The sequence below is a fragment of the Myotis nattereri genome, assembly GCF_964212035.1.
Source record: "Myotis nattereri genome assembly, chromosome: 9".
Lineage (NCBI taxonomy): Eukaryota > Metazoa > Chordata > Mammalia > Chiroptera > Vespertilionidae > Myotis > Myotis nattereri.
Window position 1 is genome coordinate 56,534,020 of NC_138084.1, and position 288,358 is coordinate 56,822,377.

General features: G+C 38.6%; 1 protein-coding gene and 1 pseudogene across 2 annotated transcripts; both read right to left on the bottom strand.

Annotated features, from left to right (window-relative positions):
* Positions 1–15,031: 15,031 nt before the first annotated feature.
* On the bottom strand, positions 15,032–167,480 carry NOX4 (NADPH oxidase 4). Its single transcript, XM_081098394.1, has 17 exons — positions 167,391–167,480; positions 144,758–144,868; positions 143,096–143,180; positions 139,108–139,205; positions 135,684–135,711; positions 126,929–127,001; positions 122,689–122,769; positions 100,521–100,737; positions 97,382–97,546; positions 96,937–96,999; positions 85,844–85,904; positions 59,590–59,671; positions 36,190–36,309; positions 34,243–34,351; positions 27,286–27,354; positions 25,626–25,726; positions 15,032–16,682 (listed from the first exon to the last, which is right to left on the bottom strand). The coding sequence occupies exons 1-17, from the start codon at positions 167,397–167,399 to the stop codon at positions 16,562–16,564; spliced, it is 1,593 nt and encodes a 530-aa protein (XP_080954520.1). The 5' UTR covers positions 167,400–167,480; the 3' UTR covers positions 15,032–16,561.
* On the bottom strand, positions 19,720–22,628 carry LOC308524696 (glutaredoxin-3-like; annotated as a pseudogene). The gene is made up of 2 exons: positions 22,563–22,628; positions 19,720–20,766 (listed from the first exon to the last, which is right to left on the bottom strand). The product of its transcript is annotated as a glutaredoxin-3-like (transcript).
* Positions 167,481–288,358: the final 120,878 nt, after the last annotated feature.

Genomic DNA, 288,358 nt, shown 5'->3' on the forward strand with positions numbered 1-288,358 from the left:
AGAAGACCCTGGAGAAGCAGTAACCATGAATGTGGTTGCCTTCAGCCTGATCTCAGAACACAAGTACTTAGCTGGGTTTGATCAGAAGGCGAAATTTTAGTCCAAGGGGTGTTTTTCAAAGTATCTTGAATATAATCCACTCAAGGAATTTTCATGATCACTGACAGGAATCTGTATAAAGTCATTCTTTTCTCTATCACGGGGCAATTCCCTCCTTTATCACTGCACTTCAACAGAGAATACTGTTTTGTTTCTACAGAGGAGGGGTGGGGAACCTTTTTTCTGCCAAGGGCCATTTGGATAGTTATAATATTACTAGAGGCCCAGTGCACGATATTCGTGCACTGGGGAGTTTGGGGGTCCCTCAGCCTGACCTGCACCCTCTCCAATCTGGGAGTTTCTGTCTGTCTTTGCAATCATATGAGTGAATTGTCTGAGACCCCGACTTAGTTTGGGTTATTGCTCACAGAATAATAGAGGCATTTTTTTTTTTCTTTGCTTCATTGGTGGAGATTTTCTGGAAGTTTTAGGATATCTTCCCTTTAATTTTTCCTAGACACTCTGATTTTACTTATGTCTCTCATCTTTGCTTTCCCTCCATTCCCCACTGTAACAGTAACTTGTTCCAGGTTCACTTTGCTCTAGTGTCTAGGTACAGTGGTTCTCAACCTTCTGGCCCTTTAAATACAGTTCCTCATGTTGTGACCCAACCATAAAATTATTTTTGTTGCTACTTCATAACTGTAATGTTGCTACTGTTATGAATCGTAAAGTAAATATCTGATGTGCAGGATGGCCTTAGGCGATCCCTGTGAAAGGGTCATTCGACTGCCAAAGGGGTCACGACCCACAGGTTGAGAACTGCTGCTCTAGTGTCTAGGAGATCCGTCTGCCACCAGAACTACGATTCCCAGCATTCCTGGTGCTCCCCGCACTCTGGGCTTCCACCAGACCTGGGGCTACCACCAGAACTACTATTCCCAGAATTCCTGGTGCTCCCTGTGCTCTTGGTTTTCCCTTCCTGCTCTGTCTCTGTCCCATGGCCTCCCACTCTGCCAAGTCCTCCAAGCTGCCAGCTCTCCTTCTCTGCTCTCCATCTGGCGGCTTGAGGAGCCAAGTTCCCCAAGCTGCTCCATTCTCCGCCAGCTCTCCACTCTGCTCTTCACCCTGCAGCTTAGGGGGAGTGACCGAGGGAGCCACATTTCCCCCAAGCCACCGGCTCTCCCACTCTGCTCTCCACCGGGCGCCTGTATATGCAAATTAATCCACCACCTTTGTTGGGTTAATTTGCATACTCACTCCTGATTGGCTGATGAGTGTAGCAGACAGTCAATTTACATGTTTCTCTTTTATTATATAGGATTCTCGGGCCATAAAAAATTATCAACTTCAAAATTAGTCTGCTTTGGTCAAACATTTAATTAATTCACCCCTAATGCCTTAGCAGGACCAGACCAAATGATTTCAGGGGCTGGACATTCCCACCCCGGCTACAGATGCTCAAGGTAATAGGTGTAGCAGCAATCTATAATAATTAGACCAGACAGCCAAACGACCTTCCGGATGTCCTTCCAGATGACCTTTCGGATGAAGCCAGGGCTGCGAGGGCCAAGGCAAGCCACCGTGGATGTGAGGGCCAAACCCCTTGCATGAATTTCATGCATCAGGTCTCTAGTATTTGTTATAAAAGCACCACCACGTTGATACCTTGGTTTCCTCAAGGAGGTATCAAAATTACATGACTGATATTTCAAGACACCTGAAAGTTTTATTTAATTCTAATTAACATTATATTCTGTGGCATTGTTTTATAATATGGCTTTTATAAACTGATCCATTTTCGACTCTGCCCTTTTTCATATAATAAGTCACATTCTGTCATAAAGAAATAAGCAGCTGCCACTTTTTTGTTCCTCGTTCTGTGTTTTACATAAAAAAAAGGATTTTTGTACCCAACCTTTCCAACACATCAAATATATAATTCTCCATCTGTAAAAATAAATATGTGATGGGTACAAGTCATTTCAGCCACTGTCTCTAGCAGGCTGACAAGTGGCATTGATTGTGAATGCTTTAAAATAGCCTTTCCCTTGTTTATATGGGCTTTGATTTGTAGCAACTCTTTTCTTTGTCACCATAAAAGGGCCTCATTGGGGCCACCTATTGCGAGCCTGTGCTATTTTGGAGGATGTATCAGGAGAACAAAGTTCCACTCCCCTTCTGATTAAACTTCTGAAAGTTGCTGAAATGCAAGTAAAAATTGCTTTTTGCTTGTTTGTTTGTTTTAATTTTATGTTGCTTATTTTTAAAAGCCTTTGCTAGTTTGTACAAAATAAAGAAGATAAAATTGCCCCTGGCATCTACTGGAGACCTTAAGGCAGTGGTTCTCAACCTTCTGGCCCTTTAAATACAGTTCCTCATGTTGTGACCCAACCATAAAATTATTTTGTTGCTACTTCATAACTGTAATGTTGCTACTGTTATGAATCATAATGTAAATATCTGATATGCAGGATGGTCTCATGCGACCCCTGTGAAAGGGTCGTTCGACCGCCAAAGGATTGTGACCCACAGGTTGAGAACCACTGCCTTGAGGACTTCCAAATCATTAAACTATAACTTTTAAATAGGAATAACTTAGAATCTTCTTTTAAATAAAAGCATTATTAAAACTCTATATAGTCCATGTTTACCTAATTGTTTTGTGCCTTGCTTTCTTAATGGTAATATAAGAAGTTATTCATATGACTTCATGTTTATCCACCAATTCTTGTAGGTTTCACAATCATAATCATACAGTTTTCTAATTCTGTATTTAAAAATAAATAACAAAGATGTTACAAGATAGTGACTGGTTATGATGCACCAAGAACTGTACTAAGTGCTTCATGTACATGTGAACTTATTTAATCTTCATATTATTGATATGAAAATAAGTATTATTTTTGTGTATTCATATGAGGAGCCTGTGGCTTCCATAGGAGATGTACTTTACCTAGGCTTACATGTCTGTTCAGTAGTTTAGGTAATTGAGGTGGGATTTGAATCCAGTGTCTCTTAGATGATTCATAATTATAAATTTCATTGTTGTTTGTATTCAATTATGTTGATGTGCCATAACTTACCAGGTTCTTGCTACTAGATAGTTAGGCTTTACCTAGCTTTTAAATTATGTTTAGTGTTATAAGGAATATCTTGGTACATTTGGCATCTGATTTCTCCTAAATTATTTTCCAGTGGTATGATCTCTGAGTCAAAGCATATAAATAATTTTATGGTTTTTCTAATGAAATGCCACAGTGCTTTTGAAAAGGGTTGGGTGGATTTAAAAATGCAAAGAAAATTCTAAACATAAGAGATCAAAAGGAATAAAGAAGAAAACGAAAAGGTGAAGGAAGACTTGCAATTCTCTTTGAGAGGAGCTGAAGACCCTAATTGGAGCTTGAAATAGTGCTTCCTCTCATAAAATATATAGTTTTCAAATTAAAACCTTTATTTGAGGGATACTTTTCTCCTCACTAAAATTAGAAGGAAATTCAGACTCGGCCATCCTAGAGAGATAGGGAATAACATGAATATAAATTGGTTCCAAAAGAAGATATTTTCAGAAATGTGTACACCTTGGCTAGGTAAAGAGGTATGTGCGCCTCAAGAATAATGCAGAAATAAAAACAGCAAAACCAGAAATCCACCCGAGGAGCACAGGGCATCAAAACAGTGTGAATCAAAGCAGAGTCGGGTTCAGCTGATGGAATGCACAGAGACCACGTGACAGGGGTCTGGAAGGCAGGGAAGGCCCTGAAAACACAGCCCGAGACCAGTTTGAACACCTTGTTTGTACCGCTTTTTGAACAAAAACTGCCCTCTGCTTGGGATCTGGCCAGTCTTCCTTATCAGATCATGTCACTTTTAAACACTCTTGCCAGGGTAATTGTAAAGAATGGATGTGTTTGTGTCCGTGTGCATGTTTGGAAATACAGTACATTTTCCCACCTTTCTCCAATACCAAAAGGATCTTCGTTGCTGATGGTATCATTGCTACTGAAGTAAATTACCACAAACACAGTAGCATACACGACACGGATTTATCTTGTAATTCAATAAACCAGGATCCCCATATGGGTCCCACTGAGCTAAAATCCCGGCGGCATTAGGTGTGGTTTTGGGGGAGACGCTAGGGAAGAATTAATTTCCTTACCTCTTCTAGCTCCTAGAGACATTCACTAGGTCCTCCAACAACATTGTTTCATTCCATCTCGTTTCATTATAATGATGATGAGGAAAACGACCGACTCCCAGCCGGGTCACTGCCTCTGGAGTTTGCACGTTCGTTCTCCGTGTCTGCGTGGGTTTCCTCCCACACCCCCAAGATGCGCCCAGGCGGTGAACCAGCGCGTCCACACGGTCCGGGTCTGAGCGAGCGTGGCCCACGGGAGTGCGCCCTGGGATGGAAGGCGTCTGTCCAGGGCGGGCTCCCGCCTTGTGCTCTGAGCTGCTGGGAGAGGCTGGGCGACCCACGTGACCCGGAACTGGGCCAAGCTGATTGGAAAAGAACGATCTTGTTTTTAAAAACCTTTCTTAAATGTATGTACAGCTCACATTTATTTTAATGTCTAATGTTAGAAGTGTTTTAGGTCTTTATTTAAAAATTTGGTGACGTTTTCGTAACCAGAAATATGCCATAGAAACGTCATTCTTGTTTATAGTAATTAGCCCAGGGTTCAATTGGTTTCATGCACCAAGTTTCTCTTAAAGTCGCAGATTACAAGAATCTCTGGAAGATGTTAAGTGAGGACTTAAAGTGCATTCCTTGTCTTGTGGCCTCTCTCCATCTTCAAAGCCAGGAATGTTGTATTGCTCTCATCATTCTTTTGTAGTCACATCTCTCTGTGACTGACTACAGGCAGGGAGATTATCTGCTTTCACACATTCATGTTTCAACCTACCTGGTGCTCCTGCAGACTCCATCTCAAAGTCCTTACCTTTAACCATATCTGAAAAGCTCCTTTGCCATGTAAGGACATAGAGTCATAGGTTCTGGGGATTAAGACAGGTACATTTTTGGGATGGATGTACGGAGAGCTTATTCTGCTTATAATACTGACTTAAAAACTAACAAGGAAAATTGGCCAGGTGATAAAGTACTCTTAATGGGAGGTTAGCACAGCACAGGCTGTGATATTAAGTACATTAAAGATATACAAAAACCTTCAACATATGGGGGATGTGAAGTCAGACTAGATGAATTTGATTTCTGGCCCAATCTCTCATTGACTGTATGACCCTGTCTGAATTATTTTACCTCTCTGTTCCTCAGTTTTCTCATTTTTAAAATGTAAGTAAAAATAGCACTTTGCTCAACATATTCTAAAGAATAAATGCAAAGCATTTACAATAGTGCATAGTAAGTCCTCCATAACTGTGAGTTAATAACTTTTCATAGAGCAGATTAAGTTACCATAAGTTAACTGTGTTTAAAAAAAAAAAAGAGAGATGAAAATATAACCTTATATTCTGCGTATGCTAAATCGTTTTGCATTATCTTGAATATTAATATAATACTAGAGGCCTGGTGCACATGTACTGGTGGGGTCCTTTGGCCTGGCCTGCGGGGATCAGGCTGAAACCAGCTCTCTGACATCCCCCGAGGGGTCCTGGATGGTGAGAGAGCACAGGCTAGGCTGAGGGACCCCACCAGTGCAGGATTGGGGCCAGGGAGGGACTGCAGGAGGGCTCCAGGGTGTGTCCAGCCTGTCTCATCCAGTCCTGATCAGCCAGACCCCAGCAGGAAGCTAACCTATCGGGTCAGAACATCTGCCTCCTGGTGGTCAGTGCGTGTCATAGCAACTGGTCGAATGGTTGAAGGAAGGGTCAGACACTTAGCATATTAGGCTTTTATTAGACAGGATAACTATGTTCCCAGTTTATGTCAAATAAGGAGCCACTCCATGTTCTTGTTTCAATTCTGACACTGTAATCAAGTATCCTCTTCATGGTCTGATAGTGCCACATTTTTTGCTTGTTTGTGCTTTTTGCTGGTGATTTCAGTTTAAACCGGCCCCCAAGTGCAACAAGGCTGTGATTTGCCTTATGAAGAGCATAGATGTATTGGAGGAAGTTCTATAACAGGTGATCTGAGGCACATAAGAATCTAATTGAGAGCAATGGCTCAGTATTTACTAATTCAGTGTGTGAAATCTTTATAGAACAAAACTATGAGAGAGAGAGAATCACTTCTTATGTTCATAAAATCTACCTATAAGCCTACCAGAAAGACACTTGGTTCTGCAGTATGTGCTTTGATGAATAGCTACAGTGACCATGACTGTACACATACATTGACCTGTGGCTGGGCAGGGCCAGTGCCTGCATGACTTCCCTAAACCCTGAGACAAAGGAAAACTCCAAACCAGAGATAGTAGGAGCTGAATGGGAAACAGACAGAAGCAAAGGCTGGGTTAATCCAAAGACCCAAATAAATAGGCGGTGCGAAGTATAGCATAGGACCTGGGAGTTCTTAGGTCTATAGCTGGGTTTGAAAAAACAGGAAGAACAAACAAAAAACATGCCTGAGAGGCCTGACAAAGGTTCCAGGTTAAAGCGTTTACTAATCACAATATGCCTTCAGAGAATGGCTGTGGCGCCCTGCTGCCTGCTGATCCAATTTGGAGCAGAGCAGCCTTATATTGTTTTCATCTGCTTTGGGAGACCAAAATTTGTTGTTTTCCCCTCCTCCTAAGTATCCATTAGAGCAGTGGTTCTCAACCTTGGCTGCACATTAGAATCACCTGGGAATCTTTTTAAAATCCTGATTTCTGGGCCTCATCCTCCAGAAATTCTGTTTCTTTGTTATGGGGTGGGGCCACAACATTAGTAACAAAGAAACAGAATTTCCGGGGGATGAGGCCCAGAAATCAGGATTTTAAAAAAGATTCCCAGGTGATTCTAATGTGCAGCCAAGGTTGAGAACCACTGCATCAGAGATTTAAAATAAATAACCATTTCTCACCACCACCACCACAAAAGAAACTCAAGGCAAATAGACAGGTATTTAAAAAACTTGAAATCTGAATGTTGATTAATCCAAACCTCCCAACAAAATTGTTTCTCAAAACGAACCTGAAATTTAATTTCATAAATCACCTTGTCAAAATGCACTCAAGGTTTGAAAAATCTGTCATAATTAAGTCGCTTTAAGTCAAAAAGTACTTGTCACAATACCTTGGGTCTGTATTTGAAATGCAAAACCAAGTTTTGAGTGTTTTTTGAAAAAACTATTTTATTATGTGTCTGTTTGTTTTTTCAACATCAATTTTTTAAATCATCACCTGAGGGTATTTTTCCATTGATTTTTAGAGAGAATAGAAGAGAAAGGGGAAGACAGAAATATCGATGTGAGAGAAACATTGACTGGTTGCCTCCTGCACTCGCCCTGGAGCCTGCAATGGAGGCATGTGCCCTTGACTGGAATCGAACCTGGGACCCTTCAGTCCGCAGGCCGACGCTCTATACACTGAGCCAAACTGGCCAGGGCTTGGGTGTTTGTTTACATCTCCCAGTTGATGACACACTTACCAGCAAGCTGCAAAGAGGGCCTCTGCAACACAAGCCACTTAAAGAGATTTCTTGCAGGTTTCATTGCCCAATAAAATGTCTGATGAGAAACTTTTACTGTCATACATTTTCATATTTCTGAGCTGTGGAAAGCATTCCTGACAGCCGGGTAATCAATATGAATTACAAGAACTTTGAGTCTTCAGATTGATATATTGCCCTTGATTTGTGCAACCCCCCCAAAACATTTTTCCCAATTATCTTTTGTGTTCTTCCCACACTGGCTGCTGCTGCTGAGTATTTTTACAACACTAATGCTATTAACGCATGCACTCAGGACCCCGCTGTGACACAAAGCAAATAATGCACAGAGGAAATAAATGCAAGCTCATAACTGTTGATATTGCCTTTCAAATGCATCTGAACTTGACCTGTTGAAATGTCCATTAGAGAACGCACGACAGCTTTGCAAACTACGGGAGGCGAGACACCATCTCAGGAAAGCAGACTCTGAAAATAAATCACTTGAAGGACTGCGGTGTGGTAGGAATTGATTGAGAGCAATGCAGAACCAGATAGTGAAGTAACCTGCTTAAACCCTATAAGCAAGTCACCACTTCTAAAAGCTCTATAAATTAAAGCACTGCGGCATGATTTGAGCTATGAATGATTTTTAGATTAGAGAAAACAATAAATAATGTTAATATAAAGGGCATAGATTTAGAAACAATGCCACGATGTCTTTTACTCTAAAGGAAATACCTTTTCATCCTGCTGATGCAAGAAGGCTTTTCAATTTTGTATACCTCATTAGGTTTATCTTAGGAACTAAAAGTGACCACAATCATGTATGCTGAAGCATTTGTATTCATCCTGTTCACTATCAAATTATAGGGTTACAGCCAACACAGAAACACAAAATGGAATGACCTTTGAGAAAATTCCGGTTTATATTTTTTCATTAAAAAAAAAAATACTTGTATTGATTTCAGAGAGGAAGGGAAAGGGAGAGAGAGATGGAAACATCAATGAGAACTGGCTGCCTCCTGCACGCCCCCAATTGGAGAAAGAGCCCACAACCTGGGCATGTGTCCTGACCTGGAAGTGAACCCAGGACCTCTTGGTCCATGGGACAACGTTCACCCCATGGAGCCACACCAGCTGGGCTGATCTATATTTTTCTAATGAGAAAATCATAGTTTTCAGATGGTACTGAAACACCGGTCTCTAGGACAGAACATACCGCAAACTGCTCATATCCCGCCTATGAAATGTCAGATAAAACAGTTGCTCTACTATTATTCTTTACTTGTGTAATTCACAGATTTAAAAAAGGGAGATGGTGATATATTGAAAAAAACAGTAAACAAAATCCCTTAAGCAGGAGTTACTACATGCATGTAAATATTTATAATATATTCAATGTTTAGGTAAAATTGAAACCTTTTAATGATCAAGTATAAAAACTCAACATTTGGACTTCATAATGAATATATTGTATTTTATTAATTTTCTGTGCAGAAAATATGTATAATTGACATCATAAAACTGTATAAATATTTTGATGTTTTAATGGACACAATTATCAATTTTGAGAAGACCAAAAAGCAAACCAAAATCCCAAATTCAGGGTATTACATTTAAAGATTAGAATTATTTAATTCCCAATGATAAGTACAGTTGAAAATTATAAGAGTGTTGACATGCTTGGAATTTAGACCACTTTCAAAATTTTTCAAAATAACATTTTAAAAAAAAATTACTTGTTAAATGTCTTCATATGAAAGTCTAGTGTAATCATTTAGTCTTTCATTAGGATCAAAACAAGAGTAATTCAAAAAACAAGCAAAACAACAACACATTCATTCCCCAAACCCTGGAGAAAATTCTTGATTAGTACGGCCAAAGGTGCATAATTAGTTTACAATAAAGGACATTTTAAAGTATATTTGTCTAACCTGTATTTGTTTAGCTTTTACACTGTGCTGTGAGCCAAAAAGAACAAAGGTTTTCTACAGAGAATGACTTACAACAATAAAATTACATATAAAAATAAACATACTTTTTCTAGTTCTTCACAAGTACTGAATCTGAGCGCTGGCTTCCTCTCCAGCACTGTGTGCACTCACAATTCTGTTCAGCCAGACAGGAATCAACTGCACACCTGGGTGGCAGAGTGTCTCCCATTGTGATAGAGGACCACAGGTCTTCCAATTGCAAACCTGCCATGACTGAATGCTTATGAACGTTGGAAAGTGTCATTTCACATTATTGCAGAATGTCTTTTTCATTCAGGCAATTTTTCTTACAATCCATGGCAAACACACTTTCTCTCTTCTCTCTCTCTCTCTCTCTCTCTCTCTCTCTCTCTCTCTCTCTCCCTCCTTCCCTCCCTCCCTCTCTTGTTCTCCTACACACACATGTAATTTAAATATAAATATCTACAAAATAATGTGAGCTTGGATGAAAATACATAATGTAAAGTATCTTTGGGAACAGTAAGAAAAATATGAATTTCTTTTTTTTTCCATCTAGGAAAAAAATAGCTTCCATGCAGTGCTTTTGTCTTTTCTATAATTATTTCTAGTCCTACAATATAGGCCTTAGTCTTAACTCAGTAGGCTATCTCATAAACAGCTGCTTTTTACTCCATTAAACTTTAAATAAGGGCGATAAGTTATATTGCCTTCCAGTAATTCCTAGCTCAGTTCTCATAGATCAATACAGCTATCTCTAGCCACATTGGGCCTGACCAAAACCAGTGTAAGAGGGATTCAGAAGGCAGTTACACTGGCCAGAACAGGCAACTTTGTTTATCAGAACCTCAGAACAGATCAGTGGTACTGATTTGTTTGTGGGCGCTTCTCTATTTGCCCAGAAAACAATTAACTACTAACTCAATCAGTTACAATGGACTGTGACTCATAAACACCTGTGTTTTTACTTTTACATAAATTTTACTTTTACGGTGTTTTCAAAAACCCACTTAAGATTTATTTTACCTGGGAAACTTTTTTTCTTCATCACTCCTTTCCTCCTCTCCTCCACATTCTTGTCCTACCACCTCCACGTAAGTTAGGCAGAGCTTGATGGCATTCGCCTTTTTATGCACCTGGTCTAATGCTTTGCAGGGGTGAAGGTTGCAAGTCTGATCTCTAACCCAGGATCCTGTTCACGCCACACACTGGAGGCAGCTGGATAGAATGATGACACTGGTAACCTGCCACCAACCATTCCCACATTTCAAAGTGATTTTTACTTCTCCCAACTCTGAATTTTAACCTAATTTTATGGAATAGAGAAGAAAATAAAGACACTTTCCCGCTCTGGCCATTTGGTAAGCAGATAACGGTCACCTTTAATAAACGTAATTACATCTGGTGGGCACCCAGGTATGTGGTTACAGATGCTACGCTGACTCAACAGCTGGTCTTTTCCTGAACCGGAGAGTCCCTGAGACTCTGGAGAATTAACCATGCATCACGTCAAAACATAGAGCAGGGAGTGCAACCCAGGTCACATTCCAATATATATATATATATATATATACACACACGCGGCAAGGTATTTTACATTCCTTTAGGGCTCAGCTGGAGACGAAAGCCTGGAAGATTTAACTGCTGTCTCCCTGGCCAATGTGTTGGTTGCCATATATATTTTTAGCAGGCAAGCCCGGCTCTCATTTGATGCATTGTGGAGATCTCTCACCACTACAATAAAATATACAGTCATCCTAAATCGATAACGAGGCTCCCATGAATGTGCTGATACAGATGAACAGACACCCTGTTATGATACAACAGAGAGAATATCTGTTTCTCAGTGTCTGCATTTTTAAGAAGGTTTCATCCCCTGGGTGGACGGAGAAGAGCTGAAAAAAATCTGACCTTGCCATGACAGGGTTCATGGGTGGCGTGTGCAGCGGAACGGATGCACGGCAGCCTCCGCTCCTTTATTGCCACATATATTAGAGCGGTTTTGTAGTGCTGCTTCTCATCGGAAGGTCGGGTTGCCTCTAGGTCAACCAGCAGCTCATCAAGGCTCAACTTCTTAAAGAAGATTGTAATTCCGATGAAAGCTTCTCCTGCAATTCTAGTGGCAAAGAAAATGGGAAAGGCTCTCTAAAAACAAACCAAGGGCCATGCTGTTTTACATTTCCCCAAACCCCAGGAATAGCCAGTCTTGTCACACATTTGAGCATCTATTAAATTATGAAAAGAAAAGCATTATCATGTTCTGATGTGTTAAAATAATTTTTCTGTCTTTGAGTGCCCTTGTCCCTCCTAGTTTTGCCCCTATGAGGCATTTCTTATCTTTACCAGCTCTTAAGATGTATTTTAACTCTCTGCACTAAGATTAGGAGTGATTTTGCTATAATGTGAAATAAACGTAGAAATCTATGTTTAGATTCTATAAACAAAAATTAAAGTTTTGTATAAGGAAAAACAAAAATCTGTATGTTCACATTAAAAAAATTACTGGTCTCTATTCTAAAGCAACATTCTTTAACTCTGATCATTTCAACTCATTCACGTGGCCTTTTTCCTGTTCTCTCTTAATGGACCCTTTGCTAAGTATCAAAATTCTGCTGCGTCTCTTCTTTGGAAAACTTCATCTAGAAAGCCTTGGAACTCTGTCTTCTGAGAATACCACAGAATGGAATAAAGCTGCTGGGGTAATGGAGGGGAGATGGAGACAGAAGGAATCAGTGAATTCTCACTGTCCGGGGTGGTTGAAGTAAACGCAGCTCTCATTATGCTTGGTATCATTTATTTCCCGTCTCACTAGTTTACAAAAAGATGGTTCTTTTCTCCTGAATAAGAAGCATGATATGGTCCTGTGAGTAGAGAACAATAGTCATCTGTTTTAATAACAACAGTTCCCTAGGGGGTTAGAAAGTTGGTGAAGTTATGACTTTTGTCTATGAACCTAAATTTAAAAATGGCAATATTAACATTTCCTAGAAACTATATACTATTACAAATTTCCAATACAGAGTCCCGAAGAACAAAATCTTTTTAGCACAATTGTCCTGTTTTAAAACTAATATAGGAAAATAGATTTTAGTAGGCAAAATACATGACTAATGAATTTAGAATCAGAAGATATATTGGGAAGAAGAGTGTGATTTTCTGCTATGAATCTGGAATTAACATTCACTACCTATTTTCCAGCTAGCACTAGAGTTTACAGGGAGATACAAACTAACAGTACTACCGGTGTCTTATCAGATGTGTATTTCATGGGGAAGGGAAAAGAGCCTTCCAGTAGCAGAGGTTAAGAAAGCTGAGCCCCAGGTGACTCTGTGACAAACTCAGTGGATGACTTGAAGCAAATTACCATCTTCTTTTGGGCCTTAGTTTCATCAACTACAAAATAACAGTCCTCCTAACTTCAGCATTTATGTTTCTATAATATAACTGGATATGCAAGTGTTCTAGATAGCATAAGGAAAGGGAGCTGTGCCATGAGTAGCCATTGAAAATGTGTGTTATTGGCTTGTTAGAAAAATCACTGTTCAGCTGAGTTAATCACCCTTAAGGAAAATAAAGTTTACCTGCTTTTTTTTTCCTTTTCAATATAATGGACATCCTTTAGCATCAGCATCATCTATTGATGACAATGGTGGCCCATTTGTGTCTAGCCAGCCGCTTTAACAATGCCTTATATTTTAAATCAATTACTTGCTTTGAATGCTCCAAGTAAACACTAGTGTTTTGTTTTGTGTTTTGTTTTTTTTTCGGGGGTGGGGGGGACTATATATAACATGAGTATATGGAGTAAATCAATTCAGACTATGCTTTGTCTACATTGCTTTTATTTCTTTGTTTTAAGAGCTTGTACAATCAGTCACCCAACTAGCATTTAAAGTCATGGTATGAAAAAACTATCACTTCACATTTAACCTGAAATTTAAAAATAAAAAAATAAAAAAAAACTAAGGCCCAAATTTGTGTGTGTGTGTGTGTGTGTGTGTGTATGAATTTATTTTTATTTTATTATTATTATTCATATGTAAAATCAAAGCCTTACCTTGCATAAAGCAAGAGACCCAAGAAGATTAAATAACAATGGAAGAGCCCAAATATGCTACTCAGTGGTTGAGCATAGACCCAGGAACCAGGAGTCACAGTTCAATTCCATGGTCAGGGTGGGCTGGGAGCTCATCCCCAGTGTGTGTGTGGGGGGGGGGGGGGGGAGGCGGGGTCGGTTATGCAGGAGGGAGCCAATCGATGATTCTCTCTCAGCATTGATGTTTCTATCTCTTTCTCCCTCTCCCTTTCTCTCTGAAATCAATAAAAACATAGTTTAAAAAATTATATTGGATTCTCTGTCCAGAGTTAATTTCTTAGTATAGTCCATAAAAATTGATAGTTACTTCCAAAAAAAGAAATCAAAGAAAACATAGGTAGAGTTTTAAAATACCTATAATGATGATAATTTTGTTCAGAGGTTTTTAAACAGGGGTCCTGGCTTTTGGAGACTGTGGGCCCCCATGATTGTCTGTATATTTTGTATGTATGTCAGAATATTTCTTTTCACTCAAGGCCTCAAAAAGATACATTATCTAAAAAAGATTAATTGACTACTGATCTAGTCCAAATGAGAAGTCCCAGAGTGAGAAGCGATTTGCCATAGTCACACCATTAGCCAGTGAAATTGCAAGTCCCAGAACATAAATCCCTATGACTGTTCATGCTGATTTGCACTGAAATAAATGATGTTTCTAAAACTTGCATTATCTGGTGAAGAAACTCTGCCTCCTTTATTTGTTGGGAAGATAAAGTAAATTTATAGAGATTTTGAGGATACCATTTCAATTTTAACAATTAATGCCACTAAACTTACTGTTTTAAGACCTGTGTGACAATAATGAGCTAGAGACAAAGGCTCCCTCAAAACAAAACATAAATAACTCTTCTACAGGCATTCCTGTCTATAGAAGCAAAAATTACCTACGTTAACACAACATTTGAACATCACCTGTAATTTAAAATAGGCAAAAAGGCTCATCTAGAATAGCAGACCTACTCACTCCAAAAGATTACTTCTTCTTTTGAAAAATCTTCCACCTGTTTTAGTGAAATTAGGTGTATTAATTAATCACTTCAATAAATTATGATCAGTAAAGAGTCAGTATTGCACATCAAGCCTGTACTAAATTTCTTTTTACTGGTTCTTTCTGTTATGTGTTTTTATGAAAATTATTTTTAACTTAGAAAGTGTTGCCAAGATGCACTGTTTACTAACTATGTCTTCAGAGCTAAATCTGCAGGAACATTGCACATTTCCCATGTCTTTTTCTGACTCACCTTCCACAGAAGGGAGAAGAAAGAATTCCAAAGAGAGGAAGAAACATCTGTAAGTAATGTGTTTATGGGAATTCAGTGCTGGATGGTTTAACATGCTTGTTTGTTATTGGTGAATCAGAGCAAAAAAAAAAAAAAATGACAGTAGCATCTATCAACTTATATTATGCAAAATTTTAATGAAGGCAAGAGAAGTTATGCTGCTGATTTCAGCAATGTGCTATATTTGATAGCAACTGATAAAGGACGACAAAACAAAATCACTGAACTGTAAAAATGCCTTAATTCTTAAGGTAGTGAAGTGACTCTTCCTGTGAGCCAGTATAATGGCCAGGGAACATGAACTGATAGGATCACACAGAGTAAGCCTAACAGTGACTTAAAACTCAATAATTCCCTATTGAGACCCAGAATACCAGGTGGTGCAGCAATAATATTGCTTGATTCTGAACTTGAATTTGAGTAACTAATGAAATATTTTATCTTGTGTAGGAAGTAAAATTCAGATTTCCTATTAGGGATGTGACTACACTTTCAATATCTTCAACATAACCAATGTGTGCCAAAAGAGAGATCTTGTATCTATCTCAATGACCACTGACAGACATGATGCCCTTTGGTCTCAAAGTGCAAATAAACAAAGTACCTTAAGAGGCTGAAGCCTGGTGGGTGTGGCTCAGCGGTTGAGCATCAGCCCAGGAACCAAGAGGTCGCCAGTTTAATTCCAGGTTAGGACACACGCCCAGGTTGCAGGCTCCATCCCCAGTAGGGGGCATGCAGGAGGCAGCCAATCAATGATGATGTTCCTCTCTCATCAATGTTTCTATCTCTCTATCCCTCTTTCTCTAAAAAATCAATAAAAATATATTTTAAAAAAGAGATTGAAAACTAAGACAAACTATGCTGGGGGAAAAGTAAATAAAAATAATAGAGATCACAATGCTGAAAAGGGAAAAAAACTTATTAGATCTATATCCCTTTATAACTTATAGTAATAATATTTCCTCATTACTATGCAACAGTGATTAAATAAATTGAGGATAATATGACTGATTAAATAATTATGCCTAATGCCTGCCAAGGGAGGGAAGATTTCCCTAGACAGAGGGGGGAGATATAAAAATAGATACAACATCTGTAAAAGATTCATTCAGCATACAGTCGAAAGACATCAAGTAGAGTTATTAGCTCAGTAGTGAGGAAAATTAGATATTGACACAAAGTACCCGTATCAATAGTCTTATGCTAAATCTTCAAACATCTAATATATTTGCATGGAGCTTTTCTAAATCAAAGCCACTCTGTTATTCTTAGGTGAAAAATGTAATCTGAGTTTCAATGAATTTTTAAATTTTGTTCAATCTTCCATTTGTTCAACCAAAAACAATTTAAAGAGGACCAAGGCTATCAGCCGCACAGTGAGAAAGTGTAGCTCCTCACCAGGGAGCCCTTGAATCGGTCATAAAAATCAACAGTGGGCATCTGATAGTTTTAACTCACTTGAAAAGTGAATCATCACATCAGATATTCTTCAGAGCCTCTTTGGTGTACTGTGACCTGTCATCTTGCCTCATTCTCTGCATTTCCATTTTAAATAATCATAAATAAGAAAGCCTTGCTACTCTTTGGCAGAGGATAGCTGTTTGAATTTCAAAGTGTTAGCAATTGCACTCATTCCTTCTTTAAATCCCAGGTTTTCAGCTGAAGGATTCTTTATTGTATTCAAATCTTGTTCCATACGAGTTGTTTCGGTTACTCAGTTTACGAAGAGTCTTAGAAATTGATCGGGGTCCACAGCAAAACACACCGACTGTTTTCCTGGGAAGGAAGAGGGAGAAAATGGAAAATCAGGTGGAAAATTTGGCAGAACATAACAAGAAGTATGCTTTATGAGCATGTGCACGGTATTAACAAAGTTAATTTCCTGCTGCTAGGCCTACTAAAAACAATTTTTTTTTTTAGTTATTTCCAAATGTAGATGATCACCCAGAAGATATTTTATTTACCTCATGCTTTCCATACTAGAATTCAGGTTAAATTCAAAGAATGTAACTATGAGCACATATTTGCTTATTATTAGAGAGTGAGCAGTCTGCCTTAGCCTTTTCATTACATGCCACTGGTGAGGACAGAAACTATACCAACAGCAATAGTTGATGAATGTTCTTCCCCACTAGATCATGTCAATGTTTTTTATAGTTGTTTTATATATTTTTTTCCTAAAGGTCCCATGAATTTGCACGGGCAGTGATGAATTTGAGAAGAGAAAGAAAAGGCATTACCGATTTGAAAGGGTAATTTTAAGTGACTAATTTATATCCACATTGAAATAAAAAAACATTAATCTGGATACATCTTCTTTTTCATTTATGCACTGCAATAATTATAACAAATGCCAAGCAGCTTTTATTATTTGCTAACATAAAATTTTAGTAGATAAATTATACACATCCCTAACAAATAGTCTAAATAAATCCCAGAAAATGACAAATATTTCACAATAATCTTCTTCCATATTTGTTGACTTGCCGGAATTCTTCCTAGGACATGATTAACAATTCATATATCTTGGACAAATACAGTATGTTCTCACTGTCTGAAAATAATTGGTGCTGAAAAAAAAAACACAGTGAATTCATTTAAATGGGTACAAAAATTTATAACAAATACTGAAAAATGATTTTATTAAAAGTTTTCATCTTGAAAAATAAATCAAAGGAACTATGAAAATTAAACTTTCCCTTGCAGTTATGATTGAATAATGGGGACTAGATTTACCCTACGGGATTAAAGACCTAGGGGAAAAAAAGATATATGAAAAAAGTATTTGCAAAAACTGGACAATAGGTAGAAAAGAACAGTGAACCCCGAGAAAGAGAAAAAAGCAATGGGGTGCCAATAACTGTCTCCGCTTATTGCCTGGAGGCAAGCTACTGGCTGCAGCACTGATTAGTGGTCTCTCTGAGTTCAGGAGACAAACTACAACATTTGTGCAGGCCAAATTAGCTAGAATGTAGAGAAGAACATGGAAGGGAAGAGATATCTACAGAAAGAAGCTCTGGAGATCTATAGAGGATTATCTTTTAAGTGTTGGGTTGAATACTGATTTGCTCATGTCTGAGAAAAAAAATCACATGAATCTCAGGAAAGAACTCTCAGGAAGCAGTATGTCAAGCGCAATCCAGAATTTACACAAGCTTGAGAATAACTCATATTCCCATAAGCCAGAATGGAAAGATCTATATACAATACATGGGCAACGGGTAGTGTTCTAGAAAGGTACCACTTTATTTGTTAAAAAGGTAGAGTGGATATTGGTAAAATCAGCCTTAGATTGCAGGCTGCTCTTGACCTATACTAACAAAGCTCAAAAGCAATCCTTGAAAAACTTAACCCAAGTAACAAAACATTCTGCCAAACACAAATCCAGCAATAGATAAAAGAATAAATCAAAATTTGGCATTTGACATTTGAACTTCATAGTGTACAGCATTCAATCAAAAATTACAAGGAATGTGAAGAGCAAGAAATTATGAACTATAACTAGGAGTGTTAGGGGCTGATTTGTGCCCCATCTCAATTCATATGTTGAATCTCTAACCCACAGTAACTTAGAATGTAGCTATATTTGGAGATAGGACCTTTATACATGTGACTAAGTTAAAACGAGGCTGTTAGAGTGGACCCTACCCAACTTGACTAGTGTCTTTATAAGAAGGGAAAATATGGATATACAAAGAGACACGAGCGGGGCACATGCATAGAAAAATGTCTATGTAAAGAGGCAATAAGAGGGTGGTCATCTGTAAGCCAAGGAGGGGAGGTCTCATAGGAAATCAACCCTGCTGGCATTTCGATCTTAGACTCCCAGCCCCCAGAACTGTGAGAAGATAAATTTCTACTATTTAATCCATTTAGTCTTCAGGATATTGTTATGGAAACCCTAGCAAACTAATACAAGGAGAAAGGTAGGTCAATAGAAAAAGGCCCAGAATGGTAGAAATGACGGAATTATCAGACATGATCATTGAAAAAAATGATGGGAATCATGCTTCATATGTTTAAAGACAAAAATCAACAAGATGAGAAGAGAAACAGAAGGTTTTTTAAAGACCTACATGGAAATTGCAATGATTAAAAGCAATATTTAAAATGATACATATACTATGGGTTAACAGAAGACTAGGCACTGAAGAAGAAAACATATGTAAGCATGAAGACAGCACTAGAATCTATCAACATGGAAACATACAGAGAAAGAAATATTAAAAAAATGACGACAACAAACAAAAAACAAAGCTTCAGTGACCTATGGGATAATATCAACTCGTCTAAACTATATGTAACTGCGGCCCCAACCATGACAGAAGGAAAAAGAAAAAACAAACAAACATTTAAGGAGTAACTGATAACATTTTCCCCAAATCAAACGAAAGCAAACACATTGACTCAAGAATAAGAATTTAATGAACCCCCAAGGAGAATACACAAAAAGAAAACCACATAAGGCAACTTATAGTAAAACTATGAAAGCCAGTGACAAAGAGGAAAATATAAAAACAGCTAGAGGGGGGGGGGGGAAAGACACATTATAAATAATTAGCAAAAGATGAAAGATGAACTTCTTTTTACAAACTATGCAAATCAGAAGGCAATGAAGTGCTATCTTCAAAGGGCTGAAAGAGAAAAGAAAATGTCACCTATTGGATAACGATCAAATTCTTTTTTAAAAAAATTGAATTTAAAGATGTTTAATGCATTCTATGTTTGGTGGAACAAAACATAACATACATTTATTTAGCACAACCGTCTAGGGTACACAGAGCCAAGCTGGGGAAGAAGGCTTTTCTCCTCCTCATCCATGTCTGAGGATTGACTCATAAGCTGTTCCACTGTAACTATTCCCTGCACTAGTTGGGTACCACATTTTACATTTATTTTGTCCTTTCCGTGGCAGCATCAATTCACCATATTCTTTCAGGTCTTTAACCATGTTCAGCCCTCCAAGCTCCCCTTTCACATACAGCTGAGAGTAGGTTGGGCAATGGGAGTCTGTTTTCAATCCTTGTGGAACTTCTTCATCCTCCAATATATCAAATGACCCATTTTCAGTATCAGTCCTATTGAATTTGTTTGCTGAATCCACATTTAGCTTCCTGTGTGTTTCCTTGCATGGAGCATCACAGAAGCTGTATTTGCCAGGACTGTGAGCCTTGCCTCTACTTTGGGAGCTTTGAGCAAATTGTAGCTAGTTCTTCAAATGCTTCCAGCTTCTTAACTATGTCAAGTCCTCCTATGAACTCGCCAGAAACATAGAACTGGGGAGAGGGGGGCCAACTGACGGAGGTTTGGAGGCCCTAAGGAACTTCCTCATCTGAGAAGATACAAGCACTGCTAAACTGAATATTGTGTTAGGTGACAATTTCCACCATCTGCTTGCTGAAACCAACACAGTGAGGTTCCTGTATAGTCCCTCATAAGCATCATTCAGGCAGCAGCATGAGTTCATTTCTTTAGGCAAAGGTTGAGTTCTTCTTTGGATGCTCATGACCACTGGGTGGGAAGTTGCCCACGGGTGCATGTTGTCAAACATTTTTGGCCAATTTTGGTGCATGTGCAGCATCTAATCAGTATTTTTTTTTCAGAATTCTTAAAACAAGAAATAATTTTATATTTTTTAGATAATTCAGGTAGAGCTTCCAACTTCAAAAATGATACTTGTAGGTGTTCTTTGGCTAAGCTGCCATCACACCATTCATCTGATCACACTGTGGAGCCCATGGTGCCCAAAAATGGATCACAGGGGGACATGGGTCTTGAGGTACAGAAGCTCCTCAAACTGTTATGCTGAGATGACCTCCACCGCTGCCACTGTGGCGTCAGCCACCCAGCCACCACACTGCTACTGCCAGACGAGCCTATACCAAGCAAATTTGATAGCAAACAAAAATAACTTTCAAAAGTGAAGATGGAAACCAACTTTCAAACAAAAGGTGAGATAATTCATTGCCAGCCAACCAGCACTATAAAATATATTGAAGGGAACTCTTCAGAATGGAGAATAAAATCAGAGGGAAATTTGAATCTACTACACACTCTCCCCAAATTAAGAGGATCAAAAAGGTGAATGGTGAATAAATAGAATGTATATTTTGTCCAATTTTTTTTTTACTTCTTTTTTTTAAATATATTTTATTGATTTTTTACAGAGAGGAAGGGAGAGAGAGATAGAGAGTTAGAAACATCGATGGGAGAGAAACATCGATCAGCCGCCTCCTGCTCATCTCCCACTGGGGATGTGCCCGCAACCCAGGTACATGCCCTTGACCGGAATCGAACCTGGGACCCCTCAGTCCTCAGGCCGACGCTCTATCCACTGAGCCAAACCGGTTTCGGCTATTTTGTCCAATTTTGATCTCTTTAAAATATGATTGATGTTTAAAACAAAAGCAATAGCAACACATTTTGAAGTTTAAAGCAAATTTAGAACTAACATGAATAAGAACAAAAGCCAAAAAGATGCAGGGATGCTGGAAGTACATGCTGTGGTGTAACATTATCTGAAGTATACTGTGATGAGTTAATGATGTACACTCTAAACCGAAAACAATGTTTCTCCAACTTCAGCTTTATCAGAATCACCTGAGAAACTTCACAGACCACAGATAGCTGAGCCCATCATTAGAGCTGTAGATTCAGCAGATCTTGAATAGGGCTCAAGAATTTTCTTTTCTAACAATTCCCAGGGGAGAATGGATCCAAGGAATGCAGTTTGGAAAACAATGCCTTAGAGAAATAACTCAAGGCAAACAAACAGACAGGTATGGGTAATATGCCACTAGAGGGGGAAAAAAACAACACACAGAAACATAAAAAATACTCAGTCCAAAAGGAAGTACACAATGGAAAGAAAAAAATAGAAAAGAAAGAACAAATCAAATAAAAGGAAGCACTAGTAAATTGCTAAATTTAAACCCAATCAAAGGGAGTCAAAATACTCAAAGGGGAAAAGATGATCTCTTCAATAAATGGTGCTGGGAAAACAGAATATTTACATGCAAAATAATGAAACTGGACCCCTATCTTATACACTCACAAAGTTAACTCAAAAAGATTTCAAGACTTAAATGTAAGACATGAAACCATCAAAATCACAGAAAACCTACAAAAGTAGCTCCTTGAAATTGGTCTAATCAATGATTTCATGGATGTGACACCAAAAATACAAACAACAGAAGCAAAAATAAACAAGTAGGACTACCTCAAATTAAAAAACTATTATACAACAGAAGAAATGATCAGCACAATGAAAAGGCAACCTATGAAATGTTCATGTCTGAATTCTGACTCATTAACCATAGCTTTAAACTAATCATTATCTTTTATGGATCCTAGCCTCTTCATTTGTAAAATAATGATGAAGGCAAGGTGACTTCAGAAGCTCCTTCACCTTCCTTAACCATATAATACTGTCATATTCATTTTCTAAATTTAAAAAGTCATGCAAGGAAGGAACCACTCTCATACACAAGTGCAAAGTAAATTAAGTATATATTGATTCAGCTTTGCATTTTGGTAGGACAATATTGAAATGTGCACACCCTTTGATCCAGTAATTCCATTTTTAGGATCCTAACCTATTGGAATACTCTCACATGGGTATGAGAATGTATGTGCTGTATATGCAAAGATAATTACTGTCACATTAAAAGACAGGAGGCAACCTAAATATCCATACAGGATAGTAATGGTGATATCATCCATATTCTAAAATACTGTGAAGGTATAATGCTATAAAAATTTCATGAACAATATATGGTGTATCTGAAAAAGACTAAGCTGAAGAATTATATATTATAGATTCATTAAATTGTTGTTCAAATTAACTTTTATATTTTCAATATATATATTTAAATGTATATGCATTCATATGTATGTACATATACTCATGCACTTATATATTGTATATGTATTTATATATGTATATGTACTTATATGTAAATACATACTTTCATATGTGTGTATATATCTAAGTGTATGTGTGTGTGTGTGTGTATGCCAAGAATTGCTTAATCCAATTTAAATCTGTATTCTATATAGTTTATTATATTAATACCAATTGTTTAATATTCTGAACATTAAATTATAGCCCATCATATAGTATTAAACTTATTTAATTTATATCTTTCTTCTTTATTCCTATCTCTATATATTGTTTATGCAATTTATGTACACAAGGTTAACCAAAATTACACTTCTAAAATGAACCCTTCTATTTAAATAGTACCTTTTTCTAGTTAATGAACCCTTAAGATATTGATTCATTCTTTTCCAAACTATACTACATAAAAATCCCTTACTATAATGTGTTGCCCTGGCCTGTGTGGCTCAGTTAGTGTCATCCTGTGCACTGGAAGGTTGCTGGTTCAATGCCAATCATTGCACATGCCTAGGTTAGAAGCTTGATCCCCTGTGGGCGGCATGCTGGAGGCAGCTGATAGGTGCTGTTCTCTCACATTCTCTCTCTCCTCCTCCCTTCCTATCTCTTTAAAAAAAATCATTAAAAATATATTTTTAAAAATTAATGGATTTCAGTTGCCTGCCCAGAGCAAATGCAGAAAAGTGAAAGTTGTGCTGAATGTGAACAGTAGGTGGTGCACATTTGCTCATCATAAACCAACTTGAATCAGCTTGCTGTTTAAAGACAATGAAAAACCAAATAAACACACAAAATCCCTCTAAATCACGAACAGCATAACAAATACAAATTCTTAAGAAATAACAAAAGAAACCAATAATCCAAGTCTAATTCCCTGTAAATGATCCTCTATTGTTTTGGGGTTTGGTTTCAAAATGAAGCAAAAAACAAAAAAATCAATGTTTTCAACAGTATACTATGAAAACTAATAAAAGAATGCTTCTCAGAGGTCAGTTAAATGTCACCAAAGAGGAATGAGTCGTCGGTGGCGCATAGCAAGACCCAGGTCAGTCTGACAAGATGAACACACATAGGTGGATGATACTGGGGAAAGATGAAAAGGACTATAACCAAAACAGGGTTCACCTTCAACTGGGGCCTTCCATATTACAAAGGATCTCTGCTTTTTAAATAATGCTTCCCTCTTCAACCCCAAACTACTTCTTCAGGGGAAGGGAGTACAGAACATGGCTGGTTTCAAACATGGCAAAAATCTTAAGTATATGAGTATAGATTCCTTTTTAAATTTTGCTTTTGGGGCTCCACACCATAATTGCTAAAACAAAACCTCTGAAGATGGAGCCAAATGCCATGATGAATCTGATTTTTTTTCAATACCTCATGAATTGGGATTTTATTAAGTTTCTCCACCTGGCCAGTGTGGCTCAGTGATTGAGTGTTGACCTAAGAAACAGGAGGTCACAGTTCAATTCCCAGTCAGGGCACATATCCTGGTTGTGGGATTGATCCCCAGTGGGGGTCGTGCAGTAGGCAGCTGATCAATGATTCACTCTCATCATTGACGTTTCTCTCTCTCTCTCCATCTCCATTCCTCTCTCTGAAATCACTAAAAAAACATTTCCTTCCCCCAAAAATCTTCATCTCATAAGCTGTCTCATTCATTTGTAATCAAATATCCTTTTTATATTTATAAAATATATATTTAAAATTATAAATTAATCAACTACACACTAATAATTATAATGATAACTAAATCCAGAAAAATAATTAACACTAGATCCTTAGGGTCATAGGAAATTTTAAAAATTAAACAATCAATTTATGCACATTATTGTTGCAGAAATATGTTTAGTTAGCAACAAACAAAATTAGTTAAAATATAAAAATATATTGAATTTTGATAAAATTTTGCAGCTTTATCAGGATAGAAACACAAGTTCAAGTAGAAAACAAAATTGTGTTTAATTTCCAACTGCTAATGAAAGCTTGTTTGTGTATTTATAATATATGAGGTTGGTATCCAGAAACTATGATATTTAGATTCCAGTAGATATATGTTTAAAACAGTTACATTAATATAAAATGCCAACATCTGCAATGTGTTAGAAATTACAGGCTTAGCAACTACTTAACCTTATGATGAAACTATTTCAATGGCAACCTTAAAATGTGTGAATGGGTATATAGTTTTCAAAATTCTTTTAGATTAGAAGACAAATGGGTTGTCTACTCTATGCCCTAAAGTGAATTCTTTCCTTCAATAGTAATCTCTACCGATCATAGATAGTCCATAACGCTAAGATTCTTTACAGTTATAGCTCCCAAGAAAAATAATTTTGTTTAAAAATATTCCTGACTTAGAGACTGCAGATAACAACTAAGAGCTTCAAATAATGTATTCATTCTGATAAAAAGGTACAAAAAACTGACTTTTAAGTGCATGCATTGTTAGAATATTTGTAGAGCTCCCTTGTTTGCCAACATGATTTTGAAGCACTTTTCCCATGATCATCTGATATATGCTGTGGGAACGAACACTCATTTTAATATGGGCCTATGTACATTTAAAAGTAGGTGGAAGAGTCTAGTTCATATATAATTTATAGACTATTTCTAAGCCAAATTTTAATTATTTGGCATGACACTTTCGTGAGGTGTTCCCTGCCTTGCTTCCTCTTTTGATAGTGATAAGTGAGTGTTTAAGTGGCTTTCTAATTTGTAAACCCATTACTAAGTCATCTTAAAAACTCCCTGTAATGACTTGGGAATATTTTAATTGGATCATTAACCACATGTCAAATTTGCTGAGGAATAGCACTTACCCTCTGTTACATTTTGCTATTTCATCAAACAGGAGCTTCCACTGAGGACGTCCAGTATAAAGTCTTGAATTCAGCGCTTGATATTTTTCTCCAATTATTTTCTGCCACAAAGAAAGCATTACATTTTATATGACACAGAGTTGGCAAACTGCCCATTTCTCTAACCTCATTTCTGCTGGTGCTGTGGTTTCCTACCAAATTGCTGTGATCTAAAGAATATAAGTGGCAAATGGCAACCATGCCACTTATGAAGTACAGTAAGTTAGAACATCATTTCCTTCCTGTTTTCCTTTAAAATCCGTTCTCTTCCTGAATGCCATTATTACAAATGGCTGATTTGCTTCATTTTTAAACAACTACAATGTTGAAGAATGCATTCTAATTGCCTACTTTCAAAAAGGGCCTCAGCACATAAATTTTATTGAATTGTTTTTGCACTACAAATACAGTTGTCATATTCGGCACATTAGATGGGTAAAATACTACAAACTGTAATCATAAATTTGGGGAAATGATCTTAGACAAGACAACCTAAGACAGAAGAGCTCCAAATCTCGGGTCTATTAACAAATAACTCAAATAAACTGGTTTTTGCAATGAACAGACTATGAGAGCTGAAGAATCAGAGTGAAGTGAGAAGAGAGGAACAAGTGTCGGAGTCCCAGGCAGACAAACTGAGAACCAAATGCGATGTATACTCGATACCTTCATTAGAGCAATACCATGAAGTTAATGATACCGACTTGCTTCACGAGAGCAGTAAAATAAAATATTTTTACATACCAAGTAGGGAAGAACTCTGACTAGAAAAGGTAGGGAGAAATTAGTTTTGAAGTAACTGACAAGCATTCATAATTTGTATTCAAAATACTACAGAGAATGTATGATAGAAAATACTAAAATAAAGCGTGTGAAAGCAGTCATGCCCAGATTTACACAATTGTGCAGCCCTTCATGGTGTATGTAAACACTAATTTCTTCATCTATAATATGGGATAGCAATATCTCCTACCTCTTGAGTCTGCTGGAATTCCATAATTGTGTACATGATTGCTCAGCACAGTGTCTCACATAGTGAATAAATAATGTGATAGCTACTGCTATTCTTTTTAGTTTCCCTTGAAGGGAAATAAAACTTTTTTGTGTATGACCTTATTTTTTTCCCCCCATAAAACCTCCTCTTCATGCATATAATCACAAGACTGTTCAGTTATGGTCTGGCCTCAATAGGTAAAGAACTTGAGGCAATAGTGAAGAGGAGAGAGATGAAATACTCGTAAGGTCTGCTCTATCTCCCTGTGATATGGACAAAATAAATCTCCCCAAAAACAAACAAAATAAAAATAGCAAAACATAGGGTGCCCCCCCCCCAAAAAAAAGTATACACATTTTAACAGCTGGTAGCTCACTTTTGAAAATGTAATGTATTTTAATAAATGCTGCCTTTATAATTATTCAAAGTGTGTACATACATTTTGGGGGACGCCCTATATGTTTAACTTTAAGGACAAGCCATGAGTTTTCTGGACACATTCCAAGAGGCCTTCCTGTGGGAAACTTCTTCAAACCACCTGCAGAAATGTTCTCCCTGCACAGCCCTGCAGTAAACCTCCTATTACAGAGAGACTCGTTTCATTTACAGTAACATCCAGCCACATACCTGCATCCCATCTGTTTGACTGAGGTACAGCTGGATGTTGACATAGTCAGGTCTGTTCTCTTGCCAAAGCTGAGAGGACATAAAAGTAAGTAGACATTAAAATTATTTCTGTAGACTCAGACTTCCTCCTATTCTAACACATGGGATTCTAGAATTTGTTAAAATGTATCTTGTCTAATCACAGTGAATATCTACAAGCAAATACATATAAAACTGCATACATATACAGGGGTGGGCAAAAGTAGGTTTACAGTTGTCCCTATGGAAAAAGACATGAAGGTTTTCATTATTACAATAGCTTCATTAACTTGTGTTTTACATACTCACAAGTGTAGACCCACTTTTGCCCACCTCTTGTGTAGTGTGAAAGTAATGATTTAAAAGAAACTTATATACTGGGACTCAAAGTAGATGTTCTAGGAATGCAAAAGAAGTCATTTTGCTGATAGGGAGTGATTAAGTAGGGCTTCATCACCCCTCTGGCACCCTTTACAATCTTAAGGGCATGCAAGAAGTAACTGAGAGACTTCTATTGCCATGACTACCTGGCCGAGAGCTTTCTAGAAAGTTACTTAACTTTTCTAGGCTTCAGCTTCATCATCAGGACAATTATACTGTTGAAGGAGATTATTTCACAGATGGCACAGATGAATTATAAAATCCTAATAAAAACATATTTTACCTTAAAAGTGATGAGATGCTTATCAACACCCATAATACTTTGTTTGCCTTTGCATTTATTTATTTATTTACTTGTTTATTTACTTATTTATAAATATATTTTTATTGATTTCACAGAGGAAAGGAGAGGGAGAGAGAGATAGAAACATTTATGATGATAGAGAATCATTGATTGGCTGCCTCCTAATATTTGACAAAGGAGGCAAAAACATACAATGGAGTCAAGACAGTCTCTCAATAAATGGTGTTGGGAAAGTTGAACAGATACATGCAAAAAAAATGAAACTAGACCACCATAATACTTTTAAAATATAATCTCTAGTAATATCCCATCCAATAGCTGCCTCAAGTTATATCCAAATGCTAAATTCATTTTAAGGCCCTTTCTGAACTGAATCAGGATTCATGGATTTTAACTGAGAAGAAACTGAGGATTTTCCAAGTCCAGTAATGGGTAGCATCTCACAAAATACATGTTTTGTGCTGATTCTTATCTTAAACTAGAGGCCTGGTGCACAAAAAATTGTGCACTCGGGGGTCCCTCAGCCCGGCCTATGCCCTCTTCCAGTGTGGGACCCCTCGGAGAAAGTCCACCCCAGTGGGGACCCTCACCCGATGGAGGTTTGGCCAGCCTGGGTGAGGGGCTGATGGCTGTTTTCAGGCTGGCCACACCCCCTTTAGGGTGGGGGGTCCCCACTGGAGTGCCTGGCCAGTGTGGGTGAGGGGCTGAGGGCCATTTTCAGGCTGGCCAAGCACCCTGGCGACGGAAGCTCCCAGCCTCTCCTTTTCTTCTTCTTCTTCTTTTTTATTCTGGGATTTATTTACCTTCTATAATTGAAACTTTATTGCCTTTAGTGGAGGCCTGCAGAAAGCTTGGCTTCCTCCATCTCCAGGGGCAATCCACTCCTGCTCACTCCAGCTCCGTGGCCACGGCTGGCTGAAAGCAGGTATCTGGGGTTTGTTTACCTTCTCTAACTGAAACTTTGTTGCTTTCAGTGGAGCTCAGAGCCAGGCTGCGGCAGGCGGGGAAGCTTGGCTTCCTCCATTACTGGAGCAAGCAAGCCTCCTGTTCACTCCAGCTCCGTGGCTGCTGGCCACCATCTTGGTTGGGTTAATTTGCATATAGTTGCTCTGATTGGCTGGTGGGCGTGGCTTAAGGCATAGCGAAGGTATGGTCAATTTGCATGATTGTCTTTTATTAGTGTAGATGCCTACCAGGATGGTGCTCAAAGACTTCTATCTCAAAAACTGGTGTTTGTTGCCCGCAGCCCCCAGAAAGAACTATGAAGATCTGAATAATGACCTTAATGATTTCAGTGTCTCCATTTTAACTTCTCCCTCACAGCAGATACATAATAATAAATACTAAAGCAACAATTTTCTTCAAGTCCAGAGAGCAGTAAAAATAACAAATACATGGATGGACACAATCTTGTAAATGAATTAGGATTATAATATCATGCACAAAGATTATGCTTTTCATTTTTACTTCTCCTGCCTGCCACTCTTCCTTATTTTCCTCACAAATAAAAAAAATAGCAGAATGTAACTCTTGAAAGGAATTTTATAGATCACTAATAGGAATGATAGCCATCATTTATTAAATACATCCAATAGATTCTTTGAATAAGCTAAATCTCACATCAGACTTAAAGTGCTGTTATCCTCATTTATACATTGAAGGCATCAATGGGGTTTATAAAAGTCAAGTGATTTACCCAAGGTCTCAGAGTCAGTATGAAGTAGAGCCAGTGTCCCATTTTATTTTATCTTTTTTGTTGTTAAACCTCACCTGAGGATTTTTCCCCCCACTGATTTTTTAAAGAGAGAGAATGAAAGGGAGGGAGGGAGAGAGAGAGAAAGAGAGAGAGAGAGAGAGAGAGAGAGAGAGAGAGAGAGAGAGACCGATGTGACATTGACTGGTTGTCTCCTGCATATGCCCCAACACAGGCGGCTGGGATTCAGCCTTGACCAGAATGGAACCTAAGATCCTTCAGTTCCCAGGCTGGCTGTAACCACTGAGCAAAACAGGCTAGGACCCTGTCCCATTTTAAATGGAACTCCAAATGCCTGATGTAGCCCTGCTTCCTTTTTTATTTCTCCAGTGTGATCTATAGAAGTGAAGTGATGTGAAGCGAGGCATGTAGTTATTGGCAGAGTTGGTATCAGATCACCTGGCATCTAGCCCTGCACTCATTTCTAAACTCACCAGGTTGGACAATCCAGTCAAGCAAAAGAGCCACCTAAGGTGCAGCTTTTGTAATCATTTCAGATAGTCTGACACTAAGACTGAGCGGCGAGGGCAGCTAGATGATTATGTTCTAGGCATTCTAGAATGATGCATAAGAACTCACAGTTGGAAGACTGATATTATTATATTTAGGTTAAAATATCTAATTTAATTTTCAAGTTAAAAATACCCTTGCACCCCAGTCAGTGTTGCTCAGTGGTTGAGCATCAACCTATGAACTAGGAGGTCATGGCTGGATTCCTGGTCAGGGCATATGCCTGGGTTGTGGGCTTGATCCCCAGTGTGGGGTGTGCAAGAGGTAGCCGATCAATGATTCTCTTTCATCACTGATGTTGCTATCTCCCTGTCCCTCTCCTTTCCTCTCTGAAATCAATAAAAATTTATTTAAAAATACCCTTTCAAATAAGTGAGAATAAAAACTTTAAAAATTGAGATTGCAATTATATTTAGTAATTAATGGCATAAGCAAAATATAGCATACCATCCAATATGTCTAAAAAGTATTTGGATTAAAAATTCAACTCAGAAAGTGTGGGCTAGAATAAAATACTATTTTTTATATTTCAATTATAGTTGGTATTCAATATTATTTTATATTAGTTTCAGGTGGCTAGATACTAATTTAAAAATGATATATGCATCCCCATGTTCATGTTAGCATTATTTACAATAGCCAAGATAAAGAAACAACCTAAGTGCTCATCAATAGAGAACTGGGTAAAGAAAATGTGGTATATACTATAGGCAATGGAATATTACTCAGCCATAAAAAGAATGAAAGCTTACCATTTCTGACAACATATACAGTCCTAGAGGATATTATACTAAGTGAAATAAGTCAGAGAAAGACAAATACCATTTGATTTCACTTATATGTAGAATCTAAAGAACCAAATAAATGGACAAACAAAACTAAACAGACGCATAGGTACAGAGAAGAAACTGATGGTTGCTAGAGGGGAGGGAGTTGGTGAAAAAATTGAAGGGATTAAGAAGTACAAATTAGCCTGGCCAGTGTTGCTCAGTGGCTGAGCATCGACCCATGAACCAGAAGGTCATGGTTTGATTTCCAATTAGGGCAAATGCCTGGGTTGTAGGCTTGATTCCCAGTAGGAGATGTGTAAGAGGCAGCCAATCATTGATTTTCTCTCATCATTAATGTTTCTATCTTTCTTTCCCTCTTCCTTCCTCTCTGAAATCAAGAAAAACATATTTTTTTAAATGAAGTACAAATTGGTAATTACAAAATAGTCATGGGGATATAAAGTGCAGCATAGGGTATGTAGTCAATAATATTGTAATAAATATATATGGTGCCAGAAGACTGTATATTTTCATTTTGTTTTCAAGAATACTTTTACCTACTCTCACTGAGACTGTATGTAAAGTCACTATGCATTATTACTTTTGATCTCTCTCTCTCTCTCTTTCTCTCTCTCTCTCTCTCTCTTTCTCTCTCTCTCTCTCACACACACACACACACATACACGCATAAAATTGTTACTCTGCAAACAGAAAATAAAACCCTTTCTTTTTAACATCATCCAAATGTAAATTGTTTTAGTGTCTTCTGGGGGAGTTTTTCCAATATAACTTAAAAATAAATTTTAATTCATGCACAGCCTCCAACTCCAGAAAATCCTGTCTCTGCATCAACCTAGAAAAAACACTCACAAAGTGGAAAGCGGTAAGTTTGCTCCTCTAGACAATTTTTCCTTCCTTAGCCCCAAAGACAGAACTCCCTTTCTCTCCTGCGACCACCTCACTGACCACTGGGGCCAGTCTCCTTTGTTAGCCATTACACACCTGTCGCTTCTCCGGAAACTGCAGTATCCCGGCGCTTGCTACTTCACACACATTCCCAAGATGATCAGCAGTCAGATCAGTCTCGTTCATAACCTTGCAATGGCTACTCATCTCTCATTCAGCAGGTTCTAGTGTGTCCCAGACATGCGTTCTTTTTTTTAAGTTGTGGTAAAACATATTATAAACTTACCATTGTAACCGTTTTTAAGTGTACAGTTCAGTGGCATTAAATACATTCATATTGATGAGCAACCATCATTACCATCCATCTCCAGAACTTTTCTTCTCAAACTAAAACTCTATCCATTAACCAATAAATCCCCATTTGCCCTCCCTCTCATGCCCTGGTGACCAGCATTCTAGGAAACTGACTACTCTAGGTATCTCATATAAGCAGAATCAGATAATATTTGTCCTTTTGTGTCTAGATTAATTAAATTAGTATAATGCTTTCAAGGTTCATACATATTGTAAAATGTCTCAGAATTCTCTTCTTTTTTAGGTTGAATAATATTCCATTTTATGTATATGCAGAGTTTTCTTTATCCATTCATTCATCAATAGACATTTGGGTTGTTTCCATCTTTTGGCTATTGTAAAAAATGCTGCGATGACCATTGGTATACAAATATCTGTTCAAGTCACTGCTTTCAATTATTATGGGTATATTTCCAGAATGCATCTCTTTTTCTACATAAAATCCAAAGGCCTTATGTAATCTGTCCTTTTCCCAGGAAACACATACAGCCTCTCTGATTGCTGTTCCTACTAATTTTCCTCTTGCTTACTCGGCTCTGCCCACAAAGTTCACTTTCATCTTGCTCCAGTCTAATACTATTGCATCAGAGTGCTTGCCTGTGAAGTTGGGTCCCTCTGCCCTAAATTTTTTTGCCCAAGAGAACTGTCTTTTCATTCACTTTACTCAGGTCTCTGCTAAAATACCAATGTTGGTGGGCATTTCCAAATATTCAATATATATTAATATGCCCTCTATCATTTACTCTTTGTTGCTTTACCCCACTTTCTTTTTTTCTTTGCCCTAATCAGAATCAGACATCCCATTTCTTTATTGGTTTATTATCTTTCCTCCCCACTTAGAATGTAAATCACATGAGATCAGACAGTTGTTTTTATTTTGATCTCTGATGTAGCTCCATGTCCCAGAATAGTTTCTACTTCATAGTAGGCAGTTAATAAATATTTGATGAGTGACAGAATGACTGATTGAATGGGTGAATATCTGCACAAAATGGCATGTATGATATTCATCGCTATGCTCTTTATAATAAAATTATAAATACCCATCCTGAGGGAATGGTTAAATAAATTAGACACATTCATACTATGAAATACTGTATAGCAGTAAAAAGAATGAGGTAACTCTATATGTACTATTATTAAAAATGTTCAAGAGAATAGTCATAAGTTTAAGAAAGCAACTTCCAGAGCAATACAAATTATGCTAGAATTTATAGAACACGCGGGACTTCCCTCTTGTTACATAGATTGGGTGGGAAAAGTAGTTAGGGAAGATTTTGCTTTATCTGAATTATTTGGAAAAATTGCACCAAAGATGAAAAAAAAAGTGTATTACTTGGACAGCTTGAAAAAAATAAAGATAGATATATTAATAGATAAATAATAGGTCACATGTAGGAGAGATGAAGCATGTCTGCTTTCATACTTATAAGAACTAAAACTTAGAATTTGGGATTTTGGAAATTCTGCATAATGTGCCAAAAGTCTGGTGATGGTCCATTTAGAATAGCAAAGGTGAAGATAAAAGTTCAGAGCTATTAGAACAAAAGATGGGAAATGTACCAGCAATGGCCTGCTGATGTTTCCCTCTATCTGCCTTCCCTCACCACGCCATATGCATGCATTTGCATACATCATACACATATAGATGCCCACAGTAATAGTGCATGCATTTCTGTGTTAAAATATTCCACGTTAGAACACATCAATCATCATTTCTAGGTTAAAACATGTCATAGATACATACACATAATCATAGATATCACTATCTAGAAAGATGTGTACCAGGTAACAAATGTTATCTCTGTGTTGTGTTTTAATTTAAAGGATTTTTCCTTCTTACTACTTATTTGCATTTTTATTTTTTCTGTAGCAATCATTTAGTACTTTAGCAATTTGAAACATAATAACTATGTTTTTAAATTTAAACACTGCAAAATCGGAAACAAACCTAATTTTACCTTATTATGCAACACACAGAGTAAGTCTGCAAACCAACGGAAGGACTGGATATCTCTGCACACCCAAATAAAATACAGTCTCCTAAGCTTGTAAGGTTTCCAGTCATCCCTTTAAGATAAAAATAACACGATAATGATTAGGATGGCAAAAAGTTAAGAATCCCTGCATCTTTGAAATTTTTATTTTCACTAGTAAGTAATCAACAGAAAAACAGCCATTTACATTCAAGCATCAGACGTAGCACTTACTGTAACCCCCAAAGGAATGTAAAATGAATATTCTGAGTCAAAGACAGGATATGCTCCATAAATTCAGTGTCCATACTTGCGAATATTATATGCATATCACCCATTTCCAGTTGAAGGTAATAAACTAAACTCCTGGATCAGAATACTTTCAGCCCTACATCTCAGGGAAAAAAAGTTCCTTATTTTCTTTGAATTCTATCACACAGCAGGGGCTCCAGTCTAGTCCTCATCATTCTTGCCCTGGCTTCCAGGCAAAGGGAACCAAAACCATTCCAGAAATGGGTTGTTTATCCCCTTCTTAATATCATTAAAGAAGGAGATTTCATAACTGCCTACTATGTAATGCATTCCAGTAACTCATGACTCCAAGTCTGGATTCCTACTTATAATTAGGAAGTAGGCTTGAGGTTAAGAAAATATTCTTTTCTTTTCTTAACTTTAGGTGTCCAAGTAACTTGCAATATGTTTTCAGAAACAAATGATTTCTGGCATGCAATATGGTTATTTTTCTAAGAACCTCCAAAAAGGCCCAAATTTATATCAAGAATTTAAAACTGAAGTAAAATAGCATTAAACACATCATTTCAACTTACTGGTTCTTTTTTGGTACTCCATAAAACAGATTTTTAATGCAAATTATGTCTTGTAAGTGAATGTATGTAATAGAATTGAGAATAATTTCCTACTGTCATTTTGTGTTTTCATGAGAATTAATAAATTATTTTTTTCTTATAATCCTAGGACAGAAATAACTGTAAAAGTCTTTCCTGGTTAAGCAGTCTTACCTCTGAAATTTCTAGCCTTCTGTTTTATTTATTTATTTATTTTTGTTAATCCTCATCCAAGGATATTTTCCCATTGATTTTTTAGAGATAGTGGAAGGAAGGGGGAAAGACAGAGAAAGAGAAACATGGACTTCAGAGAGACACATCAATTGGTTGCTTCCCGCACATGCCCCGTCTGGGGCCGGGGATCAAGCCTGCGACTGAGGTACACGTCCTTGACTGGAATCAAACCCAGGACCCTTCAGTCCTTGAGTTGATGCTCTATCCATTGAGTCAAACTGGCTAGGGTTCTTCTGTTTGTTTTAAATTTGCCAAGTAATAGATCAAGGAATGATAGGCTCATTCTGTCATCTCAGAAAAGCTCTCCTTAATCATATTCACGATAGCTTTAGCCCTTATTTCTATATCCCACGAATACCTCTTCTTATCATAGTTCTAATATTTCCTTAAGTAATGTTATTTATGAATTTCTCACTGGTTTATTTTTATCTCCCCCTTTTGAACTAAGCTTTTTAAGGGAAGGGGCTCAGTTTCATTCATTGATGTGTTACCTGTACTTACCTATAAGATAAATTGGCACATAGGTGCCCCAAAATATTTGTTGACAGACAGATACATAGTCCACTTAACACTGATGATGGTAGAGAAATTAAGGCTGGTGGAGTAACTCTAATAAGGATAAAGACAGAAGAGTGCAGAGCTGCAGTACTGACATATTTCACAAAACATCATGCTGAAAGCCAAAGACCATATATTGAGAATCACTGAATTATTCCCGTCATCAATCAGTAAATGAAGTTCCTTCAATAGCCAGTACAAGGAATCTATAAGGAGACACTTCATATAAAAGAGAGATGTCTAAAATATTGACAGTTCTTTATATGGATGAATAAAACAGATCAAAATGACATACAGCAAGGTGTTGAGTATTGACGCAAATGGAGTTACTCCAATGCCTCCGGCCACGCAGAGGCTAACCTCATAGTTCAATGATTCCTCAAATGGACTTCCAAATGGACCATCAATATATAGCCTATGGAGAGGAAGACAAAGGCGGAAAAGATGAAAATAAGATAAGTTACTTTACTGTTTCTCATAGTGACAAGCCTACAAACAAGAAATGTTGTTTATGAACTGTCGATATTAACAGCACATCTGTTTCTAAGCATGCCTTTTTTGAGGGAAATATTAATTAATCATATAAAAAACATACATTGGACCATGATAGATAGCTAACAAGTTAATGCTCTGATACTATTATATTACTATATTTGACTAAATTAAAATACTAACTGCTTTATGGTGTCTATATTCAATAAATAATGTTCTCTTTAATGGCAAAGTCAGTAGCAGAAGTAGTTACTGAAAACAATTACTATGTGAACAGGAAAGTACTAGGAAGAAAGAAAAGAAACTAATCTAGTTCCTCCTGTTGCCCCAGGTAGGTTGTAATAGTATAGAAACAGATGAAGAATAGTCTCAGAAGGACTATTTAATTACTCTACTTGTGATTAAATATTTAACTGTGTGTGAGACAGTAAATCCGTCTTAACTGCAAAAATACTTGTTAATTGTTAACTCAATATTCATCCTCCCATTTTTTCCTAGTAACAAAAAATTCATTTCATCCAGAGAAGCAAAGTACCCAGACAAAAACACTACATTTACCAGGCTCCCTTATCTATTTTGGTTGTGTGACTACCTTCTGGTTAAGGTGGTGTAAATGTAAGCGAAATTAGAAAAACTAGAAGAAGCTCTCAGTTGAAAGTTGTCTCTCTCTCTCTCTCTCTCTCTCTCTCTCTCTTCTTTTTTTTGTTAATCTTCATCCAAGGGTATTTTCCCCTTGAGAGTGGAAGGGAGGGGTAGAGACAGAGAATAATTGATGGGATCGAGCCTGCAACAGAGGTACATGCCCTTAACCCAGCAGTTCTCAACCTGTGGGTCGCGACCCTTTCACAGGGGTGGCCTAAGACCATCAGAAAACGCATATATAATTACATATTGTTTTTGTTATTAATCACTATGCTTTAATTATGTTCAATTTGTAACAATGAAAATACATCCTGCATATCAGATATTTACATTATGATTCATAACAGTAGCAAAATTACAGTTATGAAGTAGCAACGAAAATAATTTTATGGTTGGGGGTCACCACAACATGAGGAACTGTATTAAATGGTCAAGGCATTAGGAAGGTTGAGAACCACTGCCTTAACCAGAATCAAACCCGAGACCCTCCAGTCCATGGGCTGATGCTTTATCCACTGAGCCAAACCGGCCGGGGTAAAAGTTATAATCATTATCACTCCCCCTTTCTTTCCTTTTTCCTGGTGTCTAAAATGTTGACTTGATGGTCTAAATATTTACCTTTTATGACTACAGAATTATCAAACCCTCTATGGCTACCTAGTTCCAGATAGCTTTATGTTAAAGAGAAATAAACATGTATATAGGGCACTGCTATTTTAAATCTTTTTTTTCTATTATAAAAAATAACTTTGCTAAAAAATAATAACAGCCCTAAAAAGTACATTTATGTTGTCAGTCTTATGATATACATGTTTCTCATTGATAGGAGTGATTTTAAGAGACCACTTAAGATTAGGCACCAATGGGCTTACCAGTGAAGTGTTCAGTAAATGTTTACTAAATGAATTAATGAATGGATAGTCTTGTGACCTCTGAGGTCTATGGCATGTAGTCCATGTATACTATTAGTCATTGCCATGATCTGGTTTCCTTTCCTTCTGGGTACTCACTGGACTACACTTCCTGGGCTTTTGGTAGTTATATTGAACCTTATGTCTAATTCTGACCACTGGGCTGTAAGTGGAAGCAATATCCGTTATTCCTGGAATGAGGCAAGGAAAACTCTGTCCCTCTCATGGGAACTAGAAGACAAAGCCAACCAAATCCTTGAAGGAGGCTGTCTTAGGTGACTTGGCCCTCAGGAAACACTTTAGACACTTTATGAGCAAGAAATAAATGGGTTTCACCACATTTTCAGGGATTTTTCAAGGTTAACTAGTTACTGCAGCAGAACATAGACCTTCTTGACTACTACATGTTCAGTACATACTTAAGCCCTACAAACAAGCAAGAGTAATGCTTTAAAAAATACCCCACCTATTTTAAAAACTACTTATTGTACCTCAAGAAAAAATTACACAAGGGTTAAATGCTTAAAGTAGTATTCCCAACATAGCAAAAATTCACAAAATACTGATAGATCATATACTCACAATATGCTTAATTCTTATTACATCTGTTTCATATTTTGAAGCTTATTTACTCAACAAACAAACGTATATTTAAAAGTTAATGATACAACATATTGGATTCTTAATAGAAATCTCAACATATCAGTGGCTCAAAAGCAAAATATGTAAATTGATTCTACCACTTTCCACCATGTGAGCAAATTTAGAACATAAAACATTAAGCAATAAAATTGGGATTAAAACTAAGTACTTCTAATTGCAAAAATAAGATTATTGTAAATCTCTACAATTATTTTGAATCCATTAGACTTAGTTCAATCTTCTCTTAAGCATTCATTACTTCATTCAACAAGTTTTCTTTCCACTTGCAATGTACCTGATACTGTTCAAAGTGTCTGGGATACAAAAGTGAACAAGTTAGAAAAAGTCCCTGACCTCATGGATCTTTGACTCTAGTGGGAAACGGGCTAGCTCTTAAATAAAGATATAAAAAGATATGTGATATAATGCTACATAGTGATATATGCTTTTTAACATAGGTAAAACAATTATTATTGAAGCTAGGTGATTCAGTGCATAAAAGCTCATTATACGATTCTGTTTACTTTTGCATACACTTTAAATTTTGCATAGGCAGTTTAAAGGGATACTCAAAGAAAGTTTCTCTCTCTCTCTCTCTCTCTCTCTCTCTCTCTCTCTCTCTCTCTCTCTCCATGTGCCATTTGAGCAGAGACCTAAATGACATTAAGGAGCTAGACATAAAAGCACCTGGGAGAAGAATCTTTCCAGCAAGATATAAAAGCATCTGGGAAAAGTAACAGGAACTGCAAATAAACAAAGCATTCTTGGCTTAACCATATATATATATATATATATATATATATATATATATATATATATATGAGCTAAACCCTTCTCAGGAACTTTCAACTCAGTTTCTCTGCTCAGGCTACTAATAATTGTGTTTATGAATTTTCCTTTGTCGGAGCTGATGCTTTGTTTGGGCCATTCCATGCCAGTTCCAGCTCTTTAACAAATATTTTAGCACTTACCCTATAAAAGGCACTCTTCAAGTACTGGAGATTTTAGCAGTGAACAAGAGACAAAAATCCCTCTCATTGTAGAGGGCTACTCTTTGATGTGATTATCTAACACATCATCCATTGGCAAATACTCATCAAGTATCTTCTATATCCAAAATTCTGGAGCTAGAAAGTAACTCCTGTCCTCAGCAGTCTTGGTGCTGTTCACTTCTGGATGTATGCCTGCTTTCAAAAAATCTGACACAAGGACATTGTATTTGACCAGCACAGGATTAGCAAGAAGAGTCATTAGGCAATTATGTTTCCTATTTGTCTGTTTTCCAGCCCACATGCCCACACACACATCCTCCTGATACCCCCATACAGCTACTCTTTGGTGCTTCAGAATAACTTTGGAGAAGAGGACAAAAACTCAGAGGGTTCTAGCAACTTACGAAGGCTAGGATCATCAGTATGTGAATTGCCCTGTCTAAATCTGATTTCCCACATCTCTAAAAGGAACAATTAGATATGATAACACAGAAAAAGCCTGCTAATAAGTGTAGAGAGCCACAATGATCCGAATTTTTTGTTAAAGCATTAATGAGGATCTAGAGTCTACTGTCATGCCATCTGAGAAGTCCAACATAAATATAAGAAATGGACTCAGTTCAGTATGAGATGAAAAAATGTAAATGGGGATGTGGATTAAAGAACCTTAGAGAATCATCTGTTGTTTTTCCACTGGAAATGTTTTTGCACAAAATTAAATAAAATTTTGATTTTTTGAGAGGAAGGATGAAAAATGAAACTACTAATAATTGATTACTTGGCAACACCTGGGTTTTTGAGGGAGGCAGAAACAGGAACTACTTAAATCATTTTTTACATATTTAAACTGATTAATGTGCAAAATCCATTGCCTTTAATTTATGAGCAGTGATTTTTCTCTCTATCTTTGTACCTTGTCTTTAAAAGAATGCTGTATTACTACTATCATTATATCTGTGAAAAGATTTCAGAAAGTAAAGGCAGCTATTCAAATCTGCAGCAACACAGTGGAGGGGATATCAACCTGATACATTTTTAAAGTTCAGTTGATGACTAGTGAAAAGTTTCTTTCTGAAGATTGTGAATCTAAAGAATTCTAAGAAAAGGAGGAATCCTCTTCCCTGGCCCATTCAGAAATATATGAACATTTTTTGAAATATTGAAAGTAGAATCCTTTGAAGGTAGAATCCATTAAATGTTAATGAATTGAATTGTTTTAATGAGTAACATTGATGATCTGATACACCAGTTATATAAAATCTTTTCTCAGTGGAGAAATCTATGAGCTACAAATTAATTCAATTACGTTAAAAATATAGCCAACACTTCCTATAACATCCCCCAAAACACACTGATATCATAATAAATTAAAATTGAACTTTTTAGGTAATCTGAGGAGAGAGCTGGTCATAACTCATAAAACTATTTTAAGAAAAACATTTTAATTAAAAAGAATATATATTGGAAAGCTTGGCCTTTTGAAGCTGTGGACACACTGATTTTGGACCAGTATCACTGAGACAAGCACTGCTAAGGGTCAGAAACATAAATTACAAGCACAGGATGAACTAGGAAAATTAAGAGTGATGGGAGAGATTTACAAAGGTGGTTCTTGTCCCAGTCATGCTGGCAATAACCTTTCAGTAATTTGGAGATTCCAAAATGGCGGCAGAGTAAGTGGAAACTACACTGATACACTTCCAGGACCAAACTGGGATTACAACTAAAATACAGAAAAACCATGCTGAATAATCAACTGAAGATTAGATGGAAAGAACCCTAATGACCAGGGATGGAAAGTGGAGTGCACATAGAGACTGGTAGGAAGGGTGGAGGCACAAAACTGCTGGACAGGCTCCCAAAGATAGCAACTGAAGTTCCAGAGTGATATTTCAGCTGAGGGGGGTTCCCACTGAGAACTCAGAAGTCTAAACCCCAAGCCTGGCTCCCAAGACCAGAGCAGCATCATAACTGAGAAAGGTGTCCACAGAACATCTGGCTGTGAAAAGCTGCAGGGCTGCTGTATGCTAGGGAGCGATGGCTGGAAATGCAGGCACCCTCTTAAAGAGCCAACACATAAAATCCTTTGTGCAGCCACTCATCTTGGGTTCCAGCAGAGGGATTATAGAGTTGATTGGAGCTGTGTGAGCAGAAGCCAAGGGCTAGAGCTTAAAAGGCAGACACCTTGGATTCCTTTGCTGAATCATTCCCACATACTGCAGAGGACATCTTTGACTGGCAGAACTTTACCATCCAGGCAGCTTTTTGCCTGGTAAAAAGCTACTGTCCCACCCAATTGGAAAAACGCTTGCTCCACTCTGAAGTTTCTAAAGCCCAAAAAGAGAATAGAAATAACAATCAACCTGTAAACAGAAGAAATTACACCCTCCTCTTCCCCATTGAAAAACCTCTCCTCCGACTGTGGGCAATAGCCTGAGGCTACTCAAGACAACACAATCAGTTAGCAGGCAGAGGTGGGTCTCAGGAGTCTTTTAGTCTTTACCTGATCTAATTCTGAGCCCGGGGCTAGGAAAAGCAGACCTTAGTGTACATCTTGGTCCTTTCCAAAGGTACCCAGTCCCAGCATAGGAAGCCACAGCTGTGAATTGCTGATAGCTCCATGCAGGGTACTCAGGGCCAGACACAAACAGCATTTGAAATTGTACTGCACTAGAGATTGGGAGTCATAGCAGATCTACCTAATCCATAGACACATAAACCCAAACAGGCAGCCAAAATGGGGAGACAAAAAACACAAGCCCCAAGAACAAGAGAATTCTCCAGAGAAGAGCTAAATGAAATGAAGATAAGAAATTAATCAGATGTAGAGTTCAGAATAATTATGGTAAGGATGCTCAACAGCATCAGAAAAGATACAGTAACTATGTAAAAAGACCAGTTGGAAATAAAGAATGACATAGCACTAATAAAGAACACATTGGAAGGAATACATAGCAGATTAGGGGAAGCCAAGGATTGGTTCAGTGAATTACAAGACAGGTTAGAAAAAAATCATTCAATCAGAGACCCAAAAAGAAAAAAGAAAAAACGGAAAACAATTAAAAAACAGGAGGACAGCTTAAGGAAGCTATAGGACAACATGAAAAGTAATAACAGTTGCATCATAGAAGTTCCAGAAGGGGAAGAAAGTGAACAAGGGATAGAGAACTTGTTTGAAGAAATTATGGCAGAAAACTTCCCTAACCTGGTGAAAAAATAAGTCATAGAAGTTCAGGAGGCACTGAGAGTCCCAAACAAGAAGAACTCAAACAGGCCAGACACATCTTAATTAAAATACAAAAAATTAAAGACAAAGAGAGAATCTTAAAGGCTGCAAGACAAAAGCAATTTGGTACCTACAAAGGAGCTCCCATAAGGATGTCAGCTGATTTTTCATCAGAAACTATACAGACCAGAAGAGAATGGCATAAATTATTCAAGGTAATAAAAAGCAAAGATCTGAAACCAAGATTACTATATCCAGCAAGATTTCATTCAAAATAGACAGTGAAGTAAAGAGCTTCCCAGAAATAAAAAAAAAAAGCTAAAGGACTTTGTCACCACCAAACCAGCACTGTGAGAAATGCTAAAGAAACAACAAGAAAAGCCCTGAGTTAATAGAAGGGAGGAAATAATAAAGATTACAACAGAAATAAACCACATAGAGACTAAAAAGAAACAATACAAAAGAACAATGAAACCAAGAGCTGGTTCTTTGAAAAGATAAAGAAGATGGATGAACCTTTAAGAAAAAGAGACTCATCCAGAAAAAGAAAGAAACCAAAGGAATAAAATCAGAAACAAAACTGTGAAGTAACAACTGACACCACAGAAATACAAAAGATTGTAAGAAAATGCTATGAGCAACTATATGCCAACAAACTGGACAATATGGATGGAATGGACAAATTCCTAGAAAAAAATCAATATTCCAAAACTGAATCAAGAAGAATCAGAAAACCTGAATAGGCCAATAATAATTGAGGAAATTGAAGCAGTAATAAAAAAAATTCCAGTAAACAAAAGCCCTGGTCTTCACAGGGGAGTTTTATCAAACATTCAAAGAAGAGCTAACAAGAATTTCCTCAAAAATTCAAGAGGAACGAACACTTCCAACCTCTTTTTATGAGGCCAGCATTATCCTAATTCCAAAACCAGATAGAGACACTATGAAGAAAGAGAATTACAGGCCAATATCCCTGATGAACATAGATGCTAAAATCCTCAACAAAATATAACAAATCAGATCCAGCAATATATTGAAAAGGTCTTTCATGACCAAGTGGGATTTATTCCAGGGATGCAAGGATGGTACAATATTGGCAAATCAATAAACATGATGCATCACATAAACAAATTGAAAGACAAAAACCACATTATCATATCAATAGACACAGAAAAAGCATTTGATTGACTCCAACTCCCATTTTTGATAAAAACTCTTAGCAAAGTGGAAGCAGAGGGATCATACCTCAACATAATAAAGGCCATGTGTGACAAACCTACAGCTAACATGAAATTCAATGGGCAAAAATTAAAAGCATTTCCTCTAAGAATGAAAACAAGACAGGGATGCCCGCTTTCACCACTCTCATTCAACATAGTACTAGAAGTGCTAGCCACAGTGATCAGACAAGAAGAAAACATACAAGACATCCGAATTAGAAAGGAGGAAGTAAAACTCTCATTATTTGCAGATGACACGATCTTGTACCTAGAAAACCCTAAAGACTCTACCAACAAAGTACTAGATTTAATAAATGAATTCGACAATATTTCAAGATACACAATTAACACCTAGAATTCGATGGCATTTTTTTAAACTGTAGAATTTAGTTCAATTATGTTGAATTACTTACCAAAATATTATCTTATACTGTATGTCTCACTTTACCTTTCCATTTCTTTCCTTGACTACTTTTACATTGCATTAGTCTCTGCTTTTAGTTTTCTATAAGTAAATTATGATGTTTCCCATGGTGAATTTATTTTTATTATGTTGTGTGAGATTTATTGGTAACCCTGAATTTGAGCTATTATTTCTTCAAATAGTACATCTCCTGCACGCACTTTCTTGTTCCCTTACTTTTAGATCTCTAATGTAAAGAAATATGGGAACTTCTCACTCCTCCTATTATATCTCTCTCAACCTTTCTTTCATATTTTCCATATCTTAGTCTCTGTGCTGCATCCTGGATAATTATTTCAGTTCTATTGGACAATTCATTCATTCTCACTATGGCTATGTTAATTTGCTAAGTTTGTGATATTGTATCTTTTATTTCTAGAAGCTATGTTGGCTCTTTTCAAAAGTGCCTTGAGAAATTTCATTGTCCCATGTGTCTTAATCATTATTTCAATGCTGTTTTATTTCTTTAGACATAGTAAGCATGTGTTTTATAATTTTTGAATATATGATTTCTACCAACATGTGCTCATGGTGTTTTGTTCCCTCATTTAAAGAAATGAGTTCATATTCCTTGGTGCCTTATGTATAGGAATCCTTTGAGAGTTAAAATGTGTCCCCTACAGGAGCATTTTCATTTTCCTCTTCTGGGCAACAGGAGAACACTATAAATCTGAAATCACTTTAAACTAAACTCTAGTATCTGAAATCACTTTAAACTAAACTAAACTAAACTAAACTTTAGGGTTTATTGGGCTACATACACATTATGAATTCACTGTTCCAACTCAGGTGAGATGAAGCTTGTGGTTACTAAATATCAGGGGAGATTTTTATTCCCATTTTTCTCAGAGCCAGTGACAAAATGAGTCAATTATCCCACCTATCTCCTGCAGAGCAGGCTATTTAGTCTCTACCTTATCTGGTGATGTCTCACTCAAGGAGTTTAGGCAATTTGCAGGGATCTCTGATCTGCTCCCCAACTGTCCCGGAATCTGGGACTTATCTCTGTCCACCACACATTCCCCATTAAAATCAGGCTTATATTTGGGGGAATAAATAAATGTGTTATAGTTTATAATTCCAAGAAATTTCCTTCATGTCCTACCTACCATTTAAAACATGCATTAACAATTATAAATGTGGCTTTGGTTTTGTTTGTTGGTTGTCAGATGGGAGGGGAATGGGGAGCTGGATGAAAAAGGTGAAGGTATTAAGAACTACAAATTGGCAGTTAGAAAATATTCACAGGATGTAAAGTATAGCATATAGTAAGAATATAGTCAATATTGTGATAACTATGTAGGTGCCAGGTGGGTACTCGACCTATTGGAAGGATCACTTTGTCAGTTTTATAAATGTTTTACCATTATGCTATACACCTGAAACTAGTATAGTATTGAATGTCTACTATAATTAAATAATAAAAATTAAATTATTAATGTGTGGGTTAGGGAAGACTTTTTTAATTTAATTAAATTAATTAATTTATTAATTTATTTATTTATTTTATTGCTTAAGGTATTACAAAGGGTATTACATATGTGTCCTCTTTTTTTCCCCTGCCCTTGACAATCCCCTGGCCTTCCCTACCCCCCAGTGTCTTATGTCCATTGGTTATGCTTATATGCATGCATACAAGTCCTTTGGTTGATCTCTTACCCCCCTCCCTCCTGCCCCCCAAAGGGAAGACTTTTAGCTCTTCTACAACAGCAAGAGTATTATTGAGCATGTAGTATACTATGTGTATTTTTTACTTTTAAACACAGATACTGTATATAGATCTTCATCATTGGACTTAGTTCCTATAGAATATTAAAAGAAAATGTTTTTTGCATTTTGATTTTGTTTTCTGTGCTGGCTAATGTAGGATTGATCTGCTAACATGAAACCTGAAATATATATATATTAATATGCACTATTTCAAAGAAAAGGGAAGCTACCCAACGCTTCAAACTGTTCCACTAGGTAGTTAGCTGTAACATGAATCATAAACTGACAACCCCTAGTGAATTTTTAAGGGTAACATGTAGCCAAATTTCACACCCCACAAACACAGGTGCAACTCTGCCTGAAATAATAGTATCTCTGAAAGCTCTTAGAGGGCATATATTCAGATAAACACTCTAAGATTGAATTTAGATCTATATACTTCTGCACTATAACCAGTCTTTCCAACAAAAAGTGCTATTTTATAAATTAAGTTTAATTTGAACTGTTGTTTATTTATTTATTTATTTTTAAAAATATATTTTATTGATTTTTCACAGAGAGGAAGGGAGAGGGCTAGAGAGTCAGAAATATCTATGAGAGAGGAACATTGATCAGCTGCCTCCTGCACACCTCCTGCTGGGGATGTGCCCGCAACCAAGGTACATGCCCTAGGCCGGAATCGAAACTGGGACCTTTCAGTCTGCAGGCCGATGCTCTATCCATTGAGCCAAATCGGTTAGGGCAAGAACTGTTGTTTATTTAGATGGCAATGAATCCTTCTGTTACTTATTATATGCCTTTAGGCTCTTCCATCCTTTTCCCAGCTCCCCACCATACATACACACACACACACACACACACACACACATACACACACACACACTCACAGGCCCAGTGCATGAAAATATGTGCACAGAAGGGGGGGGGGCGGGGTGTCCCTCAGCCCAGCATGTACCCTCTCTAATCTGGGACCCCTCGGGGGATGTCCGACTGCCGGTTTAGGCCCGATCCCTAAACCGGTAGTCGGACATCCCACTCACAATCCGGGACCACTGGCTCCTAACTGCTCACCTACCTGCCTGCCTGATCGCCTCTAACTGTCCCCCTGCTGGCCTGGTCACCCCCAACTGCCCCCCTGCCGGCCTGGTCACCCCCAACCACCCCCCCCCCGCCACCAGCCTGGTCACTCTTAACTGCCTCCCCTACCAGCCTGGTTGCCCCTCACTGTCCCCTTCTGCTGGCCTGGTCACCCCAAGCAGCCTGCTGCTCAGTCATTTGGTCGTCCCTCACTAACCCCCCTGCCGGCCTTTTCACCCCATGCAGCCTGTTTGGTCATCCATTCAGTCATTTTGGTTGCGATGGTCACTTAGGCGCAATGCACAAAATTTGTGCACGGGGTGGGGGGATTCCTCAGCCCAGCCTGCACCCTCTCCAATCCTGGACCCCTTGGGGGATGTCCAGCTACCGGCAGTTGGACATCCCTCTCACAATCCTGGACCATTGGCTCCTAATCACTCACGTGCCTGCCTGCCTGGTTGACCCTAACTGCCCCCCTTGCTGGCCTGATCACCCCTCACTGCCTCTGTGTACTGGTCTGGTTGCTCCTAACTGCCCCCCCCTGCTGGTCTGGTCACCCCTAACTGCGCCCCCCCCGGCGGTCGCCCCTCACTATCCCATCAGCCTAATTGCCCCCAACTGCCCCCCCTGCTGGCCTAGTCACCCTCAACTGCACCCCTCACCAGCCTGGTTGCCCCTAACTGCCCCACCCACCGCTGGCCTAGTTGCCCCTAACTGCCCACCCTGCTGGCTGGTCGCCCCCAACTGCTCCCCCCACCAGCCGGTCTCCTCCAACTAGCCCCCTATTGGCCTAGTCATCCCTCATGACCCCCCGCTAGCCTGGTCACCATACGCAGACTGCTGTTCGGTCGTTTGGCCATCCCTCACAAACCCCCTGCCGGCCTGGTCGCCCCACGCAGCCTGCTGTTCAGTCATTGGTCATCCCTCACTAACCCCTCTGCCGGCCTCTTCATAGGCAGCTATCTTGTGAGGGTGTGAGGGTTAATTTGCATATTACCTCTTTACTATATATATATTGATTTCAGAGAGGAAGAGAGAGATAGAAACATCAATGATAAGAGAATCATTGATTGCCTGTCTCCTGCACACCCACACTGGGGATCGAGCCAGCAACTTGGGCATGTGCCCTGACCAGAAATCAAACCATGACCTCCTGGTTCATAGGCTGACGCTCAACCACTGAACCATGCCAGCTGGGCCTCCCCACCCCCCCCCCCCCTTTCTCTACATGGCAACTTCTCCTGAAAACAAGTGCATATATATCAGGTCTTTATCTTAATTGCTGGCTAGTCTTAGCTTACACCAACTTTCAAACCACAATTTTCTTTATGCCAGTATATTTTGTTTTGCCATTTCTTTTCCTTTAGTTTAGAGAGCTCAACTTAATTAAGAAATAGACCATGGTCTCAATCGTTATTACACATCTTCTTCACAGACAAAATAAAAAAAGAGACAGAGAAGGTTGAGGAAGAGAAAAAAAAAGTGGAATGGAACAAATAAACACTACAAAATAATGTAGAATGTAAATCAATGCAAATAAACTAAGATTTTCAGTACAAAGGAAAGGTGTGCTTTCAGATTTTCCTTTGTAATCAAAGATAGGTTGCCCTATCTTCTTTGCCTCAGTGGATAGAGCATCAGCCTGTAGACTGAAGAGTCCCAGGTTAGATTCCTTCCAAGGGCACATGTCTGGTTTTCAGGCTTGATCCCCAGTAAGGAGTATGCAGGAGGCAGCTGGACAATGATCCTCTCTCATCATTGATGTTTCTATCTCCCTCTCTCCCTCTCCCTTCCTCTCTGATATCAATAATATATATATATATGTGTGTGTGTGTGTGTGTGTGTGTGTGTGTGTGTATATACTAGAGGCCTGGTGCACAAATTTTGTGCACTCAGGGGGGTCCCTCAGCCCAGCCTATGACCTCTTGCAGTCTGGGACCCCTCAGAGGATGTCCACCTGCTGGCTTAGGCCTGCTCCCTGGGGGATTGGGCCCAAGCTGGCAGTCAGACATCCCTCTGGCAGCCCGGCAGCCCTCAGGGGATGTCCACTTGCCAGCGGGGAGCAGGCCTAAGCTTCAGTCGGACATCCTTAGTGCTGCTGAGGAGGCGGGAGAGGCTCCCGTCACCATCGCTGTGCTTGCAGCCATCAGCCTGGCTTGTGGCTGAGCAGAGCTCCCCCTGTGGGAGTGCACTGACCACCAGGGGCAGCTCCTGCATTGAGCGTCTGCCCCCTGGTGGTCAGTGTGTGTCATAGTGACCAGTCATTCCCAGTCGTTCTGCTGTTAGGGTCAATTTGCATATTACCCTTTTATTATATAGGATAGAGGCCTGGTGCCCGGGTGGGGGCTGGCTGGTTTGCCCTGAAGGGTGTCCTGGATCAGGGTGGGGGTCCCGCTTGGGTGCCTGGCCAGCCTGGGTGAGGGACTGATGGCTGTTTGCAGGCTGGTCAAGCCCCCCATTGGGGACCCTCACCCCATAGGGGTTTGGCCAGCCTGGGTGAGGGGCTAAGCACCATTTTCAGGCTTCCCAAACCCCCTTCAGGGTGGGGATTACCACTGGGGTGCCTGGCCAGCCTGGGTGAGGGGCTAAGGGTCGTTTTTAGGCTGCCCACAGCCCCTTCAGGGTTGGGGTCCCCATTGGGGTGCCTGGCCAGCCTGTGTGAGTGGCTGATGGCTGTTTTCAGACTGACCAAGCCTCCCGGCGACCATAGCTTCCAGCCTTTCCTTTTTTTGTTTCGTTTTTTATTTGCTCCAGCTCTGTGGCCATGGTGACTGTAAGCAGGTATCTGGGGTTTATTTACCTTCTATAATTGAAACTTTGTTGCCTTGAGAGGAGGCAGCAGCTGGCCTGGAAGCTTGGCTTCTTCCATCGCTGGGGCAACCAAGCGTCCTGTTCCCGGCCAGCCGGAAGTGGGTATCTGGGGTTTATTTACCTCTATAATTGAAACTTTGTTGCTTTGAGTGGAGCTCAGAGCCAGCCAGGAAGCTTGGCTTCCTCCATCATTGGGGCAACCAAGCCTCCTGCTTGCTCCAGCTCCGTGGCTGCTGGCCGCTATCTTGGTTGGGTTAATTTGCATATAGTCACTCTGATTGGCTGGTGGGTGTGGCTTAAGGCATAGTGAAGGTATGGTCAATTTGCATGTTTGTCTATTATTAGGTAAGATGAAGATAGGTGACTATGAGGAGAGAGATTTCTTTTATCTACTCTCTTGTTTTCTGCTTAATATGCTGAGTACTTCTCTCTTCCCTGGTGACAAATGTCCTTGAAGGGAATGCAAAGCCTTTCATTAGGCTTTTACCAATATGATGGGGTATGTTCCTATAAAAACGTGGTTCTTGGGCCAACAGTATTAATTTTATCTGAGAACTTATTAGAAAGTCAGAATTGTAGGCTCTACCTCAGACTCACTGAATCCAAATCTGTGTTCTATTAAGATCTCAGATTAGTCGTATGCACATTAGTCTGAGAAGCTGTGCTCTCAGGAATCTTTTCAGGCAACTCCACAAATTTAATAAGAAGATGAGATTTTTTGCTCTTTTTTCCTTTTGCTTTCCGTGAATATTATCTTTGTTGAGACTTTACAAAAAGTGATGATTTAGGGATTTCAAATGCTGGGGGATAATGTCTGCTACCTGAATACGAATCTTCCTCCAAACAAAAACTACAAATAAAACCACACATAATCCACGCCTTCAGCATTAGTAGGACAAAGAATATCTATCCTAGAAAAATGATCACTAAATATTAAGAGAGAAAAAAAGTGGTTGAAATAGAAGGCAGGTAAGAAATGTCCAAAATAAGACACTGTTTACTAATTAGATTAAGTAGATGTTTGGGTTGGGGATATGAGGAGTTTCTTGAAAGGGAGGTTGGCTCAGTTTGCATGGACCTTTTATGCCCTTTGCTCTTCTTTCTTCTGCCTGGAATAAGGATGTGATGGTGAAGGGGTCATCTTGAGATAATTAAAGGGAAAAAAGAGACCCAAAGACATCTCAGATGTAGCATATTGACATTACCAATACCATGTCACTTATCTTGGTACTTTTAGTTACATGAGAAAAATTAGTTCCCATCATTTTTACTACGTTTCTGTTTCATGTAGCTGAATGCTAATACATTTGATAAGCTTTTAACATAGTACCTAACTAAACACAGTAAGCACTTGATAAATGTTTGATATTATTAACAATACAGCTTTATAATTTATATCCATTTAATGCTGATATAAATGCACATTTTTTGGAAGAACTATTTATCCTTATCTTTATCTAAGTAGCTTAGACTTAAAAAAAAAGTTCTAATTTTTTTAAAAAAAAAAATCAAAAACTATCTTAGACTCTTACCTCCAAAACCTAAAATGAGATATAAGAAAAATAGAAACTCTTTACTGAAAATTTAATCCAGGGCCTATACTAAATGTTCTGTATACATTTTCACTCCTAATCCACACAAAAACTTTCACAAAAAGGTTTAACCTCCTTTTTACTGAAGTGGACACTAAAACTGAAATATGTTAAGTAATTTGCTCAAAGCCACCTTTCAATTAAGGGGAAAGACTATTGTTAAATGTATGTGCATCTAACTCCAAAGCTCATGTCCATAAAAAAATCACATATTAATCATTATAGTCAATTACACATTATTTTGGTTAGAAATAACACACCTTGGAAAATAACAAAAAAATCTGAAAACAGTACATTGTGTCAAGAACTCCTGGAAAGCCCTGCTTTGCAGGCTGGAAGGGTTCAAGATTATCCTTCACAACAAGTCTTTCTTCATCTCTGGAAAAGATGAATGTAATAAACTGTTCCCCCAGAGAGGGTGGCATTTCAGTCTTAAACCATCCCATTCCCAGAAGATAATCATACCAATAAACACAACAAGAAAAAAGGGTGGAGTTCAAAAGTCTGAGAGTCTTCAAAATGTTTCTACCCTTCACTGGTGGTCCTCAAATGCTGGTATGCATCAGAATTTCCTGGAGGGCTTGTTAAAACACAGAGTGCTGTGCCCCAACCCCAGGTTTTCTGAGTCGATTAGACTGAGAATCCGTATTTCTAAAAATATCCCGAGTGACACTGATGTTGTGGTACAGCAAGTAAGGAGGCCTGGCAGGGAGTGAGCTGGCAGAGGTCGTGATTTTCAATATGGTGATCAGGATAAGCCCTTCACGTTTTTTGAATTCCCTTGGTGGGAGGTGGGAGGTAGCAGTCCACACTGTTTGGATTTTAGGAACAACTTAAGAAAGGAAAATTCACCAGAAGAGTGCTAAGAAATCTCTGTAATTAATGTTTGATCATTACTTAAGGCAATCTCGTGCATAAATAAAAGCAACATTGTTTGGAAAACCACTATAATTGATGTTTGTTTCTTGGATTTCTGACTCATTCAATCAAGGTCTTATAAACAGAAGCCATGAATTACTTAGGGTCTGTAGGGACAACTCTTTGGCGAGGAATTCCTATAAAACAAGACATATTATCAAAATTACACTATCTTAACCATTATAAATTGGTAAATGTAATATAAGACAGGCTTTTAACAGCTACTCTAATAGTCATTCAAGCTATAGAGTTCATACATTATTTCTAAAATCACGGTTTAACTCTGATAACATCTCGCTTGTCTAGAGCTAAGAGCGTTGTTGAGAAGCTACAACTTACTTGATGCAAAAAGGAGGCGTTTCTATCCAAGACAATTAAAATGGGACTTCAAGATTTTTAACAAAGAGAGAACTTAAGGCCACTTTCTCAACTGATAGACAATCTCTGAGTCAAAGCAGGAAAACAATAATACCAAAAAGTGAGGAACATCTGATGCATGACAGCTGAGACTGTAGGACAGAACAAGGAATGTAAACAGCTCTCAAAGGCACTGGATGGAGCATCACACATGCTTATCTCCTAGAACAGTGGTTCTTAACCTTCCTAACGCCACGGCCCTTTAATACAGTTCCTCATGTTGTGGTGACCCCCAACCATAAAATTATTTTTGTTGCTACTTCATAACTGTAATTTTGCTACTGTTATGAATCGTAAGGTAAATATCTGATATGCAGGATGTATTTTCATTGTTACAGATTGAACATAATTAAAGCCTAGTGATTAATCACAAAAACAATATGTAATGATATATGTGTTTTCCGATGGTCTTAGGCGACCCCTGTGAAAGGGTCGTTCGACCCCCAAAGGGTCGTGACCCACAGGTTGAGAACCGCTGTCCTAGAAAGTGTTTACTTCCTCAGCTTGTTTTGAGATGTCAGCTTCCTGACCTTGCTGTTATAGGCTCATCTTGGCTTTATCCTTGAAGCAGTTCTCCTCTGAGTCTAGAATGAGTTCTGTCAATACGGAGGCATCTTGATTGCATGCTCATTAGCCTTGCACTAAGAGTTCCTTCACTTATCATATGTGTGAGTCAAAATCCTTACATTGCAGCAGTGCTCAGTTTTGGCAGATTTTGAGTTTTTTGTTTGAAGGACTTAGGGTTAAAATGCTGAGCTCTTAACCTGTGGAGTCTGCGCTAAGTCCAGTTAGTCTCAGAGTTAAATTAAATTGCAGTATACTCAGCTGGTATCAAATAATTGGTTGGTGTGGAAAAAAACACACCCTCAAATCTGGTGTCAGAAGTATTGTATGTAGGAATAAAGGAGAAACGGGGAGTTTTTCCCATACTACTACTTTTATCTCCATTTGAAATACAGAAAAAGTGATGCTGAGAGAGATTTGCCACTTGTTCCCAGTCATGGGGCCAGTAAGCTGATGCAACTTAAGTGAAAACCCTTGAACTCCTTCCTTGAACTTTTTCCTTGCATGCTCTCCTTTTTCCTTCCCTCCCCTCTCCTTTTCATCCCATTCATTCCCCCTCTTCCTCTTGTTCAATAGTCTTCACATTATTATGCCTCCTAACATTCTCAGACATCTATCTGCTCTTCCTTCTTACTATTACCACAGTATTAACCTTTTATCACTTCCCTCCTGAGTATGAAATTGTCAACTAGCTAGTGTGCTGGCCCCATGTGTTGATGTATGTCCCTATCTGGCTCCATGATAAATCATGAAAATGCAAATCTAATTATTTTGCTCATTTGCTTAAAATTATTTCATTGCTATCCATTATTTCACAATAAAGTCTAAGCTACTTTAAATGACATAAAGTAGTCCCTGCCCTCATTTCTCTTATACCCCTCCTTGGATATATGTTTGTGCATGTACAGACACATAGACACATAGTTTTTTAGCCATAGGAGGGTGTTGTCTCAATGAATCATGCACTTCCATGGCTCCTCATGCTATTATGCTCCTTGCTCCATCTAAAAAGCCTCTTCATCTGGTTTTATACATAGCACCTTTCAAGATTTTACTTAAGGGGGAATTCAACTTCATATGAATAAACTATTTTTTATTTTCTTCTCTCATTAAATTTAGTGCATTTCTTAAAATGAGCACATCTTATCACATTGCTATAATTAATTTTTCCATTTAATTCTGATTCTGCTCCCCCCCCCCACCCCATGACTTCAGGCCCCTCAAAACCACACACAATGTTCTAACCATTTTAATACTAGAGGCCCAATGCACGAAATTCATGCCAGGGGCTTGGCCCTCACAGCCCCGGCTTGGTCCAGAAGGATGTCTGGTCTAATTAGCATATTATACTTTTTATTATTATAGATTTTCAGTAATTGTGACTGCTTCTGGTTCATAGTAGTTATTCAACTAATACCTGAAGAATGGATGAATAAATGAATAAATGAGAAGTAGTATAGAACAATTAAGTATAATTTGGGGGCCAAAGAGACCTGGGTGTGAGATCCAGCTCTTCAATGGGATTTTGAATAAGGTACTTAATCCACTTAGATCCCGTTCCCTAATATGTAAAATTTGAACATTGGGGAAATAGTACTCCCTAATTCATAGGGAAATGGTAAGGATTAAATAGAATAATGCATGTAACGCATTTAACACAATTCTTGGAATGTAAAAGTTTTCATTAAGTGCTATTATTTTTACTATAAGTGGAAATAACTTAGTTCAAATATACTAGTACTGTAGAGATGAGATTGAACAAAAATTATTGAAGAGGGATGGTTGTTTAGAAGAAGGGGAACTCAAAACTTTCTTTGAGGAAACAAGGAAGGTAAACTGAAGAACAGATGAAATTGGGGAAGGTCATTTGAGACTCTTTAGTTTAAGCATATTGCCCAACATCACTGTTTAAAGCCTATTTTAAGCAGCCCATTGGAAAGGACATTGGGTTAAGACACTGCTTTTATTGCTCAAGAAATCAAGGTTGTTCTTTGGTGTCAAACCAAGCCAAACAGGAACAGCTCTGAATTTGTCTTAAATAATATTCCTCTCTCTAAACAGCTCTGACACTAAGCATAAAGACAACTTGATCTTTATGAGAACCAAACAGAGATATGCAACATTTTATTCCTGTATTTTCACCATATTTTTATTTTTATTTTTTTTACTTTTAATTTCTTTATTGATTAAGGTATTACATAAGTGTCCTTATCTCCCTATTACCCCCCACACACACCCATGCCCTCACCCCTTGTTGTCTGTGTCCACTGGTTAGGCTTATATGCATGCATACAAGTCCTTTGGTTGATCTCCCAGCATTTTTATACACACGATGTTCAAACTTTCCAGAGTGAATGGATCATGTTTTGTTGACCTAACTGCTAAAATGATTGCAAGTCACTTGTGAGTAAAAGTATGCCAAATGTCTTAAACCATTTTACATCTCCAAGGACAGGGGTATTTGCAGCTACCTTCTAGTCTAAATGCATTTTAACCCTAAGTCCTTCAAAGTTACTAGCAATGACACCAGCTAAGGAATGATCAACAAAACTTAAGTTTCATTATCTCCATTTCTTCCCTCTAATTTATAAATCAGCATTTTCTTCTTTTAGATCACCCACCTCTTTCTGTCTCTCATAAATGGCCACCCGTATTCACTCTGAGAATTTTCATGTCACGCTGTCCTCAGTTACATGCTGATTAGAATGGACGTGCCTGGGCTGTAGCAATGGTCAAGTGCAAGTTCACGAAGGTAATAATGTGATTAGTGAACAATATGTTTTAGAAAAATGTTTCCTTCCACCATCGCATGTAACATTTGTTTTTAAATGGCTTTCCCTTAAAAGGTGGGTGAGTGCACATGTGCGCACACACATACATTTCGAGAACTGGTTAGTTCTTCACGATTAATTTTCTCTTTTTATTCTTTTTTCTTTCCCGCTTTTTAAATAAAGAATACCCTTTACCTTTTACTGTGTGCCATTATCTATTAGGTGTCTCTTGGTAACAAGATGCTTTAGGTTATAAATACTATGCTAAGTAGAGAACCCACCCCAATCCAAATTACCACAGTCCCTTCAACAGCTACATTAACCAGTGTCGAGTGAGTCTCATGGAAAGGCTGACTACAATATGCTCTGTGAATATCACTCTGTGACACTACGAACATAGGGCAAATAACTTGCTTCTTCACCCATGTATTAGCTCTGAAAACATATCTCTCATGAAGAAAGACTATATTCATAGAAAATATCTCAGAATAAACAGGTATACTTTGCTGAGATAAAAGCAACAAATAACACTTTGATTAAATGTTCAGCTTTCCAGAAATTTTTGTGTGTCACAAAATGTGAAGTTCCTTTGTTTTTAGTTATCTTCAATAATGAATAAATGAGAATAGTATACTTGAGAGTGAATATTAATGAGAATAAAGGAGGATATTTAAAAGGATAAATAATCCAAAATTTGTTTAAATTAGAATGAGACACACACAAATCCTTGCCCGCTTGTATTTGTTAATTGGCCCTTACCATAGCTCTCTCTTCTCCTTCCCCGGCAATTTTCACATGGGCATTGCTTCCATGCCCATGCCCTTCCCTGGATCAAGGCAACACTCCCTGGGCACAGCACAAATAGAATTCTATTTCCCCCCCTCTCTTCCACTAACACCTTCTAAAATTCTACTGCCAAACTAGACATTAAATGTGCAATGGGAAGATGTGAAGTTTAATATTATTTAACTTAAAGAAACAAACTCTATTTAATTTAGGATTTTTATATAAATATTACACAGACCCAGAAATCTTTAATTAGCATGCTTTCATTTGATGCTTTAGAGAACTGAACCTCATAAAAATGTTAAATGGCTACCAAAGCACTGTGTCACACTAGTGTTAGTAATAATCTAGTAATAGTGAATAAACAAACTTCCCTATGTATTAATAAAGGCAGGTTGACAAAAGTTATGCTGATATAAGAGCTATCCTCCAAGATGGGTCAATAATCTATTTCCCTAAGATTCTGGAAATGGGCAAACCTAGTTAATTCTGTATTCAATTTTAAATGAATAATAATAAGACCTGAAGTTAGAGTGGAGTACTCCTATGTGTAAACTGGGTTTTAAGTATTTTTTTTAAATTTTTTAAAAATATATTTTTTTATTGATTTCAGAGAGAAAGGGAGAAGGAGAGAGATAGAAACATCAATGATGAGAGAGAATCATTGATCGGCTGCCTCCTGCTTGCCCCCACTCAGGATCGAGCCCGCAACCCAGGCACGTGCCCTTGGCCAGAATGGGACCAGGGACCCTTCAGTCCGCAGGCTGACGCTTTATCCACCGAGCCAAGCCGGCTAGGGCTTACGTATTTTTTTTTGTTTAATTTATTTAATCTTCATAACACCCCTGAGTGTAGGCTTTGTTAACACCCCTTTGCACACAAGTGGAACTGAGGCACAGAGGGTTAAGTTGTCTCAGGTCACATCAGCTGGTGAGGCGGTCTGCTTCAGATTCCACACTCTCAACGGCTGTAATATGGTGTGTGTGGCATCTATAGATGATTTTTATTCTTTTAATCCACAGAAACCAAAAAGAATATATCTACCCCAAGGAACAGAGTGGCAAAAGATTGTCACATGGTGTCTCTCTTAAATATTAGAATGAATCACATCACTATCCTAAAAGTAACCTAAGAACAAGAAGAAAACATGTAAGGCCATGCAGCTAAGAAAACCTAGGGAAATAGCAGCAAACTGGTCACCAGCTGAGAAACCACTGTGATTCCTCTCTTTAAGCAACAGTATCAGGCAGACAGGAGCCTAGAGGAAGAAAAGCAGGCATCACTGGCCTCTGCAAATAACAGCCTAGGAAAAAATGAAGGTAGACATGCATCAGTCACTTCAGGCACCTCCCTCCTCCCGGTCAATATGTACATGGGAGAGGAATGTATTAATACTAGGCTATCCAGGCACATGTATGTCCCTGTGTGTTGTAAGGGCATTGCAAGATTATTGCTAGAGATTAAATAGGGATTCATATAAAAAACAATGAACAAATACTTTGAATTCTATATTTGTTTTGAGAGTTAAGTAAATATTATTAAAGCTAATTATTAGGGGAGAAAGTTGCCCTAGAAAGAGAAATTCAGTGACTACCTGAATAAACTGCCCGACCAATCAAAGAAGGAATCATTTAGCATAGTGATTAGTTTTGATGAAAAATGTGTGAACCAAGCTTTTTAGCTCTTTAACTTGGTGACCTTTTTTTTATTTATGATATTAGTTTATTCATTCTTTAGCCTCTTGCATACTAGCTAGTAAAGAGTGTCAGACATTCAGAGAGTAGAGGGAGCTTGGAGCTTCCCCAGGAAGCATCAAGACAGCAGCATCTACCAGCCTTTAGAAAGAGGATGCCTAACTGAAAACAAAACAAAAATCCCTGGTAACTCTTTATTCTCTGCAAAGATGAAGGACTATTCCTTCAGCCAAATAAGTACACCTGTGGCATCTAAGAGAGTCAAGGTCTGCCCCCATTTAGAAAGGACCAGGAGATAACACTTCTCATAACTATAAAGACAGTACAGAGGAATCTGTGGAAATTGCTAAAATCACATCTAGCACATGGGTATTTGAAAACCACTTATACAATATGAATAAACGCTTGCATTTTTAAAGAACAGAAACAGGAAACCAGACGGACACTCAGAGTGTCTGTGTCTGTTGATACAGCACCAAGCAAAGAGAAACACGCGGCCAGACACTGACGCAGACCGTTTGGTTTGCACTCTCAACAGTTCCCAGCCACAGCTGGCTGCACTTGCAAGCGAGTCTTTTTTTCTCTGACCCAGCTGTGCAGAGCCTGGGACATTATATTGCAAAAGATGCCCAAATTAGTTAGGCTAAGTTATTCTGGCTTTTTCAGAAATCTTAAGAAAGAACACATTTTGTCTTTGTCCTCCCAAATCTCTCCCATTACTTACTTGCCCACTCCCTTTTCAATACCCAGTCACTCCTATTGCTTACTTGGGATATTTTCTAGACTGAATGAAGGGCAGAATCTCAGAGTCTTGACTAGATGAAGGGAGTAGTAAATCTCGAAATCGTTCTGTCAAAAGAAAAATGAACACCAAGCTGTAAAAAAATGTCATGAAAATAATTTCAAAATAGAATTATTTCCTCTTCTCTCACATTTGTTAACGATTTGACTGTGCATCCTTTATTAGAAGTTTACTCACTGATCTCTATACTACTAAATTATATCTATTTAACTTTAATGATTATATATCTTTTTATGATTAAGATACCACAACTGTGAATATAAAAATATCACGTATTTACTAGTATAGACCAGTAAAATCTTATAATTGAAAGATTAGATAAAATAGACATGACCAATAAATATACCAAGAGATGCACAATCTCATTAGTAACCTGTGAAATGCAAACCGAAATCACACACCATTAGATAGCATTCATGTTACATGGCATGGAATTGACAGAAATTAATCTCACAAGACCAAGTGTTAGAAAAAATATAGATCGATGTGAGCTTTCTATGCTTCTGGTGGGAATTCAAGTTGGCCCAATAGCTTTGGAAAAACGATTTGGCATTATCTTTTAAGTTTAACCCTTGCACACACTATGAGCCAATATTTCCATTCCCAGATATAAACTCTGAAGAAACCTTCAGATATGTCTTAGGCAGCAAGTAAAAATGTTCATAGCAGCCACTGTTCACAACTGCACAATATAAACAACTGAACTGCCCACTGTCAGAAGAATGGACAATATGTGGTATATTCACACAATGGAATATTAATTGAAATAAATCTGAATGAAATCAGTTACAAATAAAAACATAATGAATCATATTAGTATGTTGTTGAGTGGAAAATAGCAACAGAATACATATATAAAAGAATGTCATTCTTCTGTTGAGTTAAATAAACAACAACTAAGCAATGTATTGTTTAGGTACGTTATATATGAAAAAACACACAAACAAACCAATGATAAAAGGGATGATATACACAACTCAGGATAATAGCTACCTTTTAGGTGGAGTAAGGGGATTAAATAAAAAAGCAAAGGTGTAACTATTAATATTTCGCATGTATTAAGTGTAGCCTCATAAATGAGTGAATGAATGAGTGGTTGAAAGCCAGGAACTGTCCAATGATAATATTAGCCCATGAACCAAGAATCTATATTATAAAAGGCCTGTGGCCTTAATACCATAACGACCAAAGACCGGCACATGTGGGTGAGGCTGCGCGATTTCTTGCACTGGGCTTCTAGTTTGATGAATAAAATTCTGTCCTTGTGCAGTTGGTAATGAAGGGAGGAGGGGGAGGTGAAGAGAGAGGGAGGAAGAGAAAAAGGCAGGGAGGGAGGAAGGAAGGGCAAAGAGTGGGATAAGGAGGAAGGGAAGGAAAAAGAAAATGAGAAAGAAAGAGAAGGCAAAGCAGAGAAAGGAAGAATCCCAGTCCTACCTTAAATCTAGTTAGACTGTACAGTTATCTGCACTGTGTAATCTACCACTCTACTACAGATCCCATGTATCTAGGACTAGAGCTATTCATTACCTCTAGAGGCATTCCTAACGGGAGGCTTCCCTGATCCCGGCTTTCTTCCTCTCCTACCAGATCTGGAATAGATGTCCCTACTCCTAGTGTACTCGGTGCTTACGCTCTTACAGAATTTATCACACTACATTTTCATTGTTATATGGTAGATACACATTCTAGTATCTATGGTACAGTGTCACCAGAATATGGAACATTATCTGTTGCATTCACATTAAGGTGCTAGATAAGTGTTAACTGAAAGAATATTTACAATTTCCACGTTTTGCTGCGTACAGAAAACTGTTTGCCACGGTTAATCACAGTGCCTTTACAAGAGCCCAGATGCTATGAACCATGAGAAGCAAGGAGACCTGTATTTCAGCTGTGATAGTCACAACATCAGGCTGAGACAGAGCGTCACGCTGGAACTCCAGGCTTCAGTCAATCTGTCACTCCCTGGAGGTGAGCAATTTCCACAAAATATTGAAAATCTACACTTGAGGACATTCGCCATTTCCCAGTTACTGAGTAGTTACACGTTACACATTTGTGAGCTTCATGGCTACGAAGTATGGCTGAGAAGCAGGATGTGGATTTTTATTAAAACATGCTGAATCAGATCTTTAGCTGACTTCTACTGTCCTTTGTGTTTTCACCACTCCGACAGTTGTTATAAAACACTTAGGGAAGAACTAAAAAAATCTAAAACAGGTGGTTTTAATCCCCAGTTCACATGAAAACACTATTTTTTTCTCTTTTAAGTATACTTACTCTTTAATTTGAGTTCATATTTTTTTAAAAATTAAGCTACATTATTGACTGATATACTGCAGTTTTTAATCAACAGAATTAAAATTCATTTCAATGAAATGTCTAGTAATTCTTCTGATGATACTACCTTTGTTTTTCAGTCTACTTTCTAATTTATGTAGCTTTTCATTAAATGAGTTATTTGTAGTATTTCTCCTTCTCCTTGTTCCCTTCCATGTGTCCCCTTTTTAAAAAGAGTCTTATAGAATAAAGCCCATTAACCAACATCAAACATGATGAACTTTATAAAGATTCTGCTCAAATGGCTATATTGAATATGATATATCCTTCAGTGCAAATAATAAACATGAATTAAAATATTACTGCGTGATTCCCAAACTGATTTTAATGCAAAGAAAAAACAGAATTCTTAATGAAAACAACTATAATATAATATAGCTATAGGTTATTCCCTATTTATATAACCACAAAGTACATTTGATTGTAAATATGGAAGAAAATCTCTGAAGATAACTAAAACAAAACAAAATAAGACAAACAAACAAACAACTCCCCCCACATACACAAAGAGCCTGCTACTGGGGCATGTGCCCTTGACCGGACATGAACCCAGGACCTTTCAATCTGCAGGCCGATGCTCTATCCACTGAGCCAAACCTGCTAGGGCTCAATGGCAGTATTTCTTTTCTTTTCTTTTTTAATCCTCACCAGAGGATATTTTTCCATTGATTTTTAGAGAGTGGAAGAGAGAGGGAAAGACAGAGAGAAATGTCAATGTGAGAGAAACACATTGACTGGTTGTCTCCTGCATGTGCCCTGACAAGGGCCCTGGTCTGGGAAGAGCCTGCAACCAAGGGTCGAACCCGGAGCCCTTCAGTCTGCAGGCCGAAGTTCTATCCACTGAGCCAAACTGGCTGGGGCTCAAATGGCAGTGTTTCATCTTTTCTTATGACTGAGTATTATCCCACTGTATATATGTACCACATCTTCTTTATCCAGTACTCTACTGAAGAACATTTTGGTTGTCTCCATGTCTTGGGCATGGTGAATGATGCTGCAATGAACATAGGGGTGCATATATTTTTGCGAATAAATGTTTTCAAATTTCTCTACCTGAAAATTATATTCTTTTAAAAATTTCTATTTTTTATTATATTAATAAATTCTTAAATGTGAAGAGTTCACTCTATCTCATATCTCAAGAATAAAAGTAAATGATTAAAATTGTTCTTAGAAAAATCCAAGTAAATTAAAATTGTTCATAATTCTTACATTAATCCTTCTTTAGTTTCCCAGATTATGCCTATTAACTATTTAATTAGTATCCTGTTCTTTATTTGATCATAGGAAAAATAGCTAAGTAAACTGATGCTTCATTTGTTAAGTAGAAAAACTTTTAAAATAATACTGTCCTCTTAAGCAAAATGTCAACCAGAGGATGTGCTTTCTTGTTAAGTCCAAAGTCGAATCCTTAAGAAAATGGTAGTTATCCAAATACTAGGGATAGGTCTATTAACAGGGCTTCTTAAAACAATGTCATTAAAGCCACTGAATGAAGGAGAGGATTTTCTACATAGTGATATTCTGATGAGCTGATTAATTATGTGATAAATGTCTGAACAGGATTTTCTAACAGTAGGAAATATATCTTAATGAACACAAGCTTTGGTAGACTTTCACCCACTCTTCCTTTCTCCCATTCAATCAACAAAAAGACTCTGAGGCTACCAGAACTGGTTAACATATTGCACACAATTACATGAATTTGGGTTCCCTGAACAATCAATTGTGAGACATTATACTTAATTATTTAAAAACAAAGGCAAGGAAAATAAAATGCTCTCCAGTTTTAATCCAACTGTTTTGCACATTTACTGTGACAAGTTCTTTATTTTCCCCTTATGGAAAATAGCCCAGCTGTAATCCTCCTCAATATTCAGATTGTAGCAAATGAGATAATGATTTGCATAACATGACAAAAAGGTATGCAAATATATTCCTGGGCTGAGAATAAAATAAAATCTTCTTGCTACCACTATAAAAAATAAGGAAGAAAGAAAAAGTTAAATACAGAATAGATATATAAAGGTGATGCTGATTATGCTATTCTTTTATAATCTAAAAGTCCTATATGTCTAGATACATGATCACAGCCACCTAATTAATACCTTTAACAAAAACCTAAGAAATTGTTTGCTGGAGGAACTCCTAGTCATTTATTCCTCCCAGGTAAATGCTTATCTTTGCCTCTTCACATGAAAATGAGTATTCTGACTTCTCAATACCAGATTATAATGGGCAAGTAAAGAAAATGAGATAGCAACTCTATTTAGAGTGACAACATTGCTCTAAAAAAAAAAAAAAACTAAAAAGAAGTTCTTGGCCTTTTTATTAATAGATACAAACTTTCTTCTCTTCCTCTTACTGCTCATATTGTTCTAAATTTGCAAGTTTTAATTCTTTTTCAAAAAGCACCGAAACGAAATCCTTGAGGGACCTGAAGCAGACCCATTAGAGACTTAACCATAGGTTTTACAATGACTAGTATAATGTAACATAAGGAGCTACAGAATAAATGTTGCCAAAAAAACAAGACACTATTTCTATACTTAAACTGAAAACTAAAACAAAATCAGTAAATGATTACACCATAATATTTATATGATTTTACAAGAAACACAGAGTTATCTCATAATACAGGCAGTATTATAAGTGAGTACACATGAGAAAGGATCTACCAAAGAACAAATCTTTCTTTACTCATACAGTCTGTAGTACTTAGAAGCAACAGGTTACAATAGAAGATATCAAATTGGATGTCAGAAAGTGAATCCTCTACCAACTTTCCATCTCTGCTCTTAATTCCATTTTTGTTTTCAATTGAAAAATGAGTCAGATGAATTCAGTGATCATTTCAACTTTGAATCCCCTGAAGAACAATATGCTTAAGGACAGGAAGGGAATCTTGCCAAAGTCACTGTTATGGTGGGAGGGTGGTCCTATATCTTGGTTTTCCTGGGACATTTCTGGTTTATGCTTTTTAGCAACCTGCTTAATTTAGTATTCGCCTCAGAATTTAATTTTTTAATTAAATGTTATTAATAAAATATGCTGGGGGTGCTATGGTTGATATAGAGGAGAACCCTCCCCCTCCCCCTAAATTCTGCTTCAATTAAGTACTTGACCAGCTGTGAGGAGTGCAGTAAGCAGGTGGGCTGTGGCTGTCAGCTACATCAGGGTCTGTCTCAGGTGCTTAGGAAAACATACCTTTCCAAGAAAGGCTCCTATCCAGTGGCTGAACAAGGCAGGGTATTTTAGCTCCTTGCAGGCAACTCTGATGGGCAATATTTGCTCAAGAGCTTCTTACCCATTTGGTCCAGGTTTTGTAGAGCCTGCCTGGCTGTTCAACATCTTCCTCCATCCAGTCTTCCTTCCTACCTCTTCCCTCCATAGGTGTTGATACCTAATATGCATTTTACATTCACTTACCAGTAAATTACTTCTCAAAGTCAGTTTTTGAGGAACCCAACCTGTATGTAGAGTATCTATCATGTTCTCAGCTACTATTAGGTGAAATTCATGTGCACATCGTTACGTTAGAATAAACCATTTCTTTCCCACCCATTTTCAGAGGTAATGTAACTAATACCTTTGTTGAAAAAACAGGTGCTCATTGTTAAAATGAAATGCTCTCAGACATAGATTCCTTTGTACAAGTAACATCATTTAGTCTGGGCCAATGGGGGAAAAATAAGCTAGTATCCCTGCAGGTCCACGAGTTATACTAGCCAGTTGCACCATGCCCTGTGTATCTCAGCATTCTCAACTGAAATGCAGCTTTTGCTCTCCTATGGTCTCTAGATTATATTCTCCAGTTAGTAAGGGACCTGTTTTATTTCTTTTTTTCGCTCTCCTCTCTAACTCAATTCCCTATTCTTTCTTTCTTTAAAATTAAATCTAGAAGGAACTAGGTTTAATTTTAAAGAAATAAAAATTCCTCTGTCTCACTTCTCCTTTTAGTCATTTTATTCCCATCCCTTACTGTATTACAAAAACCCCAAAATAGTTCCAAAAGACATTCTTTTCTTTAAGAAAGGTAATATTAGGGAGGAAAGTAAGCTGGTAAAGGCTGGGGGTGAGGTCTCTGAACACATACACATTAATAATTTTTATACAAATACAAAAGAATAGGGTGAAACTATTAGGGTTAAAGAAGAAATAATGGCATGGATAAAGAAGTCAATTTAAAACTAACAATAAAACATGGAAAATATTCCTTTCTACCTAAAAGTACAAAACAACAAAAATAAATTAAGAAAAATCCTATATAATAAAGAGGCAATATGCAAATTGACCATCACACAAACACGCAAGATGGCTGCCCCCATGTGGTCAAAAATGGCCACCACAAGATGGCTGGCAGGGGAGGGCAGTTGGGGGCGACCATGCCTGCAGGGGAGGGCAATTGGGGGCAACCAGGTCTGCAGGGGAGGCAGTTGGGGGCAATCAGGCCTGCAGGGGAGGGTAGTTGGGGGCAACCAGGCCTGCAGGGGAGGGCATTGGGGGTGACCAGGCCTGTAGGAGAGGGCAGTTGGGAGTGACTAGGCCAGCAGGGGTGGGCAGTTAGGGGCAACCAGGCTGGCAACGGAGGGCAGTAAGGGGCAACCAGGTGGAGGGGAGGGCAGTTAGGGGCAATTGGGCTGGCAGGGAGCAGTTAGGCATTGATCAGGCTGACAGAAGATGGTTAGGGGGTGATCAGGCTGTCAGGGAGAAGCGGTTAGGGGCAATCAGACAGGCAGGCAGGCGAGTGGTTTGGAGCTAGCAGTTCTGGATTGTGAGAGGGATGTCCGACTTCCCGTTTAGGTCCTATCCCTAAATGGGCAGTCGGACATCCCTCGAGGGGTCCCAGATTGGAGAGGGTGCAGGCTGGGCTGAGGGACACCTCCACCCCCATGCATAAATTTCATGCACCGGGCCTCTAGTATTAATATAAAAGAGGGGAAAATGTGTATGGATAAGGGGATTCCAAGAGTGGCAACGTATGTTTAGTCCAGTTATTATTTCTGAAATTGAGGTGGATTCAGGGAACAACTGGGCCAAAGGTAACATCAACTGAAGCCAAAACTCCATTAATTTTCCATAAGCCCTTACTGTTATGGGTCTACTATAGTAATGTTTTGGTTTCTCAGAAAATAGTGTCACTTTGGAGTCAATGTTTAGCTCCCCCAAAGTTGAATTATTTCCTTTCTACAAAGCAGAGTCACTCTAGCAATGACTGCAGGGTAAGAGGATTATTTTACAGTTTAATTTTTGACATGTACAAGGGTCCTTTCTCTAAGGGATGTGACCACCCCTTTATTAAAGGGGTTCAGATCTATGAACTGACTCAAGTCAGGGAAATGGATGAAGGGCTGTGACTTTCTATTGAGATGATTCAGGTCATGCTTCTATCTGCTAACCCTAGAGTTTTCTTTTCATTTGTACAAATTAAATTATAACTTACGAGGTCATCCACCTATTTGAATCCTAAGGACACCATGGTCTGTCAGTCAACACCAAAGATCTCTACACATCAATCCATTCTGATCACTGTTTCAGCCATGCTGCCCATTATAGTAACCACACCCATCTCAACTCTAAAAATTAAATTCTGCCTCTTAGCCCCTGCCTATCAGAAACCTCATCTTCTCCACTGCATTCAAGGAGCCCGCTTCAGTGATGACCTTTCACTTGTCATTCTCAGCCCGCAATCAGCCACCAGGAGCTTTTCCAGAGTTCCAGAATGCCTGTCATTAATATATTTATCAAAGCTGTACTGAAGAATTCTTCATGAGAATTTAGCTAAGGGGTTGACAAGCTGTCATAAAATTTTCTCCAGCATTCCAGTCTCTCTAGGATGTTAGATGACTTCATCTACAATTATCTAAGAAGTCTATAAGCATATGCACCAAAGAGTAAAGAGTAAATATGTCTAAGGATTTCAGATGAAAATAAAAAAGGGCCCTGGCAGATTTGCCTCAGTGGATAGACCCTGCGAACTGAAGGGTCCCCGGTTTGATTCTATTCAAGGGTACATGCCCAGGTTGTGGACTTGATCCCCAGTAGGGGGTGTGCAGGAGGTAGCCAATCAATGATTCCCTCTCATCATTGATGTTTCTCTCTCTCCCTCTCCCTTCCTCTCTGAAGTCAATAAAAATATAATTAAAAAAAGAAAAAAGGCATTAACTTTTGTTTTATTGATATCTTGTTTGTATTTTTTAAAAATATATTTTATTTATTTTTTACAGAGAGGAAGGGGGAGGGATAGAGAGTTAGAAACATCGATGAGAGAGAAACATTGATCAGCTGCTTCTTGCACACCCCCTACTGGCGATGTGCCCACAACCAAGGTACATGCCCTTGACCAGAATCGAACCCGGGACCCTTGAGTCTGCAGGCCGACGCTCTATCCACTGAGCCAAACGGGTCAGGGTCTTGTTTGTATTTTTTATAGTGCTTATTTAAGAGTAAGAAATTTTTTAAAGATAGATTTGTTATAGCCCAACCGGTGTGGCTCAGTGGCTGAATGTAGACCTATAAACTAAGAGGTCACGATTTGATTCCCGGTCAGGGCACATGCCTGGGTTGCAGGCTCCATCCCCAGTAGGAGGCATGCAGGAGGCAGATGATCAATGGTTCTCTCTCATCATTGATGTTCTTTCTCTCTCCCTTCCTCTCTGAAATCAATAAAGAAATTCTTTAAAAAGATAGATGTGTATAGTATATTATCACAAACATAAAATATCTTCAATGGTACTTGTGTCTCACAGTCTCTACATTATGGCTGTCTGCTCCTCTACCTGCTGAGGAGGACACAAAACTCATGCAGAAACACACACACACACACACACACACACACACAGAAATTAAAACAGAAGGTACAAATTAATTTTCTTCATAACATTTAGGAAATCCTATTTAAATATATGAACAAAATATGCACATCTTAAAATTTATTTTTTCAGCAAATATTTATTGATCATGTACTAAATATCAGATACCAAGTTAGGTCCTTAACATGCTAAAACTCCAGGAAAGAACACATATGCAGTATCAAAAGATACACACACTAAAAATAAATAAGTGCTATGTGCAGACTCCAAGAGTCCAAAAGAACAGAACAGCCAACTTTGCCTGAATACATTTGTAATTAAAAATAAAAGAATCAGCAAAGCTTTATTTTAAAAAAGTGAAAGAAACTAAAAAAGAAGTCCTTCTGATACATGGTGCTAGACGAAGTGAATAATTTTGCTAACATTTTTGCTGTTTTCTATATATTAATATCTATGGCAGAGAATTTAAAATTAGTAGTCAGACTAGAATTGTGGGCAGAAGGAAATGTTATTGATTAAACTATCCTTCATTTATCCACTCTCAACAAACTTTTAAGTACCTATTCTTTGCCACACACTTATTCTCAAGGGCAGCCCTGTTTACCACAAGGAAATGTTAGCACAACAAAAGAATAGCAGTGCCATTACAGCTACTTGTGAAAGAATTTAGAGTGTAATTACAAAATTACTTGAAAAGGGAATGAAAAGTAATCCCTATTCTAGGGATTCAAAGAAATTAATGGTTTGTCAAAATGTAATGTATTATTTTCGCTCAGAAAAGTAATACGTACACTAATCTTAGAAAAACAAAACATTTCAAAAAATAAAAAGCAAAAGAATTAAAGGGCAGACTTGGTGAAGAACATCTAAACCAACTAGAAAAATATAGAGAATACATTTTCCTTTTCTGAAAAGTTTAAATCAACTGAATGTTTTCTTTATCACCATGGTGATTCAGTATTGAATAACAATAGTTGCTATTTAAAATATTGCTTTCAAAGCAACCTCAAAGGTATTCAAATTAATATTATTTTATTAATTTTTTCTTTATTGATTAAGGTATTACATATGTGTCTGTATCGCCCTATTGACCCCTCCCCCCCTCCCCCCGCTCCACTCATGCCCTCACCCCACTGTTGTCTGTGTCCATTGGTTAGGCTTATATGCATGCATACAAGTCCTTTGGTTGATCTCAATACTATTTTAGATAAATCAGAAAATCTAGTTGCAAAACAAGAACATTTCCTCTTAAAGACATGGATAAATCTGTTGATAAAATTCAAATGAAAATGGACTGCAGTTCTAGAAAAGAAATAATCAGCTCTGGTTATAGAAAACTACCTTTTCTATAAATATTGAGGTAAACATTAAAGAAATATAAAATACAGAATGTCATACATGTCTTATACAAGAAAAAAACAAAACAAGCCCACCCTTGCAACTCAAGATGAGAACCTAATGAGCACAATTAATACATAATTAGAGCTAATTAATGAATGAGAACCTTGATAGGAGATATAAACATAAACACAAAAACCCTATACTTGGCACATATCCTCCACCATATTCCCTGTGAAATCCGCTCAATTTTACTAAAATTGATCTATTATCATTCCTACTGTATGTGGAATTAAATGATCCATATTCTAGAATTTATTTCTCTGAAACGCATTACCATATACAGTTTCACATCAGCAATGAGCTGAGGAAGGAGAAAACAACTCCCTCAATGCAATATATTGCAGGTGAAGAAACTAAAAGCCAGACAAGGTGGCTGACTGGCCGAAGGTCATATGCAAGAGGCAAAATGATTAAAAAACAAAACAAAAACAAATCCCCAAACCCTCCCAGTCCAGCGTTCTTTTCACTGCATCATACTGCCTCATTCTTGGGAGAGAAAATATTGTACTCCCTTTTCACCCCTCCTCCCTCCCTTAATTTCTTTTTGCCTAAGGATTACATAATAACAGGAAAACACAGCAGGGTCATATACAATCTGTATGCCTCCACAATTGGTGCTGTTAACATTGTAAGGTCTGAAGGTAGGCATGCAGTAAAACACAAAGGAAAATTATTTAATGGATCTTTTTAATTTCAGAGGAAGCACAGCGATAAAAGTCCATTTCTTTAACAATCATTATTCTGGCTCCTACTTGTTAAACATACTATTTTTTAAAAAAATCAGAAGCAGCTTTTGAAAGAACCGCAGACTTCCTGGTCTCTAAATACATCAGTGAATCAATGTCTATTGCTGACTCTCTTATAAAATATAAATTCTCTTCTGTTGCCACTGAGGCTAACTACAACAAAAAATGATGGGGGCCGGGGGTGGAGTAAAGAACAGAGTTTCAAGAAAAGTGAAAGCAAAGAACAAAGGTATTTTTGGATAGACGCATTATTGCTACTAAGCTTTCCACAATCCACCTTTTAAGGAAAATACTATATTTTCATTTGTCACAGCAAATGCACATTTTTAACAATGTAGGCATTCAACAAAAGGAACACCTCAAAGTGATCCAGGCTCAGCTTGATGCTAATTCAATTCCTGCTTTCTACATAAACCTTGAATACCCCCTGTGTGCACATATTCAAAAAGGAACAGGCAATTTTATCCAAGATCCAAAGAAACTGGAGGTTTTCTTTTCAGTTTTTATAACGTTCTAACCCAGCGGTTCTTAACCTGTGGGTCGCGACCCCTTTGGCGGTCGAACGACCCTTTCACAGGGGTCGCCTAAGACCATCCTGCATATCAGATATTTACATTACGATTCATAACAGTAGCAACATTACCGTTATGAAGTAGCAACAAACATAACTTTATGGTTGGGTCACAACATGAGGAACTGTATTTAAAGGGCCAGAAGGTTGAGAACCACTGTTCTAACCAAAACCCTGGGCAAACAAAATTAATAGCATATGATGTATGGTCCTTGGAAACCTAGCAAAACCAACCATGAGTGACAGTCTTCTCTGTTCTTAAAGGCAGGACCTCCTGGTCAAAGCCCACACCTACAAAATGGTGGATTAGGGAAAAGCAAACATATGAATTCACTTCCTTTGTTAGGTTGTTTCATTGAACAAAATTGGGTTTTCTTGGACCCCTCTACTAGGACAGCTTGTCCTTCCTTTAACTTACACCTGCCCAAGATTTAATGGCCGGCTTAGATTCCCATTCCTTGAAGAGGCCTTCGCAGACTACACCTACCAGTAATAATCAGTTTCATTTTTTAATTTCAGCAAAATAAGGTTAGGTACTGAAATAGAGTATCTAACCTTGTTAAAATATATTTTTATTGATTTCAGAGAGGAAGGGAGAGAGTTATAGAAACATCAATGATGAGAGAGAATCATTTACTGGCTGCATCCTGCACACCCCACACTGGGGATTGAGCCCGTAGCCAGACATATGTCCTTGACAGAAATCGAACTGGGACTCTTCAGTCCACAGGCCGATGTTCTACTCTCTGAGGCAAACCAGCTAGGGCTGGAATAGAGATTTTTCATCTCCTGTAGAATATAGAATAAAGTCTAATTTATTCAGTTTGATGCTCAACATTCTTTTAAAAAATGACTCCATGTTTCTGCAGCCTCTCTCCCAATACTTCACTGTGAATTCTAAGCTCACCTGCATTAACATCAGATTGTTTCCTAATGACATCATGCCTTTTATTGCAGTGTTCTTTCCTCCTACAGTACACTGTCCTGCCTAGAAAGCTCCTACTTTAACCTGTTTTCCAGCACAAGCAATTGCACCTTACCATGCTCGTATAAATTTTAAGATTTCCTAAGACAGAATATGTTGTTTCCTCCTAAAGAACCCTAATCATATATCCTTGAGAGTAAAATATCAATATTTTGCATCCACACCAGTAATGGATATTACCAACAAAGGCAATCTTTGTTAATCGATAGTATATAGTTATTCTAATTAACATTTATTTCAATACTAGTATGATTTACTCTGTTCACATAGTGTATCCATTTCTTTTCTCAGCTTATTTCCTTTTGAATTGAAGTAACTCTTTACATATTGAAGATATTACTGGGTAATTTCTATATAAGTTTCTGCTTAATTCATTTTTTATTTCTAACATAATTTTTAAATATTTATATAGTGAAATGTAGTTACTTCTCTCTGAGAATTCTTCCAAGATAGGATTGTCTTTTACGTCAAGAGATTGGTGATTATTTACAGACTAAAGGACCAATGCCAAAATTCGTGCAAGAGTAGGCCTCCCTTCCCCCAGCTGCCGGCACTGGCTTCCCTCTGGCACCTGAGACCCGGGCTTCCCTGGCAGCCCCAGCTTTGTCTGGAAGGTTCGTCCAGAAGGATGTTCAGTCTAATTAGCATATTATGTTTTTATTATTAGAGATTAACATTTAAACTTAAAGTACTTAACCTATTTGGTATTTTTTGTCATTTAAAGATTTAATTTTTTAATAGTTAAGTGCCAAGTGTTTATTTATAAACTAACTAGAGGCCCAGTGCGTGAAATTTGTGCACTCGGGAAGGTCCCTCAGCCCTTGCTGCGCCCTCTCACAGTCCAGGAGCCCTTGGAGGATCTCTGACTGATGGCTTAGACCACCAGGGGGAAGCTCCTGCGTTGAGCATCTACCCCCTGGTGGTCAGTGCATGTCATAGTGACTGGTTGTTCCGCCATTTGGTTGATTTGCACATTAGCCTTTTATTATATAGGGTAGTTCATATTGATTTATGGAGCTTCTTTTATCAAATGATATGTTTCCATATATTAAAGGTCTATTTCTAGGCTATTTTCCTTTGTTAACATATTCCTTGCTCTAGTATCATAGTACTTATACTATTTGCACATTATAGGAGGCAGTATAGTAAATTAGCACATGCTTTTCCATGAGATGAGCCTGAGTTCAAATCCCAATTCATTCACTTAATAGCTTCATGTTCCTTGTCATATTATTTAGCCTTGTAAATTCTTAGCTTGCTTGTAAATTTTATTTCATTTTACAGCATATTTTAATAGGGCCAGTACTATCTTGTTATTCAAGATTTTCTAAATTTTCTTGTTATTTTTAATTATTTTCTTATGTTTCTTTCAAATAAATATTAATGTTATATTTTTGAGTTTTGATTTTGATTGAAATTGTATTAAGCCTATAGTTTATTTTGGGAAGAATGAACAGTTTTACCGTATTCAGCTTTATATCTAGAAACACAGCATGTCATTCTAAACTATTGTATTTTTTAAAAATATTTTTCATTTTCTTCATATTGCTTGATTCTCAATACTCATTAAAGTTATATCAATTTTTTTCCTGTGACTTCTTTTTAATATGGAAAACATAATAATCACCAAATGAATATATTGGAGAGGCTCAGGGAATGTGAGAGGTTTTCATTGTAAAAGCCAACTCATCTTGTTAAATAATAAACAAATATATAATAAATTCAAGTAAAAACCTCCTTTTAACGCATTGTTTGCGGATAGTTTTTATCGCGCGCTAACAGGTGGCGCGGGCCATTTTTGCTAATTTTTTGCGCAAATGGCAACGTTCAGTAAAATTACGATAACTTTAGTTTACGTATTTATACGTTACGCGCATTCTACCGCTAGTCTATAAAAAATGTATTAATACGTGTCCCGCACTCTACTACACTGGTAGAACGTATGAATACGTAAAACGTGTAAACACGTTTCCCGCATACAATGTGTTAAAAGATGGTTTAGAAAAATACTGCCATCTGTTCCTGCCCTATGGGGAAAGCAGGAATAGAAATAAGGAATATTTGTGTAAATGCATTTACAAACCTCAAAAAAAGATAAAAAAGGTAAGTTCCCATTTCCATTGGGTTTGGATGTTGGCCCTGGTTGTCTTTTCCACTATGCTCGCTGCCAACTTTGAAAGCCTACGGGTGAGTGCTGTATCTCAACCAGAGAGGACACAATACCCCAAACCACCACGGAACAGTCCGCCATGCCAGCACCAACAAGAGATCTGCACTGTTATCGTGCAAGTGAAAGCTCAGAAGACTATGTCACAAATGACAAGAGGGAGGAGAAAGGAGGAAAATCGCTTGACTATCCCTGAAGGACAGCCCCGCATTTAAAACACATTTTCTTAATTGTTCCAATTGGAGGCATAACTTTCTGCTAGGTATTATCATAGAACATACTGGGATATGCAAAGTTTTCTGTGTGAATTTTCTCTTCTTTTTCTTCCCTCTTAATTATGTGGATAACCCCAACATGTTACTAGTTTCTCAATACTATGCTAACAAAAAATTATAATCACCTTCTACATTTAAGTTCTTCCTTACACCGCAACAAACCATTTTAACTCTTCTTTACTAACTCCACTAACTACTGTACTTCTCAGTCTAGGCCCATTTCTTGGGGTTCCCTAGCATTCCATGTCCATTATTTAATTGTCACCTCCAAGTTTTCTCAAAAAACTCATTTTATAGAAGAGTTCCATTTCCCCATTCTAATTATATATGTTTATGAAATCCCACTCTCCTTCTTCATTAAAGTTCAAAAATCATAATAAGAGCAGTAGTATTTTTGCTTCATACTATTCCCAAAGTTCATTTTCTCAATTGCCTTTGAAAAAACAGAGGATAATTACCTTTCTTTGGTATTAAGATATGTAATATTTTTGGTGTGTTCATATGCATGACATTAAAGAACCCTATCTGCTTCATTATAATCCATCAAGTCACAATTTTGCTTTTAAAATTACAATTTGTTTAGGGAACAGGAACTAATTCATTTACTTCATTTGTAAAGTGCTTAGCAAGGGCATAAAAAAATTAGTACTTAAAAATGTTCCTCTCAATAATAATGGCATAAAACCCTTGCCCTCCTGCCTCCTTTGAAATTATTTAGTCCATTAACACTAAAATGACTTGGCAAAATGACATATGCCTTCCTGGCCACTTACTACATTACTGTCATATTTTTGACATTGCTTGAGAAATTACGTTACCAAGAAAATTCCTTACTATTCTTATTTTTCTTCATATTATATATAGTAAAATAAAACAGAAAATGGTAGATAATAGAGAATTCGAACTTCTCTTAGGAACAGAACAAATCTTACTGAAAACATAACAATCTACAAAAACAAACCACTTTGCTGTAATAACTCTATTTCCAGGTCCAGAAATTATGTAATCTGCTATTTTCAAGAATAAAAAATAACATTTTTTATTGGCCAGAAAACAAAAATTTTGTGTTTTTCTCCATTTTGGGAGTTGTAAAATGACTTGACCTAGAATAAAACTTTATGAATAGTGAACTCCAATCATTTACTAAGCAGTCTCTGTATTTTCAGTGGCATTATAAGTGAGCTGTCATCTACTAAAAAAATGATAGCATAGATTTCATGTTCATAAACTGAGAAACCAAGGAGAAAACAATTTATTTTATATCCTGAGAACAGATGGTCATTTAAATTGTAATATAAATTTTTCATTTCCCTGATAGAAAAATTTCATTGATTTCTCAGTTTATGAGGAATTTAACACCAGCTCATATCCATTGACTGACTTAGTATAATAGTAAATAAGTTATGCTAAATTCTATCAAGTTAATTAATTGTCTGCAATGATTTCCACATTCACAAAAGTTTAGAATTAAATATAGTGATTCACTATATAAGTAATATACACTTGAAGACATAATATGTTAATCCTCATTTTGACCCAGATCCACCTGGATGGATACAAAAGTAATTTGCATATGTATTTGCTAACTCATCTCTTTCTGCTAATCACAGGCCAGAACAGTATAAATTCAATCACTCTCAGAGTTTTGGGGGAATTTAGAAACAGGATGACTTTAGAAATAGGCCCATTGCCACGTGCTTCTTTTTATTACCAACGCTCTACTTTCTGGTCTCCTATTTATTCAGTAATCCAAAGCAGTCTATACCATCCCCAAACTTATCCCTTGAATTTTCCCCATAAGATGGCCTTGATAATATTAGCAGTAATGCCACTCGCAAAATTATTGTGTGGTCCTAGTCCATTCCTGACACAGAACGTTTTTCTCCTCAGCTTCCTTGACACGGTGACAAATCCTTAATTTGGCATCTTTGCTTCTAACCTGGTCTTTCTCCTTTCCAATCTGCATACAGCCATCACAGCAACCCATATAAAGTGTACGTTGATTTCATTTCCTGTTTTAAAAGCCTTCCATTTTTCACCATTATCTTCAGGAGGAAAGACCAAGCTTCTTAGCGATTCCCACAAGCTCCTCCACGCCATGACCTCTGGATAAGATCCCAGCCTGGCCTTCCAACACCATGACATTTTCCTGGCACTTCATGATCCTTCTGAGCCACTAATTCAAGCTATTTCTCTCCCTGGAATAAACTCCCACTCTGAGCAAGTCCTATTTATCTTTAATACTCAGTTTGGCCTGAAAAGCCTCCCAAATCTTCCTCAAAGAAGCCATGGCAAGCTCCATTTTGGTGGGCACAGTATTACACTGGTTTATATAGCGGACCACTGCCCCACTAACTTGTGAGTTTTCATGAAGGAGAGGATATGCCTCCTCCCCTCTCCCCTCTCCCCTCTCCCCTCTCCCCTTACCCTTCTCCCCTCCCCCCTCCCCCTCCCCCCTCCCTCCCTCTCCCTCCTCCCTCTCCCTCCTCCCTTCCTCCCCCACTTTCTCCCTTTCCTTCATAAATATTTACATTTATTATGAACAATCCTTTTAATAGGCCCTTGAGTACACTGGTATGCAAAAAGAGATACAGGTTCCTACAATAATAATGCTTATAGCCAGCCTATGGAGAAAATGTGTTACACCAATGTTCGCACTTTCAATGAGGGTTACCAATGGAGATAAGTGCTCTTAAGGAAAGAAATACAATGGTGGCAACATATGTAAGAAACACCACCAAAAATTGAGGCTTCTCAGACAAAGTTACTTCTGAGATGTGATTTAAATATACTAGATACATGTGTGGGTAGGGTGGGCAGGAGTGGTGGAGAGTAAGAATACATGGATAAGGATAAAAATAAGGTGAGAGGAAGCAAGCGAAACAAAAGGCATTGAAAGACCAGTGTTGCTGTTGTGCAGACAAGAAAACAAATTGAGTCAAGGTGAGAAGCTGGACAGAGCCAGAGCAGGGAGGCCCTTCCAGGCTATTGGAAGGATTTTTTATCTTTATGCTAGGAGAAATGGGAAGCTATTAAAGTGTTTGAAGCAAGAGAAGCGATTTCATTTGATTCATGCTTTGAAGTTTCTATGGCGACAGTGCAGAGAATGGGTTGGAGTTGACAACTATAGTGAATTTAATCAGGAGTAGAGCAATGCTGGTTAAATCCAACTCCCCACCTGCTTAATAGCTAATCTGAAGAAGTGGACCATGCCGGGTTGGGAAGGGGGGGAACCCCACAATTTTTTTGGCTTGTCTCACTTTAAATTTTGGACCATGTATCTCAGTAGACCTCTTGGCACAACCCATAAGGGCCGCCATGCTTCACGCATCAATTCACTATTTTGAATGGTACATGGCACCTTCTTCCTTCTCCTCCCCCATCCTCAATCTCAATGATAAGAAATAGGATTTTGCCGAAACCCGGTTTGGCTCAGTGGATAGAGCGTCAGCCTGCGGACCGAAAGGTCCCGGGTTCGATTCAGGTCAAGGGCATGTACCTGGGTTGCGGGCACATCCCCAGTGGGAGATGTGCAGGAGGCAGCTGATCGATGTTCCTCTCTCATCGATGTTTCTAACTCTCAATCTCTCTCCCTTCCTCTCTGTAAAAAATCAATAAAATATATTTTTTAAAAAAAGAAATAGGATTTCTTCTTCCTTCTATTTTCTGCTCTATTTTAAATGTAATTTTACATCCAAACTCCTTAGAATTTGTCCATTGGTGCTTTAGCAAATATTTTATAGCCAGGACTTAACATTTTTTTAAACCCCACTTTATGGTGCTTATCGATTTCTGTGGGATAAATAATCATACTATGAATGATTGAAAGCTCCCAAACTTGACTTCACTGAACATAGAATTGGAAGAGAAGCCCCCGGTGCCCCAATAAGCTCATAGGCGCTGGCTCCAACATACCTCTGGATTTGTCTATACTTACCATCTCCACTTCTCTTACTACCATTATCTCTCAAACCTACTTCAGTCAAGTTTTGTTCTCAACACTCCATTAAAAACACAATTCTCAAGGTCATTACTTTAGCCATTCATTCAGTTTCTGAAACACTGTCCTACGGTGCCCAGGACTCAGACTTCCCTGGTTTTCCTTGTGCCTCAGCGGCCACTCCTTCTTAGTCACCTTTGCTGAACTCTACATGTCACAATGTCCAAGGGCCCAGTGCTCTGTTATATTACCTTGGCTGCAGGCTCCTCCCTGACCCAGGCCCCAGCAGTGGTGCGTGCAGGAGGAAACCAATTGATGTGTTTCTCTCACATCGATATTTCTCTCTGTCTTTCCCTCTCTCTTCCACTATCTCTAAAAATAAATGAAAAAATATCCTTGGTTAAGGATTAAAAATAAATGAAATAAAATAAAATAAAATAAAACAAATATGAACTGAAATTTCCAGGAGTACGACCACCATGTAAACTACAGTAATATTGTATGCTATTGTGTCTAGAATTTAACCAAAAGATGTTTGCCATTTTGCAGTGCTCACAGTGTTTCAATTATATTGGGAGCCTGTATTTAGAACTGTCTTATTTGTGATAATTCTGCATGTGGGTACAAGTCACTTATTTCATTATGACTTCTAGTGCAGTCATGCTTGAAATTTTAAATATTGGATGTAAATCATTTACTATTTATATTATTTTTTCATCTTTATTGTTGAGAGTATTACAGATGTTCCCCCCTCCTGTCCCCTTCTTGCCCCCCACTATCTGGTGCCTGCACCACCCCTGGATTTCACCACACTATTGTCGTTTATTTTTCATTTTAATAGCTTCTTTATAATAAGGTTAGCATGATATATTTACTTTTATAATGTATTTGTAGATATAACATCTGTAGATTATATATTAACAATTTAAAGTGGGCATATAAGATGTTATAAAGCAATGTTTTGGGTTTTACATGGTAGAGAATTCCTACCCTAGATGATCCTATCCAGCTTCAAGTTGTTAAGTCCATGAATGTACTAATGATTCCCAGGTTTAGATTTCTAACACAGAATTCTCCCTGACTTCTGGGCTCACATATGGGAAGGCCTATTCAACTTCACTTCTTGGAAGTTAAGAGGCATCTCATATTCAAAATGTGCAAGACTGAACTGTGAATGTCCACTCTTGCCCTCCCCCGCCCCCTCTGCCCCCCAATATTCCACAGGGTTGTTTATCTCAATAAGCAGCATCACTGTCCACTTACTTAGCTAAAATCCTTGGAGTTACCTTTGATACCTAAATTTTCTTATACCCCACCTCTAATGTGTCAGCAAAACCTGTCAGATATACCTTTAAAATCCATTCATTTCTCATGACACAATCGCTATCCTTTGTGTAACTAGTATTTTCTCTTGTCTAGACATGAGTAAGAGTTCCTCTTGTAACTCACTACTCAGGCCCACTCCCACCATATTCTCTATATAGTAGCCAGTTACCACTTTAAAATGTGAGTCAGACCCTAATCAAAATCCTCCAATGGGTTTCCATAACATCTGTAATAAAACTAGTGTCTGCAAGTATCTATCTTATGTGATCCATGGGTATTTCTCAGACTTTATTCCTTGTAACATTTCCACTTACTTGGTTCTTACTGCATTTCTTACCAGTCCTTGAACACAAACATTTGACTGCTTCAGGGTTTTTTGCATGTCCTCTTATCCCCCCATATATTACTCCTCTGGATTGTGTGCTCTGTTCAGAGACACTCTGCTGACTCCTGTAATAGTCTGGATCCAGCCAAACCTGGAATGACTCTACATATTTTAAATGGAAGGAATTTAACACAGGGAACTAGTGACTAGTGAGGGAAGGACTGAGAAGCCAAGTCAAAAGTGATAAAGAAATCCAGATAGTAGCAGGAAGCTACTACCATCCATAGGGACTAACTGGACATGGGTAGGTGAGGCTACCAGAACCCATATTTAGAACCACCATTCCAAATAATGACATATCATTCCTACCCACACAACTATAAAAGTTTGACCTATTTATTACAATGTTCAGATTTATCACTTTTTCCACCTTCCTCCTAAATTCAGTCTTTTTAACCAGTCAGCCCAATAAATTTAATAGAATCAATAAGCCAAAACATAAAAAAATAACCCCAGCCTGCCAACCCCCACGTAGTATATATTAGAACAAAATTAATATTCATTCAGATGTAGTCTTCAAAACCAAGTCCTCTTATAGCGTCTGATACCCTCTCTGATCTCATTTTCTACTATTATCTCCCTCAATGTCTGTATTCTGGCTATAATGGCCTCCTTGCTGCTCCTGGAATATCCAAAGTAGAAATAAAAACTAAGAAAAAAAATGTTTTAATTAAAATTTTAAAATAAAACGTAAAAAAAAAAAGTGATAGGGACTTTGAACTTACTGTTTCCTTGGCCTGAATATACCTCTTTCTGAAATCCACCTTATTTGTCACCTCACCTATTTACATGTCTGCTCAGAAAGTCTGTAACTAAACAACCAATTTAAATAGCACTACCACCTTTCATCATTCTTACTTCCTTACCTTTCTTTATTTTTCTTCATAGCATTTATTACCCTCTAACTTGTTACATATTGATCTGTTCTTTTGGTTTATTGGAGGTCTATACTGACTAGAATACAGACCCTATCAGAACAGAGACCTTTTTAGTTTTAGTCAATTTCCAGAGACTAGTGCAGAATCTGGCACATAGTATGTGTTTAATAAATATTTGATTATATAGCAAAGTAACAAATAATTTAAACGTTATTTTCCACAAATGCCTAACCATTATGATTTGCTGGCCATAGCCAAAAAGCAAACAAACAAGAAAAACAGTATTTCTAGTCACTCCTTTGCAGATATTGCAATTAATAATTCATATTTATTATGGGTTTAGACTAAAGTTTATAATGTGTGAACATGAATTATGTAAAACTCATGATGTTTCGTATATTTGAATATAATCCATGATGAAGTCAGTATGTTCAAACTCAGTTTGTATCTCCTCTTTTGGCATGTCCCTAAAAAGCAGCTCAGTATTCAATGGGATTATTTTGGTTTTTACCATTTTGCAGCAACCAAAAGCTAGTCACCGACATAAACAGTGTAAGGTGGATGCCATAACTGTTCCAAAATATGCTGTCATTATAAAATAATGACATTATTATTATTTAATAAGTCATTAACTGGCATACTAACTCCACTTGGAGTTAATCCAAATGAAAAAAAAAAAAAACTTTAAATACTTCACACATACTATGTTTTAATCTTTTAATAAACAATCAGCTAGATCAACGGTTCTCAACCTGTGGGTCGTGACCCCTTTGACGGTGAAACGACCCTTTCACAGGAGTCGCCTAAGACCATCCTGCATATCAGATATTTACATTATGATTCATAACAGTAGCAACATTACAGTTATGAAGTAGCAACGAAAATAATTTTATGGTTGGGTCACAACATGAGGAACTGTATTTAAAGGTCCAGAAGGTTGAGAACCACTGAGCTAGATGAAGTTTGAGACATACCTGGCTAACAGAGTGATACTAAAGTAAGTAGACAGAGTTATTGCCTCCTTTTTGGCCCTCCCTTTAACTAAAGCTCTATCTAAGCCTAGTTGTACTATAAATATGAATGTATTATGTGATCAAGGCAAAGAGATGATATTATATGGCCCTGTTTTCCCACTGTGAATTCTCAAAGTTAACCATATCTTCTGATTGTAGCAAGATTTTCCAGTAGAAAATATGGGAATGGATACCCAAGATTTAAGAAAAGGCTGTTATGAGCTCTTCATTGCATTTTTATCCAGTTATTGTCAATACACTAATTATTGAATGGAACGATGACAATATTTTTTAATTAATTACATGTGGATATTAGGTATATAATGCTCTTATAGTACAACTCAGACCCCTCAAGAGTAAGCTGCTATTTAGATGACTAAAATAATAATGGTGTACCATTATCTCAGACATTATTAAAAAATAATGATATCTAATGAAGAAAGTAATAAGCTATTTTGAACAGTTAGATCAAGCTAACAGGCAATCTGTCACCATACATCTGACTTTGATTCTAGAAGAACAACAAAATATTAATTCAATTCAAAGAGAACTCTACTCGGATAATTCACTACACCCCCTCTACCATCATCATTTCAGGGAAAAACCTGAACTACTTCAGAGGTTTGAAGAGACTTCTAAACTTCAATAAATCTTTCACACACTTAGGAGATGCAACTACAGGCCTGGGTAAAATAAAAGGCTAAACAACAAATACAAAACTTTGATACTGTGCTATACAGCTGCTTCATTTGCTTCATGGACACTCTATAGCTGGCTGTAGTTGATTAATCTTAGAAAAATCGTGCATGTGGCGGTCTTAAACCTGTTCATTAGACCTGTCCAAGCAGAACATATTTCAGGGAAGAAAAAGTCACTGTGGAATATTTCTAACTGATTTTTAAAAAGTAAAACTTGATATTTGAATTCTTAAGTATCTCATTAGTACTTACTATAAATACTGCCCTTAAAACTGAGTTTTAATCAATTCTTTCAGAATAAAAACCAGTGATCCTTGATCTCAGGAGCAATGTCCCCATTTCCCCTCCATAATTATAATTCCATTGTTTAAAGGCCAGATAGTGGCACAATTATTTAGGGGTTCTCTGCATGAATGCTTGACATTTTTTTCAAATCAACAAATATTTAAAGTCAATAACCAAGACGGTCTCTATTAATTGAAAAGCAACTGACTGGAACTGAACTCTGAATAAAATGATCTTGTTTATCCCTCAATGACATAGTACATGAAATAAGAGGATAAAATTTAAACTATTAAATATTCCTAATAGAGATTAAAATAAATGATGACATAATTTATTTAAATGAGGTGCTGACAATAGAAAATATGAAGAAACTCAGTAGCAATAATTAGCAATAAACCATCATGAAGTTTCTGCTTACACTGATGAATAAAATTATACCTTCATTGTGCTTGTTTCCCTTCAGATGTAGAATTCTACCAATTACTATTCATTACTGATGTTAATCCTTACCATATTGATATTTGAACCAGAAAAGAACTTCACTTATTTTTGGTTAAAGGGTACAAAACAACTATGGTTACATCAAGTAGTTGTCATAAGAATTACTGTTTCCAAACTATACCAGTGTTTTTCTAACCCTGTACTATCATGAGCTCTTTGAATGCTATCACATGAACCAAGCCTGGTTTTTCATGATTCCAAGTAGGTCAATACTGCTCAAAGATCTTTTGACTTAATTTCATTGTTTTCTCATGAGATATTTCTCCATTTTCTTCAACTTTCCAATACCAAGCCAGCTGTCCTTTCTATAGACAAAGAATTTTATACTATCATTTTTTAACTGTGTGATATAAGCTTTTCAATTGTTCTTCTTCCTAAAATATTTCTCTTTTATTATACAATACATATATTGTCCTTTCCTAGTTTTACAAAAATTAGTTCCTCCTTTTCAATGTTCACTTCTCAACCTGAGCTTACAAATCCATTCCTTCTACTCCCCAGTTTCCATCCCCTCTCCTCCACTGACTCTCTTCCAGCTTCCAGCAACATAGAATCTTCCCTTGATTCTAAATGATCCAACTAGCAAGTTATTAATACTATTTTCATTATGATGCTCCAAATTCTTTAAAAGTTCCCTAACATCTCTATGCTATTCTAATATCTTGTCTAGGCATTCAAGATCTTCACCAAGCTGACCCTAAGAGGATTTTCTAGACTATTTCCTAGAACAAAATCTTCGCTTTTACTAGGCTGATTGACTTACCCTTCTTAAATATGGTTTAATCATTATCTTCCCTGGTATTTGACAATGCTGTGATTTTCACTTAAACGACCTACTTCTTCCCTCATGTCCCTGATTTTCCAGGTTCAGCTCAAATTATATCTTCTCTGTGAACCTTCTCTTATAGCCCTAGACTACATGTTCTGATTCCCTATAGTTTTCAAAAACTAATTCCTAGTTTAGCACTCAATTATGAATATCTTTATTTACATCTGCATTCATGTTTATGCCTGCATCTTTTCCTCTGAGGAATCAACCTAAACACTCAAGGAAATATGAAGAATGAATGTTTCTTTTATTTACATAGAACTCTTAATATAACCTCTCAAATAAAAAAAAAGTATTTATTGAACAAATGAGTAAAATACCACCACCAATAGGTCATTAAGAATGACCACTATTTCAGAGATGTAGTAGATGGATACCACAGGAAAGGTCATGCAAGAACTGGAAGATTTGTGTGATATCAACCCCAAGTGTCAATTATTTTAAGAGTAAAACCAACCACCAATTTTAAAATAATGTTCTCTAAAACAAAGGAAAAAAATAGTTCAGTGTTCCCACTATTGCCAGTACATCTGTCAAGTAGGTGGAAACCTGTGATTTGCAAACACAGTGAATAATACATTATTAAAATGTACTACATCTTCTAGAATTTTATGCAATTTACAGTACTTTCTAAGGCATGGGGACTTTGGCTCTTTTCATTAACCATGATTATTTTGAGATTAAGCCATCTTGTTACATATATCTATAGTTTGTTCATTAGTATTGTTAGGTATTATTCCATTATATGAGTATACCACAATTATTTTTTTTATCCATTCAGCTGTTAATAGATATTTGGGTTGTTTCCAGGTTTTGGTTATTACAAATAAAGCTGCTGTGAAGATTTGAAAATAAAAATTACTAATATCTGAAATATTCTAATTCAAAAATTCATCTTATAAGAAGAAAACATAAATATCAAAACTGTATAAGTAAAGAAAACAAACAACAGCTTAAGAACATATATACATTTCTATACATGCTGGCAATTCTGCTACTTAGACACAAATTATTGTATGATTCATTATTTTCAAAGCATGTATCTTAAAACAATATGTTCTACATACCTGTCCAGTCTCCTACTATTTTAAGGTGGACCCCGAATGTTTCCTTGGTTTCAGTAGGACACTAAAAAAATAAATAAATACTAGAATAAATTCTGAATAATAATTATGTATTACTAGGTACGATTGAATTGCAACTTTTAGTCTCATTCCAAGTCCCCCAAATCAATATAAAATAGAAAAGCAATGGAATAAATATATATATAGGTAGTCATTAGTGGAAGTGAAGAGCAATGTCAACTAGTCAATATGACAATATAAATGTCTCTAAAAACCTGTATTTAAATAAAACAATTTAATATAGTCTCAAACTGCTAGTATATTATATCTTACTATAAATCTTGCTTAAATATCTTCTGAGTTAAAATATTTAAGAGGTCACAGTTTTTACTACAAAGGCAGAATGTACACTAAAAATTTTGATGTCTTTTTCTCTCCTGATATTATCATGTTTCGCATTCTAACAAATTTTGGAGAACAGAAAAATATAATTCTCAATGTGACTTAAATATCCAATATCCAAAGGGGAAACTGATGCTGAAAGCATCCCATTTCTTTCTATAAAATTCCTTTAATTCTCAGAAGCTATCTGGAGTGATATCCCCAGGCAGGGGCACCTGGGAGGAGAGTGAGTTATGGTAACAAAAATAAGAAAAAGAATCAGTGGCCCATGTTTGTAAGATCTAGAAAACACCCACATAGTAAAAATGAGAGAATAGTATAGTTCACAATAAGAAAATGCAGAATCTCCTTTTACTTTCCAGAATCCCGATCCCTTATTCATAATTCCAAAATTCAACAGTTCTGAAAAATGAGTATTTTTATAGCTCGGTGGCAATATCTGACTTGAAGTGATGGATGGGTAATGATGGGAGGCTAATACTTCCATATAAAAATTATACAGAAGTATTTCCCTACAGAAATATCATTTTGTTTAAGAATGCTGCCTCACATCCTAATAGAGATCTTATATAAGGAATATGCACACCCTTTAAAATCCACAAGATTCTGAATCCTAAAAATACATCTAACCTAAAGGTTATAGATAAGGAATCACCTGTCTGTGACTACCCAGTGGTCATTGAGTATCATGTGCCAAGGGCAGTGCTAAGTGCTTCAGTTTCAAACTCTCACAATAACCTTAGAGAGTTGTCTTTTATAGCTAAGGAAATAGAGGTATTGAAATTAAAAATATTAACTTGCCCAAGATCATAGAACTAGTAAAAAGACAAGGCAGAGTTCAGATCCAGATTTATCTAACTACATAGTTCTTAACTATAAATGTCACTATCTTCATTAAAATAAAGATGTGGCAAAAGATAAGGGTTGTTTGAGAAATCTAATTGAGAAGGAGGAAAAAACATATTGGTTCAAGATGAATTGAACCAATGTACAACAATATATATTAGGGGGAATGTGGACTGAAGTTAAAGCGCAGATGCAAGAAAATGGCAGTAGTTCTGGAGGCCCCTGTCAGAGAGAATGGGTTACATAAAACAAATTTAAAATCCTCAAGCTCATTGTGGTGACCAATTAACACAGGTCAGGTAGGCTGTTATGAGGAGAGGAGATAAAGGAAGATGAAGATACCATGGAGATATGTAAATGACTTATCACAGAAGTAAGGAGACTTGGATATCAGTGAATAAAAGTAAATTAAAATGTAGGTATTAATCATATGCTCATGACAAATCACAAACTAAAAAGCATATGATCTAATATATGTTCAGAGCTGGGCATTAATGTAACATAGATTTCCAAACTACAATTCTGCAATTAGTGTTTCTAATAGGATTATTACTGCTTGCAGTAATAGGAAATATTAAAATAAATCAAATATACACTATTAAAATATTTCATTTATAATTATGAGTCTAATATTTATTTAATTTACATTCTGATTTTTAATAATTCTGAGCTCAATCAGTATTGTCATTAGTAAGTCTCCAAATAAAATGATGTGATATGTAAAAATCACCCACCATTTTTACTTCATACTACCTAAGACTGGCCAGAACCTCTATGTAGTAAAAGTTGTAGTTTGCAGAAAGCAAGAATCCCAACAGAGTTCCAAGATACCAATATGATTATCCATATGTTACTTGGTGTTTAACTCACTATCTTAGGTTATGTAAAAATCTAATCCAAGAAAATAGAATAGGGAGCAAAAAGGTCTGTCTCCACGTGACTAAGTGTGCATCTAGCTTGACTTAATCTCTTAATGTATTATTCTAAAGGAAAACATAAACATTTGCCAAGTATTCATACCCCTGTTCTATTCTTTCAGCACAGACATTGTCAAAGATAATTACATACGATGTTTAACATCTCCTCAGGTCTTGTAGGAGCCTATAAAGCTTCCTCTTCTACTAGCTGGCCAAATGTATTAATACAGCTGTTAAGGCTGATCTGCTTTGAAAAGATAAAACACAATATTGTTTCTCTTAAATTCTTGGGAATGATGCCTTTAGAAATTTCCTCTGACTAGTTAAGAATTAAGAAGACAGATTTTAAGAGAGACTTTGGCCAATCAGAAGAGAGAGAATCATTGATCAGTTGCCTCCTGCATGCCCCACACTGGGGATCCAGCCCGCAATCCAGGCATGTTCCCTGACTAGGATTCGAACTGTGACTTCCTGGTTCATAAGTGGATGCTCAATCACTGAGAAACACCAGCAGGGCCTTACTATCTTTTTTTTTTTTTTAAATATATTTTATTGATTTTTTACAGAGAGGAAGGGAGAGGGATAGAGTGTTTAGAAACATCGATGAGAGAGAAACACCGATCAGCTGCCTCCTGCACACTACCCACTGGGGATGTGCTTGCAACCAAGGTACATGCTCTTGACCGGAATCCAACCTGGGACCTTTGAGTCCGCAGGCCAACGCACTATCTGCTGAGCCAATCCGGTTAGGGCGCAACTGGCTGTTTTAATCAACATTGTTGGAGAGAGGGATCCATATCTTTTTAAGAGTGTTTTTGAAAACTTCTCAAAGGAAAGAAATAATAAAGTATTAATATCCATGGCTATCTTGTTTCTCCCAGAACATTAGTAAAGAAATACATGCTAATGCCAATTTTTCAGTTTAAAACGTTGCAAGACAATATGTGTAGTTAAGTTCACATCATTAAAATAAAAACGGATATTAGTGTTTTTTCTCTATACATAGAAATTTGTTGAAGAGAATATATAATACTCTATTACTCAACATTAACTTCTGGGAAATTAAATAAAGATAGAAAGTAAGAACTCATTTCTTACACATCTATTTTTTAAAATTTATTATTAGCTTTCACAATGCTTATAATTTTAAATGTTTTAAATGTTAAATTTAAAAGTAAACATTAAAACATTTTTGAGTCTTCCTTTAGTCTCACATAAGTTTCCTAGATGAAGAGAATGGAGTTTGGCTCTTGTAGACCTTACTATACCACAACATCTAGTTAAGTCTAAGAAAATAAAGTGACAAAATTTATAACAACAGATCTGAGAAAATGTGTACTTTGCTATCCTAGAGGGAATAAAACACTTTTCCTTCAAATTATTTGCTCAATATGATGTTGAGATTTTAATGTGCTCAAAAGATTTTGTAACAGTCCCACAAAAATACAAACAGATATTATGTAATTATCTTACATTTTGGGAACGAAATGTAAAAATGATGTCACTGCACAAGGATTTACTCAACATGGAAAAGAAATTTAAAAGCCACAGTGTGTTTGCTTTTAAATTTATTAAACCAGAGGAAATGATCATAGAACATAATGTTCTTTAATCATTGTTTTCGGGACTTTATTGTTAGCTCTTTCTTCCAAAGATCTAGTTTCACATTTTCTATTCCTATTAGACATTTCCACCAGAGATTCACTCTAAATGTAATATATCTCAAATTGCTGTTGTTTTACTTCCCAAGTTATATTCTCCTTCTCCTTCTCCTATATCTGGCCATAGAATCCAAAAAATCCTTATCAGAGCAGAGCCTCAAATCCCAGAGTAATATCAGGTATTTCTCTTCGTGCCAACATTCAATCAATTTTCATGTCCTCTCAAACAATCTTACCAAGGAAAGGGTCTGATCATAGCAATCTCCTATTGGTTAACCTTTTCTGTTCCCCCTATGGACAAACACCCGGTTATTTTCCTTCCTCTATGGCCAACCACATCTGTTCCAAATTCTTTCCAACATTATATTTCATGTTTCTCCTGATCCACTCTAATAATCTACCTAAACCAACATGGATCAACTAAAACATGTTTCTGCCCCTTCATTCCCACACTTAACTAGTCTACCTTCAAAAAGGAGATCTACTTTGAGAAGCAAGCCCATCTTTCCTACATGATAATGAGAAATCTTTGGTCTCAGATGGAGGCTGGGTGTGGGCTCATGATTTTAAAAAATAACTGTTCATGTCTGTATATGGAATAACTGGACCCCCAGATTCGCCTCACTGCAAGCACACGCCAGGCAATTACTCCTCCACAAACCCAAAGATAAGCAGAGGTGAGACAAAAAGGGCTCTAGATGCAGGAATAACTAGTACAGTGGAAAGGAGAGCCAAAATGCCTGCCATTCATTAGTTCAGTAAATATTTTTTAAAGGCACACTAAGTGCCATCTCAAATTTACCTGTCCAAAACTGAGCTCTAGATATTCTCCTCATAATCGGCTCTCCGCACAGCCTTCCCTATCTCAGTTAACAAAGCTCTAGTTGCTAAGACCAAAAACTTTGACGATAAGCTTGAGTCTTCTATTTCTTTCACATTCCATACCCAGTCTATCAAGAAATCCTATTAACTCTAACTTCAAAATGTGTTAAGAATCTGACACTTCTCACCAGCTCCACTCTGGGACAAGCCATCATCATACCTCAACTGGATGACCACATCAGCCTCCTAAGTGGTCTCCCTGCTTCACTTCATTTAATATTAACATAGCAGCCAGAGTGATGCTGTTAAAAATTAGGCTAGACATGTCATTCCTCTACTCAGAACCCTCCAATGGCTCCCTCCTCAAAGCAAAAGCCAAACCCTGTCCATGCCCTATAAACCCCACATAATCTGACTCCTCAGGAATTCTCTAACATTATTTCCTACCACCCTTCCTTTTCCTTAGTGTATTTCCTGCCATAGTGACCTCTGACATCCCCTCTTACACACACACACACACACACACACACACACACTCACACAGATGCAAGTCAAGCTATATCAAGTATAACTCAGGGTGAAAACTGCCAGGTTTTTAAACAGATAAATGACATGATCTAATCTGCATCTTAAAATAATCATCCTGGCTGTTTCTTAAGAGTACCCGAAAGGTGAGTGAGGGGAGACAGAGGGAGACCAACTAGGTGGCCATGCAGATGGCAGTGGATTGGGTATGTGAAAATTATGGACATATTTTAAAGGTAGAGGCAAGAAAATGTGTGGACAGATTGTTGACTGCAGTATTTTTCTTTTAAAAAAAAAGGGTACAAGTTAAGTTTATGTCCAGATTTTCAGCCTGAACAACTTGGCAGTAACTGAAGAGGGTTGGAAGAGTATGGATGGAATGGATTTGGAAGGCTAAAGGTTAAGAATTCAATTTTAGACATGCTAACTTATGATTTTTTTTAGAAATCCAAGTGGAAGTTTTGGGTAGACAATTGGATATATGATCTTGAATTTTAGAGTTGAAGCTGAGCTGGAAATATAAATTTGGGAGACAATAACACAGAGATGCATGAATAAGATTGAATAGGATCACCAGAGAGAAAAGGGTTTCAGGGAATGGACACTGGAGTGTTCTAATATTTAGAGGTCATGGGAATGACAAGGAACAGTAAAAAATTTTTAAAAGAGTCAGAAAAATAAGGAGAAAAACCAGGTGAATGGATGTCCTGGAAGCAAAATGAACAACACATGTTAATAAAGCAAGTGATCAGCTGTGTCAAGTGTTCCTGAGAAGTCAAACCCATTGAGAACTGGGAAATGACCATTAGATTTAGCAGTAACATGGTCATGCTGACCTTGGAAATGTTTTAGTAGAGTGCTGTGGGCAAGCATTGGTGAATTTAAGAGCAAATGAAAGAAAAGAAACTGAAGAACTGAAAAATGGGGGAGAGGCTGGAAGGAGATGTGAGTCAAGAAAGGGCTTTTATCCAACATTTTCTCTTTGATACCTCGTTTAAAGGAGGCATCCAAAAATACCAATTGAATAAATCAAGTTTACTATTAAATAGCAGGTTTGCTCTGAACACACTGACCAATTAATGTTCATATATTCAGGCGCTCATTATGCACTGAAGAAATATATTCTTTTTCCCTGGAAAAGAGCCAGCCTTGAGCAATTAGGTGATGTTTAACTTTCAGAGAATTCAGATGTCCCGTTATATTTCATGAACATTAGTGACCTTCTGTGGCAACTTCCACCACTGTGCATGGTCTGTAGTTAAGACACTTTATTGCCTTGCTAATCTGTCATCTATCCTCGTTGAGTTTCTAAGCTGTCTAAGCAAAAGATCTGTAAAGCCCTAGAGGAAAGCAATTTTTAAGAATTAGATAGATGAAAGCAAGACAGAAGATCCAAACCACTAAAGCAGATTTCCTGCTTATATTTAAACCCATGAAATGAAATAAATATTTTCAATATTTAAGCCATGCATGGCCATTCCTGTCTGGTTTTCATTGAAAACTGGAAAGGCTATTCCCAAAGTGACTGGCTGAGAGATTAAAAACACAAAGCAGAACAGTGATGGCCAGTGAAGGCATGCTATGTTAGCGTACAGACAATAACAAACTAACAGCTAAACTTGCCTCTGACTCACGGAAAAATATGTGAAATTAGGTTATCCAAGCTTAAGAGTCATGAGTCACACAATTTAGAATACAGCTGTCAGGAAAGTACATGTGTACTTCTGAATTAAAATAATAAGGAATGGATATAGATATATTTATGTAAGCTTCAATCTGTTACCACCATAAAAAGGTAGATTGTGCATTATTTCTTTGAGAATCTATGAAAAATATCAATCAGCATAACAAATGTCTGTCTCAGTTAAATACTAAGAGAAGCTACATTTTGTAGTAAGCAGTAGGTTTCATGCTTTAAGGTTGAGCTTTGTAAAATCATATCTGGTTCCTACATCTAAATTAGATGATAGCATACTTTAATAGATTTGTTTTGTTAGAAAATCCAAACTTGGCAATTACAGAGCATAGCTGGAAAACACTTAGAGATCCAATACATAGTTGAAGAACAACACGTAAAATTCTACCCAGGTTTTCAGCCAATAAAGGTCCATCATTCATCCTAACTGCTAGTAAACCACAAGAGGCAAATAAATCATCCATCCCAGAAATAACTGCTTCTAAACCAGACTGTGGCCAGAGCTTGGTCAGTTAGTTCATGCTGCAGAATGAGGCAAAAAAATTCAATGTAATCCGATTGTCTTGGTTCTACACTCATTATCTAAAACAACAACCATAACAAATAAAAATAAAAAGCATAATAGCAAAGGTGACGTGGGGAGTGGTAACACAAGTAGAGAGGCATCAACAAATTATGAAAGGTAAAATGTGGAGGAGACAGTGGGTAACAACTTCTAAGTTACTGAAAACTTACTATATTAGCACTTATATCTTTTTAATTCCTACCCACAGTAACTCCATAGAGAAGTCACTATTATTATCCACACTTTATAAAGAAGCAAACCAAAGGTAAATATGTTAATTATCTCATCCAAGGATATAGTACTAATAAGTGGGGGATCCAGTCCTCCAACCCAGACTGTCTAGGATTCCAAAATCCATGTTCTATTAGTATAGGATTACCTCCGCTCTCCCACAGTCTTGACACCAAACATGTGCCTGCTGGCTCTGCCCTAGGAGATTTGTAGGTGCAATAGCAGAAAACAAGCACAACGCCCTAGGAAAACCCACCAAATTATCATGTCTTTGTTTAGGAAAATAAATGTCAAGTGAAAAAATGCTGAAGCACCTTAAGTAAATAAAACTCCAACCTTTGGGTATCTAATAAAATCAGTACTCAAAACTTAGCTTTACCATGACTGAAATTGTGAAAATTACTTTCTTGCTTCTGTGCCTTATCTTTTGTACTTATTTCTCATATTTTCAGTTTTAAAAATTTATTCTCCATTTAAAAAATGAGTTGAAGTTCAAACTACAGAATTTGTAAGCATTGCATATTTTATAGATTTGATTTTTTCTTCTACTGTCACGGTTTTCTAGCAGAGAACTTATTTGACTTTTAACTCTCCACACTATTCGAAGAGCTTAGTACTACAGAAAATCCAAAACTTTCAATTGCATATTTCTCTTGAAAATGCCTCTTGGTAATTTCAGTACAGTTCTCTCCTAAATGGTAATACATTTTGGATGTTTGACACCAACAACAAGTATATCTACAACCAATAATAGTTTTAGAAATTTGAATGCTCTGAACATCAATGAGTGGTGAGGCAAGAGACAGACTGTGCAGAATAGCTGACAACACGCCATTCAGCCAGGCAGGTCTGTGTATCTCACCTGTGCCACCAACTAGCAGTGTGATTTTATTTCATCTCTTGCAGTCACATTGTTTTCTACATAAAATGTAATTTGCAGTACACGTGTCATAGGAATATAGTAAGAATTAAACAATATAATATTTTCAAAGTTTATGAAGGAACTTCTTAAGCATTTAATTAGTAGGGACTATTATCTTTGACAAAGATGGGGTATGTACACACTTTTAGTGGGAATCAGCACATAGGAAATTACTGTTTTACTCTGTTTATATCAAAGGAACCTTTTCCAGTGAAAATACTTAAGAAGCATGCATTTTACATGTAAGTGCCACACAGAACTAACTGCACAAAAGGAAGGGAATTGGCAGGAAAACATAGTGTGATTAATAAACAGAAACCCCTCTTAAATTTGAGCTGTGAGGGCCCATAGGAGGAACACTCACTCACCACTTACACCCAATTACCCCAAACAGGAAGAGACATACTTTCCATGTCCAACGGGAAGATGTTTTTCTACTTAGCTACTCCAACAGGAAGAAGTAGGACCTTCTCCTTGCCCAGCAACCACTCAGCCAATGAAAGACTGCTACAACTCAGCCAATGAAAAGCCACTACACTGCAAACTCCCAGTCTCCTTCAATGGACTCTGTTTACAACCCCTCTGAACTCCCTTTTCCTCTGCAAAAGAAAGTTTATTTCTCTTGTTCTTTGGACATGCATATGGTTTACCATTAGACCACATGCTCCAAATTGCAGTTCTCTGTTGTTCCTGAATAAATACAATTTGCTGGAGAAATATCTGGTTGCCATCTGTTTAAAGTCAACAATAGTAAATTAACAAAACAGCATAATGTAAAATGTATCTTAAAAATGTTTTCTCTACTAAAATTCATTTATAGGTAGCAGCAAGATTTGTACCTTGGGGGATAATATGAGTGAGCCAGCTATTAATTCTCCCAAATCTGGGAAGGGTACACAAACCATTTCCTAGAGACCTATATAGAGTAGGGTACACATATGGTCAGATAAAAAACTCATGAATATAGAATTCTAAGCATCCAATCTCTTTGCCTCCACCCAACTCACTTCTGAACTTAAATATTTCTTGATCTAATAGAATGTTGTTAGTTATTTTACTAGATGCCAGACTACATATTATTTTTTTTCAAATTAAATTGGTCAATAAAATTATCTAGGTTTCAAGTGTACATTTCTATGATACATCATCTGTATATTGAATTGTGTGCTCACCACCCAAAGTCAAATCTTCTTATATCACCATATATTAGACCTCTTTTACCCTTTACTATCCCCCAACCTGCCTTCCCTTTGGTGACCACCATGTTTTTCTCTTAATTATTAATAAATAAATTTATTACATACAAACAGAATGCAAAATTTGAAGCAATGAAAAATTTTTTTCCTTTAAAGAATTGCAATTATTTATTCAAATAACTTGTTTTTTTCTCTAACCATTTGACACTCCCTTTCTGTTTCTTTTATCCTCTAAATATAGATTTTTCTGGCCTAGCTGTCTCCACAAGTACTATTCTCAAGAGGCATATCAAACTTATAGCAGTTTCCATCCTAGTAAACCCAATCTTACATCTCAGAACCAGTGTCAAACCAGTTATTTATCTGTCTCCCCACCCTATAATTTGTTCAAATTTATTTGCATATCTTAAGCACACACTTAAACATGCGATCCCTGTTCTGTTACCTTAGTTAGAAATGGAATAAAATCTTAATCCCCATCATCAATGGGGAATATTAAATAACATAAAATTTTATGTAGTCATTAAAAAGAGTGAGGCATATAAAACGTAAATGAAGTTTTCCATAATATATTGTTGAGTAAAAAGAGAAAATTATAAAACAAATAATTCATCAAAAATGCCAAACAGTTATATATGCCAAATTATAAAGTAAAATGTCTACAGGAATATATGTTAAACTCGAAAGAAAAATAATTGGAAAGGGGAAAATGAGGGAAAGTTCCAAATTTATCTTATTTAATTGTGAATTATTTACTTTTTTATTTCATGTCATTTTTAGAATGCATAAAATAATGTAAACAATGTGCTAAAATATATGGTGATTCCATTACTTAGCTAGCCCCCTCCATTATTATTCCATTTTATTTTGTTTACCTTATTTTCCTTTGTCTCCCCCATATACAGGACTATTACAATGGACTTTTTCTTGTCTAAACACTGCCTGGATTTTCTTATGCTGCTACCACAACTCAATCTCTTTAAAGAAATTCAGTTTCTTTAAAGAAAATCATGCACAGATTATGTTTTGGTACATAATCCACAAAAGAAAAAGTGCAATTATAAAAAATTATGCGTTTTGAATAAAAAAGATTTAATAAATTTAAATATATTACTCTGAATTTTAAAATAGCATAAAATAATAAATAAATAGTTACAAAGTTTCTGTATAGATAAACATATTTCTCTGCAAAAAGATGGCTTACTTACACAAGGATCTTGTGACAGCCTTGAATGATTTTTAGAATTAGGTGAAGTATAAAAAAGTAAGATATGCATTTCATTTTTAAAAAATTAAAAAAACAAGTTTCTTACCATTGTGAGGGTAAATGGGTGATTTTCTAATGCAGACACACTGGGGCAATGTAGAGTGATATACTGAAAAGCAACAAAAAGATTTTAAATGACCAAGAGAGAAGTTTTAATTTTCCAATGTGGCACTTGTATGCTAATTTTCAAAAATTACATAAGAATAAAAGGTATTTTATGCCCTGGCTGGTTCGCTCAATGGTTAGAGTGTTGGTCCTTAAACTGAAGGGTCTTGAATTTGATTCCCAGTGAAGTGCACGGACCTGGGTTGTATATTTGATCCCCAGTCCTGGTCAAGGCCAATTTATGTGTCTCTTTCAAATCAATGTTTCTCTCTCTTTATCTCATCCTCCCCTTCCACTCTCAATAAAAAATCAATGGAAAAAATATCCTAAAAATAACAACAAAAAAGAATAAAAGGTATTTTAAAAGTTGCTCAACAATGACTCACCTGGCCAGGTCTTGCTTTAAAATTTTCTTTGACCATTCGAATTTCCATAACATCTGAAGGGTGACTGATAACGGAGATGATGGTGACTGGCTTATTACTCCGGATGCACCTGTAAAGCCTTTCAGCGCAATATAGGCACAAAGGTCCAGAAATCCAAAGCCAAGTCTACGGAGAATTTTTGAAATGCACTTTAAAAAATACTTGCATTGTAAGACTCATATCCTGTCTAATTGTTTATTTCACACACTACAGTAAAAATATTGTAATCTGTTATCTATAATAATAAAAGCATAATATGCTAATTAGACCGGACAGCCAAACGACCTTCCCAACGTCATTTCAGACATCCTTCTGGGTGAAGCCGCGGCAGTGGGGGCTGAGGCAGAGGTGGTTAGAGGTGATCAGGCAGGCAGGCAAGCACAGTGGTTAGGGGCAATCAGGCAGGCAGAGTTGTTAGGGGCAATAAGACAGGCAGGTGAGTAGTTAGGGGTGATCAGGCAGGCAGGAAAAGTGGTTAGGGGCGATTAGGCAGGCAGGCAGAGGTGGTTAGGGGCAATCAGGCAGGCAGGCAGGTGAGAGGTTAGGAGTCAGTGGTCCCAGATTGTGAGGGACATCCCCCAAGGAGCCTCAGATTGCGAGAGGGTGCAGGCCAGGCTGTGGGACCATCTCCCCTCCCCACCCCGTGCACAAATGTTGTGCACCGGGCCTCTAGTTTTAAATAATGTGTAAACAAATGAAAGATTCTTACAGCAAGTTATTCAAATAAGAGTAAAGTATAAAATAAATGGTATAGTAATATCAAGACCCTATCCTCAAACCATTGCTCAGTGTCTAACTACCATCAACAGTAAGTCATACATTGTTTCATATATCATTCTATATACACAACTCATATATAATGTATTTAGATTATACTTTTCTCTAAAGAGAGATAAAAGGGAAGTTAAGCCTGGACAGAGTGGCTTAGTGGTTGAGCATTGACCCATGAGCCAAGAGGACACCTGCTCAAATCCCAGTCAGGGCACATGCCCCAGTTGCAGGCTTGATTCCCAGTGAGGGGTGTGCAGAAGGCAGTCAATCAATGATTCTCTCTCATGGGTGTTTCTATCCCTCTATCCCTCTCCCTTCCCCTCTCTCTAAAAATCAGTAAAAAACATTTTTAAAAAAGAAGCTAAAGCTCAAATAAATTTCAAGATGATTTTAGAAAAAAAAAATGTACCAGTCCAATGTTCGTTAAAAAAAAACACACTAGATATTTTTAATGTATATGTATATGCATAATGCACATATACAAAATGTAAAATATGTGAACATATTTTTAAATATGGTATAGGCTACACATGTTGTTTTCAACTTACTTTCAAATGATAAATCTAATATGAACATCTAAGATTATATTTAGAATCTGGAAAGCGTATCAATTTTGCACGTGTGCCGAGAGATTGCCCTGATCCCAGGATAACCGCATACTCTGGGGAATCCAGAAGGCTGTGTAGCCAAGCTTTCTCCTACAACTGCACACTATAATCCCCTCAGCACTTGCTGACTCCTAACCCAAACTTATCTTAATGGTCACTTTTTAAAACCTACGTACACAGTTACCCCGGACTTTCCTCCCGCCTGCAGACAGATCATCCTTTTCCTGACATTTAGTTTGGCACCATGTGTAAGCACCACAGGACAAGTTCTGCAATGCAGCAGCAGTTTGGCAACTTTGGGACAGTTACCCTTTGAGCATCAAGTTGCACATAAGTAAAATGGGAGTCACAATACCTGCCCTTCCTAACATATTGCAAATAAGTTTAGGCAATTGTAAAGCTTAATAGAAATTTAGAGGATTAATAATAAACACAAGACTAATACACATGCCCTAACTGGTTTGGCTCAGTGGATAGAGAGTCGGCCAGCAGACTGAAGGGTCCCAGGTTCGATTCCAGTCAAGGGCATGTACCTTGGTTGCAGGCACATCCCCAGTAGGAGGTGTGCAGGAGGCAGCTGATCGATGTTTCTCTCTCATCGATGTTTCTAACTCTCTATCCCGCTCCCTTCCTCTCTGTAAAAAATCAATAAAAAAGACTAACACACACATTTCAAAGCCATCAACAAATCACTCTACTTTTTGACTCCTCTTTCTTCTTTTTTTAAAAATTAAATTTATTGGGGGTAATACAGGTTTATAACACTATATAAATTTCAGGTGTGCAACTTTATAATACAGTATCTGTATACTCTTACCACCTGAAGTCTAGTGTCTTTCCGTCACCTTGTATTTGACTGCCTTTATTTTCTAATTTACTTTCTTCTTCTTAAAACAGACACTTGACATCACTATTTACCCTACTTCCACTTTGTACAGATAAAGATGACAGGGCATAATTCCCACCTGGGCAGCTCCCACAGCCTCCCGGGGGAAACATTATGGCCCTTGGGAAAGTATTCCAAGAGCAAGCATTTTACTCAAAGACCTAGTTTTGCACTCTACTTCTGCCGCACGTTTGTTTGTAGAGTTTGCTCAAGGTATTTTATATATTCAAGCAGGAATTTCCTCATCAGGAAATTGAGGATGGCAGTAGTTGAGGATTATAGTAATAGTTATAGTGACTATTGAAAAAATTATGCATACAGTGCATTTTAGCACACTGCCTAGCAGATATTAAGCAGTCAATAAATTAATTTTATTATTTATAATATTGTACATATTGTATCACAAATATTATTAGTATTAGTTCTTTCACTATTGTTTTTAATATTCCACCTATTTTTCTCAATGGATGGGGAGCATATCTTTATTACCTTTCTTGTGGCAAACACCAGTGCCATAGTATGCAGAGATCATATGGTTGGTTATATTCCATAATGCTATAGGTCTTTCTCTTGGAACTGTCAGCTGCCTATCATGTAATGCAGTAACTTGCTATTGAAACATCCTAAAATGTTCTGTTCTGTAAGAATAATTGCTTTATGTAACTTCAAAAACATGTTTGATCAATTGCTATGGAAATACCCATTTTGCAGAGACCATCAAACACATAAAATTAATTATAAGAACTGCTTTATGTAAGTTCAAAAACATGTTTGATCAATTGCTATGGAAATACCCATTTTGCAGAGACCATCAAACACATAAAATTAATCAGACCTGAGGAAAGTTAGCTTGAAACCTGGGCTCTTCCTGACAAATCTTCAAAGATGTGTTCCGGGTAACCTCATCTGGTTTTGAAAACCCTCCAGGAAAAGATTCATGAAAATGTTCTGAGAGATTTTCAGGTAAGTGAGTATTCCGGTACCGGGTTCCATTAAGATTGATGCAGCCTGGAGGGTGCGTATCTATATTGGTTTGATACTTCAACAACCCTCTAAAATTAAATTAAGAAAAAAACAGGAAGATGAAAAAAAAAACAATTGAAATCAGGGAACACAGTATAAGAAAATAAATCCTTCTTGTTAACTTTATGTAGTATCTATCCAAAAAGTGTTTCTCATATATCTTACTTAAGAGCAACAGAGAAAATTTTAAAATTTTAATAAATTCTTTACTATTTTACTAAACCAAAGATGTAGCTCCCACCCCCGAAATGCCACAAATGAATTGAAGGGACAAACACATTTGATCTTTATAAGTATTTTTTAATTTGCTAGTCTTTTTTCCCAAATCCATTAAGCATTCATATAATCACAAGTTTCACTTCAATAAACACTATAATGATGGGTACTTTGCTATATCTCTGAGCACAAATGAAAAAAACACACACACAGGAATCATATTTGGTTTGGCTAATATTGAGTAAAACATGCCTTACTGGTTTACAGAGAAATGTTAAATAAACATGACAGAAAACAGGAAGCTTGCATCTCTTATGGTCTGAAAACAATTAATACATAGTAATCAGGCCATAAACCATTTGTGTGTTTTTTATTTCTCCATAAACAAGATCACAGAAAAGGCTCAAAATAAGAAATCAGCCAGGCCAAAATCCTAAAGTCCCATTCAGATTGTTCCATATTTTGTGAAACTCTAAATATGGCATTCAACTTTCTGTTTTCTGCATTTCTTATCAATAAGGAATAAAGTAAGATCTATATCATGGGGATAGTGCATCAAATTGTAGATTGTACAGAACATCATTTTTTTTAAAAGATAAGATTTTGAAAAGCAGTGGAAGTCTTTCAGTGTGTTGCCATTTTATTTTAAAGATATTGAAATTTTTATTTATAAAATTATGTTTCCTGGTTGGCAAAGATATGTTTTAAAATTTCCCTTCATGCTGCCAAGTAATTAATTTTAATACATTAATAAAGTATACTTTATTACATCACAGTTATAATGATTTCATGAAGATACTATTGTAAAACCACAAAAGAATATTATGAATAATGATACTAAATAGCTCCACATATAAAAGCTAGAAAAGCAATAGCCAAGACAGTCACAGTGGAAGGCACCACCTACTTGACTGGTCATTCTCCTTTTTACCTTTTTGCTTATGTTTAATTCTCTTTCTTCTTTTTTGTTTATGGTCTTCCTTATAAATAGTCACCATTAAAGAGCATGGTACATATCAGGAGCATCTAAGTAGGGGGCTGTATTTCATAATAATCATGAATAGGCCACACATATATTTTTTTTTAAAGTAAGGCAATAGACAGGGCCTAATAGGTACAGAATAAATTAATGGATAATTATATAAATGTGAGCCAAGTACATAATAATTCATAGAGTTCTAGTCATATCATGTAATTGTTATGTCATTATGCTTGGAAAACCCATTAATTTGACTCAGCTTCCATTACAAGTAATAATTTATTAAAACCTGTTGCTCCTATTGGCCATCCTGAGGGTGGAGGCTGACAAATGGGCAGGCCAAACATCTCAGGCATTTATTCTACTAGCCAGAAGTTGAACAAACATTGGCGTAACACGCTTGGTACTAGTCTAGGTGGTTCTATAAAGTTCAAAAAAGACTCAAATCTGGCCCCTAACCCTCCAGAAACTTATAATCTAGTGGAAGATATGTTGGAAGTAGCTAAATGTAAGTTAGACCACAGATAATAATTGGAATAGAGTGTTTTAGTAATATGTTATTAATGTATGGGAGACACCAGGACTAATACAGAGCAGTTATATACATTTCACATTACCCCCATAACCACTGAATGAAGTAGGAATTATTATTCCCACTTTAAAAATTAAGATACTATTTTAATAAATATCCAGGGACACACAACTGATAAGTGGCAGAACCAAGATTTGAACCCAGGTCTCACTCAAATCCTATGTTCTCTCATTATATAGCATGTTAGTCCATTGGATCCTAACAACTTCCTCTTTAAAAGGTAAAGTAGGGAAATATTAATATTTATTAAGAAAGCATGTCAGGATTTTTTTAAACATCTATTTCTCACTTAAATTTCAAATCAAAATTATCATACAAGGTAAATGTTTTTATTCTCATTACACAGATGAAAGATTTGGGTAAGAGATTAACTAAGTAGTAGTCAAAATATGGGATTCAGAAACCTCATGTCTCTAACTCCAAAAATCTATATCATGCAAAGCAAATTTGTTAAAGAAGTAATAATCAAAAAAAGGAGTTCAAATGAATAAAACCCTGGAAATAAGGTCAGATAGAGTGTGTGTGTGTGTGTGTGTGTGTGTGTATGGTATGTGTACGCACATATGTGTGTGTGTGTGTGTGTGTGTGTGTTAGAAGGGGGTATTCCTTCTGTGTGTGTGTGTGTGTGTGTGTGTTAGAAGGGGGTATTCCTTGTGTGTGTGTGTATGTGTGTGTGTGATGGAAGGGGGCTAATTAACACCAGGCAAAGGAATGTTATTTATTCCTTCTCCAAAGTCCTAACAGTGTTGTTGAGGTGAACATGACCCGGTGTGCTAATGGTTCTTAGAACGATAAATGTTGTCACTATGCAGTACAACTCTTCAGGTCAGCTCAGTTAAATAATCAGTGTTGCTGTTCTTGGTATACAAAGTGACCCATAATATTCTAGAATCCTTCTTAATTCTGAGGGACTTCCGCTATTTTAAGCTCCTCTCGAGGTAAACGGCATAGGCTACCTCTATCTTAAAACCCCATTAAAGTGTTCTTTTCTTTGTCTCGGTTTGTAACTGTTGCCATAAAACTAACATGTAAAAGAGAAAAGGTCTATAGACAGACAATGACAACAAACAAAAATGTAATGAAGAAAATGTCAATCAAGTATGGAATCGCAGGTAATTTGGCTAAATTAGGTGGTAAAGATAGAGATGGGTTCACAAGGAAGGACACTGGCAAATTCTGAGCTCAGTGTTGAAAGGACAGGCACTGGGCATGTCAAAGAGGAGCTTGATGCTTCAATGCCTATTTTCATAAACTTCACAACAAATGTGTGTGTAAAGATCAGTGGCCCCATTTTGAATGAGGGAAAACTTTTGGATCTCTTAAGTGATCTGCCCAAGACCACACTGTCAATCAGTGGCCAAGTCAGAGCCCAAGGCCATGCGCCTGTAACAGGCCTAGCCCCTGCAGAATTCCCATCCTGATTATGGACAATATTCTGACATTAAAGACCAATGTATGCACTGAACAAAAATTTATGGAAATACATGACCATTAAATCAATACTTTAATGTTATTCTTCAAGTTTCATTAAACATAGTAACTTACTTTTTCATTGTACTAGTAAAAAATAGGAGTCCTCATTTTTTTTTTGTAATAATCCAGAATTTCTTAGAATTCATAGAGGATACATTTTAAAGAATACACTATTTCTTTAAGATTATATTTCAATAGTTTCATTCTGAAGAAATTTGAATAGGAATGTAAACTAGATATTCTGGATACTTGGGTTGGTAGATGAAAATCAAATATCTCTTTAATCCATTCACTTCATTGTGACCACATTTGTTAAAATTGAATGTGTGTGGGTTATATGATTTTTTGAATCACTGTACCTACAAAATATAATTTAAGCAGATATAACTTACTTGTCTTCCTTCTGAGTTTAATGCTATCTTCCCAAATACAAGAGAGTTTTAAGTATCAGGCAGCTCTGTGTCCATATGCCAAACAATCCTGATCTTTCTTCTTGCCCCACATCACCACAGAGATATTCATATTTTACATGTATTATTTTATTGTTTTGAACCTTATTAATTTAAATGATATAGCCCCTACCGTCAAGAAGCTTACGATTTAACTTTCTGTGATGGTGAAAAGAGTCTAAATCTGCGCTATCTGATATGGAAACCATGAGTTACTTGTGGATATTGAGCAACTGAAATGTGGCTAGTGCAGGCAAAAAACTGAATGTTTCATATTATTTCATTTTAATTAATTTAAATTGAATAGCCACGGCTATAATGGGTATAATCAGACGTGAAAGCAACAATAACAAAAAAGCAAAATGAGTAATGCCATATAGATATATAGTGACCTCGTAAGGGTAAATAAGATAATGAACTTTGATTATGACATTCTGGAAAGGGCTTCATGGAGGACATAATGAAGGATGCAGAGGTCCCAATGGTTAGGGAAAAGGAGAATGACATTGCAATATGAGGGAGCAAGATGAACAAAGCAGGTGGTTTATTCCCAAATTAGAAGAGGGGATCACCTCTTATTCATTTATATAAACCCCCTATGTCCATACTCACTGCCAAACCTTGTGAGCTGAGCCCTCCAGCAAGTTTCTTGCACATGAGAAACCTTCAATGCACTTCCAGTGAATAGAAATAACCATGTAATTTGGTTGAATATAACAAATATATCTAATAGTTAAAATATAGGAAACATTCTTGCATATGTATATTGTATCTTTCGTAATTAAATGATATATAATTTGAAAGCAGAAAACAGGAAGGAAAAAGGATCTTAGTGAATGGTATACAGAAAATCTTGCCAAGTAAAGGCAGTGATACAGTTGGGGGCAGGGAAAGGAGGCTCACAGAGCATGTGACAACAGGAATGCTTATTTCTTATTTTTAGTTATAGTGAACTATGTTCCAAAGGAGAGATTTTGAAGTCTCTTTGGAATTTCGAGTGTTCTATTAGGAGATATCAAAGATTTTGTCATGTATCAAAATACAAGTTTGTGGATGCTATTGTTTTTGCACATAAGAGTTTCAAGATATGCTTTCAACACTCAACACTGTTTCAAAAATAGGTTTTTCTTTTTTAATCCCCTTTTTTTGAAGAGATATTATAGTTATACTCTCATGGCTGTGATAAAAATAATAAAAAATGTAGTACTCAGAATAAACCCTAGTGGTTACAGCATATAACTCATAAAAAAAATATGTTGTGGCAAAAGTTGAGTATTACAAAATACCATCCCTGCTTAAAGGAGAATCGCAAAATCATTTCTACTTTAATTTCATGTGTAAATTTCTAATAAATGCAATGTCATTCACGCTACTTTTGTTTGGGTGCTTTTATAAAGTGAAGAAAAAATCCTTGTCCCATGAGGAACCTAATTTTTACCTGCTTTCTGTTAGTCAAAATGTTTCTATTATTTACAGAAAAAGATAACTTGTTTCTCAAAGTTCTTTTAACTTTGCTTCAAGTACAAAAAAGAACTTAAGAAAATATACTCAAATTCAATATTTCAAAACCTAATGGAATTCACTGGATTCTGTACTCCACTAGAATGTACACTACTTCAGGTCAAGAATATGTCCTGTGATCGACCATGCTATTTTTCTGGTGCTATCACTGTGCCTGTAATTTATAGAAATGGTTCAATGAATATTCATTGAATGAATTAGTGAATGTATAGACAACATTTTGTGATGGTTGTTGTTGAAATACATGATTGAGGAGTCATCTGTTTTGTGTGTTTTTGTTGTTTGTTTGTTTTAATTAGTACTCTTAGAGAGAGAAACGGAGAGACAAAGACAGAGAGAAACATTGACACATTGATGTGAGAGGGAAACATCACAGGTTGCCTTCCATATGTACTTGGACTGGGGATTGAACCAGCAGCCCAGGTATGTGCCCTGACTGGGAATTAACAGGCAACCTTCTGGTGCACAAGACAACACTCAACCAACTGAGCCACTCCGCCTGGCAAGTCATCTGGTTTTAACAAACACAGAAGTGAGTTTGAACTCATATTCTAACTTTAAACAACATGTCTAGATTTTGCATATGGTATTTAATAAAATAGAACATGTATGTACATTCACCTTGGTAGGAAATAGCATTAATTCAGTCTGCAGCTCGATCAGTGTGGCTCAGTGGTTGAGTATCAACCTAGGAACCAGGAGGTCATGGTTCAATTTCCGGTCAGGACACATGCCTGGGGTTGCTGGCTCGATCCCCAGTATGCGGCATGCAGGAGGCAGCCAAGCAATGATTCTCTCTCTCTCTCTGAAATCAATAAAAATATGTATTTTTTAAAAAAATTCAGTCTGCAACTTACATCATCCCTCTTCACCCTCCAATATTGCCAAGTCCAATCTGAGAACGTAACCCTGCCCTGACCCTAGGCCAATTCTAACATCAGCAGACACCTGGACTGGAGATTGACCAGCAACCTAGGTATGTGTCCTGACTGGGAGTCAACTGGCAACCTTTAGAGCAGCATCTAGAAGTAGAGAGATTTCCTAAACTGGGGACCTAATGTGCCTCGAGGAAACCCTAATCACCTGTTCCCCTCAAACCAAAGCTTTTACTCTTATCCCCACTGGCTCTTGCTGCTACCTTCTTTCCTGGGCTCTTACTGCTGACACCTGAGTGTGTTTGCATCCTGCAGCTTGAGTTGAGCATGCACTGTGTCTAGTTCTTACTGATGGCACTACCCAAGATGCAAGACGCAGCCACACAGACGGGGCCAGCATCATGGGTGTGGCCTGTGCAGTCTCAGGAGAACCAACTCTTAGAAAGGTCCTGTGATTGGTTCAATACTCTGCTGTTACCATGTTGAAACGCTTAATAATTTTTTATCAAGAGGCCCCACATTTTCATTTTGCATTGAACCCCACAAGTTAATAGTCTGCCACAGACACTAGGCAGCTAGAAAAAATAAAGATTTTGATCTCTTGGAAAGAAAAAAATAGGTAAGGATCCAATATTTCTCAGCATTCCTTCTGCTTTCAGGCTTTACTAAAATGGCAGTGAGAGATAAAACACTAATGTAATAAAAACATTTCTTAAAATAAATGTAGCCCTTGTTCCTTCTCCTTCCTCCCCAACTTCCTTATCCTGTACTTCCAGCTGGAACCACTTGTTATTATAAATAATGTCCCAAGAGAAAAACTGAGGTCAAATTTATGTAAAAAAATATTTCGTCTGAAGCTCACTATTTCAATCCTAAAGTGGGAATAAAGTAAACTCACAGTTTAGAAGATTAAAATTCATTAGAATATGTAGCTTGTAGCATAAATGAATTTATGTACATGGAAATGCTCTGTATATAGTATATCTATCTATACCTATGGTATACTTAAGGAAGAAAATACCATGTAACCTTAATTCCCACTCCCACCTAGCTTCAGAATAAAAATCAGCAAAAATAAACCAATTTTTACATAAAAATAAAAATTAATCCCACGAATGGGAAAGTATAAGTGGGAAACACACACATGTCTAAAAGGTCATAGTTTTAGAACACTATATGTATTAACGTATGGGAAATATGTAAATACTATTATGGGAGGGGATTCGGATTTCATCTAAGAAAGACAATTCCTCAGGAATTTTATTCAATCTATATATTTAAGTGAAAATTTCAAAACCCAAAATGTGAAAGAAAGCAAAGAGAAATTAATTTTTTCCTTCTGTGTTTCAAATAAGTTTTAACCACAGAGGTACAGAAAAATTCCCAACAAAAATGTGCCAGTCTGAATACAACCAAAATAGTCAAGACTTAATAGCTAATTCCTCTAGCACTGGAGTTGATATACTAGTTGCCATAATAACTTATTACCTAGATAACACTAAATATAAGTGACAGTCCCAAAATGGGAATCCAAGTTACACTTAAAAACACACAGATTATTTTTTATTACTATCTGCAATAAGAATTGGTGAAAATTGAAAGGGCATAAAAGGACAGCACATTCCTAGCTAAGATCCAATTAATAGAATTCCACTTCAGCAAATACTGAGTGAGTGATGACTTGTGAAAGGGATTCAACTGATAAAGACAGTCAAAACCACCCCTACCCTGAAAAATACTTTAGTTCATTTAGTTCATCACTCTGCTGTGTTTTCTCTTCCACACTGGAACTCACAGATACATCATGGGGGCAGACAGAAGAGAACACTGGAATTTTCCACTACTCAACTGCAGCATCAGCTATAACCTGACTTTCTCCCTTTTATCTAAGCTTTTATATAGTGTATAATATTCTGCACTTCCGTGTGTATGGTGTTTATGTGAAGTTATCTTTCCCCTGGACATTTTCAAGGAGTATACATGCAGGTTTCTTCTTTTTTCCTACGCAATTCCCATTCTTATCCTTATTTTATGTTGGTAGCAATGGCAAGTGCCCTCTGAGGCTTATAACAGACGAGAAAAAGTGTGGAAATCTGTACTCTGAGTGAAGAGATACAAAGACAGATGTAGCAATAAATAATACTGATAAGAGTGGCTCTTCCACTGCATTTTTATTGGCTTTGGCCCAGAATCTAGCCTTTTAATTATTATTTCCAAATTATGTAGAAGAATTTTAGAGATTAAAAACAACACATAAGTGTAATTTTACTGTTATTTTTATTAATACATTTATTATGTGCCATGACGAGGTTGTACATTTTAAGAAATGGTTATGGCCTGCCCAGTGTGGCTCAGCTGCTGAGTGTTGACGAGGAGGTCATGGTTGGATTTTCGGTCAGGGCACATGTCTGGATTGTGGGCTAGATCCTCAGTAGGGGGCATGCATGAGGCAGCCAATTGATTCTCTCTCATCATTGATGTTTCTCATCTCTCTCCCTCCCCCTTCCTCTCTGAAATCAATAAAATATATATATATATTTTAAATAAACAGTTATAAAGCAGTACTAAAAAGAGGGTATTTCCTTCTCTGTTTCCTTGGAGGACAAAATTTCACCTTCAAAATCTTGAAAGCTAAATAGCTTGTAACAAAATTTGATTTCTTACTCAAAACACAAAAGCATAAGCATACTCCTCACCAGCTTATATAGATAAACTAGAGGCCCAATGCACGAAATTTGTGCAAGAATAGGCCTTCCTTCCCCCAGCTACTGGCACTAGCTTCCCTCTGGCACCCAGGACCCAGGCTTCCCTCGCATCTCCAGCTTTGTCTGTAAGGATGTCTGGTCTAATTAGCATATTATGCTTTTATTATTATAGATTGGAATGGTAGCCTAGATATTCACATGACATGGACATATTTCATTGTAAACAAGAGCACCTTCTAAAACATGAATAAATAATTCAAGAATTCAAGAAAAGGGTAGGAATTAAATGCTTAGAATGGATTCCGAGGTCAGACAGGTTCAATCCAAAGCCCTATCATGTACTAAGTGGGTGGTTTTCAGTAGTCATTAAAAACTTTTTTTTCAATTACAGTTCACATTTAATACCACCATTCTTTTTAATATATATATATATATATATATATATATATATATATATATATTTTATTGATTTTTTACAGAGAGGAAGGGAGAGGGATAGAGAGAGAGAAGCGTCATCAGCTGCCTCCTGCACACCCCCTACTGGGGATATGCCTGCAACCAAGGTACATGCTCTTGACCGGAATCGACCCGGGACTCTTCAGTTCCCAGGCCAACGCTCTATCCAGTGAGCCAAACCGGCTAGGGCTTTAATACCACCATCCTGCATCAGTTTCAGATGTACAATAAAGTGGCCAGAAAACCATGCACTTCACAGATTGGTCTCCCTGCCACCTCAAGCACCCACCTGACCCCATACATATTTATCCTGATATTATTGGCTATATTCCTTATGCTACAATCCATATCTCTGCAGCTATCTGTAACTACCAATTTGCACTGCTTAATCCTTTCACCTTTTCATCCAGGCTTCCCTACCTGCTCCCTCTGACAGCTAAAAGTCTGTTCTCTGTATCTAATTTAACCTTCTGTGCCTCCGTTTCTCACCAATAAAATGAGGACAATAAGAGTGCTTACTTCATAGTGCTGAATTTAATAAAAATTTGTGTGTGTGTGTGTGTCTACATATGTATATGTATACACATAAAGAGCCAAGAACAGTACCTGGGACATCTATAATAATAAAAGTATAATATGCAAATTAACTGAATGAGTGAACAGCAAAACGACCGTCTGGATGATCTTTCGGACGACCATGCTATGACACACACTGGCACGAGGCCAGCCAAGGCTGGTGCAATGCGATTGGTCGGGGGCTCCACCATCGCCCCACAATCACCCCACAGAGGGAGGCCCAGGCCACCCTCTGTGGGGTGATTGATGGGGGGGCTCCATAATCAATCACTCCAGAGAGGGAGGCCCAGGCCACCTGGCTGGTGGCGCCGCAGTGAGTGGGCAGGGCCTCCCTCTGTGGGACAATCGATCTGGGAGTCCCGGGATCGACTGCCCCACAGAAGGAGGCCCAGGCCACTGGCCAGCAATGCTGTAGTGGGTGTGCAGGGCCAGCCAGTGATCACCCTGCAGAGGGAGGCCTAGGCCAACCAAGCGATCGCACCCCATACCTGTTGCCCATACAGGGAGGTGACCAGTGGCAGAGAGGGCATCGCCACACAGATCGCAAGCAGTGGCAGTGGCGGAGGTGGGGCCAGCTGCTGGCAGCAAGGGGAAGGAAAGGCCCAGTAGGCCCTGATTGCTGGCCAGGTCTAGGGATCCTACCTGAGGGGTCCCAGATTGCGAGAGGGTGCAGGCCGTGCCGAGGGACACCCTCCCCCCATGCACAAATTCTTTGCACCAGGCCTCTAATCTATCTATCTATCTATCTATCTATCTATCTATCTATCTATCTGCCGGGAGCCGGTCCATCCTTTCTGTTTCAAAGGACCTGGCATATATGGCATACTGTTCTTAAAATGTTTGCTCACCTTCTTGGCACTATGTGTTTTAACCAAGGTCTCCTCTCTGAGAAAGGTTGTTTCCCCAGGTAGGGATTTTTCCCTGAAGTTAGGGAGGGAATAAAACCCCTCAACTAAGTGCCAGGTGGGTAATTAATCACTATAACTACGAACAATCATGCTTAAGCTACATAATCTTTACTCCCTGGAATGGAGATAAGAAACGCCCTAACCTTTGTAATAGAGATTGATAGGATTGAATCAACTGGTATAAATACAGATGTAACAAGACAGAAAGACACAGAACTTAGAAGACAGAACCAAGAGGCACAGAACTTAGACACAGAACCTAGAGAAGAACCTAGAGACAGAACATGGCAAAAGATCCTGGACAGAAACTGGCCTCAGAACCTAGAGACAGAACCTAGCGAGAAAACATGGCAAAAGATCCTGGACTGAACCTGACTGCAGAAATTGGCAAGAGAACCTGACTAGAACCTGGTGACTGAACCTGGCTGGAGAACCTGGACAGAACCTGGCTGGAGAACCTAGCGAGGGAACATGGCTACAGAACCTGGCTGGAGAACCTGGACAGAACTTCGCTGGAGATCCTAACCAGAACTTCGCTGGAGATCCAGACCAGAACTTCGCTGGAGATCCAGACCAGAACTTGGTTGGAGATCCAGACCAGAACTTGGCTGGAGATCCGGGCTAGAGATCCTGGCTAGGCTGCTGATCAACTGAACGCTGTCTCCGTGTCATTCCTTCTTCGCCGACTCCGTCCACACCTTTGGGGACCCCTGGACCTGCTGGGGTGGGACCCCAGCATCTATCTATCTATCTATCTATCTATATATCTATCTATCTATCTATATAAAAGCCTAATATCCCAAGTGTCTAACCAATCAGTTGACTATTTGGCCGACTGCTTGACCAGTCGCTATGATGTGCACTGACCACCAGGGGGGCAGAGGCTCCAATTGGTAGATTAGTTTGCTACCGGGATCCAGCTGATCGGGACTAGGCAAGACTAGCCGGACACGCCCTGGAGCCCTCCAGCAGTCCCTCCCTGGCCTGCCAACCTCCCATGGTCCCTCCCCAGCCAACTGGCCCCCATTGGCCCTGATCAGGACTGGGTGAGACAGCCCTGATGGCCCCGATTGCCAGTCAGGCTGAGGGACCCCACCCATGCATGAATTTGTGCACTGGGACTCTAGTATTAAATATTATCTAAATCTTGAAAAATATTACAAATAGTATCATTGTTATCCTCTAAAATGATGGTGTGGTATGATTTACAGGTCCATATGTACATTTGTCTTCTAAGTTCTCCTTACAGCTGCCTTCATGTGAGAACAAAATTGCCCAGTGGTTCCTATTTTTCCCACAAACCCATTGGTTTTAATTCTGTATAAAACTTAAGCTAGAGATATATTATATGTTAATGTAATATTTTAGCTGTCTAGAAAGATATCTATCTTTAAGAAGCTTTATTCAGTTAAATTATTTTTAACTTCTTTTGGGGCCACATACAGCTTTGGGAATTGAGAATATATATATTATTAATTGAGGATATATAAATATATCTTAATCATATATATGCATACATGTATATACAGTGTATATGTGTTTGTATTTCATAAATCCATGGATTCTCTGCATCCATTAAATAATTCCCAGAGATTATGAATCCAAGTTGAAAACACATACTCTATTGAAGAAATAGGACTTCATGGTAGGAATAATGGGCATCAAATTTATAATAATTATGTCAAAATATCAGAAATTAAGCATTTAGAAAGTATTCAGAAGACATCATCTGGAAGTGATGGATGGTATGCAAAAGATTTAGCCATAATCATGGGCACGAAAATCCTCAACCTCTGCCCACCATGTTAGAGGACATTTAATTACAATCTCTAAAGCAGGACAAAGTTAGGCAAATCTACCGTGTCTATTATTTAAGGGCTCTGGACTCCCAAATACCCATGTAGAATATTTGAAGTAATGTCTCCTTTTGTGTTTCTGGTTCTAGGTCTACCTTAAAAGCAGTTCATCAGCCCCCCTAGGACTCTCCCTTATGCCTGGGAATAGCTAGAATAACCATCGGTACAGGTTTGTCCACATCCACAGCTTAATTATTAATAGTGACCCATTTCATTCTCAGAAGTGTTGGCTTTGAACAACTAATCATGTAGTCACTTAAAATCAAGAGGCAAGGAAAAGAAAACTGAACAGAAAATACAGGGAAAGGAATTTTTCTCCCTCAGGACTAGAACAGAATTTGCTTTAACATAAACCTTGGGACCTTCCTTTCCCCTGGGCTTCACCAAGTTCCCACTTGATGCTATAAGGAAGCGCAGGTGCCTCTTCCCAGTAGGAAGCTCACACAAGCCTCTCCTGCCATGTCCATGTGGGTGAAAAGAACCCATAATGCAAATGGCTTCTAAAAGAGAAGATCCTTGGGAATCAGCAACTTTTAACACTTACTTATGTTGCATGAACACCTCTGCCCTACAATAGTATATTCTTAATTCCCTCCTCCAAGGAACAATGCAGAGGGAGGATAAGCCAGTACAATGAGCCTATCCTCATAAATATTTATCTAACCCTGGTTAACTCCTGAGGTGAAACTCCTATGAAGTTGACAGTGCCTCTGGTTCATAAATGTTACAAAGGCTGCCCACTGTGCTCCCCTGGCTTAAAGAACACGTTTTTTAGAAACATGCACATAGAAAGCCATTCCTTTAAAATTCCCTTAGACCAGTGGTTCTCAACCTGTGGGTCGCGCCCCTTTGGCGGTCGAAGGACCCTTTCACAGGGGTCGCCTAAGACCATCCTGCATATCAAGATATTTACATTATGATTCATAACAGTAGCAACATTACAGTTATGAAGTAGCAACAAAAATGATTTTATGGTTGGGTCACAACAGGAGGAACTGTATTTAAAGGGCCAGAAGGTTGAGAACCACTGCTAGACAAAGTGATTCACTTAGAATATAAATCATGCTCTAAAGCAAACTCTTGCCGGCAAGTAGTCCCAAATGGCAGAGAGTTCTGTTTAAAGGAATAATCCAGGTAATCATTTATGAGAAGCCCAGCAGATCTGGCACAAGAAATTATTTACACTATTAATTGGCTCTCATTGCCATTGAAACATTCGAGAAGGGCCTTCCTTTTGTCTTTTTCAGAATTATCACATTATAATTTCTCCCTTGTACAAATACAAAAGTGAAATACAGTTACTAGCAAAAAACACTCCAGATCTAAAGCCAGTGGGAGTGTTGATTACAGTGAGATTGTGAGGTTAGAGTGCCAAATCTTTTACAATGCATCCCCTTCACATGACTTTGAAAGGAGTAGGGTTAGGCTCTCCAGGCTGAGGCTCTGAGACATTCATAACTGCTTTTCCCTCCAATATTTTTTTTATCAGTACGTGAGAAAAGCAGTATATAACTCCTCCTGATGAGATTTTTCAAATGAAAGTGAAGAAAGAAATATTCAATTATATTCATGTCCAGAAAGAAGAAACAGTTTGGCTCCTCTCCCCCCAGATGTCTTAGGAATTGAAATGTCTTTAATATAGTAAACAAATAGCAACCTCTTAGAAGGATGTATTAAAAATTAGAAGAAAATAATTCCTCAGGAGGAAGCTGCCTTGTAAATTCCAAGATAAACGTTTATTGTTAAAAATCAACTGAATTTTGAGACCTAACAATATTATAAAAATTATTTGTCTTTCAAAGAATATCCTTCCTTTTCTCTTTTTTATTGAATTTATTGGATGGCATTGGTTGATAAAATGATATAGGTTTCAGGTGTACAATTCTATAATACATCATCTGTATATTGTATTGTGTGTTCACCACCCCAAGTCAAATCTCCTTCCATCACCATTTATCCCCCCATGCCCTCATCTGTCTTCCCCTTTCCTTCTGGTAATTATCATACTGTTGTCAAGTTGTTGGTTTTTGCTTAAGTGCTTCACCTTTTTTCAACCAGTCCCACAACCTCCCTCCCCTCTAACACCTGTCAGATTGTTGTCTTCATCTATGAGTCTATTTCTATTTCGTTTTTTAGTTTACTTTGTTTTTTAGATTCCACTTATAAGTGAAATCATAGGGTATTTGTCTTTCTCTGACTGGCTTATTTCACTTAACAGCCAAGATTTGGAAGCAGCCCAAATGCCCATCAGTAGATGAACAGATAAAAAAGCTGTGGTGCACTTACACAACGGAATACTACACAAGTGTAAAAAAAAAAAAAAAAAAAAAGGAAATCTTACCTTTTGCTACATACAGCATGGATTGGACCTGGAGAGTATTATGCTAAGTAAAATAAGCCAGTCAGAGAAAGACAATACCATATCAATTCACTTATACTTGGTATGTGGAATCTACTCAACAAAATGAACAAAATAAAAACAGACTCATAGATACAGTGAACAGACTGACAGTTGTCAGAGGAGAGGGAGCTGAAAGGTTGGGTGAAAATGATGGAAGGGATTAAGAAAAAATAAATAAAACTGACACAGACAAAAGTATGGTGATTGCCAGAGGAAAGGGGGGTAGTGAGAGGTGAAAGAGGGCAAAGGGGTGATAAATGGTGTTGGAAAGAGACTTGACTTTGGGGATGTGTGCATGATGCAGTATGCAGATGATGTGTTATAGGACCGTACACTTGAAACCTGCATCGCTTTATTAACCAATGTCACCCAAAATAATTCAATAAAAATATGTAAAAAAATTGCTATGTTTTTTTTTCAAGAATTAAAATAAATTGATTTTCAAACAGTTAACTGTGGTGTTTCTCCACTTATACAGCTATTAGCATTGGTACAACTACATATTTTTTCCTATCAGTATTTATTGAGTATGTGTATATTCTGCCTACATTTATTTGTTTACTTATATAAACCTAAGATAACCCTATAATGTAGGTGATTTTATTGAACCTGTCTACTAGATAAGAAAAAGAAAATAATATCTGTTAAGGTCGTGCAGCTATTAAGTACTGTGTTGTTTAAGAGCCATGCTAATCTAATCTTTTGGAAAGGAAAATTAATGTATTTTTAAAAGATCCATTTGAACACTGAAAAGAAACATCTGAGTTTAGTGCATATAAAATGTGTTTTTATTTATCGTGTCATGCAATTGATTGGCTTATAAATAATGAAGAAAAAATCTAAAACATAGGTAACAGCAATGCAAACTAGGTGAACCTGAGGACACAAATAATCATGGAACAAGGATCTTGAATAATATTGATTGCAATATTTAGAACAAAGAAGGTAAGACTTCCACTTTGCAAACATCAGATCATATGCCCAAAGAGCCTGCATTCAGTTTTGTTCCCAGCTTTAAAAGTAATACAGGAGCCTGGCTAGTGTGGCTCAGTGTTTGAGTGTTAACCCATGAACCAGGAGGTCATGCTTAGATTCCCAGTCAGGGCAAATGCCTGGGTTGTGGGCTCGATACCCAGTGAGGCACAAGCAAGAGGTAGCTGATTGGTCATTCTCTCTTATTGATGTTTCTATCTCTCTCTCCCTCTCTGTCTCTGAAATCAATAAAATATATATATTTAAAAGCAATACAGGGAAGCCATGGCAAACTGCAGCCAGCATAATGTACTGGGTTAGAAATGTGGGCTCAGAAATCGGATAGCTGGAGTCAAACCCAAGCTCTTCCTAATTGCCATGAGTTTTGGCAAGTTACTTCACCTCTCACTGTCCCTGTTCTCTCACAGAAATAACAACAGCAGCAATGCAGCAGATTTTACCAGGGTTGCTGGGAGGATTTAATGAGATAAACATTAGTAAGATACATGATAAGGGCTTAATGAATTTTACTATTAATATATTCAAAGGAACACCTTTATAATAATGATGAGATTGAAATATCATCATGCAAGAAACAAATGAACAGAATTTAGAGGAGAGTGATTCAGTTTCCATAGCCTCTAGAGCAGGGGTGGGCAAACTTTTTGACTCGAGGGCCACAATGGGTTCTTAAACTGGACCGGGGGGCCGGAACAAAAGCATGGATGGAGTGTTTGTGTGAACTAATATAAATTCAAAGTAAACATCATTACATAAAAGGGTATGGTCTTTTTTTTTTTTTAGTTTTATTCATTTCAAACGGGCCGGATCCGGCCCGCGGGCCGTAGTTTGCCCACGGCTGCTCTGGAGTCATAGATCTTTTAATTTATCTAGAAATTAAATTATGGTTCAAAAGATAAAGAACTTTGTGGAAATTACAGTTTCCCAAAGACAGAATGGGCTCTTCAATATGGAGATTCATAGAGTCTTTGTCAAGATATCCTTTACCCTTAATTCAAAATTTGAGATTCTCTGAAAATAAAAGTGACCTTGGAAAAGCATACAAAGCAATTGCTGCTTAGGTGGAGACATCAGCAAACAATTTCTAATCACTTCATTCTTAAAGGGTAAAATTTTCTAAATTTCTAACCCACATTGATCCTTCAATGCCCTAAGTTATAGAATTCTTGAAAACAAAATGTTTCCAGATGTAAAGTATTTAGTCTAAAGGCATCTTTAGCTATTTCAACTGATTGATTTAAATTCCAAACTAATAACCAATGCTAGGAGGCTAAAGATCACACATTAAATTATTATTCTATACATTATTATAGTACTGACCATATTGATTAAAAAAGGAGTAAATTCTCAGCAAACAGTGATTTTTCTGTTCAAACTTAAATTATACTCTTTAACAGGAATCTCAATATAAATACGAGTAACCTGTTTTGAATAACTGCACTTTACTCATGTGCCCAAAAGCTAAAGAACGAAACTATCAAGTCATTTCATAGTAAAGACATGTGTAAGTCCTCAACATTGGCACAGAGGTTAATCACTTCAAGAGATTTACTTACAGACAGAATGAAAAAAAAAAAACATGTTGAGAAATGTCCATTTTGAAAGGCTGCACAACTTATCAATAGTAGTTTGTCACGCACTAGAAGCTTTTATTCAAAATTAAGCTATACAGGCTATAAACTCTTAGTAATAAGATGAATAAATTCTGAGGATCTAATGTACAGCATGGTGACTATAGTTAATAACATTATACTGTATACTTGAAATTTTCTAATAGAGCAGATATTAAGCATTCTCACAAGAAAAACAACACACACACAAGGTAAAAATACTACGTGATGTGATGCATGTGTTAATTCATTTGATGGTGGTAATAATTTCATAACATATGTATATCATAAGATGATATTTTATTTATCTTGAAGATTGTATACTGTAAATAATATAACCTTATTAGTCAATTATACTTTAAAAAATTAAACTTTATTTAAAAATCTTCACTCTAGACTGCTCATAGTATTGTGTTTTTATTGCATAATACTTATTTTAGTATTATGAATTTTTTTTAATTTATACCCATAATATGTAAAGAACTATTACTTCAGTTGGTATGATTACATTTAATTCAGCCAGTAGATTCCTTTCGTTATTTCTCTGTATAAAGTAACTTTCTGTTTATGACCCTTATTCTATAAAAAAATAAAATCAAAATTTAACTATGCCTTCTTTAGTTTTCAAAAACAATGGAGAAAGAACTCTCAATATAATCTATTTAAACTTAAGTCCGTTTGAACTTCTGAACCTTTAAAAAAAAAATGACTCTGTTTTGAACTGCAAAGAAACAGGGTTTTTTTTCAGAGTTTTAACTTAGTATAACATAAAGGCCAAAGAATGCATACATAATTAAATTAACAAATAATTGCATTTTTCTCAATCTGTTATAGATCTGTGTGTGAGAGAGAGAAAGAGAGATCACAATCTCAGATAAATCAAGATATTGACCCTTTTTAAAAAATCTAAGACCAAATTCTCAGAAGTACTGATCTCTCCTAAGAGTGAAAAAAAAAAAAAAAGTAAGTTTTTTGGCCAGAATGTCAGGATTTGAAACCAGAATCCATCATTAAGTAAACTTCCACAAGTTACTTACTCGCTCTAAACTTCAGTTTTCCCACCCGTAAAGGGGGGGTTGAATTATTATTTATCCTTAAAAAATCATGATACTTTAATGAGATAAAGCATCTAAATAATTTTGAATTTATACTTGGCATATAGTAAGCACTATGTAATTGTTTTCAATTACTGTTCATTAGTAGCATCCGCTTGCTCATAGTCCATTTTATGATAATAGCTCTGGGCAGGCAAACAGGCCACTTAAAAACAGAATGCAAAGCAGATTTTCTTTACCATGAGCTTTCCTTGTATCCAAATTCTCCACAGAATGTTATCCCTACAAAGGAAAAAGCTCCCATTGGCCATGGCCCTTTCCTGTGTAGCAAGAATGGCTAGCTGGAAGTCGGGATTACAATGTGTGGCTATGTTTCTGATACTCTGCAATTATATGGTCTAGAGTCCAGTGATGGCGAACCTATGACACGCATGTCAGAGGTGACACATGAACTCATTTTTTTGGTTGATTTTTCTTTGTTAAATGGCATTTAAATATGCTATCTAATAAAAGACAAAAAGGGTAATTAACTGTACCTCTGCTATTCTTCCCATTGGCTAATCAGCGAGATATGCAAATTAACTGCCAACAAACATGGCAGCCAGCAGCCACGCAGCTGAAGCGAGCAGGAGGTTTGCTTGCTCCAGTGATGGAGGAAGCCAAGGTTCCCCGCCTGCCACGGCCCAGCTCTGAGCTCCGGAAGAACAATGTTTCATTTATAGAAGCTAAACAAACCCCAGATACCTGCTTTCAGCCAGCCACGGCCTCAGAGCTGGAAGCGCCAGTGACGGCAACAGAGTTTCAATTATAGAAGGTAAATAAATCCCAGAATAAAAAAAAAAAAAAGAAAGAAAAAAGGTGAAGCTGTGAGCTTCAGTCGCAGGCCAGCCTGAAAATGGCCCTCAGCCCCTCACCCAGATTGGCCAGGCACCCCAGTGGGGACCCCCGCCCTAAAGGGGGTGTGGCCAGCCTGAAAACAGCCATCATCCCCTCACCCAGGCTGGCCAGGCACCCCAGCGGGACGCCCACCCTGATCTGGGACACACTTCAGGGCAAACCAGCCGGCCCCCGCCCATGCACCAGGCCCCTATCCTATATAATAAAAGGGTAATATGCAAACTGACCCTAAAAGACTGGGAACGACTGGTCACTATGACACACACTAACCACCAGGGGGCAGACGCTCAATGCAGGAGCTGCCCTCTGGTGGTCAGTGAGCTCCCACATGGGAGAGCTCTGCTCAGCTACAAGCCAGGTTGATGGCTGCCAGTACAGCGGTGGTGATGGGAGCCTCTCCTGCCTCCTCAGCAGTGCTAAGGATGTCTGACTGCAGCTTAGGCCTGCTCCCCGCTGGCAAGTGGACATCTCCAGAGGGCTGCTGGGCTTCCAGAGGGATGTCTGATTGCCAGGTTAGGCCCAATCCCCCAGGGAGCAGGCCTAAGCCAGCAGGTGGTCATCTCCCGAGGTGTCCCAGACTGTGAGAGGGCACAGGCTGGGCTGAGGGACCCCCGCCCCAAGTGCACAAATTTGTGTGCACCGGGAAACTAGTATAAAATAAATATCAAAAATATAAGTCTTTGTTTTACTATGGTTGCAAATGTCAAAAAATTTCTGTATGTGACACGGCACCAGAGTTAAGTTAGGGTTTTTCAAAATGCTGACATGCTGAGCTCAAAAGTTTTGCCATCACTGGTCTAAACCTATGGTACAGAACAAATCAACCAGGACTTATGACGTAGAGATCCATAAAATAGCGCTTTCTAAACCAGTGGTCTGCAAAATCAGGGAGGAGGAGGGGAGGATTTGAACATGTGCCCTGAAAATAATATACAATTAATGTATATGACCTAATGTACTGACAAAGTACACTATAAAACATTCTGAAGAAAGAATGAACAGCAGGTCTGAACCATTCTCCAACACTTCCCCTGGGAACACCTGCGATTAAGATAAATGGGGAATGCCAGATGTGTACCAGGCAACACTATTTCTTATTGGCGGAATGCATCTGGACCAGAAGTCTGTGAGTGAATTATAAAATCATTTTAGGACTCACAACCTCAGCTTCGTATGTGCAGTGTGTTCTAGCAACTGAAAGCATCCCTTGAGGAGGCCTGGGCTGTTACCAAGATATTGGCTCCTGTGGAATGTGAGCCTTATCTAAGGCAAAGTAGCCCATGTCTATCCGTATGGTCTTGTCATCTCAAAACAGAGTTACTACACTGGGGGTAATGGAGGGGAGATGGAAAATGGTTTCTGAACAATAATAGAGACTCCCACTGAAGAGGCACCTGGCTTTATCCTGTTGACATTCTGTGTTGCCTGCCCCGCATCCTTCTGCTACACGAAGTGAATGTCACCAGACAATGGCCTACTGTGTCATACTGGTGTGAGTGTCGAGACAAAAGTAAAATCCACTCTGGTGATCATGCAGATGTTTACATCCACAAAAAATATATCACTTTCTTCCTCTGACCTAAAGGATTATTTCAAGCACCATACTTTTGAGAACACTGCCTGTGTCCACATACTTTTAAGAACAGTTGTGGTATATTCTTTGTAACAAGCTTAGGATACTTTCCTTTTTCCCTGTGTGATTTTTTCGTGTTTTGACACATCCTTGTTTTTGGTCATTGTAAATCTTTGGCTCATTGCAACTATTATTACCTGTAGGCCATTTAAAACTAAAAACTGGTAACTCCATCATTACAAATTCCACAGCAGTGAGACATAAGGAATTTCTGGAAATACAAATACTAAAATATCTTCTGGAAGTTCTTTACTTCTTATTTTCTTAGAGAAGTTATCAGGATATAGCTATAGGGGCTTTAAAAATCATAAACCAAGGGAAAAGTAACTCTTCTTCTCAATTTTAATATAGTTTTCTACTAGTTCCATTAAACATGCTATGCTAAAAATAAAATTATTTCTTCCATTCTTGACACTACCCTCAATTTCAAGTAACCAAATAATTTACCACTCCCAATGAAAATTCCTGCAGATGTATCTTTTATTACCCCATTTTTAAAATTATTTATTTTATTGTATTTTATTGTTTAAGGTATTACAAATAGTAGTACATATGTCTCCCTTTTATGTCCTATTGACTTCCCTTCCCTCCCCCCACCCCCCCGGCCTCCCCTTACCTCCAGCACTTGCCCTCACCACTCCCACCCCCCACTGTCTTGAGTCTGTTGGTTGTGCTTATATGCATGCATACAAGTCCTTTGATTGATCTCTTACTCCCCACCTCACCCTTCCCTACCTTCCTGAAGTAGTGTGACATGGTTTTAAAAAATATTTTTTATAACTTACCCTGAAACATGCAACATCAGCAGCATGTAGAAGACAAAGAAGAGATTATGAGTGTACCAGAAGATGTCATAATTAGAAACTCTGAAAAAACAAAAAACTTAGTTTCAATGCCACTTCATATTCCATCTCACTGAAAAGAGTGTGTGTTTCTAACATGTCACAATTGAAAGTTCAAATATGAGATCATCTGAGATTTATCTATTATGTCAAAGGACTTACATACCATGCAAAGACAACTGACAAAAAATTATACATAACACTATCATGTTTTTGTGTTTGAAATAAAGACACGTGAAAAAATTAAAATATGGTTTACTTTAAAGATATGATGTAAGGCTAAGGAACAGTTATACTCGGCTCCTATGTCTATTTGCTGTCCTTTCTATAAATATTCTCCATTTTCAAATGACTTCTAAAACAACTAATGTTCCTATCACAATAAATATTTTTGAGAGTAGTTTAAAGAAAACTCAAGTTTAGAGAAATTAAGGAAATGCTCATTAAAATTTTATATTATTTTCCTGGACAATGTACAACCTTGGTGCTACTGTCCTGCAGGAGAACAAGGAGCCTGAAAATAAAGGAGCATGATAAACACAATCTCTAGAATGTTTGAGACAAGTAAAAAGGAAGCTAACAGTTATTTTATTTCATATGTCCGGGTGGATATTACTGTATTAGAATCTTAGAGGTGGAGGGCAGATATTTGTAAAAACTTCTGAGAAGATTTGAATATAATCCGTAGATCCTTTTAGAAGCCTTGACTTAAGCAATGGCCAATTGATTCACATTTATTTAATTCGGTTCCTGCTATCACCAACAAGGTCATTGAACACCCTTGTCACATATGCCTTTTGCACATATCTAATTCTTTTATCATTTAAACTCCTATGAGTGGAATCGCTAGGTCAAAGGGTACACATATGCAATGCTTTTGACACACACTGTCCATTGCTCTCTGAAAACATGTTTATCAATTACAAATCCAACTTTAAGAGTGTCTTTTTCCTCAAACCCATGCTCCACTTATAAGTTTTCATTACTTTGGATAAGTGGAATTGGGTATTATTTCATTTGTGTGTTACACACTTTTAATTCTATCACTTATCAATTCATAATAATTATCCATTTCTATAGTGAATTTTCCTTAATTGTTGTGAGTACATTATTCAAAATTTAAGACTGTAGTAGTTCCACAAAACTGCAATAATCTGTAAAATAACATGTTTACATTTCAATTTTTATAACGTATGTTGTTTTAGTTTACCTATTTTTAGAAAGTCAGATATTTTCTATATTTTTCTTGTCCTTTATGAGATCTGATAAATACAGATTTAAAGTCTCTTCTAAATTTTTAATGGTGTTATTTTTTAATAGCTAACTATAAATTATCTTGAATTTCATTCATTTACTCTTTTTTTTCATCATAAGTTTGTGAAGGCACCTTTATTATTTAGTAGGTTCTTATACACAACAAAGTGTCTTAACAAGGCTTTCTATCGTCTCTATCATTGGTTCAATGTCTTGGTTATTTTTGCAAGTTCTATCGGCTTTCAATTATGGAGGCTTAATCACTTTAATGTTTAGTGAGCCACATAACCCCTTTTATTCCTCTTTGGGAACACGTGCTTGGATATTCCCTCAGATGAACTTTAGGATCACTTTGCTAAATTCAATAAGCAAACAGCATAACCTATCTTGGATTTTGACTTGAATTGCAACAAACTTATAAAATAATTGAGGAAGAACTCCATCTTTGCATTATATAGTCTTTATTCAAGTCTCTACTGATTTCTCTCAGTGAGGTTATGTTTTTTCTCTATTACTTTCTCTATAACTTTTTTCTCTCATAAACTTATTGGTAGAAATTTTATGTTTTTGTTAATATTATTAGTGCTATCTTTTTATTTTATTCAATTTTCAAACTGATAATAGCCATTATAAAAGAGATTTTTAAACATGTGTTTTGTAATCATTTACCCATTTTAACTCCTTTAGTTAATATAAATAAAATTTTCCATAATCCTCTTGAATTTTCTGGTGAGGCAATTATACCTACCTTTCTGGATGTAATGATAATTTGTTGTTGCATTCTTACTAATAATTATAAATGTTTAATTTAGAATTTAATAATTCTAAATGTTTAATTTCTTACCATAATGCCATCCTTTAAAGAAATTAAAACATCACTTTGTTTCATGATTTTCATAGGAATGTATCTCATATTTCACTGTAAGTATGAACTCAGTTCTGGCTTTTATACTTTTTAATTCTAAAAAGGAAATTAACTTTTAGTTAACTCTGATGAGAGTTCAGATTTAACAACTGCCATTTCTGAGTCTATTGAGATGAGAAAATATTTTTGTATTATTGTCCTCTGTTAGACGAATATATTACTTATATTAATAATTGACCCATGTTGAGCCATTGGTGAATTACTAGACTACAATCAATGCCAGAAATCAAATAGTGAAGTCATATTTATTCACCTGATTTCTCTAATGTTTTATTTCCTTACTGGTAAAGAGAAAAAGTAAAAGATTATTTCCATGATCCATTTAAGAATTTCATGATCCTCACAATGAAGCTTGAAGCAGGGTTAGTTTTATAATCTCTTTTAAACAAATGAAAACATTAACAATTAAGACACAGTCACCAAATTATTTACGTAAAGGCTCACTTGAGAACAGAAGCTGATCTTTATATTCCTTTCTACAGCACTATCTTTCAATTACGGATTATTTTACTAGATATAGAATATTTACATATCCTTAATCTTATAAGTAAATATGTTAGATACCCTAATTTTTCTTCAAGAGCTCCTAAAACTGAAAAAGTAAGTTTTTGAATTATTGACCTAACTAAAATTAAATCTTTCCCACAAAATCGGCACCCTGCTGCACTAATGTTAGAGGATTTGCCTTTCTGTAAGGTGATTTTTAATTCTTATAAAAAGTCATAAAAATGGGCTTACCATTTGACAGTCATTCTCTATCTAAGAATTTTTCCATAGGACATAATTAAAAAGTATGCAAAGACTTATGGAGACTGTGTTTGTCTCACAATTGAAATACTGAAAAAATGGAATCAACCTGAAACATACAAAGATAGGGGGCTGGGAGAGTAATGTATATCTACATGGTAATATGCTGTGCCAATAGTAAAGAGAAAAAGTGTTCATAAGAAGATTTAAGAAAAAAGGAGTTTTAAAATAGCACACATAATAAAATGGTCCAATTTTGGTACAATGCAGACTTGAAAAGACAGAGATCAGGAGTGAGAAAAGGAGAGAAAAAGAGTGATTTTGGTAGATGTATAACATGGGGCATGAGTGAGTAAAAGCAGGAAGAATGAAGCATACAGACATAATACCAGGAAGTGTATAGTGTTAATATAATTGGTGAGTTCGCTTGTGAGATTTTAAGGTGTGCGTTTGTGAGCATAGATGTGTTCAGAAGTGCAAAGATAGACTCATCTGAGCATGGTGTGGGGGATAATTACTTTCAAAGTGTGTGTGTGTGTGTGTGTTTCCATTATATTTCACACCTCAATAATTAGAATGACTATTTTTGAAGATTATATATTGTTTCTTCGTTTTGCTTTCTTAAGCAAGAAGTTTCACCAGTAATGTAAGATACTGTAAAATATTGTGTAAAACAGATGTATCCACCAGAAAGAACATGTGAAAGTGTTCATAAAAATATGTGTCTGCAATTGCTCAAAATCTCGTAACTAGAAGAATACTGTGAATGCAGATATTTCTGATTATTTTAGCAGATGTCAACTAACCATTTCTCCTAAGCTTTGTTTGGAATATTACATTAAATTACAGCAAAACGAACACATAGCAGGAAATGAGTTGCAAACAAACTGTAAGTGCTATGTTCCTGTGCATACATGTTTAATTCAATCCCATGTCTCATAGACACATGATTCTCCAGAAGAACGCTCCTGAAGAACTTAAATTTCTTTGTTTTAAAAAGTCTCCATACACAATTCCTTACCAACCTAGACTATTTGACTAAAACAGAGATTCTTTCTTCCAAAACAGGAAATGATGTATATAGAAATGTCTTTACATCACTCTTTGTTACCCACAATAGTCTATTCATCGGAATACTGCACCGGCTAAGCATTCTGGCTAATTAAGAGTTTTTCTACACATGAAAAAATGAAGATAATCTGAAGAAAATGAAATAATCTGACCCATAAATATTGAGGTTGTTGCTCGGACACTCACCGGATAGCATATGTAGAAGCTGTAATCATCAGGAACAGCACCAATACCATAAAGACGCCTGTCAGGCCAGGAACTATAAAAATGTACATAAATACATTTTAACATAAGTCATACTGAGAAAAAAAGTACAAAAATCATTGCCTTAACATCCAAAGTATTATGCTGCTCTCTGGGAAGCCCAATTCAAATCAGATATCTCCTTGTATATCTTCTCTCAAAAGAGCACTTTTTTAAATTAGCACAATTTCAAGGAACTTAAGACAAAATAGTCCTTTCTACCTTTAATAGAGGGTTTGTTTTTGTATTTTCATATATTCTACAGGTACCTACTATATTAACTGTTAGTAATTAATACATGGGACAGGATTGATATTCAACACCCTTACTGGTTTGGTTATTCCTATCATGGCAGTAAACTCCTATTCTCTCCTCCCCTCTTTTATGTAACTAGCAGCTCCTTCCATTTTAATTTCAAATAATTTCTTTTAGGCTTCTTATCTAGAATGAATTTTAAAAAATAAAGAAAACCTAAAGATTCCTAAAAAACACAACTTCAAGTGTAAAACAAAAAATATTGAATTCAAGAAAAAGAATGACAGTGCTGATGTTTTCAGAACACTTGCAGAAATATTTCTTCTAGTAGGGAAACATGCTGAAATCAGTCTTTCTGATATAACATTTTTAAATGTGCAAACATGTTAGGTTTTTTTTCTTTTTTTATTGCTTAAAATATTACAACGAGTAGTACATTTGTCTCCTTTTTTCCCCCTTGACCTTCCCCAGCCTCCCCTACCCTACAAATCCGGTGTTAGCTCATAGAGCATGTCTAAAATGAATAGCTCAATATTCTATATCAAAAAGAGCTAAAACCAAAATATTCTCATCTCGTGTTATCTTTTTACTACCAAATAATCCTGTCTATAAATTACCTTTATTTACTCTTAAAATCATATAAGCAACAGTAACTTCTAACTGTCCTGAGAGATTTCATCTTAAATCCTCATAGAAAAGCTAATGAAACAATTCTGTCTCCATGTATAGATATCTCCCCACTTCGCTGCTTTGCCAAGGAACCACCTATGAAACAGAAGGGCCATCATGGACTGTAGCAGAAGCAGAGAACCTGGTACAAAGTAAGAGCAATACTGTATTAGGATTACTGTATTAGGATTCCAGAGGGTTAGAATCTTTGAAAAGTTTAGAAATCTCAGTAGAAATAAGTTTCTACATGTAGAAGGCCACATGAGAAATAAGGGATTTAATCTTTGGATGGTTAATACTTAGTACTCTTTCCTCCACTCTTACCAATACACAAGTTGGAAACCAAACCACACTTGCCTTTCCCTGATGATATGCCTAATCCAAACCATCTCTTCTCTCCACTTCTTCCCCAGGGTCCTCCTTTTCCCATCCACTTCCCTGTACCCCCAGGCAAGGACTTACTTTTTAGGGGTAAGATAACCACACTAGTTGACACTAAAAGACTAATAGTTCAGAACAATACTACTTAAAAAGAACAGCATGCCTACAAAATGGCCCAGTCTTCCCACTCCGAAGATATTTACCCAAGAGAAACAAACATATATCCACAAAAGATGTGTTCAGAAATGTTCACAGCCATTTTATTTTTAATAGTTAAGGTCTGTAAACAACTCAAATCTCCATCAACAGATGAATGGATAAACAATTGTGGTATTATTAGCTGTACCTGGAAAAGTAATCAGTGGTAAAATACACATACACACACACACACACACACAAAAGCCACCACCATGAATTGTTGATATATACGCAACGACAGAGATGAATCACAAAACTATTATGCTGAGTGAAAAAAGCCAGATCCACCTAAAAGGAAACCCAAAGAACATAAGCTCTATGATTCCTTTTATATAACATTCGAGAAAATTCAAATCATTCTTTAGTGATAGAAAACAGATTAGTTGCTAGGAGGGATAGAGGGTAGGATGCATTATAAAGGGGTAGAAAATTTTTTTAAAATAATAGATATATTTGTTCCCTTGATTTTGGGCATGGTTTTACAAGTGTAAACATATGTCAAAACCAATAAAGTAGAATAAGTTACATATGTATAATTTAATGTACTTCAATTATAACTCAATAAATTTTAAGAAAAAGAGGAGGTCTTTCTAGCTTCAAGTAATTAAAATAGATCCTTATTTGACCAAACGAATAAATAAGTGATAGGATCCTAGATGGCTCCATAATGTGAAATTTGTGGCTGAAGGCCTTTCCAGTTGTTTTATTACTTTATTATTCCAGAGATTTATTAACGTCTGCTGAGTCTACATACAAGATTTCCTATGTGTGGTTCTAAACATGTCAAGATTAGTTATGGAATGTTTGCAAATCACTTCATGAAGAGGACACCTGAAAAAAACTGAGTGTGTTTAGAATAGAGGCATAATTTCCAAAGTGTATTATTGGAACACTAATTCTTTGGGATATTAATATCTATTACTTAAGGATTTTGAAACCATTCCTTGAGAAGTCACAGGGCACATTAGTGTATTAAAGTCTCTGAGAGGTGCTCAAGCCAAGAAACCAGTTTAAATTTGAACAGGTATTTCCTCAAACGTTTAACTAGAGAACTTTTTTATAACAGAAGGTGAAAAATATATTCAAAAGACCTGAGAGGGTAAACAGTTGACTTCAGTCATTTAAAGATGAACTAGAAACCCCAGACAACTTGAACAGTGGTATATTTATTCTGGCAATATGACCCTGTTACTGTCCTTTTAGGCCAAACGGTGATCTCACTGAATCTCATCTGTAAACTAGGGAGAATCAATTCAATGCTTTTTAATGTTCTCTCAGGCTTATGAAGTTATCTTTTTTATGCAAAGAATTCATCTTTTTTTCTATCTCCCAGAAGTATAAAAATACCAGAGTTTATAATTTACAAAGTAATAGACTTCAGGTAAGTGAAGAAGAAAAAATTACATATAACTAACAATAAAAAAATATTGCAATTAGAGTGGTCCAAAAGAAGGGGTCGGGTGATATCTTAAGAAATTATGATTTATTTATTTATTTTTTTTGGTCACTGGAATTAAACAGAGTTTGGCCAAAAAATTATCTAGGATATTGTAGAGAAGCCCTATCCATCCAATAGTAGAGTTAAACAAGTGGCTTTCATTCTTTCAGTGAATATTTTCTGGGCATCTATAGTGTACCAGAGAAAAAAATGAATCCTGCTCTACAAGAGATTTCATTCTAGTCTGGGAGACGAGACACACAGGTAATTGCAAGTAGGGCATTATGTGCTAAAAGAGAGCTAAGCTTTATGTGTTTTTGAGGTACATCAAAGGTTACCGTAACCTAGCCTGAAATGACGGCTTAGCTAAATCTGAGAATATTAGCCTCTATTCCTACACATAGTCCAAGAGTCAGGAAGCACAGGTTGGAAATTATTGGGTTAGTCTAACTTCACTGGGCAAAGTTACTTGCCAAAGTGAAGTATAGTGTGAACTCTTTGAGTCCTTCAAGTTATGAAGTAAAACCTATACTTGTTTCCTTAGAAAAAGACATGCATGAATTTTATTTTTAGTGCTTTTTATCTATACATATAAGATCCATTAATTCATAGCCTTTAAATGAATTATTTCACTGTACTGCCATTTCTAGAAGAAACTAAGAGATCATTTTCATTCATACTCAGATATGGTCAGAAATATACTATCTTGTATTTAATGTCCTATTCTTTCCAACCAGAACCATAACTGGAACCAAAATTGTATGTTTATGGGGGTTTTTCTAATAGAAATTGGATATTTTGCATTTACCAAATTTGGTGATAGGTATTAAGTATTTTTGAGTGAATGAGTAATCCAATCTTTTAAATTTATTTTATTTCTTAAATTCTTAATTGCAATATTTTAAACATTTTTTAATTTAGTGAGTCTAACTATACCATATTTTGTGTCACTTGCACTGCCTTTATTTTCTATAAGCTAATCTTAATTTCTCAGACCTAGGTTACACTGAAAATTTTTAAAGACAGAGAGAGAAAAGACTATGTAGCATTAAACAAATTAAAATCCAAGAAACATGTCAATCAATACAAAAATATTCTTTATCACTAGAACAGCTGAAAGCATGTATGCAGTTCTTCATCGGGAACTAAATATTTTCTAGGCGCTATGCCTGACAAAATTCAAAAATAGCTATAAAACAGTTTTAGACAGAGATGTATTAGTAAAACAAAACTAGATGAAGCCTATTTGTAGAAAGCAATGTCACTTATCCCATTACTACCTTAGATTCTGCCTTGTTCTCTCACCTGCTACTATTCAGTGGGGTCATTCAGATGCCAAAGGAGCTCTAGCCTCATGCTTAGAGGGGTCCCACCCCTCTTTCCAAGCTGAACCCCTGGGAAGTGGATGGCTTGCTTTCATTAAATGATGTGGACTGAGACACCAAATGATGCTAACATGCTGATTTGGGGTGATGCATGTGGTTTGCACTAACAGAAACTCCACAAAAATATTTGCCTGGGTCCTTGCATGTCCTTGGGACAGCACTGTCCCACCCTGGAAAAGTTCATGTTCAAGTGGAAAAGACAGTCATATGTAAGGAAATAAATTATTTGACAACATAGTATTTTCACTATGTATTTTTAGAAACACAGATCAAGAAGAGACCAGCTCTGCCTAGTGGAATGCAGGAGGAATTTACGCAAGGCAGCTGAGACTTAAAGGTTGAGTAGGAGTTGACAAGGTAATGAAGACAGTAAGCTAAGAGAGTAGGCAAATATAGGTGACAGTGAGAAGTTATGCTCCAGAGATCTGTTGAGATGCTCCATAAGGGTAAAACAGAAGTTCCCAAGGTCAATAGGAAGATTAATAAAGCACATTGCCAGATCCCAATCCAACAGGCTCTCTAGGATAGAGCCGGGAAATTTGTGTTTTTTAAGTATCGTCTCTACTTAATCCAACATCAGTCATGAAAATCTCTGGGAAAGAGCAGAGGTGAGGGGGTTTCATGCATAGGTGGAAAGATCACCTGTTTATATAGACCAGTGATGGTGAACCTATGACACGTGTATCAGAGGTGAGAGGCGAACTCATTTTTTTGGTTGATTTTTCTTTGTTAAATGGCATTTAAATATATAAAATAAATATCAAAAATATAAGTCTTTGTTTTACTATGGTTGCAAATATCAAAAAATTTCTATATGTGACACAGCACCAGAGTTAAGTCAGGGTTTTTCAAAATGCTGACACGCCGAGCTCAAAAAGTTTGCCATCACTGATATTGACACAAGAGGCTCAGTGCGAAATCACACAAGACCCAGAGCCACCGCTTTGGCAGGACCCCAGACCTGCCATGTGCGAGTAGCTCGCCACTGTAAGCCACTGGGCCATGCGAGCTGTGAGCCCCACCTCGCCACCTTAAGCACTCACGGGCCGGGGGTGGGACCAAGAAGTGCTCCATGCACCTCCTGGTGACCTGTCGTTGGTCTTTCTGGTGTTTCAACATTATGGCCACTGGCCTTTTATTATAGACTAGAGGCCCGGTGCACAAAAATTTGTGCACTGGGAGGGGGGGGGTCCCTCAGCCCGGCCTGTGCCCTCTCACAGTCTGGGACCCATCGGGAGATAACGACCTGCTGGCTTAGGCCTGCTCCCGGGTGGCAGAGGGCAGGCCCAATCCCTAGGTGCAGCCCCTGGTCGGGCTCAGAGCAGGACCGATTGGGGAGTTGGGGCGCTGCCCCCTGTCATGCACAGAGCAGGGCGATCGGGAGGTTGTGATGCCACCCTCAGTCACACTCAGGGTAGGGCCGATTGGGGAGTTGGGGCACCATCCCCTGTCACACTCAAGGCAGGGTCAATGGGGAGGTTGTGGCACCACCCCCTGTCACGCACAGAGCAGGGCCAATCAGGGGGTTAGGGCACTGCCCCCTGTCACTCACAGAGCAGGGCCCATCAGGGGGGTTGGGGCTCTGTACCCTGTCATGCACAGAGCAGGGCCGATCAGGGGGTTGGGGCGCTGGCCCCTGTCACGCACAGAGCAGGGCCCATCAGGGGGTTGGGGCGCCGCCACTCTCACACTCAGGGCAGGGCCGATGGGGAGGTTATGGCTCTACCCCGTCACACACAGAGTAGGGCCCACGGGCAGGGGAGGTTGGGGCGCTGCACCCTATCACGCACAGAGCAGGGCTCATCAGGGGTTTGGGGCGCCGCACCCTGTCACACACAGAGCCGCAGGGTGATCAGGGGGTTGGGGAGCTCCCCCCTATCAGGCACAGAGCAGGGCTGATCAGGGGGTTGGGGCGCCTTCCTCTGTCACGAACAGAGCAGGGTGGATAGGGAGGTTGTGGCCCCGCCCCGTCACACACAGAGCCACAGGGCGATCAGGGGGTTTGGGCGCTGCCCCCTGTCCTCGCGGCTCCGCTGATCCCGGTGCTGGGAGGCATATTACCCTTTTACTATATAGAATAGAGGCCTGGTGCACGGGTGGGGGCCGGCTGGTTTGCCCTGAAGGGTGTCCTGGATCAGGGTGGGGGTCCCCACTGGAGTGCCTCGCCAGCCTGGGTGAGGGGATGATGGCTGTTTGCAGCTGGTCACACATCCTTCAGGTTGGGGGTCCCCACTGGGGTGCCTGACCAGCCTGGGTGAGGGGATGATGGCTGTTTGCAGCTGGTCACACACCCTTCAGGGTGGGGGTCCCCACTGGGGTGCCTGGCCAGTCTGGGTGAGGGGCTGAGGGCTGTTTTCAGGCTGGGGGTGACTGAAGCTCCCAACCGCTCCTTTTTTTCTTTTTCTTTTTTTTATTCTGGGCCAGCTTTAGCTTTGAGGCTTGGCTCCAGCTCTTAGGCCTCCACTGCTGAAAGTAGATTTCTGGCCTTTGCTTACAATGTTGCGATCCTGCTGGCTGAAGCCCTGCGGACTAAAGCAGGTTTCTGGGCTTTTGTTTAGCTTCTATATTTGTTACATAGTTGCTTAGAGCTGCAGCTCAGAGGCCTGCAGTGGCAGGCGGGGAACATTGGAGTCCTCTGTCACTGAAGCAAGCAAGCCTCATGTTAGTTTCAAGCTGCCTGGCTGCCGGCCGCCATCTTGGCTGGCAGTTAATTTGCATATTGCCCTGATTAGCCAATGGGAAGGGTAGCGGTTGTACGCTAATTACCATGTTTCTCTTTTATTAGATAGGATATTAACTATACTAAGTGTCTTAATGTAACATTTTTATCATATAAAAACATTTTTATATCTTTGTAAACTAAACATTTAAAAACATTTCAAATGTTCCAAGGCTTCAACTATGCTGTGTGCTCTAGAAAATAATATCAAAACAAAGTTTTTTTTTATTTCTCTTACATTATTCCATATGAACCAAAAACTACATTGATTTATACATAAGGTTTTATTTTTCTGCTTTTTCTTCCCTCCATTTCACATCCAATTCTTAGGACTTAAATAAAGAACCATGTTTCAATGAACAAAATTGTAAAAAAAAACTAAACTGCATTCCTAGAAGAAAAAGGTGAAATACTTTGCAAGGGGCAAATATCGTAAGCCAGAGACAAAATATCTATATATATACAAGACCAGCAACTGGAATGGTGGAATGACCAGAACGACTGGAACGACCAGTGGCTATAACACGCATTGCAGCAGTCAACCAGCCTGATCTGGGCCCTGATCACCCATCCACCCCTGGCTGGCCTGGCCCCCGATCGGCCCCCAACTCCACGATCGGAGGCAGGACCAGCCGCCTACTGCCCGCAACCCTCACTCCCTGCCAGCCTGATGGGCTCCCATCGGGGCGGGCGGGCCAGACCTCACCCGTGCACGAATTCCTACACTGGGCCTCTAGTATTTTATAAATCTAAGCATCCATATAATTGTGACATGGATGGGGAAATCAACTGATTTACTGTTCTTTTTCATCATAAAATTATTGAAAAGAAAAACAATGCATTTGACAGGGCCATGCCTCAGTTCCATACACAACTCTGATCCTTAGTAGGATGTTACAGCCAAGCCTTTATGATACACCATCTCAACTACCCACAAGTCCCAATCTCTGAAATAGGTGCTAAAAATCCTCCAAAATACAGTTTTCTCCTTTCATCGGTATAAATGTAAAGTTGAAAAGAGTAAAATTTTGGTATGAATTTTACTAACATCAAAGCAAAATTTTTGGATATTCATATGTGCTTTGAATAACAAATTAACAGTCTAGACTGAGATCATGGACAATATGCTTGAGAAGAAAAAGTAAATTACAAATAAAAAGGGGACACATTATAAGAAAAATAACTGATTTTAATGACTGTTTCTCCTGTTTTATGGATTTGAAGATTGTAAAATATCCTACTAAATTACTGAATTATCAAAGCTACAATGATGCCCAGAGTGTTTGATGTTCCTTTCCAGCACCTTGAGGCCAGGAATCTATTCCGCATGTATTATCTCCAACAGTACTTGCCACAGCAGTGTGCACAAAACAGGTCCTCAATAAGCATATGGCATTATATTGCTTTCATTGGGAGAACATATGAAAAACAAATGCATTTGCTTACTTTTTCTCTTCATTCTAACCACAACTGTTCGCCTTGTCCCTCTGTTGTCATTGCAACTTTATGCTTGAACTCCTCCTACTATTTGTTCTGATATGCAAATGTCTATATGTTATATTTTAACATACATCTAACTGCCATACAATTTGATGATGCTTATTTTCAAAAATTTTCATGAATCTTAAGAAAGAGCAATGAATAACAACTTACCACTTGTGAAGAGAAGTTTTCTAGGATCCTGAGAAAAAGAGGGGAAAAAATATTTGACTGAAAGATAAAACATTGGTAATATCAAATTCTACAAGAAACTGGGATAGGCGTAAAGATCCATGATTTAAGCATTTAGAATACTATTCTCCCAATGGAAGTAAGACTCAAGTTTTGTAATGGTTTCATGATGCTAAAGGAATTATAACAAGTACAAATACAACTCAGAGAAGTCTATCCATCTGAAAAATGAGAGGATGAGGAATGAGAGGGCTTAAGCTTTCATCTTGATGGCTCATTAAAAGCCAGGGGCTGTGGTCTGAAGTCCACTCTTTGACCAAATTGAAACTCAATATTTTTGGCTCTAATGTGGAAACATTAATACCAGGATTACCAAACTGCACCAACAATGTGTCAAGACAGTGGGAATCAAAAGTGATAAAACATCCAGGAAGGGTTGTACACTGTAAATTCAGTGCAAAGACTACTAATTGAGAATTTATGTTTCAAATACTGTGAAAAGTAGCGAGGATAAAAAGGTTCCCGTTACTCAGAAATGTAAAACATTACTATTGTGTTTTATTTAAACTACTTATCTCATGGTGTAATGAACCTTAGTCAACTGCTTTTCTATCTTCTGGGAAACTTAGATTAATCCCCAGTAAATTTATTAATTTATTTTTTTCAGCCTAATGGTGCTTGATACTGCTCAACTTGTGAATTTCTGTCCTAAGCCTCCAGTGAGTCTGGGATCAGGCCAGGTATAGACAAAGTAGGAAGCCTTTGTCTGATACAATTTCAGGGGCACTGAGTAAGGACCACTGGCTTAGGAATAGCTCCTCATCCGGTTTAGGTCAATTAACTTCTACACCTGGCTAAAGAGTAATATAGAGCAACCAAATATATAAACAACTGCTAAAAATAGAAGATGAACTGAATGAAGTGGAATAAATAGCTATGGAAACTCAGGTGATGGAACAATTAATATGGCCACAGGATGAAGATGGAATGTGAGAGTAAGAGATGGTTTCACAGATGACAAAATGAGGCGGATTCAACGAGGCCAAGAATTTGCAACCATCACAAGTTCAAGGATGGGTCACTGAAGACCTAGAGGAGGCAGAGTGGAAACACAAAGCAAGAACAATACAGTGAAGGGCACAGACCCATCCTTTTCAAAGACAATTCATGGAAGAATATATCTGTTTATGCCTACAATGAATGTGTGTGTGTTTTTCATCTTTGTCAAGCACACATTGCCTTTATCTACAAGGTGCTCAAAAATATTTATTTTTTCAAAAAGAGGAAAGGGAGATAAAAAGGGACAATGGAAGGAAAGAACTAAAGAAAGGAGAAATACAAATTTAAAAAATTAGTTACCTTTTTTCATCCATCAGTTTGGCAAAATGTTTTTTTTTAAAGTGAGGTGTAGAAATAAGCATTCTGATAAACTTGGTAGAAGGGTGCCAACTGGTGAAGGCTTTTTGAAAGGAAATTTGGCAATGTCCATTAAAAATTAAAAATGAGTATGCCTTTGAAACCAAATGCTACTTCTATGAAAATGCCTAGCAGTAATGTGCCAAAAAAAATAATTTATTGGCAAGTGGATTGTAAGAAAAACTAGAAATCAACCTAAACATCTGTGAATAAGGAAAAGGCTAAAAAGATATAATAGCCTGTTAATAAGAAGGGAATAAGATATATTTCTGATATAGCAAGTCACATTACGTATATTTATGGAAACAAGTCAATTGCTGAGAAATCTGGATCATAAAATACCACTTAAAATATCTTAAGAGAAAACATAAAATAATTAACTGTGGCTATTTTGGGAGGAGAAGCTTTTATTTTTCATATACTTGATAGTTTTAAACTATTTTACACTGAGCATATATCCCTTTATAATAAAAAATAAATGTAACGACTACAGGTATTGAAATATTAAACAAAATTATATTACATTTTTAAAGTAATATAAGCAGTATAGTTATTAAAGACATATGAATTATAAAAACAAAAGAGAGAAGCAAGGAAGGCAAAGTTAAAAAAGGAAATTGCAGAGGATAGAGGGATGGGTGGATGCAGTGGTAAATGGGGAAGCGATGGCTCTGATCTGAAATCATTACATAAAAGAGCTTCCATTGTCCTGCTACAAAGTTGGACCTTTCAGTGGTTTTTAATGCCGGGCGCACACTACAATCACCCAGTGAGCTCTTTAAAAATAACAATGCCGGCCCAGCCCATGTGTCTCAGTGGTTGACCATCAATCTATGAACCAGGAGATCAAGGCACCTGCCCAGGCTCGATCCCCAGTCGGGGGCATGCAGGAGGCAGCCAATCAATGATTCTCACTCATCACTGATGTTTCCATCTCTCGCTCCCTCTCTCTTCCTCTCTGAAAATCAATAAAAAAATACATTTTGAAAAAATAACAATGCCTGACCCCAAACCAGATCAATTAAATCATACTGGTGGCTTCAAAAACACTATTACAGTTAAAGGATTTATCAAAGGCTGCTTGCGATTTGGGTTTTGAGATTTTTTTTCTATGTTTGTTGTTATTTCTTTGTTTTGTTTTGGGAGGGAGGTCAAATATATGAGCGGTATTAATCTAGCTAAAACTGGTGATATGTGGTAGAGTAAACAGAGTGAGAGAGTGAGAGGAGATGGGGAATAACTCATTAAGTCACTACCAGCCTTAGCAGAACAGGCAGGGTTCTGATCAAATGGGAAACAGAGCAGTGGGGTTTTAATGCCGTCTTGGCATGAAGCAAGGGCTGCCCGAGGACAGAAAGTACTGAGCAACAGGATCCCACCAGGGCTGTGCATATGCTGCTCATCAGGCTCTGGCCTGGCCCCTCCCACACACGGTTTCATTTCATGGGCAGCTGCACGTGGAGAAAGGCACCCCTCAGACAGGCATTGCCTGCTACAGAATTCAGCTCAAGGTCACCTGTTTCGAGGATTAAAAAACAAAACAAATGACTGGATCATTAAAACTCAATAATGTCCTGATTATCCAGGACCCTCAAATGACCCACCTGCTTTTCTGCCCTGTTCCCCCCAAGCATGGTTTCTGAGTGAAGGACTGTTACCCTATGGCACTGTGGACAGTCTCCACTGCATGACAGGAATTAGACAAAAGCTGCTGGGAGGCAGCAGGCAGGCTTGGGTGGCAGCCATCTGAACACTGCACATCATAGAAAGCAGACACTCTCCCCACTCCCATTTCCAGCAGGAGAGACCGTGAAATAGTGATTACCTACATTTCCAATGGAAAAGGAATAAAACTCCAGTTGACAACTGCATTTAAGAGCACTCGAAAGATGCAGCAAGGTACAAATTTTCTGTGAAACTGGCATACCCTCATTAGTCATCTCATGACCATGACGAGTGGAAGAAAAATGAGGAGACAGACACCACCCACCTCATCTCGATATCTTGCTACATTCAGTTCAAGGAAATCCTCACGGTAGTTCTCTGAGAAACTGAGGACATTCACCAGGTGGGCAGCCACATGCACACCTACGGAATCGCAACAGGCACAAGTCAGCGGGACTGATTTTCAGGTCAATGAAGAGGAGTCAGTTCTTCCCTCTAAGTAAATACAGGATCAAACTTTGACAGCTTCATGAGCAATATAATTTTAAATTTAAAAAAGGAGTTTTAAAGACACAAGCAATCTTAATTATAGACAGTTTCAGTATTAAAAATCAAGTAAAGAAACTGAATTTCCAAAGGCTAGAATAAAAGAACCTTTGTAAGTCAAGGTTCTTGGAATGGCAGTGTGGACAGTCTCCACTGCAATGACGTGCACACACATTTACACAGGCAAGTAATATAATAATATGGACATTTACTTATTGATTTCAAGCAGCTCCTGGATGTTTTAGATGCTTCACATCTCCCCTAACTCCAAACCTATTATAGATCTTGTACACTTCACTGCCACATAACCTAAAATATAGGTTCACTGAAAGGCTTTTAACCAGTGAACATTTTTCACAATCTACAAATTCAAATCATAATGTCCTAAACCCAACAGCAAAAGCGTTTGGTAATGCCCAGCCAGCGTGGCTCAGTGGTTGAGTGTCAACCTATGAACCAGGAGGTCACGGTTGGATTCCCAGTCAGGGCATGTGCTCTGGTTGCAGGCTGGATCCCCAGTGTGGAGTATCCCACAGTGCAGGAGGCAGCCGATCAATGATTCTCTCTCATCACTGATGTTTCTGTCTTTTTTTCCCCTTCCTTTCCCCTCAGTTGGAGAACAACCACAAGACTGAGCTAGTAGAGTATTGCCATTTAATAATCAGTCTGCAATGGCACAATAAACAGAGTGCTCAACTGACTTGGAGCTCATACAAAATATAAAAGCGTTAGGAAATTGAGGTGAAAACAAATTCATTTTGGCATGCCAGGGAAAAAAGAAAATTATATTGAGGAGGTTGGACAAGGAAGGAGTAAATGACTTGTGTATTGGACGAGTCTAATGCCCTCGTCCCTTTCTAACCTTTTCTTATAGGTGAAATGTGGCTTTAATTAACAGTACATCATACAGAACAACAGCTGTTTAGTTGGGAACCTGTCTTCCTGGCTATTGTATTGGCATACTAGCACCTCAGATTACTTCTCTATAAAATGACAGAATCACTGCTCTGGCTGGTGGCTCATTCGGTTGGAGTGTCATCCTGTAAACCAGAAGGTTGCAGGTTTGAATCTCAAGCAGGCATCTACCTAGGTTGTGGTTTTGACCCCGTGCTGGGGGCGTAACAGGAGGCAACTAATCTATGTTTCTCACATCAATGTTTCTCTCTCTCTCTCTCTCCCTTCTTCTCTCTCTAAAAATTAATAAAAACATAACCTTGGAGGAGGAATGTTTTAAAAAATGACAGAAATAAGAGACTTAATAAGTGACTCAAAATTGCTTAGTAAACCATTATAGTTTACACAAACACATGGAGGAGGTGATTCAAAATAAGACATGGCCTAGAAAGTACAAAACTCTACAATTCCCTCAAACCTAACGTTTGAGATATAGATAGGCCAAGAGCTCTGAGTTAGTTACAAAGACAATCAAAATGAGAGAGGACTAGAATACTAAATAACCTAAAAATTATTTAAAGGATTTATAAGCTCCTGCCAGGGATCAAGTTAGAGAAGAGAAGAGGGTCTCATAAAAAGTTTACCAGGGCCCTAGCCAGTTTGGCCCTAGCTTGGTGGATAAAGTGTTTGCCTGTGGACTGAAGGGTCCCAGGTTCAATTCCAGTCACAGCACATGCCTAGGTTGCAGGCTCGATCCCCAGTCCAGTCGGGGCACATGTGGGAGGCAACCAATTGATGCATCTCTCTCATATTGATGTTTCTCTCTGTATGTCTTTCCCCCTCCCTTCCACTCTCTCTGAAAATCAATGGAAAAATATCCTCGAGGGATTTAACAACAACAACAACAAAAGTGGCCAGGGAACTAGAAGTGGATTAATTAACAAGCAATGGCAAGGTTTCAAAGAAATAAAACAAAGAACATTTAAGTGAGACTCAACTTTGGCAAAGGTATAAAACATTATTTAAGCAAAACTATCTCCTACAGCTTCACAACTTCAGAAATTAATAGTAAAAAAAAAAAATTCCCTTTATTTAAAATTAAAGATTTATATGTTAACTACATACTTAATTGTCAAAAGCATAACGGCTTCCTTTGAGGAATAGCCATTCTTTCTGAATTCTCCTGAGTAAAAGTTCTAGGTCAGTGATGGCGAACCTTTTGAGCTCAGAGTGTCAGCATTTTGAAAAACCCTAACTTAACTCTGGTGCCGTGTCACATACAGAAATTTTTTGATATTTGCAACCATAGTAAAACAAAGATTTATATTTTTGATATTTATTTTATATATTTAAATGCCATTTAACAAAGAAAAATCAACCAAAAAAATGAGTTCGCGTGTCACCTCTGACATGCCTGTCATAGGTTCGCCATCACTGTTCTAGGTGGTAGCTGTATGAGATACATTCACCTTCTTTATAAGGCCTTTTAGGTCAAAAGAATTCAGAGCTTCTGATTTTAGTCAGCAGGGAGAAAGCTATGCCAGGCACTTTGTATAGATTTTCCATGTAATTTTAACAATAAAACAGTGAGGTAAGTAGAATCATCCCTGTTTTACAGATAAGAAAACAAAGGTTAGAAAGGTAATTTAGCTAAGGTCAGACCACTAGCCAGGGGCAGAAGGTAGACCCCCTGGAAAACATGCTCATTCATGGCAATACTCTACACCAACTCAGTTGTGGTTATTCTGCAACTGAACCAAAGAATAAATGAAGCTATGAATGTGCCAGTGTTTCATGATCTCCCTCCCTAGCTCTAATCCATCCCTAACACTTATCACACCCTCGGCCCTCATCTCTTCCTGATGCGTACTCCATCCCCAGACTTGGCTGCACCAGAGTTCTAATCCCATCCCTAAGCCTCTCTCCATCTCTCACCACCAAAGGGGGCAACTATGAATGGAAAGATAAATGTTCAGGAATGAGAAAGTAAAAAAAATGCTTGGTAATAATTAAAAAGCTTAAAGTTTAATATATCTTGGGAATAGCTGTAGCCAAAGACTCCTGGTTCAAAATGGCCTTACATAACTATCCAGACCAAAGGTCCCTAGCACCAAAATAGCTCTATTCTACAAATAACAACCAGATGAAAATGTAAGGAGCTATGCCACTGAGATAATTAATCCCTCAGACTGTAAACTATATAACAAATTCTACCCTAAGAACTTCATATACACATGTTCTCCAGGCAGAAGGGCAGCTGGGGATAAAACCTACATAATCCATCTCCAGAGTCTATGCACTAAATCATATATTTATTACTTTCTGCTCCAAAATATTTTAAAGTATTATAGAAATACTCAGGATAAAAATTTATCTTAAAATGATTCTTAAAAATCAAAAGATTCTCACTTTATATTTTAACTTGGAATAGAGCAGGATGAATTTCCACAAACTTTTGAAATATGCTCCTCTAAGCAAGTATCATTTTCAAAGAAATATTTATCAACTATAATTTTGGCTGGTATCGTATTCAATGAATGTACATTTTGCAATCCAATTTTGATGCATTTACACTCCTATCATATCATTACTTTCAGAGCTTAAAAACTTTTAGTTTGCTCCTTTCAATCTTTTTAAATTAAATTATTTACCTCTAGGAAACAATCATTGCCAGCTTGAAGGTCAAACTTAGCATAAGACACACGTATTTTCTGTAGCACCAATAGACAACCCTCTTTAAAAACATGGAAGAGAAAATTAAGCTGTATAAGAAAATCACGAGTTTGTGACAGTAAATAATTTATAGAATAATAAAAACACCATTTATAACATATGATTATAAGATAATATTAAATAGCTTTTGGTTTTCTCACCTGAGAAAATACAGATGGTAACACCACAGATGATATGGAATGTTCTGCTTTTATCCAACAATCTTCTGGTTCTCCTGCTTGGAACCTACATGACAACCATTTACTATTGTAAAAATGATGCAGTAAATAACGTATGTGTACAAAGCTTTTCACTGCAGCATTTTTATAATATCAGTGTTTTAGAAACATGACAGAGGCCTATCAAGTTAAAAAGCAGTGAGACAAATTATGATATATCTAATCAAGGGAACACTCAAACTATTAAATAGAATGTGAGAAGACTTATTATTGATATGAAGAAATGTGCAAGATTTATTGTTAGGTAAGAGTTATAAAACAGAAAATCTTATATTGTTGAAAATTAGTAGCATTCTATGTTAACATATCCATAGGTATTTACCCCAAATTGTAATCAGCAGTTGTCCTGACAGAGAAATGCTAGGAGAAACCTTCACTGATTACTTCAGATATTTCTGGAATTTTTGAATTTCACTATATATATGATTTCCTTTTGCAGTAAAAATAAAGAAAGATTATTTTTTAAATAAAGCAATTCCATTTATGGTTTTAAATGCCTGTTAGATCTTAAGAAAAATAAAATGTCAAGCATCTTTGAATAACTATGTTTCACACTCAGGGACAATTCTTTAAGACATTAAATACTGAAGGACTTAGGTGGGCACTTGTCTTCTCCAGCCATTTATCTTCTCTTTCTTCATGCCAAGCCAACGGCCAGCCACAGAGATCACAACCTACCTAGCATTTTACAATTGGGCAACCAAGAGTTATTTCCACAAATGGCCACAGTAAAAGCAAAGTTTCCAAATGTAATCCCATGAAAAGGTTGGGAATTTTTACTGTAGCAAATCCAGTCATATAAAGTTCACAGGACAGCCAAGTGACCTCACACTAACAACTCCTTTTAAAATATCAGTATCTATCCAGTGGTGCCTTACCATCTTAGAGAAGAAATAACCACAGCACAGCACTCACCACACACACACACACACACACACACACACACACACACACACAAGGATACTTGACAAAAGAATTTCAAAGTGCTTTTCTGTTCTCGCAAATCCTTCATTTTACAACACTAAAGATCCACACATGACACCACTATTTAAACAAGACGTTTTCTAAGCCGATTACGTGGCTCAAAACAGGTATGTGTTTTAAGAGATAAATTGCCACCAACACTAACACTCACTCTATGCATTGCTCAAAAACCACAGGGCTTGAGTGTGCTCGCGGGGACTGAACTAAATGAAAAACAGGATCGCGGTGAGGCAGAGTCCTGTGGAAAGAGCTCAGAAGTAGGACTGATCTTAGCTCTGCCTTCCATTAGTCTCATGATCTTCAAGTTACCTAAACCCTCTATGCCTCAGCTTCTGCATCTGCAATGTCTGAGTACAGAATCATTGTGAGGCTTCACGGCTACATATGTGAAGTGCTTGGCATAGTCTCTGACCCTCTGTCTTTAGTGCTGTTTTCTGGAATAGTTCACGAATCATCTTGGCAGGTGACATGGTCTTCGCTGTCATGTTTGAGGCAATCGCTCTAGCAGACAATCAGACCACAAGAACTCAGCAGGACTAACCTGCTGCTGTTGCACTGGATCGGCACGCTGCAATCTGTGACTAGAATTCTGTCTCTTACCTTCTGGGATCCCCGAAGGTAAGCAAGGAGTGTCCGGCACATGGGCAACAGGATGAGGCTGCAGTTGAGGTTCAGAACAGATGCGGAGGCTCTGCTTAGACACAACCCTAGCTGAACAAAGAAAGCCAGGGTCAAAACACAGTCAAAGACACAGGTAAACTGACATCAGGCTGCAGACCCCACCCTGCTCCCTTTACGGATTGTGGTAAATGCCAAGTGTTGAATAACCTCCCACTTTTCCCTCACCAAGACCCCAAGAGAAACTGGTTTCTTTCTGCTCTGCACTGCCATAAAAGTTAGCCCTCTCATTTCTACTACTGTTATTCTGGCCTGAGGACATTTTTCCAGCACGAGGTCAATTTCTTGTTCCGCCCCACCATGCTGTTCTGGTATCCAGAGCCCTAGAGAGCCTCCGTCTATTCTTCACTTCCACGCTGCCGCAGGGCTGAATCCTTTGTTCGTCGATACCGACAACATCAAACGAAGCTTTGTGTTTATGTTTTCTATATATATTGAAGGTGTTTTTTTTTTTTAATTGCAGTGGACATTCTCTCTCTAGAACACTCTGAGCCCCCACACAGCCCCCTTCCACACCACCACCTGCCTGTAAGCTCTTCACCTTACTAACGGCCCATCTTTCAGGTTTCATCGTCAGCACAACTCCAGAGTTTGACCCTGACACAAAATTAGGGGAGGCCCCAGATCAGCTGTGTCTCATGCAAAGCTAATCAAAACCACATTACACAACACACTTTTCCAAAAAAAAAAAAAATTTGTTCCCCCTTCGGTATTGATGCAATACTTTTTGGCAACTAATTTTAATCCAATTCTTGCTAGATTGTCATCTGCTATTGTCTGGTACTATCCACATTCTTCATATGAATAGTTTATCACTTGAAAACAAGAGACGAGGTCATATCTGTACACTTGTCTAGAAATAAGCATAAAATTACTATTTTAAGGATATTGCCTAAGAAGTAAGTGCAACTCAGATGCTTTTCTTATGTTAAAATGGTTCGTGCCCTGAGATTTCCAACTTAACTCTTGGCAAAATAGCAAGTCTGTTACACATTCTTTATTGTCAGTATATGAAATATTATTCCTGAAGGGGAAACCAGGTAATAAGTAGTGTCAGAAAAGCAATAATTTTCATTGACTTATATAAAAAATTTAATATTTCCAGGTAGGCTATTTCTATACCATAAGTCAGAACACTTTAGGGAGACTGTTCATTATATGTACCAGTAACTGGAAAAATAGAATAATCCTCTACCGACTATCTTTAAAAATGTTAAATATAATTTTCTCACCTCAATCAGAAATATCATTATCCTTTGAAAGTGATGGGTTTTTGTTATTTAGGCCTCCAGAGAAATAGAATAATTTTTATCTCTTTTGACCTGGCTTCTGTACATAAAAAATTTTTAGTTCAAAGGATTTTAGATAATATTTTTGCTGGCAATATCAATTTAGCAGGACAATAATTCATTTAAAATATGTCAGTTAAAAATCTACCATATTAAATTTAGGACTTAAGAGATACAAATAAGTTATCCAAATTTCCTTTGTGGTTCAATGCGTTAAAGAAAATTCTTATACTTCATTTTCTAACTTTTTTTGTGTGTCTGGAGTGTTTTATTATGTTGTTTACATTAAATCACTCAGCAATTTAATTCAAAGTGGCTCTAAGTGTCCCCTTGGGATAGATGGAGTTTATTTTGGCATTCCCTTCTTCCTTTAGATGCTGCAAGATCTAACCAGAAATTTTAACCAGGACTCATTTCCTCATCTGTTTGTTCTTGAATGTGCTTAGCTCTTTAAACTAAGATGAAAACACTTTGTTAGGTTATCAGAGTACAGATTCCCTCATTCAGAAGCTGTGGCGAAAGTGAGAAAAATGGAGACAGATCAAAGTCAAGTGGCACAATCGCCGGCTTACTACCTGGGTAACATTCTACAAACCAGCGCATCTGCTTTGTTTATTATTCATTCATGACTCCTTAAGAATAAACTGCCTCAAATGGTTTCTGAAAAGAAATGACTGCCTAACTTATGTGCCCTTCCCACTCATGGGAATAACTTGCTTCACCATTCCTTGGGACCGTAACCAGCTAGTCTAAAATTTCATTCAGGTTAGTTGTCACTAGATGGCAGTGTTACTTTCACATTTAAAACCCTACCTGTCAAGGGCTCTAAAATATAATGGAGAATACCGTATGTAATTTTTAAAACTATAAGTATGATTTAGATAGATATTAATAAAACATAGCTTAGTTCTTGCTATAGACGGAATGTTTGTGTCCCAAAATTCACATGTGGAAACCTAATGCAATGGCATTTGGAGGTAGAGCCTTTGGGAGGTAGTGAGGATTAGATAAGATCATGAAGGTAGAACCCAGGTTATGATTAGTGACCTTAAAGAGGAAAAAGAGACCAGAGCTCTCCTCCCTCTTCTCCATGGGAAGACACAGCAAGCCAAGAAGAGATCCCTCACCCGACAGTGAATCTGCTGGTACCTTGATCTTGAACTCCCCAGCCTCCAGAACCGTGAAAAATTAATGTTTGTTGTGTAAGCTACTCAGTGCATGGTATTTTGTTATAGCAGCCCAAACTAAGACAGTCCTATAAAAAAAATTGTAAGACACTATGCCATTTGAAGCAAGTGATGAATATAACACCTGGGTATATCAAGTGGCTGGTTATTTTCCTAAAAATCTCAAACTCCTGGTTTCTTACCTTAAATCTGTCACTTAATAACTATGAGTCTTGATCTGGTTAACTACCCTAATTTGTAAAGTTGACAAAGATAAAATGTCTTTACCTGTAAAGTTAATATAATGTAATATACTTAGCTCTTAGGGCTTTGGTGAAAAAAGTCTTTAAAAATGCAAGCACTATATAAAATGAATGTATCGCCTTAGGGTCACCATATCCCATTCTTTCTCTAAATGTTCTCTTCAGTACTTTATAGGAAGTGTTCTGCTTACACTACTCACTCAACACATATTAGTGTGATTTGCACATATTGCAAGGCACCAGGGGTTCAACAGTGAACTACGAACAGAAAATGCCTTTTGCCTTCAGATGCTTATATTTTAGCAGGAAAAGCAGATACTGAATCACATAGTTACATAATCAAATGTAAACTGTAACAGTGGTCAATGCTGTGAATGAGAAATACAGAGTATGAGCATGTGTGACAGGACATGAGATCTCAGCAGGAAGGTTAGAAACACTTCCGTGCTTAAGTTAAAAATGAACCGAGGCCTGGAGGGTGACAGCAGGCGTCATCTAGGAATAAGAAGGCCATCCATGCAGAAAAATAACAGCATGACAACTGATGTGTGGCAAATGGGAGCAGGGTGTGCGCTTGAGAAATTACTAGAAGGCCAACATGGTTGAACTGGAAATGGAGGGCGATACAATATAAAACTGGAGAAGCAGGTAGCAGTAGACCTTGCTGGACTTTGTGGGCCATGTTAAGAATGGGTACTCTTATCCTACAATGAATGCAGAATGACTGTGTCTTAAGCAGGGAGGTGGTATGAAGAGACTAGTATTTGGTAATGATTACTCTGAATGAAGTGTGAAGAACCAATTGGAAGTAAGTAATTTTGGCAATTATATTACCTTGTGTAATCACCACAAAAGCGAAATTTTGTTTGAGACAGGACTACGTTTTATGGCAATTATATCTAAGTCTGATATAAAAAGAAGGGGGAGGTTCAGTTTTGACTAAATATTTTACTAAATTTATTTTTGCTAATTCACTAAAATATACTTCTAAAGTTGGAGGAAAACACACACAGACACACACACACACACACACACACACACAGCCTAACCCACATCCTACTATCCACCCAGTGTCTACCCACAACCCTGACTGAAGGTTGCATTTTCCCATAGACAGCAGCTTATCCCATCGTCAAATCTTCTCTTTCGTTTTCCTACACTTAGAGGAAATCTGTCCCTGTAACTTCCATCCACTAGGTTACTCTAGATATTCCCAAGACAGACATTCAAACATGGAAGAGAAAAGTGGAATGATTTCCTAGTCCAATTGTGTTTTCTTTATGGTAAACAAACTGGGTGCCTATAAAATTCTTCATACATTTTTAAGACTCCCTTATCATCTCAGTGTCCTTGCCCAAGACACAGACTAAATGTACACAGCAGCACTGAAGATCATCATTTCGCTCACTAAGGACATGGTCTGCTTATTCAGTCTGGGGTAACTATGTCACATAATGGCTCATCTTGAGTTTGCAACATATAGATTTTCTTTTTCTTTTTTTTTTATTTATTGCTTAAAGTATTACAAAGGGTATTACATATGTGTCCATTTTATCCACCCACCCTAGACAGTCCCCTAGCCTCCCCTATCCCCCAGTGTCTTATGTCCATTGGTTATGCTTATATGCATGCATACAAGTCCTTTAGTTGATCTCTTACCCCCCTACCTCCTGCCCCCCAACCCTCCCCGGCCTTCCCGCTGCAGTTTGACAATCTGTTTGAGGCAGCTCTGCCTCTGTATCTATTATTGTTCAAAAGTTTATAATGATCTCTATTATCCATGAATGAGTGAGATCATGTGGTATTTTTCCTTCATTGACTGGCTTATTTCACTTAGCATAATGCTCTCCAGTTCCATCCATGACGAACAACATATAGATTTTCTTGCATGAAATATTACTAAGCAATAACCCCCTCTATCCTATAGGGAAAAAATGGAGGTGTGAGAGAGCACATGTAAATGCAAGAACTTATGAGCTTTAGCCCATTATATTATACTAGAGACCCAGTGCACAAAAATTTGTGCACTGGGGGGTGGGGGGGGGGCGGTTCCTCAGCCCGGCCTGTCCCCTCTCGAGGTCTGGGACCCCTCGGGGGATGACCACCTTCTGGCTTAGGCCTGATCCCCGGGGGATTGGGCCGAAGCTGGCAATCAGACATCCTTCTGGCAGCCCGGCAGCCCTCGGGGGATGTCCACTTGCCAGCGGGGAGCAGACCTAAGCTGCAGTCGGACATCCTTAGCGCTGCTGAGAAGGCAGGAGAGGCTCCCATCACCACTGCTGTACTGGCAGCCATCAGCCTGGCTTGTGGCTGAGCAGAGCTCCCCCATGCGGGGGAGCACTGACCACCAGAGGGCAGCTCCTACATTGAGCGTCTGCCCCCTGGTGGTCAGTGTGTGTCATAGTGACCAGTCATTCCCAGTCTTTCTGCTGTTAGGGTCAGTTTGCATATAACCCTTTTACTATATAGGCTAGAGGCCTATATAGGTGCACCAGTGGGGGCCGGCTGGTTTGCCCTGAAGGGTGTCCTGGATCAGGGTGGGGGTCCCGCTTGGGTTCCTGGCCAGCCTGGGTAAGGGGCTGATGGCTGTTTGCAGCTGGTCACACCCTCTTCAGGGTGAGGGTCCCCACTGGGGTGCCTGGCCAGCCTGTATGAGGGGCTGATGGCTGTTTTCAGGCTGACCACACCCCCTTTAGGGTGGGGGTCCCCACTGGGGTGCCTGGCCAGTCTGGGTGAGGGGCTGAGAGGGCCATTTTCAGGCTGGCCTGCAATTGAAGCTCCCAGCCTCTCCTTTTTTACTTTTTCTTTTTTTATTCTGGGATTTATTTACCTTCTATAATTGAAAATTTGTTGCTGTCACTAGAGCTAAGAGTCGGCTCCATGGCCACGGCCTGCTGAAAGCAGGTAACTGGGGTTTGTTTACCTTCTATAATTGACACTTTGTTGCTGTCACTGGAGCTAAGAGCCGGCTCCATGGCTATGGCCAGCTGAAAGCAGGTATCTGGGGTTTGTTTAGCTTCTATAATTGAAACTTTGTTGCTTTTGGAGTTTAGAGCAGGCCACGGCAGGCGGGGAACCTTGGCTTCCTCCATCACTGGAGCAACCAAGCCTCCTGCTTGCTTCAGCTGTGTGGCTGCCAGCCACCATCTTTGTTGGTGGTTAATTTGCATATCTCACTAATTAGCCAATGGGAAGCATAGCGAAGGTATGGTCAATTACCCTTTTTGTCTTTTATTAGATAGGACTAGAAGCCCGATGCATGAAAATTCGTGCAAGAGTTGGCTTTCCTTCCCTGGGCTGCCAGCACCAGCTTCCCTCTGGTACCTGGAACCCGGGCTTCCCTCCTCTGGCTGCCAACAGGCACCCGGGACCCAAGCAGCTTCCCTTTGGCCCCCACTTCATCCAGGAAGGACATCTGGAAGGACATCTGGTCTAATTAGCATATTACCCTTTTATTATTATAGACTAGCGGCCTGGTGCATGACATTTGTGCACTGAGGTGGGGGGTTCCTCAGCCCAGCCTGTGCCCTCTCGTAGTCCAGGAGCCCTTGTGGGATGTCCCCATGGGGAGCGGGCCTAAGCTGGAATTCAGACATCTTTAGTGTTACCATAGAGATGGGAGAGGCTCCTGTCACCATGAGCCCAGCTACTGGATGAGCAGCACTCCCCCTGTGGAAATGCACTGACCACCAGGCGGAAGCTCCTGCGTTGAGCGCCTGCCCCCTGGTGGTCAGTGCACATCATAGTGACTGGTTGTTCCACTGTTTGGTCAATTTGCATATTACCCTTTTATTATATAGGATTTGTTATGAATCCTATATTCTGATGTATTTCCTTATTAATTTGCCTTAGCTGAAAGTTTTACAATCACATTTTCTACATTCTCATCCAAGTTCTTGACAAAGCTATAAAAATGTAACAAAATCCTACTGAGATAGTTTACTCTAGAGAGAACTTGCAAAGTACCTTTTCTGGTAAAATTAACTTTTAAGTAAACATTTTTCTTTCAACTGGGCATTTTCACAACAATTGGGGAAAATATAAAATGACATTCTACATGTAAATACCTATACATAACTATTAATTAAAGGGGTCTGAAAAGGCGAGAGGAGTATTAATAGTAAGCTTTAATAATTAGTCATTTTTCTAGCTATCTCTTGGAACGTCATCAATCACTTCCAGGGAAAAAAATAACGATAAAAATTACCATAGAGATTCATTTATAAAATATTTTTATATTCTTATTTGGTATTTCATGTTAGTCTAAAATTATGTAAATTTGTACTCATTAAGCTCAATTTTTTAGACTCTTTTTCCCCCAAGAAAATATCTTTATTCAATCCAAATGAAGCCTACACAATACCTAATTCTTACCTATTTTATAATCACAGAACTGTGGCTCTTTCATGAGGACTTACAAGTCACCAGTCCAACCTTCTTTTTGCCTCCACTTACACCCCTAGTTTATAAAGAAGCAAGGGCTGGAAACCAGGCCTCCCTCCATGCTCTCTGTCATTTCCCTAACAGCACTTCACTCCCTTGAACAGAGATGTGAATGCAGACACCTTGTTTGGGGTTCTTTCCAAACCACAATACTTTCTTGCTCATTCAGCTGCTTATACTTTTATCCAACAAGCACCTTTCCCTATCATTTTAGGTAAATCTTTATGCAAGATTTAGCCTAATCTGACTGTACACTGAAATCACTTGATGGATTGTGTAAAGATAAACATACTTCCTGAAATTCTGATTCCTGAGATCTGTAGCAGGGCCCTCTAGAGGTACAACCCAAATTAGCAATCACTGTTTATATTTTGATATCAGACAAATTTGAGTTTGACTCACCTTTACTAACTATGTGGCCTTAGGTGAATTTCTTACCCTGTCATTTTCCTCATCTATAAAAAAAAAAATGACACTGCATCCACACCAAAGTTTTTTATATTAAACTAGAGGCCCGGTGCACAAAATTTGTGTACAGTTAGGGTCCCAAACCTGGCTGGCGATCAGGGCTGATCTGTGGGGTGACTGGTGGGGTGACTGGGGGATCCCCCACTGGCACTGCCTTGGCTGGCCTGGTGCCACGCACTCACTGGCCCCACCCCCTGCCATTGCCACCAGTTGCCTCCCTCTGCAGGGTGATCAAGGTGCCCCTGCTGGCACCTGCCTTGGCTGGCCTGGTGCCACCTGCTCACTGGTCGGGGCCTGCGGGGAGCTCCTGCATTGAGCGCCTTCCTCCAGGTGGTCAGTGCACGTCATAGCAACCAGTCATTCCACCATTCGATTGATTTGCATATTAGGCTTTTATTATATAGGACTAGAGGCCCGGTGCATGAAAATTCATGCACTGGAGGGGGCGTTCCCTCAGCCCAGCCTGCCCTCTCACACAATCTGGGAGCTCTCAGGAGCAGGAGGCAACCTAGCGATCAGGGGAAAGCGACACCTCCATCACACCTCTGCTGCTGCCACTGCCAGCAGCGCAAGCCTCAGCCGACCCTGGTTACCTGAGCCTCGGGTGGCTCTGGGCGGCTGGGCAGCTGCCATCCAAGGCTTGCCTGCATCTCAGGCCAGCCCTGGGTGGCTGGGCAGCCGACATCCAAGGCTTCCATGCACCTCAGGCCAGCCCTGGGCGGCTGGGGAGCCGAGGGGACTAGGTGCTGCCCTCCTGTGGCTGTGGGTGCCGCCATCTTTGAGGGCGTGGCAATTAGCATATTCCCTCCTTATTTGCTGTGGGCACTGCCATCTTTGAGGGTGGAGCAGTCAATTAGCATATTCCCTCCTTATTAGATAGGATTAACTAATATGGTATTTAGTGCATGCCTGGCATATAGTAACAAATCAACTGAAGCTATTATCATCACCCTGGTCCCCGGTCATCCACAAACCAGACCTAGTTCCAGAATTTAATTGTTCTTCTGACATAGCTTCCTACATATCATTCTTTTCAAGGACTGTTTCCATCCTCAGCTCCAGAGGGTGATGCTATAGTTATAGCTCTGGAAGCTGAACTTTATTCCACTCAACTGTATCTAAAGAATTCAAAGAAAGTTCTAATAGCTGATAGGTATTCAAAAACATATGAAAGGTGAATAAATGAATGAGCCTATGAAATGATCCTTCAATGTCCTCATTTTGAAAACTAAGGAAAAAAAAGAATCAGAACTAAAAGTGATGACTATCTAGAGATCTATATAGCTCATATCTAGGATCAGAGCTCGAGACCTGCACTCCTCATCATACCATATTACCCAGGATAGCAACTCTGCCTCCACTTCCCTACCTCCCACCATTCTGGAGAATGGGATTTACTCTATGAAACTAAGCAACACCCATTTGAATAATTTAGAATATAATGGACATTCCATGAGAACAAGATTGCACTTAGGAATTAAAAACTGCCCTAACCAGTTTGGCTCGGTGGATAGAGTGTCGGCCTGGGGACTGAAGGGACCCAGGTTCGATTCCAGTCAAGGGCATGTACCTTGGTTGTGGGCACATCCCCAGTAGGGAGTGTGCAGGAGGCAGCTGATCAATGTTTCTCTCTCATCGATGTTTCTAACTGTCTATTCCTCTCCCTTCTTCTCTGTAAAAAATCGATAAAATATATTTTTTAAAAAAAGAATTAAAAACTGACATTTCAATGAAGGCCTATTTCAAAAGATTTAATATAAAACCAGTAATGAATAACATGTCATGAGCAACCAAAAGCAGTTAATAATAACTGGAGTAATTATTTACTTTTTTAAAAAATCCCAAAATAAACTACCAATTCAGCTCTTGGGGTATATCTAAAAGTTCATGAATGTCCCTTCATGACATAATAAACTGTAATTTATTCCAAATGACTGAATGGATCATTAGGTACAGACAATTTACCTAAACTTCTTGATGCACACATACCGTAGTTCCTTGTTATCCACAGGAGATACATTCCAACACCCTCTGTGGATGCCTAAGTCTGGAGATAGTACCAAACCTTATGTACCAGTATACCATGTTTTTCCCCATACAGTTTGGCCCTCTGTACCTGTGGGTTTTGCATCCACAGACATGAAGGGCTAACCAAGAGACTTGAGCATCTGAAGATTTTGGTATCCTCGGTGGTCCTGAACTAAACCCCCACAGATACCAGGGGACAACTGTATGTATATACTTATGATAAAGTTTAACTTATAAAGTAGGTATAGTAAGAGCTTAACAACAATTACGAAGAATAAAACAGGATAACTGTAACAATATACTGTAATAAAAATTATGTGAATGGGGCATTGTTAACTAAAATAGGGTTGTGTGACGACAAGCACTGCAATAACAGAACAGTTGATCTGATAACCTAGACTAGAGAGCTACTAAGTGCCTGACAGGCAGGAAGCGTATACTATGTGCATTCTCTGAACAAAGGGATGATTAACATACCAAGCAAGACACAGCAGAACAGAGATTTTATCATGTTTCTCAGGAGAATGCACAATTTAAACTTTATGAATGTTTATTTCTGGAATTCTCCATTTGATAGTTTCAGACCTAAGTTGACCATGGTTAACTGAAATTGTGGAAAGCAAAACTACAGATAAGAAGGGGGAGGGGAACTGAATTTAAGCATTAGACTCTTCTGACAAACTCTTCAGAGTTTAATTGATCAACATGCAATGGCTCACACTAGTTCCACTCCTGATAAAACAATACAGTAAATCAAATGTAAGATGATATCCTATATAATAAAACCCTAATATGCAAATCAACTGAACAGCAGAACGACTGGTCACTATGACGTGCACTGACCACCAGGGGGCAGATGCTCAATGCAGGAGCTCCCCCCTGGTGGTCAGTGTGCTCCCACAGGCAGAGCACTGCTCAGCCAGAAGCCTGGCTCATGGCTGGCGAGCACAATGGTGGTGCCAGGAGCCTTTCCCACCTGCCTCCACTGCAGGAGGGCAGTAAAGAGTGAGGGGTCCTGGACTGTGACAGCCCCAGACTGCGAGAGGGATCCCAGACTGCGAGAGGGCACAGGCCAGACTGAGGGACAAACACCCCCCCCCCGCCCCCCCGCCGCCCAGTGCACAAAATTTCATGCATCAGGCCTATAATATTAGTATAATAGAGGAACTGTAAATCAAATTATTTTTTTTCTTAAAAATAACTAACATTGAATAAAGCCAAAGTATCACACCATGGCCTTTCTTTTCAAAATAAAATAACATACAGACCTACTAATTAAAATGCCCATGTAAATTTCTACAAGGATACTCAGTACAGTATGATCTATAATACAAGACCAAAAAGAATAGGACTAAAATGGCCAGTGGTAGAAAGATGTAAAACAAATTATGGTACACATTATGGGCTACTATGTAGCTATTAAAAATAAGTTAAGCTTGCATAAGAAAAATTAATAATAATATGTGTGAGATATTACTGAATTAACAATATGCATGTATATATGTGTACCAAAAATGCAGACAGAGATATAGATGTAGACAATGACATAGATTATATGGATACAAATGGTTGCTTCTTAGAAGTAAAGGAAATTTTCTAACTTTTTGACTGTATCATCAGTATTCACTATTCAAAAGCATGTTTTTTGAAGTGTAATGTATTTTATCAATTAAGCATAAAGAACTAACTGGACAGATAATAAAAGTACACAATAAATAAAATCAATGGGTTAGTATATTTGAAATCATCATCATCATAATAATGGCCATATTATCCAAAGCAATATATAGGTTTAATGCAATCCCTATAAAAATTTTCATGGTATTTTTTAAAGATTTGTATGGAACCAAAAAAGACCCTGAATAGCCAAAGCAATCCTAAGGGAGGAAAAACCAAAAGCTAAAGATATCACATTCCCTGACTTCAAATTTTACTACAAAGACACGATAATCCAAATGCATGATATTGGCAGAAAAACAGACACACAGACCAATGACATAGAATTGAGAGCCCAGAAATAAATGCACATGTATATTGGCAAATAATTTTTGACACAGGAGCCAAAAACATACAATGGAGAAAAGAAAGACTCTTCAATAAATGGTGCTGGGAAATAGTGGAAAGCCATATGCAAACGAATGAAACTAGACTACTTATCACCATACACAAAAATCAACTCAAAATGAATAAAAGACCTAAATATAAGACCTAAAACAATAAATTACATAGAATAGAACAGAGGTACTAAACTATGGACCTTGGTCTGAGAGGGGATTTTATGAATTTGACCATAAAGAGAATTAAAAGCAAAATAAACTAATAGAACTATATCAAGCTAAAAAGCTTCTGCACAGCAAAACAAACCACCAACAAAACAAAAATGCAACCAACTAAATGGAATAAATTTGCAAACACAACCACTGATAAGGTGTTAATATCCAAAATATATGAAGAACTCAAACAACTGAACATCAGACATATAAACAATCCAACAAAAAAAAATGGGCAGAGGACCTAAACAAATATTCCTCCCAATAAGATATACAGACAGCCAAAAGATATATGAAAAGATAATCAACTTCACTAGCTGTTAGGGAAATGCAATCAAAATTACAATGAGATACCTCATGCCTGTTAGAATGGCTATTATCACCAAGACAAATAAATGTTGGAGAGGTGGTGGAGAAAAAAGAACCCTTGTTCACTGCTGGTGGGAATGTAAGCTGGTGCAGCCACTATGGAAAACAGGATAGAGGTTCCTCAAAAAATTAAGAACAGATTTACCATATAACCCAGTAACCCCTCTTCTGGGTATCCACCCAAAAATTTGAAAACATTTAAACATAAATTCACTATGTTTATTGCAGCATTATTCATGGTGGCCAACACATAGAAACTATCAAAGTCTTTCAGTAGATGATTGGATTAAGAAGATGTGGTACATATACACAATGGAATACTACTCAGTCATAAAAAAAAGGATGAAATATTGTTTGTTAATTTGGAATTGAGCTGTAGGAGTTATTTATTAATTTTGGACATAAACCCTGTCTCACCTATCAAAATGGCTATCATCAATAAATCCACAAATAACAAGTGTTGAGGAGGATGTGGAGAATAAGAAACCCTTGTGTACTCTTGGTGCAGCCACTATGGAAAACAGTATAGAGGTTACTCAAAAAGTTAAAAATAGAACTGCCTTATGACCCAGTGATTCCACTTTGGGTATTTATCCCAAGAAACCCAAAAACTAATTCAAAAGAATATATACACCCCTTTGCTTATTGCAGAGATTCACATTAGCCAAGATACAGAAGTTAACCAAAAGCCTATCAGTTGACAAGTAGATAAAAAAGTGGTGCTACATACATGCAATTGAATATTACTAGGCCATAAATAAAAATGAAATATTACCATTTGTGACTTAGAGAGGGTATTATGCTAAGTGAAGTAAGTCAATCAGAGAAAGACAAATAAAATATGATTTCAATTATAATGCAGAATTTAAAGAACAAAATAAATGAACAAAATTGAAACAGACTCATAAACATAGAGTATTTAAACATATATCCTCAGATTCATAGACTAAACCATCACAGACTGATGGCTGCCAGAGAGGAGAGGAGTTGGGGGAATAGGTGAAAGAGGTGAAAGGATTAAGAAGTATAAATTGGTAGTTACAAAATACAGTCAATAATATTACAATATTGCTGTACACCTGGAACTAATACAAAATAAGAATGAATGTATACTATAATTGAAAAATAAAAATTTTAAAAAAGAAGGAGCCGGCCAGTGTTGCTCAGTGGTTGAGGGTAGACCTATAAACCAGGTCGCGGTTTGCTTCCCAGTCAGGGTACCTGCCCAGGTTGTGTGCTCAGCCCCCAGTGTGGGGCATGCAGGAGGCAGCCAATCAATGATTCTCTTTCATCATTGGTGTGTGTGTGTGTGTGTTCTCTCTCTCCCTTTCCTTTCCTCTCTTAAAATAATAAAAATATTTTTTAAATAAATGATGAATAAAATTAAAAAGGAAAGTAACACTTTTCTAGGTGCTCACACTCATTTTTTCCTCATCCTATTTAATCCCCTCCTTCTAAAAAATCATACCAGAGAGAAATTAGGTGAAACTATGCAAAATGGCCATTTTTGTAAATCAAAATTTTTTAATAGTGGAATTTTCACATAGTTCAATTTAATAATATACTTCTCAATTTAAAATTGAGAAATCTAAGGCTTTGAAGATTTCAATACTTAAATGCATAGTTGCTAAGAGTTAAGGTCGATATTTCAACTTCAGTCAATTTGTTTACAAAATCCATGTTCTTTTCAGTACATTATGTTACCATTGAATTTTCACAGGTATTACTATATTTGAAATTTAAGCTAATAGCTGCTTCATGCTTAGGAAAAAACAATAGTAGACACTGGGTTTTAACTAGAATTAGAATGAATGTCATTCAATACTTTTAACAATTTAAATTTTATACATCTGTAATCTGTGAATTAAAAAAAATTCATTTTCTTCTTTAAGGATGACACATTCAAGCTTTAAAACCAGTACAATCTAAGACATGTTTTCCTCAGGCAAACCAAAACTAAGGAAGTCTTGTAGACCCATTATGATCCAAGACACTAAACTCTTCCAAGATTTTCATTTGAGTCATTCTCTCGCTGTTTTACATTTTTAAAAATATACAAGATCAAAATAGTTGAAAAGTTCAATGATGGGTTCCACAAAGAATGAGCCAAAGCCCAACCCCCGGAAAAATTCCATATAGGTAACAAATGTCATTCCACCAATGCCAAACAGCACATGCCATTTGTCAAGTAGAACTTTTATACTGAAGTTCTGCATTCCTGTGGTTTAATATGAGTCATTGTGTTCCAATTGAAATCCATTAATATAGATCACTGATGATATCTGCTTGGTTTTCCATTTAGATATTCTGAGTTATGGGGGGGGAAAAAAAAAGGAAAAAGAAAAATGTATCTTCACCATTGTTGGCTTCATAAATGTGCTTTTGGGCCCATGCTTTTCAAACCAAGAGAATGAACAAAGCTCAGAGACACCCAAAGTAACTTATCTAATGAAACTTGGCCAAGGAGAATCAGTGGGAGGTAAAAGCAGTCATCATCCTATCTCTTCTGTATTCTCAATCGGTGGTTCTTATTCTCTTGTTCCGCAACAGTCTCCTTTTAGGGTTCCCTCACGAACCTTGAAATCCGTGTTCTCATATGAGAGGGGGGTTCACTCAGGATAAGATGCTAACTGGAAGGCATGTAAAAGAGAGTGTATTTGGGGGGGACAGGAAGTTAAAAAAGAAAATCAAAATTATAGCATGGGGAAAAAGAAGCTTGTTTGGATCACTTCAGATCCTCCAATGGACCTGAGCTTTCCAGATTACATTAAAGAAAACTACTTACAATTTTTTAAATCAACTGTTTGAAAATCCTATCATAGGAAAAAGGAATATGGTCAAAAAGGCTTTCACAGTAGATCATTAACTAAATGGTGTTAATGCACCTACTTAAAAAAAAAAAAACTGATATATAAAATGCTTTCACTTTGTGTACATTTCTCATCTCTTCTTGTCTCAAGCTACATCAGATCGCTAATATTCTTGATGTGTCTAGAGACCTTTAACAATTTCCAAATCCATGAAACCCTTAAAAGTATGCATTTCCCCCCTGTAGAATATGTATTGGATTTATTTGTCCATAGATAAGAGTTATTGTCAAATTCAACTTTCCCATTTCTAAAAATGTAAACAAATTCTAGTGATCATGAAATGCCCATCTTTTCCTTACTCTATCTACTTTTTTCTAGTCCCATTATTAGAATGCAACAGAAACTACTTTTCATCACATGGCTTAACCTCATCACATTACAAAGTTACATTAAGACATGGAAACCAAGAAGTGAAGTAAGCTCACTCCCATCTAGGAAATTTACCTTTCTACTAAGGTCTCACTCTCAGTTCATGCCTTTGCAAAATCATTAATTGTAATATGCCACAGGCCTTCCAGATCCCACATAAGTAGTCACCACTGTAAGTGTAAAGCATACTGGATGTTAAGAGCCATGTAATGCTTTTCTGTCATGAATATGAAATCTCGTTCCTTTGTCCAAAATGTCTTTTATGACTCCTAGATGAGCTCTGATAATGGTACCATGGCTGGAGCCTTAAAATCTGGGAGGAATTAACAGAAAAGTATGTGATAACAACCATTTTTTTAAAACATCTGTGATGCTTTCAGTTCTTCAAAGTAGGTCTGTATCCATTAAGTCCTCTAATCCTCAGCACAGCACTCTGAGATAAGGGGGTTAGTTTCATCACGTTTCACTGGCTACAGACATGTTAAGAGAACTGTTGTATACGGCTATACAAGATGAGAGAAGAAAGGAAAAAGAAAAGCAGCATTTGGGGGACTCTTATTAGATAATGGGCTTTATGCTAGGAATTGTAATCCATTAGAAAGTTATTTATAATTTCCATGTTTTAGCTCCCTCTTATGTAATAGCACCTACCATGTAGATTAGATAAGGCACTGACACTGAATCTATAAAAAATTTAACACCATGTCTGGTCCATGAGAACATTTTAATGAATGTCGACTCTAACTATTATTATTATGTATTTATTTTAATTTTCTTTAGGTTTCACGATAGTCTTGTGAAATAGCCATTATTTCCCTCATTTATATATTGAAGACTCCAAGATTTTATGAAGATTAATAAATGTTTTTTTTAATGAAATGCATTCTACCTCAAACTGAAATTCCATCCAGCAATCATAACCAAGTTGCCATAAAATGTGTGCCAATTGTAAATTTCAGCAGATAGCTGATATCAGGGTCAGGGAGGCAGCCAGAGGTCAACCAAAGGAAAGAATGTTTCCAATCCTACCATCTGCTATATGCTCACTAAGTTCCTTCCATCTTTACATTTCTATAAATTCTTTTAATATTTTACTTATAAATAATTTATAATATTATGATTTAGTACTATTAATAGTATTATTAGCATTAAAACTAAATCATATTACTTAGTATTTACAATAATAGCTATCTTTTGCTGAGTGCATATGCACCAAGTGCTAAGCATTTCACCTGCGCTAACCTAAGAGGAAGGTTTAAGCCTAACTTTCTTTATAGATGATTTAAACTTAGGCTCAGAGAAATAATTTATCACAATCATAAAGACAGATAAATGCCTGAGCCAAGATTCAAACTCCCATGTAGTTCCAAAGCCCATGATCTTGTCAGAAAGGAATTAGAGTTGTTTGATTTTCTTCCGCAGAATTACCTGGGCACTTTAAAAATCAATTTTATGATCAATGAAATGCTTAGTATGATGAACTAGAAACACTGACTAGAGATAGAAGACCTACCAACCACATTGAACTTCCCAGTGAGTCAGTAAAGAAGACATTTAACTATACCAAGTTCATCCATCAAATGAGAAATGAACTAGAACAATCCCCAAGGTCCCTATAACATTCTGAAAGTCAGCAAGCTCCTCTCCCTTAGACTAGGTGCTCCTCAGGGGAAAGCATATAATATGCAGCCTCCAGAACTGTGGGGAAATAAATTTCTGTTATTTGAGCCACCCAGACTGTAGTACTTACTAGTAGTTATGGAAGCATCAACAAATTAATGCAATAGGTATCAGGATACCTACTAACTGTACAAGTCTGTCTCAAGCTTAAGAATAAAAACAGAACTCCTGTGCACTGTTGGTGGGAATGCAAATTGGTGCAGTCACTATGGGAAACAGTATAGAGATTCCTTAAAAAACTAAAATGTTAGATGATAAAAAGACAACAAAGAATTATGGCACATAGAATGTGAATAATAAATTGCAATACTTATAATTAGGTTGAACCATTTGAAATGGCTGATACTTGGTTATTTTTGTTCTATCAAATGGCAGTTCCACATGGCTTAGCTTATTGTTGCAAAGAGGCTGAGAGCACAGTGGTTAAGAACCAGGATGTTTGGGCTAGAGCCCTACCTCTGTGACTCACTAGCAAGTCACAGAACTTTTCTAATTCAGTCCCTTAGCTGCAAAATTTAAATATCTACTCCATAGGATGGATGAAAGATTAAATAAATTAACACAAAACTTTTAAATTAATGCCTGATACTTAGCTCTCAATAAATGTAATGTTATTGATATTATTAATAATGAAATGAAGAAGGTACATTTGAAAATCTCTGAACTTAACTCCAACACCCAATTCTATGCTGTTTTGGATGGTGTTGATAAAAGAGGATTATACAGGGGCCATTTACCTGTATAAAACAAAGAGGTTAAACATTAAGTGCTAAAATACTGTAGAATCAGGAATTATTTAAATAAAAATGTCTCATATTTCCTTAACAATTTGTCTGAGAAAAGTCTGAAACAACTGGAATACTGAAAATATGTTACGTTGGGGATAAATTAGTACTTTTCCTTAACTTCTTAAATTACTAAACGTCTTTAAGTATCATTTCACATAAGATGAAAAGCTAGAGGTCTATTATGTATAGAGCTTAATAGGTTCTTGCACAGGTTCATAGAGTTGTTCATTGTAAGAGACTAAGTATTGGACTGACAGGATGAACAGATCAGAATGGTAACAAACCGACTAATTGAGTGACTGATAGTCAGCAAATCACTTCAACCTCATTTTTCTATTTGGGAAACTGAGGAAGAAATCTAAGATATTAAAGCTCTTCTAAACCTAAAAGTCTATGAGTCTCTCTCTCTCTCTCTCTCTCTCTCTCTCTCTCTCTCTCTCTATATATATATATATATATATATATATATATACATATATATATACATATATATGTATATATGTTATTGATTTTCTTACAGAGAGGAAGGGAGAGAGATAGAGAGCCAGAAACATCGATGAGAGAGAAACATCGATCAGCCGCCTCCTGCACATCTCCTACTGGGGATGTGCCCGCAACCAACGTACATGCCCTTGACCGGAATCGAACCTGGGACCCTTCGGTCCACAGGCTGACACTCTATCCACTGAGCCAAACCGGTTTCGGCGAGTCTCTATTTTAAAAAATATATTTTATTGATATTTTTACAGAGAGGAAGGTAGAGGGATAGAGAATTAGAAACATTGATCAGCTGCCTCCTGCACACCCCCTACTGGGGATGTGCCTGCAACCAAGGTACATGCCCTTGACCTGAATCCAACCTGGGACCCTTGAGTCCGCAGGCTGACGCTCTATCCACTGAGCCAAACAGGTTAGGGCAAGTCTCTATTTTAAACAGATTAAGAATATAATGATGGCATCAAAGTAATACAACCTATTTTGCCTGTCAATAAATAGGAAGTAAATTATTTTCAAACAACAGAATATTAAAAAATAAAAGGAAACAAAAAATACACTTAGTTAAAAATATCCTAAATTGAAACCACAGTACAGTATTCTGTGCAATAAAGGGGGAAAAATTAATGATCAAGCCTTTTCTGAAATTGATAGGAGGCATATATTCCTTCTCAGCAGAATTCAAGCTGCCTAGGCTAGCACTGAAAACAATACTAACTTAAAATCTTAGGTCCATTGGTCCTTAGACTCCATTCTCTGACCTTAAGAAACTTACATGACATCAGATTTCTGTCTCTGAAATATGTTAATTATGATATAACTTCTAGGTCTCTTGAGAGGGTAAATTAGTTAATGTTTCTAAGTCACTTAAAGGATAATGATTGACCAGAGAAAGATCATCATTGTGAAATCAGAAAAACAAAACACTCAATGCTCAAGACATTCTTCTAATTAACATAGGTATCTCAATAAGAGCTTTAAAAAACTGATCTTTAAAAAATGATCTTCATGACCATGACCATGTAGAAGATCTAAAATAATAACTGCAAGGCAAAGCAAAAACAATTTACATTCTCATTATGGCATTATAAGAATAAGTAGGTTAAAAGTGAACAGTTTATATACATATGTTAGCTTTGGGGGAAAGATATAAAACCAAGGCACATTGAATCTGGTATCATAAAACTCATTCTCTTCTCCAATTAAAATGTTTATATCAATTAAGTGATATCCTTTAATTGTTAAAATGTCAGAAATACAACTCAAATAGGTGACTATAAATGTGAAGGTTTCTATAAATAGTATTCTCAGTTAAATTGCTTTGACATTTCAAAAAATTTAACAAATTAATGTTTTAGAGTTGGTCACAACACATTAGTTCTTTCATTAAAGTACAAGCAACTACATTTTCCAACACTTGAAAATAAATAAATCGCAAAAATGGATTTAATCTTAAGTAATCAATGGAGTCTTTTATTTAAAAAGTAATGTTCCCCGATAAATGGAATTTTTAAAATAGTTGCTATAGGAAGATGGAGGAAGTTACTGTTTGGTTTGTTCATTTGTTTGAATGTTGCTTTGACTTTCCTCAAAGGATTGTTTTTCCCTCTTACATAATTCTAAGATTCCAATATTCACAGCATGTCATAATTAAACATCTTCTAGAAAGTACACAGTCTGATTAGCACATTAACTCAGGCATAAACCAGCCGTGACCATGCTGCTCCAGGACTCGGTCAAATCAGACTGGGAAAGAACAATCATGATGAAACTGGACATATTAATTCCAATATTATTTTATCTTCCATCACTTAAGATCTTCTTTTCCCTGTCAGTTCTTTTTTTTTTTTAAATATATTTGTATTGATTTCAGGGAGGAAGGGAGAGGGAGATATAGAAACATCAATGATGAGAATCATTGATCAGCTGCCTCCTGCACACCCTACACCAGGGACTGAGCCTGCAACCCAGGCATATGCCCTGACCAGGAATCAAACAATGACCTCTGGGTTCATAGGTCGACAATCAAGCACTGAACCATACCAGCTGGACTCCTTGTCAGTTCTTACTCTTTAATTTTGGTGAGAACAGTCTCTTAGCCTACTAGTAATAAAAATGGCTATCTCATGAATGGATTAGAACACTGTGGTACATCTACACAATGGAATACTATGCTGCTGTAAAAAAGAAGGAACTCTTACCATTTGCAACAGCATGGATGGAGCTGGAGAGCATTATGCTAAGCGAAATAAGCCAGTCAATGAAGGAAAAATACCACAGGATCTCACTCATTCAGGGATAATAAAGACCATTATAAACTTACGAACAATAATAGATACAGAGGCAGAGCTGCCTCAAACTGATTGTCAAACTGCAGCAGGAAGGTCAGGGAGGGTTGGGGGGCAGGAGGGAGGGGGGTAAGAGATCAACTGAAGAACTTGTATGCATGCATATAAGCATAGCCAATGGACATAAGGCACTGAGGGGTAGGGGAGGCCAGGGGATTGTCAACGGCGGGGGGGGGGGGGGGGGGGGGAAAGGACACATATGTAATACCCTTTGTAATACTTTAAGCAATAAAACAATAAAAAAATGGCTATCTCAGTTCTGAAAATTAAATACCTTTACCTTCATTCTCAAAGGCTCCCATCACCAGATTAGGGAAAAGTCAGAGATGTTTTTACAGTTACATGTCAATAACTAAAGCCCACAACTTACCGTCCAATATCAGCTCCTATTTTGAAGAGGGAGAGCAAGAGGACTACCTATATTCTGATGTCTTTTTATTGAACTGAGTTTTGGCTTGGTGCTTGCTTTCAAGCAGAATAAGTGCATATGGCCATGAGGGTGAGAATTTCTTCCCCACAGTCTACACTGTGCTGCCCAAAATGGTGGCCACTAGCCATAGATGGCTGTTGAGCATGTAAAATATGTGTAGAGCCATCAAGGAACTAAATTTTTAATTTTATAAATGTTATTAACATAAATTAAAATTTAAAAGCTGATAATCATTTGTGTTATTGGAAAAGCTTTAAATGTGTCTGGAACAACTTGAATATGGGAATCCACTCTAACATCTATAAAAGTTTCTGATTTCTAAACATCTGTCAAGTATTTCTGATGAAAACTTACTGACTGAACTGTGACGGGCATATGTGTAAAGCTATATTTCAAAGAATTAACAAACAAAAATAATATAAGATGCCTAATTAATAAATTTTTTCAAATAAATATTTTAAGTTACGTATGACTCATGCTATATTTCTACTGGGCAGCACAAATAATGAATAAATACTAACCAGTGGCATAAGTATCTGAGATGGGCCAGTGAAGCGGTTTAGAAAATCTGTGTAGTATGAGAAAGAAGCAAAAGGCCAGACAGCATTGCGTTCAAATCTGAGGGACTTGAGCAAGTCATTCTGTTTCCTTAGCCTGTATTGCTCCATGTGTAAAATGGGAAGAATAGTTTCCTGGCTTAAACTAAATATTTATAAAGTTATAAAGTGCCCGGTTTATCATCGGTTTAAATAAACTGCTGAATAAATAGTTTTGCAATGGAAATCAGAGACTTCAAACAACTACTAAGAATCACCCGCTTCTCAGTGTCAATGAATACTGCCTCTGACACATACATTGCGAGACCTAGAAAGGAAACACTACAGAAATCCTCTGCATGAGCTTACGGGCAGGCTGAAGTCTTGATGAGTGAAAAGTAAAAGCCTGTCATCGGTTGGTCCTTCTGGCCATGCAGATCTTTCAGGGCACTTTGCAGCTAGCTGACAAGAAGAAGCAACTTTTCTTAGGCACTACTAGCCTCCTCTGACAGTTTCCTCCGCTTCACTCCAGCAGACATTATCTTTGGTACTTAAGAGTCAGTCATTTTAACCCAGAAAAGTATAAATGATAAATCAAGAAAATCTGACCCACTTGAGAGATTAACAAATATTTCACAGTGAACAACCAATGTTTCTTTAATGAATGGAAGAACTGATGAAGGACTGCAGCAAGGTCTGCCTCCATTGAACGCATTGCACTGGGCCACCCAACTCCCACTTACCCCCAACATCTGGTGGAGGTAGTGGTACTCTGGCCCTTGGTTATACTGCAGGAAGGTTTTCCAGAAAAGCAGGACGTTCAGGGCCAGCCAGATCAGCTAAATCACACAAAAGGAGAGAGAAAACAAAAAGTAAACATAAACATGACCTGATGAATGGAAACCTGAAGTACATTCCTTGGACACAATACTTTCAATGGAACCTCAATTAGTAACAGCGGAAAGCAATCTGAAAACCACTCCAAGAAAAACACATCTGACCTCACTCAGCCCCTGCACCCAAGAGGAAGCATTTGGGCTGTCAACAGGTCTCCTGGATGATCTGCAGACATCCCTTGCTTGCAGGGCAAAAACGGGACTCAGAAATGAGTGATAGCACCCGGTCCCTGGCGATGTGTATTGTTAAAATACACCATCAAGCGGAAGCATTCTGGGCAGAGAGCAAAGAAGGGACGATGTTTAAAGGGTTAAGAAAAAGCTGAGTTCATTACAGTGATCCCTTCTCCCTTCCTCCACAGCCGCTCACCCCTCGGGGCAGAGGAAAGGTCTCTGGCTTTTTGCAGAAAGGGTGGCATCTTTATGATCTCCGGGTAGTAACTGCGGGAAGTTTTCTGAGTTGAGAATGTTCGAATTCGAGGCAAAACTTCCACTTCCAGCCTCCCACCCGCGCACGCTCGGAGAATGAATCAAAATCTCTCCAGGAGAGACCAAACGCGGGGACAGCCTGCCCGCCATCCTACCAGGCAGAGGTGTTTAACCCCTTCGTTGTCCAGCCAGCTCCTCCAGGACACAGCCATGCCGCCCCGCTGCGCCGAGCTCGCCGCCCGCCGGCCCGGGAAGGAGCGGCGGCGGCCGGGGCCGTGGGTACAGGAGCGCGGGCGGGGGCGGGCCGGGCGGGAGGCGGAGGGCGGTGGTCAGAGACCGAGTGGAAGCGCGAGGCCGGCGCGGAGCCAGCCCGGGCGGGGTCTGCGCCCCGGGTGAGCCGGGTCTTCCGGGCGCCGCGGCTGCGGCTCCAGACGCAGCGGGTCTGCGCGGGCCACTCGGCGGCCCCGGCCCCGGCCCCGCTCCGAGCGCGCGCTCCCCGGCCCCTTTGTCTGGGGCGAGCCCGTTGTTGTGGCGGCTGCTGCTCAGGATGTCCCGGCCGGGAGCTGGGAGCTGGGAGTTGGGAGGCGGCCCGAGCCCAGCCTGCCCCGCTCGGAAAGACAAGATGCGGAGAAAGATTCTCCTGCTTCACGCGGGGACCTGGCCTGCCTTCTCCTACTTCTTTCTGACAGGTCGTTTTCCAAAAAAGTTCAACTCAAAGAGCCTTGGTAGCGACACGAAGGCCGGAAATAGCCTTTTGTGTACGAGCGTCCCCCTTCTCCTGCCCACGCTCAGCAACTCACACCTAAAGCCTCCCTCCACCCTCCTCTTCTTTGTCCTCCATCCCTACCCCAACCCACACTGATGCAAAGCTTTTAAGAAAATTCTGAACTGAAAAAAAAGATCAGAGGATGGATGGTTAAAGCGGATGTGATTCTCAGGGGCTTTAGGGAAGCTCAGATTTGCTCTGTTTAGGAATTCACATTTCACTACCTCGTGTCAGAGTTCCTTTAGTAACAGGAATCCTCTCAAACTTGTATCAGCGGCCCGGTGAGGGGTGAGAAGAGTGTGGATTGACACGGGGGTCTTACACTGCATTATCAGTGATAAGGAGTATTAGTGTTAGGGAAGAGGAAAAAAGTATTCATGTAGAAGAATACTTGGTGAAAAATAAGTGTTCAATAAATGTTTGTTACATAGGGAACTTGCCAGCATGGAAAACTAACAAGTGGTGGAAAGAGTAAATCATTTGTAGCCTAATCCCATGGCTTTCAAGCTTTTTTTCTTTTTTTAAACAAAATACACTTTACAACACATACATAATATAAAATTGAAACTAAAATGTCACAAAATCATGCTTCCTTTGCCAAATGCATTGTGCTTATCTCATTTAATTCCATGAGCTGATTAATGACTGATTTAATTCAAAACTTGAATGATCCATATCAAATCCTAGTTACATTTTACCAAGTTCTCTTTCTAATGGTCTGTCCTCTCTTTTTGATATATGGCTTTCTTGTGTCATACATGATTAAATCCTGAAAACTGCCTCAAATCTTTCTGGAGTAAGAGAGTATATTATTTGTAAATAGTATTCTGCTCTTATTAAGCATGTGATGCCTCAAGGGCCAGGAAAAGAGCACACAGAGAACCCAAGAGGTATCACCACTGGAGGAAATTCTGGGACACACTGGTGCTCCTCAAATTACACCCCTAAGTAACCATTCAGGGCTATAATTTCAATAGACAGGAGGTGGGAGGGTCTACAAAATGGGTTGGTTCTTGTCATGAGTTGAGAGGAGTGAAGCAATTGAAGAATAGAATAAAAGACAATTTTAAAATGTCACCTACTTCCAGGATAAAGGAAATAAAAGAATCTAGTTCTTACTGTATACAAAGTGTCAGGCCCTGTCCTTGTTACTTCATATACAAAATCTCACTTAATTCTCACAATAGCCACGTGGATGTCAGTGGTACCGCTTGAAAGGTAAGGAAACTGAAGCTAAAAGAGATTAAGGAACTTTCTTGAGGAGGTAGGGAAAAGGGGAGATGTTGGTCAAAGGGTACAAACTTCCAGTTATAAAATGAAGAAGTTCAGGAAATCTAATGTACAGCATGGTGATTATAGTTAACTGTATTATATACTTGAAAATTGTGAAGAGAGTAGGTCCTACATGTTCTCATCACAAAAAAACCAATGGTGACAATGTGAGATGATGGAAGTGTTAGCTAAAGCTAGGATGGTAATCATATCACAAAATATGTGTATCGAGCAGCACATTGTTGCTTGTCAATAATCTCAATAAAGCTGGAAAAAGTATTATGTTCACTGGAATAATAATATTGCAATAAAGATGAAAAAATAAATAAAAAGAGAAAGACACTTGCCTGAAAGGATAAAACAGTATTTGCTTATATCTCAAACAACCCCAAAACAGATACTTTTATGAAACCCTTTTGTCAAATGACAGAATGCTAAACAAATGTTGATTAGTTATACGTATCACTATTATTTTATAGGAGGCCTGTAAGAGGGGCCCAAGATCCAACTGTTTCTGTTGCCGTACAAGGAAACAATACTGGAAGGTAGCCCCAGGAGACAGAGCTATTGCCTTATTGTATAGGAACTCTCATTATTGAGTTTCTTCTCAATATAATGTTCTGTAGGCCAGATAGTATAGTGCAAGTAGTTAATACTGTCATCCCCAAGATGGGAAGGGCTGTTCTTGAACGCAATGAGGAGAGAGCTCTGCAGCTATACCAGTATTCCAAAATGCATAATGAAAAATATTACACTTTTGTCCGGAAAAGACTTCGTAGGAAAAAAAAACCAAATGACAAATACCTTTCTCTTGGTTGAAATAATGGTAAGAGAATAGTAATCATCCTATGCTGCTGATCAACTCTGGCAGTGAGAGATGTTATTAATCTATTGTTTATGGTTTAATAAACACAGAAGTTTTCTGTTTTTGGTAGACAGTGTCCTTCAACGCATGAAATCCACGAGAAAAAAAAATTGTTTGTCTTTTATTAGTCTGCTTCTTTATTTGTCAGCTCAGAAACATCTCTTTCTCATGAAGCTTTTTCTAACCCACCTCTCCTCAATCTCACACAGACCCTTCCTGTCATCCCTGCATTCTTCAGTGTGTCCAAAAGACACTACACACGTGATTACTACAGAAGAGAAAGAGTTCCTCCGCCTGGAGCCAGCAGAGTCACACACTGAATATGAAGGAATGCAGTGGAGAAATATTGGCTATTTCATTATGAACTAGAGGCTCAGTGCATGAAATTCATGCACAGGGGTTGGGGGAGGGGGCCCCTCAGCCTGGCCTGCACCCTCTCCAATCCAGAACCCCTTAGGGGATGTCCAACTTCTGGTTTAGGCCCGATCTGGATTGGGCCTAAACTGGCAGTCGGACATCCTTCTTGCAATCTGGGACTACTGGCTCCTAACCGTTCGCCTGCCTGCCTGCCTGATTGCCCCTAACCACCTCTGCCTGTCAGCCTGATCGCCCCCTAACTGCTTCCCCCTGCTGGCCTGATTGCCCCCTGACTGCTCCCTCCTACCAGCCTGATAACCCCTAACTGCTCTCCCTGCCAGCCTGATCACCCCTAACCACCTCTGCCTCAGCCCCCGCCACCGTGGCTTTGTCTGGAAGGACGTCCAGAAGATGTCTGGTCTAATTAGCATATTACCCTTTTGTTAATATAGATATTAATATAGATGGTGATACTCAGGAGAGCTGGAGGCTAACATTCCAAAGCCCAAACTACCAGATGGATGGTGTGTAGGTTACAGATTATATAGGGCAAAATCACAAGACACAAAATCACAAAGGTTTCAGGGTTGTGATGTCAGCTGATTGGTTAGAGGTGACATAAAAGTGTAATAATCATCTCTTCAGATCTTGGAGACAATTCTGAGGTCTTTTCTGGGTCCCTCTGCCCCACATCCTGAGAAAGTAGCCATGCCATCATTCCACATTAGGGCCTAGTAGTTGAAACATAAGTTAGGCCAAGATGTTATCTTTAGCCTGCCAATGATCTGGACTAAATGGCCATTAGTCTAGGTACCAGTTATTGTCTTCTGCTGGGGATGGAGTGGGGGGGGAGGGGGGTAGTTGCTGATTACCCAAGGAAAGGCTAGGTCTCTGAGGGATATATATACATGTTTATGTACGTATGTGTATGTATGTATGTATGTGTATATACATACATACACACATATATATACATATATATACACATACATACATACATACAGTGTCCCCCAAAAATGTATACACACAATGTCTGTAGATTCTATTACACTTTAAAAATGAAATGTATTTTAACAGTATCTTTATAATTACTCAAAGTGTATATACATTTTTGGGGGGCACACTCCCTCTGGGGGGTGGGGAGAGAGAGATGATTTCTAGACCTTAGGTTTAAAGTCATAAGGACCCTCCCTCATTTTTACTATCATTACTGCATATTTCACAGAGTAATTAGTTGTATGTATATGTGCGTCTACTTCTCCTCATCAACTGATCTCCTCGAGAACAAGGATCCTGCCTTATTCCATTTTAATCCAGGATCTCAGACAAAGACTAACACATAGCAAGAACTTAAAGAACGTTTATTAAATAAATGAATAGTGAAGTATATTGCCCTCTTTCTGTGCCTCTCACACTCTAGTTTCTCAAGTGTAACTTTCCAGTAATGTAAGAAAAGTTTCTTTTTAGCTTGATAATACTTAACTAGCAGAAAAGGACCCCTTGGTATGGTGTCACCTACAGCACAGGTCACAGGATATGCATTTGAGACCAGTGGGAACCTAGATTAGTTTCCTGCGGCTGCTGTAACTAATTATCACTGAGTGACTTAAAACAACAAAAATGCATTCTCTCACTGTTCCAGAGGCCAGAAGCCTGAAATCAGACCTCTGGCTCAAAATCAAGGTGGACAGGGCCACACTCCCTCCCGAGAGTCTAAGGGAGAATCTGCCTTGCCTCTTTCCGATCCTGGGGCTGCTGGCATACCTTGGCTTGTGGCTGCATCACCTCAGCGGTTGCATTGCCTTCTCCTCTTCTGTCTGTATGTACGTCAAATCATGAGCTCTCTCTCTCTTATAAGGACAGGTGTGATTGATTGCATTAGTGTCCCCCCAGATGATCCAAGATAATCTCCCCAGGTCAAGATCCTTAACTTAGTCACACCTACAAAAAAACCCTTTTCCTTATAAACTAACATTTACAGGTTCCTGGGAATAGGAACTGATATATTTGGGTGGTGATTTACTCAGCCTAGTACAGCCTCTAAATTGACTTAACTGATGTTAACTTTTTCCATGATTAGACATGCCAACCTTAGAGTAGGATTTTTTAGGAAAATAAAAAAGAATGTAATCTTGCTATTTGCGACAACATAGATGGACCTAGAGGATATTAGGCCAAGTCAGACAGAGAGAGACAAATACTCTATGATTTCACACATGTGGACTCTTAAAAAGTGAAACAGAAACAGACTCATACATACAGAGAACGAACTAATGGTTGTCAGAGGGGGTAGCACGATGGGTGAAAAAAGTGAAGGGAACAAGAGGTACAAACTTCCAGTTATAAAATGAAAAAGGCAGGGAAGGGATATGTAGCAAAGGGATAACAGTAACATCATAAGAACTTTGTCTGATGACAGATGGTTACTAGACATATCATGGTGATTGCATCGTAAGGTATAAGCATGTAGAATCACTATGTCGCACACCTGAAACTAATATAATATTGTACATCAGCAGTACTTCAATAAAAAGAAAAGAAATAAGAGTTAGGACTCCTAGTTAGCATTTCTGTTAAGAAGTCAAAAAGTATAGACTGTTACCAGTGAGACCGTGAGATCTCCATTCTTGTCTTCTTGAAGGAAAGATTTCAATCAAGAGATAAAGTGTGGCAAAGTAAGTAAGAATTGATTGGCCACAACAACAACAAAAATACTTAGGACGCTGAAACAAGGAAGGTGCACAGAAGAAGAGGAGAGCCTAGGCTGGGCTGCTTTGACTCACTGAGAAGTCAAAGAAAAGGGAGCCCTTGGAGACAGGGTTAGGGGTTTAGCCTGGGATGAGCTGCCACTGCCCATTGCTCTCCTGGTTGCAAGTCTTATGGGGCCCCTTAGATGAAAGAAGGGAGAAAGGGAACACATTGGCATGTTCCACAGGGAAGAGTACACACTGGGTCCTTCATTCTGAGCATATTTCTCTCTCTTGCAAGTTGAAATCTTAGGGGAGGTCTCAGGGAAGGGTATTAATAGAATATTCATCAGCTTCCCAGCTGTGCTCTTTCAGGGTCCTGGTCTCCACTGATTGGTCAGCGCAAGGACAGGGGGTCATTAGCCAGTGCATCTGGTCCTGAGGCAGCTATGGCATCACTTGCCTGGTTTTACTGCTTTTCAGGGCCTAGAGCTGAAAAACAACTAAGGTCTAGATATTTTCTTTAGGGAGGAAAAGGTCAGGGGGGTCCAAACTGCATGGCCAGTGTTGTGCTAGGGAAAGGCTGGTTACCCTGGCAGCAAAATGCTTGTTTTCCCAGTTTTGCCCCTTGCTAGGAAGCCAGGGCAGAAAGCCTGAGTTCTCTAGCTGGCCTATCGTCCTTGCTCTGCTCATGTCTGTCTAACTGTCCATAACAGAACCATGCCTGTTAGAACTCAGCAAGATTTCTTAACCTTTGTGACTTGGCTGGAATTTGTTATCTTTATTATCTGATATCTGATTATCAGAAGTGGTTAGCATTAAACTAAAAAATGAATCTGTATGTTTTTCTTACAAACAGAAAGGAGGAAAATAGGAAGCCTCTGTTCCCAGTATCCAGCAAACCGGTGGAGTACACAGCGAATCCTAGAGATCTAGGAAGTAGCAGCTACATTAAAGAGAAAAGAAAGCTGGCCAGGTGGCTCAGTGGTTGCAGCATCATGCAGTACACCACCCAAAAGGTTGCAGTTCCATCCCGGTCGGGGTGCATACAGGAGGCAACCCGATGTGTCTCTCTCACATCCATGTCTCTCTCTCTTCCTGTTTCTCTAACGTCAATAAAGAACATATCCTCTGGTGCGGATTTTTAAAAGGGAGGGTGAGAGAAAAGAAAACTGCAGCAAGTCCCTGAGACCCTTGGCTGGAAAAGGGGACTGGCCCCCCCAAGGGAACAGTGAGAAATGGCCCAAAGGCAAGTTCCAGATAATGACTCATTGTCAGTTCTACACAAAATCATTCAGGAATGTCTACCATGTACTCACAGTTAGGTCAGCTCCTTGAGAAATACTGAAACAGCTGGAGAGGCTCTTATGCCCTCAAGTATCAGATACTTGGTTGGAAAATAATGCTTACAAAAGTGAAGACAATTTAAGAATGCCAGAATAAAGACTCTGGATAAAAGTTTCTTGAATGAAACTGACTATGATGAACTTTTGTTTAGAATTGTCTTGCATAGAACACTTTTCCAAACTTCTGGATTTAATAGACCAATAAAATTTCAAAAAGAAAAAAAAAAATCAGTGAAACCCAACATAGACTATCCTACCCAAATTTTTCTGCAACTAAGGGAAAATTTTTAAGTGAAAACCAAAAATGCCATACACTGCATGTTTACTAAAGAAAATTCATTTTTACAAACAAATTATAAGAAATACTGACCACCTTTGACTTCCATAGGAATTCTCTCTCTCTCTCTCTCTCTCTCTCTCTCTCTCTCTCTCTCTATATATATATATATATATATATATATATAAAAAAGTATATATAATAAAAACATAGACTTTTTTATTATTCAATCTTCAGACTACTTTTTATTATTCAATCCTCAAATCTCTTCTATTGGGCTTCTAGAAGGGCCATTCTTATCTTTACCCTACTTTTACACATGAGACACGAGGACACTGGGGACAGAGAGAATAACTAACTTGCCCAAGTCACCAAGGCATTAAGCAGTAATGCCCAGAAGCCAGGACCCCTGCTCCCTCTTCTCCCATGTAGTCATTTCTGAACTAGGACTGCCATGTGTTTGGAGCTGCAATCCTTTAGACCTACATGGAGCTGTAGTTTTTTATTTTCTCCAATCATCTAAAGTGTGAAGGGATGTACCAGTGGGCCTTTGTACTGTTAAGTCAGAGCACATCCTCAAAGACTATCTTGTCTATTGTTCATGATCTTATTTGTTCTTTTTCCTGTAAGGCATTTTCATTAACAGAATAATTCTAGGATGTTTGTGCTATTGTATTATTCTTAAAAATTGAACTAGAAGTATTCCTGAAGACCAAAATAGTATGTTCCTGCCCAGCCAGTGTGCCTCAGTGGTTGAGTGTCTAGCTATGAACCAGGAGGTCATGGTTCAATTCCCAGTCATGGCACATGGCACATCAGGTTGCAGGCTCAATCCCCAGTGTGGGGTGTACAGGAGGCAGCCGATCAATGATTCTTTCTCATCATTGATATTTCTATCTCTCTCTCTCCCTCTCCCTTCCTCTCTGAAATCAATAAACATATATATTTTAAAAAATAGTATGTTCTTAACACTTGCACCCATGGTTCTAGTTGCATCCTCAGACTGCTTTGAAATATTGAGGAAATAAAATTGAATTTCTTCCTTAGTCTCACTTCACTTTCTGAGCATAAAATAATTGTTGTAACTATTCAAATTCATGTTAAATGATATAAAGTTTAGAATCATAAAAACATCAGAATAAAACAGGCTTTGGAGAGCATTACAATTTTCACTTAATTGATTAGAGTGGAAGCTGAAGCCCTCTTTTCAGCCCTTTTTCACCAACCTCTCCCCTATGATCCCTCTTCTCCTACTCCTCGCCATACCACGAGGCTTTTGCACAGCCTGGTAGCTTGTATTTATATATTCATTCGTGAGCTTATTTGACTGTCAATCTCTGTCATAAAATGGGAACTTCCCAAGGTAAAGTACATGTCTGAATTTGCTTATTTTTATTTCCTCAGAGACAGGTATAGAGCTTGGAACCTGTGTAAGAGCTCAGTGACTATTTTGAATTACAAAAATGAAAGCCAGGAGGATAGATTTCCCAACTTCTCCTCCAGTAATATTTAAACACTGATATTCCCTTTTCTACACTGACATGGCATTCTGTACCTTAATTATTTTTTCTTCCCCAAATAGATCCTGTTTTCTCACACCTTCATCCATGTGTGCATGCTATTCTCGCTTCCTGGCACAACCTACCTAGTGATACTCAGTCCCCAAACTCAAGGCAAGCATTATTTCCACTTAGAGGCCCATGTGGATTGTTCCCAGCTGGGTCAGGAGCCTCTTGCATGTGAGCATCTGCCCACTGTGCAGCCCTCTCTCAGAGCAGTTACCAGGCTGCATTTGTTGATGTATTTTCTAAGTTGTTTTTCCAACGAGGCTGTGAGCACACTGAAGATAGGAAACCTTTCTTCACTACCTAAAACCTAGCTCACAGCTAGTGCTCAAAATATACTTAATTAACAAATTAATAAATGGATGAATGAATGAATGAAAGTCTAGCATGAAATAACAGCTCAGGTTATTTTCAAAATGAAAAAATCACCACTCACCAAATCTTGCTCTAATTGTTCAGAGAGCAGCAAAGGTTTTAGATTAAGTTTGATGAAAAACAAATTCAGGAACATAAGAAGAAAAGAACAAAATTGACTGTTGTCTACCTTCTCCTCAACAATTTTCCGTGCAATTTAACCTTCAGAAAATCTTTTCCCCTAGTCTCAAAAAATTTGGGGCTGGACATTTCAAAGTATTTTTTGTTTTTATTCTCATTCTCCCATACTGACTCACTCTTATATTGACACAGCAACTAAAATGTTTATATGTACATTTACAGTATGTATATAGCCTATGATGAGAAATAATCAATACTTTTGAAAAATGTCACAAGGTATCAAATCTTAACAAATGGAATGATCTTATATCTTAGTTATATATTTGTGCTTTACAATTGAATCTTTGGATTAAGAGAAAAATTTGCATCCTAATTACTCTTTGCCTTTTCTCCAAGTTCCATCAAATTTATTTTTCTAGCCTGGCTAGTGTCGCTCAGTGGTTGAGCATCAACCTATGAACCAGGAGTTCAAAGTTCAATTCCCAAGAGATCATGGTTCAATTCCTGGTCAGGGCGCATACTTGGGTTGCAGGCCCAATCCCCAGTGTGGGGCATGCAGGAGGCAGACCATCAATGATTCTCTCTCATCATTGATGTTTCTATCTCTCTCTCCCTCTCCCTTCCTTTCTGAAATCAAGAAAAATATATTTTTAAAAATTATTTTTATGGAGCATCTTTTGAATCAGAAGACAGCACTATGCCTCCTCTGATCTTTTACAATCCTTAGTTCAAATTTACACATGTTGAATTATTACACGATGACATAATTATTTGCTACACAAATGTCTCCACATCAATGCGATTTCTTTGGAGTGGCAGAGTGTGCAAATCTCTTACTGTTCCCTCGTTCATTTTAGTAATAATTCACCCCTGAGTTTCAGCTGGGTCATAGCTGCCCGGCTAGTGATTACATGTCCTAGCTTCTCTTGCAGGCAGGAGTAGGCATTGACCATGCTGCTACAAACAGGATGTGAGCAGAAAGGATGTGTACATCCCTATCCTATTACAAAGGAAGTTGCTTGCATTCCACATTCCTTTTTCTCCTCCCTTTCCCACAGTTTGGAAATATGCGTCCACCATGAAAGCAAGGGCAATACTTTGAGTGATAAGGAAGAAATAAGATCTTAAGAATCTGGATGATTTTGTGGGTAACTCATAGCTACCCTCCATGGCTCACTTCTTGACTTGCGCAAGAAAGAAATAGAATTCCGCTTTATTTGAGGCACTGTAATTCAGGTTACATCTGCTTTGCTTGTACTGTATTATTACAGAAATTGGCTCCTGGGAGTGGGATACAGTCATCATAAAGATAAAACTAGGAGGCATTACTATAGAGAGTTGTGAAGCAGGTAAAGAGGACAATACTCAGGCTAGGAAGACGTCAGTACCCCTTGTCATGGGGCTGAGAAATATATGGTAACTTGGAGACAGACCACGTTGCTACCAAGCTGTAGCTCCAGGAGAATAGGCTACAGAAAGCAAGTCAGTGTTTTGTATGTTGGCTGCTACTTGGAATTTTTATCAAAGTGCTACAAGAGACATGAGATAAAGTTAGAAAAGAAATGACCCCCCTTGCAAAAAGAGATGGAAGGGAACATAGCTTTATTAATGTAGAGTTTTGTTGCCTCTGAAATGCAATTTAATGGATTTTAATGCATAACTGGTTTGGCTCAATTAATAGAGCGTTGGCCTGTGGACTCAAGGGTCCCAGGTTTGATTCCAGTCAAGGGCATGTACCTTGGTTGCAGGCACATACCCAGTAGGGAGTGTGCAGGAGGCAGCTGATCGATGTTTCTCTCTCATTGATGTTTCTAACTCTCTATCCCTCTCCCTTCCTCTCTGTAAAAAAAATCAATAAAATATATATTTTTAAAAATGCTATTAGAGGGTTGGAAAGTTGACTTCTTAGGTGTTTCTAAAGAGTGTGACATAAGATTATAATCAGAGCTAGGCTAGAGGCAAAGACCAGATTAAGATTATTGGCTTTTGGGAGATGGGAGTGGCCAGGGAGAGGTCAATGGTGGGGGGAAAAGGAGACCTATGTAATACTTTGAACAATAAAGAATTTAAATTAAAAACAAAAGATTATTGGCTTTTCAAGCAAGTTCCCAAGACTTTAGTTTTACATGGTATTAAATTAGCTGATATTAAGGTAAGGGAAAGAAATGAGCTAAGAAGACAATAAAATACAGATGACAGTCTTTTGCAGGTGGGGAACCTTTTTTCTGCCAATTGCCAACTGGGTATTCATATTATCACTAGAGGTCCGATTTACGAATATTCATGCAAGAGTAGGCCTTCCCTTCCGCGGCTGCTGGCACCAGCTTCCCTCTGGCACCCAGGACCCGGGCTCCCCTCTGGCCTTGGCTTCATCCAGAAGGACATCCGGAATGATGTCCGGCTTAATTAGCATATTACCCTTGTATTATTATAGAGTCTTGGGCCATACAAAATTATTAACTTAAAAACTAGCCTGCTATGCTTGGTCAAACATTTAATTAACTCACCCCTAATGCCTTGGCACAGCTAGAACAAATTATCTCTAGGGCCTTATATGGCCTGCAGGCCAGACGTTCCCTAACCCTGGTCTACAGGATCTAAGGAAATTTGTCCAAAAAAGGTCTTTGAGTGTAGCTACTCTACATGGACCTGAATAGAAGCTAACGGACAAAATGGTTGCTAAGGTTTTGAAGGAATTTTATTACCAAAGAAATCACAAGCCTGGTGTATAAGAGCCTATGATTGTTAAATTTCTAACATAATACTCAGTTCCCTAAAGTTCCCCAAGCAGAATGCACTCTTTCTTACCCCTTCTGATGTGGAAGATAGACAGGGGAAATCTTTCAAACACACAAAACCAAAGCCACAGGGAAACATGAACAAGGAAGATAAGTCAGAGCTAGGCAGATGAATTAACCAAGGCATTTACTCCACCAGCAGGAAGCATTCATAGCTCTTGTCCAAGAGAATTTAACATGTGCTATGGGCCCAAATCTACTTTGCACTTTATATTCTTTACATTCATGAAAGGATGTTTCTTTCTTTTTATTTATTTAAAAACTAGAGGCCCGATGCACGAAATTCATGGAAGAGTAGGCCTTCGCAGCCACAGTGGCTGCCTGGACCCCTCCCTCACAGCTGCGGTGGCTGCCTGGATCCCACGGCTACAGCCCCGGCTTCATCCGGAAGGGTGTCTGGTCTAACTAGCATATTATGCTTTTATTATTATAGATCACTGTGGTAAAATATACATAACTTAAAATCTATCATTTTCACCATTTTTTAATTGTGCAGTTCAGTGGCATTAAGTACATTAACATTGTTTTACAACCTTACCACATCTATCCAGAACTTTTTCATCTTCCCAAACTGAAATTCTGTACCTATTAAACAATAATTCCCCATGTCCCCCTCTCCCCGGCCCCTGGAACCCCCATTCTATTTTCTTTCTATATGAGTTTGAATATTCTGGAGATTTCATATAAGCAGAATTATATAATATATATATATCCTCTTGTATCTGACTTATTTCATTTAGCATGTCCTCAAGGTTTATGTAGTATAAAGTCCTTTTTATGGCTGAATAATATTCCATCATATCTATTCTTGACTGAAGTTTTCCACAGGTGAAGTTATGTCTTTCTCAAGATATCACAACTGGGGTGTTTTAAATTCAGCGATCCTTTGCTTACTCTACCATAATATATTAGGGTTGGGGAAGACCTATAACTTGTGTTTAGTTGATGGGTTGCCAGATCATAAGCAGCTGCTTCCAGACCTGATAGAGAAGACGATATTACAAATCTTGTCCTGGATTTTCAGTTGCATAGGAGAGGATTACTACATAGGATTTTAGGTGGGCTCTCTTGTAGGTTTGAGTATATTTGTGAGAAAAGATAAGGGTGCACAGATACCTAGGTGACTAGAAGGCAAAACTGTGATAGAGACTGCTAATTGTCCATGTACATTCATTCTCCTAGTTCACTTAACAATAGAAAACTCAGAATTTTAATTAAGCATAGCATTCCTCAGAAAGATATTACATTTCCTAGCCTATATTTAAGGTAGGAGAGAAGTGACAACGTTCTAGACAAATAGTTGTTAGCAGACGTGGTATATTCAACCTTTTAGTTACATCCATTAAATAGAAAAAAAATGCTTACATTTCATTTTCTCTCCCTTTCCTCTTTCTCAGAACTAGAACAAAGATGGGCCATTGAACTGTCTTTCAGCAGGAAGATTAGGACCACACTCTAGGATAGTGGAGCATCATAACAGAAGTAACTGGCTCCCTGAATGATCTGGAGCAAAAGCCCTGCTAGCCAGTATAGGGCGGATTTCTATATGAGAGAGAAAAAAAATCTACCACCTTGATGGATCCACTATATTTTTAGAGTTTTTATGTTTCAGTATCTTAGGCTATACCCTAAGTATTATAATTAGATTATAAAAATTTGAATTGATAATGGAGGAATATTTTTGATATTGAGAAACACAGCCATATTATCATTCGCCAAAAAGTTTTCATTATATCTTAAGTTATTGATAAGTCAGTGACTATACCTTAATCTTCATATTCTGAATATTTATCCTATTGCCTCACATGGTAATAAATGCATATTTCTTTCATAAATTAGTCAAATAATTCACATAACAACAATAGCAGTAAGAATGGTTGTAAGATTCAAACAGCTTTTTAAATGAACATTAATTCTGCCTGCATTACCTATTAATTATACTTGTTTCCCTAGGGTCTAGGCCTGTGCTTTCTCATCAAGATTTGAATTGAATTACTACTCATCATTTCTATCCTATCTCAATGAAAAAATGTCCTTGATCGCTATTTATTTGTCCTAAAAAATTCTAATTGTTTATTTTAACAGAAAATTTAGAACAACAGTAGATTAAGTGTTTGTAAGAATGAAGATGTGCTTTCTTGTAAAGGATTTAAAACTTTCTTTTTATGTTTCCTGGTTGTCCCACAGCCAAATTTTCAGTGGCAAATTCCATACTGCAGTGCAGTATTGCAAAATATTATGAGGTCACACAGAAATAAATCCTCAAATAACCTCTTCCACACAAACTTACTCTAAACAAGGAAAATATGTAATTTTACTTTTGATAATTATTGAGTGGCAATATTCATTGATATGGTTACTAAAAGAATATAAATAAAGAATGTGTGTGAAGGACAGGGGAATAGCATAATTGGGCCAGAATATTCAACACAATGGAAGGAAAAGCTGCCACTCATTTTCCTGTTGATTATCACAATGCTTTTCTTCCTTCGAGCTCATTAGTATTGGATGTGCTACTGTTTTACTCAATAAGTGAAAAATCAGATGGTAAAACTGAAAATGCTATGTTAGGAAGGCAGTGTGATATATTGGTCAGAGCAATGAATATGGAGTTAGAAGATACCACTGCATTCTGAGTCTGCACTAAACGTTGTGTTTTGTTTTGTTTTTTTTTTACTTTAGATAAGTAATTTATCCTTTCTGAGCTTCAAATTCTTGATTTGTAGCATTAGCAGGATGTATTCAATTATTACAAAGGTGTTTTCTGATTGTGGAGTTTTGTGATTCCATAAATTTTCCAATCCATTCTATAACATTAAAAAATCATCCAACATATGTTAATTGAGCAATATATTTTGTGTTAGGCACCATGATAGATCAAAGTTAATGATAAATAATCAAGATGGACAAAATCCCTATCCTTCTGGAGATCACAGTCACCTGGAAAGACAGAGACTGTATTAATAATTATAACACTAAATAAATAATTGCATTTATGGGAAGTGCTACCAAGAAAGGCAGATAATGATATTAAGATCTAAAATAAACAAACCTATTCTAGTCTAGAGTGCTAGGGAATCTTCTTGGTTTCAAAAATGTTTAAGCTGAAACCTGAAGAACAATAGCCAGGCAAAGAGGAGTGGGAGCAGAGGGGAAGTCCACGAGATAATCCCCAGTGATGGAATAGGGTTCTTGGCCCAATCAAGTTATTGAAACCAAGACAGCATTGCTGGGGCACACAGAGTGAGGGAGACAGTGGCACAAAATGAGACTGGAGAGGTAGGCAAGGTCAGTTCATTTGAAGCCTTAAAGACAAACATATTATGAATTTGGACTCTGTACAAAGATATACAGGAAGAGATATAAGCATTGTAAATAAGGATGCAATGTAATCAGTTTTGCTTTGAAAACATTACTCAATCATGGAGGAATACTAGTATTGTTATTAGCAATTATGGATATAAAGGAGCCCAGATCAGAGTATTGTAGCAGATAGGTGAGAAATGACAGTGATTTTAATAGGGTTTGTATAGTTAAAATGGAAATAAATTGCTAGATTTTTTTAAATATATTTAGAAGCTAGGATCAACCAAAACTGATTCATTGGATATTGGTGTTGAAGAAGTGTGAGATTTCAAAGATCATTCCATATTCTGGGGCATAGATGTAGATAACACATACTAAACTGGGTTAATACTAGAAAGGTGACAACTTTGGAGAAGACAGGGGTGTGATTATTTCAATTTAGGGAAATTTTGACCAGCATTTGGATACAGAGGTCTAAATTTTAATATCTGGATTAAACGATTTTAATCTGGGATTTATAATATATATATACATATACACACTAGAGGCCCGGTGCACAAAAATTTGTGCACTCGGGGGGTGGGGAGGGGAGTCCCTCAGTCCAGCCTGTGTCCTCTTACAGTCTGGGACCCCTCAAAAGATGTCCACCTGTTGGCTTAGGCCCGCTCCCTGGGGGATCGGGCCCAAGCTGGCAGTCAGACATCCCTCTGGCAGACCAGGAGCCCTCGGGGGATGTCCACTTGCCAGCAGGGAGCAGGCCTAAGCTTCAGTCAGACATTCTTAGTGCTGCTGAGGAGTTGGGAGAGGCTCCCACCACCACTGCTGTGCTGGCAGCTATCAGCCTGGCTTGTGGCTGAGCAGAGCTCCCCCTGTGGAGCGCACTAACCACCAGGGGACAGCTCCTGCTTTGAGCATCTGCCCCCTGGTGGTCAGTGTGTGTCATAGTGACCAGTCATTCCCAGTCGTTCTGCTGTTAGGGTCAGTTTGCATATTACCTTTTATTATATAGGATAGAGGCCTGGTGCATGGGTGGGGGCCAGCTAGTTTGCCCTGAAGGGTGTCCCGGATCAGGGTGGATGTCCCGCTGGAGTGCCTGGCCAGCCTGGGTGAGGGGCTGATGGGTGCTTGCAGGCTGGTCACACCCCCTTCAGGGTGTGGGTCCCCACTGGGGTGCCTGGTCAGCCTGGGTGAGGGGCTTATGGCTGTTTGCAGGCTGGTCACACCCCCTTCAGGATGGGGATCCTCACTGGAGTGCCTGGCCAGCCTGGGTGAGGGGTTGATGGCTGTTTGCAGGCCGACCACACCCCCTTTAGGGTGAGGGGTCCCCACTGGGGTGCCTGGCCAGTCTGGGTGAGGGGCTGAGGGCCGTTTTCAAGCTGGCTAAGCCCCCTGGTGATGGAAGCTCCCAGCCTCTCCTTTTTTTCTTTTTTTATTCTGGGATTTATTTACCTTCTATAATTGAAACATTGTAGCCTTGAGTGGAGCTCAGAGCCGGCCAGGGCGGGCGGGAAGCTTGGCTTCCTCCATTGCCAGGGGCAACCCAAGCCTCCTGCTCGCTCCAGCTCCATGGCTATGGCCGGCTGAAAGCAGGTATCTGGGGTTTATTTATCTTCTATAATTGAAACTTTGTTGCATTGAGTGGAGCTCAGAGCCAGCCACGGCAGGCAGGAAGTTTGGCTTCCTTCATCACTGGGGCAACCAAGCCTCCTGCTTGCTCCAGCTCCATGGCTGCTGGCTGTCATCTTTGATGGGTTAATTTGCATATATTCACTCTGATTGGCTGGGAGGTATGGTTTGAGGAGTAGCAAAGGTACAGTCAATTTGCATGTTTGTCTTTTATTAGTGGGTATCCTATCTAATAAAAGAGAAACATGGTAATTGGCATACGACCGCTACCCTTCCCATTGGCTAATCAGCGAGATATGCAAATTAACTGCCAGCCAAGATGGCGGCCGGCAGCCAGGCAGCTTGAAACTAACATGAGGCTTGCTTGCTTCAGTGATGGAGGAAACCAATGTTCCCCGCCTGCCTTGCTGGCCTCTGAGCCTGCAGTTTAAGAAACATTGTAACAAATATAGAAGCTAAACAAAACCCCAGAAACCTGCTTTCAGCGAGCCCAGGATCTCAGAGCTGGAGTTATACATTGTTTTGATTATAGAACCGAAACAAACCAGATACCTTCTTTCAGCAGCAGAAGCCTCAGAGCTGGAGCCAGAGCTAAAGCTGGCCCAGAATAAAAAAGAAAAGAGAAAAAAAGGAACAGTTGGGAGCTTCCGTCGGCCTGAAAACAGCCCTCAGCCCCTCACCCAGACTGGCCAGGCACCCCAATGGGGATCCCGACCCTGAAGGGTGTGTGACCAGCTGCAAACAGCCATCATCCCCTCACCCAGTCTGGCCAGGCACCCCAGTGGGGACCCCCACCCTGAAGGGTGTGTGACCAGCTGCAAACGGCCATCATCCCCTCACCCAGGCTGGCCAGGCACCCCAGTGGGGACCCCCACCCTGATCCAGGACACCCTTCAGGGCAAACCAGCCAGGCCCACCCGTGTACCAGGCCTCTATCCTATATAGTAAAAGGGTAATATGCCTCCCAGAACCAGGATCAGTGGAGCCGCGAGGCCTCCCGGCACTGGGATCAGCCTGACAGGGGGCAGCACCCAAACCCCCTGATCGGCCTGCGGCTCTGTGTGTGACAGGGTGCAGCACCCCAACCCGCCCCCCCCCGCCACGGGCCCTGCTCTGTGTGTGATAGAGGGCAGTGCCCCAACACCCCCCCGCCCCCCCCCCCCCCACGGGCCCTGCTCTGTGTGTGATGGGGTAGAGCCATAACCTCCCCATTGGCCCTGCCCTGAGTGTGACAGTGGCGGTGCCCCAACCCCCTGATTGGCCCTGCTCTGTGGGTGATAGAGGGCAGCGCCCCAACCCGCTGATCAGCCCTGCTCTGTGTGTGACAGGGGGCGGTGCCCCAACTCCCCTATCGGCCCTACTCTGTTAGTGACAGGGGGGAGCTCCTCAACCCCCTGATTGGCCCTGCTCTGTGGGTGATAGAGGGCGGCGCCCCAACCCGCTGATCAGCCCTGCTCTGTGTGTGACAGGGGGCGGTGCCCCAACTCCCCTATCGGCCCTACTCTGTTAGTGACAGGGGGGAGCTCCCCAACCCCCCGATGGGCCCTGCTGTGTGTGACAGAGGGTAACACCACAACCTCCCCATCGACCCTGCCTTGAGTGTGACAGGGGGCGGTGCCCCAACCCCCCAATCAGCCCTACCCTGAGCGTGACTGAGGGTGGCATCGCAACCTCCCAATCCGCCCTGCTCTGTGCATGACAGGGGGCGGCACCCCAACTCCCCATTCGGCCCTGCTCTGAGCCCGACCAGGGGCTGCACCTAGGGATTGGGCCTGCCCTCTGTCACCCGGGAGCAGGCCTAAGCCAGCAGGGCGTTATCTCCTGAGGGGTCCCAGACTGCGAGAGGGCACAGGCCAGGCTGAGGAATCCCCCCTTCCCCCTAAGTGCACAAATTTTTGTGCACCAGGCCTCTAGTATCTACACTAATAAAAGAGAAAAATGGTAATTGGCGTACTACGATACCGTTTTCATTGGCTAATCAGGGCTATATGCAAATTAACTGCCAACAAGATGGCGGTTAATTTGCATATGTAGGCACAATGCAGGGAGGCGAAAGGGAAAGCAGGAAGAAGCCCCCTGCCACTGACAGTGATCGGAAACCCAGGGGGTAGCTAAGAGCTGGGCCGCCTTTGCCCTGCCCCCCAGCCATGATCAGAGAATCAGGCGCCTTTGCCACCCTGGCCAGTGATAGCAGGAAGTAGGGGTGGAGCCAGCGATGGGAGCTGGGCACAGTCGAAGCTGGCAGTCCCAGGAGCTAGGGGTCCCTTGCCTGGGCCTAAAGCGAAGCCCACGATCGCGGCGCCCCCCGCTGCCACTGCGGGTCCCCGCTGCCCGGGCCAGACGCCTAGGCCAGAGGCGTTAGGCCTGGGCAGGGGCGGAGCCTGCAACCGCGGGGAGCTGGGGGTCCCCTGCCCAGGCCTGACACCTCTGCCGGAGGCCTCAGGCCTGGTCAAGGGGCCGATCCGGTGATGGTGATCGGAGGGTGATGAGGGTCAACTCCTCTGGCCGAGGCATCAGGCCTGGGTGGGGGGCGGAGCTGGAGATTGGGGGGATATGATGGTCCCCTTGCCCAGGCCTGAAGCCTGGGTCAGAGGCGTCAGGCTTGGGCGGGGGGTGGAGCAAGAAATCAGAAGGAGATGGGGGTGCCCTGCCCAGGCATGATTCCTGGGCTAGAGGCCTCAGGCCTGGGCGGGGGCCAGAGCCAGTGATCGGGGGGAGATGGGGGTCCCCTGTCCAAGCCTGACACCTCTGGCGGAGGCATCAGGCTTGGGCAAGGGGCCGATCAGGCGATCGGAGGGTGATGGGGGTCAACGCCTGAGGGCTCCCAGTATGTGAGAGGGGGCAGGCTGGGCTGAGAGACACTCTCCCCCCACACACACACACCCAGTGCACGAATTTCGTGCACCGGGCCCCTAGTATATTATAATGTTAGGAGCTGTTAACATGCATATTGAATTAAAAAGACAGGAGCAGATTAAGTTGTCAAGGTAGAAACTATAAAAAGGAAAGAGAGAAGAGAAAGGAGGAAAAGGGAACAGGAAAAAGGCCCAGGACAAAAGCCCTGGAGCTATTCAGTATATGGCACGCAAAAGAGGAACAAAAAACAAGGAAACTGGGAAGTAATTAGAGAAGTAGCAGAGGTTGTTGGGAGTAGAGGTGGGAGAGAAGCACTTATTGTCAAGAAGCCAAGGTAAAAGGGTATATGATCAAGTACATGGAGAGCAACTGAAAAGTCAAATAAAGTGAGGACTAAAAGGATCTACTGGTATAACTGACACAGGAGTTATTGGAGAGCTTAGCAGAAGTAGTTTTCACTGAGTGATAGAAATCAGAAGTGAATGGACTGAGAAATTAATAGGAAATAAGAAATGAAAGTGGATATTTTTAAAAGATGTTTCACTGCCCTAACTGGTTTGGCTCAGTGGATAGAGCTTTGGCCTGCAGACTGAAAGGTCCCAGGTTCGATTCCGGTCAAGGGTATGTACCTTGGTTGCAGGCACATCCCCAGTAGCAGGTGTGCAGGAGGCAGCTGATCGATGTTTCTCTCTCATCGATGTTTCTAACTCTCTATCCCTCTCCCTTCCTCTCTGTAAAAAATCAATAAAATATATTTTTTTAAAAAAGATGTTTCACTATAAAGGGGTGAATATAATTGGATAGTATCTGACAAGAGAAAGTCCAGGGATACTTTCTTTTTTAATGATGGGAGAATGTGTTTAAATGTTGCTATTAAGGATCCAATAGAAAGGTAAATAATACCAAAAATGGTAAGATATAAATGGACTAGCTGATAGGAAATTTGCCTAAAAACGTAGAAGAGAATGAGATCCATAACACAGGGAAAGTTTAATTGGAGGAGGGACATATCCTTTAACAGAATGGGAGGAGAAAAAGATGCTGGGGATGCAGGAAGATTTATACATTTGGAAACAGGAAGTTGAAATTGTCCCATTATGAGGGTTCCCACTTTTTTCTGAAAAATAGAAAAAGTTTCACCTGATGAAATTGCTGGAAGCGAGGCAAGAGATCAAAAGTTTAACAAAAATGGAGAAAGCTTAAAATAGTAGTTTTAGAAATTAGAAAAGATAGCTAATTACAGAAACACAGGAATACTGCCAGGCCCTATTGAGATACTTAAAACGGGCAGTCACAAATCATAGAGCAAACTCTCTGCTTTGTTGTGCAGTTTTATTTAAGTGAATTTTAGGAGGATGCAGCCAGAAACCCAGGGAGAGAGTTGTATTTACTCAAGAGTGATGCTTTGCTGGGCACAGATGCAAGGGGGCATCGAGATGAAAAAGGTGCTAGAAACCATGGACTACATAATGTATGCAGATATCTAAGACGGGAAGAAGAGGATGGTGGTGGATAAAGAGAAAATAGCTGGGACAGTAACTGGATTCCATAGAATTCTGGATGGCAAAATTATTATTAATGTAAATAATTCAAAAGCTGATCTCCAAAACAATGGATATTGTGGTCAGAGAATTACAAAATTAGAGCTTTTTTAATTGGGCCAATTTTGAGTAGTTTAAATGCCCAGTTTGTGGCCAATGTAGGGGTTACTGGAAATGAAAGTGAGAAGGATGTCACTGGATATGAGAAGGGTAATCTGTCTCTACACTTGCTTCAGCCTCTCCTATTCTCAAATAAAAAACTAACAAAAATTTAGAGAGTTTATTTTGAATGAATTCCAACGCATGCTGCACAGAGTGACTATTCATCTTCGGTCAGCACTGGCCAAGGAGGAAACATGAAACTATGAGGATCATCAACAGTTGTCCAGGAGCCTAGCTGGTGTGGCTCAGTGGTTGAGCAGTGACCTATGAACCAGGAGGTCATGGTTCGATTCCTGGTCAGGGCATATGCCCAAGTTGCAGGTTTGATCCCCAGTAGACAGGTGTGCAGGAGGCAGCCAATCAATGATTCTCCCTCATCATTATGTTTCTATTTCTCTCCCTCTCCCTTCCTCTCTGAAATCAATAAAAATATATTAAAGAAAAACAAAAACAAAAAAATCAGTTGTCTCTAGGGGAATACTTTCTAAAGGAGGTGACACCTGAGCTGAGTCTTACAGGAAAAGTACTAGTCAGCACAATAAAAGGAGGAGGCATAAAGACAAGTTTCAGATAAGAGAGCAAGCATGTAAGAAGTATTTAAATCTAGTGTATATTCATAAACTATTTCTTTCATTCAAGGAAAGCTCAGTATGTAAGCCACCTTAAGGAATAAAAAGATGTCTCAGAACAGTTCTCAAATGAGGAATATTTTCTTAAATATATTTTTATTGATTTTAGAGAAGAAAGAAACGAGGGAGGGAGGAAGGGAGGGAGGGAGGAAGGGAGGGAGGGAGGGAGGGAGGGAGGGAAAGAGAGAGAGAGAGAGAGAGAGAGAGAGAGAGAGAGAGAGAGAGAGAAACATTAACAATGAGAATCACTGATTGGCTGCCTCTTGCACAACCCACACTGGGGATCAAGCCTGCAACCCAGACATGTGCCCCGACTGGGAATCGAACTGTGACCTTCTGGCTCATAAGTTGCCGGTCAACCACTGAGCCATGCTGGCTGGGCTCAAATGAGAAATCCTATATAATATCCTATATAATAAAGCCTAATATGCAAATTGTCCCCGTGGGTGGTTGTTCAACTGGGAGTTTGACCATTCGACCAGGATATCAGGAGTTCAACTGCTCGCTATGACATGCGCTGACCACCAGGGGGCGGCGCGGAACATGGTGGCGTCAGCGACATGCTGCAACCTTTTGCCAGCTACCTGGGGGTAGGGGTGATGGGGACAAAGATGTGGTGAGAATGTGGGGTGTCTGCCGAGCTCGCTCTCATTCCCCCTGCTACCCTCTCCCGAGACACCAGGGCTCCTGTGCTGGGGAAGTCCCTGTGCTCAGGTGCCAGGCAACTGCAAGGAGCCTGCCCTGCACCCACGTGGCCTCTTCTGGGTGAGCCGGGCCACAGCCATTGGAAACTCAGGGGCCAGTTGGGCTCCCCATGGGTTCACCCAGGAGCTGATCTGCAAGGCTGGCCAGGAGAGAGTGTGCTGCCCACCTGGCTTCCCTGCGGTGGCCCAGAGGCCCACGCTGCATTTCGGCCTGCGGTATCCGGCCGCACTCACTGCATCTCTGTGTGGGGACTCAGGCACTGTGACTCAGGAGGAGGGTGTGCATGAGAGTCCTGGGGCCCAGGTGTTGCCCAGGGTCCAGAGGTCAGCTGGGACCTGCCCTTCCATGCCAGATGATCATGCTTCGATTGCCGGCCTGACCTAGGGACCGTACCTGTGTATAATTTCGTGCACCGGGCCTCTAGTATTTAATATGATGTCTTGCTGCTACCTAGATTGATACTTCCTAGATTTAAGCTTAAGGATAGGGATCAGGACTAATTTAAACATCTCTGTTCACTTAGTATCTAAATAATAATTTGGTGTATAGTAGGTATTCATTACATAATTGTTGAATAAATGAAAAAATATATTCAATTCCTAGTCTAAGTTCAAGCATAAATTAGATTTCATGGTACTTGTTAAAAGAAAGCTACATTTTGAACTAATGCAGAAATAGATTTATTACTTTAAGCAATGGTCATACAATATTTGAGCACCTCCAATTTCAGAGAATTTGCTGTATTTTTAAGGACAATTGGTTTTTGGACAGTTCCAGATATTAGAAAGATCTTCCTGATACTGTGTCAAAATCCCCTGACTTTAATTACCACCTTAATTTCTCTTCTTACCTCTGAATTCTAAAGCAATAGAGATTATGATTAATACTTCTTTGACATGGCAACAGCTTGAACACATCAAAGTAGCTATATCACATATTACCTTTCCTTCAAGCCCAACCTTGCTTTCAAATCAAATATCTTTTCCCCAGGCTAAGAACAGAAATTCCTTCTTTCTTTCCTCAGTAACTCTTTACTAGCTGTAACTCATCTTTTAAGTCTCAGATTAAAGATGTGTGTGTGTGTGTGTGTGTGTGTACGAAGGATTATCTCACTTTAGAATGTCTCTTATGTAATATTCTGCTTTAATGGACTTACTTTCATTTACTCTTCTCTATTTTCTGAAGTGTCCAGCTTAGTATTTTGCACACAGTAAATACTACCTAATTCATAGTTGAGTTCAAGAGAAGTAAACTTCTAGAGGAAATTATTTTCCTCAAAAAATATCAGTACTGGGACTTTAAAAACAAAAAGGATTTCTTAGAAAAGTCAGTTTAATTCAAAGGTCGAAGAATCTAAACAAATTGGAAATAAAATCCAAATAGTTAAGCATTCTTTCTCAATTAACCCAATTTAAACCTTGTGTCTGTCAGTTTATATAGAGGAAGATTTATTTTTTTGCTAAACACTCATTCATTTAGAATACACACAATCAGGAAGATCAAATAAACATGCTTTTAATAATGGTATAATGCAGTAACTGTTGGAATACAAATTAACCTTCCCCTGATCCCCAGGATACCCTTGGATCTAAGAATCTTTTTTTTAAATATGTTTTTATTGATCTCTGAGAGGGAGAGGGAGAGAGAGATAGAAACATAAATAATGAGAGGGAATCATTGATTGGCTGCCTCCTGCATGCCCCTGCTGGGGATTGAGCTTGCAGCCTGGACATGTGCCCTTTGATGGGAATCAAACCTGGAACCCTTCAGTCTGCAGGCCAACACTCTACCTACTGAGCCAAACCAGCTAGGACAGAATCTTAATAACATGCAGTTATATAAACCACTCAACTCCAAAGCTTTATTATGCAGAAGAACAAACTGAGGCTCTAAAGTGTCTTGTCCAAGGCCAACAGTTGGTATGTTGAACTACGGATGTGACATGTCCTGTGAGTGCTAGCTCTCTGAAGAGTGCTGCTCTCTGGCTGGCCTGTGGGCAGATAGCCAGGTCACACATGTACTCTTTGTTCAGAGCTTGCCAATACATTTGATGGTAACTTTAAGCATTAGCACCATTTTTTATGAACTTTTTCTTTAGATTATCTAAAATTATTTATATTGAGAAAATAACAAGAGTTACAAAACCAAAAAAACAAAAACCAAAAAAACACTGTAATGTTTGTAATGTGCCCAGGACTGGGCAAGATTCCAACTGCTGAAATAAAACATAATCATGTAACAAATGACATGACATAGATTCCCATATTCTCAGACTTGATCAGAGATTGCCCAAATAAGGGCATTTCTTCGGGAAGATTTATCACAGAAAAGGGCAGGAGAAAAGAAAACTAACAGCCACAATCTACCAGGCACCGTGGAAGGCCTGTTATAGATGCTGTATTATATGATGCTCACACCATTCTTAAAGGTAGCTATTATTCACCCCATTTTACAGAGTGAAAAACTGAGGCTATAAAACATTAAGCCATTTGTCAAAGCAACCAAGTAATAGAGTTATTTAAACCCAAGGTTTTATGACTGCATAAGGTTTCCATTATATACACAGTCTCCCAGACAGGAAGAACCAACACAGAGGAAAATTAATGTCTTTTTAAATTATTATTCAGAAAGTGTAATTCGGATACAAATTCACATCATGATGTCATTCAGGACTTTATAAAAATATGTCTCTTATACTGCTTTTATTTTTTGAAATGATGAATGCCATAATTCTTTTCCACAGAAAAATAAATAATAGAATCAGAAACAATAAGCAGAATATATTTGTAAAGAATAAATCATTCTGAGCAAACCTAATTACATTTTTTTTCCCAACAGAATTACATGCCTGAAAGATAATGGAAGCACAAAAGACACAATATATCTTGATTACTAATGTAACTGATAGTGTCTCTTAGACATTAACCAGCACAATTAATTGAAAACAGTGTCATTCTGGAATGAGCTTTTACTTCATAGAAACAAAAGGGCAATGTCATAAACTGGCAGGGGCCTGTCTGGGCTGCCTGCCTTGCCCAGCCCCAACTGCCATTTGTAATGGTGCTTCTAGGGGCAGCAATTGTCTGGAATTACAAAGCAGACAAACCCTTCTGTCTAGGGCTGGGCTGCCTATCTAGGAAACTCACCTTGCACCAGGTGGAGATAAAAGTGGGGGCCATGGAGAAGTTACAAACCAGAGAAATGAACAGCAATTGTAGAATGAGTACATAATGATTTGGCGGGGAGGGGATGTGCAAAACTACCTGAAGGAACCATCATGGCCTCAAAACCTTGTTACTGGATTTAAACATAGCTAAATAAGCAATGCAGCAGTAGGAGTCAGCTCTCAAAGCACAGCAAAAGGAACCACCGGGACAGAGAGTGAACCATTTTAGACCCAGTCATTCAGGGGTTGGAGGGAGAACTAAACCATGGGTGTGTCTGTGTCTCCCGATTTTAACCAATTAAACACCTCTGATGTCACTCTGTATAAAGATGTACAATGTCGCCTCAAACTTCCCACCTCCTTTATGCCAGGCACAGCTAGGCCTCAAAAGGCAAAGAGATGACCTGGGGGTGGTTGGTAGTAGAAATGTGCACAACCTTTAATAATTAAGAAAATTAGAACCCACAGAGGGGTAAATAAAGACGTCTTCCCGCATTCTTCCCCAAAGCCTGTGGCTCTAATGAAGAAAGTAGATGTTGGTTTAATCAGAAGGCCACTGTGCACAGCACCTGTTGGGCCTTCAGGCAGGAAATAGATGGCCAATCTTGCCCTTGGTCTTACCCTAGGAGACACCCACATAGTCTAGATTTTACACAAACTGACAACTTGAGCTACTAATTAGGAAGAAGGAAAGTAAAATTCCTCATAAGTCATGCAGAGCAAAGAAGCTTATGTTTGCTGTTTAGAGGTATAAAAAATGTGCCAGGATATAGCTTCTAGCTGTCTATACTAAAGATAGACAGACTCACCCTCGGCAAAAATATAAAGTCCACAAAATATTCTTCCATATCCCTGGAATCCTGTTCTGCCTGACAGTGAGTGTGATAGACTGAAACTACTACTGCTTCAGATCAATGGTTCTCAAAACTGGGCACATGGGAGAGTCCCCCAAAGTCACAGTGCTTCTTGCAAACCAACATGAAAGATTTTCTTTTAATCACTAGAAAACCATATGACTTGTACTGAATCAGATGCCATTTTATACTCGAGTATAGTGTTGATACATAATAGCAGGCGCCAATATAAAAGTCAGAGAAAATAAATAAAATAAAAAAACAAGAACTTTCTGTAAACTCAGAGTATTGATATCAATACTCTTTTTTTCTGAAAAAGGTTTTGTACATATTAGCATATGCACCTAGTAATATGCACCTAGCTTGCATGCTTCTTATGCATATTACTTGAAAAACACTGGCTTGGATCCAGAAAATGCTTAATTTGTGAAAATTCTACTCTAGGATTTAAACTCTGTTCATTTCTAAAACAAAGTATAAAGCAATGGGCTCCCTTTGGGTTTGTAGTCCACTTTCTTCAGTATCTAAGGGCATAAATAAATAACACTGAATTTGTCCAACTTCTGAAACTGGAGTAGCTCCTCCCACTCCACTAAGAAAAAAATCTAAAATCACTGCTCTGTATTTTTGCCAAATTGGATAACCCAGTACTAAATGAAAAGTTGTATGGTGTAATAGAGAGAGCAATGGAAAAGAAAATGAGAGGATCTGTCCTTAATGAATTGTATGACATGAAGCATTTCATTAAACTGCAGGACTTCAGTGCTCTCACTGACTAAGTAAGAAGACAAGAAGACTCAACAAGAAGACATCTAAGATATAGTCTACTTTTTATAACTTCCTAATTTGTTATTCAAATAATTTTCCACTTAAAGATACACCTTTGTTCATGATCTCAAACTTTACTGAAAGAAGGCGGGGGGGGGGGGGGGTAGGGGAGGGGGGGGTAGGTGGGAGGTAATCAACCCAAGACCTTGTATGCACATATGCATAACCCATGGACACAAACAATAAGGTGCTGAAGGCGAGGGGGGGAGTAGGAGGTGGTTAGAGGGGTAGGAGGGATCAATGGGGGAAAGGAGGGACATATGTAATACTTTCAACAATAAATAATTATTTTAAAAATAAAATAAAACTTTACTGAAAAAAATAATCATTGGAATTAATTTTTAAAGTGATCATATTGTAAAGAATATCTCATAGTCCTTATATAGCATTACAGTATATTGCATTCATTCATTCAATAAATAAATATTTAATAAGTGTCTGCTATGTTTCTAGGTATTCTGTTAAGCTGTGGTATAAAATGGTAATCAACATATTTCAAGTCCTCAACTAAATAAAGATGTAAGGGAGACATGTCAATGGAAAAAAAAATTCTGAACCATGTGAGGAGTGCTGTGATTTGAATAAATTCAAAGTACTTTGAAAACACAGAATAAAACCACTTCAGCTAGTTTTCAGAAAGTTATGGAAAGGTTTTGAAGGTAGATGATATCTTCTATAAGAAATCGTGCTATGTATAATAGAGAGATTAGCAGATGCAACCAAACAACCCCTGGTTTCAGGGTGCTATTGGCTTTGGACAGAAGATAAAATGTAAGTAAATGACATATTGAATAAAGAATGAGATAAAAACTAACCTATACAAATTATTATCATTTTAAAAGTGTGGAAATTTCCTCCAACTAAAGAAATCAAGAACTTCTTCAGGGACACAGTGACACATCAACTGGTATTCCAAGGACAAGGGAATACATTTCAAAAAGAAGAGATTTAATTAAGCCAAAATTTTCAAGCTAGGGAGTGGCTAACCATGTCACTTACCAAATTCTGCATTAGGGAACGGGACTACCATGGTTTACATATATGGGAAGTTCAAGGGTGTGTTTTTCATGTGTCAGATATATTTATATTCAGAGAAAATTATATAATCAATGCTCTCTCTATTCCTTGACTCTCATTATCTCTTCTCCTCTATGCATGGTGACCTAATTCTTTTCTGCGACAGGCATCCCTAGGCAAACATCTTTACACCTTAATGCAGGTTGATATCATCATTCTCTTTGTCTCTCTGTTATATCTGATATAATATTCATATTCAGATATAATGAAGGACTCCACTATTTCTTTGCACAGTACTCATACCAATCACTGTGAAGTGTAAAATGGGTTATGATGGTTGGCCAGGACTGAGTCCATACAATTATGGTCGTATTAGGGGCAGAAATAAACTAGTGGGGACTAGTATAGTTTTAAGAAATATTAATCATGTTCTGTTAACCTTGGTTGCTGTGTTCTCACTAGGGAAAGAATATTCTGACCTGGCTGAGAGTTTTATGCCCTGGGACATGGGAGTTAACCTTGGAGATTAACAACCTTGTTGATGAAACAATGGAGTCCCTGAGGCACCTGCCCTCTGCAATCCCCCAGGCCACATTGCCTGTAGCCTGTAACTATTATACCTTGCTTACTTCCCCATGCCTGTAATTCCTACTTTCCCATGTAATCTTTGTCCTTCTACCTAATATGAGCAGCTGGCTTCTGGGGAGGGAAGGGGAGCAGGGCAGATTTTTATGGATGACCTGCTGCTCTCCCCATACTGCAGGCATTATTGGAATAAACACTCATACATGATTCAACCTTGTCTCTGCTTAATTGGCTCAAGTAGTGACAGGCAACCTGCATCCACTGGTTATCCAGTTTCATTCAGAGAGCAGACAGTGCACTGTGACTTATTGTGAGAAATGGCTCATCGGTCTGAATTCAAATGATGGACTTGGAGACATAAACATGGCGGAAAAGAGACATTTAATACACTTTGAGAATGGGCATCAGTCCCATTGCATGGGCACACATGGAGTAACAAGCATAGCCTATTTATTTAGTCCCTCCTCCACTTCCTCACTGGCTGAGTACTATGGGGTCACCTGTTTCCTCACACGTTACCTAGGTCTTGCTATCTCCCATTGGGCCATTTAAAACATTGGGCTGAGGCCTTTTCTAGTTGCCTCCATCGCCCTGTCTAGACGAGAAAGATGCCTTGAGGGTTTCCACCATGATGTTGGCCCATGTGCAGTTCTTTGTTCCTCTTCCCTCCTCCCTACATGCTATTTGCCCTGTGGAAATTTAGTAACTTCTATGCTGGAGATATATTACAGAGATCCATTTCCTACACTTATGCTCCCTTTAGAACAGGAAAGAGTTGGGAGAGAGGTAGCTCTCTAGGAGGAGGCAGATCCTGGGTAGACAAGAAGACATACACTACAGCTGTTGCCCTGAGTTGAGAAAAAAAATAAAATAAAGGTGAAAACCTTAAAGTTTTCTTCCCCTTGTTACATGTGAAAATACATACTGTCATGTCAATGCTTGATAAATACATAGATTTTTTTTTTAATTTCTTTTTTTTTCTTTTAAAATCTTTGTTGTTGAAAGTATTACATATGTCCCTCTTTTCCCCCCATTGACATCCTCCAGCCTGCCCCCACCCCTCACCCCAGGCCTTCACCACCCTTTTGTCTGTCTGTGGTCATAGGTTATGCATATATGCATACAAGGTCTTTGGTTGATTACCTCCCACCTACCTACCCTCTCCTGTCTTCCCTCTGAGATTCCCCACTCTGTTCTATGCATAAGTGGAATCTAATTAACAAAATAAACTGATGAACGGAGTGGGTCCAGAGACATGGAAGCAATAAATACTGATTTTAAAAGAAAGATAGTAATGATTCCTCAAATGTCAAACATTCAATAACATTTCATTACATAGCCCCACCAAAACAAAATATTTAGGAATTATATTTCAAAACATGTTTTCCTCACCCCATCAGCAAACACAAACATACACTTCTAAAGTAAAAGAACTCTGTAAATAAAATGTGAAATGAAGATGTCAAAGAATACTAAAAAATGGTAAGACAATTATGAGAGCTTTTGCATGTGAACTATTAAAATACTTAAGAAATGGGTTCAAGATTTGTAAAAGAGTTTCCACAAATTAAAAGTAAAATTTTCTTGAATATAATAATGATATTTACTAAGGAAATTAGAATCAACCCATAGTAGTTTATCCAGTTTATTACAGGGTACTTCTCAACAGCCACAACTATCCAGAATGTAGGAAGAAAACAAAGCCCTTCAAGATATTTAACTAGATAGCCCTAGACCTTATGCTCTTGGGTAAGAGGAAGGCTGTACTCATAGTTTCATGTCTTCATATGAACGTCACTTACAAGTTTAAGTTAGCTATACGGTTTACTGGAATAATAGATTAGACCCAATAGATGAGAAAGTGAACTCTCAGGTGGCAGGCATATTGATAACTACAAGGAAAGGCAAAATACAGCCCAGTGATGAGAGAAGAGACTTAAATGAGAATAGAAAAGCACAAATAGTCTGAGGGTGAAAGGATGGCACCCAAACATATGGGTTAAAAGATGCCCTCTAAATGACAGCATTTTGTTTGTATAGAAGATATATAATGAGGCTCTGTTATTTAACTGTTCATTATTTGAGCATCCTTCTCTGTTGTTTTCCCTCTAGAGAGGTTAAAATTAAAAGAGCTTCTCATCAGATAGTCCACCCTAGGTAATTAACTGAGAGGAATAAAAACATCTGTCCACACCAAAGACTTGAACATGAATGTCTATAGCACCTTTATTCACAATAGCCCCAAATTAGAAACAACCTCATTGTCCGTCCATGAGGGCATGTGTAAACAAAATATGACATATGATAAAGAGAAAACTATCCATCGATAAAAAGGAACAAATTGCCAATACATCTAAAAACATAGATGAATCTCAAAATCATTGTATTGAACAAAAGGAAGTAGATGCAAATGAATGAATATAGTGTGATTTCATTGATATAAAAATTCACAAAACACAATCCAATCCACAGGGTTAAGTCGTCTGAAGCCAAAGGGAAGGGAAGATGAACTGCAAAAAGGCCAAGTTTTCTATTTTAGATTTCACATTCATGTCTATAACCCATTTCCGTTTAATTGTTCTGTATGGTATATGTTGAAGATTGATGTTCATTTTCCCCACTGAAATATTTAATTATTCTAGAAACATTTGTTTAAGAATCTCTTTCCCCATTCAATTATATTGGCTTCTTTGTCCAAAATTTACCATATGTGAATCTATTTTGGGTATTCTATATTCTTTCCCATTGATCTTTATGCTAAGATCACATTGTCTTGTCTAATTTAGTTGTACAAGAAGTCTTTTTTAAACAATAAGTCCTAAAATCAAATTGTATAAATCTTCATCTTGTTTTTTCCCTTGTTAAAATATTTGTTAAGTGATATGGATCATTTGAATTTTTATATACATTTTAGAATCTGCTTGTTAATTTCTCTACGAAAAAAACCTTGCTATAATTTTAATTGTGATTGAGTTGAATCTTCAGATCAATTTGAGGGAAAACATTTCAACAGGACTCTAGCTTCCAATATGCAAATACAGCACATCTCTCCATTTACATAGGTCTTATTAAATGTTTTTATTTATTCAGCATTATATTTTTAAATTCTCACCTGAGTGCTGCGACCTTAGCAGCGAGGTTCAGGACCTGAAGGAGAGGCTGACGCACAGATGAAAATGCTATAGAAGAAATATGAACTTAGAAGGCATTGGGGGACCAGGCGGAGCCTCTTTCTTGAAGGGACACACTGTGACCTGGACTCGTCCATTTTTTATTCAGTTTTAGATACACATCTTGCCCTCAGTAAAGCACGGCAAACAGGTAGCAGACAGACAGTCTCAAAGGTCAGTAAAGATCAGTAAAGACCAGTAAACATTTACTTGAAGGCTATCAGGTCAGGAGATTGCTTTGAGCCACCACTATCCACGAACAATTAGTGTTTAGCATCAGCCCTGCTAACACTCAAGGTCCATCGGCCTCCCGTGTTGCTTGGTGCACATCATGACAGCATTAGCAAGCGGTGGCTTCCCACACCTGAGGATATGTTTATCACTGATTCTAGAGAGAAAGGAAGGGAGAGAGGAAGAGTGAAAGAGAAATGAATGTGAGAAAGAAATGGATCTGAGAAAGAAACGTCGACCAGCTGCTTTGCAAACGTGCCCTGACCAAGATTGAAGCCACAATCTGCGTCTGTGCCCTGACTGGGAATCAAACCTGCTATCCTTTATTACAGGGGAAGATATTCTAACCAACTGAGTCACACTGGCCAGGGCTTGTTAAATTTCTTTCAGCAATGTTTTATAGATTTTATTGTATAATGAAGATTTTACCTCACATATTATGTTAAATTTATTCCTATTTCATGTTTTGGATGCTACTGAAAAAAAAAATTACATTTTTTTCTTTTGTTTTCCAGTTGTTATTTTATAGAAATACTATTGATTTTTGTACATGGACCTTATATCCTGACCTTACTAAATTCATTTATTAGTTTTAGTTGCCTTTTGTGAATGCCTTATAATTTTCTACGTGTATAATCATGTCATCTGCAAATAAAACAGTTTTGTGTTTTTTTCATTTGGTGGGCCCTTATTTCTTTTTCTTGCCTTATTAATCTGGTTATGACCTTTGGCCAAGACCTCGTAAAATGTTAAATAGAGGTTGGGAGAGAGAATATCTGTCTTATCTCTGATATCAGGAATAAAGCATTTTTTTTATTTTTTATTTTTTAGCCATTAAGTATGATAACAGTACTGGGGTTTTCTAGATTCCTTTTATCGGTGTAAGTTCTTTTGAAGTTGTAATTTTCTAAAGTGCTTATATAACAAATGAATGCTAAATTTTATCAAATGTTTTTCTGTCACTATTGAAATGATCACATAATTTTTCTTCATTTCATTAACTTGGTGAATTACATTGATGTTAAATGTTAAACCAACCTTGTAATTCTAACATAAATCACACTTGCTCATATTATATTAGACTTTTGATATATTGCTTGATTCAATTTTATAATATTTTGTTAAGATTCATATGCTCTTTAAAATATGCAACATCATTATATTAGGAATAATATGAGACAACTTTTTTATTGTGATATAGGCGTGGTATCAGGTGATTCTTGATGTGACTAAGGCAACAGTGAGCTAAGGATTTATTTTATTTGAGTTCAGGGGGAAATACTTTTCTAGTTCACTTGAATTTATAGTTACTTTATTATCAACTCTCCCGATGTAGGAATATCCCTCTGTCCACTGTACCAATGCATCCAACTTTGTGACCTTAAGATACAGGGCCAAAGTCTATTACAATGTGATCTTACTCTAACACTGGTAAAATGGGCAGTGAAGAAGAAAGGTTTGGATGCAGAAACTAGTGTGTGGAAATCCTTCCAAATAGAAATATTTGGCTCACAATATTTTTTTTCCTCTCCAAAGCCCTATTTGCAGTCAACTGAGTAGTTTGGCCTTTCTGATGCCTCCAGAGCTCATCAAGGTGTTTTGTGAAAGATCATTTTCTTCTAGAGCAGCAGTTCTCAACCTGTGGGTCGCGACCCCTTTGGCGGTCGAACACCCTTTCACAGGGGTCGCCTAAGACCATCCTGCATATCAGATATTTACATTACGATTCATAACAGTAGCAACATTACAGTTATGAAGTAGCAATGAAAATAATTTTATGGTTGGGTCACAACATGAGGAACTGTATTTAAAGAGCCAGAAGGTTGAGAACCACTGTTCGAGAGGGTAACTTTTTAAAGAAAAGTTTAAAGACAATAAATAGTTTCTAGACCTTTTATGTTCAAATGGGAGTTTGAGAACAAATGTACATTAAGGTTTACAAAGTGAGGAGCTATATATAATAATTTAAAAATAGAGTTTTTGAATCATACAGACCTGAGTTGAAAATCATACTTGTACTCCTAATTATGTGGCTTTGACCATATTTCCATGAACTTTGGTCTTCTCTATAAAATATAAATCTCTCAAGTTTGATATATGGGATACATATAGCATTTGTCACTGTGCTTCGAATTATACTGGCTATTGTTATGTAATAGGGCAAAATATTAAACTATAATTATCACAATCCCCTTCTTCCTTCTTTTCATGAAGTATGGTTTCTGATATAACTTGTTAGAAGATGAAGATACAAATGAAAAAAGCCAAATTCCACAAAATGTGGAGAGACTTAGAGAAAGTGTAAAAAAGGGAGGAAGAAAGGTGTGCCTATAACAAGATTGATTTTTGAAAGGTAGGGATGATGGACAAGCAGGATTCTTAGAAAGTTTTGTGTTTTAATGTACCATCTAACCACTTTCTCAATATCCTCAAGAGACCCTCAGTAGCCCAGCCGGTGTTGCTCAGTGGTTGAGCATCTACCTATGAACCAGGAGGTCAAGGTCCATTGCTGGTCAGGGCACATGCCCAGATTGCAGGCTTGATCCCCAGTGTAGGGCATGCAGAAGGCAGCCAATTGATGATTTTTCTCTCGTCATTAATGTTTCTATCTTCCTCTTCCTCTCCCTTCCTCTCTGAAATCAATAAAATATATATTTAATTTTTTATATTTTTTAATTTTTTTACATTTTATCTGATTATATTCTTTTTAAATTAAATGCTATATTGTTGAAAGTATTACACATGTCCCTTTTTTTTCCCATTGACCTCTCCAATAAAAATTTTTTTAAAGAAATCCTCAAGCCAAACCCGGTTGGCTCAGTGGATAGAGCATCGGCCTGCGGATGCAGGGGTCCCAGGTTCGATTCCGGTCAAGGGCATGTACCTTGGTTGCGGGCACAGCCCCACTGGGGGGCGTGCAGGAGGCAGATGATCGATCTCTCTCATGGATGTTTCTGGCTCGCTATCCCTCTCCCTTCTTCTCTGTAAAAAATCAATAAAATATATTTTTTAAAAAAAAGAAAGAAAGAAATCCTCAGTAAAATGTTATGTTCTTTTTCAAAGGTTTCTGGAATTGATTTGTGTTTATTTTTCATATGACTTTGTGATAAGACTGCTTTAAGGCAGAAACAAGAAAGTTTAAATGTATTTCATTTACAGCCATCAGCAAGTTAACTTTACCCATGTGTCAGAGTAGAGCACACAAAGAAAAGAACACACTGGGCAAATCGAAGAACAGTGGCCTGAATACATGGGCCTCCAATATATCAAATTAATAATAACATTAAAAGACATTTAAGAAGGTAAAGTATCTGGGAACAGATCCTAGACAGTCCTGAAGCCAAAGGTTATTTGTTAAGAAAGCCACAACTATTTTGTTTGCATACTCTATTTCATGTTAATTCCAGAGTGTCTCCTGAGATGTTTAGAAGTGCAAGGTCCTTTAAGAAGTTACCAAAAGAACAGAACACAAAATATAAACCACCAATAATTTTTTTAAAAGATAAACTGTGTCCAGAGGGAATATATAAACTCTAAAATCCTGTCTCCAGAGAGTTTAATGCTTTCATTTTTTTTCAGTGACTCACTGGAAAGCTTTCATTGGTAAAAATATACCCAAGACGGGAAAATAATCAGGGCTGTTTACCAAAGCAGATACAATGTTCAAAGACTGGACATGATAAACTGTGGAGAGTAGTCATAGCACATGGCTGCCATTTCACTGGATTTTGATGTTATTATAAGACCTACTTATGGTTTTGTTGTTTGTTTGTTTTGTGTGTGGTTTTTTTTTTGGGGGGGGGGATGAGCTTATTTTCATATAGGTAGAACATGCAAAAGAAATGAAAATACATGAGAACTAATAATGGCAAATATCAGTTTTTAGCACCCACTGTTTGCTAGTTATTTTATATACTCTATTGTCAAGCATCACAGTAATTACGAAAAATATGAATTTCAATTCCACTGTTATAAATAAAAAAAATACAGGCAAGTTTACTTTAAATAGAGGTAAAATAATCTGTGCAAGGTTACATGGGTTGATGAGACAATATCCTAATTCCATGTTAGTTTCAGGTTCAAGCTCTGGGTGTGGTCAGTGGACTCCTTATCGAGTGTCTAATTCACCAAGACCCTTAATTATTTCCCCCTATCTCCTTCCACACACATACATTCTTAGTTGATCTAGGCTGGCTCTTCCAGAAGTCTGTTTCTCAGACTGCAATTTACTTCACTGTTTCATGTACCCCACTCCTCTCCTTCCTGGCCAGAGTTCATTGATTCAGGGGTAGGCTAAACTAATTGGAGTTCCTTCCCTGGCTTTTTGAAATTAATGACAAATGAGTCAAATTAAGAGAAATGTGTGTGGTTTACAGACCAGGAAGCAAAAGAAGCCAAACTGTAAAGGAAGAGAAAAAACATCTGTTCAGAGAAAAGTCGATGTGAGAAAGCAAGATTTCTGCTTGGGCTCTCAGAATCGTTTCTATCCCAGAACCCACTCCCAACCCATCCTATAGTTCAGCTGTATTCTTCCCAAGGGTTCCATGATATTTTCTTGTTTCATTATAATTTCTTGTTCTGTTTAGCTTAAGTTAGTTCCAGCTGTGACTCATTACTTGCAATCCATCTGTTCTAATACCGAATATGCTACAGTTGATTTTCATCGAGATTAAAAAGGCAAAACTTCACTAGCCTCAAAGATCAAGTTGACTGCAGTGTCTTGTATCTTTCTTTACAAAGAGCTGACTAAATCTCCAACTCTGCAGGCTTCACCCACATGCTGAGGACCAGACCTCCCTCTAGACAACGGTGATGTTAAGACACCTAGACTAGTAACTCAAGGGAGCCAGCATTAAGACCCATGCAAGCTTTGGGTAAAACACACCTGAATTTGAATCCCAGATGCTAGCTTCCCAAGTGATCAGGGTAAAACTCACCTTAGTTTCACTAAACCTGAGATCAGTGGTTCTCAACCTTGGCTGCACATTAGAATCACCTGGGAATCTTTTCAAAATCCTGATTTCTGGGCCTCATGCTCCGGAAATTCTGTTTCTTTGTTATGGGATGGGGCCACAACATTAGTAACAAAGAAACAGAATTTCCAGAGGATGAGGCCCCGAAATCAGGATTTTAAAAAGATTCCCAGGTGATTCTAATGTGCAGCCAAGGTTGAGAACCACTGTCTTAGATGTTTAACAATGGAGATAATATTATGTATTCAAAGTATGGTAGTACAAATTAGAAACAAACAAATACCATGTTTGACATATAGTAGGCACTCGAAAAACGGAATTTTTTAATTACTTGCCCCAATTCTGATATTCTTATCCAAGTGACATTGATTTTCTACATAATCTTCCTTTATAACAGAGTCTTCCCTCTTTTCCTTCCTTTATTCTCTGTCTTCCTTTCTTTTCCCTGCCTCAATCATTTGTTTCCTACCTGAGACACAAACTACTAAAGATATAGCTGCTGTCTTTAATGGTTCACAGTCTAGTAAGAGGCATTTCACAGCAATACAACGGCACAGGCTAGTAGCACAGAGAGGGACGCCCCTGTGTTAAACTGACCCAAAGTAGGAATATCTAACTCAGACTGGAGGTTCAGAAGGAATTACCATATGCCCCAATTTTCCGAGTTCTCTGTGCAGAGAAAAGCTGCTCAGGAGAGCTGTTAGATCTGCTTCCATCCATCGTGAGTGAAAAATAAAATTCTTTTCTGATAAGGGGCTAAGATTTGGAAGTTCTTGTTATAATAACTAACATTAACACATTGACTAACCTAGTTCCCACGAACCAGAGCCGCGTCTCTGAGCACAAGCCCCAGGTGATGGATACCTGCACGTAGACTCAGGAACCACTTTCCTGTACAGATTCATGACTATTGTTCATTGTAAAGGCTGATGATTCAAGACACCCTGACTTCTTCCCTTTGGTCCATTCCAGGCTGCTTTTCTTCTCCATGCTCCACACCCTTACCCCAACACAGGCCTCCATGGTGATGTATGATTGTATCAGCTGACTCACCTCACGGTGTCTGCCTGGTCTGCAGGTGCCCAACCATGTGGGGAGGACAAATAGAACAAAGTTCTTGTTACAAAAAGGGCAGCTTTCATTCCACTTTCGCATGTACTCCAAGTCTCAACTTCTGTTTTTCTGCTTTTCTTAACTCTCCAAGGACTCATTGGCTATGCTCACTCCGTGACACTGCTCGGCGATGAGATTAAACAGGAAGACTCCTTCCTGGAGACTCGGAAGAATGGTGTTTGTTGTGGGCATAAGCCTTTGTGTTTCTGCTTTGGTGTTTCCCATTTCCTCTCTACCTGTATTGGCACGATATATAAAGTTAATCTTTTTCTTTACTCTTCCCATCTCCCCACTCCACTTTCCCTTCTTTTCAACAAACACACACTATCTCCATAATTTCTTGGGATGATATTGATGAATAAAATTACATAGGTTATAGGTATGAAATTATATAATACATCATCTGTATATGGCATTATGTGTTCATCATTCAAAGTCAATCTCTTTCCATCACCATATATTTGATCCCCTTTCCCTTTCCTAACTTCCTCCCACCCATTTCCCTTTGGTACTCACAATACTGTTGTCTGTGTCCATGAGGTTTTGTTTCTTTGCCCTTGTGTTTCTGTCTGTGTTTTTAATTTGGTTATATTTCTATTATTTTTCTCCCTCTGGTTTTCATATATAAAGTTTTACATATGTCTTCTTTTTCCCGATTGACCCCCTTCCCCTTCCACTGTAACCCCCGAGGGCAAGCCCCCATCGCTCCAGTGTCTGTGTCCATTGGTTATGCTAACATGCATGCATACAAGTTCTTTAGTTGATCTCTAAACCCCCTCCCAGCCCCCCCCCCCCCCGATTTGTCTCTGGATCTATTTTTGTTGATCATTATATCCCACATATGAGTGAGATTATGTGATATTTATCTTTCTCTGACTGGCTTATTTTGCTTAGCATAATGCTCTCCAGTTCCACCCATACTGTTGCAATGGTAAAAGTTCTTTCTTTTTTATAGCAGCATAGTATTCCATTGTGTAGATGTACCACTGTTTTTTAATCCAATCATCTGCTGATGGGCACTTAGGCTGTTTCCAAATCTTAGCTAATTTACAATAGCTGCTATGAACATAAGGGTGCATATGGTATATCCTCTCTGATTGGCGTTTCTGGTTTCTTGGGATATAGTCCTAGAAGTGGGATTACTGGGTCAAATGGGAGTTCCATTTTTAATTTTTTGAGGAAACTCCATACTGTTTTCCACAGTGGCTACACCAGTCTGCATTTCCACCAGCAGTGCACGAGTGTTCCTTTTTCTCCACATCCTCGCCAGCATTTGTAATTTGTTGATTTGTTGATGATAACCATTCTGACAGGTATGAGATGGTATCTCATTGTTGTTTTAATATGCATCTATTGGATGATTAGTGACTTTGAGCATGTTTTCATATGTCTCTCGGCCTTCTGTATGTCTTCTTTTGAAAAATGTCTATTTAGGTCCTTTGCCCATTTTTTGATTGGATTGTTTGTCTTCCTTTTGCTAAGTTGTATGAGTTCTCTGTAAATGTTGGAGATTAAACCTGTTATCTAAAATACCATTGGCAAATATGTTCTCCCATATTGTTGCTTTCTTGTTGTTTTGTTGATGGTTTCTTTTGCTGTGCAGCAGCTTTTTATTTTGATGTAGTCCCATTTGTTTATTTTCTCCTTAATCTCCATTACCCTAGGAGCTCTATTGGTAAAGATATTGTTATGACATATGTCTGATATTTTGCTGCCTGTGGAGTCTTCTAATATTTTTATGGTTTCCCATCTTACATTCAAGTCCTTTAGCCATTTCGAGTTTGTTTTTGTGTATGGTGTAAGTTGGTGATCTAGTTTCATTTTTTTGCATGTACCTGACCAAATTTCCCAGCACCATTTATTGAAGAGACTGTCATGACTCCACTGTATGCTCTTGCCTCCTTTGTCAAATATTAATCGAGCATAATGGCTTTGATCGATTTCTGGGTTTTCTGTTCTGTTTCATTGGTCTATATGACTATTCTTGTGCCAGTACCAGGCAGTTTTGAGAACCGTCGCTTTGTAATATAGCTTGATATCTGGTATTGTGATCCCTCCAATTTTCTTCTTCCTTCTCAAGATTGCTGTGGCTATTCAGGGTCTGTTTTTACTCCAGATGAATTTTTTGAGAGTTTTTTCTAGGTCTTTGAAATATGCCATTGGTATTTTAATGGGGAGTGCATTGAATTCATAGATTGCTTTGGATAGTATGGACATTTTAATGATGTTGAGTCTACCAAACCATGAACATGGTATGTTCTTCCATTTGTTTATGTCTTCCTTTATCTCTTTTTTCAATGTCCTGTAGTTTTCCAAGTACAGGTCTTTTACCTCCTTAGTTAAGTTTATTCCTAGGTATCTAAATTTTTTTGGTGCAATGGTAAATGGGATTGTGTTTTTAGTTTCTCTTTCTGTGAATTCATTATTGGTGTATATAAAAGGCCAAAGACTTCTGGGTGTTAATTTTGTATCCTGCTACATTGCCGAATTCATTAAGTCTAGTAGTTTTTTGATGGATTCTTTGGGGTTTTCTATGTACAGTATCATGTCATCTGCAAATAAGGACAATTTTACTTCTTCATTTTCAATTTGGATGTGTTTTATTTCTTCTGATCACTATGGCTAGCACTCCCGGTACTATTTCGAGCAGGAGTGGTGAAAGCGGGCATCTCTGTCTTGTTCTTGCTCTTAAGGGAAATGGATTTAGTTTTTGCCCATTGAGTTTGATGTTGACTGTAGGTTTGTCATATAAGGCTTTTATTATGCTGAGGTATGATCCCTCTATTCCCACTTTGCTGGGAGTTTTTATCAAGAAAGGGTGTTTGTCAAATGCTTTTTCTGCATCAATTGATATGATTATGTGATTTTTGTCTCAATTTGTTTATGTGATATATCACTTTTATTGATTCGTGGGTATAGTACCATCCCTGCATCACCAGCATAAATCTCACTTGGTCATGGTGATCTTTCTAATGTAATGCTGGATCTGTTTTGCTAGAATTTTGTTGAGGATTCCCTCTGGTTTTCTTTTTGTATATTATGTGTCTTAATTCTGGATTTTTTGTGTAGTTACTATTAGGTTTATGTAAAAGAAAATTTCACATATACAGTAGTCTTTTTTCTTCTAAATGCATATTATCTCTAGTTTCCTTTGCAAATTCAGATCTTTACTCCCTCTCATGTTATGTATGTTTTTGTTGTCACAAATTATTCCTTTTTATGCTGTGAGTTCATTTCTGATTATGCTAACCATTGTCTTCTCTCTTTGTCAATGTTTTTATCTCCTTTAACATGTTATAATTAAATGAATACTACCCTATTCTAAAACAGGATTACAATATCCGGCTTCTGTCTGTTAGACATCTTACTCCTAGTTTTATATTATTTTGTCTTTTTTGTTTCAAGTAGAATAACCCCCTTCAGTATTTCTTGTAATAGAGGTCTTGTGGTGATAAATAACTTCAGCTTTTGTGTGTCTGGAAAAGTATTTATTTCTCCTTCATATCTAATAGATAACTTATCTAGATATATTATTCTTAGCTGTTAATTTCTCTGTTTCAATAGTTTCAATATTTGATAACACTCTTTCCTAATTTGCAAAGTTTCTTCTTAAAAATCTGATGATAATCTAATGGGATTTCATTTAAGATTACCATCTTCTTTTCCCTGGCTGTCTTGAGAATTCTTTCTTTGCCATTAATTTTTGACAGTTTTAATATAATATGCCTTCAAGAAGGCTGCTTTGAATTGTGATAATTAGGTGTTCTGTTTGCTTCTTGCTTTTTTCCGTAAGCTTTGAAAGTTATCATCAGCTATTTCAGTGATGGCGAACCTTTCAAGCTCGGAGTGCCAGCATTTTGAAAAACCCTAACTTAACTCTGGTGCCGTGTCACATATAGAAATTTTTTGACATCTGCAACCATAGTAAAACAAAGACATATTTTTGATACTTATTTTGTATATTTAAATGCCATTTAAGAAAGAAAAATCAACCAAAAAAATGAGTTCTTTGTCACCTCTGACATGCATGTCATAGGTTCGCTATCACTGAACTATTTGTTTGAATAGGCTCTCCGTAGCCTTCTCCCTCTCTTCTCTTTCTAGTGTACTCATTATTGTTATATTGCTCTTTCTCATAGAGTCAGAAAGTTCTATAATTTTTACTCGCAAGTCTCTCTCTTCCTCCGTGTCATTTTTAAATTTCTGTCTTCAATATCACTAATTCTTTCTTCCATCTAGTCAGCTCTATTTCCTAAGCTCACTAGTTTATTATTCATCTCTTTTACTGAGTTCCTCAGATCCAAAATTTCTATTTGGTTCTTTTAAAAGTTTCAATCTCTTTGGTAAAGTACTCCTTTTATTAGTTAATTTTATTTCTGAGTTCATTAAACTGCTTGTGTTTTCTTGTGTCTGGCTGAGTTTTTTTTCAGAACTGTAATCTTGAATTCTCTGTAATTTAAATCATACATTTCTATGTCTTTAAGTTTATTTTCTGGAGATTTTTAACTTTCTTTCTGAGCTGTCTCATTACCTTGGGTTATTCATGGTATGTGATGGATTCCTTCTCTGCCTAGGCAATTATGGGAATGAAATCTGCTTTTTTATTTATTTATTTATTTATTTTAAGCGTGGCACTTCTCTATGTAGTTGTAGTACATTAATAAGAAGTTTTTCTTTTGTTTTCCAGTAGGTGGCACTGAAGTGCAAGTTTTTCAGTTTCTCTTGCACTGCTATGGCTTCTCAGACCTCTGTTGGGCTGTAGAAAACGCCCTGTATTCCCTGGGGGCGGGGGTAGGGGTTAGGTTCTCCTCTATGACCAAGCACTTTGGTCTCAGAGGACCACCCCTACTGGGAAATGAAATGGACATGAAATCCCAGTACTGCAGCCAAGTGCAGCCAAGATAGGTGGGGGATAGGCTGAATTGGGAGATGCTGGGTGTTGCATTTGTCGCTTTGCTCTAATTTTTCAATTACAGTTGATATACAATATTACATTTGTTTCAATCGTACAAACCAGTGTGTAGATATTTATATAATTTATGATGTGATCATCCCAATAAGTCTAGTGCCCATCTGACACCACACATAGTTATTATATTATTGTCTATATTTCCTACGCTACACTTTACATTCATCCCCATGAATATTCTGTAACTACCAATTTGTACCCAACCATTTTTTATGAGTGTAAGATGTTACAAACAGACTTATGATTATAGTATTCTTAAATTTTATTGTAACTAATTATCCTACTCCGTTTGGAATTTTAGTTATTTGCCTTTTTGCTTTTCAACTGTCTTTCACCTAAACACTGGACAGAGAGAGCAGGCTGACAGCTCTGGGGGTAGGGCTGGATGCGGGGTGGAGGGTTTGAGGAATAAAAGAAAAAAAAGAGAAAGAATTCATGGACATGGACAACAGTGTGGTGATTGTAGGGGATGGGGGGGATAGAGTGGAGGTGGAGAAAGGTATAGGAGTGATAAGTGGTAATTGAAAAAATAAAATAAAATAGAGGAAAGAAAAGAGAGACATATATGACTTCTCCAAAGGGAAGCTTACTGATTTCTCAGTAACACCTAAGATCAAATAATTGTCTAAAAACCAGCATTATTAGTTGATCGACTAAAGAGGTGAAAGGTGATCTTTCCCACCTCCCTCAAAAAGGACCCAAATAACAATGACCCACCAGATGCTAAAGCACAAAGCTTCATCACATCCTTAATGTAACGTATTAACATGATCAGCCTTTTTCCTCCTTTCCTTCTACTTTTCATGTTCTCTACTTCCTTCCTCTCTCTCACCTGTTCAGAGTAGGCACTGTATTAATAACATCGGAGGATATAAAATGATTATGATAAAATTTAAACAAATGTTTAGCTAACAGTACAGTATTTAAGTGAATCTAAGTGAACAATTTTAACAAATTTATTTGAAAAACCACATAGCAGCAATATAAAAAATTAAATATAGTCACACTATGTCATAATATATTACAGATCTTTTTTTTCTAAAAACACCATTAACAAATCAAGAGACAAAAGAAGCTCATGTTTATTCTAGCTATGGAGGAACATAAATTTCCAAAGATGAAAGTGCTGAGTGAAAAGGAATAAGTATTTTACAGTCTTTTAGCTCAGACCTAAATTTTCTTTTATCTGAAAAACTTTACTAAGCCCTTCCTTTCAGCTGCTCCTGGGCTATCTTTCTAATCCTGTTTGTCTCCTGTTCAGTCACCTTTGACAAAACCCTATCACTTACTCAATGAAGCCCAATAACCCAGCAGTATTTTTTTGATCTGGTCCTTTTTCTCTCTCTGCACTTTCATCGTCATAGTGATGTCTCTTCCTTCCCTCCCTTTCCCACTCTCACTTCAGTGACCGAAAGACCTAGAATTGTAGGGCTCCTGCAAGGAATAATTGATTTAGACATTTCAAGACTTCAAATAATACCTAGTACATCAAAAGCAATTCAGCAAATGGTACTGTAAATACTATTAACATTACTTCTAGTTTTATTAGCACTGTTACTAATAGTCCTCCACCTTCTATAAAACCTACTACTTTTAACCGCCTCCTTATTAGTTAAGAAGATGATTATGATTTGTTAGAGCCTATGCCTAGTATAGCATAGGTATTGCCATGCCCATTTTTCACTTAATTGACAGCTCAATTCAATTTCCTACAATTTAAAAGTTAGGAAGCCAGAACTCAAATACAGTTGTCTGACTTAAAACTTTGCTTATTATTTTGCACCATAATTATTTCCAATAAGAAGGGTGTGTTGGTGAATCTTCATTTTGAAAACAGTGACATCGTTTTGCAGAATTTAGAGATGTACATCTGAACTTACAAATGGGATTGTGCCCGCTTTTGAAATAACAATATAAAAGTAAACTGAACTGGTGTCAAATATTTGACTGGAACCCAAAAAAAGCAAGACATGTCCAGAGCCAACAAGAGCAGCTTGGCTCTTCATATTCTGCATTTTTGCCATTGTTTAAAAATATAAAGACAGCATGTAACATGTTGAAAGTAAAATGTCAGCCAACATCCTTAGTCAAAACTGAGAACTGTTTTATTTTCATAATGTTCTCAAATGATGTTATACAAACATCATGATCTACTGAATATATTATTAAATTTTTATATTGAGTATTAAAATATATATTTTAATTTAAAAAGCATACGTATATTTCATAGAATAAAATGTTCCTTGAATTGCTATTATACAATACTTATAAACATCCTTACATATATCCTATGTAAGGAATTGTACTAAAAACACACATATTTCCTTTATTTTTCTCCTCTAGCTCATTATAGGTGAGTTTAATTTTGAATTGTAAGTTTACAGAAAAAGAATAGATTCCTTCCTCAAGATTCCCATTTTTATTGATTCATTTTTATTTTTTTAATCCTCACCCAAAGATATGTGTATTGATTTTAGAGAAAGAGGAAGGAGGGGGGAGAGAGAGAGAGAGAGAGAGAGAGAGAGATCAATTGGCTGCCTCCCATGCATACCCCGACCAGGGATAGAACCCACAAACTAAGTATGTACCCTGACTAACTGGGTCTTGAACCTGAAACCTTTTTGGTGTACAGGAAGATGCTCCAACCATCTGGGACACCCAGGCCAGTACCAAACTGCCATTTTTAGATCCAGTGATGTTACTTAGAGATGTTCACTTATAATGTCAAAATTGAGGGGGAAATATGTCACATACAATAATTTTTTTCATTCTAAGGTCTGTTCGTAGTCCTGGAAGTTGAGCTTGTACTTGAGCATACATGATATAGGAGGCAAGGTGCATGTGTGTTTTCACCCCCAGCTCTAACTCAAATTTCTCTTCCATCGTTTTCTCATTGTAGCTTCCCTGGACTAACTACCTAAATTATTCTTATAATTTAAGAATATCCGTTTTATTTTCCCCATTTAGTACTGAACTAGCACTGTACATGGTTTGAGTAATTAGAGGTTTGGGGGGGGGGTGTTTACTTCTTTTTTCTAAGCCAGTTATTTTCATCCAGTATGCTGCAAGAATTTCTAAAACATGCAGTAACTGACTATTTAGTCAGGGGCACTGACCTTTTTTCCCCCTTTGGTTGTCAAATAAAAAATGACAACAGACAACTCAACAATAGCTTTCTGGTGTGAATGCCCTGTCTTGAACCATAAATACCTATGATAGAGTTGCATTTTATTGGTCACTTTGCGTAATAAGGTTGTGTCTGCCTAGTTAATTCTTGGTACCAAAAATCCTTATATATAAGCACTAGAGGCCTGTTGCACGAAGAGATTCCTGCAATAGGCCTTCCTTTCCCCTGGCTGCCGGCACCGGTTTTCCTCCGGCACCTGGGACCCAGGCCTTCGCTCTGGCTGAGCTCCGGCCAGAGCTGGCCTCGTAAACATCAGGCCTCGCTGCTCCGCAGGCCCCGGGGCTGTGAGGCCTCGCTGCTCCACCGGCCCTGGAAATGCCAGGCCTTGCTGCTGGGGCTGGCCCTGGGGCTGTCAGGCTTCGCTCCACCGCTTGGAGCCTACATATGCAAATTAACCACCATCTTTGTTTGGTTAATTTGCATGCTCTCCTGATTGGCTGGTTAGTGTAGTGACAGTGCGGTCAATTTACATGTTTTTCTATTATTAGGTAAGACTAGAGGCCTGTTGCATGAAAAGATTCGTGCAATAGGCCTTCCCTTCCGCTGCCGGCACGGGTTTTCCTCCAGCACCTGGGACCCAGGCCTTCGCTCCGGCCGGAGCCACCTTCAGGCCTTCGCTGCTCTGGCCAGAGCCACCTTCAGTGACGGTTAATTTACATATCTCACTGATTAGCCCATGGGAGGTGTAGCGAAGGTACGGTCAATTACCATGTTTGTCTATTATTAGATAGGATAGGCAACTGACTGTTTAAAAAGTCACTTTGGAGCAAAAAGGGAAGGCAATTATTATTATTATCATCATCATTACTTTTATTATTTTGTAAATCAGTCAAAATTATGCCTTTTTTATCAGATCTGCCAAAAATATAATATATATTTGGTGTGCCACAGAATTTTAGTAACTCACTTATGTGTGCCATGAAATGAAAGGGTTGAAAATCACTGCTGTAGGCCCTCTGTGGTTCCTCTACAAGTTTAGCACTTCACTCAGCATGGAATAGAGATTGCCCTCACACCTAAACCCATAAACACGGGCAAACTCATCCAAATGCATTTCTCTGCCTCCATGTGCTGAACAGCTTCCAATATTTGCTTGTATTAGGTTGCTTTCCACGGGCTTTATGTAGTTGTTTTTAAGATTTTGTCCAGAATTTATAACTTTAATCTATAGACAGATTAATCCTACAAAATCTACTGTTTGTGCCTTGAATAGAAAACTTCTCAACATTGTTTTGTAACTTACTTCTTTTATCATTACATTTATGACAATCATCTTCAAAATTTCAAACCATCAATTGGACTCTCTTAAAAATTATCCTTTTTAGAAGCATCTGATAACACTGATATAAAAATCTTTCTGAAATTCTGCCTTCAATAATGGAGCCAACCTATTAACAGCTAAAGCTTCACTTTTTAAACATACCAAGGAAAACTTGGAATTGAAAATAGATTAAATTAATTTGGAAGGCTCATTTGGTCTGATGGACAAGCATGCTTCACAGAGTGATATATAAATGCCCCTCTGACCTACTATTTTGGTTCTGATTACATATTATTATGCAGCAAATTATTCCAAAACTCACTGTCTAGTGACTTAAAACAACAATTTGTTTTCTTAATTTTATGATTTTCTAGATCATGAATTAAGAACAAGGCACCACAAGAATAGCCAGTCTCTGCTCCATGATATCTTGGGGCCAGGGGTTATGGACTCAATGTTTGTGTTCCCCAAAAATATATATGTTGAAATTCTACCCTCCAGTGTGATGACATAAGGAGACATGTTCTTTGGGAGGTAATTAGGATTAGATGAGGTGATAATGTTTGCGTTCTCATAATGGGATTACTGCCCTCATAGAAAGAGTCTAGAGTCTGCCATGTGAAGGCACAGTGAGACAATGACCATCTGCAAGAAAGAAAGAGAGCTCTCAACAGGAACTGAAGTGGCTGGTATCTTGGTCTTGAACTTCCCAGCCTCTAGAACTATGAGAAATAAATATCTGTTGTTTAAACCACCCTGATTAAGATGTTTTGTTATTGCAGCCCTAACTAATTGAGACACTAGGTCTTCCCACATATCCCCTCCCTTCCTCCCTGTCTTCCTTCCTTCTTACCCACGCCTTCTTTTCTTTTCTTTTCTTTTCTTTTCTTTTCTTTTCTTTTCTTTCTTTCTTTCTTTCTTTCTTTCTTTCTTTCTTTCTTTCTTTCTTTCTTCTTTCTTCTTTCTTTCTTTCTTTCTTTCTTTCTTTCTTTCTTTCTTTCTTTCTTTCCTTCTTTCCTTCTTTCCTTTCCTTTCCTTTCCTTTCCTTTCCTTTCCTTTCCTTTCCTTTCCTTTCCTTTCCTTTCCTTTCCTTTCCTCTTTCTTTCTTTCTTTCTTTCTTTCTTTCTTTCTTTCTTTCTTTCTTTCTTTCTTCCTTTCTTTCTTTTTCTTTCTCTAGCTTCCCATGGAAGCCTCAAGTTAGATTTTTTTACATGATAACTTGGGGCTTAAAGAAAAAGTGTTTCAAGATATAGGAAGTAGAAGCTGATAGATTCCTCAGGCCTGAGACCAGAAGCTGGCACAGCATCACCTTTTCTATAATCTGTTGGTCAAAATAGTCATGGAGACTACCCAGCACAAGGGGAGACCCACCAAAAATAGACATGTATTTTGTACCATATAATAAATGACAAAATCACTACTTTAAGAGCCTTAAAACTACTCTTCATATATCCTATGGCAAAACTGTTCTCCATCTTTATTGAGAAGGCATTTCTCTTTCTACTGAAGAATATGTCATTGTAACATATGAAGTTTGTGTCCAATAGGCATTGCTCTGCTTCCTAATAATTGCCCAAGAATGACTCAAAGTAAATAATTTTAAAATGAAAATAAGTATTTCTTACAGATGTCATCTAATATTTATTTGGCTTGTAGCCAATAGTTCTATACAGTTAGTCAATCATTCAGAAAACTCAAGGTATTCTTTTTAACCAGTTTATTTAGAACAATTTACTTAGTACTCATTCTGCTTAAAGTTATATATGTATTTAATGATTTATTGATTAAAACTATAGAACAGATATTTGATTGTCACCCAACATTCATTCTTCCTTTATTCCAAAGTAATATAAAATAAAGCCAGGCACATATTGTTCAGGATAAAGATTATGTCCCAGTTTTCCTTGAAGCTAGGTATGGCCATGAGAAGATATATTCAAGGAAATGTAAGATGAAGTGCATGGAATGGGATAGCTTTGAGGAATACTTTTTGTCCTTTGCTTTGTATTTCTTTCCTTCATCCTACTGCCTAAAACAAGGATGTTGTCATCTTGCTCATGCAATGAGTGTCACAACTTAGGCAAGTTGTACCAGCGGGTACAACTGAGGCCTATTCAGAGCCTCTATTACTAAAATTTTAAAGTGTTAACAACAACAACAAAAAAATAATCCAAAGAAGATATGAGATACAAGAAATATTACTATTTGAAGTGAAATCATTAAAGAGAAGCAGATCTTCACTGAATAAGAAGTTAAAGGGCTCTAGAAGAATGCCATCAAGTAGAAAGTAGACTACATTTAAAGGTATGAAATTCCTTACTTTTCATTCCCATAGTATAAATAGGAAGATGGAAAAGCTAAGTAAAGGGGTAAAAGCATTTCCTAAAAATCATTCACTAAGACACTAATTTGAAAGAATATATGCACCCCCTATGTTCATTGCAGTATTATCCTATATAATAAAAGTGTAATATGCAAATTGACCAAACAGCAGAATGACCGGTTACTATGACGCGCACTGACCACCAGGGGGCAGGTGCTCAATGCGGGAGCTGCCCTCTGGTGGTCAGTGTGCTCCCACAGGGGGAGCACCACTCAGCCAGAAGCTGGGCTCACGGAGTCTCTCCCACCTCCACTGCAGGTGGGTGGTAAGGAGCAAGGGGTCCTGGACTGTGAGAGCCTCAGACTGCGAGAGGGATGTCTGACCGCCGGCTTAGGCCCAGTCCCCATGGCAGGTGGACATTCCACGAGGGGTCCCAGACTGCGAGAAGACACAGGCCGGGCTGAGGGACCCCTGCCTCAGTGCATGAATCTTGTGCACTAGGCCTCTAGTTTATAATAACCAAGATATAGAAGCAGCCCAGGTGTCCATCAGTAGGTGAGTGGATAAAACAGCTATGGTGCATTTACACAATGGACTACTATTCAGCCTTAAAAAGGAAAAGAAATTTACCCTTTGTGACAGTATGGACGGTCCTAGAGAACATTATGCTAAATGAAATAAGCCAGCCAGAGAAAGACAAATACCATATGATTTCCTTCATATGTGATATTTAATGAACAAACTGAACTAATAAACAAAACAGTAACAGGCTCATAGAGAATCTATTACTATTGGCCAACATGGCTCAGTGGTTGAGCGTTGACCTATGAACCAGGAGGTCATGGTTTGATTCCCGGTCAGGGCACATGCCAGGGTTTTGGACTCGATTCCCAGTGTGGGGTGTGCAGGTGGCAGCCAATTAATGATTCTCTCTCATCATTGATGTTTCTATCTCTCTCTTCCTTTCCCTTCCTCTCTGAAATAAAAATATTTTTTTTTTTAAAAAGAGAGAGAGAACAGGCAGACAGCTCTGTCTGGGGGAGGTTTGGGGAGTAAGGGCTAGAGGCATTGAGCAAAAGAAAAAAAAAGAGAAAGAACTCATGGACATGTACAAAAGTGTCGTGATTGTTGTGGGGAAGGAGGGTGGGTGGATGTGGAAGAGGGTATATGGGAGATAAATGGTGATGGAAAATAAATAAATAAATAAATATTATTCAGTCTATTCATCAACATTTTTTAAGGACTGACAAGATGTAAGAAAGGAGATTCCATGTGATAGTGGCAGTTAGAATATTATTGTTTAAATGGTAAAGATTTAGTGATGTAGGATTACACAGCTTTCTCTATAGAGTCTACACATTACTTGGCTTTGCAATAAGCAATATTTTATTATAGATATTGGTTTTCAATTTTCAAAATTAACATATAAATTATTATAGTCTTCTAAATTTCATAAGACAATTTTGGTTAAAGAAAAAACATAGTTTAACCATTCAGAGCTCTCTAGATTAGGCTTACATCTTCCTGATCTCTGTTCCCAAGATATATGTTTTTTTATTGCCTGGTCTTCTAGACTAGATTATAAACTCTGTGCTGGGAAGTGTAAATGCTTTTCAGCTTTTTTTTTCTCCTCCATAATAAAATCAAAACAATTTCTTACATGCAAAATACAGAACTGAAAACTACTAGGTAGGTCAGAGGGTCAGAGCACTTTAACAAAAGGACCAAAGAGAAATCTTAGAATAAAGTGTTTAAAAATGGAATAGGCAGCTTTGCATAGCAGCATACTCAAAATATTGAAATGGAGTCTAGATGGCCTTCTTTCTGGGACTTCTGCATGGAGGAGATGTGTATTGAACATCTATGAAGTTTTAGAAGCAATGTTTCTTTACTTCATAGTTTTTCGTAATCATTACAATGATGCTGTTAAGTATGTATGACTACCCCGATTTTGCAGTAGAGGCAACAAGAGGCTGAGAGGGGTTCAGTAATTTGCCTTAGGTCATCCAGATAGAATAAGTTAGAGCCTGAATTTGATGTCATATCTTCCCATTTCAAATCTACATTGCCCTCAAACTCTCTTTTAACTGATCATTTTATGATACTTTGAAATTTACACACACACACACACACACACACACACACACATATCCTATGACCCCACCCAATTACTGAATTTACTGAATTCAGACTTGGTAGCAGCATCACCTAATCCTGTTGCCCTTTGTGTTATGAATAAGAAGATACTTATTTATCAAAGTCTCATGAACTTTTAAATTTAGATTAGCTGATAATTGTGCTCTTATTGATGTGGTCTTGAAGTTGAATAAGAGGAAACCAAAATGACTTTTGTTTTTGTCCTGTTTCTGTCTGTATGTAACATGACAGTTATTGCAAAATGAATGCTATTCCAAATGATTTTTCCACAAAGGTCATCCTATCACATGCTGTGCATTTCATTCTGTGAATATATTTCTGCCTGGCCTACCATTGTGGAAATGAGGCTGCTTGTGTCTAATTGAAAATTTTCAAAGAAATCTGTTCAGAGTCTAAATTTGGTAATCTACCTATCAAACCAATAAAAATGACCTTTCTCATTTTATATTTATAAACTTCTTCTTTGCTATTACTTCTAAGTAAAAAATCTTTGGCAAATACAATTTCAGAGACTTCAAAAAGAATAATTCTATCTGCAGATTATAAAAATATTATACACTCATTATAGAAAATTTAAAATCCACAAAATTTCCAATGACTTTTAATATACCTATATTCAGTTTTAATAACCTCCAATATCAGTATGAATGTTGTCACAATAGGAAAATTTACAGATAACAATAAATTATCAGACTTAACATGTTAAAATTCAGTTATAAATATGATATAGAGGCACTGCAGCCCTTGCACTGAAATGGTCTAATTAATCCTCCAATTTGGATAGCAAAAATATGGTCTTAAAAGGACCATTGTTGCCCAGCCAGCATGGCTCAATGGTTGAGTATTGACCTATGAAACAGGAGGTCATGGTTCGATTCCTGGTCAGGGCATATGCTCTGGTGGATCCCAAGTGGGGGATGTGCAGGAGATAGCTGGCTGGTCAACAATTGTCTCTCATCATTGATATTTCTCTCTCTCCCTTTCTGAAATCAATAAAAAATTATATATATATATATATATATATATATATATATATATATATATAATTTCATCTCTTTCCCACGACATTAATCCATCGTCATGATGAGAAATCAGAGGCTTCTATTTACTGTCATATAGCTACTCCTACAAAACAGAGACTTGAAACCAGTCTTCTGACATGAGAATCAGAGCTTCACCCTCATTTCCTAAACTGTACCCCACCCCCCGCCTGATCTGGTAAATGAGGTACCTTCCTGGAACATTTAAGGAGCATTCATAGACTTACGTACTCCCATTACCTCCTTTTTTGGCCTTTCAGTGGTTTATTATATATGCACCATTAGAGTTTTTACTCTGAATTAAAAATATTAGAAAAGCCATATGAATTTCAAACATTTCAGCTGTTCAAAGTAACATTAATTTATTAGCCTGGCAGAAATTTATTCAACTAGCTTTTTAATGTATTCCAACTTCTAACCCCACTGTTTTAGTTTAGGCATTCATAATTTCTTTCCACATAATCATAATAGCAATCATTTATTCATTCAATAAATATTTATGCCTACTAAATTCAGTCACTGTGTTAGCTGAAGGTAGTAAAAAGAAAAATAAGACACATTTCCAGTTCTCATACGATATCAATAAGCCTATGTGAAATTATAGCAGCTCAAAGAAAGAATCCTAATTGGTCTCCAGGGCTTCGTTTTTGCCCTGTGCAATCTATCCTGCACCTAGCTGGGCCAATCTTTCTGATATGAAAAATTTTGATTATCTATTTTTCGGTTTAAAACTTATCTTTGTCCACTTAAGCTGAGCATAGACTGAAGAGAGAGACTCAACTACACCATGTATTAATTGCACGACCTAGTCAAGGTACAAAATCTTTTCAGTTCCTTATGGTTTCTAAATCATTTTCTAAGTCATTTTTCAGTGCCTATCTCCTGTGGAGTTTGTGTGAGAGGATTAAATGAATTACTGTAAGTAAAGCGCATAGCAAAGTGTCTGACACAGTAAGTGTATAATGAATGCTACAACAATGATATTTGGGACACATGCTCAGAGGCTCTAATTTGACTGGTTTGAGATGGGTATCAGCATGGGTGTTGTTTAAAGCTTCCTAGAGTTGCGGATCACAGCCGGAAGTGTTCAACTATAGAATGTAGCAAAAGATCCCCAACATTTCTCTACACCCCTTCACGTATGAGAACAAGAACATAGGGACCTTAATCGTCACCCTCTATCCCCATAGGACAAGGGTGGGGAAGTTAGGGACAAAGAGACATGGCAAAAACCTCACACAGAAAAAATAACTAACCAGAGGAAAAGCCTTGGAAATTTAACCTCTAAAACAGATGGTTTTTTGAGACAGAGGGAAACTAAGTATATATAATTTTTGGAGAAAAGGGTGACTGATTCTAGAGACAATGAAAACGAGTGGGATTTGATAGAGAAAAAAGAGCAAAAGGGCAGAGGGTGTGGAGAAGAGATCAGGGAAGTTGGAATATGAGGAAGGCGCACTGGACCCTCACAGTGAGGCCTTCCCTTCAGTGGGTACAAAGGAGGAAGGTTTTTCGGCTTTCTCTCTGGCCACCTGCCCCAATTCTGCTTTCTCCTTCCAGGCCACCTCCTCCAGACACTTGGGGATAAGTATGTGAACACCTCAAGAACCTTAACCCGAATCTGGTATTTTTACTCAGAGGTGGGTGCAATGGTATCTTCACTAGGGAAGCATTTTTTTATACCATGAACTGGAACCACTGCTGTGTGTGCAGCCTGCAGACACCAGTTGGGGAAGCCATAGAGCTTAACTCCAGACTCACCCACGCTACTGGTAATTCGACCAAAGTGTCCTTCCCTAGCTGACAGTTCAAAAAAAGAAAAAAAGAAAAAAGGAAGCCTCATAAAGTTTTGTGTCCTAATCCTCAAACCTGTTTCTTTTCTAAATTGAAAAATTTTCAACAAGAAAAATATATTTATATCATCTATATTATACACACACACGCACACATGCACATACATATATACATTGTGTGTATCACTGGCACAAAGAGTTATGAAACACTTATTCTGTGTGTGATACATTCTACTTTTTTTTCTCATATCATTTTGTAAAAGTGCTGATCACTCCTCACTAAATTGTAAAATTAATCTCCCAATCAACAAGTCACAACCTATAGTTTGTAAAACATTACCATTATAAGGTAAACTTACAATAAACTTCTGGAGCAAGTATTATTAGTTCCATTTTACACATAATGAAACTGAGAGAAATTTATAACTTTTGAATCTAGAAAATGGCAGGTATAGAGCTTGAATTCAGTTCTCAGACACCAAAATCCATAACCTTATTTACTCTATTATCTGGTATTCATCACTGATAATTGTTCTCTTTTAATTTATCCTTTGAAGAAGGATAAAGGATTAAGTTCCTTTAATTCTTTTTTCAGTTTGTTAACTTGGTCTCTTTCCATTTTTATTATGATGACCCTCTTATAAATCACTGCCTCCCATTCAGACTATTACTGTAGTTTCCTAACTATTCTTCCTGGTTTCATATCTGTCCACTCACATTCATCCTAGGTGAATTACCAACTGGATCAAAGAGAAAGAAGAATGACTCAATTATGTTTATTTGTGTTTCCTCAATTGCAAGCACAGATCTGGATACTGAGTAGGTATTTAATAACTACTTAAAGGTTGTCCCCTTGAGTTCATATGATTCAGTTCCAACTTTAGATCAAAGGCTGCAGAATCTAGATGCTCTATCAGGTTTACTGGGAATAAGCTGATGGAAGTTCATTCTCTGACCCATACAACAAACTGTCAAGTGCTCAATGTTGAGTCCAAATCACTAAGGCAATGGAATTCTCAAGATTTATACCTATTTGTTACATATTATAATAATACTCCCAATACCTCATGCCCCAAATCACCATTAGTAACATCATTTTAACACCAGTTCCAAATGTCAGTAAGAATTTTTAGAATCAACCTGCTTGGTTTTAATTCTAGCTGATGAATTTGTGCACCTATTCACACCAAAACAAAACATGCCAATTAACTTCTTCCATCCCACAGTGCTCTATCCCACATGGTCAGAATCTCAACTTAGGCAAGAAAACCAATATGAAGACAGGGCTATCTACCCTAGAAGAATTCTATCCCAGCAATGTCAGGGAAATGTAATTAAAACCAAATTGTCTCCCAACCCAGAAATACTCTCCACAAAGGTAATAGAGAAACAAAAATGTTTTATTATTGAATAAGCATTAAACCAGATGGGACATATATCATGAACAATCCACAAAGAGATTGCAAAGACAGAAAGAAATTTTAACCTTCTGTATGCCAAGGAGATACAATCCTTTATATACATGTCTTCAAGATAAGTAATTTGTACTCCAGTAAGAGAACATGACAATACCTCCTAAATTTATCTAGTAATTGGTGGTGACCATTGTGTTAGCTATGTAACTTTATCTAGAAGAGAAGCAAATTAACTTCGCATATCTTTTTGACAGGAAGTAGCTTTGTAACTTGGAGACAGACATCTATCTACATTTGACTTCTACCTTCTCACAGAAACTTGGAGATAGGGGAGCTACCTCCCTGGATGTTTATCTTTAAAAGAGAAGGCTCCCAGGTACTTGAGAAAGCATCAAGCTGATAAAAGGCCTTATCTTGTTTTCAAATGTATTTTTAAAATGTTTTAGCCCTGGCTGCTTTGGCCAGCAGACTGAAGGGTCCCGGGTTCAATTCTGGTCAAGGGCATGTACCTTGGCTGCGGGCACATCCCCAGAGGGGGTTGTGCAGGAGGCAGTTGATCGATGTTTCTCTCTCATTCATGTTTCTAACTCACTATCGCTCTCCCTTCCTCTCTGTAAAAAATCAATAAAAAATATATTTAAAAAAATAAAATGTTTTATTTCAATGTGTTTTAAAATGTTTTATTTATTTAGTTCCCCCCCCCAAAAAAAAACCTATTAAAAATTCTATCATGATTTGAAATTCCACACTTATAAACTATTTTCACATATGTATTTGTGAGTCTTCTATTCCTTGCAAGTTATCTATCTAATTAATTAATACTGAAAATAATCGCTTCTCGGCCTTTTGGCTAAGATCAAGTGTAATTAATACTGAAAAACAATTGCATTTTCAAAATTACTATGTTCACAATATGCTAGAACTTCTGAGAGCTCTACTCTTTCTCATTACCCTTCTTTACTGTTGATCCCTTGATATTTTTAGAATTTTAACTTTTTACAAAGTTTATTTAAAAGCAGATTGTCTAGATTTTCGAAAAGCCTGCTTTTAGACATCTATATCTATATATGTATTTATATTTAGAGGAGGGGAAAGATGTAGCTATAGACAAAAAATATAGATTCTTGGAAGGAGGCATGCAAGAGATTTCTATGTGTTACTTAATTCAATATCCTATCTTTAGAGTGGATTAAATACCCTTCTAAAGCCATGATTCTCTCTTATAGTCTCATGGATTCTAAAAGTGAATGGTTTACCTTGGCATTTAGTTAGCGTTACATAGAAAGGGTTTTATAGAATTGCATTTAATAAATGAATCTGATGCTTCTTAGCATATTGTAATTAGAAGGCAAATACACAGACATGACAGAATTTATCAAGTGATGGTTTAAGACACCAAAGTCAAATTATATGCTTTATTGTTCATCTGATTCTGTTGCCCATTTAAATTTAGTGGAAAGATAATCCAAAAAAGGATAAAATAATTTAATGTCAAGTACTACAGAATAACTACTACGCTTTTTATGTAAACAGACTGAACATTTAAAATTTATATTTTTAAAAGTCAAATAATAATATAATTTTAAAAGCCTGAAAGTGTGCTACAAGGTCCATAATGGGAAACAGTGATTTCCTGCCCCACTCTTCCTTAGCCTGAGGCTCTTCCTCCATTGGTAATTAATTCCATTCTCTTTTGCTGTTTCTGCTGGAATTTATCTCCAGAATTCTAAAAGAATGATTTCATTATTATTGCTTATCCTTTTATTTCCTGTTATTGTTATGAAATACTTCAAGAGGAAGTGATACTTAAATAGAATGTTAAAAGATGACATGTTCTCCATGTTTCCAGTGGGATCTTGAGGTGGAAAAAACATGGCAAGTATAAAGAGCAGGATGATGAATGGAGGTAGTGATGAAGTACAATGAGGGGGTTCTAATATATGGTGACAGGACATTTGATTTGGATGGTGGGCAAACAGTACAATATGTAGATCTTGTAACATAGAAATCCATAACTGAAACCTATATGATATTAACCAATGTCGGCCCCAATAAATTTAATTTAAAAAGAGGGGGGGACAATTATAAGGAGAAGGATAGTACTGAAGTACAATGAGGCATCCTATGGGACTTCTGTAAGGTTCTCCAAAATGAAACTCTTAAATTATTAGTCAGAAGACTAGTTTCTTACCGTGTGTGTGAGTGTGTGTAAATAGAGAGGAGTTGATATGTATTATCATATTTAATAGCCATTTTAATCTGCATATTAACATATTGGTCCTGTTCTGACACTTCTAGTGGTTGGTTTACTTATACAAGCCTTTAGATGAACAAAAGAATATTTAAACAATGACCTAGGAACAAGAAGTAAATTCATATTCTTTAGTAATCTGTGGGACTCAATAAAAAAGTTTGTATGTTACAAACCTTTGTGAAGGTAAATGCCATCCCTAAAATACAGATTATTCAATCAAGAACAGAGTGGTCAGCAAAAGCTTCTTTCTCTTATCAACTAATTGTTGTCCTTGGGTACCTGGGACTCAGCGCCTAGCCCACCATATAGCAAACATATACTAAGCATTTATCAGCTACATAAATAAACTGATCAATTGTATAAATAAGTATGAGCATAGCCCTAAGCCAAAGGAGGTCTGGGATGAAGGCATGGGGAGGTCAGAAGGATATGGGTATGTGGATGTGTGTAGGGGATGGGAAACAGAAAAGAAAAGGAACCTACATCTTTAAGAGTTATAGCAACATTACAAAACCAAGGGAAGACATCTGAAGGAAGATATCCTAGTAAAAGAGGAGGTGAGATAAAGAAACAAGTTAAAACCATTCACTAGAAAAAAAAGGGATTCAGGGGGAAAGGATTGACAATACAAACGTATAGTCTGCTTTCTATTCATATACATTGAGCTTTGAATATATATAGCTCAACTTCCATGTGAGACAGATCAAAAATAAGTGCAGTGAACTCTCACAAGCTTGGCTCTGAACCATGAAATCCCTTGGCAGTATAGTGGGACAGTAGGGTTGGGGGTGGTGAGAATCAACCCCAGTAACATTGCTCTGGGCAGAGGTTCATGCAAATGTACGTGATATTTTAATGAAGATGTGAGGTTGCTAATGCTAACCTCACACATGCATTCACATTACCATGACAACCAGTGGCTCTCCAGAGTTCAGATATAGAGTAATGCCTTGCTTATGCCTAAACATGTAACTTGGTTTTTCATGTGGCTAACAAAGATTACACTGGAAAAAAACAAAACAAAACAAAACAAAAAACCTCGAGCCAAACCTGACAGATATGAGAAAAATTCATTTCTGAAAACAAATGTTTAAAATAATTACTGCCTATATTGACTGCCTAATTCCCAGGATAAATCCCAAGGTGTGTGGTAATACAAAAGCCCAGCCTGTGAATTTTTTGGCCCTGAGTGCTAGAATTCTGGAGCAAAAATGACTTTGCAGCATGAGCTTCAATAACAATTACTGCCAGGGCAGTGTTGGAAGCACTTCACTGACAACTACTTCTCTGGGAAAGGAGAGACTTGAGCCAGGCTAATTAATTACATCCCTAAAGAAATCTTTTCTCCTGGAAGACTTCTTGGTTTTGATTCATGCCACATCACTGGCACATCGCTGAGTAGTAAATTGCATCTTTTAAACACTAATCATGTTCCCTGGTCCCCTGCCTGCCCTCTGTTGACTTTTTAAACATAAACAACAGCCAGGTACTCTCAAAATGTAAGGAATAAGAAAAAACAGGTTTCACCCCCCACCCTTTCCTTTAGAGCTGAGACAAACCAAGTTCTTTGGCACATGTAGGTAGGTAACTGTATGCTGTGTTCCTTGAACTTCATCTCCCTCACCATCTACCCAGGCTACCCCTGAAAGGAACGTACACTGTAAGAATGATTACATGGGATTGAAGGATCCTACATGAGAGAAGAGTGTGTGACTCTCAATTATCCAGTTCAGGTTCTTGCAGGGGAAAGGGTGACCTGATTCTGTCTCTAAGGGCAAGGAAATCCTACTTGATAATGGCATGGGGATGGACAAAAAGGAGAAGAGACTTGTAGCAATGAGAATTGGCATTTCTGACAGCTTTCCATTTCTGTTTCATACAGAGCCTGATGTTTTAATATATGATCTTGTTTTATCTTTATCTCAACCCAGTAAGAAGGGTTGTGCAGTTTACTTCCTATACTGGGAGGCAAGAAGTCTTGGAGGCTGACTATGACCACTAGAAGGAAGAGATACCTACTTGCCAAGCCACCTGGTAGAGCAGCGGTTCTCAACCTGTGGGTCGCGACCCCTTTGGGGGTCGAACGACCCTTTCACAGGGGTCGCCTAAGACCATCAGAAAACACATATGTAATTACATATTTTTTTTGTGATTAATCACTATGCTTTAATTATGTTCAATTTGTAACAATGAAATTGGGGGTCACCCCAACCTGAGGAACTGTCTAAAAGGGTCGCAGCATTAGGAAGGTTGAGAACCACTGTGGTGGAGGAACTGCATCATCTCAGAGCAGGTGCTCTTTGCGAATGCACACAACATTTCCTTAAGTTAGCAATGGCTCTGCACCCTGTGAAGTTTGAATTATTAACCCTGTAAGAGATAAGGAAACCAGGCTGCAGAGAGAGTAAGCGAACTACTGAAGGTCACTTAGTAAATACTTAATATCTTGGTGCTTCTACTTTCAAGACCCCTGCTCTTTCCATTCTACCAGGCTTCCTGAGTTCGGCCCTTTGGTAATTTGGTCTGGGGTTGGATTGAACGGCTCCCTAACTACAGTTGTTACTGCCTACCTGAAGGTTCTTAGTTTGAGCCTGTTAGCCAACAAGAACGCCTACCTCTTCTTCTGTCCCCACATTACCACTGGCTTCAATAGTACCCCAGAGCACCTCGGGTATATTAACCTATCATTTTAGACAAGGTATCTATTATTCTAATGCCTATGGAGAGCCCATCTTTCTCACTATGCAGATAAAATAGATTAAATCACCTAAAGAATATACAGATAATAGTCAAGTACAGCAAAATAATTAGAAAACCATCAGTTTTGAGAATGTAGACCTCTATTGCTGGGGTCCAACCCCAGCAGGTCCAGGGGTCCCCAAAGGTGTGGACGGAGTCAGCGAAGAAGGAATGACACAGAGGCAGCGTTCAGTTGATCAGCATGGTTGGGTTCTCTTGCCTGGTTCTGTTGATCAGCATAGAGAGGTTCTCCTGCCAGGTTCTATCCAGGATCTCCAGCCAGGTTCTATGTCCATGTTCTCTTGCTAGGTTCTCCAGCCAGGTTCTCCAGCCAGGTTCCCTAGCTACGTTCTCCAGCCAGGTTCTGTCCAGGTTCTCCAGTCAGGTTCAGTCACCAGGTTCTAGTCAGGTTCTCTTGCCAATTTCTGTAGTCAGGTTCAGTCCAGGATCTTTTGCCAGGTTCTCTCGCTAGGTTCTGTCTCTAGGTTGTGTGGCCAGTTTCTGTCCAGGATCTTTTGCCATGTTCTCTTCAGCGAAGTTCTTCTGTCTCTAGGTTCTGTGTAGGTTCTGTGTCTAGGTTCTGTGTAGGTTCTGTCTCCTGTTGTCTTGTTACATCTGTATTTATACCAGTTGATTCCAATCCTATCAATCTCTATTCCAAAGGTTAGGGCGTTTCTTATCTCCATTCCAGGGAGTAAAGATTATGTAGCTTAAGCATGATTGTTCGTAGTTAAAGTGATTAATTACCCGCCTGGCACTTAGTTAAGGGGTTTTATTCCCTCCCTAACTTCAGGGGAAAATCCCTACCTGGGGAAACAACCTTTCTCAGAGAGGTGACCTTGGTTAAAACACATAGTGCCAAGAAGGTGAGCAAACATATTAAGAACAGTATGCCATATACGCCAGGTCCCTTGAAACAGCAAGGATGGACCGGCTCCCGGCACTCTATTTTAAATATAATTAATTATAAGTTTATATAATTTTGCTGTTTTTAGCAACTGGCTTCTGAAATTTAAACAAGTGGCTCTCATAAGCTGGTGTGAGGGAGCTCCAGCACACCACTGGCATGCGAGCAAAGAGTGGACACAAAAGTACCGCAGATAGCCCTAACCAGTTTGGCTCAGTGGATACAGCGTCAGCCTGCGGACTCAAGGGTCCCAGGTTTGATTCTGGTCAAGGGCATGTACCTTGGTTGCGGGCACATCCCCAATAGGGGGTGTGCAGGAAGCAGCTGATCGATGTTTCTCTCTCATTGATGTTTCTAACTCTCTATCCCTCTCCCTTACTCTCTGTAAAAAATCATTAAAATATATATATTTTTAAATAAAAGTACCGCAGACAATTGGAAAATGCATGGCAAGTCTCAAAATTGAGGAAGAGCTTGTTATATTAAACTCATTATTAGCAGTCCTCCCATACTCATTCTGTCTCACCTGTTATGGGTTGAATTCTGTCCCCAAAAAAGATATGTTGAAGTCCCATTTCTGGTATCTACGAATATGGGCTTATTGGGAAACTAGAAGCCCAGTGCACAAAATTCGTACAATGGCAGCTCATTCTTGATCAGCCGGACCCCAGCAGCAAACCAACCTACAGGTCAGAGGGTCTGCCCCCTGGTGGTCAGTGCACGTCATAGTGAGAGGCTGAGCGGCCTTAGCATATCATTAGCATATTATACTTTGATTGGTTGAATGGACAACTGGTTGACCGGACACTTAGCATATTAGGCTTTTATTATATAGGACTAGAGGCCTGGTGCACAAAAATTTGTGCACTCAGGGGGGTCCCTCAGCCTGGCCTGTGCCCTCTCGCAGTCTGGGACCCCTCGGGGGATGACCACCTGCTGGCTTATGCCCGCTCCCTGGGGGATTGGGCCTAAGCTGGCAGTCAGACATCCCTCTGGCAGCCCGGGAGCCCTCGGGGGATGTCCACTTGCCAGCGGGGAGCAGGCCTAAGCTGCAGTCAGACATCCTTAGCGCTGCTGAGGAGGCGGGAGAGGCTCCCACCACCACTGCTGTACTGGCAGCCATCAGCCTGGCTTGTGGCAGAACAGAGCTCCCCCTGTGGGAGTGCACTGACCACCAGGGGGCAGCTCCTGCATTGAGCGTCTGCCCCCTGGTGGTCAGTGTGTGTCATAGTGACCAGTCATTCCCAGTCATTCTGCTGTTAGGGTCAATTTGCATATTACCCTTTTATTACATAGGATAGAGGCCTGGAGCATGCGTGGATGCCAGCTGATTTGCCCTGAAGGGTGTCCCGGATCAGGGTGGGGGTTCTGCTGGGGTGCCTGGCCAGCCTGGGTGAGGGGCTGGGTGGGGGTTCTGCTGGGGTGCCTGGCCAGCCTGGGTGAGGGGCTGAGGGCCGTTTTCAATCTGGCCACACCCCCTTTAGGGTGGGGCTCCTGCTGGGGTGCCTGGCCAGCCTGGGTGAGTGATTGATGGCTGTTTGCATGCTGGCCAAGCCCCCCAGTGGGGACCCTCACCCCAAGGGTGTCTGGCCAGCCTGGGTGAGGGGCTGATGGTTGTTTACAGGCTGGCCACAGCCCCCAGACACCCAAACTCCCAGTGGAGGCTGGCTGGAAGCAGGTATCTGGGATTTATTTAGCTGCTATAATTGAAACTTTGTTGCCTTCAGTGGAGGCAACAGCCGGCCAGGGTAGCCAGGAAGCTTGGCTTCCTCCATCGCCAGGGCAGCCAAGCCTCCTGCTTGCTCCAGCTCCATGGCTGCTGGCCGCCATCTTGGTTGGGTTAATTTGCATATAGTTGCTCTGATTGGCTGGTGGGTGTGGCTGGTGGGCGTTACTTGCGAGTGTAGGGGAGGTATAGTCAATTTGCATGTTTCCCTTTTATTAGTTGATATAGGGTCTTTGCATATAATCCAATTAAGATAATGTCAATGAGGGAGAAGGCCATGTGATGAGACAGAGATTGGAGTGATGCACATGCAAGCTATGGAACTTCAAGGATTGACAGCCACCATCAGACTTGAGAAGACAAGGAAGGATTCTATTATACCGGATTCAAAGGGAACATGGTCATCCCATCCCTATGATGTTGGAACTCTGATTTTAACACATTTAATTTCTATCCTTCAGAATTCTAAGCCATCCAGATTGTCATACTTTGTTACAGTAGCCCCAGGAAAGTAATACACTATCTACCTCTCAAAGTTTGTTCTAGCCTGCTCTCAGTGCCTCTTATGTCCATTTCATAAAGTTTTAAAATGCATTTAACCAATAGGCAAAGACATGATGATAATTCTGCACTTCTTTAGTATGCAAACAGAAGAAGGCAAAGGAACATAGGCAGGCAGGCAGTGCAACCCTCATGTAAATAGCTAGGAAACATGGATTCTGTCACTATTTTGTCAGAAAACTATTCCTCCATCCATTAGCTAGCTGACCTTGAGCAATCTTTGTAACTTTCCAGGATATCCATCTTGTAGTGTTGCTGTGGTGATGGGAGCCAATGTTGCTTTCAAAACATAGGTTCTTGGAAATGGAACTAAAATAATGGCAGTGAAAATAAGAATTGCTAATGTTTGTTGTGATATATTTAGCAAATCAATTAATTTCTCTAGGCTTCAGTTTCTTTGTATGAATATTGTTATTTATAACACAGGAATATTTTTATTCATTCGCTCAGTAAGTAATCATCAAGCATCTACATTATACCAGACACTGTGCTTTGTGCTGAGGACATAGAGCAGTGAACAAACCCCTGCCCTGTGGAGCTGCCTTCTAATGGGAGCTTGACCATAACATAAACAAGTAAATATATGGAAAGTCAGATGGTGATAAATGCTATGAAAAAACAAAACAACAGAACCTGGCAAAACAGGATTTAGAGTGGCAGGAGGGTGAGCAGTAGCCTTTGCCATTTGACATGGAGTGGTCAGGAACACCATGATTTTGGAGATGATGAAGGAATGATTCACGTAGGTATCTGAGGGAAGAACATTGCAGGCAGAAGGAACAAGAAATACAAATACTGTGAACTAGGGCAGCGCCTATTTTGTTGAACAAACAACAGGGTGAGTGTGACTCAAATTTAAAAAGTTACTGCTAAAAGCCTCTAGGTCAGGGGTGGGGAACCTTTTTTTCTGCCAAGGACCATTTGTATATTTAGAACATCATTCTTGGGCCATACAAAATTATCAACTTAAAAATTAGCCTGCTATATTTGGTCAAACATTTAGTTAACTCACCTCTAATGTCTTGGCAGGGTTAGGCCAAATGATTTCATGGACTGTGGGTTGGACGTTTCCCCACCCCTGCTGTAGGCATTAGGACATTTTCATCCAAGGCATTAATTAATCAGCACCTATAAACATTTGATACATGCTAAATATTATTTTTAGATTAATTATAAATATTCCTTTTTAAAGTCTGATGAAAACGGTAGCAATGTAGATGTAAGTACATATGAGACAAATAGCTGAAAAATAAGAAAACAATTGCAGCTTGGGGGAAGTGAGAGTAAAAAAATATAGGAACCTAGGGAACACTTTCTTATGCCTCAGTCCCACATAAGCCTCCATGTAGGAAGCAGAATGTGAAAGTCCATTGATAAAGGCAGAGAGCTGGGAAAGTGGTCTCTAAGAACAGTCCAAACAAGATCCTGGAGTAGTGAAAGGCTATCATAGGCAGTCCACGCCTCATTCCCAGCCTTCTTCTTCTCTACCCACTTGAGCACTCACCAATATCAAGCAATACATCTGAATAAATCTCTTATGTCCATCCATACTTTCCTCTCAATTCCCCCCCCCCTTTTTTATTATCACTAGTCCGGTTCATTTGCTTATCACTTTATTGACTCTAAATCATTGGTCTCCTTAATAGTTTCCTTCTCTCCAACCTCCCCCCATATTCATCACTGTCACACCATGGTTCTCAACCTTCTGGCCCTTTAAATACAGTTCCTCATGTTGTGACCCAACCATAAAATTATTTTCGTTGCTACTTCATAACTGTAATGTTGCTACTGTTATGAATCGTAATGTAAATATCTGATATGCAAGATGGTCTTAGGCGACCCCTGTGAAAGGGTCGTTAGACCGCCAAAGGGGTCGCGACCCACAGGTTGAGAACCACTGGTCTACACTGACCTAAGCATTCATCATTTGTAGAAATGAGCAAGGTGAAGGGGTTGCATGCAGGACACTCAATCTTCTGGAAAGACCAGGGAGTTTCCGGAGCCCTTAGCATCACGAGTGCCACTTAAGGGTTGCAGTGGTGTTTTGATTAAAAAAATACCCTCAGTGCACTGAATATTGTTTCTCCCTCTTCCACAAATATACTGGTTTTTTTGTTTGTTTGTTTTTTCCATGTGTCATTTCTCAGTGATTTCCCTTATCTAGAGAAGAGTAGGTAGGGAAAAAAAAATTCAAGCTAAGGGTCAATTCAATTTCTTTTAGTCCTTAAGGCTCATAAAAACATCTCAGGACAACAGGTAAAATAGAACAGGGCTTAAAAGCCAGCAGGATATGGTTCTGGTAGACTATTTCTTAATATTTAATAAAGATTCTGATTATCTCAGCTGTTAGTAAGGAAACTAAAAGAAAAAGGTGGGTTTTCTTCTTCTTGTTGTTGTTTTTTGTGTCTGGGCCAGAGAATCAAAAACAGAGAAGCCAGTGTGGTGGTAGCCATGGTAACTAAAGTAAGACAAATCAAAGTAAAAGATGATTCTCAGGGAAAGTGAATCAAAGCTCATTTTTCTATCAGTCTCTGAACTGCAGATGTTCTAGACTGTTTTCCTTTACAGCTAACCAATCTCCCTATTTATAGTCTTTTATTGGTACTCCCCCACCCACTGATGCCAACATGAACAATCTGCCCATATTTCCCTCCTCTGTTTAAAAATCAATTGATTTTACTACTATCATCTCTAATATAAAGTATGACTAATAAGATTAATCAAAGCTTGGTCTCAATTTCAGACTTTGTGTCTTAACCTCATGCAATCCAAGAACTAAACACATGAAACCATGATTTGCTCCTTATCATCTACCAAGGCCCAGTTAATAGCCCCTGCAGAATGGACCACTCCTTCATCTATAACCTCAGGACATTAGTACTACTATGGAAATTTTTACCTATGTTTTATTTATCTGTTGATTTTTGTCTCCACCTCTGGATGATAATCTCAGAAGAGTCTCCATGTTTATTTGCAACACTCCACTGTCAATTACTACGGTTCCTACAACAAAGTTAAATCCCAACAAATACATTTTTTTAAAAATATTTTTTTATTGATTTCAGAGAAGAAGAGAGAGGGAGAAAGAGAAAGAAACATCAATGGTGAGAGAAAATTACTAATCAGCTGCCTCCTGCACACCCCACAATGGGGATTGAGCTGGCAACCCGGGCATGTGCCCTGACAAGGAACTGAACCATGAGCTTCTGTTCATAGGTCAATGCTCAACCACTGAGCCACACCAGCTGGGCCTAACATATACATTTTAAATAAATTGGTGGTCAGAGAAATTAGTCTAGGGAAATCTAAGTAGCATAGCAAGTAAAAGTTGTTCTTGAATCAGTGAAGCAAATAGAAAGGCACTAATGAGTTCTTGTCAAAGAAATGAGTAACGACTAAATATAACATGGGCAGTAATTTTGAGATAGAGGAGGATAGTCTTATAAGTAGCGAAGAAACTATGCAAATGAAATGAAGTGAAAAATGAGATCAGAGAATAATTACAATGAACAGGTAAGTAGTAAGACTTCTGGTCTATAACAACGATCATTATGAAGAAACAAAGAGATAATTTTGAAGTTTAGTATGCTTATTGCCACACTTCCGCTTTATCAGTTAGAAATATGAGATAAGCTCAGCAGATTTTAATGTATGCTTGCACATTGGAGCTAGAACTCCTCAGCCACAAAGATAAGCCCAAAGGAGAAATTAATTCTTAGAAAGACAATGATCTTACTGGTTGCAAAAAAAAATAAAAAAAAATGTTACACTGAATTGATTGTTCATTCCTTGCTCTAATACAAGAGAAACGGTAATAAATTGACCTTTTGACTGCTATCTAATTTTATCTATCTTTTCCTGTAATATATTTATGGATGCAGGAGGTATAAATTTAATCAATACCTCAACATAGCAATTCTCATGTTTGCAGTAAGTTAAGTTCACCTTCATATATCCGTAGCCATTCTTAAGCTTGCTTATTTATTTATTTATTTATTTATCTATTTATTTTAATCCTCACCTGAGAACATACATATTGATTTTTAGAGAGCGGGGAAGGAAGAGAAAGAGTGCGTGGGAGAAACATCGATGTGAGAGAAAAACATCAATGTACTGCCTTCTCAGGGCATGCCCTGACTGACCCACGGGGGAACTCACAACCTAGGTGTGTGCCCTGACTGGGAAATGAACCCATGCCCTCTTATTGTACAGGATGACACTCCAACCAACTAAGCCACACTAGTTATTTTCAAAGGGAATATTGCTACACTAGAAGCCAGTGTGCTCACTTTGACAGAAGCTATGCTAAGTTTCCCTTCAATATGCTCCAATAATCAACATGGATTTATACACCAGCACACTATCTTTAGTCCATTGCTGTTCATGAGGGGAAAAAGTATGGAAAGCCCTATACCAGTGATGGTGAACCTATAACACGCGTGTCAGAGGTGACATGCGAACTCATTTTTTTGGTTGATTTTTCTTTGTTAAATGGCATTTAAATATATAAAATAAATATCAAGAATATAAATCTTTGTTTTACTATGGTTGTAAATATCAAAAAATTTCTATATGTGACACGGCACCAGAGTTAAGTTAGGGTTTTTCAAAATGCTGACACGCCGAGCTCAAAAGGTTCGCCATCACTGCCCTATACCAAATTAATTTGTGAGCAAATACAGTTGAAAAATAAAAGTTCAATTTAATTAAAAGAACACTGGACTAGGACTCAAAACTTAGGCTCCAATCTTGGATTGGCTACTATATGAATCTGGAAATATTACCTAAATTCAGAAGTTCCTGGTCCTTCTTTGTAAATATTGAGATAGGTGGTTAGATTCAACTTAAGTTGAAATATTTTTAGGGATGGTGAGGAAGAATGACAAACAAGCAATGGATTTGAGGACAGATAGTAAGTATTTCATTCAAATAGATAATTATGGAGACACAATTAGGGTAGGAGATAGAAAAATCTAGATGACTTGGGGTTTAATTATGACTTTTTTAGATACAACACTAAAGACAAGATCCATAAAGGAAATAATTGGTAAGTGACAAAGAGAGAAAAAATATTTGTAAAAAACCCATTATGATAAAGAACCAAAATATACAAAGAACACTTTTTTAAAAACATATATTTTTATTTATTTCAGAGAGGAAGGGAGAGGGAGAGAGAGGTAGAAACATCAATAATGGGAGAGAATCATTGATTGGCTGCCTTCTGCACACCCCATACTAGGGATCCAGCCCACAACCCAGGCAAGTGCCCTTGACCAGAATAGAACCCAGGACCCTTCAGTCTGCAGGCTGATGCTCTATCAACTGAGCTGAACCAGCTAGAGCCGCAAAGAATTCTTAAAACTCAAGAATAATGACACAAATAACCTGATTAAAACACTGGGCAAAAGATCTTAACAGATAACTAAATAACAAAGGATATGCAGATGCAAAATTAGCATATAAACAGATAATCTACATCATATGTCAACAAATAAATAAAAATTAAGACAACTAAGTACCACTACACTCATATTAGAATGGCTAAAATCTGGAGCACTGACAACACCAAATGTTGGCTAGGCTATGGAGAAACACGAACTCTCACTCTTTGGTGGGAATGCAAATTGGTACAGACACTCTGGAAGACAGTTTGGTGAGTTCTTACAAAATTAAACATACTTTTGCCACATGATCCAACAATCACACTTCTTACTATTCAATCAAAGAAACGGAAATTTTATGTCCATGGAAAACCCTACACATGTATGTTTATAGCAGCTTTATTCACAATTGCCAAAACTTTGAAGGAACTAAGATATCCTTCAGTCGCTGAATGGAAAAATAACTGATAGTACAAAGACAATGGAATCTATATAATAAAAGCCCAAGCGACCTTTATGGGGGAATGACCAGAATGACCAGTCACTATGATGCGCACTGACCACCAGGGGGCATATGCTCAATGCAGCAGCTGCCCCCTGGTGGACAGTGCACTCCCACAGGGGGAGCATCGCTCAGGCAGAAGTTGGGCTGATGGCTGGTTAGCACAACGGCAGTGGCGGGAGCCTCTCCCACCTCCACAGCAGCGCTAAGGAGCGGCAAGCTGAGTGGTAGGGAGCAGCGATCAGGTGGGCAGTAAGGAGCGAGGGGAGGGATGTCCAACTGCTGGCTTAGGACTAATCCCCATGGGGAGAGGGCCTAAGCCAGCAGGCAGACATCCCCTGAGGGGTCCCAGACTGAGAGAGGGTGCAAGCCAGGCTGAGGGAAGCCCCCCAGTTCATGAATTTCATGCACCAGGCCTCTTGTATTAGCAATAAAAAAAATTAGTTATCCAGCCAAGAAAAGACATGGAGGAAACTTAAATGCATATTACTGAGTAAAAGCAGCCAACTAAAAAGGCTACATATTGTATGACTCCAACTATATGACATTCTTGAAAAGGCAAAACTATGGAGATAAAAAAAGATCAGCAGTTGCCAGGGGCTGTGATTTAAATAGAATGCACAACACCAAGAGTGAACAAATTACCAATCCAGGTGCTGTCATTTGCACAAGCCTCTGATCATTCATTGTCATAGTTAACTAATGTATAAAGTCATTAGAAAGTCAATATTTAATATGTCTTATAGTTCCAATAGTCCATAAGTCTATGAATTCTCCATGTTCCTATACAACTCCATCTCTCTGGCCACAAATACTGGTCTTCTTTTGGGCACATGATCCAAACTGAACAAGTGGTTATCTTCTCTGAAATGTTTAGACTTAGAAACAGGCATAGCAGCAGAGATCAAATTGTCAGAAGTAAAGCTTAGCAACTACTTTTTGTCAGCTTTGCTGTCAAGGGAAGAAAGTTTGACTAAAGAGAAAGAGAAATTTAAGTAAATTGCATTTAAATAGCAAAAACAAATCTGTAGTTTTGACAATCTATTCTTATTTGTTTCATTCTCAGTGATGCCATATAAGACAGACTTAGATTTAGAAGATTAAGTCACAGGATATACAGAAAAATTGGATTTAAAAATATCTATTGTATGAGCCAATTTTCTTAAGCCACTTACATATCTTGCTGAAAAATAGAATGCTAGAAAGGGCTTAGATTAAAGATTTAGATAAAGAGATCCAAGCAAGAGTTTTTATTTGAAGATCATTTATTATGAATCAGGAACTTTACAAATAGTACTTGCCACTCATAAAATAACCCAGAGAGATAAGAATATCATCTCAATTTTCCATAGGAGGAAATTGAGACTTAGAAAGATTAAATCAATTGCCAAATTTATACAGCTAGTAAATCACTAAGCAGGAATTCAGCTCTGGCTCATTATGACTACAGAGCCCAGACTTTTTCCAATATTTAGCACAGCACTGTCTCAAGATGTCAATGTATGCCTTAACCCAGCCGTGGGCAAACTACGGCCCGCGGGCCGGATCCGGCCTGTTTGAAATGAATAAAACTAAAAAAAAAAAAAAGACCGTACCCTTTTATGTAATGATGTTTACTTTGAATTTATATTAGTTCACACAAACACTCCATCCATGCTTTTGTTCCAGCCCTCTGGTCCAGTTTAAGAACCCATTATGGCCCTAGAGTCAAAAAGTTTGCCCACCCCTGCTTAACCTCTGCAGTTACTTTATAATGTGCTTGGAAATATAGGAATAAAAGCCATATATATATGTGTGTGAATTACATTAATATATATATGAATTACATTAACATATTAATAAAATACTTAAAAACAAATTCAGAAAAATTTACTTTCCCAGGGAGTATGCTCTCCTCTGAGGAATGTGTATTATTTTGTAATCTGAAAATTGCAAATTTCTGATGGAAACTAAGCTTGAAATTATGTATTAATGCACATCTGTTTATTTTGTGGGAGTTTCCTTGGTGAGGTTTGGATATCTTAATTACATAATACCAGTATGTTTTCTTGGGGCTCTGGGGGATGAATTTTTGTGGCCCACATTGTTCTTCAGGGTTGGATATCCCAGGTCTGCTCTCTTTGAGTAATATTCTAAGTTTTACTTATATCATTGCTAATAAAGATAGCTACCATTTACTACCATTAATATAGTACTTTTAACACCTGAAATAAAAATACTGCTATTGGCATTTTACATATAGGTAAACTAACATACAGGAAGGTTATCTTAAATGAGATCATATACTGTGTAAGTGGTATAATCAGCTAACCAGCCCTAAGCTGTTTGACTCTATGGTGAAGACTCCACAGCTTTGAACCACTTCAATTAATGTTGGATCCACAGTTATTAATGAGGGCAACAGAAAAAAAAATTAAAAATATGTAAACACATTAAATCAAATCCAGTAATGACTCCTTAGAACATGACCTCAAAATCATATATTTACATCCTATATAATAAAAGCCTAATATGCTAAGTGTCTGGTCATCCAGTTGACCGCTCAACCAATCAAAGCATAATATGCTAATGCTATGCTAAGGCCACTCAACTACTTGCTATGAAATGCACTGACCACCAGGGGGCAGACGCTCTGACTGGTAAGTTAGCTTGCTGCTGGGGTCTGGGCGATCGGGACTGAAAGATACAGGCCGGACACACCCTGGAGCCCTCTCAAGATCCCTCCCTGGCTGGCCAACCTCCTGCATCCCTCCCTGGCCCTGATTGTGCACTGGTGGGGTCCCTCGGCCTGGCCTGTACCCTCTCACAATCTGGGACCCCTCGGAGGATGTCGGAGAGCTGGTTTCGGCCCAGCAGTGGAACAACCAGTCTCTATGATGCACGCTGACTACCAGGGGGCAGACGCTCAATTCAGGAGGAGTGCTGCTCAGCTAGAAGCCAGGGGAGCACCCGCAGGGGGAGCGCCACTCAGCTAGAAGCTGGGCTCACGTCTGGCAAGCGCAGCGGTGGTGACGGGAGCCTCTCCCACCTTCATGGCACTCCTATGGGGAGCAGGCCTAAGTTGTCAGTTGGACATCCTCCAAGGGCTCCCAGACTGCAAGAGGGCGCAGGTCGTGCTGAGGGACCCCCCCACCCCCCCGAGTACACAAATTTTGTGCACTGGGCCTCTAGTACTAAAATCAATATGTATACACAGCTTCTTTTAAAAATAATACAGTGAGCCCTAACCAGTTTGGCTTAGTGGATAAAGCATCAGCCTTCAGACTGAAGGGTCCCAGGTTTGATTCTGGTGAAGGGCATGTACCTTGGCTGCAGGCACATCCCCAGTAGGAGGTGTGCAGGAGGCAGCAGATCGATGTTTCTCTCTTATCGATGTTTCTAACTCTCTATCCCTTTCCCTCTCCCTTCCTGTCTGCAAAAAATCAATAAAAATATATTTAAAACAAAACAAAAAAAAACCATACAGTGAAAACTTTTATGTCCACAAATAAACAACCTGCATACGTTTATAGCAGTTTTAGTCATATTTGCTAAAACTTGGAAGCAACCAAGATGTCCTCCAGTAGTGAAAAAACAAACTGTTGTAAATCATACAAACTTACCTAATAATAGACAGACATGTAAATTGATCATCCCTCCGATACACTCACCAGCCAATCAGAAGAGTATGCAAATTAGCCCAACAAAGATGGCGGTTAATTTGCATACATAGGTGCCCTGCAGCCTGGGTCTCGGGCACATCATCGGCACCCAGGTCACTCCGAGGTAGGCCCCATATGGGCCCTGGGCCAGGGGGCTCCTGGGCAGGGGCGGAGCCTGCGAGGGGCCCCGACCAAGCCTAAAGCCTTGGCCAGAGTTGTCAGGCCTGGGCAAGGGGCCAATCTGGCAATTGGAGGGCAATCAGTGTGAACTACAGAGGAAACACCTTTTCTGACCGCTCATTGGCTAAGCTCCCTGTATGCCACTGGTAATATTCTTAGTAACTTGGGTAATAAGAATCCAAAAAGGTGATCTAGGGTTTTTCCACCTCACTCCTGGCAAAAAAAACCAAAACAAAACACGAAGTTCCGCTTCTGAAGGGCTAAGAAATATAATATCCTGCCCTAGCTGGTTTGGCTCAGTGGATAGAGCCTCAGCCTGCCGACTGCAGGGTCTGGGTTCAATTCTGACCAAGGGCATGTACCTAGGTTGCAGGCTCCTTCCTAGCCGAGGCCCAGGTCAGGCTCATGCAGGAGGCAACCAATCAGAGTGTTCCTCTCATTTTGATGTTCTCTCTGTCTTTCCCTTTCTCGTCCACATTCTCTAGAAATCAACGGAAACATATCCTCAGGTGAGGATAAAAAAAATAATAAAGAAATGTCATATCCTATGAAAGACACATCTTGAAAATGCCTAAAGAAAGTTGTCATTTTTTCATGGTGAAGGGACTGGAGTCCTTGTTGATGAAAAAACCTTGGTGGCTGTGGTGACTGGCAATGGCTGCAGCAGCGGGGTGATGGGGCTGGTGCCTTCCCCTGATCAGCTAGGTTGGTCCCACAAAGGGAGGACAGACTGCGGCTTAGGCCTGCTCCCCAAGGGGAGCAGGGAGTGGGCCTAAGCCATCAATAGGACATCCCCTGAGGGCTCCCAGTATGTGAGAGGGGGGCAGGCTGGGCCGAGGGACTCCCCCCAGTGCACGAATTTCAAATTTTGTGCACCAGGCCCCTTTGTGTGTGTGTGTGTATGTGTGTGTGTGTGTGTGTATATATATGTACATATATATACACACACACATACACACACACACACACACACACACACATATATATGCTTGAAGGTAATTATTTTTTTTAAATATGATGAGATCTTAGAGAAATCAGAGGTATTTCTAATATAACACATTCTAATATCTGAGAAAAGTTATCCTCAGCACTGCATAAGCTCAGGTGAAACTTAATATTGTTTATATTTAACATTTCTAATGGTTATTAACTAACAGACCGCCAGTGTTGTAAGAGACATGTGAGGTCAGCAGTAATTTCCTTTTTGAGAAGGTTAAGTACAGTAACATTATAACCTTTAAAAAAACTGATTAGCTAACATAATTCCTTTTCTGTGTTGAGGTACCATGTGATATATTTGAAAAGCTTTACTGTTTCTTTTCTTGTTACAGCAAACAAAATTTTTCTCACCGTTATTTTCTGATCAACTTTCTACTACCAAGGCTTTAGCCTAAAAGAAAGACCTAATATTTTCCAATATAAATAATTTTATAAGAAAGTCATCTCCTTCATAGTGAAGGTTTTCCCCTGAGCAATGCCTATAACTTCACTAGCCCTGTCCCATCTCTCCTAACATAGATGGGGATTGCTTTGGTCCCTCTGGTGTCTGTCTCTCCACATGAGTGAGCATTCTCAGGACTGCATTTTTGTTACCCAGAATCTACTACTGTGCTTTGCACACATAGGGTAAAGGAGTAGTGAAGTAATTAATGAAGAAAAGATGGATAAACAACTATTTATATCAACGCACAACTGAATATGTATCTGAAATCGACTAACAGTTCAAATCAGCAAAGAACCTGACTTTCTGACTTTTCCTTTCTTTCTGGTATTTTTAGGGTAGAATTAATATAAGCCAAACACTGCCTCTCCTCTTGGGTAGTGAATTCCTACTCATTCTTCTTAGGGCAAAAATTTGACTTTTTTTTTGGTGAAGCCTTACAATCCATCAGACAGCACTTTATCCCTATTCCTATTAGTACTTATCACATGGTATTGTCATTTTTCTCCTCTAGCATTATCTAGGTTCTAAGTCAAAGTTAACTATGAATCTTTATGTATAATTCCAAGGTTATTCACTGTATTTTTACAACTTTGGATTTAAATTTGCTGCTCTTGACACATTTTCTATATTCATAGATATAGATGATGGATATATATACATATATACATACATATATATATATATATATATATATCCACACATACATATTTTATTATTGTCAGTTTCACATCATAGGTAATTAACCTTTTAAATTGACTTATGTTTCTTTTTATTCTACCACATCAAGCAATACTATTGCAATGTAGTAAATGTTGTCTCTGAAACCTGTAATAAATAAACTATAAGCACATCGTGTAGATAATAAATATACTGCTAAGTTTTGATTATTTAATTCACATGAAGTCCAATGGTTTGAATGTCAATGAACAATGGACAGTCTTAAGCTAACGGAGATCACCACTTATAGGTAAGTAATGAATATTTTATATTTTAAATATTTCAGCAGTTGAAATGTCCAAAATAAAATTATCTGCCTAAAAATAAGTGACTAAAGATAGATAAATGGACAGTATAATTCTATGTATATAATTTTCTCTTTCACCTTCTGTATTTCATATTCTACTATAAAATGAAATGGGAATGGGGAGTATGAAGGCAGACACCTGGAACACATGGTGGGGAGAGAAAGGATCTAGCAAAGGCAATTGTAAAGGTTCCAAATAAAGGAAATCACAGAGTAGATGACAACCAGGTCACAAGGCTTCTTTGAAGCCATGCAATAATGAATTACTAATTAATAAAGAGAACTTGCTTCTTCAGCAAGTGCTTGCCTGAGGTAGGTCAATGTGGAATGACACTTTTCACCCAGGTATGGGCTGCGGGTTTCTGCACTGAGGATACTAACTAAAACTTTGTTGCTTGAAATGACTAGCAGTAATCTTTGTGAAATAAAATGGTTGGCTGATTCCATTCTGTTTTCTTTCACTTAGGAGGTCACCTCAGGTTGGGAGGGAGACTTTGCTTGAGAAGCATTTATTTTTGCAACAGTCTGAAGGAGTTGCCTCTGTGGGCAAGTCATTTATTGAGCATGAAGAACAAACACAGCTCCTATCTACATAGAATAAAAGTGATAGTATCAATGACGGCATAAGTGCATGTGAAATTAAAGCATTTAGTTGCAGTGTGGTCCTATATCAGGAATATCATTATCTGTAAACCTTCTAGTTGCTATAGGAAGTTAGACATGAGCAGAGCAAGGACCATGGGCCAGGTACAGAAACTCACCAGGGTAGAGAGCTCTGGATGCCTAGCAAGGGGCAAAACTGGGAAAGCAAGAATTTTGCTCCCAGGGTATCTATCCTCCCCTAGCATATTCAGTTTGGACCCCTGATCTGTCTTATCACTAGTCAAGTGGTTTAGACCCCTGACCTTTTCCTCTCGAAAGATAACATCTAGGCCTCAGTTGTATTTCAGCTCCAGGCCCAGAAAAGCAGCACAACCAGACAAGTGACGCCATGGCTAACTCAGGACCAGATGCATTGACTAATGACCCCCTGCCCTGGCACCGACCAATCAGTGGAGACCAAGACTCTGAAAGAGCACATCTGGAAAGCTGATGAATATTCTACTGAGACCCTCTCCTGACATCTTCCCTAAGATTTCCACCTGTAAGAGTTAGATAAATAAGCTCAGGATGAAGGACCCAGTGTGCGTTCTCCCCTAGGGGAGCAAGCCCATGCCATTCCCATTCCCCTTCTTTGCTTTAAGCCCCCCCACACCACACACACACACACACACACACACACACACATACACACACACACACACAACTTGTAACCAGGGGAGCAATGGGCAGTGGCAGCTCGTCCAGGGCTAACCCCCAGGACCTGTCTCCAAGGCCCCATTTTCTCTAACTTCTCAGTGATCCAAAGCATCCCAGTCTAGGGTCCCCTGTTACTTCTTCTGTGCACCTTCCTTATTTCACTGTCCTAAGTATATTTTTGCTGCAGCCAGTAAATCTTACTTACTTTGCTACACTCTGTCTCTAGATTGAAATGTTTCCTTAAAGAAGACAAAAGTCTCATTGCTGGTAACATATTGATATCTCACCAACCAATACATGGCTAAGAAATCTTATCTAATAAAAGAGAAACATGCAAATTGACCATACCTCTGCTACACTCACAAGCCACGCCCACAAAGCCACGCCCACAAGCCAATCAGGAGCGAGTATGCAAATAAACCCAACCAAGAGGGCGGTGGCCACAGAGCTAGAGCAAACAGGAGGCTTAGGTTGCCCCTGGCGATGGAGGAAGCCAAGCTTCCCGCCTGCCCTGGCTGGCTGTGGGTTCTGCTCAAGGCTACAAAGTTTCAATTATAGAAGATAAATAAATCCCACATACCTGCTTCCAGCTGCTGTGGCCTCTGCTCAAGGAGGGTCTGGGAGCCTGGGTTTCCCGGGGCCATGGCCAGCCGGCAAACAGCCATCAGCCCCTCACCCAGGCTGGCCAGGCACCCCAGCGGGGAACCCTACCCTGAAGGGGCTTTGGCCAGCCTGCAAACAGCCATCAGTCCTTCACCCAGGCTGGCCACACCCTCATGGGGTGATGATCCCCGTTGGGGGGCTTGGCCAGCCAACAGACAGCCATCAGCCCCTCACCCAAGCTGGCCAGACACCCCCACAGGGACCCCCACCCTGAAGGGGCTGTGGCCAGCATGCAAACAGCCATTAGCCCCTCACCCAGGCTGGCCAGGCACCCCAGCAGGACCCCCACTTCTGAAGGGGGTGTGGCCAGCCTGAAAACGACCCTCAGCCCCTCACCCAGACTGGCCACACCCTCATGGGGTGAGGGTCCCCGCTTGGGTGCTTGGCCAGCCTGCAAAAACAGCCATCAGACCCTCACCTAGGCTGGCCATGCACTCCAGTGGGGACCCCCACCCTGAAGGGGGTGTGGCCAGCTTGAAAACAGCCCTCAGCCCCTCACCCAGGCTGGCCACGTCCCCCAGGGGGGCCCTCACTCCATGGGGGTGTGGCCGGCCTGAAAACTACCACAGGCGCCTTGCCCAGGCCACCCCATGCCCCATGGGAACCCCCACCCTGATCCGGGACACCCTTCAGGGCAAACCAGCCAGCCCCCCCCCCCATGCACCAGGCCTCTATCTATACTAATGAAAGGGTAATATGCTAATTAGACTAGGAGACCTTCCTGGAGACCTTTGGATGTTCTTCTGGACAAAGCCATGGTGGCAGGGCTGAGGTAGAAGTGGTTAGAGGCCAAGAGGGGAGGGCAGTTGTGGGTGACCAGGCTGGTGGGGGATGGGGCCATTGGAGGTAAGCAGACCAGCAGGGGGCTCAGTTGGGGGCAAGCAGGCCAGTGGTGAGGGAAGGTGGGGGTGAGCAGGCCAGCAGGGGGGGCAGTTGGGGGTGATCAGGCCGGCAGGCAGAGTGGTTAGGGGCAATCAGGCAGGCAGGTGAGCCCTTAGGAGCCAGCAGTCCCAGATTTCTAGATGGATGTCTGACTGCCGGTTTAGGCCCGATCCTTGTAAACTGGCAGTAGGACATCCTTTGAGGGGTCCCAGATTAGAGAGGGTGCAGGCTAGGCTGAGGAACACCCCCTCCTCCATGAATGAATTTCATGCACCAGGCCACTAGTAAATTTAATTAACAGACAATATGTTAAACTAATTTTATACCTGCAGCCTGGGTATGGAAACTATGAGAAACTGCCCAGAAATATCTCTCTGCCTTGCTCCCAATCATTAGGGAATTTCCTATTCCTATTTCCATCTGGAGTCTCAGTCTTGGAAACCACATACACACGTTCTGTATTCTAAGATCTCAGTAGAGAGCTTTGCTATTGATACTCACCTTTTCACCCGCTATTCTCTACCTCCACTTTTACCAGAGACAAGCACACGTAGTTTATTTAAAATGACCCTAAACCTCTTGCCACCCCTTATTTGAGAGGTGAAATTCCTTTCTCTATCCTTATTTTGGGCTGGCCTAATGACTTGTTTTGACCAAAAGAACAGGGCAGGAGAAGCCCTATGTAAACAAATGTTAAGACAATCTTACTTGATCTGCAGCTTCTTCTCTTGAGCTATTGGACACTCCCTCTCAGAATCCAGTCACCAGGTAGTGAGAAGCCCAAGTCTTGTGGAGAGGCTACATAGAAGAGAATCATGAGACTGGTTAACAGCCCTATCTCCATCTAAGCTCCAAGAAAAGAGCCAGCACCAACTGCAGCTATTGGAGTAAACTGTCTGGGAAATTATAGCTCAGTAAAGACTCCAGATGACTGCAGAACCAGCTAACATTTGGCCCAGTGTGGCAGACCACACAGCTGAGCCCAGTTAACACAGAATAATGATAAGTAATTAAAAGTCATTGCTTTAAGCCATTAAGTGGTGGGTGGTGTGCAACACAGCAAAACATAACTGAAACACTAATTGAATTAGCATGTAAATATTTTATTTATTAACTTTCCTAAGGATGTTTGCTTGCTAAAATTTTGAGTTTTCGCATATTGATTTATGAGATTCATATAATGAGAATGGATGGACTTAGAAATCAATGAGACCAAGTTTAAATAAAGATTTTACACCTAGTAACTATATGACTTTGAGTTAGGTATTAAACTTTCCTAATCTCAGCTTTCCCCTTTGTAATAAAAGGGTAAATAACACCTACTTGTTACAGTTGTTGTGAGGCCTAAGTAAAACAGTATGTACGAAAGAAAATCTCATCATAATTTGTGACCCATGGTAGGCACTTCAATACCTGTTTCCTTCTCATTTACTACTACATCCACATTATCGCAACATATTTATTTTTGTTCTTCTTACTCCAAGTTAAACATATGTCCACCTTGCTACCTCTCAAAAGACGGAAAAAGGCAAACATCAAAAACAAACAGACTAACAAACGATTGTACTTGATGTTTGGAAGTTACCAGGCTGTCCTTCTAAGTTCTTTCAATTTTGAAGTGTGGCTTTTCCAACTCTTGGTGCAGGTACAAAGGAATTCCACTAGAATACACCTGAATTGCCAACCTTTTCATAGCATCAAGTGGCCCCTGGGGAGCAGGGATAGTGTGGCTACTAATTACACTTTTCACCTTCCTTAGCACTAACAGCTATTCATTCTCTATTTCCCCATGTCCTCCATGGCCCATTCATGGCTTCACTAGCTATTGAGATTTTCCTTGGTAATTTGATAATCCAAGTCATTGCTTCTCCTTCCAAGAATATTTTTCCTCTTCTCATCACAACTCTTCTCCTCGCAAAACATTCTGTAGGTCATTGTACCTATTTTGAAACCCAGTGTAATTATCCATCTCCTTTAGGAAGCTTTCTAAGTAGAGTCTACTTCATCTCAATCTCTTCTTTATTTGAATTCAGAAAATTGAGATTTCACCGACCGGGTAGGGACAATTAATAACGTACTGTCTTGTGACATGTTCTTATGTCATTATGTAACTGTTCCATGAATGTTGTTATTTATTCAACCAGATTGAAAGCTTCTTGAGAGCAAAGTCTAACACTTACCAAATGTGTGATATTTAGCAAGTTACTTAACCTCTCAAAACTTAACAAGACAGAAAATGGGGGTCATAAATCCGCACTCTCTAGGTTACTTGAATTTAATAAAATAAAGAAGTAAAATACATAGTTTAGCACATAATCATGTTGAATATATGCTGTTTAATTTTCATGTGCAGTTTTTGAATATGTCTAACAAATGCCTGCTAAACATGTTGGTTGAGTCCTTACTATGTTCACAGTGTAAATTAGAAAATACTGCTCCACGGGCTGGCCTGATGCATATGAAAAATAGGCAACTGTGATAGAGGTGATACATAGAGCACCACCAGCCAGTCCTTGGTTCAGGGATTTTTTTTTTCTTTCAGACACATTCTGATAAAATAAAATATTCCTTGGAGTTATAACTTTAAGCCATTAAAACATTAATTTTGATTGTTTTAGTTCCAATGCAGGAAATAAAATCACATGAATGAGAATGATGTCTGGCAGTCAGATACAGGCCTAAAATAAGAATCCTGGGCAAATGAGGACAACATAAATTCTCAAAAAACATCAATGAACAGTGGTGAAGAGCAGCAAAATACCCGATGTGAGGAGAGTGGGGAGTGAGTAGGGGGGAAATGAGCAAAATAATCATTAAAGTCAGAGTTTGCCATTTTTATGACCTCAAGCAGACTTAAGTTTGAAAAGGACCTAACGATCATGTAGCCCAACTACACAAGACACGAAGGAGAAGACGTATTATTTATATTGAAAAGAATAGCTTTCCACAGCAAGAGTATTTTCTGTGCTGGTCAAAGCACGTTGCCAGCTGTTTGCATAGCTATTAAGGGCCCCTTTATGTGGCTGCTGCACATTTTCTCTTGGTTCCAACGTTGGGAACATTTGTAAGAAAAAGAACACCAGAAGCTAGTGCTTGCTTGTTGGCAGCACTTGTGTACATCCTTGTCTTTTGTGGCTCTCTTTTATAGTTTCTGTAGAGTCAGGGCCATTATTCAAAAGGAAAAGAGTTGGCTACCGCCTGGTTTTAAATGGCCTCAGTGCCGAAACCGGTTTGGCTCAGTGGATGGGCCGTCGGCCTGCGGACTGAGGGGTCCCAGGTTCGATTCCGGTCAAGGGCATGTACCTGGGCTGCGGGCACATCCCCAGTGGGAGATGTGCAGGAGGCGGCTGATCGATGTTTCTCTCCCATTGATGTTTCTAACTCTCTATCTCTCTCCCTTCCTCTCTGTAAAAAATCAATAAAATATATTAAAAAAAATAAAAAAAAATAAATGGCCTCAGTAAGGGATGTGGAATTTGAACAAGAATAAGTTCCTGGTCCTCTTCATTTCTTCTCAGATACCTTTCCATTAATTAATAGGAAGGGACTAAATGTTATATTCCTGGTTATAAGAATTTAAATTCTAGCCAGGCTGCGGTGGCTCAGTGGTTGAGCATCAACCTATGAACCAGGAGGTCACGGTTCGATTCCCTGTCAGGGCACGTGCGGGGTTACAGGAGGCAGCCAATCAATGATTCTCTCTCATCATTAATGTTTCTATTTTTCTCTCCCCCTGCCCCTTCCTCTCTGAAATCAATAAAAATATATATATTTTTTTTAAAAAAAAGGAATTTAAAGTCTAAGAGCAGAAAAGCACACTGTGGTTACCATGAAGGATGGTGAGAAAAACAGTGCCAATGTGTATGAGTGATCTAAGCCCCGGTGCAGAGGTCACCAGGGACAGCTACTAATCACACAGAGCCCAGTTTATTAAGTTTGCTGAGCAAGCCACAACACAACATTAACAAGGACAAAGATAGTTCTCAAAAGGAAACATTTAAGGAAAGGTACTTATAGGATTATGGGGTGGAGAGGAGGTAGACATAGTGGTTTTGAGCAGAAGTTGGTAAGCATGCCTAGACAGGGGTTTGTGAGAATTTATAAACAAGACAAATTAGTGGGACAGTCAGTGGTCTTCTCTTTGAAACACATGAGTTCAGAGTTAGGTTAAACCAATTCACCCGCGGTCTTATCTTGGAACATATGGGCCTAAATGGGGTGCTGTTAAAGTAATTTGGGCTTATGTAATTTATGCTGCTTGGCATGATTTAGTACAGCTTGTATGCAAGTCATATTATAGTGTGTGTTATAAACTGTCATTTATATTTTAACTTCTCAGAATGTATGTAATAAGCTCTTAAAAGAGACTTCCAGCCTCACTACATTAGGGGGTTTCTAACAATGAAGTACTGGGGGAGGGGGATACAGCAGGTCATCCAATAATTTTGTCTCATTCAATGTCATTTCGTTAAAATGTTGATGAGATGCTATAGGAGCTTAACTCTTGTTTCTATCAATTAGCCTATGGTAAATTGGTCTCATTATATGTTTTTTCACATAAAAGTGGGGCAGGAAATGTCTGGCCTACAGGCCATATAAGGCCCTGGAAATCATTTGGTCTGGCTCTGCCAAAGCATTGGGGGTGAGTTAATTAAATATTGACCAAATATAACAGACTCATTTTTAAGTTGATAATTTTGTATGGCCCTCAAATGATGTTACATATATTCAAATGGCCGCTGGCAGAAAAAAGGTTCCCCACCCCTGACATAAAGCCACAGAATCTATCAACAACACTAAGTGAGGACATACTGTACTTTTGTGTTTGAAGGGAAGATTCCAAATTCTGGGGTGGACAACCAATGCTGTTTTTACTTTACTCATTCCATCTAGGTGGCTTACTGAAGAAATACCTGGGAAAAATACATCAGATACTGGAAAACTTGAGGGTGATTTCTATTTCTGAAATATATAAAATATATTTTTATATAAGAAATATTGCCAGCCCTGACCAGTGTGGCTCAGTGGATAGAGCATCAGCCAGCAGACTGAAAGGTCCCAGGTTTAATTCCAGTCAAGGGCATGTACCTTGGTTGTGGGCACATCCCCAGTAGGAGGTGTGCAGGAGGCAGCTGATCGATGTCATGTGGTATGCCTATAGCTGGGAGTTGGGGGGTAATTAATTAACAGCTAAATAGAGAAGAATTTACTTTCCAAAGAAATAAATACTGAGCACACAAATAATGTGTGTCCAATATAATCTCCAATGTACAAATGTGAAAATATAGGCCAAGGGAAATTAAGAAAACTAGAGACAAACAATTAGATAGAATAAAATTTAATCTCTTTTAGTTGAATCATAAGGTTCTTCATAGTCTAACTCCAGATGATCTCTCCAGGTTAACCTTCTCTACTCTCTTGGGTAAAGCTCTCAAACAATAAGCATCTTTCATTTTCTTAAGGAGGCATGATTTCCCTCCTCTCCAGACTTTCTCTCTCTTCCCCCTTGCTCTCTCTTCCTCTCTTAATTTTAACATCATTGGGAAGTCTCTATGGCTTTCTTCTAACACCTTTCACTTTTAGCTGCACTGCCATCAGCTCTTACAGTTCCCTTCACTTGCACAAACATAACTCTTATACCACATGTTTAATTACTGTCCACCTGCCTGTTAGCCGGCTAGACCATTAGCTCCAGGAGGGTAGGTGTTTCCTCCTACTGCACTCTATGCCTAGCAATGCCTGGCATACAGCAACTGCTCTATAAATATCTACCGAATCAAAAAAAATGAGCACAGTCATGAAAAGCAAAGTTTTTTATTGCTGTTCCAGAGCTCATTAAATCACACCACACAGTTTTACTCAAGTGCAGCAAAGTTTGAAATAATTAAAAGACACAATTGTCAAGATAAATTCAGCAATTTTACTCTGGCTGTAGAATTCAGTTCCTGGTTGTGCAATGCCCTTGCTAGGCTCTTAATGATCTCAAGTGTCTCCTGCACATTCCCTAATGAGAAAGAGCACTCTCCAAGAGTAAAGAGTAAAGAAGTATTAGCCATAAATAAGTTTTAGTTATTTGTAATTCTAACAAGAAAGTCTCTGCTACTCTCTACCTAATTTTTAAGTAAGCTCAAGCTTAAGCAAATGAGGTAGAACCCAATAGTAACCATTTTATGCTGGCAGTTATAAAGGTGGGGGTATAGTTAGAGTTAGAAGGAAATCATTTTTTCTTTTCTGAAAAAATCTTTGTAGCTTTGGAATCGTCACTAAATCTCTGCCTCCCCGTTTTCTGGTCTTCTTTGTAGAAAGGAACAGGGTTCTTCATTCCTTTCTGCCTGAGAAACTCAGCCTTCCTCTTTGTAGAACAGAAATTCTCTCTCATTCAGTTCATTCTATTTTTTTAACCTCTGGCTTTCCCAACCCATTTCCATTTCCATTCCTTCAACATGTCCTGTGTATACAGCATTTTTTTAAACTAGGTAAATTCTTTAAAATGTCTGTTTAGCTGAACTTCACCAATATCTTGGGATCTTCATGGGAATAGTTGTTGTTTTTTAACCTTGCTCTCAATCATAGATAAAGCAAACATTTGACACTATTTCACTTACTTGTTAATCAATACCTTCTCTTAGCCCCATCCCCACCCCTGAATAGCTCTTTGTTTTATCAGTCTTAACCATCAGAGACTTTACCACAGTGGTTCTCAACCTTCCTAATGCCGCGACCCTTTAATACAGTTCCTCATGTTGTGGTGACCCCCAATTTCATTGTTACAAATTGAACATAATTAAAGCATAGTGACTAATCACAAAAACAATATGTAATTATATATGTGTTTTCCGATGGTCTTAGGCGACCCCTGTGAAGGGGTCGTTCGACCCCCAAAAGGGTCGCGGCCCACAGGTTGAGAATCGCTGCTTTACCAAACTGTATTTGTGGTGGACATAGCTGGTATTTTCTGTCCGGCACCTTCTCTCTCTTGGGACTACTTGCCACCCATTCACATGTTTTTATTGCTTTTTAAAAAGTCAGCATTATTGTTTATAAATTATAAACAATAAAATTTAGCAATTTTAAGAGTCTAATTTAAAGGGTTTTGACAAATCTATAAAATTGTGTGACCACCATCAAAATCATAATATTGAACATTTCCATCCACCTGAAAAGTTCCCTCATGTTCCTTTGCATTCAATTCCCTTTTCCCATCTCTGGCAACCTTTCATCTTCTTTTTCTCACTATACTTTTCTATTTTTCAGAATTTCATATAAAAATTATAATAAATATAGCTTTTTTGGGCCTAGCTTCTTTCATTTACCATAATCTTTTTGAGATGTGTATGTGTTGCTGTGTGTGTCAGGATTCCTTCCTTTCATATGGTTTTAATGGCCTTGATTTTATATGATTCTGTGACCCAAATCCTGATTGATTGGCCCAAGAATGGATCACTGGGCCAAGCTCAAGCAGAAAGAATGTCAATACAGTCTCTCTGATGCTTAAAGTCAGAAAATGTAGAACTTAAAAACTGAAGACAGCAATATATCCATATGGAGAGAAAGCTGATTTAAAATGCTTAAAGAATAGATACTAGGGACAGAAAGAATTCTAGGATCATTTGAGTCTCTAGTTCCAGGTCTTGAGACTAGCTGTGTTCCTGTCTTTCCTGCAGCTTGGTTGTTTAACATTTGTTTTGATTCTACGTCGATAAAGCAATTCCCTTTTTTTCAACACTCAGTTGAAACTGGCCTTTTTGTAGCACAGAATTCGACTGTGGTTGATAGTTTACTGGATTATTATAGCCTCTAGAAATGAGCTCCTTGAAGATACGGGCCATGTCTTATTCACATTTGCATTTCAATCACCTGGCCACAGGCAGTTAGTATCTATTAAAAAGTTCAGCTAACCTGAATCAAGCCATACATGGTCATTATTATTTGCTGAGCACATACTAAGTGTGTGACACCGAGTATAATGTTAGAGGAAGAGATTCCATGTGTGTCTCCCACCTACCTCTCCAATCTCACCTCACAATAACTTTATTCTTCCCAGACACATTAGCTACTCCTATTCATGGGTTGTTCAAAGGCTGGATTACTCTTCCCAATCTTTCTGCCTCTTCACTCTTTCAGGAAAGTGTTTTCATACCTTGGACTTAAGACTTGGTCAACTCTCCCATATATAGATCCTCAGAGGACCATGCACAGGTATCTCTAGATAGCATTGGTTAGAACTATAGTTTTACATTTGTTATTGTGATTACTTGTTTAATTTTTGTCCCCTCTTGTAATTTAAAAGCTTAATAAAGCCCTAGGAATAACATGGGCCTAATATATATTGCTGGATATATGGATGTATAAATAAGGTTGAAACTTGCTTTAAGGAGCTTATAATCAAGATAGGCCATACATATATTTCAAATGCATTGACTATTATTTTTATTTGGTAAATCTGGAAAGTATAGATGAGTCATAGAGACACTTAAGAAAGGCTTTGTCAAGGAGACAGTACATGAACCGCATCTTATTTGAAAGGTATTAATAAGCGTATTCATCTACTTTTGTTCTAGTAGCAAATGTTCCCATTATCTAAGTGGTTTATAGCAGCAAACATTCATTTCTTACTCATATCATATGAGGACTATGATATGGCTGGCGTGCTAATGAACTGTATGCAGCTTGGCTTGGCTGAGCTCAATTCAGCTACCCCTGTTTTCTTATTCTGGAATGCAGGCAAAAGGAGTAACCACTATCTGGGATATACTGTTTGAATGGTGGAGGGATGGAGCTAGAGCAGTGATGGCGAACCTAGGACACGCGTGTCAGAGGTGACACGCGAACTCATTTTTTTGGTTGATTTTTCTTTGTTAAATGGCATTTAAACATATAAAATAAATATCAAATATATGTCTTTGTTTTACTATGGTTGCAAATATCAAAAAATTTCTATATGTGACTCGGCACCAGGGTTAAGTTAGGGTTTTTCAAAATGCTGACACGCGGAGCTCAAAAGGTTCGCCATCACTGAGCTAGAGGCACTGGGCCACACTGTGCACACACATTCTGCTCAATTCCATTTGTCAAAACAAGTCACGTGGCCAAGGCCAGAGGCAATGGGAAAGGAAGTTTACTCACCTCCCATAAGTGGGAAGGGGAATTGTAAGAACCAATAAGAACAAAAGGACAGATGAGAAAACGGTCTGGTCAACAAATGCTTTGGGGGACTGCAACTTATTTTTTATTAAAGTTTCTATTTTAGAATAGTTTTAGATCTATAGAAAAGTGGAGAAGGCTGTATACAGAGTGCCCATACACCCACATTCAATTTCTCCTATTAACATTTCACATTTATATGGTACATTAAAGAACATTGGTGATTATTTGTTTAATTAATCACAACAATTAAACTATTTATTTGTTTAATTAATGTTATGACCAGTATTACATTATTAACTTAAACCCATGCTTTATTCAGATTTTCTTAGATTTTACTCATTTCTCATTCACTGTTCCAAGATCTCATCCAAGATATCATGTAACTTTAGCCATTTAGGCTCCTTTAGGCCGTGACAGTTTCTCTGTTTTTTGTTTTGTTTGTAATGACTTTGGCTATTTTAAGGAATACAGATCAGATATTTTATATAATGCCCCTTAATTGAATTTTAATAATATTTTCATTATAATTAGAATGGGTTTCATCATAATTAGAAGATCACAGAAATGAAATGCCATTTTTATCAGATCACATTCAGGATGCATACTACAAATATGACTAATCACTGTTGATGTTGACCTTGACCACATGGCTGAGGCAGTACCTATCAGCTTTATCATTTGTAAAATTTCCCCACCCTATTTTTATACTGTACTTTTTGAAAAAATATCACCATGCACAGCCCATACTTAAAGAAGAGGGACTTTTGCTCCACCTCCTTGAGAGTGACGTATTCACATAAATTATTTGGAGTTCTTCTGCATGAGAGATTTGTCTATTTTCCCCATTTATTTATTTATTCAATCACTTATTTGTATCAGTAAGGATTCATGAGTATTTATTTTATAAACAAAGTTTTATGAAGAAGTTAGCCTCAGATTATTTAGACCAAATCAATTAATCATGATATCAATGCATCAAAAATAACATTTCTGGATGTACTAATTTTATTTTGTTTTGTTTCACTTTTCTATATGTTTGTAAGGAAGGCTTTCCTAATGGCATATAAACTTTGAAAGACCACTGAGTGCTATCCAGGTAGATAGAGAAAACTTAAAAATGACTTCTTTAAAATGCAGGTATATATTTTTTCACCTGATGAGGTAGATTTAGCTGGATTTGGAAACCAACTGCCACTACTATGAAGGAACAGCTGAACTGAAACTAGTAAGTAAAATTGTGAGGTCAAATTTGGATCAACATAAGAAAACCTTTTACACAATTCACTCAATGCACCCATTCAATAAATAAACATTTATTAAGCAACTAGAATGTGCTAAGCATTGTTCTTGACCTAGGACTATAATAACACTGTACAAGATGAAAAAGGCCCTTTCCTTACAGATTTTACTTTTCAGGTAAACAACAACAACAATTAAACTGAAGGAGAATAATTTCAGAGATGATTAAATGTTCTGAAGAGAGTAAATAGGCTCCAGCCAGTGTGGCTCATTCAGTGTACCAAAAGGTCGCTGGTGCAATTCCCGGTCAGAGCACATTCCTGGGGTGAGCAACAGGTTGGGTCCCCTGTTGAGGTACATACAAGAGGCAACCTAGTGATAATTCATTCTATCTCTCTCTCTCTCTCTCTCTCCCCCCCCCCACTTCCTCTCTGAAATCAAAAAAAACATTTTTATTAATTTTAGAGAAGAAAGGAGAGGGAGAGCGACTGAAACATCAATGATGAGAATCGTTAATTGGCTGCCTCCTACACGCCCCCTTCTGGGTGTTGAGCCCACAACCTGAGCATGTACCCTTGACTGGAATAGAACCCGAGGCCCTTCAGTCCTCAGGCCGACGCTCTATCCACTGAGCAAAACCAGCTAGGGCAAAATGTATTTTTTAAAAAACAGAATAAATAGGCTTCTATGATAGGATATATTGGAGAAGTTGGAAAGGCCATTAAAGAAAATTTCTAAAACTAATAAGAATCACCTTATCAGGTAGCAAGCATTCTATTACCATAAACATTCCCACTGTATATCATTAACATTAATTGAGAACTTTCTACCGCCCCAGCATTTTATATATATATATATATTTTTTTTTTATTGATTTCAGAGAGGGAGAGAGAGGTAGAAATATCAATGATGACAGAGAATCATTTATTGGCTGCCTCCTGCACACCCCGTACTGGGGATTAAAACCGGAGCATGTGCCCTTGACCGGAATTCAACCTGAGACCCTTCAGTCCACAGGCCGATGCTCTCCACTCAGCCAAACCGGCTAGAGCTAAACATTATTTAATTTTTTGTGTTGTTGTGTGTTTTTTAAATCTTCACAGGAGGATATATTTCCATTAATTTTTAGAGAGACTGGAAGAGAGAGGGAAAGACAGACAGAAACATTGATGTGAAAGAAACACATCGATTGGTTGCCTCCTGCACAAGCCCCTACCAGGGCTTGGGCCTGGGAGGAGCCTGCAACCGATGTACATGCCCTTGACTGGAATCAAATCCAGGACCCTTCAGTCCACAGGGCGACGCTCCATCCACTGGTCCAGACCAGCTAGGGCCTCCCCAGTATTCTTTAAATGCTTTACAACTCATTGACTTCTCAAACCAGCCAAACAGGAAATCTCTGCCAGCCAAACAGAAAATTGTGGAGTAACTATTCCCTATCAGAAGTGTTCTGTGTTCAGCAGGAATTGTTACGTCCTTGTATTGGCGAAGGGCCACTCCAAGGATGATGTGACCTCCACTCAAAGGCTGAGGCCACCCTGACAATACTAGCAGCTAGAGGTTGTCAGTTAACTTCACTGTCTGCAAATTCATTCTTGAAGGGAAATTTAGTCTGCACATCTTCCTGTCTGCCCCAGGGGCTTTTCTGTATTGGGTAACAGCAGCGATTTTCAACCTTTTCCATCTCGTGGCACACCAACTAATTACTAAAATTCTGCAGCACAACAAAAAATATAATTTTTGCCTACCAGACAAAAAAAATTGTTGTATTGGATAGTTTTTTGTTTTTTTTTGTTTTTTGTTTTTTGTTTTTTGTTTTTTTTTTGTTTTTTTTGACAATCTAAGGGAAAAGAAGTCAGTGTCCCTAACTAGACAGGTATTGCATGTTTTTAAAATTCTTGTGGCACACCAGTGGGCCTCCCGCTGCACACCAGTTGAAAATCACTGGGTAAAAGCATCATCTAGATAGGTGTTTCCTGAATTCCAAGAAGCACACTCACTCCCTCCACCGCGGACACAAGTCTTACTCAGGGACATTGGCTGCCATGCAGCAGCTCCTCCCTTCCCTCGAGTTCTCCTTTCCCCACTCCTGGAATCCAGAGTGTGGAGTTTCAGAGACTTGTCACTTCTGCATATAATTGGATTAAGAAACATAAATGATCTTCTGAGATTCTTAATTTATATATTCTCTATTAAATACCTTTAGAGGAAATTTCCATTGACATAATTAAAGAATAAAAAGAATTCCTTTTTTCAAAATGAAGTCTAAACTGTGATGTCATTGTATCCTCCTAGCTCCTGAAAAGATATATTTACAACTGCTGGTGTCTTAGGGCATGCCTGCTTCTGGATATTACAAAAACAGACTGCAATACAGTCTAGTATTCTCTGTGGACATCTGAATGACATATATTATAGAAAATCAATGGTTGACTTACTAAGAGACTAAATTTCAAAAGAAATGCTGAAAATACATGCCCTCTTCCACTTCTATATTAATTACATATACATGAAATATTACAGATAATAAATGATAAAGTCTTTTAGAATTATAGTAAAATATGCAAAAGATTAGCTTATGGGGGGGGGGGGGCTGTCACATTTTACGTGTCATTCTACAGAGTGAATATGAGGCACCGTATCTGTCAGATTTTATTTTTCCAAGGAAGAAATCTTGGGCTTTCACCAGACTGTAAAATAAATGGGCTCAGTATAAAATATAAGGAGAAAAGTTTAAAGTAAATGTACAGAGAAACTATGGTAACCCCTTTTTCTAAACAAAAATTGGGATGAGTATTCTTAAGTGGTTTGAAAACCAAACAGTATACTAGAAATAAATTTGTCTGTTTTGCAAAACTGTAAAATGTTGAAATAGCTGACATTTATTGAATAGACTAGGATTATAAATATTGATCTAGTGTGACAATGGCCTATAAGATAGGTCTCACCATCTTCATTGAGCAGGTAAGGGAAAGAGACAGAAAAATTAAGTAACTTGCAGAGTAAGGGACAGAGTCAGGTCTCTAAATCTGGCACCAGAGTCAGTGCTGTAATCTCCACTTCCTGTTGCCTCTCCTACAGGCAATCTGAGCACACGCATGATGAACACAGAGACAACCATCTGGACAAGAAAGGACACGTTCCCCATTTCCAGGAGTGCTATCTGTAGACTCTTCTACAAAGGGGTTGTCATCCCCTTTGGGATGTGCCTCAGATTAGAGTGCCCCTAGCACAGTCACATCCTTCCAGGGACTCCCCACATTCAATGGCTGAGGTGGGGTGGTCATGGCCCAATAGTGAGCAACTTGGACTGGCCATTTTAGTTCTGGAGCACCCTGTGGGGTTTGTCAGGGCTCTCACCAGGTCTGCATGGCAGTGACTCCTTTGCCTAGTGCTGCTTCCTTTCCTTTCCTACCACAGGTCTGGATCATAAGGGCACTTCCTGATAAAATGCTGTGCCCTGAACTCTGGGTCAAAGTTGGCTTCCTATGTAGACCAACTATGATGACATGCCTGTAGGTGAGAGATTATGGGAAATGAAGGAGATTTTCTCAAACTCCAGATTTCCCATATACAGTAATAGAGATGAAATAATAATGATTAACTTGGCAATAGCTATACAGGGAGTGAGCAAAAATAGGCTAAAATTGTGAGTATGCAAAACACACAGCTAATAAAGCTATTGTAATAAGAATCTGCATGTATTTTTCCATACAACTGTAAACCTACTTTTACCCACTCCTGTATGTGTCCGGCATTATTCCTAGCACAAATATTTTAAATGAAAGTGTTTTCTCAAACACTGTGTGAAAGTGGTACTAATAGCATCCCTATTTTACAGTTTTATAGAGGAAACTAGGCAACACAGAAATTAACTTGGCTAAAAAGGACTTTTTCCCTTTTCCTGGGTCCTTTCATGTCCACAATGCCATGGTGAGAATGCTCAAGCTCATATATATGTCTACATGTCACCAACTTTTTAAAAGTTGAAAACCAACAGATGACAATCAAAGAGGATATGAGTGAATCTTGTAGCCTTCCAGTTATCTACACACTTAAATAAATCCTTAAGTGAGAAGTCAATAAGTTTAAAGGGACAAATAAAGAGACAGCCTTTTTGACTTTGCTCCAGAGCAAAACTCTCATACTGAGACATTTTCTAAGAGTGCCAAATAAGGTCAAAGAGTCCCATTTGGGAGATGGTACTGACAAAGCAAAGGGAAATTTCATCAAAGGCCTGAAAAACAGTTTGAAAGTAAACTGGGCATACTAATATTCACAGGGTTGGCATGTGTGCTGGTGGTAAGTGGTATCAACCAAATATTTTAGGTACAAATAATTTACTTAATCATGCAATAAGGATTTATTTAGCAACTACTATAAACCCACCAAGCCCAATTTCTTAGAGCTGCAGAGACATAGTCTATTATAGTCTGTGTCTCTAGCTCCTGATGTTAGACAAAAAGCCCTTTGATGCCAAAGTCTATACCTTAGTCACTATATTTCCTCAGCACCTTTTGCAAAGTGTGATGAAAATCAGGCAACAGCAAAATAAATGTTTATATAGTAAATATATTGAGTGAACCTACTTAAGGACATTAAAAACAAGTAAATATTTTCAATTAAGTACTGTACATTTCAGGCAAACAAAGAGTAGCGTGATGATCATAATTGGGCTCAATGGTGCCACTTGCACTGTCCAGTAAGCATTCATTGCTCATATTAAAAAAGAAGAAGAAAGCTTTCATATGCAAAATAGCTGGGAAGCATTAGGTTAAGTCTTAAAAGGCAGGGAGAAAGAAGTATTGCCAAGAAATTAATGTTAATAAAAACATAATTTGTCTTACGCTGCATTTGATGTGTCACATACTTTGATTTCTTAGAGTATGTATTGACATTTTAATCAGCTAAGCAGAAAGATGCTACACTTACACTTATAGTCATATTTTTTTTCTTTTCAATCAGGGTAAGAAGCACCACTTCAAATTCAAACAAGACTAAAGCCAACGCTAAAAATGTCAGTTCAAATAGAACATGCTGCATATTGATGAAACAAATATTAATTCCTTCAAGATCAAAACAGAAATATAACGCTCCTAGTTGTTTCAGAAAGAGTTGGAATGTGTAATTCATTTTTGTGTAATGGGCTTCATTGTTATTACAGTGTTGTCCTACCCAAATGCAGATGATGAGGGTGGATTAGAAATCCCTTCCAAACTACACTGGTCAAGGAAACTGTCTTCTGAGGTCAAGGGTTAGGAATGTCCTGGGAAGCTACGTGAGGAGTAGCCACAGCACAAACAGTTCAGGTGAACTCAGCAAATCGCCTAGCATAGCTGCTCAGCCCTTCTACTAGAAGGTTCTTATCCATGGAGCAGGCAAGGGATGATGGGCTGTCCTGTCCAACAGTGCTAAGAATAGCTAACACGGAAACTCACGCAGGTGATGTGCAGTGGCCAAGCAAAGCACCACCAGCTTAGGGTTACAAACCCCACCTTAGCATCCACGCAGCTTCCTAGGGTTGATAACTGATATGTGTTTGACAATCTCTTGATAATCCTGCTTTGCTCTTCATACCACCTTCCTTCTCAGTCCCCTACGACTTATTCCAACTAGATCTACCCCTAACTTTCAGTGCATGAAGTTCTTTTTTTTTTTTTAAGTATGTTTTCATTGATTTTTTTTTTAGAGTTAGAGGAAGGGAAAGGCATAGAGATAGAAATATTGATGAGAGAGAAACATTGATTGACTACCTCCTGCATGCACCCTACTGAGGAATGAGCCCCCAACTGAGGCTTGTACTCTGACCAGGAATTGAATTGGTGACTGCTTGGTACATGGGTCAATGCTCAACCACTGAGCCACACTGGCTGGGCAATTTCATCTGGTGTCCACCAAAAGTGGAGTTAGACTGAGACAATAAGAGACTTAAGCAAACAGGTTTTTCCTACTATTAACCAGAATTTGACTCTATCAAGAAATATTTTGAGTGTTAGCTACCTACTCTGAAATTAGTTTCACTCTCAGGTCTCCTATTCAATGTCCTATAGATTCATATTTTTGCTAATAAGTGTTGGGTTAAAGTAAGAAGTATAAGTAGAAAACTAAAGGAGTTGTTTCACTATAAACTTTGTAAGTGATTGAGATGCAAACATAAATATTTTATACTAATGTGAAATAGAGCCATACTAAAATTGGGAGAGGGATACTCTCCTTACTATTCCAGGAAGAAATGCAGCCCAACTTCAGCTTATTGATTTTGAAGACTACAGTGAGCACCAATTTGGTGCCTCCAGGATGTAGCATACCAGAATACCTGTACTCAGTAGTGAGTACCCATTGCATCCAATTTATCCTTGGAAGGGAGCTAAAGCATTAAGAATAGGGAGGGAATTTGAAGCAAGGAGGCTGCTGACCAACTTAATCTATGACATTTTGAAGTAGAATATTTGTAGGGATATTATCAGGAGATGGGCTGAGAGCAGGTAAAACCAAGATTGAAACATAGATTGCATACAGGTGAATAGGAAAAGATAATTTAATGAATCTTAAAACTGTTGATAATTTAAAAACAAACAAACAAAAAGCTATTGAATAGAGACAACAGCAAACAACCAGAACACAAGCAAGCATTGAATCACAGTATAACTCTGGCCACAATGGCTATATTGAGGGGTAAAATGGGATTAGGTATATAATTCTGAGTTTGATGGCTTGTGTTTGGCTGCTGTTAAGATATATCTTTTGCAGAATGGGCTTGCCAAAGATAAGATGAAACAAGAGATAAAATTTAATCTGCTGGGATATACTGCCAACGGGAAGAAACAGAGGTACTTTTAGGATGCTATGATATCTGATGACTTATGGTTCTGCCTGTGCTTGGACAGTGGAAACACAAAGGCACTTTGCCCATAAAGATGGACCTATTGTATAAGTATAGCAGAGGGCATTAGAAGGCTAGCAGGCAACTTTAATTCTCCAGGAAATGAGCATCCACTGCAAAACAACTATTATGGGATATATTGTGTTCAAAGGCCAAGGATGTCTGCATGCATCATAAGAAGCTGAGTGTTGAGGATTTAAATGTGGACTTTGACTTGATGTCTGAGAAATCTACCTCCTGACTGTACAAAGGGACAAGTGCTCACCATTGCATCGAAGATATATATGTTGTTAAAGTTCCTTTTCACTGACTACAAATCTATCAACTGTCTGAATGCTAGCTTGAGTTAAAAATATTACTATACTTAGTACTTCTAATTTTTGTGGCATAAAACAGTGGTAAAAGTAGGTAACGCTAATACCAACGGAAACTGAATGTAATAAAACCCAATGATGGACTGCAATACTCCTGGGGAAAACATATAAATATGTAATAAAGTTGTACTACAGGAAAGAGAGGCTCTTGAAGACTTAGTGAGAAGAAACGTTCCAAAGGGAATTGAAGGAGAATCTTCATTAAAAACAAGTTGTAAAGGGAGGAAGAAAAGGAGATTGCAATGATGAGAATGAAAAAAGCTGTGATCTCAAGATGTGACACTTGAGAGAATTTTGCTTCTGGACCACATATCTTGAAAGGGCATATGGTTACTGGAAAATAGCATAAGGCTATACCTAGTGGCCAGGTACCTGAAAGGCATGGGGTACAGAGATCATAGGATAAACACCGTGAAGGCCATGAGGAGAGAGAGTTCATCATGTGTACCTGGAACATTGCTTAAGTGATTTTAACAAGAAGAAAAGAAAAAGAGAAAGGAAGAAAAAAAGCCTCTGCTGAAGGGCCTCCCTTTGTTCTCACACCCCTATGTAGTTAACTTACTCACAGGCTAGGAACATGGGAGTGAGGCTGCAGAGGCAGGGAAGAAAAGAGGAGGAGGTATTCACCAACTTTCGATGTAATCCTCTCAGTTAAATCAGAAAATGTGTGGGGTTTGTTTAAGCATGCTGATGTACCTCTGTTCCTGTACTGCCTGATACATGCAAGTATAAGAATACTGCCTACTTTATGATATTATATGTGAACTATTAAAATACCAACCAAAATGAGATCCTTTAAAAATTTTGCCATCATTTTGCCTCAAATTCATAAAATGAGCAATAGAAATTATAAGCACAATTATAATACTCTCTCAGCACACTTTGGAAATGTGTGACAAGAAGCTAATATTTTACCCAAATTAATAGGAGAAATAAACTTCATCCAATATTTAGATATATTGACCATACCTAAATATTGGATGCAGTTTAGGTGGCAAGAGGTTACAGGTTGGGTTCCCTGAGAAGCAGATTCTGAGAAGCAAATTAGTTTGCAAAACGCTCATTAAGAAGTGCCCTTGGGGTTCACACCAAATGCCTGAGGAAGGAGATGGAAACAGAGTAGGGTAGGGAGACATGGATCTGCAGGGTAAATTCAACAACAGCCTCAGCTGACCCCATGGGGAGCTCTGTAGCTACAAAGACTCTCTAGTGTTGTCCCAAATTGGGTCAACATAGCCAGGCCTTTATACCCTGATACTGATGAGTTATTTTATGCGGGTTACTCTGGGAAGAGTACATGTTTGGGCAAGGCGGCTATGTAGCTGGGACAATCTCTGAGAGGGTTGATAGCTAAAGGTTGTGATTGACAGCACACTCAGCTTCAGGGCATTGCGTCCTTCACTGATGGGGGATCTGGAAAGTAAATGGTATGTTCACCCCCTGGGATGTCTGTGTATTCGAGATTATATCAGATAATATGGGGAAGATAGACGAATAAAATATTTAGGATTTGTTTCTCTCCCTTAAGTAATAAAGTAAAAGACACCATGTAACACACACATTCAAGAGAAAATAGAGCATATTTGAAAGTCAGTTCTGACACTTGCAAGTTGTGTGAGCTTGACCCTTCTATGCCTATCATTTTTATTTGGAAATTATAGATAAAACTGTATTTGTGCCCAGTGTGGCTCAATGGTTGAGTAGTTGGCCTATGAACCAGGAGGTCACGGTTCATTTCCCGGGTTCTGGGCTCCATCCCCAGTGTGGGGCATGCAGGAGGCAGCCAATCAATGATTCTCTGTAATAATTGATGTTTCTATCTTTTCCCCCTCACTTCCTCTCTGAAATCAATAAAAATATATATTTAAAAAACTGTATTTGTTTTCTTTGGCTGATGTAACAAATTACTACAAACTTAGCAATATAGAACTGCACCAATTTATTCCTTCACAGTGTTGTAGGTCAAACGCCCAGATGGGCTTGCCTGGTTTCTGTGCCCTGGATCCCACAAGATGGAAATCAAGGTGTCAGCAAGGCTGAGTTCCTTTCGGAGGCTCTATGGGAGAATCCGCTACCTTGCTCATTTAGAATATTGGCAGAATTCAGTTTCTTGAAGTTGTAGGTCTGGGGTCCCCATTTCTTTGCTGTCAGCTGACAGCCACTCCCAACTTCTAAAGGTCACACATATTCCTTGGCTTCTGGCTTCCTTTCCTTCATCTTCAAAGTCAATAAAAGTGGGTCAAGTCCCTTTCATGCTTTGAATCCCTCCTGCATCTTCTTCTCTCACATCTCTGACTGACTTTACTGTGTTCTTCTTCCATTTTTAAGGACTCATGTGATTGACTGGGCCCACTCAAATAATTCAGGATAATCACCGTATTTTAACATCTATCACCTTAATTTGCATAACTTATTTTACCATGTAATATGTTCACAGGTTCCAGGGGTTAGGGTGTGAAAATTTTGGGGAGTCTATCACAAGTCCTAGTGTTGTGTGAGGAGATAATGTTAAATGACTATATCGGACATAGTATAAACCCAGCAGTCAGAGGTAGGTAGAGGCAGACAGAGGCAGGTCTCAGGGTGCCTTAGGCCTTTTGCTAACTTGCTCCTGGTGGAAGCCAGCCATTGTGCACACCTTGATCCTTCCCATGCACACCCATGCCCAGCATAAATAGCCACAAAATGTGGATCATTTTGAAGCTCTAAACATGTTGGCCACAACAGGTGGCATCTGATATTTACTTGCACCCAAATCTTTCCCAAGAGTCCCCAGAACCAACACACCCAGACCCAACCTACCCAGATCAATTGGATCTTGATTTGTTGATTTCAGAAAACATCAGATCAAGATCCAATTAGCTTCACAAGCAGCACATTAAAGAGAGCTCTCCACAGGCTCCAGACCCTACTGAGGTAAATTCCACTTCATGTGGTCAATACCCACAGAGTTCATACACTGTGGTCAGGGTTAATCCTCACAGTGAGTCAGCTTGAGGACTACCCCATGAACAAATGGGCCAATAACAAGCAAGAAGACTTAATTACAACAAGAGGGCCCACACAATCCATACAAGGGACATTCCTGAAGCACCGAGCTCAGGTGATCATGGAGACTGTACCACACTGGGTTCCACAGGACACCTACTATGTAAGGCCAACCTATGGGAGACATAGTAGATCTACATAATACACAGAAACAAACACAAAGAGGCAGCCAAAATGAGATGATAAAGAAACATGTCCCAAATGAAAGAACAAGAGGATTCTTCAGAAAAATATCTAAATTAAATGGAGGCAAGCAATTTACCTGATATAGATTTCAAAAAAAATAATTTTAAGAATGCTTAAGGAACAAAGAGGAGTAATGGATGAAATCTTTAAAAAAAAGTGATAGTAAACATGAAAAAGAACATAGAAAACATAAAAAAGAATCAGTCAGAAATGAAGAATACAATATCTGATATGAATAATACACGAAAGGAATAAATAGTCGATTAGACAAAGCAGAGGATCAAATCAATGATTTGGAAGTCAAGGTAGGAAAAGACACCCAATCAGAGAACCAAAAAGGAAAGAAAATTTTAATGAGGACAGTTTAAGAAACTTTTGGGACAATATGAAGTATAACAACATCTGCACATAGGGGTACTAGAAGGAAAAGAGAGACAGAAAGGGATTAATAAACTATTTGAAGAACTAATGACTACAAACTTTCCTAACCTGGTGAAGGAAAAAGACACATAAGTCCAAGAAGCCCAGAGTCCAAAAAAATGAACCCAAAAAGGTCCACACCAAGATACATCATAATTAAAATGACAAAGGTTAAAGACAGAGAATCTTAAAAGCAGCAAGAGAAAGACAGTTAGTTACCTTCAAAGGAACTCCCATAAGACTGTAAGTTGTTTTTTGTGTTGTTGTTTTTTCAACAGAAACATTTCAGGCTAGAAGGGATTGATATGAAATATTAAAAGTGATGCAAACAGGAACCTACAACCAAGACTACATTAACCAGCAAGACTATTGTTTAAAATTTAAGATAAAATAAAGAGCTTCCTAGACAAAAACAAACAAACAAACAAACAAAAACAACAACAAAAACTAAAGGAGTTCATTACCCCTGAACCAGTATAACAAGAAATGTTAAAGGGCATTCTTTAAGAAGAATAAAAATGAAAAACACACACACTGAGGAATATTGTTATAAAGAATAAAATGATAATAAGTACATACCTATCAATAATCACCTTAAGTTTAAATGGCTTAAATGCTCCAATAAAATGACATAGGGTAACTGAATGGATAAGAAAACAAGACTCATACATATGCTATCTATAAGAGACCCATCTCAGAACAAAAGATACACACAGACTAAAAGTAAAGAGATGGAAAAAAATATTTCATGCAAATGCAAATGGGAAATAAAAAGCTGAGGCAGCATTACTTATATCTGACAAAACAGACTTTAAAACAAAGGCCATAATAAGAAACAAAGAAGGATACTACATAATGATAAAGGAGAGACATCTAGCAAGAAAACATAGTCCTTATAAATATTTATGCACCCAACATAGATTGCCTAAATATATAAAGCAAATCTTGGTGAACATAAAGGAAGTAATGCAGTCATAGTAGGGGATTTTCACACCCCAATGACATTAATGGCTAGATCTTATAGACAGGAAATAAACAAGAAAACAGGAGCCTTAAATGACAGATGAATTTAATAGGTATATTCAGAGCATTTCAAAATATACATTTTTAAAAGCACATGGGACATTTTCTAGGATAGGCCACATGTCAGGACACAAAACAAGTCTCAATAAATTTAAGAAGACTTAAACCATAAAAAACATCTTCTCTGATCATAATCATATGAAACTAAAGATTAATCACAATTAAAAAATACCCAAAGACATGGAGGCTAAATAACATGTTACTAAACAATGAATGAATTAATAATTAAATCAGGAAAGAAATCAAAAGATAGCTTGAGACAAATGCATATGAGAACCGAACAATGCAAAATCTATAGGACACAGGGAAAGCAGTGCTAAGAAGGAAAATCATAGCATTTCAGGCCTTCTTCAAGAAACAAGAAAAACTTCAAATAAACAATCTAATATTACACATAAAGGAACTAGACTATGAACAACGAACAATGCCAAAGTGAATAGAAGGAAGGAAATAATAAACATCAGAGCAGAAATAAACAAAATAAAGTCTGAAAAAAAACAATACCAAAGATCAATGAAACCAAGAGCTGTTTCTTTGAAAAAATAAGTAAGATTTATAAACCCTTAACCAGATGCATCAAAAAATAAATAAAAAATTAAAAGAGGACCCAAACTAATAAAATCAGAAATCAAAGAGAAAAAGTAACTGACACCACAGAAATACAAAGAATTATAAGAAAATATTATGAACAACTATATGCCAACAAATTGGACAATCTGGAAGAAATGAATAAATTCCTAGTAATATAAATCTTACAAAACTGAATCAAGAAGAAACAGAAAATCTGCCCTAGCCGGTTTGGCTCAATGGAAAGAGCAGACCGAAGGGTCCCGGGTTCAATTCCAGTCAAGGGCATGTGACTCAGCTGTAGGCTCCCGGCTCTGGTTGAGGGTATGCAGGAGGCAACCAAATGATGTGTCTCTCTCACATCTGTCTCTCCCTCTCCCTTCCACTCTCTCTTTAAAAAAAAAAAAATCAGTGGAAAAAATATCCTCGGGTGAGAATTTTTTTAAAAAAAGAAGAAATAGGGAGAGAAACTAAGATGGCGGCATAGATAAACACCGGGAAATTGCTGCCTCCCACAACAATTGATAAATCTTCTAGGAACACAAAACGGACATCATCCAGAACTACAGAAAGGCTGGCTGAGTGTAAATTCTACAACTAGAAGGAAAGAAAAGCACACTGAGAGCCAGAGGAGCTGCGGAAGTAAAGTGCAGAGGTACGGGGGCTCATGCGCACGGAATGGGGCTGGAACCTGAGGATGCGACTGTCTTTTTGAATCCGGAGGGAGTCACAAGCTCCCCGATGGCTCTAAACTCCGGTTCCGGGAAGTCTCTGGGGACCCAGGACTCATACGGGGAGAAACTGGACTGTCTGGCAGCGGGCGAACTTGAGGGCGGCTTTCCCTCAGAGGTGCTTGCAGCCATTACCGGGACACTGAGACGCGCGACTCCTTCAGGCAAGGCTAAGGATCCACCATAGCTGCTTGCTCCGCCCTTTGATTCCTTGAGATCCCGCCCCACCCAGGCTGCAGCAGAGGCTTTTGCATATGAATGCCCTGGCCCTTTGCAATCTGATAATTACCTAACTGCAGCCAGGCCAGACAGACCCAGAACTTCCAAGAGAAGGCCCAAGGCCCCACAGCGGCTTGCATAGCTTCACAGCTGAGTCTCATCAGGGCACCTCCAAACTCCAAAAAAGGAAGGGGAATCTGCAGTTCTCTTCGTAGCTCCTGCTGGGTAACCTCAGGCAGAGGCTAAATTAGCACCTCCTTAGATCCAAGAGCCACTGTACCCAGTGGTCAGAGGGGGACCATCCAGATCACAACTCCTCAGATCCATAAGGGACACACTCAGGGTGCAGACTCAGTGAGCACCAAAACTCCACTGAAGCAAGTCTTGCCCCAGAAGGGTGTCTCCAGCACAGAAGTTCTCCCCACTGCAGACACAGCTGATTCTCACTGCCAATTGGCCTGGAGGTCAATTCCTCCCAGTGATCCTACAACAACCAAGGCATAGCTACAACAAGACTGTGCGCAAAGCCCACAAGGGTGTGCAACAAGAGTGTCCACCTCAGGTAACTGGGGAGGCTGAGACACTGGGCCCTACAGGACACCTAGCACACAAAGCCACTCTATCAACACAGGGAAGCAGCCAAAATGCGGAGACAAAGAAACAGGTCACAAATGGCAGAAATGGAGGAAAGCAAACGACTGGATATAGAGTTCAAGGCCACGTTTATAAGGTTTTTCAAGAATTTTATGGAAACCGCCGATAAATTTAGTGAGTCCCTCAATAAGTATAGTGAGACCCTGGAGGACATGAAAAAGGACCAACTAGAAATTAAGCATACACTGACTGAAATAAAGAATAATTTACAGAGATCCAACAGCAGACAAGAGGATCCCAAGAATCAAGTCAAAGATTTGAAATACGAAGAAACAAAAAATACCCAACCGAAAAAGAAAAAAGAAAAGAGATTCCAAAAATATGAAGATAGTGTAAGGAGCCTCTGGGACAACTTCAAGCGTACCAACATCAGAATTATAGGGGTACCAGAAGAAGAGAGAGGGCAAGATATTGAAAACCTATTTGAAGAAATAATGACAGAAAACTTCCCCTACCTGGTGAAAGAAATAGACTTACAAATCCAGGAAGCGCAGAGAACCCCAAACAAAAGGAATCCAAAGAGGACCACACCAAGACACATCATAATTAAAATGCCAAGAGCAAAAGACAGAGAGAGAATCTTAAAAGCAGCAAGAGAAAGACAGTCAGTTACCTACAAGGGAGTACCCATACGACTGTCAGCTGATTTCTCCACAGAAACCATGCAGGCCAGAAGAGAGTGGCAAGAAATATTCAAAGTGATGAATAGCAAGAACCTGCAACCAAGATTACTTTATCCAGCAAAGCTATCATTCAGAATAGAAGGTCAGATAAAGAGCTTCACGCATAAGAAAAAGCTAAAGGAGTTCATCACCACCAAACCAGCATTATATGAAATGCTGAAAGGTATTCTTTAAGAAGAGGAAGAAGAAAAAGGAACTCTTACCATTTGCCACAGCATGGATGTAACTGGAGAGCGGATAAATACCACATGATCTCACTCATTTGTGGAATATAATGAACAACATAAACTGATGAACAAGGACTGATCCAGAGACGGAGAGGCATTGATTGGACTGTCAGGCCTTGGAGGGAAGGTAGGGGAGGGTGGGGGTAAGGGGGAAAGATCAACCAAAGGACTTACATGCAAGCATATAGGCCTAACCAATGGACACGGACAACGGAGGGGTGAGGGCATGGGGGGGGGGTAGAGGGTAACGTGGGGACAAGGACACATACGTAATATCTTAATCAATAAGAAATATATTAAAAAAAATAATAATAATACTGTTGAATCATCTCCTCCCAAAAACTATCATCCAAAATAACATGTAAATGGGTAAGTCGTAGGGTAGGACAAATGGGAAGTCTCTAACATAGAATGCAAAGTGAACAACTGCCGGAAACTAATTCCAGCATGTCATAAATGCAAGAAGTTCCATCAAAAGGATGATGGAACTTGGGGATTCAGCAGGGCTGAATACATGTTATTACCTACTGGAATGGCTGAAGGCATTTCCCCAAACCTGAAAAAGATGCATATATTATTGCCTGTTGCCAGACAGCTGAGGGCATTTTAATCTACATGTAATTGCCTCCTGCTGGTCAAACACCTGAACAGCAGAACGCAGTTCCCCCAAAACTAACAATGCCTACTGTATACCAAACCTTAACCTTTGATATGTATTATCTACTTTGCCTTAGGACAAATTGTGTTAATAAAGAGCGAGGGTTCCAGAGAGTCAGAGAACTTGGTTCCTACCGCTAAACTCCTCTGGTTCCCCCATGGATTACAAATTTATATTATATTTCTAGTCTCTTTATTAATTTATGCTGCAGCACCTTCTCCAGATTCCTGAACCCTTCTACATGCTGGATATCACCCCGGCATTAAACAACTGTAGTAATCATGGTTACACAAAACAAACTGCATACCTGTAATTTTTTAAAGAAAGGCTGCATAAAGTAAGAGCAGTGATTTGGCAAAAAAAAATCCAAGAACATAGCAATCAAAGTGAGGGATAAAGGACAGAGGAGGGAAAGAAGTGTCAGTGTCAACAATTAAGACAGTATAGTGGGGGTCATAGGACTAAACAGACAGACTAAGAGAAAAGAATGATGCATCTGGAACAGGTATGCCTGCATATAGGAACCGGTACATGATTTTTAAACATATAGTTAAAATTAGGGAAGGGGAGTCTAGATTATTCAATAACTTTTGGAAACAAAACTAATATTTTGGAAGATATTAACATGAGATTTGGTATCACTTAGGAATGATTTCACCTGCAGGTAGCAGAAACCCCAACTAGCAGTTGTTTAAATAAATTGGGGAAAATAAATAAATAAATAAATAAATAAATAAATAAATAAATAGAAAATCTGAACAAACCAATTGCAACTAATGAGATTAAAGCAGTAACCAAAATATTCCAACAAACAAAAGTGTGAGACCTGATTGATTTATAGGTGAATTTTACCAAATATTCAAAGAAATTGAAGAAGATACAAATAAGTGGAAGCATGTACCGTGACCACGGATAAAAAATAATTAACATCATTAAAATGTCCATACTACCCAAAGCAATTTATAGGTTCAACACAATGCCTATCAAGATACCAATACACCATTGGAATTTTTCAAAGAACTAGAACAAATATTCCAAAAATCTATATAGAACCACCAAAAAAAAAATAGCCACAGTAATCTTAAAAAAGACGGACATAGTTGAAGGAATCATACTACCTGATATCAAATTATACTATACAACCATAGTATTCAAAACAGCATGATACTGGTATAAAAACAGACATATATATAGATCAATAGAACAAAATAGAGAGCCCAGAAATAAATCCACATCTTTATAGTCAACTACTACTTGACAAAAGAGGCAAGAACATACAATGGAATAAAGACAGTCTATTCAATAAATGGTGTTGGGAACATTGGACAGAAAACAATGCAAAAAATAATGAAAGTAGATTACCTTCTTAAACCATAAACAATAATAGACTAAAAATGGATTAAGGACTTAAATGTAAGACTCAATACCATAAAAATTCTAGGAGAAAACATAAGCAGTAAAATCTTGAGCATTTCTTTTCATAATATTTTTCTGATATATCTTCTTAGGCAAGGGAAACACAACCAAAAAATGAAAAAATGGGACTATGTCAACCTAAAAAGGTTTGCACACCAAACAAATGTGCACATCAACAATATGAAAACACAATCCACTGAATGGCAGAACATATTCGCCAATACATCTAATAAGGGGTTAATTTCCAAAATACATAAGAAACTTATAAAACTCAACACCAAAAAACAAACAATCCAATTAAGAAATAGACAGAGCACCTGAACAGAGACTTCTCCAAAGAGGACGTACAGATGGCCAAGAGACATATGAAAAGATTCTCAGTATCACTGATCACAAGAGAAATGCAAATTAAAACCACAATGAGATATCATCTCACACCTGTCAGATCATCAATAAATATACAAATGACAAGTGTTGGCGAGGATGTGGAGAAAAGGGAACCTTTGTGCACTGTTGGTGGGAATGCAGATTGCTGCAGCCATTGTGGAAAACAGTATGGAGTTTCCTCAAAAAATTAAAAATGGAACTGTCTACGACTCAGCCATTCCACTCTGGGAATATATCCAGAGAAACCTGAAACACTAATTTCAAAGAATATGGGCACCTCTATGTTCACTGCAGCGTTATTTACAAGAGTCGAGATCTGGAAACAGCCCATGTGCCCATCAGTAGATGAGTGGATAAAAATGTTGAGGCACATTTACACAATAAAATACTACTCAACCGTAAAAAAGAAAGAAATCTTACTTTTGCAACAGCATGGGTGGATATAGAGAGTATTATGCTAAGTGAAATATGTGGAATCTAATGAACATCTTAAACACACAAACAAAATAGACTCGTAGATACGGAGAACAGACTGATAGCTCTCAGAGGAGAGTGGTGATGGGGGGCTGGGTGAAATAAGTGAAGGGATTAAGAAAACACACACACACAAACGCTCATAAACATTATGGTGATTACCAGAGGGAAAATGGGACAGGAGCAGGTAGAAGATGGTAAAGGAGGGATGTATGGTGACGCAAAGACTTGACTTTGGGTAGTGAATGCACAATACAATATACAGGTGATGAATAGAATCGTACTTTTGAAACCTATATAATTTTATTAACCAATGTCACCCCAATAAAGTCAATAAAATTTTTTAAAATAAATATATTTTTTTAAATGGTAGACTGAAAAATTGATCATGTGCCGGGAGCCGGTCCATGCTTGCTGTTTCAAGGGACCTGGCATATATGGCATACTGTTCTTAATATGTTTGCTCACCTTCTTGGCACTATGTGTTTTAACCAAGGTCTCTGAGAAAGGTTGTTTCCCCAGGTAGGGATTTTCCCCTGAAGTTAGGGAGGGAATAAAACCTCTTAACTAAGTGCCAGGTGGGTAATTAATCACTTTAACTACGAACAATCATGCTTAAGCTACATAATCTTTACTCCCTGGAATGGAGATAAGAAACGCCCTAACCTTTATAATAGAGATTGATAGGATTGAATCAACTGGTATAAATACGGATGTAACAAGACAGAGAGAGAGACAGAAATTGGCACAGAACCTACACAGAACGTTCTCTAGAGACAGAAGAACTTCGCTGAAGAGAACATGGCAAAAGATCCTGGACAGAAACTGGCCTCAGAACCTAGAGACAGAACCTAGCGAGAGAACATGGCAAAAGATCCTGGACTGAACCTGACTACAGAAATTGGCAAGAGAACCTGACTAGAACCTGGTGACTGAACCTGGCTGGAGAACCTGGACAGAACCTGGCTGGAGAACCTAGCAAGGGAACATGGCTACAGAACCTGGCTGGAGAATCTGGAGAACCTAGCAAGAGAACATGGACACAGAACCTGGCTGGAGATCCTAAGTAGAACCTCTCGGGAGATCCAGACCAGAACTTGGCTGGAGATCCTGGCTAGAGATCCTGGCTAGGCTGCTAAACAACTGAACGCTGTCTCCGTGTCATTCCTTCTTCGCCGACTCCGTCCACACCTTTGGGGACCCCTGGACCCGCTGGGGTTGGACCCCAGCAATCATGAATCTATTCTCTTAGGACTTCTGCTTTTTTGTCATATAATCTATTTGGAGAAATACAAAGGAGAAGTTAAAGTGAAATTAAATTATTAATACATTATTGAGGAAGTCTGATATTGGTGGCTTCTGGCACATACTTGAAAAGTAAGTTTTGTTCTGATTTTGGTGCTGCTACTCATTGATTGTGTGATTTTTGGGTTTGCAGTTTCTTCAGCTATAAAAAAGGTATTTAATCACACAAACTTTAAGAATTTGCTTGATCTAGAATTCTGTATTATAAAAATATAAATAATGCCTGCATTGGGGGCAAATTCCTGTTTTCTCTTTTTTAACCACCATTGGTTTTTCATATGTGCTTATATTTTATTAACTTATTGCATATGTGATGCCATCTCTAAGTCTTTTTTATGAGGAAGCAGCATAAAAAATAAATAATTACTCAATATAAAGAGAACTGACATTTAATAATAATCATCATTTCTTCATAAAAACACAAAGTAATTAAAATTACATTTTTCTCTGGAGTTGTAATGTTGCAGTGCTGTGAAATAATGAAGAGGTTTCCAAAATAAGGAAGCCAAGTTAAGTGTCACATTGATAATTTGAGGAAGTCCATGCATATGACACATTTAGAACTCTCAAATTACCTTCTCTGATGGACAGAAGCATTGGTACAGAGAACCTAAAAACAATTACGTTACGTCTAACTCTGAACTAAGCTTAAAATTGCACATAAACATGGCTGTATCTAATGTCCTTAGGATTAACAATACTTCAAATTAAATAATGAAAGTTTAACTCAGGAGATACAGAAGTGCCCAGTTTTACTGTGTAACCAATATATTGAAGACAACAATAATGAACACCTCTGCTTTCAAGCACAGAAATAGCTTCAACTGACTAACCTAATTCTTCAACTTTATTTTCCCTCGACGATCAATACTTTGATTTAAATGACACTTTTGGTGTTGAATTAAGCCTTAAGTCAGAAGACCTGTGTTAAAATAGTGGCACCTCTTTTGACTAGATTTGTGACATTGAGCAAGGCCACTAACTCTGTGAACCTCAATGTGATCATTTGGGATGTGAGATTAACAAGGAATTATATCTCTCCTGTGTTCTTCAAATGATTATGAATAAGATACAACAAAAGAATTAATTATAAATTACTTGGTAAAGTAGTTATGTTTATAATGATTTGATAAATTATAGATAAAATAAAACAAAATGTAACAATATACGCAAGTGATATTCATTACACTGATTAACTTCATATTTTATTTAAATGTTATTAAACTACAGTTTTAAAAAATAACTTAAGTTTCGAGGATAAAATGATCTACTTGAGAAGATGTACATATACATAAGAAGACTTTACATTCTTCTACTAACACCATGGGAACTTGTGTAAATCTCTAAAACCCGGAATTCAGTTTTCTTAGCTGTAAAGAGTATTGGTTTGGTGGCGTCCATGCTTTCTTGAAACCCCTAAAGTATGATTTGAAGAAAAGATTTGGAAGAAAGCTGCCATATGAAAGTGAGATTTGGCATTAATAAAGAAACCGTTGCTAATGCATCTTGCTTAATTGCAAATAAAAGGATCAAAGAGAAGGGTAGTACCTTTAAATCATTTTTTAACAGTGGATATAATGGCTGACTAAAGAACCTGCAAATGAATAGCACTCAATAGTGACTTAAAAATTTATGATAACCATGACAACCAAACTCCTTATCACTTATTATGATTTCCTTTCAAAATGTAAAGTACCATAAGACACCACACAGGACTGCTATGTTTTCAATTAGACTCTAATCTTTGGCATGTGCACTCTCATAAATCCATTAAATGGGCACTGTACTTTGCACAGTGCCATGTGATGCTGTTTCAGCAACCAGAGCACTAAAATTCTGCAAGTAGCAGTCCTAGGCTGTCAGGCAGAACAGGGCAAAGGTGCCTGATTTTGAGGGCTTTGGAACCCTACAGTTTTTGGAATCAGTGATGTAATAAAAACGATTCCTTAGATTCAATGTTTTGGACACTTTATCTCATGTGATGCTGCCCAGTAGGTATAGTAGGTAGGATTCTCCATTGTATAGATGAGGAAAAGGATATATGTTACTGACGTGATATAGCTAGAACTGATGCTAGAACTAGACCTCATATTTTCTAACCCACAGTCCAGTCTTTTGCTTTTTGTTTTTTCACTGTTCCAGTCTTGTCAATAATAATTATGGCTAGTCTGACCAGTGTTCCTCAGTTGGTTGAGCATCATCCCATGAACCAGGAAGTCAGGGTTCAATGCCCAGTCAGGGCACATGCCCAGGTTGTGGGCTCAATCTCCTGTAGGGGGCATGCAGGAGGCAGTCAATCAATATTTCTTACCAATGTTCCTATCTCTCTCTCCCCCTTTCTCTTCCTCTCTGAAATCAATAAAAATGATAAAAAATAATAATTACGGCTAGTATTTACCAAGCACTTACTATGTGTCAAGCACATGTTGAGCTTCTCTTTTTTTTTTTAACTAAATCTTTTTTTAAAATTGATTTCACAGAGGAAGGGAAAGGGAGAGAGAGCTAGAAACATCAATGATGAGAGAGAATCACTGATTGCCTGTCTCCTGTCTAGGCCCACACTGGGGATCGAGCCTGCAACCCAGGCATGTGGCCTGACCGGGAATCTAACCATGACCTGCTGGTTCATAGGTCAACACTCAACCACTGAACTGTGCTGGCCAGACCATGCTGAGCTCCTTAGATACTCCATTTCATTTAATCAACGCCAAACCCCAGAGAGGAGACACTTTTATTAACTACATTTTCTAGGTAAAGAAACTGAAGCTTGGGGGAGAAGTAGAAAAACCTGGCTCCAGTCACATAGCTAGGGGTGGAGCCAGGACCCACACGCATGTCTGCCTGACTTCCACCTCTCCCCTAGGCAGCTTATTTGTCTCTGGAAGTTGCCATTGCAAAAGCTTCCCCTTCAAGTTTTCCTTGAGACAAAAGGCAGTTTGACTTAAAAATATGAAGGCAATGCAGTGAAAGTACCTGCACTAGGGCTCTCTTTTGATATCTAATATTAGAATGTAATATTATTTTATATAGTCCATACATGCTGAGTTTAAATTCGATGCCCCACATTTTGGAACAGAACTCTCTATCAAGCTGCTTTTCCTCACAAAACACGATTGGTATGTATTTATATTTACTCTTGTGGCTTCATCTTGCTTGATGTGCTCAGGGAAGTCCTGGACAACAATAAATACTCTCAAACCTTTATGTAATTCAGACTGCTCATCTATATTGATATATAATGATTTTAATATATTTTTTAGAAACCACCATACTCTTGAAAAATATTAATTTCATCACTCACTACATCATTCATTCTGTCCCTTGCTGTTTTACTTCCTTCCTACCTGCCTGCTTTCCTCTCTCCCTTCTTTTCCTCTTTCCTTCCCTCCATCACTCATAGAATAAAAATTCAGTGTGACTACTGAGTACAAACATAAGGTGGGGGAACTCTATCTGAGGCAAGGGCTCATAAGTAAACAACTAACAGATAAGTGAAAAGTAGCAACACATCCCAGACTGTACATAATGTAGATTTATGTAAATTAGCAAAGATCATGAAGAACTGTTCCCTAAGAAACACCTGCCCTGACCTTTGAATAGTACCAAAATACGTCAAGAAAAAGGAAGAAGCCAGTTAGCATTTTACACATTTCAAAGAGAAAGCAATGGCTAATATGAATTCAGCCTCATGTTCTGGCAAATCACTCCTCTCACTTACTAACCAATAAGCACAGGCCTTGTGCATGTTATTCTCCTTTGCAGTCTTCTGCCTCTGTTTCTTTGTCTCTGCTGCCCCCTTTTGAATAGTCTCCCAAACTCCCATCCAAACCTCCTGAAATTTTTTGAAAGTCAGTTCAAGGGTAAGTCTCTAAGTCCTTTGTGAGCCTTCTTTGGTTCTGCCCTGCAGGTTAGGCTTGCCTTCCTCCAGTTCCCCACTGCACACTGTACATCACTCCATGGTATCAGCCATCGCTTTGCTGTGCCAATACCTGCTCATGCTGTGTCCATGTCACACTGAGTTACTTGTTATCTAAATCCCAGAACATCAATAGTGTGGCGCATTAGTAAATACTCAATATATGTTCCTGGAATGAATACATTATTAAAAAAACATGCGTGACCTTGGTCTATATAATTTGGGTAATAGAATAGTGGCCCTAAGTGTTAAGGATTCTAATTCAGGGTAGTCTCAAAAATACGTCCTGTGGTCTCGGCCTGGTGGCTCAGTGTGTGGCGTATCCTCCCATACATCAAAAAAGTTGCAGTATTGATTCCCAGTCAGGGCACCTACAGGAGACAACTGATTGATGTTTCTCTCTCACATTTATGTTTCTTTCTCTCTTGTTCTTTCTCTCTCCCTTCCTCTCTCTAAAAAATCAATAAACGTAACTTCAGGTGAGGATTTTTTAAAAATACTTCCTCTGTGGCTTAACCCTGAGTAAAAGACATATAAAGGAATAGTTTGAAACAAGAATGAATGGTGAGAACCCTCACCGCAGAATGAACTATATGCAATGTAAATATCTAACCAATACATAAATATTAGAGAAAAAGATCAATGAGGCATTTATACAACAGTTTCTGAGTCTTCTACCAGGAGCTTATGATTGCAGGCTGCTGTGGAACACAATGAATAAAATATTAAGCTGTGTGCGTTTTAGGTAGGCGGATGGGTGGGCAGTGCAGAGAACTGGTAACCAACAGAAAAAAAACATTCAGAAATACCAAAGATAAGGAATTCATTGCCTAGCAAGAGTGAAACCCCAAAAAATAACTGTTGCTAAAAATGTCACACTTACAGGACATCTGAAACAAATTCTGTGCAATATTTTTATAATAAAAATGAAACATTTTCTAGATAGAAAAGAGATTTCACACAACATATTAACCAACATCTGGAGACTGTGGAAGCGAGAAAGAACATGAAGGTTTTTCAGCATCACAGTAGGGAATAATCAGGGGAGCCTGCGCTTAGAATAAAACTGAGTGTGTAATAGGTACCCGGAATTCTCATGTGAGCTGACATTCCCCGTCACCACTGGGGATGAATGGCCCCTTCCTACAAGCCAAGCAACAAGAGGAGGGAATGGAACATCACAAGTTAGAGCTGGAAAGTTGTAGGGACCATCTTTGTTTGCCACACTTATTTTCAGATGAGGAACTCTGTCAGAGTTCAGAGAGCCAAAGAACTAAAAAATGTCAGAGATGAAGCTAAAATACAAAATTTCTGATTCCCCGCCCAGTATTTTTCATCTACACTAAACTATTTCAAAATCAGTAAAAAAATAAAATACTAAAACTACTAGGGGGAGCATTCAGAAGAATTTCTGTAAGGAAAAAGATTTTGCTCTGTGTTTCAGTGTTGAGTCTTTGTTTCTTGTTTATCAGAAACAGTGACATGGACCACAGTCTCCTAGTGACACCTTGTGTCTACATCAGGGTAATACAAAGAATAGGAATAATGAAAATTAAGCACCTATTTTTATTTATTAACACTTCTATGGTAATTAAATCCAAAGCTTGGAGGATATGTTATTTTTTAATATATTTTTATTAATTTCCGAGAGAAAGGGAGAAGGAGAGAGCGATATAAACATCAATGATGTAAGAGAATCATTGATCATTGGTCAGCTACCTCCTGCATGCCCCAGACTTGGGACTGAGCCCACAACCCAGGCATGTGTCCTGACCAGGAATTTGAACTGTGACCTCCTGGTTCATAGGTTGATGCTCAACCACTGCGCCATGCCCGCCGGACAGTTATAATTTTTTGAAGATGGCTTACCTGATTCCCTTCCTCATTAACATGTCTAAAAAGCTGTCTACCCTCTTTTTGTAATAACTGAATTATTGGCAACCTTGTGCCATCTGAGTCTAAGTTACATAGTGTTTTCAACAAAGAGTTAAGAAAACCAACAATGTGATAAAAACAGTTTCAGCAAGAAGAGAGTGGGGAGAGGTGAAGGAGGGTAAACAGTGATGGACAGAGACTTGACTTGGGGTGGTAAACACACAAAAAAGTGTACAGATTATGTGTTGTAGAATTGTGAAACTGAAACCTGTATAGTTTTGTTAACCGGTGTCACCCCAATAAATTCAATACAAAGGAAAACAACAGCTCCAGCGACTGGAGAAGCAAAGATAGAAATCTATTAGAGCGTCGGCCTGCGGACTGAAAGGTCCCAGGTTCAATTCTGGTCAAAGGCATGTACCTTGGTTGCGGGCACATCCCCAGTGGGGGGTGTGCAGGAGGCAGCTGATCAATGTTTCTCTCTCATTGATGTTTCTGACACTCTATCTCTCTCCCTTCCTCTCTGTAAAAAATCAATAAAATATATATTTTTTTAAAAAGATAGATATCTATTATCTCTTTCCTTAGGAACATCACTGCCTACCTGGGGAAATCAACTCATTACGGGGAATTAAAATACAATGTGATGAGGGCTAAAATTAAGATATGTATAAAATATGCTGAGGAAGAAGTGACTGGAAAGTCAGGAATGCTTCAAAGAAAGTGTGACCTTTTTAACTTAATATTTAAAGGGTCTGGGAATCTATATGACAAAAAAGCAAAGGGTCTCAAATTATTATATTAAAAGATATCTATATATAGAGAGAGATCTGGCATCTAAATATTTTTAATAAATTTCATTTATAAGTATGACTGTCACCGATATGTGTCTTCAATATTAATCAACATGGTCCTTATAAAGAAAAACAGTATGCCACTGTTTCTGGTCAATAATACAGGGACGTTCCTAATATTCTCAATATTTCTTATTTCTATATCTGATAAGTAGAAGAGCTGGGGGGAAATAAACAAACCCAAGTTGCTGATTTTGAAGTATTCAAGTATTACTTATATTCTTCATGGTACTGGAGATAAAACAGTGAAATCCATGCTGTCACTGTACTTACATTCTAGAGGGGAGGACTGCCAATAAATAAATAAATGAACTATATAGTAAATCAGATTACTATAAATATTATAAAGAAACATTAGCTCTGGCCAGGTGGGGTTTTTTATTATAAATAAATGCTGAAATTTTGTCAAATGATTTTCTGCTTCCATTGATATGATCATATAATATTTATCCTTCATTTTGTTTATGTGGTATCACTTAAATTGATTTGCAGATATTGAATCTCAACATCATAAAAGCCATATATGACAAACCCACGGCTGACATATTGCTCAATGAGGAAAAGCTGAAAGTGTTTTCCTTAAGATCAGACTCAAGACAAGGATGTCCATTTTCACCACTTTTATTCAACATACTATTGGAAGTCCTAGCCACAGTAATCAGACAAGAAAAAGAAATAAAAGGAACCTAAATTGGAAAGGAATAAGTAAAATTGTCATTATTTGCAGATGACATGATGCTATATAGAGAGAACCCTAAATATTTCACCAAAAAACTATTAGAACGGGTAAATTAATTCAATACAGTGGCAGAATACAAGACTAATATTCAGAGATCAGCTGCATTTTTATACACCAATAACAAACTATCAGAAAAAGAAATTTAGGAAACCAAACTTATTTATGATTGCATCACAAAAAAAGAAAAGAAGAGTCATTACCAGGGATGCCTAAGGATGTAAATGCATCAACTGCATACACATACATCAACTAACAGAATAGAGACCCTAGAAATAAAATTATACTTATATCGTCAATTAATCTATCACAAAGAAGGCAGGAACATACAATAAGGTAAAGACAGTCTATTCAATAAACGGCGTTGGAAAAGCTTAATAGACACATGCAAAAAAATGAAACCAGACCACCTTTTTACACCATATATAAGAATAAACAACATGGATTAAAGACTTAAATGTAAGACTCAACAACATAAAACTCCTAGAAGAAAACATAGGCAGTAAACTCTGCTGACACTGCCCTTAGTTATATTTTTTCTGATCTATTTCCTAGGACAATAGAAACAAAAGAAAAAATAAACAAATTGGACTACATCAAACTCAAAAGTTTGTATACAGTAAAGAAAACTTTCCATCAACAAAAGCAAAGACAGCCTACAGTGAGAAGATAGTCACTGATGACACATCTGAGGAATTATTATCAAAAATTTATAAAGAACTCATATAACTTAACACACACAAAAAAACCCCAATTCAATAAGAAGGCATAGGACGTGAATAGACCTTTCTCCAAAGAAGACATACACATAGCCCATAGACATGAAAAGATGCTCAAAGTTACTGCTACTAATCATCAGAGAAATGTAAATTAAAACCAAATTAGATATTTCCTCACACCTGTCAGAATGGCTATCATCAATAATTTAATAAACAAGTGTTGGCGAGGATGTGGAGAAAAGGGAACCCTTTTATATTGTTTGTGGAATTGCAATTTGGTGCAATCACTATGGAAAATAGTATGAAGTTTTCTTAAAAAAATAGAATTACTTTATGACTCAGGAATTCCACTTCTGGGTATTTATCCAAAGGAAATCAAAACATTAATTCAAAAATATATATGCACCCCTATGTTCATTGCAGCATTATTTACAATAACCAAAATATGGAAGCAAACTAAGTGCCTATCAATAGATGATGAATAAAGAAGAGGTGGCATACATATGCAATGTAATATTACTTAGCCAAAAAAAGAATGAAATCTTACCATTTGTGACAACATGGATGGATCTAGAGAGCATTATGCTCAGTGAAATCAGTCAAACAGAGGAAGACAAATACCATGTAATTTCACTTATAAGTAGAATCTAAAGAACAAATAAACAAACAAAACAGAACCAGACTCAAATACAGAGAAAAAACTGATGGTTGCCCGATGGGAGAGGGTTTAGGAGGATGAATGAAAATGGTGAAGGTACTTGGAAATACAAATTAGTAGTCACAAAATAGTCATGGGGATGTAAAATACACTATAGGGAATATAGTCGATAACATTATAAGAACTATGTTTGGTGCCAGGTGGGTACTAGACTTATTGGTGGGATCACTTGGTAAAATATATGTCTAACCACTGTATCTGAAACCAAATGAAAATAAAAGATTGTGATTTTACCATTTAATTTAGCACTATGAAAGTCATGGGTAATTGTAGAAAGAGCTACTTTTTCTTTTACTTTCGTTCGTGCGTGTGTGTGTGTGTGTGTGTGTGTGTGTGTGTGTGTAGACCTTTGAAGTAAATTCAAGTGAAAATGGGAGAAGAGAAAGGGGACAGAGTGAATTCAAGAAATCTCTTTCAAGAAATTCTGATGTATAGGGTAGGAGAAAAATTAGTTGATAGTTGGAGGTTATTTTAAGGAAGGGGATTGTTTTTTAAAAAGAAGATGTTACAGTATTTATATGACTACTAGGGGCCCAGTGCACAAGTTTCTTGAAAGGAACTGTGGGCCACAAGGCTGCAGGGGTACAGGGGCGGGTCTTGGCCCATCCTCCATGCCCCTGCCTGGCCCTTCCCACAATGGCACCCATTCCCATGTCTGCCTGCAGCCCGCTCCCACCGCCATCACTCCCACGCACTGACAGGGCTGCCCTGCTCACACCCACTGACTGCATGGAAAGATTGGGGCCAGCGCCAGCAGTGGTTGCAAGCGGGGGCTGCTGCCCCAATTGCCCCTCAGGCGCAGGGAGAGGTAGAGAAGCCCTCAGGAGCAATTGGGGTCAGTAGTCGCTGCTCGCACCTGCTGACGGCACTGAGGCCGGCAGAGAGTGCAAGCAATGGCTCTGATTCTGGCAGTGGGTGCGAGCGGGGCCGTTGCCAGCAGTGGGTGAGACAGGTGGCTGCCACCTCGATCACCTCTCAGGACTAGAGGGAGGTAAAGAAGCCCTGAGGGGCGATCGGGGCCGGCAGCCAACGCTCATGCCCACTAATGGTACTGGTGGGTGCTAGGCACCAGCAGCAGGTGCAAGTGAAAGCTCCAGCACTGGCAGTGGATGTGAGCAGGGCCAACGCCACCAGCTGGTGTGAGTGCCAGGCAGGACTGTGGCACGCAGGAGCAAAGAATTTTCAGTAACCACCAGAGGCTCACCCTGATGACAGTGACCAGTGCCCTGCCTTGGTCTGGCGCCCCCACTCACTTGCTCCACCATCCCGCTGTGGCCAACATCCGCCATGTTCTGCACTCTGTCGCCTGCTGCCCATGCCCACCATGTT

What these genes read in the sequence shown, in the direction of transcription:
- NOX4 (XM_081098394.1), bottom strand. An exon ending in TAGCAAGATATCGAGATGAG is followed by an intron (nt 135,712 to 139,107) that starts GTGGGTGGTGTC and finishes TCTTTTTCTCAG; the next exon opens with GATCCTAGAAAACTTCTCTT. An exon ending in CTGATGTTGCATGTTTCAGG is followed by an intron (nt 100,738 to 122,688) that starts GTAAGTTATAAA and finishes ATTTAATTTTAG; the next exon opens with AGGGTTGTTGAAGTATCAAA.